Source organism: Simochromis diagramma, unplaced genomic scaffold, assembly GCF_900408965.1.
Source record: "Simochromis diagramma unplaced genomic scaffold, fSimDia1.1 OVJJ01000566.1, whole genome shotgun sequence".
NCBI classification, from domain to species: Eukaryota; Metazoa; Chordata; class Actinopteri; order Cichliformes; family Cichlidae; genus Simochromis; species Simochromis diagramma.
Window position 1 is genome coordinate 226,983 of NW_024387387.1, and position 288,358 is coordinate 515,340.

Genomic DNA, 288,358 nt, shown 5'->3' on the forward strand with positions numbered 1-288,358 from the left:
CAAGGTGTGCAATACTCAGAGACATGGCCAAGGTAAGAAAGGCTGAAAGACGACCACCACTGAACAAGACACACAAGCTGAAACGTCAAGACTGGGCCAAGAAATATCTCAAGACTGGTTTTTCTAAGGTTTTATGGACTGATGAAATGAGAGTGAGTCTTGATGGGCCAGATGGATGGGCCCGTGGCTGGATTGGTAAAGGGCAGAGAGCTCCAGTCCGACTCAGACGCCAGCAAGGTGGAGGTGGAGTACTGGTTTGGGCTGGTATCATCAAAGATGAGCTTGTGGGGCCTTTTCGGGTTGAGGATGGAGTCAAGCTCAACTCCCAGTCCTACTGCCAGTTTCTGGAAGACACCTTCTTCAAGCAGTGGTACAGGAAGAAGTCTGCATCCTTCAAGAAAAACATGATTTTCACGCAGGACAATGCTCCATCACACGCGTCCAAGTACTCCACAGCGTGGCTGGCAAGAAAGGGTATAAAAGAAGAAAAACTAATGACATGGCCATCCTTGTTCACCTGATCTGAACCCCATTGAGAACCTGTGGTCCATCATCAAATGTGAGATTTACAAGGAGGGAAAACAGTACACCTCTCTGAACAGTGTCTGGGAGGCTGTGGTTGCTGCTGCACGCAATGTTGATGGTGAACAGATCAAAACACTGACAGAATCCATGGATGGCAGGCTTTTGAGTGTCCTTGCAAAGAAAGGTGGCTATATTGGTCGCTGATTTGTTTTTGTTTTGTTTTTGAATGTCAGAAATGTATATTTGTGAATGTGGAGATGTTATATTGGTTTCACTGGTAAAAATAAATAATTGAAATGGGTATATATTTGTTTTTTGTTAAGTTGCCTAATAATTATGCACAGTAATAGTCACCTGCACACACAGATATCCCCCTAAAATAGCTAAAACTAAAAACAAACTACAAACTACTTCCAAAAACATTCAGCTTTGATATTAATGAGTTTTTTGGGTTCATTGAGAACATGGTTGTTGTTCAATAATAACATTATTCCTCAAAAATACAACTTCCCTAATAATTCTGCACTCCCTGTAGCAGTGTGTGTTACCCTGCTGGAAGCACTCATTAGAACAGAATGGGGGAACTCAGTGTCCTGCAGGTTTTAGATGTCTCCTTGAACCAAATGATTCAAAATTACCTCATCAACATGTCTTGAAGTTCTACAGAGGTAATGAACTAATCTTTTGGTTGGGATGTGTTGACCTAGAGTGATATCTAAAACTTGCAGGACGGGCCCTTGAGGGCTGGAGTTCCCCACCACCCTGCATTGTTCCCCCATCCCTCAACTCTTTTTCCTGTGAACACTTTCCTGACGAGCTACACACATCTAATGTGTTTTACCCATGTGAAAAATAAATAAATTTATTCATACACTGCATGAATATATGTTAAAATCTCAAGTGATACAAAAAGAATAATACACTACGTGAGGCTATCACATCACTATCACATTACCAATGCTGGCATCAGCTTTAACCTAGCCCTTGGCCTTTGGGGGGAGTTGTGCTTTCACTAAAATCTGTTTTAAACAATATGTGTTGGATATATTACTAAAACAAAAAAAATATGCCTCATTATTTCCTTTGATGGTTTCTATTGGTGATAATTTAATCGGACACATCACAGCAAAACACTTCTGACAGTTGTGCCAGCAAAGCCAGAGGGATCCTCACCCCTGACACCAACACTGAACCTGGGGGTGCCAGAGAGGGAGGAGTCAAGGGTCGTGGTGAAATACAAAAGAGGATTATATCTGAGTGTTCGTGCACAAAAATGTTCTAAATATAAATGTTTTTTATTGTTAATTGAACGTATTGTGTGGGCATTTCTGGGGCCTGCAAATGTAAATAAAAAAAGAGTGAAATTGAAAAAACAAAACTGTTTTCCTGTGAAAAACTAACAGTTTAATATCTTAAGGAAATACTTTTCGTCCTGTTTTGGCAGTTTCGATTTATGAAGTAGACTGATGAAAGACAGTATTATGGCCACAGGAATAAAGAGCTCAACCAGCCCCGACTCTCAGGTGATTGAGGTTGTAGATGGTTTACAATCTGAACATTTGGTGGGTTTTGTGGGTGTAGAAGAGAAAACTATGAGGAGAGCACTGGAAGAACCTGAGGGAAGAAAATAGCTGTTTGTTGGGGGGTGGGGAGGTTGAGGGGTTTATAAACATCATGGACACGAGTTCATCTCTACAGTAGAGATGAATCACACTCAAAGACTGTCCTGCCACTCTTCTCCGTGCTAACATCTGAATTTTACTTTTACTTTAGGTTTCTTTCATATATTCCCTCCTTACAGTCAAGGACAGACAGATGCCCGGCATAGAGGTAAGTATTCATTCTAGTGATTATTGTTATTATTGGATTTTTAATTGAATTATATCAAAGGATATCATGGGTGTATTACCGGCTCTTTGGTCCTTATTTGGGGACTCAAAACTGTTGTACGGTAAAGTCATTGTCATAAATAGTCATATTGATATCACATAAATACAAGGTAATTTCTACAAAACTTATTAATATAACTTCATTTTATTGTAAAGTAAAAAAAATATGTTTTTTATGTTTTGAATGGTAAATTTCATCATAGTCGTCTTTTAAAATTAAGATTTTCATCTACAAATGATAACAGTTTGGTAAATAAAGATATTCATGGCAACTCAATGACTTTTAGAGCAAATATAAATGTAACTAAAATAACAATAAAACAGTTTTAACAGACGAAAGTAAACAGAGTAAAAGTGTCAATCAAACGTAAGTGCTTATAAATCTTTGATTACCTTTTTGTGTTGACAGTTACATATTAATGATAGAGCAATAACCAGTAAATGATCATTTGTAATATATAGTGTAATGCATGCTAAGATGATAATGAAATGTACATTTATTCATTCTGACTGCCTGAGTCACTGTAAACTGTTTGGATTATTGATCTTATTTCAGGAGATGGGACTAAATCCAAACTCTGCAGGGCTGAGCTGTGGCGGTAAAAATCAATAAACATAGATAAAAGTAAGACCATCAAAAAATACATTTTCCGACAACATTTGAAAGTGATTTGTTTCCTTCTTCTGTCTCAGTTAAACTGCAGGCGTACGACTGGTGGCCAGCTGAGCAGCAGCAGTATCTCAATACGACCAGCAGGGGGCAAAATAACACGCCACAGACTCAAAGCACTGCTGCTGATACTGTGAGTGTTTTTATCCCCATCTGTTCACACTGTCAGGACGAGGCCTCGATTCACTTCTGATGAGATGGTTGTGTGTGTGTGTGTGTGTGTGTGTGTGTGTGTGTGTGTGTGTGTGTGTGTGTGTGAGAGTGTGTTGAAACCTTCCCTTAAAGCCAGTATGTTCCCTTTCTAACAGAATCAGTGTTAAATGCAGTCCAGGCTCGGGGTCCACTGTCCCCAGGCTGTTTTCATGTGCCTGATGTGTTGAACACAGTGTGTTCAACACATCAGGCACATGGGAAAAAGCTACAAGCTGCTGCTTTCTGTTTCTATTACAATCAAGACTGAGACACCAGGAAATTGCTGGGCAGAGATCAGCAGCCTCGAGGAAGCTGGGAGTGAAGCACCGATAATACACAAAAGGAAATAAATGTATTCATTATACTAGTGAACATCCTGTTACCTGCCATTTAAATTAAACCATCCATTTTCTCAACTATAAATAAATTAATAGTACAATAAATTATTTAAAATGAACTTTTTTGGATTTGTAATCGTTCAATTTCTTTTTTTTAAACTAAATGTTTGAGCCTCTCTCCTTGTCTCTCTGCAGTCCGTCCATCCTCTCGTTCCTCTCCTCCTCTACAGCGACAGACACTTCCCCTCTTCCTCTCTGTACAGCCAGCCAATCAGCACTGCTGCTGCTGCTGCCCAGCAGGTCTCCGCCCAGTCCGGGCAGCACACCTGTTACCACAGCAACAGTGCCTTCAGGTGAGTTTGTGGTGGGTTACTAAAGTTGAGCAGTGCTTCTGATGGAAACCAGTGGTGTGAATGAACACTCCGTGCGCTCGTGCCTCTCGCCCTCGGCAGCAGGCAGCCTGTGAAGAAGCCTCTGAACGCCTTCATGCTCTACATGAAGGAGATGAGACACAAAGTGCTGCAGGAAGGCCAGGAGAGAGAGAGCGCCGCCATCAACCGCATCCTGGGCCGCAGGGTGAGAAGCCTGATGATGTCAGAGTGACGCAGGAGTAGGGCAACACAAACACAGTTTCAAAGGGTTTCTTTGGTTGCTGGCTGATGTAGCCCTTTTCACCATTTTTAATGTTTGATGTTTGATTTATGCAACTCTGAGTTTGTTTAATAAGCACTTCCTGTCTCTGTTCCTCAGTGGCACGCTCTGTCCCACTCCGAGCAGTCCAAATATTACGACCTGGCGCAGAAAGAGAGACTCCTCCACATGCAGCTCTACCCTGGATGGTCTGCCCGGGACAATTATGTATGTTCATTTTATTTATCAGAAATTCTCCCTTTGCATGTCTGTGCCTGAAAGCTTCTGCTTCTTTTTTTAATCTTCAGGGTAAAAGGAAGAGGAAGCAGAGCCAGCAGATATCAGGAAGCACTTCCAGGTCGGGTTTTTTTTAATATCTGACAGTCCAGTCATATTCATAAATATAGGACATGATGATATTTGAAGGATTTTGGAATTAGTGTAAGTGAATATATGCCAAAAATTCAAATTAAATGTAATACACAAAAATATAAGAATAAAATAGAACAGTGTTTTATTTCCCTTTTAAATAATAAATGTATTTATTTTATCAGTGTGTGCTCAGATATGGAGTTTTATGGGAATATTTTAACTTGCCTACACTGAGACTTTTTTAATGTACAGATCCTGATTCTCCCAGTAAAACTTTCAGTTTTATATATTTAACAGTTTTTGAGACATTTGGGAAGTGAGCTGCAGTTATTTTTAAATAAATATATTTAATGGCCAAATAAACAAATAATATTTAAATAAGATTTTTATGACACTCTTATTAATTGCATACATCAGCTGGTTTTAAATAATTTTAATTTTACAATGGTTTTGTACTAATTACATTGCTTTTGTGTTATACTGAGTTTGCTTTCAGTCAGTGAGCACCTGCCTGTACATGGAAACGAATAATAAACACTGGCATTTACACACCAGGGGGCGCTGCAGAGAAGTGTTAATAATTAACCTAAAGTTTCTTTAAACTATAAAAGTGATACACTGGGGTTTAGTATGAAATAATTACTGTGAATAAACTCATAAAAGCTGAGATTTTAACCACGTGTGTAAAACTATTTTCTGTGAAATACATACAAATCTTTTCTGTTTGTTTATTGCAGCTGGACTCTGAATGCTGGATGAGAGCTCTGAAGAGGGGGGGGGATAATCAAACAATGACAAACAACTACAATGTAATAAAACGGCATGCGTGACTTTTCTGTCTGCGTGTTTGTTTCTTTGGCTGTGAACTCCTCCTACACGATGAGGAGTGGTGCACAGGTATATCTTAGGTTAATCATCATAGCACCTAACTAAATGTAGTTTATCAGTATGTCAACAGCACGAACAGACCAAACAACACCACTATGGGCATGTAGCAGTAACGTTATTGTGTATGCAGGCTTATTGGTGCTACCCAAAACTTTAAAATAGTCAAAATTAAAATAAATCCTCAATTTTTTTTTTTAAATTGAAACCCACTGAGAAAATGACTTGAATCCTTATGAAATGACTGCTCAACTTACCTACTTTTTTATCTCAGCTTAATTTGTCCCAAAAAGTGGACGTAGTGTTTTCAGTGAGAGAAACGCTTTGTCAGAAGGAATAAACTTTCTGAGGTTTCCTTACGTGGATGATGGTGAACATTCATCAATACACTTTCATTCGTATTTTCCAATCATAAATCTTAAGTTATGATCGTTACACGCTAAACAGTAATGTCACTAAACAAACAACCTCTGCAATCTTTTCCTGAAAGATTTATGACTTTACAGCTGATAACTGCCTAGTTCGCATATTATTAAGTTTTTATTTTAACTTAAAAGCCATGACGGTCAGAACAATTAACACTGATATCACAACACAACAACTCAGTTCTTCCTGATACTGCAATGCTGGTTTTGTGACTTACAGAGAATAAAAGCAAATAAATAAATATAACAAAACTTTTTAGAACAAGTCCTAAGCCAAATCTGGATGAAAACATGATAAAAATTGAAATGACAAGCATTCACATGGAATTTACTTTCACATTTTTGACACGTCTGAGGCTTCTTTTGTTCAGTTTTGCAGCATTTTCATGAGTAACCTACAGTTTATTTAAGGTGACAGAAGAAAAGAAAAAATACAGCTGACAAACAGTTAATGATTCTGAAAGTTGGCCAAAAGAAAGTGGACATTTAAGGATGTGGGTCTTAAAGAGAGAGGAGCTTTTTTTTCCTCCAGAGTAGATGTATATGTGAATTGTATGTAGTAGTTCATCTTTAAAACAGAAATATGTAACCATAGTAAACAGTTCTGTGCTCAAAACAAGTCTTTTATTATCAAAGCAAACATGTGATTGTGGCAGTGTGTTCAAGTCAACATTGACAAAATGTGAAGAAACATGTTTATAAAACTGTGGAGCTTTCTGGCACAACGACCTTCATTATTAATGCTAGGTACATTAGGTAGAATCAAAGTTTGCAGTAAGGTTTTCTTTCACTGATTGATGTGGCATTTAAAAGAAAAAAAAAACAAAAAAACATTAACTCAGTGCCTTAACACTTAACATTCAGACTTGAAAATATAACTTAAACAACAACAACAACAACAACAACAATCAAGAACATAAAGCTACAAAAACAAATTAATTGACACTGATGAGGACCCACCTGGAGCTAGCACTGAGAATTTGAACCACTTTAAACCACCACAGCCAGAAGGAACTGTAATACTTAAGGGTTTAGTTTACTTTGTGGGAGGTTGCACATCCAGAAACAACAACACGGCTAGTTTAGATTTAGTCTTTTTTTACCATTTGAATGTGCAGCTTCATTTTCCTTAAGTATATCCCAAAGATATAATTAGCACAGTTAGCAACAATCCAGACTGAAAAATACAACACAGCTTAGAAGTTTAGCTTTGGCACCACTCTCAGACTAGCTTACAAAAAAAAATAGTGTCTTTTCTTGTTGGCAGGTTTACGTCATGGATGCTGAAGACATTAAAAATGTTGTTTCTGATAAAGAGCTAGAGCTAATAATGTAAACGCACCGTCTCTTCCTCCTGAGAGTCCTCAGTACAAAAATGCTGATTCCAATAAATAACCTGAAGGTGAAGTCTCATGTCCACCTCTGTCCATCCGTCCTCTTCAGGAGTCAGGGAGGACAGATGCTGCTGTCATCAGGTGACTTATCTCCCCTCCTCTTTGTCCTCACTTAACTATCATACCTGTCCACTATACTGTATCTCCGTCTGCATGAGGTAGTAGGGATGGGCACCGGCCACCCAAACTCAACGGGAACAGTAGCCTTGACGTTCCCTTCCAGGAATTTGAAGATCCGGTTCCACCAGGTCCTAGTCAGGTACTTGTTGGGTTCCTGATTGTGTACCTGACAGAGCACCAGAAGTTAGAAAAGAAGAAACAGTTGTTATTTTCAGTCAATTTTGAGGTCACTCAGATTTGAACTTGTCCTAGATTTTTAGTAGATGCAGCTATGCTATGAGTTTAAAACTCTTTATGTATCTTTATCTTAATGTAATAATACCTGACACAGTGAAATAACAATAGGCCAAAACAAGATGGCCCAACACAAACACATTCCAAACAAAAAGTGTATACAAAAATGTATAACAAATTATATATACTATGTCCTATCGGCCTTCTCATTTAAATTGATTCCTCCATTTCAAATGCTTTCGTTATTCCTGCAAGTGTTTCGTGCTTCATGACTAACATTTTGTTGCCTGCCCATCATGCTGCTGCTGCTTCTCTATTTGTTATGGAGGTGTGTTGGTTTAAAAATGAGATTGTATGTTTTCATCTGGTCCTAATCTTGTCTGACTAATTGAAGCAGCTGAAAGAATCCTAAAACCCCAGAACACTGAATAAAGCCAGGAGATGGTGGTACGAGGCCATAACTCAGTGTGTGTCTACTCACATGTGATTCCAGCATGGCGTAGTACCACCGGAAGGTCCAGTTGACGACAAAGTATGCAACCACCACATCGATGCTGTAGTGTTCATGGCCGAGGAGGATGCAGAGGAGTCCAAATATGCTCAGGAAAAAGCAGAACCAACGATACCACCAGAACCTGGGCGGGCAGTCTGAACACAAACAGGGAATACTAATAAAGCAACATGCACAAATTAGTTTAATACTATGGCTAAGTAGTAAAATCAGGGTAATGTGAAGTTAAGAGTTTATTCGTGATAAGTTGCATATCAATGTGTGTGATCATGTAAAAATAAATAGGTGTGTGGTTACTCACACTCCTTGATGAAGAGGTAGGACAGCCTCAGCATGATGGTGTGACCGCTGTACAAATAGTCTCCACACAAGATGTGAGAGCCGGTCACATTCAAACCTGAAGACACAAAGAAATGCAGCGTTTTATGTTAAATAATTATCCATCCATCCATTCGCCTCCGCTTATCCTTTTCAGGGTCGCGGGGGGCGCTGGGGCCTATCCCAGCTGTCATAGGGCGAGAGGCAGGGTACACCCTGGACAGGTCGCCAGTCTGTCGCAGGGCCAACACACAGGGACAGACAACCATTCGCACTCACATTCACTCGCACATTCACACCTAGTGACAATTTGGATTATCCAATTAACCTATCCCCACAAGCTGCATGTCTTTGGACGGTGGGAGGAAGCCGGAGTACCCGGAGGGAACCCACGCAGACACGGGGAGAACATGCAAACTCCACACAGAAAGACCCCGGCCTGATGGTGGAATTGAACTCAGGACCTTCTTGCTGTGCGGCAACAGTGCTAACCACCGTGCCACCGTGCTGACCCGTTAAATAATTATATTATATTCATTCATTTCACATGATTAAGAACGATGCAGAACTTTTAAAGAAACTCTGCACATTAATGTTGAGTGGACTCGTTTTCTAATGTAACCTTAGCTGATGTTGATAATTGTTGGTGGTGGGAACGAGGCTCCCTGGTGTGAGTGAGCATAAATGTTACATCAGTACTCCTTCTGCATGAATAAAACCCACTGATGATCAATCTCAGATGCCCTAATCTCCGCTGTGTATGCCACAGTGCAATGCAGCAGTGGCCGGTGCTTGGATACACTAGTGTTTCCTGTGAGTCAGTGTTCAGCTACAAGCCAAATACTAAAAACTTACTGTACATATTTTATAAATCTAGTTTTACCTCCTCCTGAGACCATCCGGAGAATCCGCCACATTTTCTCTGTCACATTGTCGTAGAGCTGCATGGACAGGACAAACGATCTTTAACTGAAGAAGGGTGACTAGTGAACAGGTGAGTGTACTTAGGTGCACCTTTACATACCTTTGGAGCGCACTCTAAGTGTTTTCCAGGTACTGGCAGGGTGGTGATGTACATGGTGATGCAGCGATACAGGTAGAGCGTTGCAATCATGAAGAAACACCGCCGAGCCACGATCGCTCTGCAGACAATAACATAAAAGTGTTTTTTCAGTGAGATTCCAGTCCGTGTGCCAAAGGACAGTTTGGCAAGAAACTGAACCCCGTTCACAGCTGAATGAGACAAAGCACTAAGTAACCCCGGGGATAACTGGGGGAACACTGTATATAAGAACCAGTCCATTTATTAAGTACTGCAAAAATCTGAGGGAGAAATAAAATTGACTACAACAGAGAGTGGGGACCCAAGATGGAAAACTCCCAGCATTTTATGTGTTTCTAACACAACCACGAGGTAATTAAACATAATTCACTAGCATAACCAGAGATGCTGACAATAACAACAAGTTAGGAATTAGTGACGTGCCTTTGCCACAGATCAAAACACCTTTGCGATCAGGAGATGTGGGAAAACTTTCTCTGTCGGAAAATCCCTGTAGTGATTGTTAAATGCACTGGAGCATGCCTCACTAACGCTCCGTCAACTACAATTAAACGACGCAATGCATGACACTGAAACTCGTGCTCTGCAAGAATGTGAGTTTAAAAGATCACACTGACGTTTACTCCATAAAGGAGGGGAATTGGGCTTGGGTGCAGTACGAGTGTTAGTACACCTTCAATCCTTAGTATTACCTGTGTTTAAGTGCCAGCCACTGGACGAGCCACAATCCACAGAGAGTCAAGCCACAGGCCTCTGTTGCTTTGAAGGCCCAGGGCACTCTGTCAATGTAGTCGAAGAACTTGTCAGGAAGCGGCGGAATCACAGATTTGTCAGGCACCCGTTCATGGATGATAACGATTATGACAGCGTTGAAGACGAGGGCGAAGAAGGCGTAGATAAAGGACACGCCCGTTTTCCACCACTCTTTAGGGAGAGGGTCGTCTGACTCCTTGGTGATCTTGTCGTAGTCGCAGCGTTGCTGTATCTTGTTGCACAGCGAGTTTATCAGCTGGTTCTCTTTCAGCACTTCAGTGATTTTTCTGCGCCTGCCTTTGCCGTCACCATCGAGAACATCCTCAGAATGAGGTGCCCGGGAGATGTGGTGAGTATGGTTGGGCACCTTCGTAGACTGAGGAGGTGAAGGCGGATCTGTCGAAATCACCTCTATGCAGTTTTTATCATCTTCCTGGATCAGTTCTGATGCTGCCATTGAAGTCTTTGGCAAATAAGTTCTCTGATTTATGTGAAAAAGTTTAATGAGTTCTTTGATCACTCACAAGAGTGAGCTTCTGTGTCAATAATCAAGAAGTCTAACTGTCAGCAGCGATTGAGCTCCTTGGTCTGCAAACCATTTGGTATTAACGACAGAGCAGCGATCCTCAGTATTTGCAGTGACGTCACAGAGAAAGCAGGTGACCGGCATAAACCTGAAAAAAAGAAGACCATGAGTAAAAAAAAATAACTCCAACTACAACTCTGTTATGAGTTATCAGTAAGGATCTTATATAGACTCGCATTAGTACACCTACATAACCCAAACAGTTTCACTACGTCGTACATCTGCAGTGAAATAACGTACGTTACAAAAACAGAAACTAAGATAGACATTGCATGTTGAGCGTGTCAGAATCAGATTACATTAGAGTTTAGATAACAATAATCAGATGAACTTACAGCATCTGCCCTTCTCATCCATCAGATAAAGTTTTTGAGCTGAATCTTCAGGAACAACGATGATTTTCAAGAACTCTCCTTTCACTCACTGAGTATCACGCTACACCTGCAGTGTGGGTTTGTCTTATGTTAGCGGCATCACCATTAGCCCAGATCTTTACTGTGCAGTCTAGTGAGCAGCAATCGCAGCACTCATGTGTAGTCACAACCCTCGATCAACAAATCAAAGGAATTTTTAAAGAGTGTCTGAACCACGAGCTGCAACTGCCTCGAGAATGCTCTCATCTCTGCGGGTTCAGCGAGCTCAGCAAGTTGAGCGGGGTCACTAAACTGCATCTCTCTCTCTGACAAACACACACATACACACAAATCTTGCACCAGGTATTTGCTTTAAAGTGCAAATTGTACTTTTTCATTAGACCTACTCCATAACCTCAGCCCAGAAACCGGTCTTGTATTGACACTACAAATTTCTCTCTGCTTCTTTTTCTGCTGCCATTTCTCAAATCGACTGGAAGTGCACGGATCAACTTAAAAAGACGAACTCCGCTGCCAGTTCTTGCTTTGGTGGTGAAATTGAAATAGTCACACTGGCAACACCATCAGCTGCTTGTGTGGAGGCTCTACATGTGTTCAACACAGAAGTACAGATTAATCTTTAAATGCATTGTTGTACAACACAGGTACTCATTCTGGTCTCCCTTACAACTCAAGTCCCCAAAATACTGGTAATACCAGCTCGCACACTATCATGTAACTCTCTTAAAAGCAGACCTTTACCATCCATCCATCCAACCTTTTTCTGTTTATCCATTTCAGGGTCACAGCAAGTCATTCTGGTCACTCTTAGGACATTAAGTCCTCACAGAGTGACTGTACACAGACTTACGTCCCCACAATGTCAGTAATACTGGTATACACACACCTACACCCGGAAGCCCACATGACTCTAGAGAATTTGGCCTTTAGTAACCTGAGGACGACACTCCCTGCAAAGCCAACACGCCCACACAAACACAGTGTGTGAACCCACAGCTGCTGACACGTTCTGACAGCACGCCACCTGGGACAGACACCGCCATTTCAAGTCTTCACCTTCAGGATCAGTATCTGCTGATAATGTGCTGATAAACCTCCCACGCCCTTCCTCGTTCAAGAAGCAAGGCGTGGTTTGACAAATAACAAAATGATCATTAAACTTCAGTTTAAAAACATAAAAACTGGGCCAGCATTAGAAACGAACATGACTATTCAATGAATCCAAGTTCATAGTTTGATACTGACTTACATGTTATTTGAAATTATAAGGATTTATTCATCGACTTCTAAAATAAAATGTGCACTTATAAACCCACTGCTGATAAATTCCTCCTGAGTGTGTTGCCTTTCTACCAACACTTCACACAGGAGTGCATGTCTGACATCACCTGTGTGTGAGCATCGCCATGTGAATGTTTTCTAACCAGTCTCACCCGACAGAATTACTCAGGCAAGACGTTTTCATGAAAATAAACTGTTCACAGCTGCTAAATGATAACTAGTTAGTTTTAAGCTTCTTCTTCTTTTTTCCCCCTAATATACGCTGACAGAAAACCCCCCCACAAACAAACTATGTTTAGTTTTTTTGTTGTTGTATTTTAAATAAGCTCTTTAATTGTAGTTTTTTGTGTCTGAAACTGGTCTCTCCTGTCAATGAGACAGCCTCAATAGGTTTATCCTATAAATAAAGGTTAAATAAAAAAATTCTATTTCACAGTTTATTTTCACAAAAAACTATAGTTTTTAACAGAATCATGAAGATTTGTATTCACTGGTGCCAAATCGAACAAATCTTCAGAAATAAACATATTATTTCATATAAAAATCTCTAAAAATGGAACAAATATAAGTCTTCAGTTGGATTAAAATTAGGAATTCGATCAGAAGCCATTTGAAAAATAAAGGTTTATAAACATTAAACCTAAACCTTGGCTGTACAAACTTAAATTTAGGTCTATAACCTGAACTTACTTCTTAAGTCACTTATTACACAGAAAACTGTGTGAAAAATAAGATAAGACACTATATACTTTATTTAACCTTCCATGGATGTTCCTGTCTTACAGCAATATAAGAATACCTTAAATTACGTGGAATTGAAGTAATACAATACGGAGGAAAATAAAAACATCAGTAGCTCCAAAAGTAAAGATTTCTATGAAATTACCAGAAAAGTTGAACTTTTTTTAGAAAAAAAAAGTAGTAAAGTAGAAAAAGTTGAATATAATACAATAAAGTGATTCTATAAAGTGACTATAGCTGTCATTGTAGTTTCTAGGTCCCCAGCCCCAGTTAGCAGCTGGTGGCACTGTAACATATTTGAACTGATAACTGTGTTTATAGAATACATTTAACTGTGTAGCACTTCTGTCACCAACCAGCAAGATTTAAGCATCCAGTCGAACATCCCACACCCCTGATACTTTTAGGGAACCAATCATGTTGCGAAAAACAAAAACCCTAAAGAAAAAAAAAAAAAAAAAAAAAAAAAGAGTAACTGTGTCCGTACGAACAGCAAATACAGAAAAATCCAAATAACTACCTTTTCATACTTTGTCCCAAACACAACTCCTGCTGCCCACCATCAGCTGCTCTGCCCTGAATGAACCTTTATTTGCTTTTCTGCTCCCGTTTGGTTTCATTTTAGCATCATTGTGTCAAAAGCTCCACTTTCTGCCCTGAACTGGCAGAAAAGTGGCCTCTGCTCAGCTACCAAGCTACATCCTGTTTACAGAGCAACAGAAATGAAGTCTAATCGAGTTACAGGCATGAGAATTCAATTTCACCAAGTTAGAGCTGATTCATTAACCCAGGACACACGAGTTTTACACTGCTGCAAAGCGCCCAACTTACCTCACTGAGATAGTAAGATAAGGAATATTTTCATCTTTCACTCACCAGAGAATGTGTTTAGCCAAAAAAAAAAGCACAAAATTCAGTCACAAGGATTTAAAACAGAACCAATGGTCACACTGTGAGAAGAGCAGGCTTCATAACAGCCTATGTACTTACTGAAATGTCAAATGAGTAAACTTACCATCGTTTAAACAAATAAAAGTAACACAAAGACGTAATATTGTAATATAGTGTTATAGAAAACACATAAATAACCTCATTAAAGTGCTGGAACTGATAAATACAGTCACATTTCTATCAGACTTATTTGTCTGACCAGCTGATTAATGATTCACTTGTTTTTAGAGCAACATAATGTTTACAGTCACTGGCCACCTTTTTTTTTTTTTTTCTTTCTTTTTTTAGGTACACCTGATAAATTGCTCATGACTTTGAATGTGACATTGCTGTTTATGCAAGATGGGCTGATCTGCTGGGATTTTCACACATTTAGCATTTATGAATGCATGCAACATGTGGAAACTTGAAGAAGATAGGCTGCAGCAGCAGAAAACCACACAGGGCACCGCTCCTGTCAGCTAAGAACGGGAATCTGAGGCTACTTTTCGATGGTACGGTCAGAACATGGCGTGAACAACAGGAAAGCGTGGACCCATCCAGCCTTATATCAACAGTTTAGGCTCCTAATGGTGTGACTTGGTATGGGGCACAGCTTGCTTGGCACACTTTGGGCCCCTTATAATCCAATGAGCATCATGTAAACACTACAGCTTACCTGACCATGTCCATCCTTTTATGACGATGGCTGCTTCCAGCAGGATAACACACTGTGTTACAAAGCTTAAATCATCTCAAACTGCTTTCATTCAAACTCACTGTACTCAGATGGTCTGCACAATTACCAGATCTCCATCTAACAGAGCACCTTTGGGATGTGCAGCCAAATAAATCTGCACCAACTGTGTGAAGCTAAATGTCCTCCTTGAATCTGTGCCACAAGGAACTTATGGCAAAAAGGAGTCCAGCCTGGTATCTGTTAAAGTGGCTAGAGAGACAAGCTGGAAGTATTGTACTGATACCTGCCAATTAATCCTTTATACCAGCTGAATTAAACACAATGAAAACACATCTAATATGCAAGTGTTGAATTAAAGACTCAACAGAAAGGCAGGAATGACATGTTTAAAAATGTGCCACAAAACAGCCACGAACTTTGAGTTAACTTTCTGCTAATTAATGACTTATTAGCCAATCAACAACTGATCGATTAATTAGTCTGAAAATCCCATTAGCACATTAACAAAAGTAAGAAGGAAGTAATTTTAAGCTTTACTTTGATAAACAGAAGTTAAAATTAGTTCACGTTAAATAATTTCCAGCAACTAAAAACAAACGTTTCGTGACTCTTTGACGAGTCTGATATCGATTAACTGGCTTATCATTTAAAAGGTGTTTGAACCCCACTCTCTGATAGAACAAGTACAAATTCACACAAAATAAATGGTGTGAACATGTCAAAACCGTGAAAACCTACTCCGATTTAACGTTAAAAGTTACATTTCGTGTCCACGGCTTCGGTAAGCCAGTGTACGTCTCACATTTTAACTGGTGCAACGTAAACAGGAACTCAAACACACCTGTCGGAAGGTGCACGCGCGTTTCCCGTTCGTTTTAGGTATAAAACAGGTTAAAACAATTGTTAAAAAAGTTTTAACAAAAGAAAAACAAAACTTCAGTTTGTGCGCGCGAAGACGGACAAAAACAAGACTACCTTTTTGTCACCTTTCCCTCCACTTTTTCACCTCCTCCTGTTCCTCCTCTTCCGTCTCCTGGTTAAGTGACACCAAGGTTCATCTGCACGAGCCTCTCTGTGCTGGTGAGAAACTGCGCCCCGCCTCCACATGTCCCTCGTTTGACTCCAAATATGGTGATGCTGCTTCCGCCTGCATCGCGAAACCGTCCGCTGACTCAACTCGAAACGGACCGTGACTCACCTGAGATCGACTTCTCTCGCGGGACCTTCCGTCAAACGGAGAGACGGATGTACGGAAGCTCGTTTTTACCAGAAAAGTTATAAATAATAAAAATAAAAATAAACAGTTACAGCTTGACGGAATCAAAGTTGTGATGATGAGAAAAAGAATGAGGCTACCAATGAAACATTTTTCATTTCCTAATTAGGTAATGAATGAAGGCGATATTTGTCTAAGTGATGTCAGCTTTCCTAACACCTCAGGTATGCTGGTAAAGAAACAAAAGCCGGTCGTGGCAGAAAAACAAACATTTAATTCACTGAGTCACTTTTAATCTTGAAGTCAATGATTAAACAATGTAGGCAAAAAAAGGACTATTTATAGGTTTTATTTTTATAAGTATTAATCGTATATGAATAAATTGACATTGCTATTATTTTAATATAAATCTTTTACACTAATATGTTTTCTGCATGTATTTGGACCAAATTAATACCATAAATCAGAGATGTTAAGCAAATTTTACATCTCAGCCCACATACAGCTGGGGGAGGGCAGACACATTTAAATCTCTGTGATATCTTAATATAAAAACGTTAAAGAGATGCTCCTTTAGATAATGAAACAAAATCTCTCACTGTGACTTTTTTTTTAGCTTAAGTTTGTAAGAATTTGTAAATTACAGAAAAATTTCTGGTAGGTCACCAGACTTGTCTGGTAGGTCACAGACACTTTCTGTTAATAAACCTTTTTATGTGTACTCATTGCAAAACCAGTCAACTGTTAGAAACAGTTGCAGAGTGTGCTCTGCAGTTGTTTAGGAATGTGTACGAATAGCCACGGGGAGGTCTTTGAAAAGCTGTAAAATATGAAATCACAGTTAAAAGCCAAAAATGTGTCTTCCTTTACACTTTCAAAAGCTTCCGGTGGGCCTGAGTGGAGTGTGGTCGAGTCTGGCATCTGGGCTTTATGTTTGACACCCTGCCTTAAGTAAATCAGTTTTAAAATATGCATTCAAAAATGAACCATTTTAAAAGTTAGAGGCATATAAATGATAAATAAGTCAAAAACACATACATATAATAGGAAAAAAATGTGGATATGGACAATAAGCTAAACTTCGTAAAATTCACAAAAACAATTTGTGAACTGATTAAAGTATTTAGTCAACTCATTTTATTCAGCACATCTAAACAGCAAACACCAAAGTGATGTACAGCATGTAAATATATCAAAATCAATTCATAAAACGATAATCCACAAATTAAAGATGCAAAGATACAAATGAAGTGTTAAGTGCTATCTAATGACAAATAAAAATAAAACTAAAAAAATCAATAAAAAGACTCATTTGAAAAGAGCCATGTTTTAAACCTGCTCTTAAATACTGTTAGTGAGTGAGGTAAGTGACATATCTGAACAGCAAGACACTAAAAACTGAGAATGCTCAGTCAGTTGTATGTGTCAGTCGGGACTCTGCAATTAGTAACAACCTCACCGAGGGGTGTGAGACACTGTACTGTAAGAGATCTGATAAATATTCTGGAGCATACCCAAGCAAGCACTCACATGTGAGTAACCATGTTTTAAAATAGATCTCTTACGTCACAGGATGCAAGTGTAACAACATAAAAACAGGCCAATGAAATGATTGTTTTTGTTATTATTATAATTATCATTGTTAGTGATTTATTATTGAAATTGTCTCATTTCTCGTTGGGTTGTAATACCAGATGGTTCCACCAGAGCGAGCTCACTGTCGACTAAAACCAAACACACTGAACTGAATCAGATCCTCTCAGTATATATACACAGTGACCACTTAATGTGGTCCGGGGCCAGCTGTTAGAGTTAATATGTTTGTATCTGGAGGTTATTGTCATGGTCCTGAGTCTGAGGACTCAGTGTTTTGTGTTTCCTTATGCTTTTGTTCATTCCGAGTGTGTATTCTGTTGTGATTTTGCCATTTGTTAGGTTTCTGTTCTTTGCCTGCCTGCTCCCACTTCTCTGTGTTCCCTCTGTCTGTCCATGGTGTTATTGTGTCTGCTCATGAGTCTGCCTGTCAAGTTCAGTGTCCTGTCTGGTTCTCTGTGTCTGTTAGTTTCCTGTTTTATTCTGAAAGTTCATGTCTCATGTCAGTGTGTTCAGTTTTACCACTCCCCCGTCTCGTTAGCCTAATTGCTCCCAGCTGTGTCTCCCTCCTGTGGCCCATTCCCTGATTACTCCCCGTGTATTTAAGCCCTGTGTTTTCCTGTGCTCTCTGTCGTGCCGTCGGTTTAACTCCATGTCCGTTTGCCTAATTCTGTGTAACCCAGTGTTCAGTCTGCGTCTCTCCGCCAGCTTTCTTTGTGCATTTTGTTCCTCCTCCTGTGCGTGTTTGGTTTAAGTTGAGCTCTTTAGTTTTCCCCAGTTTAGGTTTGTTTTCTCCCCCCTCTGCTCCTCCTGTTTTTGTCACCTTATCACCTCTGTAAATAAACATTCACTCGCACCCCAGCCAGTGCCTGCATTTTGGATCCTTTTCTCAATTCACCACACAACTGCTGCGCAGCCATGACAGTACGACGCGACAGAGAGCACAGGAAAACACAGGGCTTAAATACACGGGGAGTAATCAGGGAATGGGCCACAGGAGGGAGACACAGCTGGGAGCAATTAGGCTAACGAGACGGGGGAGTGGTAAAACTGAACACACTGACATGAGACATGAACTTTCAGAATAAAACAGGAAACTAACAGACACAGAGAACCAGACAGGACACTGAACTTGACAGGCAGACTCATGAGCAGACACAATAACACCATGGACAGACAGAGGGAACACAGAGAAGTGGGAGAAGGCAGGCAAAGAACAGAAACCTAACAAATGGCAAAATCACAACAGAATACACACTCGGAATGAACAAAAGCATAAAGAAACACAAAACACTGAGTCCTCAGACTCAGGACCATGACAGTTATGTTTCAGCAAATGTGAGATCATTTGCAAAAAAAAGTCAAAATTATCCTATTAATACACATTATGGACATGAATTTTGAGGCTGGTGCTTATTTTAAAGTAAAATAAAATAAAGAATATGAAATAAACCCTGATATTGATGTTTTGTCTGCAATCCAAACACGCATTTCGACTGGAAGTCCTTTAAGTAGTTATTTTGTTTTTAACCCCATCTAGTGGAGAAAAGTGGAATTACAACACTGCAACTTCTAATATCGAAATATTTTTCTCCAGCATTGCTGTAAATAAAAGTGATGGTCATCGAAAGAAATATAAAAGCACCATCAGTATTTTTACATTATTGTAATGAATGGTTTATTGCTATTATTCAGTGTTTTAAGTTTACAGAAGTATGTATCTTCTAACCACACTGCTATTTCTGGAGAAATTGTAGTGGGATTGTTGCTAATGTCAGAGGAAAGGACATTGGCTGCCAAGATTCTGTGATGTCATCAATTAAAGGAATCTAAAGTCTAATAAGTCTAAGAAGATTATCGTTACTATGTATCTGTTGCTATGCATCTGTTACTAAGAGCAGTAGTCCCCAACCTTTTTTGTGCCACAGACTGGTTTATGTCTGACAATATTTTCACAGACTGGCCTATAAGGTGTCGCGGATAAATACAACAAAATAAAACCAGTACCAGTACCAAAAAAGAAGATCTGTGGCCCGGGGGTTGGGGACCGCTGACTAAGAGGAATTGGGGGGTGGGGTGCCTATGCCTCCACTCTGAACATTCCAGTCCTTGAACTGAACGACAGGTGTTTTTTCTGTTTTTCTGTTTCTTTTCTTCTTCTTCTGCTCCTCCTGCATTTGTCCTTTAGCTATTAGTTGGGTAAGGAAGATGTCCTCGAAACCAATACGCTGCTGTAGGTGCTGCTGGATTTTGGACCTCATTCATGATTTGCTTTCACTTCCTGTGATTGGGGGCTATGATGTGGGCTTCCTCGATGGAAGGTATTACTTTTTTTTAAAAGTCTTCCTTCATGTGGACTCTTCACGTTTTCTTTGGCGGAAAGCATTACACCTTCCACTGGGCTAGTCTTGATCCAATTTCCATAAATTTGTCATACGTTGCCAAACCATCAAAGTCATCGTCGCTGTGTTTGTTTTACAACTGGCGACTGGTCATTAGATCAGGGGCTACCTTCTCATTTCTTAGGTGGTCTAGAAAGGGACACCCTAAGAATATGCTTGAAGGGAACGCTTTCGGAACACCTCCAATTTGCTCATGTCGGTTTTGAGAAAGGTCCATGTCTCAGATTAATGCAGATGGATGGGCAGGATGAGGTGAATCTTGGGGGCCACACATTACTGTTCTTCTAAACATACAGATGCAAATTGACCCAGAAGGGTTCATACCTTTTTCACACATTCATACGTCGATGTATATTGTAATAACATTGTTATTGTGAATTTTTTTATTGTGAGCCACAACAACCTTGTGACAGCCATGCTTTATATTTAAATGTGTAGTTGAAATTGTGACAAAACGCACATTTTTACAATTCATAGTCTTCAAAGTCAGTGTGTCTGAGATCAACATCAGCCATGAAAACACCTGAAGTATTTCAAAACTGTACAGTACTTGAGTGTAAATGTAACCTCCAGTCATTTCTTCCTCTCGGGTCCTGTGGGATTTAAATAGGGAGGTGTCTGACCTTTCACCTCCAGCTGGAGATGGAAGCTGACAGCTGACACACAGCATATCAGAGGCGAACACACACTCTCGGTGAGCTTCTGTCTGTGAGCGGCTGGCTGACCAACAACATCCTGCAGCATGGACAACACCGACAACCTGTTTCACCCCAGGTACGAACACCTGAGTGACTTTTAATTCTCCGCAAATCCTCACTTTGCTCTGTAGGCAGTTGCAAACATGGATCTGTGAGTGGAAATGTAAAGGCTGAATCTGTGTAATCTATTTGTAAAGCTGCTGATGAACTGTCATATACTAAACATGAAACTGTTCTGTATATGGCATGTTTAACATTTTTCTTTGAACTGGGAGTATAAAAAGTTTGGGCTGTTAAGGTCTTTTTAAAACCTCATCATTGTCTTGCTGTTTAATATTTAAAATTCTTCCATGGTATTCAGCTCTTTTCCCTTTAAAAGATGCAGAAATTTGTTTTCCTTTCACGTCTTTCCTTCTCCATTATTTTGTTGGATTAAATAGGAGCGTTGTCATGTGTGAGTGTGTGGTGTGCCATTCGGTGATATTTTTAGCAGCAGGCCTCGCTGCAGCTGTTGTGTCTCTCTGCATGTCAGCTGTTCAGTAGCTGCAGTATGTGTTTGGTGGTCATGAAATTGAATCTGTCGAGTCTATTTGTGTTTATGGACATTAATTGTAGTTTTCCAGTTTCAAAAAGACACTCAACGTGGTGCAAGGTGCTGTTTTCAGAGGTCCTTTCACACGTCAGTTATTTTTACGCCTATGCTGATATTGGTTAGGCCCCCCTTTTCTCACCAAAACAGATCTGAGCCATCAGAGTGTGGACACAGGATCTCTGTGGGTGTTTTTGTGTAGGTGGATCCTTTAGTGCGGAGACTCCATAATGGAGTTTTCTTTGGTCCATTTATGAAATTATATTAATGTCAAAATGTCATATGACATTATGTCATAGCAAAAACATAATTCGAGGAAATAATTTCATTTCACGGGCGCAATTAAATTCCTCACAAGGTAGAACTCAGCAGCCATGTCAACAACGAAACCATCGCACATGTGAAAGTGTTTGCTTTGCACATGCTGCTACAGTTTTACGCTCTTGCAGGTATCTCTGCACTTGGAGAGAAATCCTGCAGAGCCCAAAGTAAAGTGATTTTTCATTTTGATGGACACTTCAGGTTACTGATTTAAACTGAGTTACACTATGACAGCGCTGTTTTAAACAGTTTGTTTAGAATTTGAAAACTAAAGTTTGCTGAATTAATCATTAAAGGTCATTGTCTGCTGAGCAGCAGTGGAAATACTGACAACTGTCACTGGATTATTTAACACTGAAGGAATATTTAAACCACAGGATTCTGAGGTGAGTTCTGAAGCCTCTGCAGTGCTGTCCCATTAATGTGTTTTACAGTATTACATAGCTCCTATTATTTAAAAAATGAAAAAACAAAACACAAAGAAAACTCATAACGAGGACCTGCAAAGGAAGTGTGCATCAGAATCTGGCAATCATATGTTTGACCAAAATACAAATATTTAAACCTGGCAACAAAAAGTTGCTCTGTCTGCAGCAAAAACATGTAACTGCACAAACATGACTGGAAGGGACTTGTTCAAAATGGGCCCTTGAATTCTACAGTTTTTAAGATGTTTCTCAGTGTTAAAATGAAGCTTGGTGATAAACCAGTACATCCACAGCTGCACAACAGAAATACAAACAGCTGTGGGTAAACTATCATACTGCACTTTCAAAATGTCAATAAATCCTCAAAACTGATGTGTAGCACATATTCCCTCTTTCATGTTGATTTTTTTTATTTATTCATAAAAAAAACAATTATATAAAATTCATTATGAAACCCAATCCTATGTAAAAGAATTAAATTAATATAAAATATAAACCAACTAGTCTTTTTATGGATCTGATATCCTAGTCTATTAGGATTTGTGAGTAAATAAATATAAAAACGTGTCAAACAGAAAATAAAAGTGGGTTGTTGAATATAATTGGTGAAATAAAATGATTTGCTCAGATTATGTTTTTGCTTGCGTATTTATTATGACATTAATATAATTCCATATTTTTGATATAACTAAGAAGTTAAATTCAGATAGGTATTAACCTAGTAACCTTTGTGATGGTGAGAGAAAATGGCAGCAAACTCTGTGTTTGTTTAAGAGGAACCAGACGACTCGAGGAGACAGGAACCTAATAACAAAAGGCAAGCCATTTATTAAGGCAAAAGACGAAGGTACATAATAAGAGAAACCAAAACAAATAGCTAATCTAAACTAGGAAAAACTAAACTAAGAGCAAAGAAAAGGGACAGTGGAAAAAAACTAGGGACCGGGGACACAGGGGTAGACAAACAGACAACCTGAAAATGAACAAAGGAAGACCAAGGACTTAAATGCACAGAAGGGCAAACACAGCTGATACAAATGAACATGACACCAAAGGGAAAGCAAAACAAAACACACTGAACATGGACAATGAGACATTTAAAAACTGCAGGGTTTGGCTTCGTTTTTCAAGTTGCAGCTTGGCTATAACTGTCACCAAATAAGCACAAAAGCAGAACTTCCCCTGATTTTAATGTAGACATTGTTACAGCACTCATTTCTTCCCTCTAGTCACAAGCACAAATGCCACCTCTCTTTCATCAGTTATCATATAATTAACCAGATTACCTCACTGGTTTACAAAGACTTTTGCTGCCGGCATGTTTCTTTTTACTTGCTTCTTTATCACTTACAATAACAGTAGCTGCTAAAGGGGATATTTGCTTTAATACTACAGAGATAAATGTGTCGGTGACATTGGAGTGTGTTTGTGTATGTAAATGCTGACCGCGCCACAGTGGAGAGCTCCGTCAGGCGTTTTTACATCTATCTTTATGCAAAAAGTCTGGCTTCTCTGAGCTATTTTTTTCTCCACAGATAATATCTGTGTAAACTTACCTGACAGCTTTTTCTGTGCTTTAATGTCTTAAATCAAAATCAAATCAGTTTATTTATATAGCACTTTTCACAGGATAAAAACCACAAAGGGCTTCACAGTAATATAAAAATGGAAATACATAAAATATATCAATAATCAAACATACAGCACAAATCTAATTAAAAGCCAATCTAAATAAATGAGTCTTAGGCTGCTTTTTAAAAGAATAAATACAATCAAGGCAACATAATGATGGAGTCAGGACCAAGATTTTAAAATGAATTAGTTAAGCTGCTGACACACTCACACTGACCTCTCGCCTGTCACTCAGACTCTTTGCACCTTTCTGGCCTTTTGCTTCAGCTGAAGCTCTTTTTTGTGATATGAGGTCCCCATAAATAACATTAATGATATAGATTCGTGAACAACATGAAAATGAGCTTGCAGATGTGTAGAAAATGCAGGAAGGCTTATTTTGAAATGTCTCTTGCTCTTCTCTTAACAATTGCCAGATTCCTTTTAACCTCTTTTGCCTTAAACTCTAAAAGCCAAAAAACATGTTTCAGATTTTCAGACCACTGCATGTGCAAACCCTTCAAAGTTATAAAATGAAAACTAAACATGCAAATTCAAAATTTTTTACAAATCAATGTTAGAGTGTACTTAAGCATCCTCTTGTGTGAGAAACCAACCCGCAGCTTCTCAAAATTGCCCAAATGTGCCAGAATATTAAAGTGCACAATGTCCCAGAGCAAGGACCAAGATATCTTTATCTTTATCTTTATCATTTAGACTTTTATGGCATTGAGTTGCCAAAGAAAGCAAATTAAGCATGAAATATTCAAATCATATGAGCCTTTTTAAATTCATAGAGGATGTTTAGGTCCCATATAAACACAATTCATTTACATTTGAAAGAACAGTAAAAATAAGTTTCTCCTGAGCTCAAATTACACAAACGAGCAAGATTTCTGGATATATTTGAATAAAACTATTCATAATGCAGAGGTGGGCAGTGAGTTTGATGTCTGGCATCAAACAGGAAGTGTTGTGTGGTGACTCATTTCAGTTTTGATCCAAAAAGCCCACAAAAAACAACCTGTCTTTGATTAACTCTGACATCTCACAATGTGTGTTTATGTGCTCCCCTTAGGCAAAGACAAACCCTTCACTTCCCCTCCTGTAAGATATCATCTATATAAACATTTCATCAGCACATTGGTGACATCATCTCCTGTTTGATTTGTATAATGTCAATCATTAAGTAGTTAAGCTACATGGAGGTTTACCACTCTATACTTTGGACCCTTTTGGGACTCTCTGCACCCCACAAGAGACACTGCAAGGACAGAATCTTTGGACTACCCTCCAGGAGCTTTTGTGACATCCCTAAATCTATGAATATACTGTAACAGCTTTGCTGCTATCCACTCTTCTGAGGATCTTTCCTGTTCATCTTTGTTGCATTAATGAAGGCCCACTTAAGAAAACCACATATTTTAAACGCTCGTATAATGTGTGTGTGTCCTTCTGTTTCAGAGGGAGCGTGCTCTGTCTGATAGTGTAAGTTCCCGATAACCCAACTTTTGTGTTGCAGTTGGTTGTGAGAATCAGTGGTCAGGTACTGGCCTCTGTGTGGATTTCACCGTTGAAGTTTCCATCCTCTGCGATGAGCCCAGGAATGGGAATCTGTTTTGCTTCAAAATGCTAGCATCTCATTTTTTTTTTTCAAACAACAGGAAGCACTATACTTAAATGTCCCATTGAAGACTGTGGGACATTTATGTACTGCCAACACTGACTTTCTTATAGAATTTTCTTTCCAGAGACATTTAGTAAACAGAATTTCAGTCAAATCTTGCAGTTGTTTAAACTGGTAATGAGTTTAATGCCAACTCCAAACGATTCCAGTAGGTAGACAGTATATACATACAAACACAGCAGATTGACAAGGTCCTTGAAGCATTTGATCTTGTTAGATACGAGGCATAAGGCATGAATGGGATTTGAACCCATGATCTTTGGTTTACGAGACCAACGCCTTACCACTTGGCCATCATGCCATGTGTTTCTTTGCAGTTCTTACCATTCATCTCCATTCCAGTCAGTTCCAAGATGAAAACAAATATTCACAACCTCTTGGACAGCTAACGTATTGAGATTTCTCTTTACTGGAACAAAGGAGTAAATGCCCCAAACACAACAACATGGCATTAGTGAAGTCACTACGAGGTGTGGCTCGGGATTTTTCTTCCCTGTAATGTTGCCTATAATGAGTTTATTATTGTCTGCTAATCTGGTCCTAAGTAGATATAGACTTGATTTAATCCTACAACCGGAAAATTTACTTGCTAGAGCAGCAGGAGATGAAGTAAATTAGAATATATATATATATATATATATATATATATATATATATATATATATATATATATATATATATATATATATATATATATATTTAAAAGAAAATACTAACAGGAAAACAGGAAAACATGCTGAAGGGCTGAAGGGCCAAAGTCAGCAGATGGAGCTGATTTTGGCCCTTCAGCATGAGTGTTGCGTTACCAGTCCTGTTTATCATTAAGGTGAAAACCTAGAAATTTGTATGTGTCAACCACCATGTCTTTCATCTTACTGGTGTTGATGTGCAGGTTGTTCACATCTGATGACCCATACACGTTAAATCATTTCCCTCAGACAGACATCCAATGATGGCTGTTTCATTAGAGAACTTCTGGAGGTGACAGTTAGTGGTTTGTGTCTCAAGTCCAGTGGAGAGACTGAGAGAGGACCATTCCCTGATGCGGCCCTGTGGTTCATAGCATCACCTCAGACACATAACTCATGTACTGCAATCTGTTGGTGTGGTAATCGATAGTCTATGTAGTCAGATGACGATGGACTCCAGCTTTCCAGCTTCTTACTCAGCGGTGCAGGTTGAATTGTATTGAAGGAACTCAAGAAATTGAAAAACATGACTCTCACAGTCCTTCCACTGCTTTCGAGTTAAAACCACAGGCCTGAAGTGGTTAGCCTCCCTGGGAGCCCAGTCTTTGGCACTGGAAACAACAACAATGGTAACTAAATAACAACTGGTGCATCTGGAATGTTTACAAGGACCATCAATTGATGTTCTGCAACATGGTTGCAGAAGAATCTATCCCAATTGCGCATGTCTCTTTTATATAACCTGCATGACATTTCATTGTACCTGAGAAAATGAAATCCGACTACTCCTCCAGATCAGCATCAGTAATTATTTTTGTGTGTCTGTTTTGTTTGTCAGTCTGGAGGCTGCTGTCATGAAGTTGGATCCAGAGGATGGGGAGCAGATCATAGACTACTTTAAAACCCACGCTCTGCTGACCAGAGAGAAAGCTCGTAAGACAGAAGAGCAGAGTTCGTTTATTATTCAGTTATCCATCAGCCAAATGATAGAGTTAATCACCAACTCTGAAGCCATTGTAATTTTGTAAATGAAGGACTAATAATCAATTGAAGGCTTAGGTATCAAGAGGTAATGAACCCACTGTGGGTGTGATAAAACCTTCTTATTCGTGTGTTTCAGTCCTGCAGGCATCTGTCAGAGAGCAAAAAAAGCTGCTGGTGGAAAATGCCAAACTCAAGAAGGACATTGAACAGCTGAAAACTCAGCTGCAGGATAAACAGAGGAGACGTGCCGGTACATACACTTTTCATACTGCCGTGCACCAAAATAAATTGACATTGAAATCGTGACAGATCAAAAATTGCAGTTTTGTCTGTGACATGTGGTGACTTTCACAGAAAAGCAAGGAAAGTGTCTCATTAAATCTACAATTAGTTAAAGTAAAATAGAGTTATTGTTTTCAAGTAGACATGTTATATCACTTGACATCAGCTGTAGCCAATGTCAAATCCAGAGCAAGCTCAACTATACAGTAAAGGCATCAATGGGGTTTGAAACCACAATCTTTGGTTTAAAAGACAAAAGATTTGTGGTCTTACTACTTGGCAGCCATGCTATGTTTACACTACTTCATTTTCATGGCCACCACTTTCTTTGGAAATGGAACCTTCCTTCCCACCTAAACTTTCCAGTTTAGGGCGGGCGTGTGTATACTATCCTAAATCCTTGGTGTGGGTTAAATAGGGCTAAGAAACAGATATCCCTCTTTGTAAGTCTAACTTAGTCGAATGTTTTTTGTATTACAAGTTTCATTGACTACTATATTTGGGTAAGAAACTGGGGTAGCGTATCATCACGGACACATCGGTCAGTAAACATTCAGTATTGTTATAAACTCTCACTAAAGGCATGAATGGGGATTGAACCCATGATCTTTGGTTTACGAGACCAACGCCTTACTACTTGGCCACCATGCCTGCTTTGGGCAAGAGCGGAAAATGCATCATCTATCCAGCCACTACCCCTTCTCGGGTGCCTTGTCAGTTAAGTTTAGTACAGTTGGATTTTAATGCTTAAACTCTGTCACTAGGAGCACATGCAGAGATTACGTGGATTAAGTCACTACCTGGACCAGTACTTGTCTTCGAGTATGGTTACATTACTTTCTGAGCCATGTTTTCTGTTATTAACTGTCAATAACACATTCATTGGTGCCTTTCCTTCCTCAAGAATTCTAACTATAAGATTACTTTCTGCAACACAGAGACAGTAGTCTCTGAACATCACCAAGTGACTTTAAACATTGATGATGCCTAACAGAGGTTTTCATTTGCAGCAAAGCTTAAAAACCATGAAACAATCAAGGACAGCAGCTTTGGTAACTTAAGTAATGCCTTGTGATGTGGCATATAGCATGCAACACCTCAAGGAAGCACTAAGGGTATGGATGGGGATTGAACCCATTCTACTTGGTATAAGACACCAATGCCTTACCACTTGGCTACCACACCTGGATGAAGCCCACTGTTGTTTACTCCAACTTTGACCCCATTACCTGGTTGCTGCAGCAGAAATTAATATACATTAGAACAGCAAACAAACATCGTGCCTTTGAAATCACTTTTCTATGTTTTTGGATATTCTACTATTTTGCCTGAGTGGTGGAACTTCAAGTTCTTCTCCTGCTTATTCCATCTGGTTGTAGCTTTACTGTGTTTTCCATTCAGAGACAATCTTCTGCACACCTTGGTTGCAATGATTTCGGAAATTCTGATGTCAAAGACAAAAACTGTTTACTTTGCCGATACCAGAATGCTCCATTCAAGAAGACTAGAAAGTCACATTAGGTTGTAGAGGACATCATAGGATATATCATTACTACCAGTGAAACTTCAGCATCCATGTGACATTAATAATACAAGACACTGAACATGGAAGACATCCTTTGTAGGAAGGCATGGATGGGGATTGAACCCATGATTTTTGGTTTACGAGACCAACGCCTTACCACTTGGCCACCATGCCACTATTGTTGCACTCTTTTGTCATACTTAAGGGTGTTGTCAGACATGGTCCATGTTTATTGTAGACAGTTGACAGGAATTTGTCTTAGTGTGGTCACATATACAACAGATCACATCCAAAAACATAGAATAAAGCACGTCATCATGCAGAATACAAGAATACAACTAACATATTAAGAAAATAGAAATACTGCAATATATCAGGGTACAGAATCTGTACCTGATTATTACCCAACTGAGCATTTCACTTGTTGAAGACTAAACTTTAGACAGAAAGGCCCTTAAACAAACAGCAACTGAAAGCTGCTGCAGTAAAGGTCTGGCAGAGCATTAAAAAGTTGAAAAAGCAACTTCTTGCAATGTCAATAATTTCAAGACTTGCCAGCAAAGGGTTTTCAAAGAATAATTAGAAATGAACATTGTATTTTCACTTATTTAATTTCTCCATTTACTTCTGAGCCCCTGAAATGAAGGGATTGTGTTGAAAATACTTTACTGCCTCATATTTTCATGCAATCCTTTCGTTCAACCCTTTGAATTCAAGGTGAAAGTCTCCACTTCAGCTGCATCTGAGTGGTTTCATTTAAAATTGAATGTAGTAATATATAGAACCAAAATTAGCAAAGAAAGTTGTCTTTGCATTTATTTGCTGATGAGGCACTGCCATGTCTTTCTTTCAGCTAAAAGTTTGCTCCCTACGGCTCCACAGACCCCTAACCTTACCTCTACTACAGCTGCCAATCAACCGTCTTCACCTGCTGGTGCAACAGGTGCTTTTCAGGTCAATCCTCTTCCTTCTTCCTCCTCCTCACATGAGCGGAGAGACAAACACAGCAGGAGGAGGAGAGGAGAGAGGAAAGGTGAGAGTAGAGTGAAAGACAAAGTCAAATAAAATGAGATAGCAAAAAATATAAATAAAATTACTGACTCTCTTTGTCTACTCAGCTCGTTCAACCTCGGACCTTCTTTCCCTGGGGATGGAGTCACAGGTTGACGTGTCACGACTTGACCTGAGGGTGGGACGAATCCTCAGCGCCCGCGTCCACCCGCTGGCCGAAGCCATGATTGTGCAGGAGGTGGACATGGGAGAGAACAGCTCCCGGACAGTGGTTAGTAAGGTGGGACAGGAAGCAAAACCTGAGGAGGTAATGTGACTTTATACTGAAAACTATCATCAACTTTGTTATTGCTTTAAATAGGCTATATACAGTATACTAAATGAAAATACAATATTAATAAAAAAATATTATTGTTATTATTTTACATTTACATTTTTTGTCAGAGTACTGAAATTTTTTTTCCAGTAAGTATATTGATGACATTTTAATTTTTTAAATTAATATTGTTTTTTTTTGTTTCTTTTTAAATATTATTACTTAATAAAAATTATAAATGTATAATTTGCCCTTAACATATACTGCTTAGCATTTCGAGTATTTTTTACTTTTCTACTAAATAACTTTTATTTAATGCTTACAAAACAAAATAGTTTCTTTCTCTCTGTAGCTTCAGGGCTCTTTAGCTGTGTTGCTATGCAACGTCAAGGCCTGTAAGCTGAAGGGCGTGGTCTCCCAGGCCCGCCTCCTCTGCTGCTGCATCTCGGATGACTGTGTTGAACTGTTAGTCCCGCCCACAGGCTCCACCCCAGGAGACAGGGTCACTTTTCTCAACTACCCTGGTAACAATGTAGCATTAAAATATATGAACACAGTGACTGAGTTAAGCAGAGTTTTAAAAGCAGTTTATAGAAGCGATTGTAACTCAGATTAAACAGACGCAGGGCGATCGTGGCTCAAGAGTTGGCAGTTCGTCTTGTAATCGGAAGGTTGCCGGTTCGAGCCCCAGCTTGGACAGTCTCGGTCGTTGTGTCCTTGGGCAAGACACTTCACCCACTGCCTACTGGTGACGCCCAGAGGGGCCGATGGCGTGATATGGCAGCTTCGCTTCTGTCAGTCTGCCCCAGGGCAGCTGTGGCTACAACTATAGCTTGCCTCCACCAGTGAGTGAATGAATAATGGAATTGTACAGTGCTTTGAGCTTCTCGAAAAGCACTATATAAATGCAATCCATTATTATTATTTATTTCTCTGCTGACAGTTTTAAAAGCTTAAACTGACTAAAGATTCTGATACCATATTCTCAAGCATGAGTATAAAGAAGAAAATGCTGCTGAAATTGATCAATTTGTTTTTAAATTAGACTTAGTTTTTTCCATAATGTCTTTTGCGGGTAAATCAGCAGGTAATTTCGGTAAATAGTGCAGGGGTCTCAAACTCCAATCCTCAAGGGCCATTGTCCTGCAACTTTTCCATGTGCCCCTGCTGCAACACACTTGCATGCTGAGGTGGCAGTTCAGCCATTTGATTCTAGTTACAGCAGCTCATGAGTGAATAAACATGGTGCAATAAAAGTACTTTTAGTAGTACATTTTTCCAAACACCAAATTTAATTGAGTAGGGTTAGGGGTTGCCACTTCAGCATGCAGTCAAGTTCTATACTCTTGCTAATGACCTATTCATTTTACTCAGGTATGTTGCAACAGGGACATATGGAAAAGTTGCAGGGCACCGGCCGTCGAGGACGAGTTGGAGACCCCAGATATACTGCTTTCTTACAACAAGCCTCATTTGCACATACATTCATGTAAATCAATTTTTTCTCCCTAACCCAACATTCAAACGCTGGTGGACATATGAGGGTTCAGTATAATGTTAAGAATACTTTGATATCTAGAACAGGAGCCAGGGATCTTACCACCAACCTTCTGATTAGCAAGTGACTTGCATCATATCATTTTAAAAAGTTATTGTCTAAAAATGTTAAAAATAAAGTAAACATCAATGTCCACAACTTTCTATACTTTTCTGACCCAAAGAAGCAAAGCAATGACAAGTATGACTGAAAAAATCACTGGAAGCTGCCACTCAGCAAAGAATTCAACCAATCATTCGAAAGTGGGCTTAAAGAGAAAGGAGTTAAAGTAGGTTGTGTCAGACAGAGGATCCATCCATCCATTCGCTTCCACTTATCCTTCTCAGGGTCGCGGGGAGCACTGGAGCCTATCCCAGCTGTCATAGGGTGAGAGGCGGGGTACACCCTGGATAGGTCGCCAGTCTGTCGCAGGGTTAACACACAGGGACAGACAACCATTCGCACTCACATTCACTCGCACATTCACACATTCAGAAAGAGGATGCATAACCATAATAGAGATTTATAGTAATGTATCTGGAGAGCTAGAAATAATTAGAATATCTATTCTTCCAAAATTGATTGACATGATCTTTTTTCACTTTATTCCTTATGTGAATTAAAAGAAATCAAATCATTTGACTCTTCGTGAATGACTGAAGACATAAAAGATGTACTTTAATTAATCTTGATGCAAATTTCTAAAATATGTTATAAACCAAAGAATATAGACGCAGATTAAATTTTTTGGGCTCTGGTGTAACAACGACACAGATTTGCATCTTACTACTAAACATTAACAAAGTAATGATCATTTTCAGGACGGGAAGAAATCCAATCATGTCGTTGTCAGTTAAAACCTTGATAGTTAGTTGCAAGAAGCCATAGTTTGTTGTGCCTGTGAATAAAATACATTTGTTAAATTAAAAAGTAGGAGATAAAGTCCTTGTTTTGTATCTGCACCACAAAAACATTTGGGTTTTTTCACTTTCCTTCACTGTCTTTCTCTTCCCGTGTTCAGGTGAGCCGGACAGGGAGCTGCAGTCCAAGGAGAAAGTTTGGGAGCTTCTCCAGCCGGACCTGCAGGTCGATGGCAGGGGCGTGGCCAATTACAAAGGATGTAGCTTTGAGGTGAAAGGCAAGGGGCTGTGCAGGGCCCCCTCCCTCACCAACTGCATCATCAGATAGAAGTTTGTGTAACTGTAAAAATCCTGTGCAGCACTGCGGTACATGCTTACTGTGACTAAGCACCTGTTTCTTCAGGTGTTTTGTAAATGAAGAGTTTAACAAACTTGTCACTGTGTGGTGTCAGTGGTCTCTGTTCAAACACAAAGCAGTTAAAGCAATACCGAACACTTTAAGTGAATAATAAAGCAGCCATCAGAAAGAAATACATAATCTCTTTCCACAAATAACTTTATGTGATAAGAAGCTGACTTCAGATTTAAAGATTAACCAAATAAAGGCCCCACATGGTGTCAGACAGAGGTCCTGATGGTCAGAGCCCTGTGATGGTTCTTGGCTGAGAGGCAAAGAATTTGGTCTCTGAGTGGTCGCCCTCTGACTGACGACCAATCACTGGTGTTATCTAGGAACCAGACCCCGCCCCTTATTTCCCCAGCCAGATTTCTGAGCCAGCCAGTAAAGGGCTGGGCAAGGTAGGCTGAAGGCTGAAGCCCCGTCTCTCTCAGGTGGTCAGAATGCGTGAGGATAAGTATGGAATGCTGATGCCATTCTGGACCAAGGAGCTTCTGAAGGCCAAAATACAAACACAGAAAACAAGCACAGTTAGCAGATGCAGACAATGCTGTTAAAAATAACACAAGATGACCATGAGCTCAGGGGCCTGATATCCGAGTCACAGAGCGCAGTACCTCTGCATGCTGCTGCAGGTGTTTGTCTTCGTGCGGCAGGTCGGCTCTCACAACGATGCCGAGCACATGCACGCCTTCAGGGCAGAGTTGGTGGATGCTCAGTGGGTCAGGCACTCCAGGAGGCGTGTCAACAATTCTCAGCATCATGTCAGTCTCCACCCCCTGTCTTCTGAAAAAGCGTGGAAAAGTGCGCCAGAGGAGGCGACACTCAGTGGTCACACCTGAGATGCTTCTTCCTGTTTGGAATTCGTCTCCACCTGTCAGATGCAAAAATCTGTAGTAATTTTTTTCATCCTTAGCAAATCACGTTTAGTGATTTTACATGATTAAGTTAATTTATCATTGTATATGTGCTATAAGGAGAAAGGTGATTCTAAATAGAGCTTGTCCATAATTTTACATTTCTTATGTTCATCATATTTCTTAAATGAACAAGAACCAACTTTCAGGGCTTAAAAAATTAAACCTGCAGTTTCTCTAATGTCCACTTGAGGCTGATTTCAAAAGAGTGTCAGTTTCCAAAGGCTCCCATGTTAAAATGTTAACTTTACAGCAGAAACAAATATGTTTACAGCCTGATACAAAAAACAATTTTGGTTTCTATTTTTCCTTTTTAAACTATGTTTCAAGTTAAAGGCACTGGCGCTAGGGACATGGCCTCTTTGCCTGCAAGGTTGACTCTGAAACAGGTGGCTAACTGAAGTGTCTGAACTTTGAAATACTGTAGCTTTCTTGTGTGGCAAAGCCCATTCAAGGAGTTTGTGCTTCAGTTCTGGTATACCAATCTGCACCAGCATTGCACCTGTACAGGACACTGGATCTAAACAAACAAGCATGGGTGTGGCCAAACTTCAAAATATGGAGTCCAGACTCAGTGGCAATTTGGGAAATGTTTCTATGGATACACCATCAAAAGAGACATAAAGCAAAATGTATTTAAAAGAAAGTTCTGTAGAAGGACTGACCAAGAAGAGCATTCCCCACAGAGCTCCTCCCACTCTGAGGGCCGCCTAGCAAAACCACGTTCAAGACCAGCACGTCCCTTTTGCCATCACCATGATGATTAACCCACCTGCTGAGGAAATCAAAGAGGCTGTTTCCAGGTTGACCATGTTCAGCTTTGAGAGCCATCTGAAAAAACAAAGTCTTCTGAATACACGTCTCACAGTGTTTAATATAAAAGTCACACACTGTTTAACACTGATTATTCTTTATTTCTAAAGATGTTTCTCATTCAATGTCATATTGTGAGATTTGATATAAATACTTTACAACCTCATACAAATATCAGGTATTAAATCAACAGATTTTAAGCTTTTTTGTTTAATTTCATAGTGTTAGATGCAACACACAAAGGTTAAAGGCAGGGCAAGAGCTTTGTTATACAACACGAACAAATAAAATACATTTCAAAAAGAGATTTTATGTAAAACTTTTATTCCTATTTAATCTCATTATAATAGGCTGGATGGTTTCTTGATAAAACAATAACAACACATACATTAAGTTTATAGGTACATAAATATTTCTGGCTTTCTTCGAGCTTTGCACCTGTCAGTACTAAGCTAAGGTCAGGACTGAGTAGTATCCCAGACCGATCCAGTTTGCATCCAACAGAAGTCGAAGGACAAACAGGTGGAGCTATAAAATTCATTAGTCAAAGTTTTATTGAGACATTATTTTATTCTAATTATTAAAAAAAAACCTCATTACACTAACTAACCTTTAAGAAACAGGTCTCATAGGGTCATGAACAGTAATATTTTCTTTAACTTAAAGGCTTTGAAACTGTAGTTAAACAAAAGTGAGTCTTACCTGCTTTACTTTACCAGGAGAGGCAAAAGGTTCAAGGACTGCATATGCTCGATATGGGAGGTTGAATGTGTATTTACGGGAGTGGTTACTGGTTAAACTATAACTTGCCGGTCCTATCTGTGCCTCGCTGCAGTTTTATTGGGTCATAAAAGCAACAAACATCCGTGCAATTCCTGACACTGATGTTCCCTGTGTTACCTGTTGTGATTAAATCTTCTGTCAGCTTGCATCAACTAAAACCAACAGGCAAACAGAATTCATGACTTGTAAATAATGAAGCAGGTTTTAAGGGAAAACTGTCCCACAGAGCAATCATCTACTCTCAGTTTTTCCTGAAAAAGTCAAATGAAAAGACATTTTATGACAGACTGCAGCTCATTGATAATACATCACTCATTCATCACTGATTTACAATTTGTTCACGGTAATTGAAATTACAGTGAACCTCCGTATAGTTACTGTAATGTAGATTTAAAGTATTTAACTATTTAACTTAGCTTACTATAACATTGTAAAATGGTACTTACACTGTAAACACTTGCAAATTACAGTATAATGCTGCAATTCGTTACATGTATTATTTTTATGTCTTTAGACTGAAAAGTACTCATGGTGTGTTGCCATCAGTGTTGGGTAAGTTACTTTAAATTAGTAACTTAGTTACATTACTAGTTACTTCTATCAAAAGTAACTCAGTTACTTCAAGTTACTCGTTACTTTCAGAGTAACTAGTTACTAGGGAAAGTAACTTTGGTTTTACTCAGAATTCTCTTGTTAATGTGTTGCTTCCATAACTTTGCCAGTCTTCTAGCTTGCTTACTTGCCACAAGTGCACTGTGCCACCTACCAATAGAAAGAAAAAAATAATGTGCACATTTCCATGAGAGAAATCCCACGCCTGATTCTATCCTAGCCTGCTTTTTACATCCAACACAAAAACTGCAGTCGTGGTGCTTTCGATTGTACTCAGAACTCAGAAATTCTGCCTTCTGAATAGGAAGATGTAGGTAACACCAGACTGCAGATGAGCTGCATGCAGGGCTGGACTGGGACAAAAAAATCGGCCCGGGCATTTTGACTAGAGACCGGCCCACCATTATAGGAAAAATCATAAAGCCTTTGAATGAAAATAAACACTGTTGTGACAGTGATGTACACTGTTCTGATGGTATATATGTATCAATCTATCAATTGTTTGTTGCAAGACTCAGATAATTATTTTTTTAAAAGCGAGACATTTGAAATGAGAATAAGAAAGTATTTCCTTCTGCCCCCCTTTCCCTTTTAAATCCCTATATGGACCCCTGGCAACACTTTGCTAGACCCGCCCCTGCACAGTTACCAGCTGTCAGCTACTTAGAAAAGGATCCTGCTGTTATTTGTCTCTCAGAAACAGTTCATAACTTCTCTTCAACACATTCATGTCACCTAAAAGGTAAACCTGTTTCTCCATCACAGCTCTGATGATTCAGTAAGGACATCGCCTGGTTTCATCTTCATGTTTCCCTCTCACCACATATCCAAACTGACATAATGACCAGCAGCTTTACAGCTGTGGCTCCAGCAAACATCAGCTGATACTAGAAATTAATATTAAATAAATTCTAACAACAGCTGATCAAGCTTAAACGTGCTGCTGTTGTTTACCGCGACATCCTGCTGGTTTCCTCTTTCTGGCGCAAAGTGGGCGATAAACAAACAAGAGAGAAAAGCCGATCAGCTGATCATTGATTAGTTTCATGATTGAAGTAGAAACAGGAGAGGGAGGGGGAGAGAATGAGAGAAGAAGAGGCAGGTGTGCAGCAAAGACACAGAATAACTCCAGCTTTGTGTCTTTTTCATTGTAGCTGAATTACGGGACAAACTGTTCCTTTTCACCTCAATAAGAAACCCGTAATATTTTATCTGAATACAAGACGATTCCGTTTTTTACGGGACGGTTGGCAACTCTAATAATTAACCTTATGAACAAAATAAAGTTCAACATCAGTAACATAGCACCACCCAGCTGTATAGAAACTCCGTCATGCTAGCTAGCACGCAGTACGAAAAAGTCAGCACAACGAAAATAAACTCCACCTAAACTTGGTTTATATCTGACCCAGAGAGACTGCAGGTCATAACTTCTTACCTGGAGTTCAGTTCACCTGACACTCTCGGACCAGCGGCCGCTTCGGGTCTCTCCTCTTGCCTCCCTTTTCCTTCATCCACCTGCTGGCCTCCACCACTTGCTAATGTTATTGAATCTGTGGAAGCTCCGCGATAGCCACCACACGAAGTAACGAGCCTATCTAAATCCCAGTAACGCGTTCCTGGTTTTGGCATGATAACTAGTTACCGTGCTCGTTACCACAATAATAATGTAGTTACTGTAACGCGTTACTTAATAACGCGTTAGTCCCAACACTGGTTGCCATAAAACCAAAACTAACACAAAATTAATTTTAAAAACTGACTCAAAACATTAAATTTATGGTGTTACTGCCATGTCAATTTAAACATATTGGAGAAAATACAGACATGTTTAACAGTGAGCCCTTACACCAGGGGTGTGAAACATTAGACTTGGGGGCCAGTAGTGGCCTGGCAAACACTCCAATCTAGCATGTTGGACGACTTTGGAAAATGTGAAGGAGGACATAAATTTTGAACTTTTAATTGTATTTTTTTTTCTTTTAACAGATTTACAACTTTTCTTACCAATAAAGACCTGCCCCATAGCCGCAGCCTCATATGACACCAAAATGATGGTTTTGTAATTGTAAACACTTTCACTTTCTTTCATTTACTACAGCTGCATTTCATTGTCATGTAGAAAAACCGAGACATATTGTTGCAATTACGCTTCTTTTTCTTACATTAAGTTAATTCGTTGATTAATTGTGTAGTTACATTTCAATACAGTAGAAGAAAGGGGATTTTTACCGGTTTGGTCCAAACATATACATATAGTAGACTACATGTTGTCTTATATCCTGCTTTCATTCACTGAGACCATGCGGATAATAATGCAAAGTTTAAACCTTAATACAATTTTAAAAAGTAAGTTATAATAACAAAGAAATCACCCGCTGGTAATGGTAGTATGAAGGGGCAGATTAGCTATCTAGGCCAAAACCATAAATGCTTAGTTTATTTTAACATGGATTCTTTGGGATGGACTCTCTGTTGGAGTCAGCCTCAAGTGGTGATTGGAGGAACTAAGCTAAGAGCTAAGAATCAGGTTATCATGAGAGCAACAAGGAAAACTTAGGAAGGAAACGAGGAACGTGACGCTCATGCAGATAAATCACCCACGCAGAATATATGTGAACAGGGAAGCTGGGAAACACAGCTGGAGGGGTATGGAAAACACTGTGTGTGTTTGTTATCTTTATGACAACCATACACAGAGCGAGAACAGCTATGCCCAGCAGCTACCAGCCACAATGAAACCAACACATGTTCTTTTCTGTTGTCCTGTCTAGACCTTCAAAAGATCACAATCAATTGGAAGGAAGGTTTTAGGAAACAAACAAACAAACAAACCCTTACATGGTCATACCCACATGCCATCAGATTGTAGTTTTATTCTTGTAGACCTTTAAAACGGTTTTTATCAGATCAGACCTCACTTAACCTCTTTCTTTACAAACCTTTGGAGATGATTCCTTTCCCACTTTAGCTTGTGTTATCAGTGCCCATCGGCTAAGTGGAAAAACATTAAATAAGAATGTGGTCTGAGCAGATGCAGGGCTCTCTGTAACAGATATTAAAGCATGAGAAGGATGTGATTTAACCACTAGTTTTATGTACTCAAGTTAAATCTTACTGCATTGTATTGTTCAAGTGACCAGAGAGCCTAGGGATCCTTCTTACTGGTCTCCTTTCTACTTAAAAACTATAATTTTTCTCAGTTCAGAACAGAACTCCTAATGATAGATTTTCTGTCTAAAGTATGCTAAACGCTACTTTTAACCAAAATTGCAGCATTAGCTCTATACAAAGCCACAACAGTTTAACACATCTTAGATTAACACACAAAACAAATATACTTAAGCCCATTTTGTTGTTTAGATACACAAAAAACAAATAAGAACAACAATCACAGTCACAACTTACATTTATTATGATGTTAGCTAACTAGGCTACCACTTGCTACAAGCTAACTGCTACTAAACAATAACAAATCCAATAGAAATGGGCATCTTACAAGTATCCCAACAATAATGAAACAGAAAAAATAACTGATTATGATTGGAAATGAAAGCTTAAATCTTGTGGGTTGTTATCAGACATTACACTTTCCAAACATGGCATACTTTCAGCCATATAGCTTAAAAGGTAAATATTAAGGAGTTCAACTATGTTCAACTTAGATTGACAAATAGTTTTATGTTACATTACAATTTCCTTTATAATTGCTGGTATAAAATCAGCAGAGTGCTACAACCAATTAAATCTGATACATATTTACACCAACATTAACTCAAAAATATACAGACACCACTTACAGGAAAGTAATTCCTCTCGACAGGCCTCAGACCTGAAACTTGAGGATGTTTTTAAATGTGTTTGTGTAAAAAACTGTTTGAATTATTTTATTGAATTATTTTGTCTTTTTTTTTTTTTTTTTGGAATTTTTGGTTCCTTATTTTATCATTACTATAAATTTTCCTAAAGAAAATATTAAATTTGGAGGTTCTTGGTATAATTTTGTGCTCCAGCATCAAGCACATTATTATTTTTTTAGATGCCTCTGATTTGACAAAAGAAGCGAAGGTTAACATATTTGAGGCACTGTTTTGGAACATTATTTTACTGTAACATTATATAACTACAAATGTATTTTTTCAGAAAATTTAGCGCTTGGGTCTCTGAAGTCCAATGGGTTAGAGTAATATTTGCACCTCTTGAGTGCTTCAGTTGAAAATCATCACCTAGTTTAACACCTGTAAAAGCTTATTTTCTTTTTTCTTTACAGGTTGAAATTGTGGAGAAGTGTTTGAAGATTGAGTTCAGAATTCCTTCTTAGTTTTAATTCAACGTTTTAGCTAATACAGGTTTGTTTGATAACTATTTTTCCTCTTTAGTAACGAAGTAATGATGTTATCTTTGTTTTGGGAATATGAAAACAAAACCTTTTCATTTCAGGTTTCTTCAAAATCTCAGCACATGAATACATGTGCTGGAGGCAGTTGCAGCAGATATGCATTAGGGATCAAACACCGGTTCTTTTCGTGGTGGTGCAAATGGGGTCAAACTGGATTTCAAAGTGGTTTCTGCTTGTCTAGACACAAATGAGGAAACAAGATCTGCACCACAAAGAGTTTCACTTCCTGCTGAGTTTGCCTGTCAGTGCAGCCTGGCAGGAAGCTAATTAGCATTAGCATGTAGGAACACTGTAAAAAGTAGTGGGGGAGGGGCCACGGGTGTTGTCATGCATGTAACAAGTTATGTTATTCACCCCTCCCTTCATTCCACAGGTCTTCATTTTCTGTCTCTGAGGTAAGTCATTGGCAAAAAGAGCAACTCACTAGTCCTTAGTCATTCTTTTGGTTTGTCCACTTCATTTAGATCGGTGACACACATGAAGCCTTGCCTTGGCTGGTGATGCAGAGCCTGAAGACAGTCCTGAGGAGTAGCGAGATGAGGTTGCCGAGAAGTTGAACCGTGACACTGCAGCTAGTTGGGTACCGGGTTCTCGCAGTGTCCGGCAGATGAGTCCGTCCCCACAGGGACAGCGCTGGAACAGCTCCAGACCGTGGTTCCCCTTGCGTCGGTGTCGCGTGCAAACCTGTCCTTCACGTAGCACGGGCTTGCAGATGCGAGTCCAAAAGTGACGGGCGCAGCACAGACCGTCCAAGCAGTCGGATGAGCGCAAGCAAGGATTCCCGACCTGACCTGAAACAAACACACAAACCCTTAGAGAAACATGAAGGAGGCAGGGGGAAACATACTGCGGGTTTATAACACTAATCTCACTTCTGCCAGGGGATCCTTTGGCTTCCTGCCTCCCGCCTTTCTTTTTGGTGAGTGGGCTTAGCGCTCCATCAGTGTTTGGAATCCTCTCAGACACAAAGCTGTCCACATCAGGAACACAAATATCTGCCGGAGGAAGAACATAGAGATAATACACTTGATAAAATTTTAATTATGAATAGTTTATTGTCATTAATGTTAAACTGAAGTTTTCTGTAGAGGAGCATCTAAACTGTTGCTGCAGCGGTTGGTGGGGCAACACATTGTGTCCCTGAGGCAGGGCCTCTTCCTTCTGCGGCAGGTCTTGCAGTGGGAGTGGGCAGGACGTCTTGAGGAGGTGTGACAGTAGTTCCCCTCTCTGCACTCCAGGTCACTCATGCACTGGTAGACCTGCAGACAGACACACAAACATTATTACAGAGTAACAAATGAACCTGGTTTTCGTTTTGTAATTTAAGGTGATCTTTTCGTACTGGTGAAAAAATAGCATGAAATAACAAACGGAGGGCTTAGACTACTCTGACTTGCAGTGACAGTTGCCCTGAGTCACTTTATGTGAGATTTATACTTCTGGACTAAATCTACGCCATAGGTAAGTCTTAACTGCAGACCTCTCTGAAAAAGTAACTGCATGTAACATAAACACAGTCTTCAAATATTGTGATTGGCCTGAAATCCGAATATGCATTTCTGGCTAGAAATGCATATTCTCTGATTGTCAATGGATCATAAATGTCATCGACTCATTATAGGCTTGCATAGGCGACATCATAGGCTCAACGCAGAATTATCAGCGTTTAATTTTGTAGCACTCTTCTAAAGTACACCTCAACATTACAACTTAAAACTGTACATTGGGGCAAAACAGTCCAGTTGATAAACCAAAGAAACCTTTTATTATCCTTCCCGATGATGTTGAAAGCCAAAGAAATTTTAAAACACCATCATAGTTTTTTTTTTTTTATCATGAAAGCTTACAGCATCATAACAGCTGAGAAATGCACCTGAAACAGTATCCTGCTGATAAAAAAGGCCAATGAACTTTTTGAAACAATGTGATGTTCTTGATGATAATGTTTAGAAACATGTAAATATTATAAGTGACTGGTAACCCAGATGGTACCTGTAATTTGAAAGTGAATACAGACTTGTAATATTCCCACCAATCAAACGTTTGAAACAACAAATAAAGACCAAAACTTCTGCCAAACTGAAGCAATGTAACCAATAATGTTCAGTCAACAAAGCTTTTGAAACATTGCAACAACACTGCAAATAAACATATCTCTCTCTCTCTCGCTCTCTCTCTCTGTATATATATGTGTGTGTGTGTGTGTGTGTGTGTGTGTGTTTTATTTAACAATGAAAAGGACCCGAGTCCAAAAGTGCTTTGTCAGCAGCACATGACTTTACAGGGAGTAGGAAAGAGTCAACTAAACTAACGTTTTCGATACAACTAAAGATTAAAGGCCAATAAAATTTTAATGAGCTTTGTAACACTGTAATAGTTTGGTCAATAAAATTTACAATACATCGTAACAAACAAAAATCCCCTGTCCATTTAGTTTAGAAACACTTTAGCTAAAATTTTAGCTAAAGTTGTTAGCTAACTTTAATTAGTAGTAAATTAGGTAAAAGTCATATTTATATATGTAAATATAATCTAGTGAGATCTGTGGACTCGGTTAAAAAGCAGCTAAAAACTCATCTTTTTAAATGTGCTTTTGTAACCAATGCTGTTTTGGCTTTTAAATTGATTAGCCCTTTGTTTTATCCAACTAGAAAGTTCCTATAAAAATAAATTTTTCACTCATTTCTTACTTGCCATTACATTTCCATGAAGTGGAACTTTAAATTGTGTGAGAGGCAAATGTTTGATTTGATTGACTTGAAAGCACAGACTTGTTGAGACTTCTGTGAACCCCCTCAGACTGAAACACGCATCGTGGTAACACACTCACCGTCAGGTCCACTCTCGGCTCCCACGCGCTCCTGTTTATCGGCAGCGCGTCACTGTCCCCGAGGATCTCCGTACTGACGGAATTCTGTCCGACGCGCGCCTGCCCGCAGCGAGAACACGCCAAAAGCGCGATCCCGAAACTGACCAGCAGCACCAACCAGCGGCTCATGACTGCAATCAAGATTTCATTAGACACTGTGATTAAAATCACTTCATGTACTGACATACCATTATCATCATCCTTTCTTAAACATACGGACTTTAATATCTCCACAAGAATAAACAAGAGACAGCAGCGGTCTAAATGTTTTCCATTTAAACCAGCAAATAAAATCACTCACTTTTCAGCTGTAGACTTTCTAATGGATGGAAGTAAATCGTCACAGTCCCGTGCAGTTTGCTGCTGCAGGTTTAAATTTCCCGTTGCTTCCTTTTTTTTTTTCTTTTTTAATTAAACCAACTCCCAGGAGCGCACGAAAATAAGAATAAGAAGACGAGCCTTCGCTTCAGTCCTGTCCTTCAGTGCAGGACAGGTGAGAGGAACCCGGACCCTGATCCACTTTATACAAATCCGATCCTCCCACACCCTTGGTCACGCGGAGCCCTAACCCGCCCCTGCAACGCTCACATCGATACCCCCACCCTGTCACCTGCAGCCGTGGATGCAGGTGACAGGGTGACAGCGGAGGCACTGTTTAGCTGTAAAGCTCCATATGGTGAGTTTGCTGTTTTTGCCATTCAAAAGTCCCATTGAAAAACAGAAGTTTTACTGGGAAACCTGAAACATGGGGTATAAAAAAGTGGAAAAGTACACACACACACACACACACACACACACACACACACACACACACACACACATACACACACATATACGAAATGAAATGAAATGCATATTGAAAACAACAAACTATACGTTCATATACAAGTACAAGTGAAGGTAAACCCAAATTAATTGTCGCAAATATATATATAATAAAAAATTAAAATAAATACAAAAAAATGCTGTCCTTCTAAAATGTGTTTTCAGCAGATGTTTTAATCAAACTACATATCCATTCAATATGATTGATGGGGCTATGGATTAGGCTATCCTTCTGACTCACTTGTATGTGAAATTCCTTGAAGTGGTAGTGGTGAGGATCTCAGTAATCTGAGCTCTCATTTTGATATATCACTGAAATGGCAGGAAAGACTGACCTGCTCGCACTCTTGTGTCTCCACATCAGTGATTCTTTTAATAAAAAGCCCATTAAACCTAAATCTGGTGATAAAGTGACCAAAGGGCTTATCTTCAGGAGTAATTAACAGTGTGTAGGAATAAAAATATTTCAGCCTGAAGTGGAATTGTGACAACAGCTTGTACATTGGGGCGATCGTGGCTCAAGAGTTGGCAGTTCATCTTGTAATTGAAAGGCTGCCGGTTCGAGCCCCGGCTCGGACAGTCTCAGTCGTTGTGTCCTTGGGCAAGACACTTCACCTACTGCCTACTGGTGTTGGCCAGAGGGGCCGATGGTGCGATATGGCAGCCTCGCTTCTGTCAGTCTGCCCCAGGGCAGCTGTGGCTACAACTATAGCCTCCACCAGTGTGTGAATGAATAGGGGATAGTATATAGTAAGTAAACTATATAAACGCAATCCATTATTATCTCCTACACACACAAACCTTTTACTTATCTCTCCATCTCCATGACCTTTCTCAGACACATTTAACCTTTCCACACCTACAAAAGGAACAACACATGAGTGCGTGCGTTTTTATTGTGTTGATAAGATTGGATGCTGTAATCGTCAGATTAACACACCTACAGGATCAGCATTACACTCACACATCCCCTTACTGAAATGTCAGTTAGTCTACAGTAAATTAACCGAACCACATTAATAAGATGCTGTTAGCACCATGCACTTACGTCTTAAAGTGAAGCTGTATGCGAGATATCACTAGTCTAACAGACCTCATGGGAAACATTAAAAAAACACATTATACATACGAAGGGACAGGGGAGCTGGAGGTTCACTAACAGCAGGAGGGTCAGGTCTTGCATTTCTTATATTGATAAGATGTATAGAAGTCTATGAAAAATTCAACACGTTCTCACTCCAAAAGCATAACATGCTACACTATGTGACAAATCGTCGGTATGTTACGCTTTCGGCCACCCAACACGTTCCTATGTTACACGTGCGGAAACAGGAATAAACATGAGAAGACTGAATCTACACGTGTACATTCATCTTACTTTCTCACCATGAATCGCTTTGGAAACACTTTCTAACATGATGTTGTGGTTAAGGTTAGGGATAAGGTTATCGTTAAGGCTAGGTTTGGGGCTGGAATACATGGCTGGAACATGTCTTAGCGTCGGGAGCGTCATACTATTGGATTTCATCCCCAATCTGGAACATATCATAGGGATGCAGAAGGTTACCTTTCGCGTTCCCATGGGCCGCCTCGGGACATGACAAATCGTCGGTATGTTATGCGTCAGGAATGAGAAAACACTTCAGGTTAGTCTAGCCCCTTTTCCCTTCATGGAACAAGGTCTATCTACACCTGCCCACCAGCTCGGTCTGTGTTTTATTTACTACCTGTCTTGATCCCACTTCTGTCACTTTGATGTCTGGAACAAGGTCTTGACTGGATGGAAAGTGTTTCATGGTTGTCCCTGCTTTCTCTTTCTTCATGGGTTCCCAGTGAGGGAGTCTCTAGTGTTTTTGGCTTTGTTAGGGAGTACCAAAGTCATCCCACCTTCATCTCAGACTATTTTCTTCCATTGTGCTACCTGCTGTGTTGCTGAGGTTTTGGGGTGGAAGGGTTTGGCTCAGGCACTGCCATGTTCAGTTTGTCCATGGCAGGTTTTGTAGGTCTCCATGTCAGAAGTGTTGATGCAGTTTGGTGTGTCGGCAGATGTTTTCCTCATCTGGGCCTGATAATCACATCTGTATCTGGTTAAATGTGCTTATTTATCACACTGCCAATGTACGTGAAGGACTCTGCTTGTTCTAGAGGTTCACCCTCCAGGTTCTTGGCCTGTTGATGTTAATTCCCTGGAATGTAAGATAATCAGCAAAGTCAAAGTCATCCAAAGTGTCCACTGGATCCCAGTCCTCTTTCTAGTGAAAGTCTTCATGATCCAGGCAATAACCGGCAGGAGTAAAACAGTGACCACCTTCCTGGTGAGTTTATGGTATCACTCACAAGTTTTCCTGAGTAAAACATGATGTTCATTCAGTCCCAGTAGAGCCAACATAACAGGTTAAACAGGAAATCCATATATCATAAATCCAATACAGTTATAGTTAAAAATACAGTTCAAAATCCACAATCTGTGCCCCCCTACACATTTCCAGTGGGCCACTTTAGAGTCTTGTTGATCGATCCTGGTCTCTGGGCCTTATGCTTGACTCCACTGCTTCAGAGGAGCAGCCAGATTTAGAAGCATGAGGAAGTGGCATTGGAGTGACAAACGGTTAAAGTCCAATTAATTGAGTTCTTAATAAAACAGTTTAGTTACTTTTTGGAGATAATAACTATACACTAAGCACTATTAGGCTACTTCAGCTCAGAAACCAAAAGTAGGTAAATGAATGAAAAAAGACTCAGAGGAGTCGATTGTTATAAAAAAGTAAAAGTTTCAGAGAAACAAAAGACATACTAGTTTTTCTTGTGAAGTTGTTGTAGGTGTAAGGTAGACCCCCATCAGCTATTGTAGGGTCTACCTTACAATATAAAGCGCCTTGAGGCGACTGTTGTTGTGATTTGGCGCTATATAAATAAAATTGAATTGAAGTCATCAAGTGAGCTTTCATGCAACATATACACAAACACAGAAGAGGAGGCAGGTTTAGCGTGATGAGGAAAAGAAAGAGTCAAACGTCTCTGTTTGTCTCTGAAAAAGTTAAACTGACCACACAGGAACAGTGAGAGGAGGACTCCTCGGTTTGATTCAAAGCTTTATTCAGGAATGAATTTTATGCTTTTACAAATGAGCTGTGGGTAGAAGGAGAATCAGGTCAGAATGTTTTCCACTCTTGTTCTCTCTCTGATGTAGCACACAGCAGGAAGTAGTAGCTTCAGACACGTTGTTACTACAGGAAATATTCTGTGTGGCTGAGGCGACGGAGCTGGACACTATGAAAGAGGGAGCTGGGAGGTTAAGCAGCAGCTCAATTGTGATGAGGTTGTGTTCTCACATGCAGCTCTGCCCTGTAAAGAAATGTCCAGAATGACACTTTTTTTCTGTACTGTGTACTTCTACCAGATGACTCTCAACAAGAAAACTGTGTTTTATTTGTTGCCTTTGTTAGGTCATAAAGACAAATCTCTTTACATATTTGTATGAAAAAATTTTTTTATCCCCAGTAATATGTTCTGTTGCATTGCTGCGCTGCTGCTGCTCACCGTTGCAAGTTAAAGCAACAGAACAATGACTCCACCCTTAGGATGACATCTGTAACTGCAACAAACAGACACGAGGGCCAAGATTAAACATGGTACTGGTTTTATTTACAGTGAGTGAATCATCATGTGTCTGTGATATCTGAGATCCTGCCTGGTTGAGCCCTGATGTTTTCTCTATATCTTTTGCTTTCACATAGACTTCTACACTTAACACTTACACACACTTAACAACAAAAACCAAACATTTCAACAAGAATCTGTAAGCATCTGGGAACTGAGGAGACCAGCTGCTGCAATAAATGTTATTAACCTTTGCCCAGTTAACCTAGTTATTTACAAAATGTTGCTTCAGGCGATTCTCCTTAGTAGTTTTTGAACATTTTGCTGCCTCTCTCCTGACTTTTTTGTGTTGCTGCCATCAAATTCAAAATTAGCTAATATTTTTCTTTTAAACCTCTAATATGTTTTTAATGTTCTTTTGTAAATGAAATATGAATTTAATAATCATATTATTTTATAACTCTATAGTATAAACTCCTATAGAGGTTTGATAATTTGTATGTTTTTAGTTGCATTGTACACAAAATTCCACCTGTTTTGGCACTGGGGTTGTATTGAAGTCCCATTTATCTATCAACATTACAATGCACTGTAGGTTAGATATATAAACAGAAAATATCAGAAAATTATGAAGGACAAAAGACAAACAACAGCCTCCCATCAGAGGACCAGTACCAGTACCAGCCCTGGCCCTTTCACCAGCGCTCTTAGAAATTTGAGCCCAGCATGTCTAATCTGTCCAAGATATCCTACAATAGTCACCTTGCAGGTGCCTGTGCTCGATGGCTGAGTAACTGCTCAGCCAGCAGCAACTTGTCTATATTCTGGTTTCCCATCAGGCTCATGTCAAAGACCAGAGGTTTATCCACATTTTGCAACTAACCATAAAGAGCTGCTGGCTTCTAAATTTTCTAAATCCATTGTTTTGACACAGAGACTTCAATTACATCAACATGCAGGACAGATTTCAAGCAGGGTTAAGCTTGCTTCCAGAGACAGTGGCCAGCTGCAATGCCAGTAATTTAAAATATGGTGTAAACACCTGATGAGAGAAGCTTTTGGGACAGAACCCTGTTTAAGTTGCAGGGAAAAAGCTTGCCTTACCTTTGGTTTTAATTTATCGCATTTTATCTTAAAAAATTGACATCATACTATTGTTTAGATGTTTGCCTAGCAAGTGAAATATTTACAGTCCAATTCTATGATGAGAAGACACAAATACTTTTGGAGTTGTAACAGCGCATCAAGCGTAAAACCTCTACCAAACCAAAAGTCGTGCTTCCCACTGTACAAACTGCTTGTGAATAAGGGAACAGTCAAAAAATCCTTTAATGGGCAAGCAGTGCTCGCCTTGCTGGCCCTGATAGAGTTGATTTGGGTCAATATATCACTTATATAAATAAACAGTGGATTTAGACCAACACTAGCCCTGGTATCTATCTCTTTTTGATACTCTTGAATATGAGTATGGTGAAAAATGTTTATAGAATGATTTAAATAAACATAATTTGTAACTCACCCATAACTGTTGTATTTTAATTAACTATTAATTTACCATCTATTAACATTGGTTATAATAATAATAATAATAATAATAATAATAATAATAATGTTTTAAGATAAGATAAGATGAGATAAGATAAGATAAGATAAGCTTTTATTTGTCCCACATGGGGGTAATTTGGAGTGTCACAGCAGAAAGTGGACAGTACAAAGTTTCAGCAGCAAAAATTAAGAAAAACAATGGAATAGAATAACACAAAAATAACATAATATATACAATAGAATAAAATACTATGTTGTCAGAAAAAAATACACTTGGTGGTATTGCACATGTGTGGATGTCTGTGTTTGGTCAGCTGTGAAGTCTTTGTTGTGGAGTCTGACAGCAGAGTCTCTCCGTCCCACATGGTGGGTGCTGCAGGCTGCCATTGAAGGAGCTGCTCAGTGCTGTCAGAGTTTCCTGCATGGGGTGGGGGATGTTTTCCAACAGAGATGAAAGCTTAGCCACCATTCTCCTCTGCACAGACATCTACCCAGACATAAAACATTACATTTTATTTTAAGCTCTTTGACAAGAGCAACAATTACAAGTCCACGGAACTCTTGCAGGTATTTGATGGTTCAGTTGCACACTATTTGTCCTTGTTTAACCAGTGATATAAAATGATAATTTACCAGGTTTATTACTATGGCTATTTCACAGTTTTTTGTACTTATTTTACTTCTTTATGTCTGTCTGCAGCCTTTGTGTTTTTTGTAGAAACTTTACTTCACTTTTTGGTTGTTATTGTGTTGGTTCTGTCATTTTTATGTCTCCCCAGTTGTTTTTGAATGTTTCTATTGTTCTGTGCCTTTTGTTCCTTCATTTTAAAGGCTTGTTGGTCTAGGGGGATCGGGTGTGAACACTCCCATAGGTGTAGTGAAATGTGTAAACAGGTCAGGTGAAACGTTAGAGGGTGGAAAGCTGCTGCCTGCTGAGTTAATCTGGAGAGCTCAGACTGACTTTATCCTCAGGCTGTTTATTAAGGAGTCGGTGGGTTTTTTCCATCATAAAACACTTGGAATAACTTTAAATGTACCTAAGTCTTGTTGAACTGAAACGTTTATGGATTAAATTGTTTTTTTGTTTTTTTGTAGGTTCATTAATGCTTTCCACAGATGCTCGGGGTGACTTTGAGTGTGTCTCCTTGGTGAGAAAACTGAAAGCGGTCTGCAGCCCCATATGTAGCGAGACAGAGTGAGGAGGAAGAGGAGGAAGATAAAGAACCGAGTCACTGTGGTTGTGAACAGGAAAGACGTAGCCGCATCTTGACTTGTAAGTACGAGTCATATTTCTGGAGTAGCAAGCCGACTATTTTCGGTGTTTCTGGGTAAATTTGTTGCCTCACAGCAGCCATTGTAGGCTCCGGGCTTTTTCAGTCGGACAACCTTTCACGAGTCTGAGTGATTCACTTCTACCCGCCGACTGGACCAGGTATGGGATTTTTTAACAGTCGTTTTATGTTTAATCCCTGTTTGTCTCGTAAACGTACAACTTTTTAAGGGGACTACATTCTGAATAAAGTCTCAGAAAACCTCTTAAAGACCAGGCACCCTCGTCGCTTTGACACATCTCTAGGACAAGTAAAAAACCCGTTTTATTATATGACTTTCAAATCACAGCGAGCCATACAACTGGAAACGTAACAGACCGGTAAAACAGGCGCAAGGTATGGAAGTCCAAACCTGCCAAAAGGGATGTCCCGTTCAATGCACTGAAAGGGGATGTATGCTGTTAATAATTTGCATAATGTAACATCTGTGGTGTAATGTGCTTGTCAATCTTTTATTAACCTTGTTTTTATTTATTTATTAGTTATCTCTTTATATTTTCTATTACTTAGTTCCCTAAACATATTTATTCTGTTTCTCATTTGTTTCTGTGCAGAATTTTAGCTAGATGGATTAGCTAAAAACCTAAGATTTCTAACAATCACATGAATGGAGGCAGTGCTTTCAGTTTTCCACTGGGCTGTCTTGATGCATGCTCAATCAACCAGATAAGTAAATCCAATAAGGTTGATTCTGTTCATCTGGACGTAGCGGTTGTTGATCAGTGGTCATGACAATTTGTATATTAATGATAAATGAACTGATGTCACAACCAGTTGTTCATTCAGTAGTGTTAGTTTCACCCATTATGCAAATGTACTGTTTATAAGATTGGGGAAACCTGCAGTCAGCTGAGACTGAAGAAGTCACTTGGATGTGTGATGAAATGTTTCTTCACTGAAAACATTACATCCAGATGAACAGAATCAACTTTTGGGGGGTTTTCGTTGTATTTGTTTTATTTTGAAATATATATGCAATACTGTGCAAAAGTCTTGAGGACAATGAGTATAGGTGCAGTAATCACTTGAAAGATGCGTAAACATTTTACATACAGAGTTTGTACAGAGTTTGATATGACCACCTTCATTCCTCAACACAGCTTGGACTCTTTTAGGTAAGCTTTCCTATAATTTCTTTAACCCTCTGGAGTCGACTGAGGTACTGGCGCAATAAAATCACATCACCAATTTAAGATGACATATCAGCAAGATGAATCATGCTTTAGTCTCTATGTTGAAAGTGTGGACTTTAAACTGTATAACAGTCTTTTAATTGTGTTGATAGACCAAGTAAAGACAGAGTTATGATAAATAATTTACACCATGTTTTTTCCTGAATATTCTCACCATGTGTAGTGCAGAAATAATTGGTAAAAATTTGAATTTTAAAGGACAAGTGAAAAAAAAACATACATGTTTCTCACCAGTGGGAAAGTGCACCAACCCACTGAAAAATTGTGTCATGCCTGTGATCTGCTCCTCCGTAGTGTTGTGGATGGGAAACAGGAACTGCACAAATAATTTTTGTGGCATTTTATTGTGACACCTGAATGTTTATGGCATTATTTTAGTGCCTCTATTCTGAGTGCACGTAAAAAAAAATTTGCAAGCACAAATGTTGCATGTTGAAAATTATTTTGAGCAAACAGAAGTTTAATTTGAGTGAACAAAATTCATTTCTGTGTGCAAGAAATGTATTTCAGTGTTTGCGATTATCCATATATGGTCTTTCGTTAAACATGATATATACCCTGACTTCTTTAGTAAAATATTCAATCTCGTCTCACAATACAATGACCATAATATCATTATCGGTGGTGATTTTAATTGTTAGTTCGATCCATTGTTGGATAGGTCCTCTGTGTCCCTGGCCCCAACTTTGAGAGCTGTTTCTGTACTCAATACTCTTACTAAATCTTTGGACTTGGTTGACATTTGGAGGCACCAGCATCCGTTACAAAAGCAATACTCTTTTTTTTCTCCCCTGTCCATGGCAGTTTCAGTAGAATTAACTGTTTCTTATTGATTCCAGGCTTATTTCGAAAGTGATTAGTTCCACTTATCACAGTTTTTTAGTTATGGGCGATCGTGGCTCAAGAGTTGGGAGTTCGCCTTGTAATCGAAAGGTTGCCGATTCGAGCCCCGGCTTGGACAGTCTCGGTCATTGTGTCCTTGGGCAAGACACTTCATTGGGGAGAAATTCAACCCCTCTTTATATCTAAATGACTCTTTTACGGATTACCTATCTACTAAAATTGCAGAATTTTTACAATTCAATGATAACGGTGCAGTTTCAGGCTCTGTTTTGTGGGAGTCCTTTAAAGTCGTCTAGTTTGCCCTTTAAGGTCTCCCAGGATTATTTTTCATACCTGGGTATTAACATCCCTAGGAACTCAAAACTCCTCTTCAGGCTTAATATTCGGTTCTAACTGATGAGCTCAAGTGTATGATAGATAAATGGAAACGTCTACCACTTTCAATGATTGGCCGTATCAATATAATCAAAATGGTTGTGCTCCCTAAATTCATGTACCTATTCCAGAACGTTTCTATTTTTCTCAGGTCTTCCTTTTTCAAAGCGTTGGATGCCATTATCATGCCTTTTGTTTGGGCCTACAAGCCCCCCCGCATCTCGAAGTCTCACTTGCAAAAGCCCACGGACGAGGGTGGTCTGGGCCTTCCAGTTTTCAAACATTATTACTGGGCCTGTAATGCCAGAGCCTGGGTCTTCTGGAATCTGCCTATAGTTGGTGATGCTGTGGAATGCGGGTCCAGCCCTAAATGGCTCGAAATGGAACTTAGCACTGCTATCGAGCGCACTGGAGCATCCTTGCCAACGATCTTATTTTCAAAACTGGTTATTAAAAGTACACCCTCATGTAATAACTTTATTCTTTGCAACTCTATAAAAATATTGAATCAAATCAAGAGAATCTTGAACCTCCCGGAAATGCCAACTTTTGCCCCGATCTGCCACAATCCTACCTTTAAGCCTAGTACAATGGATGCTGCTTTCAAACAATGGCCTGTTAAAAGGTTGACTGCTATAAAGGATCTTTATATTGACAATCATTTTGCTTCTTTTGCTCAACTTCAGACAAAGTACAACCTCCCTACAAGTCATTTTTTTTTGGTACTTACAAATTAGGAATTATGTCAAGCAAGCATTCTCAAATTTAGATACCATCCCCATACAGCATGTCTTTTACAATATAATGAACGAACCTCCCAACTCAAAACACTTAATCTCTCAGCTTGTTAATCTTTTTTCTTTGGCAGCCCCCTCTTGCCATATTAAAGAGGCTTGGTCAAGGGACACTGGTTTGGCTATCTCGGACGATTTATGGGCAGAAGTGTTAAGCCCGATAAAACTATGCTCTGTTAACGCCGGCTTCAGTTAATTCAATTTAAGGTAGTCCATAGACTGCACTATTCCAAAACCAAATTGAACAAGATTTTTCCTAACGTTTCCCCCAAATGTGATAAATGTAAACTTGTGGACGGATCTCTTGGCCATCTTTTTTGGTTCTGTTCTACGCTTACAGCCTCTTGGATTTTTTATATTTTTAGTTTCTATAGCATTGTTTACTATAGGCAACTGTATCCTGACTGTCTTATGGTGATCCTGGGCTGCTACAGCAACTCCTTGGCACTTCCCTTTGCTGTGCAACAGGCCCTCATGTTTGGTATGGTTATTGCCAAACGTCTGATTCTGGGGGAGTGGAAATCTGCCTCCCCTCCCTGCTTCAAGAGGTGGCTCGAGGAGATGGTCTCCTGTTTATACCTGGAAGAAATTCGGTTCTCTACGTCTGATTCCATGGAGAAGTTCAGGAAGATATGGGGTCCCTTTATAGACCACATTAACAAGGACAGTCCACACCCTGGGTCCTGACCACGTTGTCTTAACTGTTATCATTCTGAGCTGTTGCCCATAACTGTTATGAATCGGCTCCTCCTAGCGATCTCTGGATTCGATCTTCAATGTGGATTGGTGTTTGACATGTATACCATTTGCTTTTGTCTTCTCTGCTGTTCTCAATAAGTGCTGGCCGTGTACCCTGTTGTGGGGTCTGTTGCTCTGTTTGTTTGGTTTTTTGTTGCTGTTTTGTTGTTGTTTTGTTGTTGTTTTGTTTGTTTGTTTGTTTGTTTTTTCCTGCTTTTTGGTTTTGACTTTCTTTTTGTTGTCTTTATTGTCTGTGTTCCTCTGTCCCGCTGTTTGTGAATGTGTAAAAAAAAATTGAAACTTGCATAAATAAATAATTTAAAAACAAACAAACAAAAAAAACGAAAACAAAACATGATATATACATGATATATAAATCAATTAGGTACCTTTTAAATGTTCATGTTTGGTTTATTCCAGTGTTTGATTTGTTCCTGAGTAAATCGGTTTTGCTAAGATTAAAATTCAGCTTCATAACTGGACCGTTTACACAGCACCATTCTCGCCTTAAAAAATATCTTAAAAAATTTATTTTGTGATCCAGAAAGAGTAATATTTCAAACTCCGCCACTCTGCGTTCCTCCCTAACTGCCTCATTTGAGTTTTGGACAAAATGCATTCTGGGATATTTGCCTGGGTTTGGCTACAGTAGCTAGCGAGGTGATTGGAGAACAAAGCAGTCAATCAGAATTTTTTGCATCCAAGTCTGTGATTGTTTGGTTTTGTGGCACACTTACAACGGTGTACAGAGAGTTGAGCGCGCACTAAGCAGAGATGTTGTGAGCGAACGACACACTTAGAGCAGGTCCGCAGATGTCTGTGAGCGCACAAAGCAGATCTGAGGAAGAGCAAATGCCAACAACTGAGCGAGAGGAGCTGTTATTGTGTGTGTATATGGATAATCGCAAACACCGATTTTTGCACGCAGCAATGAATTTTGTTCGCTCAAAATAATTTTCTCCTCAACACGCAACATTTGTGCTTGCAAATTTTCTTTTAGGTGCGCTCAGAATAGAGGCACTAAAATAATGCCATAAATCTTCTGTAAGTAGTTTTAAATAATTGTACAAAAAACTGCATTGGAAAAAATGATACCACACAAGGCAAGCCAATTAAAAAATGGCCAATTATACCCCAGACTCCAGAAGGTTAAGTAGTCTTTAGGAATAGTTCCCTTTTGTTCTGTTCTCCGTCAAGAGGATTCCACACTGCTTCAGTAATGTTGAAGTCTCTGGGGGAGGCCAATCTATGATTGGTAGTGCTTCATTGTCAAGGATGGGTAGGGGAAAAGCGAAAAAAACAAAAAAACAAAACAGGAAAAAACAGTGAATTTATTTACAGTGAGTAAGTTGAAGGATATATACAGTTCATTAATTCTGTGGCTTCTCTGAGGCAGGTCCCGGAAATTTCTCTCGAGTTGCAAGTGTCTGTGTAGTGTAAAACAGTTCCAAACAATCCTGTGCTCGTGCTCCGACCTGTGGCTCCTCTCTTGTACTTCTCCCGCGGATCCACTCTTGTAAAAAGACACTCTCCGTTCCCAATTCCTGATGTAAAAACACACATGATGGCAGGCAATTCTAAACAATAAGCGAGGTTCAAACACAATTAATCACGGCCGTACTGACGAGGATTGACTCAATGATCCAGTGTCGACTGGAGCTTAGCCACACTGCTAAATAGGTCGCTCTTCTGATGGTAAGCCGCACAGCTAATGAAGGCTGATGAGTGGCAGGTGCTGTCACAGTCTGGCGGAGGCAGACTGTATGGCGCTACGAGGAGGACCCAAAAATGCAGACACAAGGAACGAAGAAGAAAACTTATAACCAAAGGCGAGCTGCTTAATTAGGCTGAAAAAAGGTACAAAAACAAAAAGCACAACACACCGGGGAGAAACTAAGTAGAACTGAACTGGGAAAAACTAAATGCTAAACACAAAAGACGAACAAAAACTTGAACATGGAAAACCCTTGAGATGTGTAAGTATGGAACCATGACGAGACCAACAGACAACCTGACACTGAAGAAAAGAGGACAGAGGACATAAGTACACAGAAGAATAATATGGGGATGGGGAACAGCTGGGACAAATCAAATCTAACAAGACAAGGGAGAGCAATTTGGGGTTAGTATCTTGCCCAAGGATGTTTGGTATACAGACTAGGGGAAGCCAGGAATCGAACCACCACCTTTCCAATCAGTAGATGACCTGCTCTACTGCCTGAGCTACAGCTACCTCAAGGTGCAGTTACCTCCAGCGCTAGACACTTACAGATTGAGCGGTCGCAACCTAAACTCTCTCTCCGGGAGCGAGAGATAAGCAAAAACACAGGGAGACAGAAAAAAAGAGGGAGACACTAACAGAAACAACAAACACAAGCATAGCGAGGAGGTCAGCCGCGGAGGACTGTCATACCGTGACAGTGGCTGTGTATTTTTCTACCTGGGTTTTGTTTACTGCACTGGAAGTGTGTTTGGCATCATTTTCATGCTGAAAAATAGAACTTTTTTAGTTGGCATTGCATGATGGATCAAAATCTGATGCTACTTTTCTGTGTTCATAATTCCATCAATTTTTATAAGATCTAAACACCACTGGTTGTAATGCAGCCCAAACCATGACAGTTCCTCAGACATTTTGTACACGTGGCTGCAGACATTCACTGTTGTAGCTCTCACTTGAACTTCTCCCTACCTTCTGAGAAAAACTTGAACACAAGGTTCAAGGTTTGGATTCATTACTCCATCAGAGCTGTTGCCACTGACTTTCAGTCCAGTTCTTGGGTAGTTTAGCACACCTCAGCTTTGTCTCCCCGTTTCCTCTTCCTTAAGAAGGACTTTCACTGACATTGTTTCTGAGTGAACAGTACTTGGATCAACTGAAGAGCCAGGTGCATCTCTCAGGTCCTGTGTCAGGTCTGTGTTGGATCTCTTTCCATTTTTTTGATGACATGACTTTCAGATAATCTTCCTGTATATAGTTAATCTTTTAGGCCTCAAAATTGTTTTGTCCTTCACTTGTCCAGTTTCTTGTAGATTTATTTGCCTTTTTTGGCATCTACTTGATAGAGAGAGTGTTTGTGTCACATTTTTAAAAAAAATCTAAGGCAACATTTATTGTGTGTGTCAGTGATACTTTTGATGTTTTACATTTGTAATAACAGCTTACTGAGATGCTAGATTTTACTGCAAAGAAAAAAGTCTTTTGGTACTGAGGTAATTCCATGCTGTCAAACAGGGAAGAAGAAGTGACTCACGACCTGCTAAGTTAACCGTTAACAACAGTGAGTCAGAGGGAGAGTCCCTAGTAAAACATGGTAGGGTGGTTCAATTGGGACTCAGAAACAAAGTTCACTGTCCTCACATTCTCAGATATTTTAGAGTCAGTGAGAAGCTGCTGTGCTGCAGAAGTTTCTCAAAACCAAAAGAGGTTTCAGTTTTAGTCAGGTGTCTCAAACAGGAAGCCCCAGCTGCATATAAATGTTGTGAGGTTAGTTTGTTCTTTACATATTGTTATTTTCTGTTTGCATGTTGCAGTTCCTCTCTGCTGCTCCATTGGTCATTCACAGACACAGACTGACACAGACTCATTCAAGGGTTTTCATAAATACTTTATAAATTGTGGAAGAAAATTCAAACAAGATAGCAAACATTTTTCAGAGACACTTGAGGCAAAGTCCTCCTTCTGTTATAACTAAGAAAAAGAGCTGATAGTGAAAATACCCCTCAGATGTGTTGCAGTTGTCGCAGGAAGAACTGATGACCAGAAAAAGGTCTCAACTGACAAACAAGGAAAATGGAAGGAAATGAAACCGTGATCTGTGCGATATGAAAAAATTATATTGGATGATGATATTAAACACAGACATCGATGCAGCAAAAGTCTTCTGCCACTAAGTAATATTTAAAGATTATGGAGAGAGTTTACAAATCAGAAGGAAAAAGGAGTCTCCTGTGCTAAAAATTAGCCTTTAGACTCAAACATAAGAACATAAGAACGGGCGCCATATAATAAAGTTCTACGATGATAATAGCTGACATTTTTTAATACATGGTTTCATGCATTGGTCAAAAAACTCAACTCCAGGTGCACAACGCCCAGTCGAAAGTACTTTACACAAGTTGAGTTGTCGTGTTTATATTACGAGTTTTGGGTCAAAATATTGAAGGAAATCATAGCATACTACACTGCATATGTGATCCCTGTGTGAGCCTGACAGTACACTGAATTAAAGACTGTGCAATCTGCAGTTGATGTCTGTAGACAGGCTAGTTTCCTGATGACCAAACAGGAGGAGCAATGATAGCTGTAGGCCTCAGGAAGCACTTCCATGACTGTCACTATGTGACTGCAGTAAAGCCAAATGTGGCATGGCAGCCAAGTGAAAAGGCGTGGGTCTAGGTCTTCAATCCTGATCCATACCTTTAGTATTCATGGGGCAAACTTACACATGCTACATGTGAAAGGATATTTTCTATGTGGCTGTTGTTGTACATGGTCTAGTAGTTGAAGGTAGTCTTTGGGTCCAGAAAATCAGGTCAGTACATTAATCCTTTGTACGTTTTTTCTAAACATAGCAGTGGGTGACTCATTTGGGTAGTCGTGTACACCAGGGCTGAACTGTGACAAAAAATCTTCCCGGGCATTTTGACTAGAGACCGGCCCACCAGGTATTATAGGAAAAACCATAAATCCTCTGAATGAAAACAAACGCCGTTGTCACAGTGATGTACACTGTCTTGTTGGTATATATGTATCAGTCTAATAAACTTAGACCTACACCATCCTCCCTATTCTGGTATTCTAAACAGTACCTGAAAGTAGACTGCTTGGTCGAGTTTACCTCCTGAACTATCTACAACACATGGTGAAAACCTGAAATTAAGACAGAGAAGACTAGAGGATCGACATGATCATTACTGATTACTGATGACAGATTTAGATATATTTTCATAAAGCATTCATTTACCACATCAATAAACAGCAGGGCAAAATATTTTTCTAACATGGCAACCTTTAAAAAGTGAAAGGAGACAGAAAGACAGATGAGAAAGAATAAAACTTAATTGACTTTTTGATGGCATTTTACACACAGTACTGGTGCAGTATCTAGAAAATGTGGGAAAATACTGGCATCATGTCCAGTACTTAGCTACTTCTGAAGAAATTATGTTGGGACCCTCAAAAACATTACTATGTACAATAATGGATTTCTATATTTTACATCAGATGAAAACGTTTGTTTTCAGATAATTATTTATTCAAAGTTTTTAAATGACATAACAAAGAAAAGTATTTCTTTGTGCCCCCTTTCCCTGTTAATGCCCTACCTGCCCCCCTGGCAAAACTTTGCTAGACCCGCCCCTGCACAGTTACCAGCTGTCAGCTACTTAGAAAAGGATCCTGGTGTTATTTGTCTGTCAGAAACAGTTCATAACTTCCCTTCAACTCATTCATGTCACCTAAAAGGTGAACCTGTTTCTCCATCACCTGTTCAGCTCTGATGATTCAGTAAGGACATCTCCTGGTTTCATCTGCATGTTTCCCTCTCACCACATATCCAAACCGACATCATGACCAGCAGCTTTACAGCTGTGGCTCCAGCAAACATCAGCTGATACTAGAAATTAATATTAAATAAATTCTAACAACAGCTGATCAAGCTTAAACGTGCTGCTGCTGTTTAGCACGACATCTGCTGGTTTCCTCTTTCTGGTGCAAAGTGGGAGATAAACAAACAAGAGAGAAAAGCCGATCAGCTGATCATTGATCAGTTTCATGATTGATGTAGAAACAGGAGAGAGAGGGGAGAGAATGAGAGAAGAAGAGGCAGCTGTGCAGCAAAGACACAGAATAACTCCAGCTTTGTGCCTTTTTCATTGTAGCTGAAGTCCGGGACAAAATGTTCCTTTTTACCTCAATACGAGACGATTCCATTTTTTACGGGACAGTTGGAAACTCTAATAACTAACCTTACAAATAAAATAAAATAAAACAAGTTCAACATCAGTAACATCATAGCACCCGCCCAGCAGTATATAAACTCTGTCATGCTAGCAAGTACACAGTACGAGTAAAAAGTCAGCACAACAAAGATAAACTCCACCTAAACTTGGTTTATATATGACCCAGATAGACTGCAGGTCATAACTTCTTACCTGAAGTTCAGTTCACCGCCTCGGGTCTCTGCTCCTTCTGCCTTTCTGTCATCAACCTGCCAGCGTGTTGCATCTGCTGGCCTCCACCACTTGCTAATGTTACTGAATCTGTGGAAGCTCCGCAATAGCCACCACCAAACAACTAAGTTATTTTTACACATCTCCCTTCATCTGGCCAATCCACCACCTTTCAGTGTTTATACCGTTACGGAAAAAAAACAAAAAAAAAACCCCATCGGCCCATAAAAACGGAAAACCGCCATCGGCCCACCGGGCCCGGTGGGCCGATGGCCAATCCAGCTATGGTGTACACTGAAAACGCTACGTCCAGATGAACAGAATCAACTTTTGGAGATTTACTGACCTGGATGATTTAGCATGCATTAAGACGTTAAACACCACTTCATAAATTTACAGTGGCATGTGGTAATTTCCATCCCTGGTCGCATGCATTGCTCAGGTTTGATTTTGGCCAATTTTTTAAGATCTGGTTCCTTGAGCCATTTTATGAGCTCAGGATTTTGTGTTCTCAGTTTCTTATATTTTAGTATCAATTGTTCCTTTAAAAATGATTTTATTAATTAGCAATAGCAATAGTATGCTTTGATGCACAAAATTGTTGCTGCTGAAAAGCAAGATGGTGTGCCTCAGGATTTTACTGTCCTATGTACATTTTTATTGACCTGCGAAAAAGAAACAAACATAAAAATCTTTATATTTTCAAATATTACTACAGTTTCAATAATATTTGTCTTGACTGACTGTGATGCTTAGCAAACATGAAAAATCAAAGTTGATGTTGTCACACAATGTTAGAAGACTCAAGGGAAGCAGTCTCTGTATGTATGCAAGTGTACATTAAGCAAGCTAATGTGAGGCGTGGTGGCCAAGTGGTAAGGCGTTGGTCTTGTAAACCAAAAATCGTGGGTTCAAATCCCATCCATACCTTTCCTGTGAGCTTGAATGGTACATATGTGCACACCAGGGACTAGAAATAGGTTTCACAAGGTCTCACATCAAAGTAGCTCTTATTGTCATGCCACATTACTGGTACAAGATGTGAATAAAAATTGGGTGTGCAAGCTTCACAAACAACACAGGTGGGCAAAATACAAGAAACAAGTATAGGAATAAATATATGTATGAACCTTAATGTATATATATATTAGGGGTGCAACAATACTCGTATCAATATTGAACCGTTCGATACAGTGCTTTTGGTTGGGTACGCATATGTATCGAACAATACAAAATGTTTAATGGTCTGCGGTGTGCTGATTTTCCCTCTAAAGTCTGTGATTGTGTTTAGTCCCTGCCACATTCTCAGAGGATTGTCAAATTGTTGTTCCACTCTGTCCATGTACTAACGTTTGGCTGCTTAAATTGTCTCCCGGAGTTGGTAATGTGCGTGTTTGTAGTCTGATGCTTTTGAGTAGTCAAAAGCAGTGTTCCATGCCACCATTGCTGTGCGAGCATCACTGTTAATCCATGGTTTTTGATTTGGGTATTCTTTGACTGTTCTGGATGGGACGACATCTTCCATGCATTTTCTGATAAATCCGCAGACAGAGTCTGTGTACTCATTGATGTCGTCAGCAGTCTGCGTGATCAAAACAGTCCCGCAAAGTGGACTCAGATTGGTCCGACTAATGGTGCACCGCCCTCAGGGTTGGAGCTTCTTGTTTCAGCTTCTGCCTGTAGGTGGGCAGGAGCAGGATGGAGCAATGATCTTATTGGCCCAATGGGACGCGGGGGAGGGCTTTGTATGCATCATGGAAGTAGGCGTAACAGTGGTCGCTGCTCTCCACAAGTGTTGAAATTAATGTGTTGGTTGAGTTTTGGTTAAACTTTCTTCAGGTTTCCTTTGTCCCCGTTTGTGATAAACGCCGCCTCTGGGTGCACGCTTTCCTGACTTTCCTGACTTTAGAGCGCATTGTGGTCTGCCTCCGGATTGGCTGTAGACCATTGTCAATAAATCTTGTGCCATGTCTCCTGTTCAGTACAGAGTGCGTTCAGCGTTACAAGAGTTTACATAACTCTTAGCTAGCAAAAGACAACAAACACAACAGTGGCGACGTCAAAGGCCCCTGCGGTAGCACCCAAAAGACATAGGAAGATGCTAAACTTCGCACAAAAAGTTGGACTTCTGGACATACTAAAGAAAGGTAGAAGTTACCGTATTTTTTGGACCAGAAGTCCAATTTACCATGTCTTGGACCTGAAAACATGTTTTGATCTTTGGTTTCATTCTAGAATACTGGACTTATTTTTCTACAAAGGTTTGAACTTTGAGAGTGTTTAAACAGAAGATAAATGTATGAAAATGTAGATGCCTGTCTGAGAAAAGTTTATAAAGTGTGTAGTGAGGGGTTTTACAGCCTTAAAACATCTGTAATAATTGTAAAAAGTAAAGCTGGCTACTTTCACCTATCGCGGGTTATTTTTAGAATGTAACTCCTGTGATAAACGAGGGAACACTTTATTTGTTTATTATTATAAATTATAAATTATTATTATATTGTGTTACGGCTGTCGGGGCTATGTTTCTGCATTAAGTACCTGTACTTAACTACATGATCCAGAATAAACTTTGCCATCACATTTTATATGGTACATACCAGAAATCACAATCCTGTATTGTTCATTAGGTTATATGTATGATGTTTTTATGTTAAAATGAGTTTCAGTTAGTTTTCAGGGAGGGTTTGCTCTTTTTTGAGATATTTTTCAAAAGATAGTTTTATTTTATTTTTGTTTGTCTGAGTCTGGGATATCAACAATCACATACCCCAGTTTTAAAAACTAATTTGAAGGCTTTCTGGCTGTTCAGCTGCTAGTCTGTTCTTTACATTGTTTCAATTTTCCTGCACTGTTAAACTCAATTCTGGCATAATTTCTTTTGTCCAATCATTTTCCTGCTTCTCTAAGTTAATCAGCATTCACTCTGCATGCTTTACATCTCATTGCTCTTCTGTCTTTCAGACAGTCATGTAACCCATGAAATAACAATGAAAGACAGTGTTTTGCACTAGGAAGCTTCTCTGTATAGAGTGTACACTTAAGAAGGGGCAAGATACAGACCTCTGAGGTATCCCTGATGTTTTCATCTGAGTGTGAATGTTAGATATAAAACACTTTAAACACACATGTAATGTATAAAGTGCTCTGAGTGCTGCAGTAGAGTACAAAGGATCTATATAAGGCATGACATAATTCTCTGGAAGACACAGGAAAAGATTATTCTTTAATTCCCAAACTGCAGGTTGTACTCTCCCTGCACCCCCTTCTTCTCTGAGGCAGCTCTGCTCCCTGTGTCTTTAATCCATAGGTGTCAAACTCTGGCCCGCGGGCCAAATTTGGCCCGCAGCCTAATTACATTTGGCCCGCGAAGCCATACCAAATTATTATTAGAGCTGGCCTACTGGTATTATACAGCTAATATATATATTGTTTAGTATTAAGCTTTGCTTGTTCCATATTCAGTTTTTCAGAAAAACTTGTTTGAGTCCATAAGAAAAGATTCATTCTTAAATCTGGAGGAAGATTTTTTTTTCAGTAAATATTAATGTTAGCCCGCGACCTTGTTCCAGTTTTGAATTTTGGCCCACTGTGTATTTGAGTTTGACACCCCTGCTTTAATCCATCAAGCTTCAATAGAAAGGATCAGAGCAGTCCCTGGGTATAAGATAGAAGGGAAAACAAACTTTAAGGGAACAGTCACGTCACCTCTAGTAGCTTGACTTAAAAAGAAGCACACTATACAAACTATACAGTACAGTATATATAGAGAGGAGACAACAAGGCTCTGGTTATATCTGTGCAAAAGTAAGTAAGTAAGTAAAAGTAAGCAAGTTTAGAAAGATGAGTTTTTAGTTTTTTTTTAAAAGCAACCACTGAGTCCAGTGTTGTTGTGTCTGTTGACCCAAGACGGCTAATATTTCCATGGCGACTTATAATTAACCCTTTAGAGCCGGTCGGAGCGGGCACGCTCTGTTTTGCGTAACTATTTTTAAATCCTGGTAGCTCTGCAACCACGTAAGCTAGCGCAATAATTTTTTTTGCATATGAAACCGGAGGAGTTGTACTTACATCTGATGCCATCAGCTTGTCCTAGGTCACAGTTTCCTTCCACATAAAGCTTTGCAAAAACTGCATAAAAAGCACTTGCAGCAACAAAAACATAATATTCCAGAAACACGCTTTGCCGATCCGATCAGCTGTTCATAACACTTCCTACGTTGGAATAGACGTCAGCGCGAACTTTTGCATGTCTGCCATGTCCTGCCCGAAACCGGAAGTGACGTCATTTTCGCGGAAATGTAGTCTTTTTTACGATCAGGGCCTCAGGGCCTATACTGGTGTTTTTAAAAGTTATCTTTGACTTTATGACTTTCTGTGTCCTTTCTGGGATGCTTAGGACTCATATTGCACTGCTGGAAATAGTTTATTTTGGTGCATATGCTGCTTTTTTGCAAATTTGCAGTATAATATTTATTTTCGTTTTTCCTGCAGTATATAAAAATTGGTGTATTTCAAAATAAACTATGAAGACACTCAAAATAAATTTCCCGTGGTGGGAAACTATTTTGTGCAACTTTTTTGTATTTACAGTTTTGAGGGATAAGCCTCTTAAATTTCTCTAACTACAAATATATGTTAAAAAAAGCAAAAACGATTTTCAAATTTTTTGTAGTTTATTGCACTTTTTTGCAATTTATGTAATTACTATGCACCTAATGAATACATATTATTAAAATCTGGGCTATAATTGTTGTATTGATGTATAGCAACTTGAAATGCTCCCAAAAATGGCTCCACAGCATGTAAAAATATAATATAAGCTCTGGTGGACTTGGTTCTATGGTAGGTCTTAAAGGGTTAATGGCTGCGATAAAGCCATTTAAACCAGCGGTCCCCAACCTTTTTTGCACTACAGACCGGTTTGTGCGCGACAATATTTTCACGGACCGGCCTTTAAGGTGTCGCGGATAAATACAACAAAATAAAACTAGTACCGGTACCCAAAAAAGGAAGATTTATTCATAACACACGTGAAAAGACCCGGGAAAACAGAGTTAACGAAAAAACAAACGATAACAAAATAACGCTAAAATCCGATAAAAACCCTGAAAACCATACATTTCACACCCGAGTCTCACTCTCGCGGCCCGGTAGCAAATGACTCACGGACCGGTACCGTTCCGTGGCCCGGGGGTTGAGGACCGCTGATTTAAACCATCGTACATAGAAAAAACTTGCAATACATCGAGTTTATTTGATATATCGCCCACCCCTAGTTCTTTGTTTGAGAAATTAAGTTAGGCATAAGTCGCATAATTACATATTTAAGAATTAGATGTGAAGATGCAATATGCTGAACCATGGTATTCACATTTGACACTAGAAAGTCTGAGAGTCAGCTGTAACTTGATAATTGATAGTTGAAAATACTTCAGGTCTTTTACTTGTAGTTTTGAATGTTATCTGTAATGTTTCCTGTAATGCTGCTAGAAAACACAATCCCACATTACAAAATTTGTTAAGGTGTTGAAGTCAAGTGTGAAACTGCTGTCTACTGAACTGGCATCGGCTTGTGTGGCTCAGGTGTCATTTTGGCCCATTCTTACACAAACAGTCTTCAGATCCTGAAAGTTCTGTGGGCCCCTGCTATGAACTCTATGTGCTATGAAGAGTTTATTCTAATTTAGTATCAATTATTCAGTCAAGTAATCAGATAAGAAATGCTTATTAATGATTAATAGTAAATATTCAAAAGAGGGAAAAAGCAAAGGTCTACCCAAACAAATTTGCTTATGTGCAAGATGCTGTGCCTCGGAGTGTTTTTTTCCCCATGGCATTTTTATTGGCCTGCAAAAAACCCCAAACTGTATAGTTATAATTTTAAACATTAATGTAGTTGTAATATTTATTTTGAGCGACTGCGATGTTTATCAAACATGAAAAAAGTTTATGTTGAGAAACAAAATGTTAGAAGACTCATATAGTCTGGGATTGGACTGTGAGTCCTGTGTTTGTGTTCTGTCTTCCTGGCTGTCTGCCTTCCCTGTCTTGTTCAGTTAATAAATTTGTAGTACTGTCCCTATAGCCATATATAGCCATATAGTCATTTCCCCTGTTGCCAGGTTTAAAAAAGGACGGTGTTAATTTTCATGAACGAGATGCTCTCATGACTTATCGAGTGATGCTGCTGGTAAGCCAATCGCTGGCATTCAGTCTATGACGTCACATTTTAGTACTTGCTCGGATCAGTTGGAACCCAAGGTGAGCAAGTATTAAAAAGTACTTGATATCAGGTACTATAACCTAATGGAAAACCCTGAAAAAAGTGGCAAACCATGCCGAGTCGATCTGAGTAGGTACAGTTGAGACCAAAATTATTATCCCCCCTCATGACATTAGACAACACTCTTGATTTCAATATGAAAATGTTAACAATGAGAGCGTTCTTATAGTGTATCTGTTTCCAAAATAACAATGTCCACTAAATTCAATCAGGATATTTTATTGATATGCCGAGTTGAAACAAGAAAGGGCAAAAATGAGACATCCAAAATTAGTAGCCACATGGCTATTAAGATACTGTACCCTTTCTGAGCCACAACTGACAACAATATCTTAGAGATTGGTTGGCACAGGTCTCCTGAGATATTTTGGCCCATTCCACCATTGCAAATTCTTCTAGCTGGTCCAGATTGCAAGGTTTCCGAGCACGGTCATTCACTTTGAGCACTCGCCACAGATTCTCAATAGGATTGAGGTCTGGGCTCTGTGTAGGCCACTCCAGGATCTTGGTTTTGGTATCCTTGAGGAACTGTTGGAATATTTTGGTGTATGCTTTGGGTTATTGTCTTGTTAGAAGACTCAGCGACAACCTAAGCCTAGACTTCTTCTGGACTGATGGTCCTGAAACCCACCACCATGAAGAGCCCTCACAACTGTGTTCCTTGAAACAACTCCAGAAGAGTCAGCAAGAGTCGGCCAGGTCAGCAACAATGGTCTTGGCAGATGTACAGGATTCCTTGTGTAACCGGTCTGCAAGTGTTACGCCTGTCAGTGCGTTGTGTTCTGGCGTGAAAGTAAGAGGCAGGAGACAGCACTGGGCCTTTGGCTCTTTACTGCACATCTGCAACACAGAAGTAAAGGTCTGAGCTGTTTGTGTCACGCGCCTGCCAGGACACCTCTCCCCGAACGAGTCTCTTAATAACAAAACGTGGCAGTTCGGCTATATTCACATTGCAGCTTGGGGTCTAAACAAACTTTAATTAGCTGAGAGCAACGTGGCAAGTGACTTACCTCCGGCCACGCTGAAAGGAGCTGTGACCGGGGCACACCTGCACGCGCCTACGTCACCACGCAGCACACAAAAACACGAACACACACAGACTCAGATAACATAGGTAGGAGATTGAGATGCGAAATGAAATATTTAATTTTAAAGAAAAGGTGTTTTGGGTCAAATTCACAAGTATTTAACGCATTTGTTACACTTGCTGACATGTCTGAATATTTTCCTCTCCAGAGTTCTTGAAATCTTGCACTTACAGCCACAGCCAGGTTTGTTTCTTACAGAATTTTTCTCCTTGTACTTGGCAATGATGCAACGTATAGCAGTTCTAGACACTGTGAATCAATTGGAAATGCCAGTGTAGCCTTCCCTTCTTTCTGAGCTCCAGACTTATTTCCTTTGTTTCTGGCACGGTGAATAACAGTAGTCCCTCTCATGTGTTAAAGTGTCCCGTTACTTTTTATGTTGACTGAATGTTGCAAGGAAGTCAATTGACTGCACAGGTGTGGTTTCTGTAGGTTACTGTAGGTGTGTTTTGAAAGAAAATATTCACATGGGGCTAATATTTTTGAACACTGCATTTCTTTTGCTATATTTGATGTCAAGCAAGCCTAAGAATACATTTTATATTACAAAATGTACCAAAAGCTATTAAATAGCACTGGTGAATGTTGCATTACATCAAGTTTCATTAATGTTGCAAACATTGGGAAGAGTTTTAGGAGTCCTGGGGGCTAATAATTTTTGCCTCAACTGTTCTAATGGAAAAGGGGCTTATGGTTTCTCCCTTCCTGTTTCCATGTTCATCTCTCTGTGTTTTGTCGTTTTGTCTCCCCAGTCTATCTTGTCCCCATGTTTATCCCCACACTCAGTGTCATGTTCACGTGTCACTGGCCTGCGATTTAATCTGAGATGCTAAAATTTCAAGGGAAGGAGTCTATATATGGGTGCAAGTGTATGTGAAGCAGAATGTGTAGTGAGGCATGGTGGCCAAGTGGTAAGGCACTGGTCTTCGGTAAATCGAAGCTCATGGGTTCAAACCCCATTCATACCTTTCCTGTAATCTTGAATGGGGCTCCATGCTAAGAATGGAAACAAACAAGGATTTTAGTCTACTATTGGAGTAGGACTATTATACTAGTGGACTGATGTCATATAATGAGGTACCTAATAACAGAGAAGAGATGCACAATATCTTTAAACACAAGAACTGGATAGACTTGTGAATTAATTTGACCTAATTTTAATGACTAGCAGTGGTCATTCATTTTTCTATGCATTTAATAGCCTGGCTTCGGTCAGTCTGCCCCAGGGCAGCTGTGGCTACAACAGTAGCTTGCCTCCACCAGTGTGTGAATGCGAGAGTGAATGAATAGTGGCATTGTAAAGCGCTTTGGGTGCCTAGAAAAGCGCTATATAAATCCAATCCATTATTATTAATTTGACTGACCAGTCTAAGCACTCACTGAGACTTGCATCAGTGTTAGGGTTGTAAACATCTGCACCTGGTTTGGGAACAGCACCAAGCAGGACAGACGAGATCTGCAAAGAGTGGTGCGCTCAGCCGAACGCATCGTTCAATCAGAGCTCCCTGACCTGCTGTCCATCTACACCAAGCGGTGCAAGTCCAAAGCTAGGAAGATTATGATGGACCTCTCCCATCCCAACAATGGACTCTTCTCACTGTTGAGGTCTGGGAAGCGCTTCCGCTCCCTTAAGGCCAAAACAGAGAGAATGAGGAGGAGCTTCTTCCCCCAGGCTATTCGGGCCCTGAACCAGGTGTAGGACTGGACTCTCCCACACACGTCACTATAAGACTGGACTCTCACACACGTCACCACACGCACCACCACACATTTCCTATAATCCTATAATTCCTATACTTTATAATCTTTATAATCTCTTCTTCTATTTACACATTCTTTACTGTAAATTCCTAAGTTAATTTGTAAATTTTGTAGTAACCTGTAAATTGTAAATATTATAAAACTTTTTTTCTGTCATTTAATGGTCGGGCATTGTACAGCTACAAGCATTTCACCCCCATGTCATACTGTGTATGGCTGTGTGTGTGTGACAGATAAAATTTGAATTTGTATTTGAATTTGTAAACTAAAGATCATGAGATCAGTTCCCACATCAGAATTTACCTGGATATGTTATGTGTGGCGAGTCCCTTTGAATGTGAACATTAATCATAGAGTGACACAGTCTTTGGCCCATTCATCCTTCCTTCAATTATATGAGCACCAACTTTCAACATGCTTTTTCTTTAACAATGGGGTCTTGCGTAGTGAGCGTCCATACAGACCATTGTGATTGAGTGCAATACTTGCATTGCTGTTTTATTTGAAACTGTTGTACCTGCTAGTTCCAGGTCTGATTCACTTCCAGATGATTGCCCCAGCAGTGCCTACTGGAACATTCAGTAGTTTAGAAATTCATCTGTAACCAATGCAATCCATATGTTTTGTATGTGACAGCTGGGAAATGAGACATCTTTTTAAAGGCCATCAGTTGGGACTAAACTAATAAGAACTTAGTATAGCCCATGATTCAGTAGTTTGGAGAACCACCTTTAACAGAAAGAGCTTTAACTAATTCTTTTTTTTATGACTTTCCCTATGTCTCTCTAAATTTTGGCCCAGTTTTCTTTGCTAATTTATGTTTGCAGACATTTGTATTGTATTAAGGTCCCACTGTAGCATTGTAATTAGGTTGAGGTCATCGTGGCCATTGTGTTGTAGATTTGCTGCTGTACTTGGGATTACTATCATCCAGTTTCAGCTAAGCTTTAGCTGTCAGAAAGAGGGCATCGCACTTGATTCCCAGAATACTTAAGAATACTACAGAGGAATTGATGGTTGCCTGCAATGTGCAAGGGTCCTGTGGGGGCAAAACAAGTTCAAACCATCATGTCTCCACTATTGTCTTGACAGTTAGTATGAAGTGTTTGTGCTGATATACTGTGTTTGGTTTTCTTCAAACATGGTGCTGTGTATTATAGGCAAATATCTCCACTTTGGTATTGCCTGTCTGGTGGTTGTTCCAAAGGTCTTGCGGTTTGTTAAGATACAATTTTGCAAACCTAAAGCTGCAGATTTTGAGTAGATGCTTAGACTCCTTTAAAAGTTTGATGGGTCACAACTTTTCCAATTAAATGAAGAAAAAAAAGGAAGTACTTGTTTGTGTCAGTGGCAGATTTATAAGCTCAAGATCATTTTGCAATGTGATGGACCGAGTTGAAAAACAGGAGGAGTCCCAGGAATTATTAGAAAAATATAGTTTCCATTTATTTAACCCCCAAAAATTATATTTACAAGACTAATAAATGTTGAGCTCTAGTGATGTGACATTCTGTACCGAGGCTTCGAAGCTTGTGTCGAGTAATTGAGGGGGCGTTTCCGCGAGGCTTGCTTCATTTATGGGAGGAGCTGAAAATGATGACGTCCGAAGCCTCGCTGCCCGGCTGTACCACGTGACTGGTTCATGAAGTGGTTCGAACTTTGCCGCGAGCTATGACAGCGATATAAACCCCTCAGACTTCATTCAAAATGTAGGTGTTTAATGGAGAGTTGTGGTCAGTGAGAGTTTGGAGACAGTTTGGAGGTTTATGAGAGTGAGGAGAGAAAGTCAGGAGAGAATGGAGCCAGCTAAGAAGAGGAGGATGTCCTCCCCTGTGTGGGAACATTTTGATCTTATTCCTCCCAACAAGGTATGTAAATTTCTACAGAAGATGTATTTTCATAATACTGATGGTGCAATACAATTTATGTTAAGCTGTCTGTACTTTTGTACAAGGTGAAGTGTTTGCTATGTGCCAGGGAGCTGGGATATAACAACAACACCTCATCCATGCTTAGGCACTACAGAGCTTTGCATGAGAATAAGGGGAACACCGATTGTGGAGCAAGACCAGGTGAGCCATCAAATGCAATGATAATATAGCATGCAGTAATGTTACTAAATGATATAACAATATTATACAACTGTTATAAGTTACGTGTGTGATATTTATATTTGTGCTTTGTCTTTATTGTCTTTCCTCAGCAGAACAATCTCAAATAGATGAAGACCTGGTTACCATGGTGATTGAGGACTCCCAGCCATTTAGCATTGTGGAGGACAAAGGATTCAAAAGATTTGTTAAATCATTAAATCCTAGCTATGTTCTCCCCACTAAAAAGGTCATAAAAGCAGTGAAAATTTAGTTTTTACAGAATAAAATGTGAACAGGCAGGACTGAGGCTCAAAGCCTCAGTGTGTAGCTGTCCATACCTCAACGTTACAGAAGCACAACCACTGTCCACACCCCAACCACACCTCACCTCACAGTAAATGATCATTTCCATTTTAAGCATTTCCAAATAATCATTTTGCATACTGCCAGTATAAATATACACAGTATACTGCCATCACTACAATATACATGTTTTACACACTCCTTTTGTTGTTGACATTTACAGGGTGTGTGCAAAAGGCCACACTCTTCAAATTCATGCCAACTAATATTTTTACGTCCAGTAGGTGTCCTACTAGAGCACATGAAGCCAAATGACTGCTCGCTCATACATAATTGACCTAAACATGAAATGACATACAAGGGTATATATAATGGCTGATCAGACCATCGTGACACATGAGGGGTAACAAACAAAACAAAATCATAAATCACAAACGATGCAGTACAATCTAGTTTGTTAATAAACTAAACACTAAAGGAGAAAATCAAAAACCCCATTAAACCCTAAACTCAAATATTTAATTAAATACAAATACTTTGTTTTTAAAGTAAAGAAAACACACATTCCCCCTTCAGCAGGAAGTGGTGGTGTGGTCCAATTATCTTCCTTTATATTTAATGGTTTCAAACCCTGGCTACCATCTTTTGTCCAGCAACTCCCAGGGATGATGGCAGGTAAGAAATAAAAAGACAAAGGTTAGTCAGAAAGCAAAGGAATGAAGTAGTATGAATACATAAGTAAACTAAATGTGCGCGCTTACAAATAGAACAAATGTCTCCAAACCAATCAATAAAGTTATTGGCAACTAATATGTATTACTATGTTCAAATGAAGAATGAAAATACAAAAGTTACTGACTTTAGAGTGTGGCCACGGGTTTGGCCATCACATGCAACGTTTGCTAAATCTGCTGTCACGAACTCTGGGGTAACTTTTCACTCATCGTGTTACCCCAGACTCAGGAACTCTCTCCCTTCTGAGCCTGAGATCTGTAGACTCAGTGGTCTCTTTTAAGAAGCAACTAAAAACTAATCTTTTCAGATTTGGTTGTAGTGAACTCTTTTTTTTTTTTTTTTCTTCTTAATGTTTTGTTGTTGTTGAGAATCACTTTGTGATCTTTGTCTTGATAGGTGATGTAGAATAACATTTTACTCATGTATATACTATGAAAACTTTCTTTTCCCCACGTATATAGCAGCTGAATTGGGGTAGATCAGCAGTTGTATTAGATACCATCATCAGTTTGATCATCATAACATTGTTAAAAAACGTTTTTTGGAGTAACCAGAATTATATTATAATGATCGAAAAAATGGTGAGGGGGAAGCATAGTCTTAAACAGAAGCCCCAGGCACACCACCAACCTGCTCATGTGTCTAACCATTTTTCCCCACTCAGCGACAAACCCGCTGGGGGTCAAACTCTGGTAATTGGCGATTCTGTTCTCAGACATGTGAAGCTAGAGACACCAGCAGGGGCCAGAGCAGGCGACACTGAGGGAAATGTAAAACTGCTGGTTAAGGGTAAACGTAAATTCAATAAAATTATAATTCACGTCTGCAGTAATGGCACCTGGTTACGTCAATCGGAGGTCACGAAAATCAATATTAAATCCAACTCCAACAGAGGTCGATTATCTTGTTAATAATTTCACCTCCTCACTACGTACGACTCTGGATACTGTAGGTCCTGTGAAAAATAAGGTCTCTAAATCAGAAGTACCTGACTCCGTGGTATAATTCTCAAACACGTACCCTAAAGCAGATGACTCGTAATCTGGAGAGGAAATGGCGAGTCACAAATCTAGAGGATCATCATTCAGCCTGGAGAAATAGTTTGCTGCTTTATAAGAAAGCCCTCCGCAAAGCCAGAACATCTTACTATTCATCACTGATTGAAGAAAAATAAGAACAACCCCAGGTTTCTCTTCAGCACTGTAGCCAGGCTGACAAAAAGTCAGAGCTCTTTTGAGCCAACCATCCCTTTAACGTTAACTAGTAATGACTCCATGAACTTCTTCCCCAATAAAATTTTTATCATTAGAGAAAAAATTACCAGTAATCATCCCACAGATGTAATATTATCTACAGCTACTCTTAGTACCAATTGATGTTAAGTTAGACTCTTTTTCTCTAATTGATCTTTCTGAGTTAACTTCAATAATTACTTCCTCCAAACCATCAACGTGTCTTTTAGACCCCATTCCTACAAAACTGCTCAAAGAAGTCCTGCCATTAATTAATTCTTCGATCTTAAATATGATCAACCTATCTCTAATGATCGGCTATGTAGCACAGGCCTTCAAGCTGGCTGTAGTTAAACCTTTACTCAAAAAGCATCTCTAGACCCAGCAGTCTTAGCTAATTATAGGCCAATCTCCAACCTTCCTTTCATATCAAACATCCTTGAAAGAGTAGTTGTCAAACAGCTAACAGATCATCTGCAGAGGAATGGCTTATTGGAAGAGTTTCAGTCAGGTTTCAGAGCTCAGCACAGCACAGAAACAGCTTTAGTGAAGGTTACAAATGATCTTCTTATGGCCTCTGACAGTGGACTCATCTCTGTGCTTGTCCTGCTAGACCTCAGTGCAGCGTTCTGCTGAAATTCAACTGTATGTTCTCACTGATCCCGAATAAACCCCCTACGGCTTGATATAAGTCAGTAAACTCAAGCATTTAAAAACATTTTATGTAAACACCCCCCCCCCCCCCATCATGAACGAGTTTTAACACTCTTCTTATAAAACAGATTACTGTGTTTCTGTGTTGTGTAAGCTTGTTAGACACCTCATGGTTGGACATAAAGCAAGCACTCAGTGAAAAAGCGATCTGCTTTATATTAGCTCCTGTATTAAGCATCACGCCTGCTTTAAACACCTTAGCAAAAGCAGCTCTTTGGCAGTTTGGTGGGAATTTAAAAAAATATCTTTTAAGTCTTCACTTATCACATGTAAAAACCCATTTGAAAAAATCCAGATATGCATCAGAGATAGAAAAAACTGAACTGCATTACAAAGGGATAAAAAGGAAATCTATATCATGTTATCCAGGGTTTGGTGATGCTTGGTGGTGCAAGGGCACACGGCTGGATGTTTTGGCATGTTTCCTGACGTGCTCCTTTGGGGGTTGTGGTCGAGGCTGGGGGTGTTCTACTAGGTGTTTTGCCAGGTGGGATTCTCAGGTACCTTGGGCCCTGTGCTTGCTCCATCTGTGGAGTCCCTGTCACTTCATGATAAATGCACAAACACATACAGCTAGATCACATATTTGTTTGTGTGTCTGTTTAGTTCTTCTCTGTCTGTGCAGTTGGCAGCCCCTTGTGTTTTATTTTTTTGCTCTATTCTCTTTTTTATCTTTCCACATTGTTTTCCCATTTAAGAACAAGATGCTATTAGAGCAATCAGACCTTCCAGAAACTTGAGTAAACCTCAGCAAGTGTGTGTTAAGGCTCAAATTTAGTTTAGAGATGTTTACAAGTAAAGATTAAGTCTCATTAGTATGTTTACAAGCAGATTTTATTGGTGTTTTACTGGATAGAACGTAGTATTTTAATACCAATACAAGCAGCAGGTCCAAGCAGTAACATCAAACAGTGAATGCGTCTTTTACCATCTTTCACTGAGCAGTTTTAACCAAAATAAAATGGCACACCTATATTGAAATGTGGCCACATGCTGTGGGTTTTCCATATTATGAGTTGAATTTGGTGACTGCAAACCAACCTATGTGAAGCCTAATCCACTCGAAGTAATGCGCGACCTGTCAGACAGAGACACACAATGTTACTGTTTCTAATAATCCTAAAATGTGAAATAAGTACTATACAAGTCATACAAAATATACCACAATACATAACAGTCACTAAATCAACAATAACTATACATGAAAAAATAAAATAAAACAAAAAAACATGATGAGAGGAAGGCCTATTGAAAACACACACCAGTTAGTTAAACTACAGAAATGTCTGAAAGACATAAAATTTGGAAAGACCTCTAATTTTATGCTTCTAAATTCAGATAAAAGAATTCACATACGGTAAATGTTTGGCCCCAGAACTTCCATTTTGGTTCGATATTCTGTATTATTTCATCTTCTGGGTATAGCATTTTATTTACTACGCTGTTAGTTCCCTGTTTACTTTTGTATTTCTATTCTGTCCTTCCTGTCTTGTCTCTGTTATTGTTGTTTTGTCTCTGAGTGAAGTTCTTATGTTTTAGTCCAGGTCTCAGTGTTAGTCATTTCCTGTCAAATTTCTCAAGTCCTGTGTGCCTTGTGTTCCTCTATCTGATTAGTCAGTTATTGATTTCAGCCTTGTCTCCACTTGTTGCCTGTTCCCTCATCATCCCGTGAATTTATATACTGTGTCAGTCTTTATTGTGTTCTGACTCAAGTCCAAATCCGGGTTGTCACACAGCTGATCCCTGACACTTGCAGCATATGTACACAGTATATACCCCTTTGTAATAAATGTCTCCTTTGTATAGTATAGTATTGTCTTTGTGTACTGTACCTGTGTATAAACTCCAGGGAATCCTGGCTGTCCACACCTCTCACCCCAGCTGACGATGCCCCACAGGTAGGAAACGCCTAACTCATCCACACAAACCAGAGGACCTCCACTGTCGCCCTGACAGGAGTCCACACTGCCCTCCACATCACCTACAAATAAACACATTTCCATCTGTACTATATCCAGGTTGCAGTAGTCCGGCTGTGCATAGATCACTCACCTGCACACATCATGCCTGGTTTGAAGCGGTTTCCATAGAATCTGCCGCAATTGTCGATCAGAGAGACGTTGGCCCAGAGCAACACTGAAGCTGACCTCCCCTCTGGACACAACGACAGGAATATTTAATCTTTGCTCATTAATCAAACCAGCTGATGGGAAAACATAACTTCACAAAGTACATACGAAGTAAATGTAAAAATTTTAATATACAAAGTAGATGGAGATATAGATCAATACTGTTGCATTCTTGTCTGATAAAAGTCTTCTTTGTCCTGTTTTTCACTTCATGATGTTCCAGATATATTCAGCTTGTGTAAGATCTGGACTGTCAGCAGGCCAATTTAGCACCTGCACTGTTTTACAATGAAGCCCAGCTGTTGTAATAGCTACAGGGTTCTGCTTAGCACTGTTTTGGTAAATTGTACATTTTTCCTGAAAAAGATGGAACCTGAATGAGAGAGCATGTTGCTCTAAAGCATATATATGCCGATATACCTTTCAGCATTAATGGTGTCTGTTTCTTCAAGGGATCGTTGGGCTAACCTGTGTCAGTGTAGCTCCGGCTTGCTTAGTGATTTCTTTGTATTTCCTACTGCTTCTATCTAACGTCTATCTCCTCTCCTTTTACAGGCTTCCCCGGACCCCTGCTTGTTATCCTGCTTTGTGGACCCTGAGTGGATGTGAACGAGTGAGCTTTTAATGGATTGGACTTGGAGTTGGATTTGGGGAAACCTGCAGTCAGCTGAGACTGAAGAAGTCACTTGGATGAGTGACGAAACGTTTCTCCCACAAAACGCTACGTCCAGATGAACAGAATCAACTTCCGGAGATTTACTTACCTGGATGATTGAGAATGCATCAAGAAGATGATCCCCTTTCATTTTTAACCTGGATTGAACAACATTACTGTTCTTCTTGCAACAGGAAAATATGATTTTTTATCCATACCTGCAGTTCGTCCCCACCCAGAGATACTGCAGGTGTGGTTGGGCTGGAAGAGGTGTGTGGACCAGGGAACACAGACTGCGCTTATTGCTGGATTGTCCACCAAACATTTCTCTGTGAATGGAAGCTTCTGGAGTTTTACCAGAGCGATGTCGTTTTCATATGTGTTGGCAACATAACTGTGAGACATTAAAAAAAATTGTTCTTATTTTATTACACATATTTGATTATAAAGTAACCATATTTAGCATTTTCTTATTTCTGTGATATATCTGCTGTTCCAGTGATGGATGTTCATATGTAAATACAAGTAATCTCAGCGAGTCATGAGCTCAGACTTCAGACTTCTCTCAACATTCAGTTTCACTCAGCTTTCTTCTGTCATTGGATCTTTATGATATCATTTACCCACAATGGGAACCCCAAATACGGTCATCTCAGGTGCAGAAGCCTACCTACCCACCGAATAAGGGGGAAGTTGCCTGACAGAGGATGAATTGAGTGTCCTAACTAAGACCCAGTATAAGAAAAATTGGTATTTCTAACTGTGGATCATTCAAAACTGCTTTATTAGAATGAAAAAAGAAAAAGATGTACCTGTAAATGAATGGAGTACATTTATGTATAGATAGTGTTGTTCATACTTTGGGTGGATAATGATGTCCTCAACAGGAACAATATCAGTTGTGTCTTGAGCTCGAGATTTTTTCCAGAGGGAAAACTTCACTCTGAAGGCACGGGGGTTGGGTCTGTAAACAGCAAGGGAGAAAAATCTGGTTATTGCTGACTTCCAAGGCACAGCATGACTTTTAACTGCACTGACCAGAGCATGGGCTTAATTTTTCTGGAAATTGTATCAAATTTACACTACTTTTGAAAGTGAAGGTACCAGGAGAGAAAAAACCTAATATGTGAGGACTTTCAAAGCAATGCCTAGTCTTAAAAAAGTGTTTTAAATCCTTCAATGTGTTGATGTTAGGAAGGAGGAGTGGTGTGAGAGATTTGTCCGACCTGACACAGTGAGCTGCAGTGATGACCCAGCAGCCTCCGATATAAGCTCCTCCACAGTCAATCCTCTTGTTTTCCTCCAGAGCAATCTGCCACTGGATTTGGGTCTACACACCAACAGGAAGATATGTGGCAGGTTATTCATGTGTTGCTTGTTACTTATGATGACAGTTAGCATTCAGTTGTGCCAAATGGGGTGTGGCATTTTCGTGCTGAAATAAGCAAGACCTATGAAAAGAGTATATCATGTTTTGATTTAAATTTGTATGTCTAAGCAAGGTAGGCATGCCATGACATAGCATTTTGGATTTAACCAACAGGGCTATCATACACTATCATACACTAGGCAAGAGGTCTAGGGCTTCAAACAGGTGGAGCATCTGAGGATCTGCAGGACCTTAAAAATCCCTTTGGGTATTTAGCATCAGAGGGAGATCATTATGCTACATTGTAAGAATGACAAAACAAAACAAAACCACATAGTAGCAGCAGGAACGGTAACTGTACTCAAAAAGTTATGTTGATTCCAGCTCACCGGCTTTGCTGGTACTCCCCCGACTACCCTCTTGACTCTTCCATGGGTACTCTTTCCTCGTTGCACCACTTCCTCATCATCCACTGTGGTAGCATTTGGAATGCCACAGAACAGATTGGCCTCCAGGGCTTTTCTGTTGGCCTTCGTTTCTGGACAAAGTTAACAACACACAAAGCTATATAACGCAGAGTTTTGTTGAAATTCATACCCTGGGGACTAGATATCCCTGTATATAAGGTGATCTTGTACCCTCAGGACTGATTTAAAGAACATGTGCAAATTGAAATGAGGGTTACTATAGGTCAGAGGTTCCTAAACTGTTTTTGCTAGGCCCCCGTTTGTTTTAAAAGAAAAATCTTCGTGACTATTTTTTCATACTGCGCCACCCTGCAATGGCTCTGCCCCCCCCCCCCCCCCAGGGGGCGGGCCCCACATTTTGGGAACCTCTGCAATAGGTAGACTTCCTACTGTTCTAATCATATAGTATGTGAGAGGGTTACACACTAATACTAGTGACTAATTCTTGCAGTTGGCTGTCCAGTGTATCCCAACTGGATTAGATGAAGCTTTGGAATCCATGTAAACTTCTGAGGTTCTCTTATACCAATGATTAAAGGTCTCCTAAACTGTAGCTAGAAGAAAACTGTTGTCAAAAATGTCATTGTCTACTATAGCATCAAGATTATCTAATCATTGTATATAAAATAAGATGTGCCACCACCTCTGATAAGTCACTTTTAATCTACATACCATTCATTGGAGAGATGTACTCTGAAATACAGGAAGAAAAAATAATTACTGTCATCATCACTAATTAAAACAGTGAAATATTCAAACAGCTGCTGTGAGGATTTCATTTACCTGAATTTTTGGGCAGACCTTTCAGTGAAAGTGATTCTACAGAAAACAGAAACATATTGCTATAAGGACTCGAGTGCATGGAAAAAAAACAACTGATGGTTGTGGACTTTCAGCTATGAAAGTCGTTCACCAGAAGTTAGCGTTTTTCTAACTGTGACAACTATTTGTATTGTAGTTATATGAAGCAAACCACATGACACTATCAGTGTGAACAGGTGTTAAATCTAATCTTTCTAATCTAATCTTTTACTTATAAGTAAAAGATTAGATGACACAGTTAAATTTAGTTTAACGTAATATAAATTTAGCAAAAATGTATATTACAGTAATCATAAGGAGCTTTCAGATTACAGGAGCATTTTCGCAACTTGTATTCCAGACTTACACTGTGTCACAACATAAACTTTTGAGTTACCTAAGTTAGATGAATACTGTTGACATATTCAAGAAAGGTCCATGTTAAACTTGGCTGTGTAAGTAGCAGTAAGTTATAGTTGGAATTTCTGCTGGTATACTGTTCTTGGACTAATTTTGCTCCAAGATGTAACTAGCCTTTATGTAATTGCCAAAGTTTGGGTACATCAGGAACCCAAGCAGGGGCGGAGCGTGGGGGTGGCTTACTGGGCTTAAGCCCGGGTTGTTTTGTCAGAAGCCCGGGGTATTTTGGAGTGTAATTTTTTCATAGTTAGATGCCTGGCTGACAACTGTATAAAACAAAAAGTACACACAATATTCGAAGCACATAGTGCACACTGTGGGAATTTACGACTGTGCGTGAATCCCCCCTGATATTGGTATGATCCGAGCTCAGGCACTAAGCGACTGAGTGAGGGGGCGGGGCAGCTGCTGCCCGTGAGTGCGCTGTTGGAGAGACGGAGCCAGCCATACTAAGGAGAGCTTAAGTTCGACCAGGTACCAAAGCAAACCATTCGTACCGTACAAATAATGTAAATATGACGGTGCATCACGAAAGATTGATATTAAACTGATCACTTGACCAATATTACGTTACTTGCTCTTCAAGTGAATCAACAAATGGCGAAATGAAAAGCCGAGCTATTTTTTTTTTTAGAGAGTCTTAGCTTACGTGTGTTTATTTCATATTTTCAGTTCTTACCCTCCCCGACTAAATCGGTTTCAGTTATGTACTGAAACATAAGAATGGACATTAGAGGGTTCTTTCAAAGAAAAAACTCAGGTAAATGTTATTTTATATATTATGCTTTGTATGTTGTTCAGTATATTTCTATGCAAAACAAGAGGAATTTCAATACACAGCAGGATATTCACATTTGTAACCAGATATTTACACTTTAGGGAGAAAACATAAAACATTTTTACTGTACAACATCAATTTAGAGTAAACTTTTGTTTTAGATAAATATTGAAATATCTTTTGAATTAGTTAAATGTCAGAATAAAGAGAGACAGAGCTTTCTGTTTTTTATCACTTTGATCAAATTTAGGAGTACATGTACACTAAGTTTATTGTTAATTAATAAGAAACTCCAGACGATTCCATTCTGAGCTGAAGAAGCTTCTGATAGGTTCGTAGAGTCCATGTGAGTAAATTGGTGGCACAGCTGTGGATGCATATAAGGCAAAACACAGAGCCTGTTTCTTTGACATGGGAAAATCAAGAGATGTCAACCAAAACACCAGGAAGACAACTGTGGAGCTCCATGAGTGTGGCTCAATTTTGAATACAATTTGGTGCCATTTACAATTAAGAAATACAGACAGTTTCTCTCTTTACTCTTAAAGTTAACAAATGTGTTTTTTATATTTATCAATCTAAAAAAAAATAAACATTTAGTCTGATTTGATGTTACAATTAAAAAAGTGTTTGTGTTTTTATCTGAAGAGTTTGTAAATATCTGTATATTTGATGATTGTCAGCACAAAGAGAGAGAGAGGAACAGAGGGGGAGAGAGAGGAACAGAGAGGGAGAGAGAGAGGAGAATGAGGACAGAACAGAGATGAACAAGAGCAGGTGAGACACACATGTTAGTCAAATGGTCGTTTGCCAAAAGTATCACCGTATCACAGGTACTCATGTATCTTGTACCTAGTGTTTCTTTTTAGGTTTGTTATTTTTCAAATTCTATATTTATTAAGTTATGCAGGCTTGTTTGCACAACAAGGCTAAATAATTATATAAACTTTTCTCAATCTAAATATTGTACTTTGGTAAAATTAAAAAATAAATGTAGTGCAAGTCTATGATGATTTTTAGTGCTACTATCATCTAGTTCTGATTCTGGTTCTGTCTTGGTTAAGTCCCAAGTAGTCCTGATTTTGAACTGTTGTAGTCCTGTTTTAATTCTGGATCAGTTCTGGGTCTGGTTGAATTGGGGTTTAGTCCTCGTGTCTTGATACAGCCCCGACTTTGTTCTGCCTTGCTGCTTAATTAAAAAACTAGTTTAAGGTGTCCTGCACATGTGATATATATTTTTCCCTATATGAAGTCATTCTCTTTTGAACAAAACTCAAAACAGAGCCTATTAATCTTTCAGTCATTTCTACCCCCAATCCCACATGCATACTACCCTTTTGGGCTAAGCCCCGGGTGTTTCAAATGTCTGGCTCCGCCTCTGAACCCAAGTGAAACCAGTTTTACAAGTGGAAGAAACTAAATTGCAAAAAAACAAAACAAAACAAAACAACTTTCTAAAAGCAAACATCTGTTTTTCTAAAACTGTGTGGAAGTAAAGATATGTTGTGCCTTACTTTGCTTTGACTTAAATTTGTTTGATTCATCCTCGCCATCCAGGCAGTCGATCTTGCCATCAATGAGTGCTTCTTTATGAATACACACTCCCGTTTTACAGTGGAAAGCATTTTTTCTGCACTCTGATAAAAACAATGATTCACATTGTAAAACTTGGGGCACAAAGCTAAGGTAAGATAATTTCTGATTGTGTGTGTGTAGTTTTACTTTTGCAGCACATCTCATCACTTTGGTCACCACAATCATCAATTCCGTTACACGTCTGGTATTGAGCCACACGCTTTCCATTCGCACAGGTGAAGGGATGGTCTAAAACAGATAGAAGAGACAAACTTCTTTTAGAGTGGAGGAGAAAATATTCGATTCTGTTGAAGAAAATTATTTATTAATGAAGACTGAGCATCACTGTCTCTAAATTTTCAAATTCAGGGAGTCATATGAGCCTGATGATGATAAAAATGTTCATGTTGGGTTTCAGAAGCTGAAAGATGGGTTGACAGTTTAGATTGTGAATACAGAAATGTTTATTTAGCAACTCAATTTTTTTGAGAAAGCTCAAATAAATGTCTAAGATCCAAATTTATACCCAACAAGAAGTCCCTGCTGAGTGCAGTTGCACTTGCAGAGGACTAACGATGTTTAAGGTGAATTTTTTTTAAAATTTCACTTAATTAGTTTATTCTAGAAGTTCCACTGAATTTTCCAACAATCCATTCATCGTCTGCTACTTGTCTAGGTCCAGGTTGCAAGGGCATAGTCTATACATAGACACCCAAACGTCCCTCTTCCCAGGCACCTTTTCGAGCTATTCTGGTGGGGGACGCTGAAAGGTTTCCAAGAGAGGTGTTATATCTGCAAAATGTGTTAGGGCAGCTCTGTGGTCTCCTTATATTTGAACCAGTCCGAAGCACCTAACACCGAAGGCAGGCAGAAGGCATAACGGTCTGATAAACTTTTACTTTTAGACATTAATTCATACACATTCTCTTAATAGTGTTGATTCGGAACAATTTTAAGTTATTTCTAAATGCATTTATGATAAGTACAAGTAGCTTAAGAGCACCCTGAAAACCTTCTTACAGTTTAAATTTACCAATTACAAATTTGTAGGAGTACATTGTTTTCTAACCACAGACAAGAATACAGTAGAATTACCACATACTGACCTGTTGGTGCTGTTGATTCCTGGTAACAGGTTGCAGTAGCAACTAACGATCCTTTTGTAACCTCCACTTTGTCGTAGATAACACACTCAGCTAAGGACGTTTCATAACCTTGGCAGTAGACACTAACACATCTGTGTGGAAGCTGTGTGGAAGCTGTCAAGGTGTTGTACTCCACTGCGTTTTTGGATGCTGCACCCCTGTACACACAATGTTAGAAGTGTCTGACTCTAATACTGTGGTTATTTGCTGAATTAAATTTTTATTGACTAGCAGATGATAAACATGTATATTTATCCTACATGTTCATGCTTTATTATTCTTAATTTGTGTAATTTCTCTCACAGTGGTTTCTTCTGTTCCTTGCAAGCCACATTAGCAGCAGCCATGTTCCACATCTTCTTACACACCAGTAATTCCTCCCCACCATTGCTGTCAGGAACAAACAACTTGACTAATCCGGTTTCCTCATCTATTGAAGTTCTGAACTTTGGACCATTTACTGTTGTGAGAAAAAGAGGTTAAAGTAACATAAACAATTTGTAGGAATCTCAGAAAGAATCACAAAGCTTTGAATGCATCAGAAAGAGCGAACCATCACAGTCATCCCCAAAGTGGGACATGTGGGATTTCCTGGTCCGGCATGAGAGCGCCATCACCTGGAAAAGAGATTAAATAGAAATTTAAAAATAGTGGCACCTAAATGTGCAATATAATCTAATGTTCTGTAAACTTGTAACATACAGAAGATCAACTGTGTCTTGGTTAGGTCAGGATTAATTTTGATTTTTAGCTAGGAAATCTTAAAAACAAAATGCATGTCTGTGAAGGTTCTCAGTCATCCAGGTCATTGTAGTCTAAAGAGCTTGGAAGGAAAAGTGTCTGGACTTCTTAGAGTTTCTTGAAGACGTTTCACTGCTCATACGAGAAGCTTCTTCAGTTTTAAGAGCAATTGGTGAAGAGCATAGCTGGACTGGCCATCGGGCAACCAGGCATTTGCCCGGTATGCCCGATGGTTTTTTTTCCGTTTTTTTTCCGTAACGGTATAAACACTGAAAGGTGGTGGATTGGCCAGATGAAGGGAGATGTGTAAAATAACTCAGTTGTTTGGTGGTGGCTATTGCGGAGCTTCCACAGATTCAGTAACATTAGCAAGTGGTGGAGGCCAGCAGATGCAACACGCTGGCAGGTGGATGACGGAAAGGCAGGAGGAGCAGAGACCCTGAGGAGGTGAACTGAACTTCAGGTAAGAAGTTATGACCTGCAGTCTATCTGGGTCAGATATAAACCAAGTTTAAGTGGAGTTTATTTTCGTTGTGCTGACTTTTTTACAGTCAGTTACAATAACTTGTACTGCGTGCTAGCTAGCATGACGGAGTTTATATACTGCTCAGCGGGTGCTATGATGTTAACTTGTTTTATCTTATTTTATTTGTAAGGTTAGTTATTAGAGTTTCCAACTGTCCCGTAAAAAACGGAGTCGTCTCGTATTGAGGTGAAAAGGAACATTTTGTCCTTTCTCCTTTCACTTTTTAAAGGTTGCCATGTTAGAAAAAATATTTTGCCCTGCTGTTTATTGATGTGGCAAATGAATGGTTTATGAAAATATATCTAAATCTGTCATCAGTAATCAGTAATGATCATGTCTCATCCTCTAGTCTTCTCTGTCTTAATTTCAGGTTTTCACCATGTGTTGTAGATAGTTCAGGAGGTTAACTCGACCAAGCAGTCTACTTTCAGGTACTGTTTAGAATACCAGAATAGGGAGGATGGTGTAGGTCTAAGTTTATTAGATTGATACATATATACCAACAAGACAGTGTACATCACTGTGACAACAGCGTTTGTTTTCATTCAAAGGCTTTATGGTTTTTCCTATAATACCTGGTGGGCCGGTCACCAGTCAAAATGTCTGGGCCGATTTTTTGTCCCAGTCCAGCCCTGGTGAAGAGCCACAGATTTTAAGCCCTATGGGTGTGTCCCCACGACGATCATGGATCCCTATTGATCGTCTGTCTAATCACATGAGCCAAGGTGTGAAAATGGGTGTGGGTCACAATCAGCCAGGGTTTCGGGTGAGCTCATTGTGAAACCTGGCCCCACCTTATCATGTGATTTCCTGAGGTCAGATGGCCCAGGATGTGAGTGGGCATTAAGGCGTCTGGGAAAGGATCTCAAAACTGGATTATAGATGGCAGAGTTGGTGTAAACCCCCGCCTCTGTTCAAAGATGGTCGCTCACAGTGGACATAGATGGCTTCTTTCACTCCTCTTTCAAACCATCTGTCCTCTCTGTCCAAAATGTGAACATTGGCATCCTCGAAAGAGTGACATTTATCCTTTATATGCAGATGGACTGCTGAGTCTTGTCCTGTGGAGGTGGCTCTTCTATGTTGTGCCATGTATTTAAGAAGTGGCTGTTTGGTCTCTCCGATGTAGAGGTCTGGGCATTCCTCGCTGTATGCCATACAGTACATTGTTAAGTTTGTGTTTAGGAGTTTTGTCTTTGGGATGAACCGGTTTTTGTCTCACTGCATGTACACTATATTGCCAAGTATCCACTCACCCATCCAAATCATGGAATTCAGGTGGCCACCAGTGTATAAAATTAAGCACCTAGGTATGCAGACTGCTTCTACAAAACATTTGTGAAAGATTGGTTACCTGATGATCCACAGTCACCTGTTAGTGGTATTATAACAAAGTGGAAGAGAGCAACTCAAAATGCTGGGTCCTGTAAAATCACAAAGCTGGGTCAGTGGATGCATAGTGTGCAAATTCTCTGCTGATTCATTAGCTACAGACCTCCAACCATCATTTGGCCTTCAGACCAGCTCAGGAACATGGAGAGCTTCATCAAATGGGTTTCCATTACCGGTATGGTTTACTGGTATGCACAGATTCCTGACCTCAACCTGATAGAAGACCTTAGGGATGATTTAGAGTGGGGACTAACAACTAGGCCTTCTTGTCTAATATCAGTGTCCGCTAGTTTAGTTCCTGACTGGTTCCTGACTGAAGATATAGCAGTCATACCTAGGACTATAATGAGTTACCTGGCAGTAGGATCGGTAGTTCCTGTTGTCATGGCCACAAACTGGGTTCACATTCTCAACGGGGCACAGATAAGGAGGTTTACATGTGCACTTTCCTTCAACGCAACGCTCCCATGGAAGGCAAAAAGCCACATCACATGATGCACGAGTCTTCCTAATAAATGTAGACCAACAGATCAGGCAGACTGCAAATCACACAATAATCATGCAAAAATGTGATTATTGTGTGATTTGCAATCACACAATAATCACATTTTGAATGGAATAACAGAATAACCTTTTGTGTTTCCTTCATGTCACTTTTATTTTGCTCATCTTTCTATTAAGAGCATTCAAACGTCACACACACGCACACACACACACACACACACACACACACACACACACACACACACACACACACACGCACACAATATCAGGAAGAAATAAATAATCTCACAATCTCCAGGGCTGAAAAATTAACATTAACATTTAAAATAAAAATGGCTTGTCCTAGGATAAGTAGCTACAGTAAAACCAAGTGCCCCATCTGCAATCACTGGAAAAATTTTAATTCCACTTTAACCTCCTAAGACCCGAACTCTTCCACAGCATTTTTAATTTCTCTTTGATATTTGGGCGGATTGGGGCCTGATGAATGTAAAAACAAAGAATTACCAGATTTTTTTTTTTACCTTATTTTTGTTTTTAAGAAAAATATGAGGATATTCGTTTAAAATTGTGATAGAACAGTAGCAGTATAATGTCCTCGTAAGTGGATATCAGGCCCTTGTAGAGCAAAATTGAGTATTTTAGTCTAAATAACCCAAAATGTGATGTCCACATATGTGGACGCAGGTCCTAGGAGGTTAATTCCACTTTAAGTCCACTTTAAGCTCCAAAAGGGAGTCAGCCCATGTTAAAATGTTCAACTTTTACAGGAGGAATAAATATGTTTTCAGCCTACAGAACAAATCTTCTACAGCACAGCTGTTTAAATTGGATTATTCCTTTGTCTTCATCTGTTTATGGTCACATTTGCCTTAAAAAAAATCAAGAGAGGAAAGCACTGCAGGTGAGCCGCAAAAGATAACTCCAACCAAGGTGAAATCAAATCACTTAAGCACACAAGTCCACATACCAACACTGAAATGATTCCAGATACTCATTGCTCTCAGGTGTCTCTGGGGCTTTGGTAGTAGCCAGTAGGGTGGGAAATGGGGTTGGTAAGTTTGGTATCTGGATTTTCTGATCCGTCTGCTCAGTCTGCTCGATCTGCTCAGTCACATGGGGCTGATCATCTACGTGTGCTCGGTCACCTTTGTCTGATGGTTTTACCTGGAAAAGCAAAAAACCCATAATATAGTTACACTGTGGTAGTATCTACCCAAAGCAACACTGGGTGATAAAAAACTTCAATTGTCACGGTTCTGGGTCGTTTCGACCCAGCTTTTTGAATTTCTTATGTTTTGGTTTATTTTTGCATTATGGATTATTTTCTTATTCTCTGGTGCTTTGATCATGATTATAAATATGTCATATTTTTGGTGAGGGATTAGTTTTTCGGTGGTGTCTCATGTTTAGTATAGTTTGAGTTCCATGTGTTATATTCTTTCGGTCTGCCTCTTAGTGTCAAGTCTGTGTCTTTGTGATTTGTTTCCTGTTTTATTTTGATAGTCCCAGTCTGTTGTCAGTGTGTTCAGTTTTACTTCTTCCCTGTAGACTTCGTGGCCCAACATATCCCAGAATGCATAGCGCGGTGATGGGTGTGGATAATTTTGCCGAAAAAAAATGGTGGACGAGGGTCGCCCGAAGAGTAAACTTTAAGTAAGTACTGAATATTATGTCACTTATTTATGTGCAAATGTTTAATAACAAAGAACATTAAACATTACTGTTGGCTACATGTCGGCAAAGTCATGTGACATTAGTGACGTTTGTACTAACTTGGTTTTAAAGCCTTTACTTTACAATATACGCCGTTCAATAGCTGAGCTTAATCTTACAGAGAATGATCAAAGCTCATGTAGAAACAAACAAACAAATGAACAAAAGATTTTCTCCTTCATTTCTGTCAAACAAAGCTGTATGACACGTTTCCAGCTGTTAGTATCATGGTTGCTAGGCAACCTGGGCAGCGCAATGGAAGCTAGACCGTCCCGTTTCACAAGCCTCGCACTTGCGGCCTTAGCGGTCTTTAAGTACGCGGCCCTTGAGGATCGTTGAGGCTGCGTACTTTAAGGCTGCAGACCCTGAATTGGGAGACAGCCATAGTCAGGTTGTCTGCTATGTTCACGTCATGTTTTTTTTTTCCATGTCTCCATGCCAGGTCCCATGTTCAAGGTTTTTTCATGCTTTAATCTTAGTTCACCCAGTTTAGGTTATTGTTTAGTTTCGCCTTTTCCTTTTGTTTTGTACTTCTTTGCCAGCCTTAATAAACAGCTCGTTTTTTGTTAATCCATGTCACATTTCACATTCTGTTTTGTTCTGCATTTCAGTCCCTTTTTAGAATCAGTCTGCCTCAGCCAGACTGTGACAACATGAAACTCACAAAACCTTTTCCAAAAGTACGTGTTTCAATGAGTGGTGAACGGCTGTGAAGTTAAAACTCTTTGGAATCAGGTGATTCTTTTTATAGACCCTGTATTTTACCTTTATGACCTTTATAATGCTCCAAATTTTCCAAGGTTGGAAATATCACTGAAAAGCTGGGTCTCCTCCCAGTCTAATCCAGTCAAACTACCCTACCCTCAAAAGTGTAGATACACTGGTGCCCCCCAACTGGTTTGCTGGTCTTAAACTTGTGATGGTTCTATTGGTATTTAATACTGGTTAGTCATCAACATTGTCCCTAAAGTTTTCTTGGCTACATCACTAAATAATGAAGAGTCAGTTTTTCAAAGATGGATTAAACTTTGTCTTTGGTCATAACCTTATTTCAGTGAGGGTCTTCATTTGTTGTTATTTGGGATGTAGCTGTAATGAATGTATGGAAAACCTACTACAAATCCATTAATTCATTTATTATATTCCACTTGTTGAAGTGAATCACACAGATTAACCATCTGATGAACACTTTGGAAGGCAGTTTGGGGGTTCAGTATCTTGCAAAAGGAGACTGGAGCAGGCAGGGATCGAACAACCAGCCTTGGTTAGTAGATGACCTGCTTTAACTCCAGAGAGACAGCCACCCAGTGAGGACTCACTCCAGTTTTGTGCACCTGGAAAAGCTGCCAAGGGAGGGAGGCATCCCGATCAGATGCCTGACCGTGTCAACGTCATGATGTAGAGATGCAGGTTGTACTCCTCATTCTCCTTGTTCAGGGTGGCTGTAGCTCAGGGAAAGAGCAGGTCATTCACTAATTGGAAGGTTAGTGGTTCCCTGACTGCTCCAGCCTCATGTCTGCATGTTTAAGTGGTTTTTTGTTTTTTTTTAAAATCCCACAGTGACACAAAATTTGTAGCTAGATAACCCTGTCCACAAGCATGCAACTGAAACCCTTCCCTGGGGCTCAGGCAGGACTGGGCAAAACCCCAAAAATAAAAATGGATCTCCAGAGGGGTTGGCAACTTGCAAAGATAGTCACTGGGGTTGAGTGACCTGTGGGGTGGGGCCAGCAGGTCTGTCCTGGAAAATAATTCTGGGGATAAGACTTTTTATGCTAATCTCAATGTTTTCTCCCGCACTACAACCCACAGTAACTAATCCATGCCCTTCTTTTGTGGACTATAACCCCCTTTATGTTGTTTTGTTATGCTGCTACTGGATGACTGCCAATAAAGGTTCATTTGGTTTGGCCCCTTAAACACACACAATTTTTCCAAACCTGAAGTCTTATCCATATTTCTGAGGTCGTTTCACTGATAACAGTCAGCTGTTACTAGACCTGAGAGTAGAAATCAGTAAAGATGGCAAACCTTTTGATTTCCTGTTAATCACCAGTAGCTCCCTATGGCCTATCTACCACTTAACCTTTTAATTTGATGAAAGCTTTGTCTCGACTTCACCAAGAACAGGATGGAAACTGGATCAATTTAACAGTATGCAAACAGATTTTTTTGCTTAATGCTTAGTCTGGAAATGGATTTTAGTCCAAATTCATAGAAAAATGGTTTATTCATTTTTTTTTTATTCTTTGTTATTTTATTTGTTTATTTTATTTTATTTTATGTTATTTACAGTTTTTAAAGCTAAAGTAGCCTACTTATAATAGGAATTTCATTAATCCCAGGTAAGACTCCATATGTTTAGAGCTGCTAGGTGTAAAGTTCATTAAACTGTCTGTTTGGTATTAATGAATATAAGTGCTAAATTAAAGAAGATATTCAATTTAGTTATGTAATTTTAGTCACATTTCACATTGAATCGCTTTATTTATTTACATCTATTGGAAATACTAGCCTGTGACCTCTGTTATAAGGCTTAAACATATGTTGCAGCTTTTTAAAGCAACACACGCAGCTGCATACTTCCATTGGTGGAAGTATGTTGCTTCAGGTGGGCAGAAGGTCAAAACAACAACTCGCTAACCAGGCTACCTGATCACTCCATGATTTTAACCAAATTTGAGCACTTTTTGGGTCTAGAACATCAGGATACTGTTGGTGATTAAGGTAAATAAATCATATATGGGCATATGATTAATAGTACTCGGGATGCTTGAGGTGCCTGTTTGATTCAGTCCAGGTTTATCAAACTCAGTCACATTGATTGATTACATTTGCCACAGTGAAGCCTCCAATTCCCCCAAAGCCCAACCTCAAATGTTATTTTTATAAATTTGCATTCAGATCTAAGTGATTTTACAAAACTGTTCAACTGTTTTTATAATAGCCCATTTAAAACAGAAGTAAAAGTATAGCAACTGTAAATTCTGTAAATTTGCTAAATCTCAGTTACAGTTATTAGACAACACAGTACTGAATACTGGCCTCATTAGCCATGCAGTGCAACTCTGATCAACAGATCAACAAAACTGATAAAAGAGAGGCTAACTCACCATTTCAAAGTTAATGAAGAGAAGAAGTAGCAAGGAAAGAGAAACTCTGGCAGATATCATCCTGGCAAATGTAATGATAACAATGAAACTGTAAAATTGCTCTCGTCTTTACAGTTTTGGTCCCTCAGAAATGTTTAAACAGGCAATTTGTAAGGCATAAATCTCTCGAAATAAGTTGCAGCTACAGAGAGTTATTCTCTCTGTTAGGGAGCAACGGGTCTCTTCTGCCCACTGATGTCGTCCCCAATCAATCATCAGCTTGTCTGTGTGGACACATAAGTACACAAAATGATTGATCCAGCTGATGATGAAGAGTAGGGGGGAGGGGTTGTTGAAGGGCATCTGGAGAGAACCCAGATTTTAGCAATCAAAACAAATATGTGTTTGGAGGGTGTTATAACTAAGTTACCAACTTACATGATGAGCCTAAAGTAAGAATTTCAGGAAGATGTTGCTTTTTTAATCTGGACAGATTAGGCTGTAACTTAACCTCGTGATGAACCAAACAACGATGTGCAGTAATGCCAATAAGGTTAAACAAGGACAAATTGAAATAATAGCAAAGATTTATTCAGAGATTTGTGGTGTGTGTTGCTTGGCAGACCGTTTACTGTCTTTTTACCATGACTGTGCCAAATTATTACAACAGTAGAATTAAACGCATGTTTTTCTTGGTTTACTGCGTCATAGTTTAAAATGGATTAACAACACTCTGAATTGGGGTTGCTGTGAGAGGAGCTGTTAATGAAGCTGGTTTTTAAAGGATGTGTAGCAGAAGTGTAATGAAGCAAAATGTTTAAATTTTGAGATTTTTAAAAAACCTGAAAAAAGTGTGCTTCTATATGTATGTGGATTTTATCATGCCCACGTTCTCTGTCCATGCATTTGAATGGCAGCTTTAAAAACAAGCACAGGAGGATTGCCTATGCAGTCCTGTAAGCAGCAAGATGTTCTAGGATCATTTAAATGAAGCAAAATTACATTCTAAAAGCTAATAATTGTTTTTATCTTTTGTGCTAAGTTTAGATATAATGAAATATGCCATGTAACTAGTGCACTCGTCCCACACATTTTCTTGTAGAAACACTGTTCAAATTTTGAAATGATTGGCTTGGCGGTGAGATACATGCTGCCATACACTTTGCATACATTTTAGTACTATTGAATGACTGATATCAACAAATAAATAAATACTTACATACATACATACATAAATACATGAATAAATATACGTTTTGATCTAAAGTGGAGAGCCTCACTTGTTGATCCACAACAACATTGTGGAGCAACTATTCCTCCACAGCTGGTGATCTGCCCACAGTTTTCATTCTATAGTCATCATTTAACCTTAACATTGCAGGAAATTTTTTTCTTTAAAGTCAACAGTTTTACACTTTTTGTGTCACGTGTCAGTTTTCTGCTTTACAAAGTCAAACTGTATTTGTTGAAAAGGTGAAAAAGGCTTGACCTGACGGGAAATCCTGCAGAAGAGGACGACAAACTAACAGATGAAAGTACAAACAAGTTAATATTCAATGATGAATCAATAAAAGAGCATTTCAGAAACACAGCGTGCTTTAACAGAAAGGCAGACTGAGGCATCAGCTTGGCTCCCACTGGCTACTTAACGGTAAACTCTGGATATGTTACTGGGGTTCAAAATCTATCTAAGTCACACATCCTCACTGACACTTGATAAAAACTCTGATGACCTGTTGTTTTCAAGTTGTCTCCAAGGCTGATGTAAATTTCTTCCACATCTGTTACAGTGTGTGGCTTAAACCATAATGTTGTGTTCATTTAATGTTACACAATTTTGTTTTCCCAGTCACAAACGGCAGTTACATGAACACTTATCATATAAAGTATAATAATAGATCTATTTTGTTGTTTTCTAACAAATTTCCTGTGTCAGAGTTTTGATCAACTTAAGTTCTTGTGAATATTACACGTTTTTAAAACCACTGTTTGTTAATTATGACCTTTATGCCTCATTACTCATTAATAACTCTAATAATACTCTAAAAAAGATCATTTCTGGATTATTTTGACTCTAAAAAATAATCAAATAAAAGGGTCAAATTTACCAAGAACAATTGTTTTGAAATCATTTATATTGTCTATACAGTCTTTCTGCAACACCGTCTGGAGGTTTCCCAGTATAAACCTGTTACAGGCATAACTGGCATCACATGTTGGCCATATCTTTATGCTATATTTAGATTACTTGCTTGGCATATATTGTTTGAAAGGGTAGTGTCCCTTAAAGCACACAGACATTTCTTCTTAATTTTTGTCACATAAATGCAGTCAAATTTTAAACATTTCAGTTTCTAAAATGGAAAGAAATAAGCAGTTTATTTTGAAATACCAGCTTTTTCTCTTATGGATATTTATTATTCCTCATCAATTAGACAAAGGCAGTGTCACGAACCAGGCCGTACGGTCATGACAAAAAACAAAACAAAACAAAAAAACCCCGAAAAAAACAGACATGGTTAGGAATGTATTCCAAGCTGCTTTATTCTTTTAAACAAATAAAACAGAAAAACGCCTACTGTCAAAAACAAACAGTGGTGTGTGAAGGAATGGATGAGTGAAGATGATGCATGTAATAGTGTCAAAAGCAAAAACAAAACCGAACGCAGCCAAAGTCCAACCTGGTGTCTCAGAGCCAACCAAAACTATGCCCTAAAGCAGGGGTGTCAAACTCAAATACACAGTGGGCCAAAATTCAAAACTGGAACAAAGTCGCGGGCTAACGTTAATATTTATTGAAATATATTTATTCCTCCAGATATAAGAATGAATCTTTTCTTATGGACTCAAACACGTTTTTCTGAAAAACTGAATATGGAACAAGCAAAACTTAATACTAAACAATATATATATTAGCTGTATAATACCAGTAGGCCAGCTCTAATAGTAATTTGGTATGGCTTCACGGGCCAAATGTAATTAGGCTGCGGGCCAAATTTGGCCCGCGGGCCAGAGTTTGACACCTATGCCCTAAAGGCTTTTTATATAGAGTCCTGGCACACTGGCACAGGTGTTGCCAGTGTCACTGATTGTAAACGGGAACTCCGCCTCTCCAATGCCTGCAAACAAGACACACATGAGCCAAGAGGAAGGCAGGGTGCAGTGGGTCCTCACAGGTAGATCTTATCCAATTAGCCAATAATATTATTACTACACACTAATGCTGTGTCCTTAGTGGTCTGTACTGCATGTTGAAACTGAGTGATTTCATGATACAGTCCTTGACATGGTAATTTCTTTAGTTTAAAGATGCTTATTGTCAGATAGTTTAAACTTTCTAAAAAAAAAATGTACAAGAACTTCAATATTAGATGTTTTTGTATGATTCCCAGAGATTAAAGCTGCTTCTCAATTCTCAAGTACCCGAGTCTGTACTCTTGTTCTCACTAGTCCAGACTTTGTAAGTTCACGGGCTGCATCTTTCGGAGGACCCAGCCTTCGCGGTTTGCGTGGGCCGGGTCCACTGACGACTGAGACGGTCGGAAGTGTGAGGCTTGTGAACTGGGCCAAAAGATTTGTGTCACCAGCTGTCTCGGTGTAGTTATAATAAACTCAGCCTTCTGCTCCTCGCTCGCTAATATATAACAGGACACTGGAGTAAAGTCTCGGTCATCTCACACTTCTGTTTAATCAGATTTCTGTTTGAAGTATTTTCAGCTGTGTGAAAACTATAACTTTAATCTCAGCCAAACCAATTTACTCAGGAGCAAATAAAACACTGAAAAAAGCCAAACAATAACCATTTTAAGTCATCTAAGTGACTTATATATCATGTTTAACCTGAGTAGTGAAAGACCGCACGGGGTCTGAAAACGATGTGCCGGGAGTCTGCTGTTCTCGCCGGCTCTACTGAGCCTTGATCTCCTGGTCAGCTATCGAGCTGCTGGGTAACAGACGTTTCTGAAAACTTTGGAGCACTTTTGCAAATATGTGATGTCTTGATAAATCAAGCAGATATTTGAAGTTCATACAGCTCCATTCCCGTTTTGTAAGTTTATTTTGTCCCTGAATTGGGACATAGAAAAGGTGTCAAACACTCCTCCTACTGACATGCTCTGACCACTTCCTACTCCTAAGCAGCCCTGGTCACCTATCGTGTTGGACTTCGTCACGGGCCTGCCGCCCTCTTCTGGTAACACCCACATCCTCACTTTAATTGACTGTTTCACTAAGGTGCAGTGTTGGTCAAGTTACTTGAAAAAAGTAATCAGTAACTAATTACTGATTACTTCCCCAAAAAAGTAATCCCGTTACTTTACTGATTACTTATTTTCAAAAGTAATTAATTACTTAATTACTTAGTTACTTAGTTACTTTTAAAAAACATAATTTACAACCTGAAGAGGTGATAAAGCGATAGATCTTTCAGCCCAATTCTACTTTTTCTGCATAATCCATCATACAAAATGTAATCAAATGGAAAAGTCTCTTTTTTTAACTTGTTTTATCAGTTTTAATCTTTTAACTTTATGCATCAAGCAGAACTTAAATTATATGCAACATTCTGACTTTAATAAATTAGTTTAACATTGAAACCTATTTTCTGTACATTCCAGCACATAAAATAAAATATTTTTTGTGTTTACACTCAGTCTTTCAAATAGATGCAAGTAAAACACAGCAGAAAATAAATAAAATCAAAGACTCAGCGGTCCTGTTGCTCTATTTTCACCTGTAAAGCAGGAGTGGGGTAGGCGGAGGTTTACCCTGGTGCAGGTGTGCCGCGGTCAGTTGAAGAATCCGCGAGTTTCTCTGTGAGTTTCCCATTATGTCGTTGCGCACTCGATGCTTGCTTGGAAGTTTAGGGGTTTTTTTCGCTGTAAAAAGAAGTTTTCTTCCCACGCACAACGGACGCTAATGTTTTTGTCACTTTTTATGGAATCAAACTCAAAGTAAGGTCAGTACTTCCACGCTTTAAACGCTGCACGCTCATACTCTCTCCCACAATCGATATATGATCCATTGTTGATCTGCACACAGCTGTTGTCACGAACATGGCACTTGCTTACGTCACTGTCATGAGACATTCTCGCAAAAAAATCACGGTTTTAGTAACGCAGTAACGCAGCGTTCCTACGGGAAAGTAACGGTAATCTAATTACCGTTTTTGCAATAGTAATCCCTTACTTTACTCATTACTTGAAAAAAGTAATCAGATTACAGTAGCGTTACTGCCCATCTCTGCTAAGGTGTTCCACTTTGTGGCTTCACCTAAGCTTCCTTCTGCACTAGAGACTGCCAAGTCACTTACTTCCTCTGGTTTTCACCCACAGACTAACGGCCTGGCAAAATGGGCCAATCAAGAGCTGGAAGCCGTTTTCCGCTATGTGTCATCCATATCAGACTACTCCATTACCTGGAGAAAATCAAAGATTCTGCCTCTGAACTATGAATTTCAGAGCATTTCCACCACTCAACTGCAGCTGGGTAACATTAGATGTTTAGTTATAGATGACAGTCTGTCGGCATCACATTTTAGGATGGCCTCAGCTTTCTTGGAACCCCAGCAGAGTAGGTACTGAAAAAGGATCTGATCTAATGGAAAAGCCTAAAAACTAAATTGAGTCGGTCACTACTTTTATAAATGAGGCTTTTAGAGAAGAAGGAGAATTTGGACCTGGAAACAGCTGATAGCAACAAACTTAGAATAAACAGTTTATGAGGGGAAGAGATGAAGCAAAAAAGCCAAAGACCAATTGTTTTATTAGTTTTTTAAACCCACATCCTTTATTTCTTTATTTATTTTAGTCTTTTGGAGCAAATAGGAAAACAATGAAGGAAACAGATCAGAGCGTCAAGTTTCAGTTACAGCTAAACTGTTATTTGCACTATTGCCTGTTTTCAGAGAGGAAGGCTGAAACATACGTGTGTTCTTTACTTCTTTGACAATGCAAAACTGCACTAAATATTTTGTCTATCAGCTCTGAGAGTAATTTCACGAGAGGACTAAGAGATCTGGTTAAAAATTTATGAGCAGTGGGATTTGTTCAGTCCTCCAATGGGAGCTAAGCTGTGGCACAGAGAGTTGGGATGCTGTCTTGGCATGGTCACATGGACTCCAGCAATTGGATGGCTTCATCTGCCTGAAAGTGGTCTTAACATTACTCACATGCACCAATGAATCCTGTCAGCCAAACAAGACTGTCCACCTTAAGAAGCTTTGATAACTGGACCTGACCATAGGTACACTCAGTTGTTGTCTTCTCTTGGATCTTTCTCCAATGACATTTAAGCTGTTGCTCTTACACGTGACATACCTCAAACTGAAGAAGTGCTTTTACATAATGAAACATGTCGCCATGAAGAGAAGTTTTGTCTTTATGTCATCTAAACAGGATTTGTAATGTGACTCCAGCTTCTGTTAGTAATGTTGTGTTACTGTTGAAATGTGAACTGTTTCTTTAAAGGGCCCATAGTCACAGCTGCCTCCACACCAACACAAGTTCAACATGAGTGAAACAGAAACTCTGACTCCGTGAAAGGTTCAACATCACATTAACCATTATGGAGTCTCTGATATAAAACCATGATATGATCCAAATGGAGGATCATGTTTATTATTATGGAGAAAACCACAGAGAGAGGCTCAAACTGTTTTTGTGTCACGCTAACTTCTGCTGTGAGTTTAATATTCACTCACTTTAATGTTCACCTTAGAATCCTTTTTGTCAGGTGGATGTTACATTCACCTGCTGTCTGTTGGTCTTTGGTTTTACTTTAATGTACAATGACTCTACATTTTGCAATCAAGTCAAACCGAGGACACTAAGGATCTCCAGAACCATTCATATTCATGAGAGAACTCAGAGAAGTTTTTCAGAAGATAGTTACCAAATTACGGTAGTAGAATAAAAATGTACAACTAAAAATACAAATTTATTACTGTTCCCAAAAAAGATGTAAATGTTTTGGTTGATGTGTATTTTCAGTCTTTACTGCATCATTGGCAATGACAGGAAGGAAGAAGCTTTTTATTTGTGAATTTAAGGCAACTAGCAAAAAAATTATGGCTTTTAAAATGTGTTGAACACATTTCCAACATAGTAACATCGACAGTATATTTACACTATAAACACATGCAATAAACATTTACTACACAGTACACATAACAGCAAACGTTTGTCTTCTAGCAAACCATCAGCACATTTTCAGTGAGACATTTCAAAAGCTGCTGAGTTAAACCGAACAATAAAAAGCACTAAATACAAATGTATTTCTATTCTTTTTTTAAAAGCCTCAATAATATTTGTCTTAATGAGGTTTCTGCTGTGATGTCACATGTGCACAGAGTTATCCACCATACTGAACGTGATCAGAACCACCTGAAGTGTGCATTCATGAAGAGGGAGTTACACCAAAAACCTCTCCTTGCTTTGACTGCTAGCAGATTGCCACAGTTGTCCATAGTTTGGATGGAAGAAGCTGACTTCTGCAGGAACGTGCCAGCTGACCACTGAGGAGTAGTAAAACTTTAAAAGTGCAACGCAAACCAGAAACGGAGAATATTAGCCTTCAAAATAAAAGAAACGCCTCAGTGCAGCAGCTGAGAACAAATTTGTTTGCAGACAAGTTGGTGTTTTCCATCAAACTGGAGTGACTGCAGCAATCCATTAACTAACCAAGGAATTGTAAGGCTTTAACCAACCAGTTGTATTTTTCCCTGGTGACAGGTGGTTACCAGAGCTCCAGTCCTGTGTGACTAAGGTCCTACTCACTTATCCCCACATGACCTGTTCAAAATAGCAAAATAATTGTCATGTGACTTCAAATCCTTAGTATTATCCAAATAAACCATTTCAAACACCATTTAATTAACATCTTAGTTATGAAGATAAAAAAGGTGGGTCTCTATGTTTTTTAATCAGGGTTTAATTTTTCTACCAAATTATGAAGCCAGAGATACAAAAACACTATATTCAGCTCATATTCATATTCAGTTACTTTTTTCCTCTTTAGTTCAGAGTAATTGTTTATGTGTCTGTTTGCTAGAAAGGACATGTTCTCTTCATAACACAAACATAAAACAGTGACTCACCTGCACACTCATCCACATACCAACATACATACTAGTAATAAATAAAAACACAATATAATTTAAAATGAGTAATATTCTTCTGTTTTCATTTTATTGTGCCACGTGTATCACCACATCTAATCAGAAAGCCTCTAATCTCTCCTCCAGCCATAAAACACATGAAGCAACACGTTGTATATGGGAAAAACAAAAAAGCAAAAGCAGTTTGAACTTATAAAGAACAGAAAAACACGTACAGATTAAACACAGAGGCACTGAATTAAGCTACTAAATGAAAATATGGCCCAAAGCCTTCTATGAAGAAAGGTTGTGGCAATAAAAGGTGAACATTTTATAAACACAAAGCAGTGATTTTGTTTTGGTGATTGATGTAAATCACCTTAGCTTCTAACTGGCTTAAAAATTGCCTCCACTGCCGTATGTTGTCTACCTATTATTCTATTATTATTTATCTTGTTGATCACTGATTTATGTGGACTTTCAGATACTACTGTAGTTGGTTTTTAGGCCTACCATTTCTTTTGTTGTTCATTTGTCCACATATTTTTTAAGGACCCAGTGCACACCATGGTAAGATACATTTTTGGCTCATAGCTCGTTGATACAAATTAACGGCGGTGAGACTGTCGTCTTTGGTATTTTTTGTTGTTGTTTTGAGATTCAAATTAAAACAATAGAAACCTGTGATTTGATTTTGGAACAGATTGGTAATAACAAAGTACCTAAAGATATAATTTTTAATTAAAATTAACCATCTGCTTGTTAGCAGGTTTTAAATCTCACATAAAAGAGAGGCCCTGCCATTGTGCATACATTTAATAACATTTTACCATTTTTTATGCAGAACAGGGAAACCTTGCTTAATAAATCTTAAATAAAGGAATAACACAACTTTGTAATTCTGCTTCCAGGATTATTTTATCACTATTATTAGTTGCATTATTTTACTTCCTTACTTCCTGTGCTGAGTCAGTTCTGCATGGCAGCTTTGGCTAACCAAGAAATGGAGCTGCAATTTTGGGAAAACTAGCAAGAAGGAACTACTGATGAGTGCATCTAGCATTGTTAAAGCAACATCTTATTGCACAAAGAGACACAGAATATCTTTTTAAAACTACCTGATCATTTTTAATAATCCTCACAGAGTCAGATTTGTTTGTCTTAAGTCTTTCTAGCTGAAATTTTAGGTAGGAATAACATTGCAGTATACTCACAGGACAAAACTGGGACTTTAGCATTTTCATTGCTACAACTTTTTTCGACAGATGACTGTGGTCTTTTACATAGGACTGTTATTAATAATAATATCAGTGAATGTTGGCAAATTATGTAGTTTGGAAGCAAAGTTTCAGATCACACAAAGACATGAAGAAAAATCACATCCAAAAACATACAGGCACAGAAAACACGTCAAATAAAATAAAATCAAAACACACATCCAGCAAGACACATGTGGAGAATTTGGTCTTTAGGTTGATACATTCATGAAATGGAGAAGGCTAATTGTCATTTATTCAAGTACAACTCAAGCGGGTCCATCACACTTATGTTTAAAATGGAAGCAAAGATGTGATTACTTTGACGAGCATTAGTGTACAGTTTTTCAGACATTTTAAGTTAAGCTTACAACATTTTAGGGATAAACTGACCTTTACTGTCCTCTGAGAACTGAGTAATTATCTGATGTGTTAACACACAGCACATAATAATAATAATAATAATAATAATAATAATAATAATAATAATAATAATAACAAAATCTTGTTTAGGTATAGATTGTGCTTATCCTGATTCATCTGTACATGATTAGACACTAAAGTTGCTCTTCATGTACACTGTAGATCTACATAATTTATGATATTTAACAGAAAGCAACACAACATAAACAAAGAAACAAACAGACATCTTCCAGAACATGTGTGATCATAACCAAAGCTGTAATCATCAAGAACGTCGACTAGAATTAACGTAAAGCCTTTAGTCTTGGTGTTTTCTCCCAACAGACCGTTGAGCAATCATGGAGTGAGGGACGGCTTAGTTATGCAAATATTTCCCAAAGGCAGAGCTGCTTCACTATGAAGAAATCATCTCTTTGAGCAGGTAAAGAACTACATTTCTTTAGCCGAGTAATCATTAACTCACACTTTATACCAAATCAGGTTGCCGCTTGTGCCAGGGCTAGCATGATTTTCAGGGCAACTTAATCTCAGTCTAAGGCAACGAGAATTATGGCTTTAAAAATGTATTGCACATATTTCAAACACAGTAATTTTGGACAATATTGCAATTGATGCTGAAATATTGCAGTTAGCCTTTGACCACCAGCACTGACTATCTCAATTTGAAGATCATCAAAGGTAAAACAATCACAAGTGACAATATATATTTCAAAGTAATCAGTTATATATTAACTTATTTATTCAAAATATTAGTTAATTTATTAGCTAGCTCACTTGGAATTAAAAAAAAATGTTAAGGTTCGTTAGTTTTTGTTTTATAAACTATTTATGCTTAACTTTGTTTGACCGGTTACGTTTTACTGCTTTACCATAAATAATGTATTTTCAATTCAGTGTTTACGAAAGACTGAGGTTCGAGTTTAGTGGCAAAAAAAAAAAGGTAAGTATAAATGCAGATTTCAAAGTAAGCAGTAATTCCACATTATATTCTATGTCCATTTAAATATTAGCTATACTAGTAAGATTGGGAGTTTTGTATCTGAGGTTGCTTAATGTTGCTCTCAAGAGAAATGTGGTTTTAGGATATGTATTAGTGGTACTGTGATTAATGTTTGTGGCCAAAACACTTAAAAGGGGTGTAGCAAGTAATCAGTCCATGGTTTGGTTCATACCTTGCTGTTTTCTTTAATTCAATTATTCGTAGGTATTTCCAGGGGACTGTCTTTGGATGATCTTTCAACACCAGACTAGCGTGCCTTAACTAGAAAGTAACAGTTCCACATGGCATCAGAAGATGGAGCTAAGTGGGAAGTGATTAATTTCTCTGAATTGATACACCTACACTGGTTAATTTGGTTTTTTGTTTGTAACGTCCAAAACGACTATTATGACAGGTAACTCCGATCCGAGAAGTCTAGAAGAAAAGACGTAAAAATCTAATATTACGTGTTTCAGATACAGGATGAACTGAAGAGCTGTATAAAAGGACCATTCAAGGATTTTTTTTAACTCAAGGAACGACAAAGAAGAAACTTAATGCATCTGTTATGTTGTAGATGTTTTTACCTGTTAGATTGTTTTGTTTTTGAGCTTTTTATTTCAGGCTTCTAAGAGACGATCAGCGCCACCAAAGCAGCCCTGCGTTTGAGACATAGAACGTGGACTCTGACGTACCGACAGAATAACTCAGAACTTACTAACAGCACAAATTTGTTTGTATTGCTGTTAAATGTGTGCGTTTACAGCCATTACTGCGTTGTTCTTTTAAATCTGCATATTGCCCAGTCTGTGCAAGCTTGGAAGGAGTGTACTACACCGTATTAGTGTTTTCTGTTTAAGCCACAGTCGGTGAGAAGGCTGTGATTGCTTATGCACGGACACACTTGTGCGTCGCGTGCATGTGTGGCATGTAGGAAAAGAAAAAGGCGAAGAACGTGCAAACTGCTAAAGATGAACAGTGTGTTCTAGTATTCATCTTTAGTGGTTTGCACATCACTTCCTGTTTATGATTCATAAACAAAAAAAAGAAAATCATGTCTTCCACGATAAATAACTGAAATCATAAACAACAGATTTATATTTTGGGCCCATTCAGACAGAGAAATGCAAGGAAGCTAACACAGAGCTGCAAAAGAGAACTTGGTGACTGGATTTCCAAGACGATTTGTCAGTGACTGGGTCTCTCCTGTGGGCTGACATATAATTGCTAGTTTTTTTATCTTGTGCTTTTACATGAAAAAGTGCAGCAGTCCAATCAGATATTAGCTATGAAAGACTTCATAGTTGTTCTCCTATGCAAAGTGTCTCTGAGTGAAAGAGCCGTATGGACTCAAAAAGAGCCTGTATCAGTTTTTAAGTTACAGATAAACCTGCACTGATTGAACCATTGCTCTACCAGTGAAGTCTCTATTTTAACTGGTAGAAGAAGTGCATGTGCAAGTAATTATAATCCAATCTTTCCAAACTGCAGAAAAATAAATAAAAAATGTAAAACATAATTCAGAGGAAAAAACTAATCCCGGGTGGAGGTGTCCTCTTAAAACCCAAACACACCTCCACTTCTTTCTTCACTCCAGCTAAACAAACAGCTGCAGTCTGACTCATGTTTTTGTGTATTATGGGGTGCCGGCAGGTGATCCTTTGAGGCTGTTAAGGGCTGCGTGGATCCTGAAGTGCAGTCTGGACTCCATGGAGTAGTCCTTGTAGTTCATCCTGATGATGACACACAATCAGAATCTCAAATAAACACGCGTTTCACAATCCTGCCTGCGCAGGAATGTTTTGTTTGGTTAGTATTTTTTTCTAAACCACTGTAAATACCTCACTCGTGCATTTAGTGCCACCTAAACAATGCTGTTTTTCCTGTCTGCGCAGCTCGAGTTATGGTTGCAAATTTCCACTGTAGCATCCTTTAATGTTTTCACAACAAGCACACTATGAAGTGTCTTGATGCATGCTCAATCATCCAGGTAAGTAAATCTCTAAAAGTTGATTCTGTTCATCTGGACGTAGCATTTTCTAGCATTTTCGTTTTCTCCGAATGAAAATGAATAGAATATAAGTGTGTGTGTGTGTGTGTGTGTGTGTTTATTTAAAGGTATCTAAAGAGCAGCGACTCCCAAACTGTACGCTGCAGCTCCCTGGTGGGGTATTAAGGTACTTCAGGTGAGACTTGGGAAGTCATTTAAAATAAAATAAAAAAGAATAAAAGAAGTGAAATAGTTATTTCTTGTAATTCATTTGTAATGCTATCTAAAATGTTAAGGACAATACAATATAATTATTTCATAATTCCATTTTTGATCTATTCCAACTTTTTTGAGATATTTTGACGCCTTCAAATTTATTTATTTTTCTCAGTTTACACATTTGATATGTTTTCTATATTCTATTGTGAATAAAACGTGTGTTTATAAGATTTCCAATGATTACATTTATTTTTCATGAAACTTTTTACCAGCATCCCAACACATGCTCTAATTGGGGTTATAGTAGAATTTCCATTAAATATGTACATTTTAGACAAAGCCAATTAATCCAATGGATTACAACTATATATAAATGGAGGCATGGCTGTCAGGTGGCAGAAGTAATGAAAATGAAACAATGAAAATAAACAGGAAATGCTTCATTTTCTGTTTGTGTGATCAGCACAGATAAGACTGAAAGTTTGGGGGCGCTGCAGATTTTCACATTACACCTTGAGTTAGAGCAGTCTGTTTAGGAATGGCTTATAAAGAGTGTTTAAGCAGAACTTACTTGGCGTTTTCGATGTATGTGGTGGCCTTGAGGAAGTCTCCCTGTTGTTTATACAGCAGACCCAACTCATAAAGGGTGAAAGGAATCAAGTAGTGATCATATCTGATCCGACCCTCACTGAAAGTAAAGCCCATTAAAGTATTATCTTTATTTTCAGAAGGTAAACCACAGCATTAAGTGCCTACACAAGGTCGTCGGCATGCTTTTGTGTTCTTATCTGTGCTTGTGTTACCTGGAGAGCACCTGTGTGAAGCACAGCTCAGCCTGCAGTAACCTGCCCAGGTGCTTCAGGCAGAGTCCCTTCAACATCTGGACCAGACAGCTGTCATCTGTGTGAAACTCTGACGGATCTGAATGAGAGATGGACTGTTAGACATAGATTTACATAAGCTCCTAACCTTTCATTAGCCATGCGCTAATATTCAGCAGTAATAACCTTACATGACAACCTAACGCCTTCTGAGATAAAAGGATTCAGAATGGAGACTTAAACATATTTAGCTCCTGGAATACACCAGCTGGTTTTTGGCTGTATGTTTTAGGTCATTGTCCATCTGCATTATGAAACGCCGCCCAATCAATGTGACTACATTTAGCTGAATTTGTGCAGACAGTATGTTTCTTAACATCTCATATTCCTTCAGCTGCTTCTGTCCTGTGTCACATCATCATTAAACACTGGTGTCCCAGTGCCACCTGTAGCCACGCACGCCCAAGACATCACACGGTGTCCGCCGTGTTCTACAGATGATGTGGCGTGCTTTGGATCATGACCTGTTCCACTCCTTCTCCGTAGTATTTTTCTCACCATCATTCTGGTAGAGGTTGGTTTTGGTTTCATCTGTCCAAAAAATGTTTTTCCAGAACTGTGCTGGGTTTTTTTTTTTAGAAATGTTTTAGCAAAATTCAATCTAGCCATTCTATTCTTGAGGCTTATAAGTGGCTTGAACCCTGCAGTGAACCCTCTGTATTTACTTTCACGCAGTCTTCTCTTCGTGGTAGATTTGGATATCAACTCCTGGAGAATGTTGACGTGTTTGGCTGTTGTGAAGGGGTTTCTCTTTAGCAAGGAAACGATTCTGTGATCATCCACCACTGTTGTCTTCCGTGGATGTCCAGGTCTTTTTGCATTGCTGAGTTCACCTTTCTTTCTCAGGATGTACCAGACTGTAGATTTTGCTACTCCTAATATTGTAAAAATTTCTCAGATGGGTTGTTTCTGTTTTTGCAGATTAAGGGCGGCTTGTTTCACCTACATGGAGGGCTCCTTTGACCAAATGCAAGCACCACACCTCAAATCAACTCCAGGCTTTTTATCTGCTCAATGGATAATGACATAGTGAAGGAACTGCCCACACCTCATAAACCCTTCATCCAATTTGAATGTGGACAGCAGGGTTTACACATTGTTTGTATATAAATGTATTTAGAATATGTTTCAGTAAACAGGTAAAAAAATCCAAGTATAAATGGCCTAACTGTAATAATGAGCTCACTGTATTCAAATGGCCTCCACAGTAAGCAGCTCTCTCACAGATCTCTTCAATAGAGCACCTTTGAGATGTAGTCGAACAGCAGTTTCAAATCATGGATGTGAAGCTAACAAATCTGTCAAACTGTGTGAAGCTATCATGTCAACATGGTCCGAATTTTCTGAAGACTCTTTCGAACCCCTTGTTCAATCATTAACACAAAGAATTAGGGAAGTTCTCAAAGCAAAAAAAGGCTCCAACAAAATGTGTCAAATGAGTGTAAAATACCCAAGCTTTATCGAAGACTTAAATGTAATTAGATTCTTAACAAAACAGCTGTGGTAACATCTTATAGCCGACTCCATGTGCACAGTTTTGTGATGTCTCAGGAGTTTTAATCAGTGTAGATGCATAAATATTAATATCAGCTGCTTACATGCAGACTTGAAATCACTAACATGAGCAAAATAGAAGCAGGCCCAGGACAGAACCCTGTGGAACGCCTGTTTTACTCTCATGAGATACTATTGGCAGCACACAGTGTTAGCAGTAGTGCTAATAGCAGAGGTGCAGTGTTGAGCTCACTGGGGTCATTGCGAAGCTGCTCCTCTGCCTTCTCTATGGTTACCAGCAGGGACTCGGTACAGTCGGCTCGCTTTCCGACGATGGTGAAACCATTCCACACGTACATCATCTCCTAAAAGAGACAACAATTGTGCGTTATACTTCACTACCAGCTCATTCAGAGTTCATCACACTCAACTAACCACTGTCAAAGTAGTGAGTTTATTATGTGAATGTGAATGTTTGTGTACCAGCAAAGGGATGACCAGGGGGATGGGGTTAGCAGCTTTGTAACGCCTGGACTTCCTCACTGCAAATTTCTCCGTTGGAATGGACTTCCCAGCCAGGCGCTGTTTCAGCCCCTCCACCTGCCTACACACACACACACACACACACACACACACACACACACACACACACACACACACACACACACTGTCTTACTGCTAATCCTGGCCTTAAACATAGCTCGGCTCTACCTACTTCACATAGGTCGATTCAGCTCAGGGTGTTTAAAAAATACATGTAAAAAACCGGCTGACCTGAAGAGCTCCACAACATTCTCCCCCGTCTTCTTCAGCTCCTCCTCTGACATCATGCTTAAAATGGCTGCCTTCTGGTAAACATAGATAGCCTGCAGAGAGTAGGTTTTATATTGAACTATCACGGACTTTTATGGTTCCATTTCTGTGCCTGATATATGAAACACATCTGTTTTTCTTCTAAGCTTACCTTGGACCAGCGACTCTCCTTGCACAGCAAGTCAGCATATTGGTACGCCTGTTCCCACTCCTGCTGGTACGAGTGAGTCCACATGAGCTCCCAGTAACACAAGTGGTGAATCTGCTTCCACTCCTGCTGGCTGCTCACACACTCCTCGTACTTGGCCCGAGCCTAAAAGAAACACAGAACACTTAGACTTGCTGTTCAGGTTTGTAAAGGAAGTGCAGAGGGATGGGAAAAACCAGTGAAAAGGGAAAGACTTCTGTTACTAAATTAAAATGATCATTTTAATTCCACATAAAGTAGAACAGAGAACAATTTTACTTCTTTGTTTAGCTGATAAATGTGCTGAAATCCTTGCGCTGAAACGTCTAGTTTTCATTTGGACTTTGGCACTGAGGGTCTGAAAATACAGGGACAAACCTTCTCAAAGTTTCCTCGCAGCGCGGCAATGCGAGCAGAGTAGAAGAGGATTATGGAGCCCTAAAAGAAAAAACAAACATGATGTTTATTTAGTTACGGCCGAGTTTACTTAGACGACTGTTTGCAGTTTACTTACTTTGGGGTATTTCTGTTGGTATGGCTCCAGCAGAGCTTCAGCTTCCACCAGGTTCCCCTCTGCAGTTCCTGATCAAAGAGAACACAACAACATTCACTGCCTAATCTGCTAAGCAGCAGAAGATGCTTCTGGCTTTATTTAGGCCTTTGTGGTCGGACATTTGAAGCCAGATTAAGATGGTGAAGCTGAGGTTTCTCTACCAAGACTGAACCCCCCCCCAAAAAAACATTAAAGTGTTTCCTACCCAGTATGAGTGAGACGTATGTGTGGTAGAAGAGCAGAGTCAGAACACAGAGGATTGACCGCAAACTGTGGCTGGAAGCTCCCTCTCTCAACTGGGACAAACCAAAGCCCTGCAGACAGATAGAGAAACAGTATGATTTTGTCTGTGTAGGCTATAGTGGGTTTTTAAAATGTTATTTTAAACAGAGCTTGTACTCACCCTGTTTCCTGAGAACCCGATAAACTCCAACAACCTCAAAATTCTCTGAGGGAGGAGAGACAACATCTGGAAGACAAAAAGATTTCCCTAAAATCAATCATTCAATAAAATCAACAAAAATGTGCTTTCAATGAACCATTATGTGCCAGATTCAATATAACCTGTGGATTGATGTAAAAAAAAAAAAAAGGATGTGGGGCCAGTGATGGTGCGTCCAACGACCAGTTCAGCTGTGAAACAAACTGGCTGAAATGGACTCTCGTTAATCTTAAGAGCTTAAAAGGAGGTGTTTAACTGAAAAGTGACAATTCTGACTCGATTAATGAAAAAATAAGTGTAAGGACACATGAAGTATATGAAGCCGTTCATAGGTTTATAGGACTCTCACTAATATTTTTCTTTTATCTGTACTTTCACATTAAAATGCCAACCAACGTGCTTCATCAGCTGCACTGTGTGGACGTTTTAGCTGCTTCCATCCAGCTAATAAAGAAAATTTGTAGATTTCTTGTAGATTATATTAAAGTAATAATATAGAAATATAAATATACAATACAGAAAGCATTTACATTGGCCTTTTTTTGGGTCCGTAAAAGTTTGACCCTCTGGCCTGATGATCCAGTGGAGAAAAAAAGATGGACACTGGATGTGCTTTATTCTGAGCGAGACGGCATAGTCCTAATTATGGCAGATTAAACAAGCATTAAACTTACCTACATTAACTGACTCCTGTGGATTAAAAAAACAACAACTCACCAGGTTGAAAGAGCCAATGCCCAGCTTGACTCCACCCTCGAACTGTCTAAATGAATCTGATTGGCCGGCCACGTCTTGAGTGGCATTGAGCACATTCTGACAGTCCCTATTGAATACATAACAATCATGTTAACAATGATATTTCTACTAAAATACATTTAAAATGTTTCATTTCCTCCATAAATCATTCACTCACTTGTAGATTTGGTAGCTGGTCCGAATCTTGATCCCTCCTTTGATAAAACTGATCATGTTCTCATCCTAGAAAAAGGAAATATAGATATAATATATAATTAAACAGCCTTATTATTAGTCTTACCAGAAGCTACTCATGAGTCATGATTCTGGCTCAAATCCTAAATGGCTTCTAACCACACACACACTATAAAAGATGCAGTTTCCGAGTGTGTAAAGTGAAGCCAGTGCTCACTGTCCATTACTTCTCATCATCACATCCATTTTCGATGGTGAAAACACTCAGCTCGAGGTTACAAAAGGCATCACAGTGGCAACATCTCAAACCAGAAGGTTTAACTGAACCCAACCTGAAAAACAGTGGACGACCCATCATGTGTCCTGAATCACCCTTCATTAATGCTCCATCTTATCATGCAGGTTGTGAAAGGCGTCAAGCTATGATTGATGAGGAAGCAATTTTTATTCTTTAATTTAACACTCAAAGCGTCTGTACTTCAGGTTCTCTGCCTTTTAATGTTGTTACACATTCACACGAGGAACATGTAGCAGCCACTGCGGGAACTGCAGTTTAAAGGGGCTTTCAACTAAGGTTACGTATGAAATATATATGAAACGAAAGCAAATACGTGAGCAGGCACACAGGTGAAGTTAAAGGCAGACAGCATTTCTGACCTGTACAAACGTCAGCGTTGCTTTCTGCAGCAGACATTCAGCGTAGCAAAGCTCTGCGTGCATCTCTCCTGCAAACACACCAATGCAGCACACTGACTTCCAGCTCTCTAAATTTTCTTCACTTTCTGTAGACGTCAGTGGAGTGATGTGTGGGCATGTGTTTACAAACCTTCCTGCAGGTTGGACTGCTTGCTGATCAGCCCGGACAGAGATCCGACCATCGAGTTCTTCTTCCTGAACCTAGAGAAACAACGAGGAGACGTTAAATCTCATATTTAACCAGTCTCTACTGTTGCAGTTTGAGATGACATTAAACGTTGCTGTGCATGGGGGCCTAATTGTTCTCATTTGAAAGAGACTTTGAGATGAAGAACTAAAAGTATATAAAGTATAAAATTGCAATAAAACAATTAGTAGAAAAACCTCCTGTGGGTATTCCCATTTACTGAACCTTTGTTGAGTGCTTTCTTGTAACACTATGAGGATCATTTTCCCTTTCCCCTACAGAGACAGGATTGCTTGATGTAGATTGTGATTGTGATATAGCTTTTTGAAATCATATTTTTTCTCCCTCATTTTTGGAACACAAAGCTGCGGTATATATAATGTTCTAGAATATCTAATATCAGCGGTCTCCAACCTTTTTCGCGCCACGGACCCATTTATGTCCGACAATATTTTCACGGACCGGCCTTTAAGGTGTTGCGGATAAATACAACAAAATAAAACCAGTACCGGTACAAAAAACGAAGATTTATTCATAACACACGTGAAAAGACTCAGGGAAACCGAGTTAACAATAATAACGCTAAAAAAACAACGAGAAAAACCAATAAAACCAATAAAAACCATAAATTTCACACTCGAGCCTCAACTCTCGCGGCCCAGTACCAGATGACTCACGGACCGGTACCGGTCTGTGGGCCGGGGGTTGGGGACCACTGTCTAATATCATAAATGGCTTAAAAGACGGAGATAGCCACTGTGGCGTCACCCATTAGTTTGTGAAGCCTGGAGATTAGATTAGCGTTTTCACCTTGAACTTCTTGGTGTTCGGGACTGGCTGCCTGACAATCTAGATAACAACTTGTCAAATCAACAGCCAGTGAGTAGATCTTCGATAATTCTCCTTCATGAAACTTAGAATGAACAAAAAATTACAAAATGGATACATTTGTTATTTAATATGACCTGAAACTAATAACTGAAGCCCATAAGTTCATTGGGAAAGTGTTTTCAGAAGCCACACAGCAAGCGTACTGCTCTGTCAGAGTTCTTTAAGCTGCATGTTATTCTGAAACCACAGCTATTGCTTCCTGCAGGCAGGAATGTGTATTTAAGGCACTTCAGCACTGGCTTCACTTTTCAGACTTGAACGTGCCCATTATGATGCAGCCACACAGCCCGGTCACCATTCATACAGTTACTCACTGCAGTGCCACTGCGCACACACAATCTCTGATTCAGCGCCAGAATTGGAGAAGAAAATGAAATTATCTGCTGCTGATTTTCTTTATTATTCTGGACAATTCAGGGCTTAAGGATGAGTCACTTTTTCCAGACTTTTCAGCCTCAGAAATCTTTTTGCAGCCACAGTGGTCGTACCCCAGTTTGTTTCATTACATTATTACATGTTGTGAATGGATTGAAAGGCTTCCTCGCCCAGAAACATTAAGGCTATAAACAGGAAGAAGACCATGTTTTCCTGCCTCTCACCTCTGACAGGTGTGCAACGCCTCCTTGATGGTTGCCATGGCAGTCTGGATGTCTCTGTGCTCAAAGGTCATGGTCGCCTGCATCACCAGGATGCTGCTGTATCCCAGAGCGTGGTACATGCTGTCCCTCCACCTGCGCACAGCAGCAGTCATTAATAACAGGGAGCTATGACTCCAGCAGACACTAGAGAAAGAGAGAGGTGTAACGAAGCAGCGCGAGGTAACGACTGCTGTGGTTACCATGGTTTGAGGAGATCCAGGGCTTGAGAAAACTTGTTGTTGAGGACCAGGTTGAGAGCACACTGAGTCTCCTGGATGGCAGTCTGCAGATCCATGCTACCCGTCCTACACAAAGGCAGAACCAGCAGTCAGCACAGAGCGTGACTAAAAGTGAAAGATACACAGGAAACGATCCTCACACACACTCAGTCTGTGCGCTGCAGGTGTGTGTGTGTGTGCATGTATGTGTGTACTCACGCAGGTATCCGATCAAAGGCATCTTCGAAGCAGTCCTGAAACACACAGAAACAGAGTTTAGTTCTCAGCATCCTCCTCCAGGTGACAGAAAGGCCTGTGAGACGTCTGATTGGACGCGATTCTAAAGCACCACGTTTCATTTGTACAATGTGTGTAATCAGCAACAAGTTTGCACTGCTCGGGAATTACTGGAAGGCTACATGACCCGAATCCTGAACCACGCCGCCATGACTCTGACCTACTCGAGGGCTCTGTGAAACCATCGGGGTCATTTCAGAACTGAACCACGAACTATTCATTCACCGCCACACACGCTGGGAACAAAAAGAAAACCATTTTTATCTCATTCTTCAAAGTGATGTAAAGAATCCATCAGGTTTCAGTCTGAATTATATCCTATAAAATAATACCAGAGTCTTTTGACTGTTAAGTAATTTTAGTTTGCGTTTAATCGAAGTGCTTTAAAATTTTAGTGTAGAATGAAGTTATTTCCGACTATCCAGGCAATGTTCTATTTAATTTTTATTTATTTATTTTTTGGGTCTTGTAAATTTATTCCAGTTTTTTTTATTTTTAACCTTTCGGACACTACTTTTTGAGAGTTATTCAAGAGTTTTCGAAGCTTATGGTGTCTGGATTTTCGAAATTGTTATCAGTGACTTCTCGAGTTGTCCCACATTTTCAGGGTTAATCCAATATTTGTATCAATTGTCCAGAAAATTCAGGGCTTCCTCTTAAAAAGCCTTTGAGATTTATTCCTGAGTAATCAAGGGAATACAGGACTTATGATAAATATTCTGACAATTGTAAGAGCTTTTCAAACTTTTTGCAATTTTTCTGCCTTTTCACAATTTTGCACAAATTTCAGAGTTATTCCAGTTTTGGGGGAATAGTGTGTCAGTTTTATGGACCTCCCAGGGCTATTCGAGAGTGCCTGGATTATTCCTAAATTTCAAGTTTTTCGTTTGTTTGTGTTACTGAGACTTTTCAGCGTTTGCAGGGCGTGTTCCAAGAATGCCCTATATTCCTATACTTTTCAGTTACTATGCTGTAAAGTGTTACAGCCCTGAGAAAGCAGCCATAGAAATTAAAATATGAATAGTTGACAGCGTTTCCATCATTCAGTGTAAGATCTGGAATTTGTGTTTTATATTTTAGTAAATACCCGCAGTGCTAATAAGGGTCACAAGGGTCATACATGGCTTAACATGAGTAATAACAATCATGCTGCAGAGCATTAATTCATTAGGCTAATTCAAGGTTTTCCATTCATTTCAATGCAGTCAGCGATTCAGGGAAGATTGCTGCCCATTGCTTAATGCTGTAACATGCTTTCAAAAGCTTCAAGTTTGTGTCATGCTGAGGATAAGGCATGTACACACACACACACACACACACAAAGATTTTCTATATTTTAAGGATCCTGAAATAATTCACTGTCAGCCTCCTAAGACCTGAACCCTAGAATTAGGTTTGAAACTCCAGATGTTTGAAAGACAATATTTCTAGCATAAATCCAAAAACACTTTTACACACATCTAATTGTGTAAGCACGACTGCAACACTTCAGAGGTCTCAACTATGAAATATAAGGATTCATATATGTGCGTAATGGTGTAAACAGATTTGTGTCCACACTACATAAGTAACATTTACACAGCATGTCAGCAGCAGGCTAATAATAGCTACACAGTGGCTCCTTACATAATAGGGTGCAGCTGCAGTCAGCGCTGTAAAGTAACTCTGCCTGCAGGCAGCAGCTTCTCACTGCTCCACATTGGAGCACTGTGACCCATCTAACCACAAAACATATATTAAAACCAAAAAGATATAAAAGAAAAGAACCAAAAAAGTGCAAAAGAAATCATTGTGAGTCAATAAGAACACAAAAATATCATAGAAATGGGGGGAAAAGCCTTGGAAAGAGAAAAGAACAAAAAGTGACAACATAAAGAAGTGAAAACAAATATAAAGAGACACAAAAACACCCCAAAAAGAAGCAAGACTAGTAAACAGACAAGGTATGTAAAAGAAAAAAGCATGAGTTCACAGGAAAAAAAGTCCTGAGAATTAAAAGAAAAAAAGCAGGAATTAGAGAAGCAAATACTTATAAATAAACAAATAAATAAAAGTGCTAAACTTCAATACCACCTTTATTTATAAAGCACTTTCACATAAAACCAGGGTTCACAAAGTGCCGTTCAAATAGCATGAGCAAAGTAAAAGTAAAATAAAAAAATAAGATAAAATATGTTAAAACAAATTGAGTTAACCTCTTAATGTGTTTTAAGGAGAGTTTTAAACTCAGAAAGAGAAGAGGCCTGCCTAACGTGCAAGTACTAAGAAAAGACACAAGAAGGTAAGCAACAAATGAGTATAAAGACACACTCACAGAAACAACCACAAAAAAGCAAAACAACTAGAAAGACTTAAAAGCAATATAAATACAAAGTATCAAAATAATCAAAAAGTACAAACAGTACAAAAAGACTTTAAAAGTGGATCTGTTCATTTTGCCAGTGTTTTACCTCATTTTGATTGTGGTTTTCCTCTTTTTGGGGGTTATTTTATGTTGTTTTGAGGGCATATTTACTGAGAGTTCAAATGGCTTCAAAGAAACAAATTGACAAGAAAGAAAAATAAATTTAAATAAATTCACAAGAACAAAAAATAAAACATCAACAAAGAGGCAGAAAAAGTTCTTATTGCAAGAAAACCGCAACAAAAAAAAGACAAATAAGCGATGTCCTAAAGAAAACCAACAACAAAAAAAAAACCAGCACAAAAACACATTACTGAAAATAATGAAGGCCTCAAAAAATATATAATCAGAACTGACAACCAGAAAAAACTAAAAATATAGAATAAAAGAAAAAAAACAAAATCAAAAAAAGAGAAAAAGTCAAAACCACGGACAAGCAAACATCGATAATAAAAGAAAAAGAAAGACTGGAATAAGTAAGACAGGATTAGCACAAAAAGTAAAAAAAAATTAAAATATATACACAAGTAAAAAGAAAATAACCATGAACCACCACATTTCACGCTTTGACTCATTTAAATTTAACGGTAGTATTTTTAGTGAAACAACAAAGTAATGCAAGTATATCAGACGTGTCAATCAGACATGTGCACAGGAGCAAATAAAGGACATTAACATGTGCTGCGTGTCAGCATCCCTGAAGGTTAAAAATGGGATCCAGATACAACCTGAAAGTAGGAAAACTTTCAGTTTTCTTTTTCAAATTTCTGTGCAGAATAAAGGCTGCACTAAATCTATGTTCTGAAAAATTAGCCCTGGTTTACGCGACGCTTTCACAGCAGGTTTTTACAAGAATTACAAACTCCACGGAGTGACTCTTCCTGCAGGCAACAGCTTCAAGTCTGATTTTTCTGACATGTTTACATAACTCACTACAGCCCTGTGTGTGTCTTTTACCCTGAGAGAGAGGCCTTTAAATGAAAACAGTGGAAAACGAGACACAGGACAGAACACAGAAGAATAATAGGAGGCAGAAAATTACTAAAATACGAGACATAATCCCTTCAGAAGTAACATTTGTAAAAAGTTTCTTTTTAAGTTAAAAACAAAACCCCACAAAGAGAAGCAAAATTACCTCCAATGCCCAAGAGACAAAATTAACCACACACAACAAATACAAACATGACAGAGGCCAAAAACCAACCAGAAAAAGAAATGAAATAATGGAGAAACTAAAAAGGATTAAAAGTACATTAAAAAAAAAGATCAAACACAATCAAAAAGACATAAAATGCCCACAAACAGGAAAAAGTGAAATAAAAAACATCCATAATGCCACAAAAGGAAGTAAAAGGCCCACAAAAAACAGAAACGATGCTATCAGAAAGAGCATAATTCCCACAAACATAGATGCAAAGAAAAATATCCAAAATACTAACAGAAACACGTAAAATGCCATCAAAAAGAAACAAAATTCCCACAAAAAGAATTAAAGCAAATGTAAGCAAGCAGCAAAGCAGCAAGAAGCAAAATGTCAGCAAACAATGTAAAATAACCCCCAAAAAGAGGAAAACCCCAATCAAAATAAGGTAAAAAAGTATGTATGTATGTATAATGTAGAAAGATGAAATCAAAATGAGGTAAAAAACTGACAAAATGATCAGAGTATGTAGAAAGTTTTTATTGGCTGAATTATGGACCGTGTGTTATTTTCTGTGCAAGTTTTTCTCTGTTTGAAAGTGAGGTGGAGAAAATGTAGCAGATGATGGAGGGGGAGGAGGCCGGCTGCAGTCAACAGAATATTTTCACAAAACTGGAAAAGTCCAAAAGTAAAAATGTGTGAATTCAAACAGACGTTGCTTCCTAACTCTTTTCATTCCAGCAGATGCTCCGTGTGGCATTCCCCTCTCGCTCTGTCAATGTTTTGGTCTGTTTGCGACATTCACGGCTAAGGAACAGCTAGCGATCACAGTGAATAAGACCTGGTTATGTTGTAACTCAGACCTTGCCAAAGTGTGTGTGTGTGTGGGGGGGGGGGGGGGATGAAATGGGGAAAAAAAAAGCAAAAATAAGAAACAACAACACTTGGACACTGCTAGCACGGGGCGCCCACAGAAACGCAAAGCAGGAGATGAAGCATTGCTGAATATGTTTCCAAACAAACTATCTTCCAAGCCAAAGACTAGAAAATCTGCTGAAGCATATCTTCTCTTTGGTTTCACCTGCACAAGTGCTGAGGTAGGTCTCCCCTGCAGGATTGGTTTCCCCTGCGTCGGGAGCACGGACTGGGCTGTCCAAATCACGGACAAACAGTATCCCAAATTCTTGATTTTTAGTTCACAAACACTTGTTGTAATGACTAACTACTCCTGACATTTTGGAGATGTTAGCTCTTTATACAGTAAAGTTACAGTGGGATACAAATAACATCCGGCTGATCCTGCCACGATTTGTTCCCCCGTTGAAATCACGGACAAACAGTATCCCACAGCTGCTTATGTTTTTAAACCCATTTTGCACAGAGAGGCATTTTTTGAAATATTTTTCTTGTAAAACAAAGGGGGGCCTAGCAAAAAAAGTTTGGGAACCACTGTTGTAACTACAGCTGATAAACACCCACCCACACCCAGTTTCACACCTTGGCTCAGGCGATTAGAGGATCATCAGGGGGTCTATTTGTCCCTCTGTGGGGGGATACTCCCACTAGGTTTAAATCTGGGACTCTCCACCATTTGACCTTAGAACTGAAGAAGCTTCTCGGATGAGAGGTGAAACGTCTTCAAGTAACTTAAAGAAGTCCAGACACTTTTCTTTGCAAGCTCCTTTGACTACGATGACCTGGATGACTGAGAACCTTCACAGACATACAGCTGATAAAGTTATTTAAAGCAGAAAGCTAAGTTACATTATCAGCCCCCAGCATTTGGATGAATCAGCTAATCTTACTCAAGATTTAGTTTTCTTGAAATACTTTCAGATTTGCTTGTGTTAACACCTTTGGGATGACTTATAGTGGAGACTGTGACTATGTGATTAGGTAGAGGATCATCAGGGGGTCCTTTGTCCCTCTTTGGGGGGAAACTCCCACTGGGTTTAAATCTGGGACTCTCCACCATTTGACCTTAGAACTGAAGAAGCTTCTCGGATGAGAGGTGAAACATCTTCAAGCAACTCAAAGAAGTCCAGACGCTTTTCTTTCCAAGCTCCTTAGACAGTCTGACCTCACAAATGTGCTTCTGGAAGAACGGTAAAAACACACTCCTGAGGCTTGTGGAAAGACTTCCTAGAAAAGTTGAAGCTGTTATAGCTGCAACTCTCTTGGGCCAGATAGCTTTGTAGAAAACAGAGACTACAGATGAGGAACATATAACCATTTAGTGTATTAAAGAGGTTTGAGTCATCGCCAGTTTTACAGCCTAATAATCGTGAAAGTCATTAAACCTAACCCACCATATCATACCTGAGAAAGGTGGCTACGCCCAGGCATCCAGACAGGCGGCAGTGGCTTTTTTAACAACTATATTTAGATTAACCATTAAATATTAATTTTTCGACCATAAAGAGAAAAAATATTGTTATTGTTATAGGCTGGGATCAATTTGGAAGAAATATGATCCAGTACATCTAAACAACCCATAAAAAACGGAGTTTAAAAGCTCATTTAGAAGTTGCATCATTTTATTTTATAGCTTTTTATTCCTGTTATACTTTGGTAGTTAAAGAAGTCAAACTAATACCAGCAGACCAGATACCAGCGTATTGCAAACACACAAAGCAAACACAAAGAGACAAAAAAAAAAAGACAGAAAGCCTTAAACACGGAAAATAACCACAACTAGACACTAAATGACTACACAAATAATTAAAACAAGTATCAAAAAGCACAAGGGATCACAGAAGAATGAAATGAACAAAGGAAGAAAACCAAAAAGATGGTAAAGAAATCTACAAAAATGGGCACAAAACGACTATAAAAGGTAAAAAAAACAAGAACAAAAACACAACCAAAACGTAACTACAAAGTAACACAACACTAACACAGAGAGACACAAACAGACTAAACTTCAACGACAGAACGACGCAGGATTTCTGAACACGTTTGAAACAATCGAGATATAAAAGTCATTTAGTATTTTTATCTTTCTATTCACTGTTTAACTTTATTAAGATGTAATGGTGACTTTAATCATGTTGGGATTTTCTGATATTTACAATCAAACAAAAACCAGATTTTTCGGAAAAATCTGCGTCACTTCTGTTTGATGTTACAGAGCAGGAGAGGTCAAAGTCAGAGACACGTCTCCTGTGACTGCAGCAGCTTCCTCATCAATTAGTCAAAGCCTGCAACTTGTGTCCGATTACCCAACGCACAAATAACCCAGCTGCACTCGAGGAGCGCCTATGGACCGTCCTCACAGCCCCATCGGAGCCTCGGACCTCCCTTACATCCTCCAGAACCAAATCTGTGACACCTGGCGTTAACAATGATCTTCCCTGACCTCTGACCTCACATGGGGAACAGAAAGCAGACAGAGAGTGGTCTCCTTGTGTTTTCTTAACCACATCCTGCAAACTGAACTGGTTGCAAACCACTACGGGATCTGAGGTGTACTTACGCTTACCAGATGCCATTAATAACAAATTAATACATTTCATATAAACTAGTGAATCTGAATTATATTTCTTAATTTTTTGGTATTTTGTAATTATTCTTTTTGAATTCTCCCACTTTTACTCCCATTTTTTTTTTGACCCATGTTTGAACCCTCCCTTTTTCTCATAGTACCACCAGAGGAAAAGCTCTGACACAACTCCAAAGGGATTTGTGTTTCCTCCTGGTCCTGCATTATTGCCAAACTCACCTCTGGAATTCCTAAAATCTGCTCTCTGAACAACTTACTGCTTCAATTAAATAAGCATAAATTAAATTATCCACTTTGCGAGTATCTGTAAAAAAAAAAAAAGCCTCTGTGTTGTCTGAGGAGGGCTTCAGCAGTCAAGCTTCCTAACTGGCTGTGAGAAAGGTGTGCATTATATTCTATAAGACTGAGCTGATCTGTGTTTTCTCGGCGTTACTCACATTCCTGTCGCGCCTTTGGGTGTGTGCACTGCATGGTAGGATGAACTTAAGATCCTGGATTCACAGACAGTCAAATGTCACAGCAAACATGCCAGAACTGACATGATTAGTAGTTTCAGTCTGAGCAGAGGCAATACCCTTGCACTGAGTGTTTTTTAAATAAAAACAGCTCGCCTCACATTATTTAGAGCTGAGCAAAAGTCAGCTGAATTCCTCTGTATTAGGATGAGTCAAGGCTGAAGGAGTCGAACACAGGAGCATTTGTCAGCTGAAATGAGGAAATGACTGGCTGAGGTGTGACGCAAGAGGGCCTTAACAGAAAAAACCAACCCATGTCATCAACCTTAATGTCTGCAGCGGGTCTATCAGGGAAAATGGTCATTTCCATGTGAATCCTTGACACATCTTCAGAGACAAACAGGTAAAAAGGCTTTATGGAGGCTAATTGGGTGTCCTGCTTGCTAAGTTCATCTGGTAGCAAAACAAGTAGTTTTAAGGGAGCTTAGGAGCCATGGACCTATAAATATCCTACTAAAATCCCCCTGGATTTTTAGTTTTGCTGAAGTCCTTGCAGATACCCAAACTTGCAAATAAGTGAAAGTCCTCATAAAAATCTTTCTTTAGTGTGTGCGCTGAACTGAACTCCTAGACGTCTCCAATTCTCTTCACATAGCAACTTGACGAAACCCTGAAACATCTCTAAATAGAAGTTAGTACAGAGTTTCAAAAAATATCCCGATGGCCCTTTAGCCCCCTTGGCATGCTTTAGCTCTTGTCACTACCCGATCTGTACCGGAAACCCGATGTGTACCATGATGCGTGAATCTTACGTCACTTCCTCTCTTTGCCAACATTGCGACGGTTAATGTATTTGAATGGCACGGTTAGCGCCCAGTTAGCTCCTACCATTTTTCAACAGCTCTGCCTCCTTTTCGACTGCCCGGGACATTTAAACAATGGATAATCCGTATACAAACAAAGTCGTGCTTTTCTACTCAACAGAGAGCGTCCCCCGATTGAACAACAGCGACGTAAAATAAGAGGAATGGCGCCTAATTACAGACTTAACAATACTGACTTAGCAATGTGTCACGTGAAGATTCATCAGCCAGATTAAGTGTTTACTGACAATTGACAGTGATAGCGAACATCATCATCACTATTCCAACAATCCTCTCCTCACAGACAAGCATGAACACACTCTATCACTAAATCAAGTTTAACACACGTTTATAATGACTAGGGATGGGTATCGAAAACCGGTTCTTGTTGAGAACCGGTTCCCACTGTTTCAATTCCATGGAATTGTTTGCCATTTTAACAAATGATTCCCTTATCAATTCCAGCCGCCCCGAATGACGTCACCACGTTGCGGAGCGTCATTTACCCGGCAGGAAACACGGCGCCTAAGCGGCTCAAACGCTCAAAAGTTTGGTTATACTTTACGAGAACGGATGACAACAGGGCAACTTGCAATACTTGCAAAGTAGATATTTCATTTAACGGAGGAAACACTACGAATATGCAAAAGCATTTGCTCACAAAACACGTGATAACCTTAAATGAATGTCGTGTTTTTAATTCTGCTCCGGACTCGTGAATCTCAACCCAGCAGCAGCGGTAACGTTTGCACGTCCTCTCCCGTTAATGCGGCAGGTAAATAATCAACTAACAGTGCATATTATGTTAGCGCGATCTGCCTTATTACAAAACCTGCCATTACTGTGCATTTAGGTGACCATGATGAGAGAGACAGACAGAGTCTGGCTTAGATGCTGGCAGTTCTCACTGCAGTCTACCGGTAGCGTCTCCTTTCAGGCCAGGATAGACGAATGTCACCGAGCAGTGACTAAGTTTGTGGTCAAAGGCTTGCACCCGTTTGCCTCAGCAGATGTTCCCGATTTTCGGTAAATGAATGTGTTTAATTGTAGGCAGGGACATTACTGGATATTCTTGTGTAATTGCCACAGAACAATTTATGTTATACTTTGTTATTGCTACAGACGAATATTTATTTTATTATTTTACATTTACAATTTTTTTTCCTGGGGACCCAGTGACACCCCATTGAAGAGCCGTAGGCTGGATCTTTTAAGATCTCTCTGTTTGGTTTGTAAGGCCATGTTACTCCTAGATTTCTACCTTGTTTAAAGAGAAGATATAAAACAAAGTTCTAAGCTAATCGACCTTAGTGTTCTCCTTTTTAAAAAAAAAAAAGAATCGATGAAGAATCGAATCGTTAAACAGAATCGAAAATGGAATCGGAATCGTGAAAATCTTATCAATACCCATCCCTAATAATGACGCTACTTCGGTTTACAATAGGGTTCATTCGCTCGGTCAGCAAGTGGTGGTATCCTTGTACAAACTGCCACTAAATGAAACAGAAGAATAAGAAAACATCTGCACATGCGTGGTACGGATCCTGTAGACCCGATTTATAACTATCTTTGTTTTTGTCTACATTATATAGAAAGGTTTCATTATTGCACACATTTTAAGAGATACCTATTATTGTTAACACCTTAATACAGGGGTAGGGGACGTTAGTCCTTAAGAGCCGGTGTCCTGCAGGTTTTAGATCTCACCCTGGGTCACTACACCTGAATCAAATGATTAGTCCATTACCAGGCCTCTGGAGAACTTCAAGACATGTTGAGGAGGTAATTTAGCCATTTAAATCAGCTGTGTTGGATCAAGGACACATCTAAAACCTGCAGGACACCGGCTCTCGAGGCCTGGAGTTCCCTACCCCTGCCTTAACAGATACTCTGACCCGTAACTATCGTAAAATGCTTTGAGCGGAAGTACACGCCTTTCGAAAATGCATGGTACGGATTGGGTTTCCGGTACAGATCGAGTAGTGACAGCTCTCTTGGTGGTCCACTTTCTCAGGATATTTTAAGAGTTTATGGAGACTTCTTTTGGTTCTGTTTCTGTTTTGGGGGGTCTTTTGTGCCTATTGCTGGGTTTTGTGTCTAGTGTCTTGTGGAGATGATTTTGAATGGCTGCTTCCAAAGAACACCTGATGGTCTCTACAGCCCAGCCATATATCCAGTATACAGACCTGCTGAACCCTGTTAAGAGGCTCATCTAAACTAGAAAACCTCAAAATATCCTCTAACATCATGACAAACCAGTTGATGAACTCTCTTCTACATTACAGCTGTACTGCGACACTCCCCATTTGAACAGTGTGAACCAGGGAGGGTCAGGGTGGAGGACTGGCTTTAGTGAAAACAAAGGTTAAAAATTAAACCTGGGAACTCTGTTCCCATCATGTTACCACTGACAAAGTTAGCATACTGTGAACATTTTGACTTCCTCAGCTCACTGATGTTATCTTTTCACTAGTTTGAATGTGAATGTGAATTTGAATGAATGTGGTGGTGTGAAAGTGCAGAAAAAACCCCCCTCATATTTCCTGTGTTTACAGTGCAGGAGGCAGCCTGTGGCTGAAATCAGAGCTGTCATTTACATGAAGCTGTGCACACATGAAGACACGTGAACCAATACTATCAGCTCACTTAGCGCTGAGACATAAATCCAATAATGAGCAGGCTGCCTCCACAGCTCTACACATAAATGAGGAAATACATCCAGAGCTCAGTGAGCGAGGCGCTCACTGAGCTCTGGATGTATAAACAGAGAGAAATAACTCAACACCTGTGATTCGGATTTCAATGTGAATAAAAGCTCCGAAAATCCCATATTATGACAGATCTATGGTCCCATAGATTGTTCAAGGATGGCGATCAAGATAAAATGAAAAGTTACTGTGCTGCATTGTATATTTATTAATGAATTGCCCTTTGGTGCACACCCCTGTCCTCTACTTTTACCACTTAATCAAAGTCCAAATTCACTCCCCACAGCCTGTGGCACATTTAGTTCAGTTCAAAGTAAACTGTTTTTTCCCCTGTGAGTAATCATTGTAAATAAAACGGATCTGGAATAGGTGTGATGATGGGTTTTGCTGTAACTCAGCTGCCCTACATGCGTGCAGCACTGTATGTTTGGAGAATTGTATAGATTAGGATCTATTTACGGTCAGTTGGGAGTTCATTTTGCATCCATGGATACAGTCTGTTGTGACTATAGAAGCACAAACATAGGAAAAAATGAAAGTCTCACTGAAATACTACAGGAGGCTTTGTAAGGTCGATTTCAACAGAAATATAGACAGGCGTGGTGAAAAGATGAGAAAACCTGACAGAAACCGATAAGGACTACGAGTTTATGTTGCATTATTTAGAAATGGTACCACTATACAGTGATAAAAACACACTATATGTACACATATCTAGCTACCAACACATATACCACATAAGGCTTTCTCCTCTAGCAGCACAGTAGCAGTAGGTTATTTTTTTGTGTTTTAACGCACATCAACATTCAGAGCTAAAGAAAGGTAGTGCTAAAAACTGACTCTAATGTTAAAACATACAGTGGAAATTGAAAGAAAAAGCTGTGCAGCTAAATTTGACCTTTATAACAACTGTAAAGGGTTATAAATGTTCATATAACTCACCTATTGAAACTATATTAAGCGTCCACGCTAGGGGGCGTGGACGCTGTTTTTAATGACGGCTGCTTGCTAGCTTTCACTCGAGCTAATTGGAGATGCTGAACCTTGTGCTGCTTGTGCCTTTCAAAGCATTTTTATTACCAACGCGTCCCTTTTAGGTCCCCGCAAAAATCCAGCATGGTCGTGGCCAAAACACCAATTTTGAAGCCAAAGCCATAGCTGTGGCCATCTTTTAATACAGTCTATGCTTTCCAGCCAAACAAAGGTGTGTGTTTTTAACGCCTAACCAGTTTCTGATATCATATTCACAGTTTAGGTATAAAATCTGTCCTTTCCAGAACTCTGATGTGACAGAGAGACTAAAACACCCTCAACAGCCTGGTGGATGTAGCCCACGTGATGTAGGTATATGAGATCAAAGTGGGAACATCATCACAAATAACTGGTTACATCACGCACTGTGGACATGTCAGTGGAAATGCGTGCGTTAAATGCGATCTCCGGCTCCCACCTCCTCCTCTGCGGCCGCTCCGTTGCCTACGTGGGCCATGTCCGCTCCCGGTGCCTGTTCTCCCTCTGGTCCGCGGGTCGCCTGGTTCCGCTACGAGGACGGGCAGAGTCCCATGACAGCTGCAGCCGAACCTCCGCTCCTCTGCGGCTGCGCACGGATCTCCTTCTGCTCCTCTGTGCTCCGTTTATTTTGATTCTTATCGCCGTAGGTCCGCTTCGTCCTTGAGTCAGGCGCGCTTCTTTGCCTCTGCTCTCTTCCGTGAAAGAAACACGGAGAGAAAACACACCTCCCACATTTCCGTTTCTCCGCCCATAGAAAATAGAAGAGAGGGAGGAAATGAAGGAGGAGAGGAGAGAGGGAGGAAACGGAGGAGGCCAGTGTTTGTGTAAGCAGATCAGGCAGAGGCGCAGATTACATGTGAGCACGGGGCGGGGGCACATTAAGTGTGTATGGGGGGGCTCGTGTTTATTAATGGGACAAAAAAACACTAAAACCAGACAGCAGGCAGAAGTTCAACCTACTGTTTTGATTCAAAGCAAATCCCTTTTCTTCTATGTGTCATATATAAATTATATTTTAACTATAAATTTAAAATGGCTATTTTATTAGGCACAGGCTCCTCTGCATGTTAATGCAAGTATCTAATCAGCCAATTGTATTGTAGCATCGACATGCTCTACATGGTTAAGTTCAGACTGGGGTTCAAGCTGTGGCTGGTGTGAGAGTGCCAACTGAGCCTTGTTTAAACAACCTGCCCAATTATTGTCCAGGCCTTTATGATGGCAACATGACACACTGCCTACATGACGATGAGTTCACTGTCCTCAAATGGCCTCCACAATCACCAGATCTCACTGCAGCAGAGCAGCTTAGGGATGTGGAGGAACAGGAGATTCACACCATGGATACGCAGCCTGTCACTACCAAAGTGTACCTAATAAAGTGGTCGCTGAGTGTATGTGGGTAAAATAATAATAATCAGACTTGAGACTCTTTGTTAAGTTTGTAAAATTCTTATTTGTGAAATAAAAAAATACATATTTACATGAAGACCAAGATAACAGGAATAAAACTGCTAAAAGGAATAAAAACACATCATTGAATCACAAAAAAAACAAAAATTAAAACGGCCAGAACCGTCTGTAGGCCTCGTGCATCTCAAGGTTTAATGCTTCCGTTTAAAAAAAGAAAGAAAAAAAAAATCAGCCCCAGTGACGGCGATGACAAAAAACTTCATAAGAGATGACAGAGTCAGAACTGTGTCAGGTGCAGGAAAATCTCGCCTCTAAATGTCACAGCAACAGGACGTCAGCTTAAACAGCAGGTACACATTAATGCTTAGGTGTGTAATGCTCTCGCCGTCAGTTTAACGCTCATTACATTAAAGTGGAAAAAAGATAAACATCCATTTAAAATAAAATCAGCTGCTCCAAAGCGCTTAATAACTTAATAAGGTGGCCTTAGCACAACAAGCTGTGGGGTAAGAACAGCACACCTGCTAAGGTGTGACAGTCCACACTGCGAGAAGTTAAACAGGTAAGCACGCTACTGCCAAATGAGGTAAGTGGTTTTGGAAAATCCTATTGTGTGTCTGTGTTGTTCCCCCCAGTAGCAGTTGGTCCGGTCCAGGCTGCTTCCAGTGATGATGAGCCGTCAGGAGGAGTCCACTGGAGCTTTTGGAGAGGGGGGCAAAATTATTACATAAATCCAAAAAAAAATAAATAAGTGTGTGTGTGTGTGTGTGTGTGTGTGTGTGTGTGTGTGTGTGTGTGTGTATATATATATATATATATATATATATATATATATATATATATATATATATATATATATATATATATATATATATATAAAAATTATGAACTGAAACCAAACAAACAGCAAAAAACCAAAATGTACAACAGCATTTTTGCATTTAAATAAACGCCCCTCACAAAATGTCAGTATTAATGCTTTAATAAAATAAATAAAAGTTACAAAAATAAAAAGTAAGCAATTCTTTTCTGTATATAATTTTAATTATTGAATGATACAAAAACAAAAGATGCGGTGTAAACATTTCATAGTTATTTATGAAATTATGTTTTCTCAATTTTACTTTTAAAATATTTTCTAATATAAGATATAAACTCTTGTCTTTAATATTTTTACTTCTTGTAAGTTTGTGTAATTTCTTGTCACAAATCAGTTGATTTAGTTTTTATTTATTTTTACCTTCAGCTTTCTCCTCTCCATCTTCTCCTCCGTTATTCCTCTTCTTGTTCACCTGCCCCATACTTCTCTTCGCCTCATGCAGCAGCCCCTCCTTCCTCACCTTCTCCATACAGCGCTCCACCCTCTGCGCCTCCTCCTCCTCCTTCTCCTCCAGCAGCGAGCGCAGAAAGGCGGCGCTCACCACCTCCTCACCCTCCCCCACCAGGAAGGCGTTCTTGAAGCGGTTATAGAGCATCGACGCCTTGTCCATGATGTCCTGGTTTGCCCGGTAGTAACGCATCTGCTCACGAGGAAAACAAATACATAATAACAACTGACACGATTTGTATAGTTATTATTTGTTTATTCATTTGATTTATTTTGAATTCAGTCCAGGTTTAAGGTTGCAAGTGACCAATCACCTTGGAGTGATGTCATAGTTTTGCTACGTGGAAACACCATCACAACTAATCCTAAACGTAATCACAGTGACACCCTAACCCCCAACCCCCACCCCATTTTTGTGCTTTCTTGTCCTGAGTGGACACAAAGCGATGACATCATAGTAGTGTGACAGGTCAGATGCATTGCTTATCCAAGAACCACCACGAGGATATCAGACACACCGTATGTGCGTTTACCTTCCTGAGCGTGGCGACGAGCTCGCTGTGCCTCTGGACGTGTTGAGACGTCACATAAACCATACTGAGCTGATTCAGCGCCGCCAGACACTTGCTGATGTCCTGAGGATGAAGCACATTAGTCGCGTCGTTCAGTTTCAGTAAGCATGCAGCGTTTTTTGAAATATTAAAGCTGCATTTAGATTTTCTGGCCACAAGGGGGCAATGTAGCTCCTGATAGCTAAAGCAGTGAGAATCATAAAAATGATCTAATGTCGGCTCACTTTTTATAAAATCACTGTGAACGGTTTTACATTTTGTGCCGTCGTTAATCTGCAGCCAGTTTAAGTTTCGGCTCTTACGGGATTGTCGTTCTTCAGAGAGATCCGGATGTCTCCGTGGATCCGGTGCAGCGTTGAGTCCGTCAGCGTCACCGTCGAGCGCTTCTTCTGCTGCTCCTTTACCGGGTTACCTTCTCCTCCAGCGCTCTTCTCCACTGCTGCTGACGTCTCGGGTCGGCTCGCTCCGTCACTTTCCTTCTCCTCGCCGGTCTTCCTCTGCCCGCCCGGCTCCGCGCCTTCACATTTCTTCTCGTCCGTTGTTTTTTGCGTTTCGTGTTTTTCTGCATTTTCCGCCTTTTTTGGTTTCTCCGCCTCGTCCTTCTTCTTTTCTTCACCCTCCTGTTCTTTTCTTCTTGCTGCTGCTTCCCCCTCCTCCTTGCGCTCCTCGTTTTTCTTCGCAGCCTCCGTCACGCTCTTGGCTTTTTTCTCCTCCGTTGCCGCTTGAGTTCTTTCAGATTTCATCTGGACCTCGATGCTTTTCTTCGAGCTCCCATCATCCGACTTCTCTTTTTCTTCAGCGCCCTTCTTCTTCTCTTTCTCCAAACTTCTTTTCTTTTCCACCTTCTCCTCTTTCTTCTTCTCCCCCTCCTTTGCAGATGTTCCTCCCACCTTCTCCTCTTCCCTCACGGTCATTCCTCCCATCATCGTCTTCACCTGGACCTTCGGACCCTGCCCGGCTGTTGCCTTGACGATCTTTCCAATTATTTTTCTCTCCTCCTTCTTTTCTTCATCAGTCTTCTTCTCCTCCTCCTTTTCCTTTGTCTTCAGCTCCACATCTCGACTTTTCTCCAACTTTTCTTCTACCTGCATCTTCTGCGATGTCCTGCCGTTCCCCTTCTTGGCTCCTTCCTTCTTCTTCTCTGATGTTTTCTTGGCTGCGGGCTGACTCCTTCGCACTCCTCCACTCTGACCTTGTCGGGCTTCCTGTCCTCCTCCTCTTCGCTCCGTCGCCGCCTCTCCTGATGAGAAAACAGACAGAGGTTTAAACTCCTGACTGATTTTACCGTATCATTTTTTTCCCTTCCTCTTACAGAGCGCTCCTCGTTGCCTCCCTCCTCCTCCCTCCTCTCCCGGCCTTCAGCAGACCCCTCAGAGACTTTAACACGCTCTCCCTCTTGGCGGCCAGGTGGCGCTGTCGCTGCAGGAGAAATGTTGAGACGTTTTCATCCTTCTCTTCAATTTAAAACATTTCTTTAATGAAGACAGACTCTACCTCATCGTCTGGAGCAGCACCTCCTCTTTTCTCCCTCTCAGTTTTCTCCTTCTGCTTCTCTCCCTCAGATCTCCTCTCCCTCTTCTCCTCTTCCACCTTTTTCTTCTGCTCCTCTTCTTCTCTTCTTAAATCTTTCTTTTCTTCTATAACATCCTTCCTCGCCTTCTGCTTCACCTTCTTCACCTCCTTCTCTCTTCTTGACTGTTTCCTTTCATCTGAATCATCCTTCCTCATCTTCTGAAGTGCCTCCTTTTCTCTCGTCCTCCTCCTTTCTTTGGGCTTCGGGCTGGTGTCTTTCCTTGTCGTCTCCTCTTCCACCTTCTGCTCCTCCTTCTCTCTTCCTAAATCTTTATCTTCTGAATGATCGTTTCTCGTTTTCTGCTGCACCTCCTTTTCTCTTGTTTTCCTCGTTTCTCGGGCCTCTGTGCTCCTTTCTCTCCTTGTCTTCTCCTCTTCCAACTTCTTCGCCGCCTTTTCTCTTCCTAAATCTTTCCTTTTCTGTGAAGCATCCGTCCTCATCTTCCGAAGCGCCTCCTTTTCTCTTGTCCTCCTCGTTTCTCGGGCCTCACTGGTGTCCCTACTTATTTTCTCCTTTTCAACCACCTTCTCCTCCTCCTCTGTTCTTAAATTTTTTTCTTCTGATGTATCATTTCTCGTTTTCTGCTGCTCCTCCTTTTCTTTCGTCCTTCTCATTTCTCTGGCCTCCGGCCTCCTGTCTCTCCTCTTCTCCTCCTCTTCCTCCACCTCCTTACTCTTCACATCTTTCTTTTCTTCTGAAATATCCTTCCTCGCTTTCTTCTCTGCTTCTTTTTCTTTCATCCTCCTTGTTTCTTTGCCCTCTGTGCTCCTGTCTCTCTTCTGCTTCTCCTCTTTCTTACTCTCCTCCTCCTTCTCAGCTGGACTCGTTTTTACTCCTTCCTCCTCTGTTCCCTTTTCCTGTTCCTTGTGTCTTTTTGATGATCGTCTCTCCATCGTTGCCTTTTCCTCGCTGCTGTCCTGACTTTTCTTCTGCACCTCCCCTTCGCTCCTCCTCTTGACTCCTCGGACCTCTTCTTTTTCTCCTTCCTCTTTCTCATTTGTTTTCCTCTGGACCACCTCCTCATCGTTTTTCTTCTCTCTTCTCTTCTTGACTCCTTTGTCATCTTCCTTCTCCTTCCCCTCATCCACCTTCTTCTGGTCCTCCTCCTCCTTCCTCCTCTTCACTCCTCGGCCCTCTTTCTTCTGCTCCTCCCTCTCATCTCTCCTTGTCCTTACTCTTCTGCTGTCTTCCTTTTCCTCCTCCTTCTTCTCCACCTTCTCTTCATTTCGGCGCTTGAAGTCTCTGCTCTCTTTCTTTTCCTCCTCCTCCTCCTCCTCCTCCATCCTTCCACCGGTCGTCATCAGAGCAGGTTCCATCTTCTGCAGCTTCACATTGATCTGACGGAGACGAGGAAAACATGAAACTTTATTCAAAAGCTGAAAAGACAAAATGAGAAAAAGAAGTTTAACATGTGTCTCTGTTGCTTAGCAACGCATTAGATTAGCAGAGGGTCTGAATTGAGCTTTTAGATTAAATCTTACATTTTAATCAAAGAAGGAACTGAAGGCTTTTCTTTGAACAGTGTTGAGCTGCTGAATAACACAAGTTATTAATGACATTTAAACTTACAATGGGCAGCATCACTCGATGTGTGTTCAGCTTCGGCTCTTCTGCTCGGCTCCTGGTCGTCACTTCACTTGCAGCTTCTTTGGAGGCTTCAGCCTGTCTGGGTTCTGCTTCAGTTGTGCTTTTAGCCTTTTCTTTACTCGCTGTGGTTTCACCCACTGAAGCTTTGACCGCTCCTGTCTGAGAAAAAGAAGAAAAAGAAGAAACAAAAGTTTATTTGTAGGCACTTAATGTCAACAGTTCACCATGCTCTTCCCCACTGAGCTCTAATAAAAGAAGAAGCTCCAGTTTCTTCCATAAACTAGAGGATGAGGCGAGCCATGGATTGCTGGTGTTCTCATGAAGGTGTGTTAGAGCAGAATGAACCTGACACTTTTTTCCTGTTGCAGGAAAAACTGGAAAAAGCCTTCAAAGGCGGTGACGTGAGCCCGAGACCGTCGTCCACACAGATTTGTTGGTGCTTTGGAAGCTTCTGCACGGGAGCTTCAAGCTTCAATTCAATCCTCCAATTTCGAGCACACAGAGACGGATCTCCGCCGCCCTGCTTTACTAATCTATATATCCAGAAAACAGGAAAATATCCACAGAAATATCCGCAGGTGCAAAGCCAAAAAAACAATATCAAGCAAAACCTTTATTCTTTCTCCACTGTAGGTCCACGTCATTATCTGTGATCTACAGATGCAGAAATGTGCTCAAATCTCCATGAAAATGTTTAATCTGTGACATCCAATTACTCCACAGCACCACCCGTTGAGACAGACACTGATGGACACATGGATGGGATAAACATTAAAAAGATGAAACTATTCTACTTGTGTTTATGTCTCAAGTTTCCCACATCCCCCTCCTCTGCAGACAACTCCTCCGTGCTTCTGAATTACCCCCCCCCACCCAAAAAAAAAGAAAGAAAAAAAAATATATATTTTTTTTAAAATATAAAAGAATAATATATATATATATATATATATATATTTTTTTTTTTTTTTTTTTTTTTTTCCCCTCACTTTGCACCTTTCAAGTTCAATCTCACAACAGACAGTGAAACACCAGCACACAACAAGGATCTTAATCCTTCTAAATCCCTCCCTGCAGCACACTCTGAGGATGTGATTTTTCCAAGTTCACAGAGCACATACAGAGTGGGTCCAGTGCTCCACAACCAGGATGGTAACCCTCACTGTCCGACTGACAGGCGCCATCTCCAGCCCCCTGGTATAGTTGTTGCAGGGAGGCTGAGAGACCCCAGAACCACTGCTGAACCACTGCCAGTCCAGAGGCCCTCTCCCCAAATGGAACAGCCCCACAGCTTTAAAACATTTAACCTCTCACCTCTTTGTCTGTCTTGGCCAAGGCGGTGCGTTCACCTGCACTCCCTCCTGCAGACGGACCGCCGCTTGCCGACCTTCTGGTTCGAGCAGTCGCAACGGTCTCTGCAGTGTCTGCAGCAGGGGTGGAAGCCTGTTTGGACTCCTCACTTTGCTCTGCAGCCAATCTTGATGAAACTCGTGTGGGAGTTTTAACAGCAGCTTCCTTTTCGCCTCCTGTGCGCCGCCTGTCGGCGGCCGCTTTACTGGCCGACTCGGATCTGCTGGGGGAAGATTCAGTGACAGCGCTTGGAGTTGGACTTTTAGCAGCAGACATCGGTTTAGAGGGTGTAGATTTGGTCGCTGGTGCGGACTTGGCAGGTGTAGCCTTGGGTGATTTGGCAGGTGTAGTTTTAGGTGCTGGGGTTGGTTTAGCTGGAGTAGCTTTGGTTGCAGAAGCTGGTTTTGCTGGTGTACTTTCTGTGTTTGTCTTCCCCGGTACCTGAACAGAAGATAGAACGAAGAACCTTTATTAGAACCGAAACATGCCTCACTCATGGGCTATAAACATTTACGAAGCAGAGGTGCCAGCAGTGTGAGAAATATGTTGGAAATAGCCTTTAAAGCCCCCTATCCATGCCTTTGACCCTAGTCTGTTCTGATTGGTCAGCTTCCAAAACAAATGTAACTAGTTGAGACGATGCTGCACGTGAAACATTTACTCTTTCATGTCTGTCACATGAGGTCATCCTGAACCTGCTCACATCTGTGAAGAGAACCTGCCCTCACTGTTGGACCTGTCACTTCAGGTGATGATCTGACCCAACTGGACAGACTGATACTACTGAAGTAAAGCTGTGCCACATCAAATCACCCAATATAATTGTTTAGGTGATGTAAGAGTGTCTGATCAATCACAGCAGCTAACTGGAGAAGGTGGAAAATGCCCTGAATTCACTGACATTAATAAAAGCTGCAGCATCAATGAAAGCATCAATAAAACACTGTTCAGTATTTTTATATACCAGATACATCATCACAAATATAATTTTAAAGCTATATAAGCTTTTTTTAAGCAGTGCGTCAGAAATATTACAAACACATCATTAGAAAATGCTTTTAGCAGTTCATTCATAACCATTCAATTACATAAAAATGAACTGAAGCGATTACGTAGCATTTTCATTGCAACTGATGAGTGATCTTTAAAGAGAGACTGACTTTGAGTTTACTCCCGACTCCAGGCGTGTTCTGGATCTCCCACATGCCCTCGGTGAAGCCTTTGATGCGAACGCCGCTGCCATACTTCATCTTGTTTCCCACATAAGGGACGATGTTCTCCGGCGGCAGGAAGCCTCTGGGGAGGGGAGATTAATCACAGTTCGATCAATGCTGCTCAGAAAATGATACGATCGATCTGCAGCTGCACGTACGTACATCTGATGGGTGCCGAAAAAGAAGACGGGGACTCGCTTCTTGTACCCCTCGTCCGACTTACAGATCTGTAAAACACAGAAGAAGAGTTAAAGCGCGTACACACAAACAGCTGCATGCAGGTATTTACAGCTGAGGTGTGAGCGCACCCTCGCCGGCCAGTGAGGGAAGCCCTTCATCTTGGCGAACACCAGGTCTCCGGGTTTGAACTGGTCGCCGTTTTTTCCCTGGCATCCTGTTGCTTCAGAGCTCGGTCGCACAGCAGGAATCAAACACTGAAAGACAAGCAGACCATTTAGACCACAGCAGCTGCTTCACACACTTTACCGTGTTTCATTTAAGGAGGTAAATGTGGGTAAGAGTGCGAGTAAATGAACAGACGTGGATTCGAGCTGTTCTTCAGCCTGTAGTAACCCCACACAGCTGTGACATACGTTGTAGTCAGAGGATTACAAACACTCATTAGCATGAATGTGATGGTCGTTTGGGGTTTTTAATGACTTATTGAATCCACTCTTTCTCCAGGGTGAAATGACCGTACATCCATCTTTAATAACTTAAATAAAACAAGAACTGGATGCACACGTTTGAATTCATTTTGGACTCTCTCCACACAGGGTCAAACATACACACACTCACTTAATCTTTTATTGATTGATTGATTGATAATACTTTATTCATCCTGAGGGAAAGGGTGGAAAGATCTCATTTCTAAACAAATGCAGATTCAAAGATCATCAGTTCAAACAACTGTATTCAAGTACAAGTTATTCAGATCTGTCACCACTTTTGGTCTAGAAGCCCCATGATGTGACCCTCAGATGATGTTCTCAGTTAGGATGTTTGGGAACCACCAAGAGCTGGAAACAACACCAGTGAAACCAGTTTTATATCACCAGGGTGAGAAAGAAGAAATAAGCCTCCAAATCAAACTCCTTCAAGCTGATCTGAAATCTACAGATGTCCACATGGACAAGCCAAATACCTTCTGGAGAATTTTATATTCAGACAACACAAAATGTTTTGGCCTCAATGAGAGGAGGCTTTTTTTTTTGATAAAGTTTATTTTTAACATTAATTGCAATGTATGCTCATAATAGAGTTGATACACTTCTCATTAAAAAGATACAAGCACTAACCCCACGTTGTGAAGGGTTAGATAGAGTTGGGTGTTGAAGGTAAACTGCTACAGAACACGGTTTCAGACGAGACGGCTGCTTGGCCTTGTGTGTCACCAAGAAATAAAGACTTCATTGTGTCAGTTAAAGCTGACGTCAGCATGAAGATAAAACATCTCTGGTAACATTTATAAGGTGGGGATGGGTTTTCTTATACAGGACAAGATCCCTGACTTGAGGTTAATTCCGCTGTGGCCAAGTGGATGGACGACGAGGAGAACAAATCAGCAAGCACTAAGTCTAAACCACAGCATCTCCCCATCAATAACCAACCACAAATATGTTCTGTTTGCATGTGTCTAATAAATTCTTCTCTGTAAGCAGACTGAGACGTCCACAGCTGTGCAACCCAAACCTTTAACTGCCTGATAATAAAATAGTGTGAACTCCTGAACTTCTCTCAGCAAAAAAGAAAACCACTCAAACCTGAGAACACAGTAGAAACTGTACAGCACGGTGGTAGCATCACACCCTGGGGCTGTTTAGCTGTGAGTGGTACTAGTAACATTACACATTGAGGAATAAAGAAGAAGAGAACTACCTCAAAAATCTTCACCTTAAATAAACATCTAGGTGGTTGAAACATAGACAGTCAGGTGTTCCAGCAGGACAAGAGCTGCTTTTTATGAGATAAAGCAGGCGAACACTGAGCTTCTGGTCTTCTTAAAGCCTTTCTCGAGTTTAAAGATGTAAGCTGTGCAAAGATTCCACAGTTCAAAGAAATCATCAAACGCCTAAAATTATCATGACATTCATGGGTGGGTGTGAACTTCTGACCACAGAATATATGGACTGTGACATTTTTTTTAAGTATTACTTTGCTCCGTGTTTTGTTCACTGTGCGTGTCCAGCCCTGATCTTACCAAGTGCATAAAATCGTCTGTAGGAAACAATTAAAGCAGAAACCCCAACTGTTTCCTTTCTCTTCTTTTTAAATATGAATTTCAGGCCTGAGTTAGACGGCTTTTCCACTAGTTGGGGATTTGAATATTTCCTCAACTCAATTTCAAACTCAAACACACCACCACACAAAGAATTAATACATTTAACGTAAACCTGGAGATTAACGATAACGTGGCAGCAATACTTCAATCAATACACCCAACATGTGCTAAACCTGAGAGGATGCATAAGCAGGGCCAGACTTGAAGTCTGTAAGTAAAACATTTCACTTCCTGGACCTGAATCGTCCCACCAGCTGACCTTTGCGTGTGCAAAGTATAATCTTTCACACTAGCTCATCAGTTTCGCTCTCGTCTGCGTGTTTACGCTTTGTTTACAAATACAGGCTAACCACTGAAAGCTCGCGCTAACGTGCCGACTCGCGCACCCTTACTCCGTGTTCGTGGCATGCACCGTGGATATGAGGTGGACTCACCTGCACACAGAACGACTGCCGCCTGGCACCGCGGACAAAAACCACGAAACAACAAGGCTTCTTGTTACTAAGCTATCCTCTAATGCACGTCGCCATATTGACCTCTGTGTTCGTGTCACGTGATCCACAATGGTTTTTCCCGCCGCTAGAGGACCGTTCCAACCACACAGGAGCTTTTGGACCGTACCACCTTAGGGTACAAAGGTTTTGTTTGTTTGTTTGTTTGTTTTTTTAAATCTGAATTTAGATTCCTTTCTTTATAATCACCATAATGATGTCATCAATGCACACCTTAAGAAATAAAGCACTACTTTGAACCAATAATTCTGTCGTCATTTCCGACTTTCGGCATTGAGCGTCTGCCCGTTGCTACGATACCTCAGCGCGTGGATTGGTCTGCCCTCAATATAAAGTACTGAACTTCGTAATAAGTTCATAACTTCATTCACATATTCACGCGTGCACTAATGTGTTTTTGGGGAAAAATAAATGTAACGAACGTAAAGTTCACTGATAATTATAAATGAGAACTACTCGGTGTATGTTTAGAGTGCAGACAGGTACCACACCAAGGTGCATTTTTCTAATGATTTTTTACGTCTTGCATTGTTAGTAACATAGTAACATTGTCAGTATCTTTGTTGGGGTCACTGTTAGTAACAGTAACTCCAACAACTTTTAAAAGTCAAAATAAGACACTGTAATTGGCAGTGATCTACTCCATCTTCTCATAGCAGTGACACTATATGAAAAAAAGATGTAGATCCTCGTTTTTCTGTATAAATTAAAATTTCATGGTTAAAGTAATAATAAAAAAGAGAACTAGTTTCAACAGTTGTTTTGCAAATGCAAAGTGTGCCAGAAATTAAATGCACTACTATATCGTTCTAAACCTTGTGGAAGGCTTTCCACAAGTGAACAGCAGATTAAAAGCCCTGCTGCTGATCTTCAGTCACCTTAGCGTTGAGGATAACAGAAGACATCCAACCTGCAGGATCATCAGTCAGGTTCTGACCATCTCAAGTTCTGGCAAACTTTTTAATAATTTTCATTATACTGGAGAACGACTGTCAAATTACAGTGTTCACTCTAATATTAGGTTTTACCTAAAGTTTTACATCCATTCACAACTATGAACAATTAGGAATCACTAATTAATTGAACACACTAAGTGCATGCGTTTGGACTTTCGAAGTTGGAGCACACCACATCCACAGATGGTGGTGTCAAACCCAGGAGCTTCTTCTTGTGAGGCAACAGTGCTTAACTGTTTTTTTAAGTTATTTTTTATTTATTTTATATTTAAAATGTGTTAAATAATAATAACAATAATAATAATAAAAAAATTATAAATCACTAATCATAACAAATCTAATAAATACAATAAAATCCCTCTTTAATCAGCTTTTGATGTCCATGTTTTAGAATGGTTCGTATATAACAGAAACCATCTAGAATTGTATATTTTTAAAATAAGAACCTCTTTACCATCAAACATTCTGTGAAACAAAAAGCATAAACAATTGTGTGTCTGAACTACCACTAACTGTTATAGAAATATGAAATAAATTGAATCACACAAGAACAGGTCGTCTTTGTGAGGTTTAATCTGTTTTGCAAAGAGACAAACGACAGTACAGAGTACTGCAGTCTGCATCACATCTGACCAACAAGAACAACAAGCACCAAATCATTTATAGACACAAGTTATGTATCATGGTGAGAAAAGCAGAGCAGTACATGTGGGAATATTTAGTACTGAAAGATTATATGGAGGCAGAGCGTGACACTGTGGAGCCTTTCATTCAGCCAGGTTAGCCTGACACAGAGAAGAGCAGAAACTTTCCATCACACAACTGGCTACAGAGCTTTGTACACAAATATAGTTATATTAAAAAAATAAATTAAATATAATTTAGAATTCAAACAGTTGTTGTTTTGAGCCACCAGATGTCAGTAAAGAGCTTCTATGCATCCTGCAGGTTCTTTCTATAAAGTGCAGGCAGGCAAACCTGCTGCTACTAACTGTTAGAAACATTTAACAACAGACAGAATTTAACAAAGATTTTTTGTTTGTATTCTTAAACAAAAGGCGTTTAATGTGAAAGGATCGAGAAAGTGTTGAGAGTGCAAACGACCAGAGAGTACTGTAATATTGTAATAATTATTATTTTTTCATTTCTTGTGTTTTTAATCTATTTTCATCCATGATTTCATTTTTAATTAATATTGTTATTGATCTTTGATCGTTGGATCTAAAGAAACTCTCGTCTCTTTGATGGTGTAACGTGTAGTAACTCAGCCTGGGCTCTGTCTGAGTTTCTCCTGTGGATGTCAAATACTCCAGGATATTATGACACAGTGAGAGTGCATAGCTGGTCATGCACATCACATATGTTGCTGCTTTGTTTGAGGCATTATTACAAGGGTTAGTTTGTTTCCAGTGTGGAAATTTACAGGAACAGCAACAGGACCTGAATGCAATATGAGACTGCAGGTCTCTGCTTAATTTCAGGTCAGAAGTGATGCTCTGTAGTGACATCATCATAGTGGGCATCTAATCCCTGCTCAGCCTGACTGGGTTGCATCTTTTCCACTGATGCATGAGGTTCATTTCCTGAAAGATAAGTTTTAAAATGTATCTGCTGTTAACTTATGAGGAGTTCAGACAGAGAGATGAGTTAATCATCACCATATTGATTGTTCAGTGAGTGATTCAGAGTGTTACCTTTGGCTCTGAGTTGATATAAAGATATCATGAGAAGAGTGGACATGAAATATGGAAAGAACACCACCAGGTGGAGGAGCACTCTGAACGCAAGCTGGAGGGAGCTGTAGTCAGGGAGTGGAGCTGTCAAAGGCGGCACAGCTGTGGATCTCACTGTAGATGTGAGTGGAGGTCTGGTTGTAGGTTTACCTGCAGAGAGAATCCCACCTGGTGAATATACCTCAGGTGAATATGTGGATGAAATAAGAGGTGAAATCAGAGTGAAGCTCCTCACCTGTGACAGTGATCCAGCTGGATGGAGACTCTCCATGACCGCTGATGTTACACTTGTAGAGGCCTTCATCAGACCTGGAAACATGCTGGATGGTCATGTGACCTGTAGAGTCTTTCCCAGTGAAGACGCCATCTTTGAAGAAAATGGCTGGGAGGTTGGAGGGAGTGGTCTTTGTTTTACAGAGCAGAGTGACGTCATCTCCCTCCATCACAGGGAGGACAGGACTCTGCAGGATCACTGATCCACCTCAACACAGAGACAAACTACAGCATTTCATCCATTTACACACAGCTTCATCAACACTAACTCCACACACTCAGCTTACCAGTGACTGTCAGGTTAACCATGTTACTGATGGGACCCTCTCTGGACTCACACCAGTAAACTCCACTGTCCCACATGAAGATATAGGTGATGTTACAGGATGAACCAGCTGGTTTTTCCCACCCATCTCTACACTGAGTCCTCTGTTGTGTGCTTGTGTTTCTCCTCAGAGTCCATCCAGCAGAGCTGTCGTCCTCCTCACAGCTCAGAGTCACAAAGTCTCCTCTAAAGAACTGAGAGCTGCTGGGACTCACAGTCAGACGAGCTGTGATAGAGAGAGCAGGATATTTATTGCCTATGTTTTTTGATCATGAGACAGTTGCCAGTTGTCTCCTCTGCTGTGACATATGGTCCTGAAAGTAATTGGTTGTCTGCATTCACAGCTTTAAGAATCTCCCCAAGTGTTTCAAATTTGCCCATTTTGAAACAGTGAAAGATGAAACTCTGTTCAGTTTAGAAAAGATAGTTGGGTTTTAAATGTTTCTACTTTTCAGAGCTTTGTTTTCTTTGATTCAAGGGTGGGGTATCTAAACAACATATGTGCTACACATGAAACATTCTTCCTAAAGAAAGAAAGAAAGAAAGAAAGAAAGACGGGCGTAGGTTTAGCTCAGTTGGATGAGCATGTAGTCATATATCGAATCGCTGAGAGCGGCCGGCCCATGTTCTAGTACGACCGTTCTTTAAAAAGAAAGAAAGAAAGAAAAGCTTGATGTTGCTGTCATTTAGGTTAGGTTTTTTTAAACATATAAATTCCCCTCTCGCCCCTGCGGGGGATCTACCCTTCAAGCTCAGGCGAATGAGGCGTTGACAGATAGTTTTTTTCTTTCTATCAATTTTGTTTTTCTTTACTCAAAGAGATCAAATTATTGGTGGGGACAATTCAATAATCGCTGGATATTGGTGGGGACATGTCCCTTCCATCCTTGCCAAATCACTCTTGCATTTTTTATTGTAACAACCAATGATTTATACAGGAAAATAATGACTATTAGCAAGGTTGCCCAAACTTTTGCATCCCATTGTAATTGCCTGTGTATGGTGACAACTTTAATAATCTCTTCAAGTGAGTCAAAAAATACTTTCATCTTTAAACAGCCAAAATTTTTATGCAGACTTGCTAATGAAAAGAAAATGGAGAATTCATATCCATGAAAACAGACAAAAAGGTTATTTTTTTAAAACTATTTCACATTTTGCTAAGTCTGCCAGATTTACAGAGTGACAGAAGAAGGTTACTGACCTTGGTTTGTGGTGCAGCTCAGCAGTGAGATCAGAACTAAAGAGAAATTAAACTCAGGTTAGTTCAGAGTTTCACATTCAACAAGACAGCAGAGGCATGAAAAACACAGAGTGAACTTACAGAGCAGACACAGCAGAGACGTTTCCTCCATCCTGCTGCTCAGTGACATCAGACCAACACTGATATCAGCTCACAGTCATATAAAGTAAAACCCGCCTCCCTCTCCTCCTCTTCCTCTTCCTCTTCCTCTTTGATAGGATGTCAGTATTGTGGTCTCCTTTGTAGTGAACATCATGAAAAGGTTTCTTTGTTTGTTTGCAGAAAAAGAGTTTTAAAGTATTAAAAAAAAGTCGTAGGTAGGTGAGAAAACTGAACCAGAAAATAAGGCACAATGGATAATAAATTACAGCTGACCCAGCATCTGTAGCTGTGGGATGCTTTCACTGACAATCACTAAGGTAGTGGTTCTGAACGTGCTTTCGTTTCCTTAGACTCCTATATTAAAATCCTATTCCTAATCCTAAAATTTCCATCAAGACTAATAAACCTCACTGACAGACCCTTCTGTAAAGGATGTTAGCGGTAGCTTTTGTTCACCTGTACAGGTAAATATTCTCTAGCCACCAGGTTTCTGGGGTCGATGAGATTCACCTGTATATCTCATCTTTCGGGTTGGTCACTGGACTGGCACCTTTCAAACACTTTTCATGTCAAATTGCGCTCTCCAAACATTCACCAATCACACACACACTGTACTTTATTCTCTACCTAAGCGCTTTGTCTAGCATTCACACACACTCACTCTCAAGGTTCAGCCACCTTCCCCATGGATACTCCAACATGCAGACTCAAGTAATCGGGAATCAAACTGCAGACATTCTGATTAGTATTCAATTGAATTGAATTCACTTTTATTTATACAGCGCCAAATCACAACGACAGTCGCCTTAAGGCGCTTTGTAAGGTAGACCGTACAATAACACATACAGAGAAAAACCCACCAATCATATGATCCCCTATGAACCAGCACTTTGGCAACAGTAGGAAGAAAAAACGCATTAGGAAGAAACCTCCGGCAGAACCAGGCTCAGGGAGGGGCGACCTCTGCTGTGACCGGCTGGGGTGAGAGAAGAGAGACAGGATAAAGACATGCTGTGGAAGAGATTAATAACAAGTATCACTCAATGCAGAGAGGTCTGTTAATACATAGTGAGTGGTGACTGGAAAGGAAATACTCAATGCATCATGGGAATCCCCCGGCAGCCTACGTCTATTGCAGCAGAACTAAGGGAGGATTCAGGGTCACCTGGTCCAGCCCTAACTATATGCTTTAGCAAAAAGGAAAGTTTTAAGCCTAATCTTAAAAGTAGAGATAGTGTCTGTCTCCCGAATCCAAACTGGAAGCTGGTTCCACAGAAGAGGGGCCTGAAAACTGAAGGCTCTCCCTCCCATTCTACTTTTAAATACTCTAGGAACAACAAGTAGGCCTGCAGAGCGAGAGCGAAGCGCTCTAATAGGGTGATATGGTACTACAAGGTCATTAAGATAAGATGGGGCCTGATTATTTAAGACCTTGTATGTGAGGAGCAGGATTTTGAATTCAATTCTGGATTTAACAGGAAGCCAATGAAGGGAAGCCAAAACAGGAGAAATATGCTCTCTCTTTCTAGTCCCTGTCAGGACTCTTGCTGCAGCATTTTGGATTAGCTGAAGGCTTTTCAGTGAGTTTTTTGGACATCCTGATAATAATGAATTGCAGTAGTCCAGCCTGGAAGTAATAATGAAAATCAGAATACTTTATTGATCTCTACACAGCAAAATCTCCAGTGTTAAATTAACACTGGAGATTTTGCTGTGTAGGGGAAATTCTTTTTCGTTACAGTGCTCCATTATAAAAAAAAAACATTAACAAAGACAGACAATACACTAACTAAGAATAGCACACTATATACAGGCATATATATACACGTAAAGGTCACTTATTAATAAATAGCTGAAAGAGGAAGAACATGTGCAAAAAGGGTGTAGCTGTTGCAGTAAACAGTGTGTTAGATGGAGGAGTTGTACAGGGAGATGGCCACAGGCAGGAAAGATTTCCTGTGTCGTTCAGTGGTGCTTTTCGGTACTCTCAGTCTTTCACTGAACAAGCTCCTGTGACTGACCAGCATGTCATGGAGTGGGTGGGAGGTGTTATCCAACATTGTCTTTATCTTGGACAACATAATAAATGCATGAACTAGTTTTTCTGCATCACTCTGGGACAGGATATTTCTAATTTTAGAGATGTTGCGCAAATGGAAGAAAGAACTCCTACGTATTAGTTTAAAATGTGCATTGAAGGACATATCCTGGTCATATTTCTAAGATTTTCAGGGCCGAGTACAATAACCTCAGTTTTATCTGAATTAAGGAGCAGAAAGTTAGCGGCCATCCAGGTCTTTGTGTCTTTAAGAAATTCCTGCAGCTTAACTAATTGGTGTGTGAATAGGGAAGCATGTATAATGTAAACAGAACTGGTCCTGGCACTGAACCCTGTGGAACTATGAGTGGAACTAATTAACTTTAGTATGTGAAGAGGACTCTCCATTTACATGAACAAATCAGAGTCTGTTAGATCAGTGATTCTCCAACTGTGGTACACGTACTACTAGTGGTACTTGGGCTCTCTCTGGTGGTACGCAGTTAATCTCCAATTTCTTTAAGATTAAACAATATACTATTGTGGAATTATGCAAAGACGAGTTCCCGAGGCTCTTCTGGGAGCCGGAATCAACCAGAAAACATCTCCCCGAGCGTGAGTCCTCTATGAAGAGCAGCCTTTCCTAGTACAGAGCAGTACTATCACCCAGGTCCGAGAGAGAGACGAGTTTCTCGGCTGCTCTGCGTCGGAGAGGGAGTAGCCCCACACCAGCAGCGCCTTCAGAGCAGTATATTTCCCTTGGATGGGGGGATCACAGCGGAGGGTCATCACACGGCGGGTGGACAGCGGATCCAGCGAGGCCACCACATGATGGTATTTTGTGTCATTGGCTGAAATGCAACGAAGACCAAACTGAGCTTCGACGTGCACGAACCACGAAGGAGGGCCGTGAAGCCAAAACTCTGGCAGCTTAACCGCCACAGTAAAAATTAAAACGTACAACTCTGCTATCACTTTCAACATAAATGAAGACAGTAAACTAAACAGCAGTGACCTTTGTAGGGCTACTGAAGTTGGGCTGGCTGGTATATTTAATGATGTGCTGCATGGTGGCTCGCTACACAGCTATGGTTAGCATAAACACAGTGAAGTTGGAGGATGGACGCTAACCTTTTTCCACTGATAAAAGCTAACGTGAGGGTTCCCGATGGTTAGAGAGAAATGTAATTGCATGGCAGGATGCTGTAAACGGACCAAACGTCAGTCAGTAGTAAAACTGCAATATGAGGTTAGTCATTAATATGCTGCTTCATGGGCTGGGCTGTAGTAAGGTTTTAGATAGATATTATACAAAACACTGCAGCGCAGTACCTGTAATAACTACAGCATGGTCTAATCACTCTCATGGGTGGTTGACAGTATCGAACGCTGAGGTCTATCAGGACAAGCACAGAGATAAGTCCACTGTCAGAGGTCATAAGAAGCAGCTGTAGGCGACCTGCTGTATGTCCTGAGCTGAAGCTGCTCCACCACATCTTCTTGGTGCCCACCTTAATGATCATCAGAAGTCCAGAAAGATAATGAGTGGTGGGTCAATTTATTTTATTTTATTTAATTAACGAAAGCTGACTCAACACTTTGATTCAGCAAAGACAAAAGTCACTACGTCTGATTACCTTCCTCTTTCTTTTGTGAAGGATTTCACTGGCAGGGTAGGTTCAGCTTGCCATGTGAAAGAGGTGGCGTTCCTTGAGGGTTACACAGGAAACCTCTGACATATGCCTTTTTTTTGTTGAAGATAGCTCCCATCAACACTCTGTCATGGTTTTGGCATGGGTAACACCAAGATGGAGGTTGCTTCCAGTAGCGGCAGGTATCGACCACCCTGTTATTTCTCCAGAAAGTTCTCACAGACCCACAGAAACTACAGCACTATTGTTGTTGATGCTCTGTCTGACATTTATGAGTGCCATCACCTTCATGACGATGAGTGTTACATCCTGTTTTATTTTAGAGTTTCCTGTTTCCCTCGCCTTCTTGATGAGATGATTGGCTACAGAATGTTCTGGCTCATGGGCTGTTCTGATATCAGTTTATCTTTTGTTTGCAGCTCTCCATCCTGCTGCAGCAGAGGGTTTGAAGTGCATTGCATATCATTTTCAGTTATTGGCTCATTTACGGTAAAATTAATCTTGGTGCATTAAACTTTCAGTCTGGTGTTGTGTCCAGTTGTTTGCTAACCTACAAAAAACTCAGAAAGAACCAAACTCACAGCTGTGTTGTTAATGATTTAGGTACAGTGAAGCCATCACATCATCTCAGTGGGTGTAGTTTGATGTCGTTTAGCCACAAAGTTTATTTCTAACAACATGTTAGAAATAAACTTTGTGGCTAAATGACATCATTTAGCCACATCATGTAACAGAAGCTCAGACACCCCAGCACCTCCAGCACCTCCACCACCTCCAGCTCTCTTCCTCTCAGCTGACCTGCTGTCAGTAACAGTAACAGTCTTTATATTTAAGATCATCCTCTGACACCTTCAAAGAAACGCCTCCATCTTTCTGATGAAGCATCAACTTTACGTTCACATGGAGGAAACATCTCTGCTTTTGCTGCTCTGTAAGTTCAGTCTGTGTGAAGATTCAGCTGAGGAAATCTAACAAAAAAACCTCAAAAAAACAGTCTGTAGTTTGTTTTTAGTGATTTTTGTCTGTAAGATGAATCTTCTGTACATGTTTCAGCTGAACAATCTTCCTCCTTTCTGCTCCGATTCTTAGCAAACAGAGATGTTGCGTCTGCTCTGCTCTCTGATCACTTCATCAAACACCACAAACCCTAAACGAGTCTTGTTTCTCTTTAATTCTGATCTCACTGCTGAGCTGCAACAAAAACTAAGGTCAGTAACCTCCTTTACTCAGTCTGAAACTCCCTGATTGTGTCTGCTAAACTCAGGCTACATCCACATGTATAGAGGTATTTTTGAAAAAAAAAAATCCCATACACATGTGCAAAGATGTCTCTGTCCACATGTAAACACTAAAAACCCAGTCAAATGCTGTCATTTAACCGTGTAGAAATGTTGGCCAATTAGAAGTCTAGAAGCATGGGAGGTAAAGAGTAAACATGGTTCTTAAGTACTCCGGAAAAGTTTTTGTATTTTTCTGGAAAGGCAGCTAATTTTGTGTTACTTTTGAAGTGCCTTTGTAGAAATTCATCTCATGCAAACAATGACGTGGCTTAGACTGGGATAGTAAAAAAAGGCGCATACCTTCGATGTTGCATGACTAAATCCCCATTTTCCTTGTCCACACGTAAACGCAAAAACTGAGTTTTTAAAAAGCAGTTTTTAGTGATCAAAAACGCTGTTTAAGTGTGGATGAAAGGTAGGAAAAACTGCGCTTTCAAAAATACCCATGTATGTTTGGACGTAGCCTCAGTCTTGGTTTGATTTTGTGTTTGCAGGTCTCCTCCCTGTTATACTCTGGTGGCTTTTAATGTGGGCACAAATATAAAAGATCACCGTTGTATCATTTTAACCCTCACAGCTCGTCTGACTGTGAGTCCCAGCAGCTCTCAGTTCTTTGAAGGAGACTTTGTGTCTCTGAGCTGTGTGGAGGACGACAGCTCTGCTGGATGGACTCTGAGGAGAAACACAAGCAAACAACAGAGGACTCAGTGTGGAGATGGGTGGGGATAACCAGCTGGTTCTTCCTGTAACATCAGCTACATTGACACAATGGACAGTGGAGTTTACTGGTGTGAGTCCAGAGAGGGTCCCATCAGTAACATGGTTAACCTGACAGTCACTGGTAAGCTGAGTGTGTGGAGTTAGTGTTGATGAAGCTGTGTGTAAATGGATGAAATGCTGTAGTTTGTCTCTGTGTTGAGGTGGATCAGTGATCCTGCAGAGTCCTGTCCTCCCTGTGATGGAGGGAGATGACGTCACTCTGCTCTGTAAAACAAAGACCACTCCCTCCAACCTCCCAGCTGCTTTCTATAAAGATGGCTCCCTCATCAGGAAGCAGCCTACAGGTCACATGACCATCCAGCATGTTTCCGGGTCTGATGAAGGCCTCTACAAGTGTGACATCAGCAGTCATGGAGAGTCTCCATCCAGCTGGATCACTGTCACAGGTGAGGAGCTTCACTCTGATTTCACCTCTTATTTCATCCACATATTCACCTGAACAGGTGGGATTCTCTCTGCAGGTAAACCAACAACTACAGCTTCATCTTTCATTTCTTCTCCCTTCAGCCTTGTGTTCAGAGTGGTCTTCTACCTGGTGGTGCTCTGTCCATACTTAATCTTCGCTGTCCTCACAGTGTCTTTATAATGACACATACCCACAGGTGACCCACAGACACCACATGTTCATCAGGTTTCACTCACCACAGAGCATCACTTCTGAAGCAGACCTCATGTTCTGTCAGATTTCATATTTCTTATTAATGATTCTATTGTGTCTCTGTGGTTCTCACTTGCCTTCATCTGTCATCTTTATTCTGGAGATGATTCGGATAAATGGACTCTAAAGTACTCTAAATGTACTTATGTGGTCAATTGAACTATATTGGTATTTACTCTGTACTACACTATACTGAAATCACATATTGGGTTAAATTGAGATATATACCATAAAATTATATTGAAACACGAGCATTCTGTTTTCAATATTTTTAATCATGTTAAAAAATTATTAAAATCTTTATTCATAATACTGAGAAATTATTCTTTATTAGCCTCTCTGATTCTTCTTCATACTTGTTCAAACTCTGCAGAAGAATCTATTCTGTAAGTCTCTCTGAGGCCTGTACAATATCTCAGAGATAAGAAATTACCATTGTTATCACGCTGCAATTGTTTTTTCTGTATTTGTTCTTTTACAAAAAGTTTACTTCTGAATATAAACTTTGAACAGCAACTCTGTGGCTCTTCAGTACTCCTCTTCATTCTCGTGTCTCCTCCGCTCCACCATCTCTCTTTCTATTTTCACTGGCATGCTTGACTTCCTGGGCTTCTTCTTTGGCACGGGGTCAATTGACTCCGGCTGCCACCGATTTCCTTCGCAGTAATGGGATGCTCTCTGAGTGTCACAACTTTCTTGGGAAATTGGGGTGGTGCTGGAAGAATGGTTAGTCAGAAGGGGGTGTTTGATTTTGTCTGTTGCAGAACTGACTACAGGGATCAGAGAGGGAGGGGAACCTAGAGAAGAAGCAGTATGAACTGAATGGAGGTGGGGTGGAAGCGGAGGCAAGACCTGGGGGTTATTTAAGGCAAAGGTGGGATTGGTGTGTTGGTTCTGGTGTTGAAGAGGGGAAGAAACAGGAGTTGAGTCAGCGTGATGTGGCATGCTCTGGAGAAAGCAATGTTGGAGGTTTTTGTGACCATTTAAGCCACTCCCCACAGTGTGCACATGTGCCTGTGAATCCTTAGTATGTTTCCAAAATGTGTTGGCATTTTCCTTTTTCCTATACACATACATGTGACTGTCTTGTGTGTTTTTGCGAGCCTGTTTAGAGCCATGTATCTGTGTATCAGTGTGAACGCTTGTGTGGTCAGAGTGTAAGCTTCTGTAGGTGTCTCTGCTGCTGCTCGTGTGAAGTCTTGGGTTTGGGTTGGCGCTGTGTCGGTTTCGACTACGCAGCGAGCTGAAGACCATGGTGCAGCCTGCCACTGTACAGCGATGTTTGATCTTCAGATGGACAGCGTTGTAGTGGATCTTCAGTGTTCCTGCACAAATTAAAATGGGATTTTTATTAGGTTACTACCGAGCTACAAATAAAAACTTTTCAGGGCTGAAAATTAAATGGTATTAAATTAAATTCAAAGTTTCTTTTCATTAATGCTGGTGTATGATTCAAAAATGAGATCATTAATAGACAAGAGTAGTAGACCTTGAATTAAATCTTCTGGAATTAAATCGGACAGACACAGGCCATTTTTATAGGCTGCTTTACTGGCAGAAAAAAGACTCTCTAAGTATACCATGAAGTAAGGGATAGAGTCTAAAGATAGAGTAAGGAAATAGAGAATATTCAATTGGAGTAAGGGGAACCCCAAGAAAACAAGATAAACTATATAGGACCCAAAACAGAACCCTGTGGTACTCCAAAAAATACTTTGTTATTCAAATTTATAACTAACTGCATGTCTGTAGCAGTACTTGTACATAACCCTCACAGACATGAGTAGAACATGCAAACTTTACAAAATGAGGCCCCAACCAGATGGTGGATTCAAACCAAGGACCTTCTTGCTTGGAGATAACAGTGCCAACCACCACACCACCATGCTGCAGTTAGCGGGGTTAGGTTAATTAGCGATTCTGAATTGTCCAAAGAGGGTTAGGGTTAGGGGAATGGTTGCCTGTCTCTCTGGGTTTGTCCTGTGACAGACTGGTGACCTGCCAAGGGTGTACCCTGCCTCTCGCCCTAAGAGAGCTGGGATAGGCTCCAGCCCAACCCGCGACTCTGAATTGGATAAGTGGAAGAAAATGGCGGCATGGATGTTGTACATAATACTAGCATGTTTAATGTTAGTCTTGTTTAAGCTGTCAGTAAACCATTTAAGGATGCGTAACTAACATTTACTTTCTATAGTAACAGCATAGATTACGCGGTTAGCCAGCTAGCTGTAACTTAGTTACACAATATCCATCTGATGTTTTTAACTTTGTCCAAGTAAATTTTGTTATCATATCACCAGTATAGTGATACTGAGGTATACATTACACATTCTGGTCTCTCATTTTTGCACAAGACACTTGATATACAGCACATATAAAAGTGCAACACAAAAATTAAGTCCTATATTTATACTAAAGGATAATTTATAGTATATATATATATACATATATATATATATATTTTTTTTCTTTTTCTTTCAGACTCTATTATTGCACACACACACTCACAAAGGCCTGAGGATCCATACCTTTGTCATAGAAGCTTTTCCCGCAAACGCCACAGCAGACCCTCCCTTTCCGACCTCCTGCAGCAGATGAAGGGACAGAGCAGAGGGTGGAGGGGAGTGGATGGAGGGTGGTAGATGAGGAGGGGGGAGGATGCAGGGAGGAAGAAAGTGAGGCAGTGGGAAGAGGACAAAGGAAAGATGAGGAGAAGGAAGGGAGAGGATGTAGAGAAGAAGAATGGGAGCCTGGCACTTTTTGGGAAATCTTCAAAGGTGAGGACGGAGAGGGGGAGATGGGTGAAAAGACTGAAGAGGAAGAAATGATTGTCGATGGGTTTAAGGTAGGAGAAAGGGAAAAGTCACTCTCGTGTTTGGCTGTTCCCCTCTGAAGGTCATAGTCCTGCTCACTGTGGAAGGAGGGATACCACAGCGAGCGAGGCGGGCTTGGCTTATCGGGGTCTGCTTTGACTTTTACGGCCAGTTCTCCTATACACTGAGGTAAGATTGGATCATTCTCTTGGTCTGTTCTTCCTCCTTCTGGCTTGTGCTTCTCAACCAATTTGCTGCAATGGGACTTTCGTAGAAACTGTGTCAGCTTACTGGGAGGAATAAGCTCCTGATAGAAAAAAAGATGGTAATTGTAAATGTAAGAAGCCTAAATCTGGAGGAAATTTAATGTAAGAGGTTTCGAGTATTTAAAAAACTTAATATCATTTGATTACCTTAGTGGGAGAAACCAAACAGTGGAAGGCCGAGCTTGGAAAATGGAATGGCAGCAGAAAAGAAAGTCCACCAGCAAACTTTTCAAAATGGCGGACATTATTGTTGTGGTCAGCAGGACTGCTTTTTTCTAAATGACAGACACTGGTCACCAGTCGTGAATCTCCTCTTGAACTCCTTAACATCGTCATCGTTCCTTCTTTCGTGCTTGACTGGCAGCTGCTGTGTGTGGGTTTCAGCTCAGGATCAGAGAGGATTTCAGCACCGTCTGCAGTCTGAAGCATCAACTCGACTATGGGTCGCGTCTCTCCAAAGCGAAGGAACTGTTTGAAGATGAGCACTTCTTCTTCTGGAGTCACCATAAACCAGCGGTCCAAAACTTTTCCACTGGGAAACTGCAGAGAACGAAAGCTCTTTTAAGTTTGGTTGTTGGAAAACGTCCATCATGCGCTGCTTTTAATCAGTTAATTACTGTAAATCTAAAGTGATGCTTTGAGAGCACGTGAGGAGAGGTTCCTACTGGCACGAAAAGTCAAAAAGCTTGCTTAGCTGGATGGACTTATTTTTAAACAGTTGTTTTCTAGTCTTACTAACTACTCAAAGTATTTTAGGCTCAAGTCATATTTACACTGACATTCATACTTTTTACACTTTTCAGCACTTCTTCATCTGAGGACAATTTAAAATCGACATGCAACAGTTGTTTTATAACTTCAGCAGAATGAGTGTACATTACGTGTGAATAGTGAAGAACTAGTCCAAATCTGCTAAAACAGAAGCAGGAGCAGTTTTAAAAACAGAAATTCAAGTTTTAGTTTTCTCATTAGTTTCTAAATATCATCCACCTTTTAATCCGAGCCACAGTTATAAAAGCAATTCTTGTTTTTTTCCTCTGGGATCTGGTGAAAGGTCTGTACTTCTTCTTACCTGGGTTTAGTAAAGGCTTACATCTAATTGGTGCCTTTTGAATGCCCCCAAACTACAAACTCAATTTTGAGAATCCTTAACTTAAAAACCAAAAGGTAAAGAATATACTCATGCTTGCTGGTTTACAATTAATTTGTAATTATTTAATGTTAATCATATATTCGTTTTAGCTGTTACTTCTTCATATGGTATCACAAAGTACAGGTTATTTTAATGTCAGACATTAGATGTTCATATTCACTCAGTCACTACTGTGAGTAGTTTACCTGCAGCATGTAGCCTCTAACATAATCCCCCAAATTCCAGCCCAAAGTGTGAAGTATGTGTCCGACCTGGAAAAGAGAAAAAGTAAATTCAAACGGCTTCTCTGCATTACTACCAATCACAGAGGTGCACTTGTTTACCTGCTCTGGGGTCAGGATGCTGTAGAGGCGGTCCAGCAATATCTTGAGACGAACAGGAATGGCCTGAGCTCCGTACAAGACCAGGGAGCTCAGGTCGAACACCACCCCAGGACCAGCCACCTCCACTGGACCACAGCTGGAGGGAGGCTGGGCCTGGAGCTTCTCCAGTGCTGAAGGGGCAAATACAGTTTCCAAGTTTTGTATTTATAAAAATGAAAAATGAGTTACATCAGTGATAATCTGGTGATTAAAAAATATACAAAAAGGTCAACAGTGATAAGATGCCTCTGAAGGCCAGCCACAGGTACGACTCACCTGTTTGTCAAAGCAACAGATGTGTGTTTACCATCTACACACTGCAACATTTGTGTGTGCGAGTGTACAGATGCTTACTCCAGATGCTCACGCTGATGTGATGACAGCGACACCTGACTCCATGTCACCATAGTGACAGCACACATCTGCACTCTGAGGGCTAACATGACTACTGACATTTTGTCAAGAAGTTTGTTTTCCACGACTTCACGTTACAAAAAGAAGCCGACTCTGACTCAATACTTAGCTTCGTCAGACACATGACCTCTGTTTTACATATCAAAAAGCACAGTTTTATTTATTGAAATTTATTTAACACAGTTTAATTAAATATTGCCATTTGGGGACTCAAATTTTATTAAACCTATATAAACATTTTTTTTTCAGTCTCCAGGACTTTGCAATACACACATCTGTTCGAATACCTGCATCACGGGGACATTAACCTGTCACCTATATTATGGAGACAGTTTTTTATTATCAATAATCATTAAGGCTAATGTACCTGTCCTCTCAAATACAAACAGTGTATGTAACAGTGTAATATAAAATGTGTATCCATGGTATTACCATGTGCCACCCAGCCATGTCCACAGCAATCACATGACCTGAGCTGTACACTTCCTGGTCTGAAACACACGCAGCTGCAGCAGGATAAAGTGCACCTGATGGACTGCCGAAGCACGACACATTTGAGACTTAAACATTTGCATTTTCCACTTTGACATATTTGTAATAAAACACAAACGTGTTTGCCTCATTAACAGAGTCGGTACCTCCTCTGGGTCTGGAGTCATCCTCACGTCTCGGTCCTGCAGTCAGAACAGAAACATCAGCTCAGGCCTCTGATTGGTCAAATACAACGTAACCTCTATCTGACTGGTCACTGTGATTATTTAAAACTTTATGAATATTTATCATAAATGTGCTGATGACTTCTTTTTTGCAGACATGATTCACCACTGTTTTAAGTACCAATGCAATTGGGTGGAATTGTGAGTGTGATTAATGATAATCAGTTAGTGAAATTCCTTTTTGATAACTGGGTTTTGATCACAACTTATTAAGATTCATATGAAGTACTGTTTTAACATAATATATAATATTATATAGCATTATATATTAATATCTTTATTATTATTATATTCTTATTAATCATTAATGTACAATTTCTTTTCCTTCTTTCTCAGAAATGGTCAGACTTATTATATATTTTATTTTGTTATATAGTTAATATAATTTTAAATGATGTTAAACAATCTGTTTTAAAAAATATTTCTATTTTATGCTCATTTAAATTCATTTAATTTAGTGTGTTTCCAACTTTCTTGTTTAACAAATCAGATTTTTTTTATTGTTGAGTGAAATCGTTTTTATATATTTGAGATATAATTTTTTCCCTGATATAGACACTGTATATTTTGTTGAAAATGTAGTGAAATTAATATTTAGATGTTCTTTCTTCATGATTTAAAGTTATTAGAATGTTTATATTATATATAAAAAAAAGACATACTGACCTTTCTTGCCGATGTTAAATTCTCCACTGATGAACAAAAACAGCTCTTCTTTCTATTTTGAACCTTTTCCTTTTTTATTAGGATTCTTGGTTTTTATTTTCCTTTCCTTGTGGTTCTTCTTGTCTTTTTATTTCTTCATTTCTTTTTTCCGTCTTTCCCTCCTCCTCCTGCTCACTCTGTCTTCTCATTTCTTTCTATCTCTCCAGTACAAAACTCCACTTTTCTCTCTCCCTCATGTATTTATTTTCCTTTTTAGGGCGCTCCATCCTTTGACTCCACCCTCTAGCTGCACTCACTGGATGTGATTGAGCCCTTTTGTTCTTTGTCTCCCACCCTGACAGAATATCATGATTATGATAATGGCAATGATGCTGATGGTAGTTTCATGTTTCTGATGCTTTTCAAAACAGAAGTTGGAAAACTATCTGAAATAAGCAAATAATAATAACAATCATGTGTTGTTGTTTTTTTTGTTGAAAACCTTTAAGCCACACACCCAGCATCCCCACCACAAAAACGGAGGTCAGAAGTTTCAAATATAAAAATTAAACAAATTTGGTATGGATAATCAGAATCATAAGAATTAATTAATCCAAGGAGAAATTGTATTATTACAGACACTCAGCCCTTTAAAGCCCAAATCATGATATAGTTGCCAAATTTATTGAAATTATTGTGTTTATTGAATCATCTGACATTTTTGTAAAATAATGTAAGTCATATATAAAAAAATAGGGCCAAACGGAAATGAAATATTTCAAAGTTAAAAACCCCCAACAGTATATACAAAATGTTACAAGTGAAAACAATCCAGATGTCACAAGGAGGAGATAAACTTTGATACTCACAGGTGGGAATAATTTCCTGTGATATTTTGTGATGCATCACATGATGTTGATTGAGTCTTTTACTGAATGCGCTTCTGTGGCTGTCCAGCATGATTTTAAGAGAATATGAAACAGTATCTACTGACTGACGCTTGGACAGCTTCCTCCTTTCTGAAACCTGGTGCATTACTGGCATTGGGGATCAGTTTAATTAGTCTGTTGTTATCTGCTGCACCACCACACCACAGCCTCATCAAACATCCTGAGCATCATCTAGCACATGTTAAAATACCTCGGTCACATCAGAAAATGATTTTTGCAGGTGTTTTCTTTTTGCAGCATTTTTATTTTTTGCAAGTGTTTTCTGAAGTTGCAGTCCGTTTGGCTTCTCAGGGCCACCGTAGAAGAGGGCCATGTGACACATCAAACTTATTGGTAATGTCACAAGAAAAACAATGGTGTGCTTGGTTTCAACGTAACTTTATTCTTTCATGAGTTATTTACAAGTTTCTGACCACTTATAAAACGTGTTCAATGTGCTGCCCACTGTGTTGGATTGTCAATGCAACCCTCTTCTCCCCCTCTTCACACACTGATAGCAACACCACAGGAGAATTGCCAGCACAGGCATCCAGTATCCGTAGTTTCAGGTGCTGCACATCTTGTATCTTCACACCATAGACAATTGCCTTCAGATGACCGCAAAGATAAAAGTCTAAGGGGGTCAGATCGGGAGACCTTGGGGGCCATTCAACTGGCCCACGATGACCAATCCACTTTCCAGGAAACTGTTCATCTAGGAATCCTCGGACCCGGCACCCATAATGTAGTGGTGCACCATCTTGCTGGAAAAACTAAGGGAACGTGCCAGCTTCAGTGCATAAAGAGGGAAACACATCATCATGTAGCAATTTCAAATATCCAGTGGCCTTGAGGTTACCATTGATGAAGAATGGACCCACTATCGTTGTACCCCATATACCACACCAAACCATCACTTTTGTTGTTCCAACAGTCTTGGAGGGATCCATCCAATGTGGGTTAGTGTCAGACCAATAGCGTTGGTTTTGTTTGTTAACTTCACCATTCACATAAAAGTTTGCCTCATCACTGAACAAAATCTTCTGCGTGAACTGAGGGTCCTGTTCCAATTTTTGTTTTGCCCATTCTGCAGATTCTGTGCCGATCTGGGTCATCCTCGTTGAGATGCTGCAGTAGCTGGAGTTTGTAAGGCTGCCATTTGTGAGTAGCTAATATCTGCTGAAGGGATGTTCGGCTAATGCCACTTTCCAGTGACATGCGGCGAGTGCTACGCTGTGGGCTCTTGCTGAATGAAGCTAGGACAGCCACTGATGTTTCTTCATTAGTCACAGTTTTCTTGCATCCACATTTTGGCAAATCCAACACTGAACCAGTTTCACGAAACTTAGCGAGCAGTTTGCTGACTGTAGCATGGGAGATGGGTGGTTTCGTAGGGTGTCTTGCATTGAAATCTGCTGCAATGACCCGGTTACTGCGTTCACCAGATATCAACACAATTTCGATCCGCTCCTCACGTGTTAACCTCTTCGACATGTCAATGGCTGTGAACAAAGAGAAACTTGTAAATAACTCATGAAAGAATAAAGTTACGTTGAAACAAAGCACACCATTGTTTTTCTTGCGACATTACCAATAAGTTGATGTGTCACATGGCCCTCTTCCTATTGAAAAAACAAAAGTTGTATCCAAGATGGCCGACTTCTAAATGGCCACCATGATCACCACCCATCTTGAGGAGTTTGCCCCCTCACATATACTAATGTGCCACAAACAGGACTTTAATATCACCAACCATTCCCATGTTATTACGGTGTATCTATATAAATGGCCCACCCTGTAGATTTCTGCATGTGCAAAACAAACAAAAAAAATTAATTGCAAAGAAACTCAGAAGCTAGTCAAAAAGAGAATAAAGTACACAACAGTATGTGCATTTAGAAAGGATAAGCAAGCCATGCAGTGCTTGCCCAGAAATCTAAAAATCAATTAAAATGTTTTATCCGTTGAAACGAAAATTGTTTCCACCTTCTTTTAGCCATAGTCCTGGTTGCAGATTTAAAAACTGACATCATATTACTTTGTTTCTTTCACAGGTCATCTAATGTGAGAGACACCGCTCTAAGACTACTAAATAAATAAGGCTGCCCTTGGTGTGTCCATCAGCATCTGTGTCCCCTGAGAAACAGCTTCCCCCAGGGAGGAAGGTTCCCCACCCGAGGGTCAGATTGAATCAGGGTGACAGTGGGACTTCTGCCCTGCAGTTAGAAACAGCAACAAGGTTAAATTGATTATATCGTCCTGAGAGTTTTGTTCTCTCAGAGCTTTAATGAAGCAGTCAAGTTCTGTTGTGAATAAAAAGAAAGAAACGTCACACTGTTCCAACTAAAGGAAGTTAAAGTGTTTTTTTTTTAAAGAATCTGATCTGATCGTCGGCTAAATCTGAGGCATTGGGAGATAATAATAAATGTTTCTGCTGCACAAATATGTAATTTTCTCTTGTTAAGGACTAAGTTTAGTTATTACCTTTCTCTGTGCGTTTCTCAATAATCTTATCTCTGTATAGATCTTTAAAATAACTAAAATTTTAAAATAATTTCCTCCGTTGAGCGCTGTAACTTTCCATATCTAAATACTTTGGGTTACATCCAGAAGTTGAATAATCTGAGACTTGTTTTGGATAGTTACTGCTCAAGATTTTATTTTATTTTTTTTAAAGTGATCGGCATATATTTTTGTTCACGTTTGTTCACTACACATTTAATTCTTTCTTGGAGCCTTTTTTAAATTAATCTTAAGACCAAAGAGAGATGGAATTAACTATTTCATAAGACATAAAATAAGATGACTGATGAAATATGTCAATGTATTTATTGGTGTTAGAATAAAACTAGTGTAATTGATGTTACCACCCAAATCCTAAACAAAGTACTTTTAATGTTTTTAAAAACCTTTAATTAGAACATTTATTTAGGCTTGATTAAGAGCCCATTATGCAGATTTAGGACAAAAAGAACATTTTAAATTAAGCTGTGAATTAAAATAATCCAGTAGACCAGAGTTCAGTTCAGTCCTTCACACAGAGATCAGCAGAAGAAAAAAACAGTCATACCAGAAGCAGAGAGACTTCACAGTTGTTCCTCATGGGAACTGAAACGACCTGAAAAGTTTCTTGTATTGTTGCTGTGAGGTGGAGGCACTCGCATACAGTGAAGGTAGGGCTGTTGGACAGGCTGTCTGTCTGCTGGGATCCAATGGACCTCTTTCCCGTTTTGATGTCGTACTAATTAAAATATCAGACGATAACACCCCGTTAGCGCGTGATCATCGCCGCTCCCTGACATACTTCCTGAGCAGAACCTCTCTGAGGGGTGGTGTTTGAAACACAGCAGCGGACCACCCCCTCTTTCTCCTCGTCCTGATGTGTGTTTGTAAGTCCTGGTCCTGTACTCTTGGCTCAGTCTACAGGAAACTCAGTGAACCAGGTTACACTGGCTCTCCAACACTTTAACATTAAAGTATGTTTGAAACAACACTTTAACTCAAGGTGTTTAAAAATACTTTAGGTGCTTTTGTGAATGAACTTTTTGGTAGTTGCAAATGTTGCTTTTACAGCTTTTTGTTGCCATGTCCTCCTAACTTGTTTGAGATGTGTTGCTGCCATCAAAGTCAAAATGAACTAATATTTTTCTTTAAAAGGCTCATTTTCTTAGTTTAAACATTTAAAATGTTTCATGGATTCTATTGTGAATAAAATGTGGGTTTATGAGATTATTGGAAATTGGCCGGCATTTGTATACGCTGCACTAAGATGGCCTGTATTTGTATAGCGCTTTACTCACTCCCTAAGGACCCCAAAGCGCTTTACGCTACATTCAGTCATTCACCCATTCACACACTGGCAATGGCAAGCGACGTTGTAGCCACAGCCACCCTGGGGCACACTGACAGAGGCGAGGCTGCCGGACACTGGCGCCACCGGGCCCTCTGACCACCACCAGTAGGCAAACATGGGGTTAGTATCTTGCCCAAGGATATTCGGCATGCAGCCAGGAGGCAGCCTGGGATCGAACCACCGACCTTCTGATTTGTGGCTGACCTGCTCTGCCACCTGAGCTACAGCCACAAATTGGTTTTGGTTTTTTAAATTCACATTTTACACAGTGTCCCAACTTTATTGATTACTTTAGATCAATTCATCTCTAAACATGTGATTCTGAGACGATGCAAATGCATGACGAAGTTGACATTCTGCTTCAAACTCAATTCAAATGATCTAAACAGGAATGAAGAATGTGTGGCCCCTTGGTGTGATCCAACCTGACTTTCAGCTGTTCTAAAGAGTTTATTCAAACTAGCTCTTTCCTCAGGCCCCCTGCACATGTTTGGGTTTAGTATTCCTGATCTCCATTTAAACAGCTAATACATTAAAAATTTGCTCTGCTTCCAGCATGGCTTTTCCCCGTCTGTCACTTTTCTGCCATTTGTCACCTCAAACGTTGAGTTCAGCGGGCTCCAGAGGTGAATTTTACATGACACTAAAGACTCTGTGTGTGTTTTGTGGTAAACATATATTTAACAGGACATGTTGAGTGCCTGAGTGTGTCCTCTCTTTCCATCTTCGTTCCTCCCCCACTCTTTGCAGTCCCTTATCCCACCCCCTTTGTATCTGTGTCATTGCTCTGGAGAGTGAGAGGGTTTCTCTTTGTAGCGAGTCCAACTTGGCAGCAATGCAGTCACTGCTGGGAAAGTGTGTGTTTAAGTGTGGGCTTAAATGAAATGTGTGCGCTGTCACAGGTGGAACTAGGACAGCATGCTGGGAGGACTCGGAGATGGAGAAGAAAAGTTTGTGGAGTATTCATATGGGAGATCGAGAACAGAAACAGGACGCTGACACCTTTTAATTCATTCTTTTTGTACTGATGTTTTGTTTTCTTTCGGTGTTCCAGCCTTTAGTCGTATTATTATTTAATGAACAGGAGGCTCAAACTTGGAAGAAAGTTCCTATGATGTTGATAGAAAAACAAACCCATGAAAAGGCGGCTCTTTCAGGTCTTTAATCCTGTTACAGTTTGAGGATCGCGCTGTGGATTAACGTCTGTCATGTGTGTGAAAGGATAACATGGGATTAAGTTGCTGTTTGACATTTCGCGGTGTCACATCAGACATCAGACTTCAGAGCAGAGGCCGATTCATCACATGAAACAAGTCAGGGCTTATTATCAATACTTTAATGTGGCTGCCGATGGGTAACGATACTCCACCCATCTGCAAACGGCAGGTTTGCAATCCTAAAGTCATCCTGCAAATGAAGTAGCTGTATTTACTGATCTTTAACAAGTTTCAGAGGAACGACTATGGTTAAGAAGAAAAACTGGACAATTTCACAGATGATTTAAACCATTTGAGAAGGTAATTACCACACAGTTCTAGTGTTCTCTTGAATACTAAGGGCTTCGATTTTGGCACTCTCTAAAGAGAGAAATGGTTTAACCTTCCATAACCAAATTTCCACGACCAAAGAACAAACAGAATCAGAACGAACTTGTAATATTTGAACCTCAAAACTGAAAACCAATTACTTACTCAACAAATATCCAGATCACCATGAACAATATACCCAAGCACTTGGACTCATAGTCCATCAAACACCATTGAAACACTACTAACCATTATAGGCCTGGGGTTCTCAGATAATTCTTTAATATACCATCAAGGTGCACCTTTTGATTTGCCTTTGACTCTCTGGACTACCATTGAGCCAAAACAATTTTCCCCTTTCAGATCTTCACACCTGCAAATGTCTCAAACTGACTGTAAAGATAAAGTTTGTCAGTTTGTTTAGTTTTTGAAGTTCCTGATCTCATACACAGTAAATTCTGCTATATTTCATGCATTTAAACATGAAAGTAGTCCTTAACAAATTTGCCTGAACTCTGTAGAGGTTTAAGAATTACAAATAAAAAGCGCAGAAACATTTTGCTTCATTGAAAACCTCCTGGATATTATTCCATGGAGGTTAGCATTCTGTTATTGACATATGGCCACTCCGTCACATCTACGAGAAGAGCCAATATTGTGGATGGATACTATCAGGTTTTCGTCCCCAGTGTAAATATTTTTACTTCACAGATTCTAACAGTCACAGGAGACATTGTATTTGTATGTAATTTTCTGGGAAACGCTGAGATAAGCAGCCTCGAGTGCAGCTGCTGGTCACTGTGGCACGAGTCGAAGCGGTTAAAGCCGGCGATCCTGTTGTGTCGCTGCATGCCGGAGCTTATCTTTGTTTCTGGATTACATTTTTTATCCTCTGAGGGAATTCACAGCTCCTCAGCTGGCCTCAGATTTGTCATTTGAATCTGGTTTTCTATGAGAGAAGCTGCTGCTTCATCAGGAATTAAACTTAATCTGTCGTTTGAGAGCGGGACAAACTCTGACCGCTGCCTCCTGTTCAATGAACCTGTCACTTTTCTATTGGTGGAAAACACTAACCCAGCTGTCCTCTCTGTGATGCTAAGCTAAGCTACCCACTCCTTTCAAAGCAAATGACAGAGGAGTCAACAGCTGAAGGAGGGAGACAGCTTTTACCCGATTCCAGTGACTGTCAAGGAAAAAGCTTTCTGTGCACACCAGCAGTTTCTTTGATAGAGACTTTAAAGCTTGCATGCTAAATAAAACTAAAACTGTGTAATCTGTGACAAATAAATACTCTAAAAAAAGTAAGCTGGGAAGGACTGGCCACCAGGACTCATAACTGAAAAGGTGAGAGCAGGTCAGCAGGTCATGTTACGCCCACTGAAAACGGTCTTTGTATTGATAAGAGCTGAAGTTTAATTAGGACTGAGTGGCACTTATGTGTATTTTTTCTTTTCTCTTTGAGTTAATTTTGTTTCTCTTTGAGTGCAAAGAAGAACTCAAGACAACAGTAAAAAGCAGAGAATATAAGTTGGATATAAGTATGAAAGGAAGAGTGTAAGACAGGAGGGGGAGCTCAAAGGGACTCCTCAGAGACAGAGAAAAAAAAAACGACGAACCCCTCCAGAGGAAAGAGGAGAGTCGCGTTCAGCTGAATCAGCGCGGCTCTCTGTGTGTCAGCAGCTTAAGTCACTTTGTAAAGACGTCACACACTCAGAGCCCGAGGACATTTCTTTGGCCGTCTCATGGTAATGCCAAATAAAAAAAAAGAAGCACACACAGCCTGAGGCTTCACACACACACCGAGTTATTGTGCTGATGCAGTAGTTATGAAATGTTTGTCTTGATTGCTTTTCCTGCTGGAAAACTTTTGTTTTCACAACTTCAGTTTTGATCTTTAATGTTTTTTATTTTTGCAATATTTTGTTTGGAGGAATTTGTTTCTCTCTGAGGTCATGTATGTTTAAACTTAGTGGTCATTCAGTGTTCCTGAGATTATTATTTTTTGCTTAGTTTATTTATTTAATTGGATAATTGTAATTTTCCTTTAAGTCATTTGTTTTCTACTTTTTCCTCTTAAGGACTCATTTTGTGTCTGTGATGATGTCCTGTGTCCTTATAGATTATTTGGGGTTATTTTTTTGTTTGTGATCATTTTGCTCTTTTAAAAATTATTTGTTGTGTTCAGTTACTTACAGATTAGCAAAATGAAAATGCTGCCGTCACTCCTTAGTGTTTTTTTTTAATTTTTAATTCCGAACAATGAAAATCTGACAATAAATAAGTAAAAACAAATACAATAAACAAAAAACATACATTTATATTTCTTTAGCTGTTCTGCTTTAGCTGGACATGTATCTGCTCGTGAGTTCTGTGTGCAAACAAACAAAATTTCAGCTCACACGAGAGCGAAAAAGTAACACGAACAGATAATCTGCAGTGAGGTAACTGAGTAAAACCGACTGAACACACTAAAGAAGAATTTTCACGCTTTCTCTGTGATGTTTTCTTTCACATGAATCGTTTGAGAACGCACTCGGCCACAGCACACGAGCAGTAGCGTCTGAGTGACAGCAGCTCTGGTGGCAGCGGCAGCTGCTGATCCGTCACCGAGTCGCCGTCGTAACGCTCGACCATCTGGCCTTCACGCGTCTGTCACCAGACAGCTGTGGAGAGAGCATGTTTGCCCGCTACTGCAGATGAATAAAGTTTTGGTTATTTGAAGGAGAAGTTTCTAAAATCAGAATGCCTCCACAACTTCAAAAAAGTGTTTCTTCTTCTGTGGTTTGTATCATTACAGAAATATGTGATCATTTCCGCCCTCCGCTCTTCACGTGGCCTCTGGTTTTTTTTGTGGCTTTCTTCAACTTCGTTTGACCCACGGTGACTTTGCAAGAAGCCGATGTAGGGGAGGAACTTGCTTTTGATGGAGGGGTGGGGTTTACCTTAGAGGGGGAGTGGTTTACAGTGATCATCGGGTTCTTTGACAAATCACAGAGGGGAACAGCTTGAGGTATTTCCAAGTCAGCGACAGGAAAGGTTTCTGTGAAATCAGACACCTGAAGAGAAACAAAGGTAATATTTATTGTAAACAGGAATTGTTGCATGCATAAAAATAATTCATTACACTAAAGATAGAGGCTTATAGAGACCAGTATTTAAAGGAGAGGGAGTCTTACAGGAACAAAGGCCAAGTTGTCACGGAGACAGGCATCCTGCAGCTCGCTACGCAGTGCTGTCACATGACTGCGGTGGGCAGAGACTTCCTGCTCAAGCCAATCAATCCTGGAGCTGCAGGTGTGGCAGAGCTGAGAGACGGCGGAGAGAAAACTCTGCACAGGAAGAGAAACATGAAGGGATGAACTGAGAGCGGCGAGGGGTGGAGGCTAAAGAGGAGAGAAAGGTGTAGAAGGAAGGAAGGAAAGAAGGAAGGAAGAAGAAAGGAGGGAAAACATAAGAAAAGAAAGACACTTCCTTCCTCGCTCTGCTACCTGGCACGCTGTCGCCTCAGGAGCTCCCATGATGCTCTCTGCTCCACTCAACTCTAGGTTCTCGTGAGGTAACAGCAAGGGGCGGGGCTTGGCCTTCAGAGAGTGTTGTGATTGGACGAGACTGTCCCTGAACTGAAGAGCACACTGCATTGTTTCAACAACTGTGAGGCCCAGAGTGAGTTTTCAGCAGTCAAAGTGAGGTCACCTCACTGTGTGTGTGTGTGTTTGTGCACATGTGTTCACCTGCTTGCAACTCGCCTCTGCAGCCTTCATGCAGCTGACCACACGGTCCCGACGTCTGAGAAACAACAACGTCAACAACCAACAATCTCACAGTAAACAAACTTCTGGGCGGAGGGAAAGAAGGCCCGCTACCTGCTGGCATCGCTCAGCTCTTCCTCAGCTCGCTGCAGCCTCTCCTCCACCCGCTTCTTCCCCTTCTGAATCCCTGATAGGTGCTTACCCAGAATCCTCAGTGAGCGCTCTTTCCGATTCACCTCCTGCCGAGCCTCTGACAGCACCTGGTGAGAGAGAGAGAGAGACCTAGAGTTACCTGAAAGTAACCATCACTGCACCAGGGCTAAGGTGTCCACCGTGCAGGCTTGCAGGCATCTTTTCCACATTAACTGTGAAGGTAAATTATTGACAACATCACCATTAAACAGCTCACAGTAAACAACTCTAGGTTCTCGTAAGGTAACAGCAAGGAGCGGGGCTTGCACCTCCTGTTGGATATTAATGTAGAATATTAATGCTAGATATTTGATTTGTACCTTTATGTATATTTAAAATCCATGCAGTTTGACATTAAACATGATAGCATCAGAGAGAGCGTCTCATTTTCTAAGTTCCAGTTCACCCAGTTCTTACATTGGTTTTGAAATGTGTTTAAAGCTTTATCTACCCACCTATTTGTGGAAACAGATGATAAATTGTTTTCCACCAAACTCCACTAACTAAACTTTAACTTTTCTCTGACAGGATGACGGGGCTGCGGTCAGACTTTTCTAGTTTGTGTCTGAACCAAAGGATCAAAACACCAAAGTCACGTAACAGGGCAAACTTGCCTGATCAATCGAGGCAGCAGGAGGCAGTTCTGTGTTCTGTGAGGTAAAATTACTGTTTTTATGAATGGAGTCTGGTGGACAGCAATTTGGGTGACTTCCTGCTTACTGTAGAAAGGGCTGTTTGACAGAAGGCAAAGTGGTGAACATGTTCTCAATAGAGCGTCCATCAAACCCAGGTCGAGTCAGATTCTGTGTGGGCGTGGCCTAATCCCACCTGCTGCAGGTAACACACTTGTTGATGTTCAAAAAGAGCAGAGTGAATATTTGTGTGTGGCGTACCTGTGTGGTCTGTCTCAGTGTGCGCTGTGTTTCAGCTTGCTCGGCAGCATTTTCGTCGACTCGCCGCTGCAGCGTGTGCAGCTGGTTGGACTGTTCCTGGATCAGCATCTGAGCCTCCTGCTCTCTGCTCAGAGCCTGACGGAGCTCCACGCACACACTCTGGAAACGCTCGTCTGGCACCTGAACACACACACACGTACGTCATGAAGGTGTTTAGCATGCAGGTGTGTGTGTGCGTGTTTTGCCTCACCATTCTGCTCGTCTCCTTCCGGAGTCCTTTCCTCAGATTGGCCACCTCCAGCCGCAGGCTCCGCCTCTCCACCTCTGCCGAATGCAGCCGCTGGCTGAAGACCAGGAAATGCTGCTGGAGGACCGACACCAAACTCTGCTGGCGCACAGAGGTCAAAGGTCAGCAGAGGGAGACAGTTTCTCAGATAAAATTGAGTTTCTTTTGTGTTTAGCGACCTTTGTGTCAGACTGCAAAGACGTCAGGCTACTCAGACCGAGCCTCATTCGGCTGCTCAGTGTCTCCTCCTTCACGCCACAGGATGATAGGCTGGACTCTGATTGGTCGAGGAGGAGATCAAGGAGGCGGGACAAGCCTGCGCAAGCCACTGAGAGCAAGAGTGGAGGGGACGAATCTCGAGAAACAAAAGAAACAAGATGTTTTTGAGGAGGTCTGTGTGTGTGTGTTTGTGTGTGTGTGTGTGTGTGTTTGTTTGTTTGTGTGTGTGCATGCATGTGTGTTTGTGGTTACCAGAGTCTCCCAGAGCCTCCTGCAGGTCAGACATGGAGGTCAGGATGGTGGATGAGAGACGTTTAGATCCAAACAAACGAGCACAAAGACCTTCACGACCGTCAGTCAGCTTTTTGTCTAAATAAAAAAAAAAGAAAAGTTTCTCAGTTTCCTTTTGTTTTTTTAAACACACTCCACCAAACATTTATCATGAATGAAACACTTATTAATGTCTGCCAATGAACTAACTGTGCCAAAACTCTAAGGTTTTATAAATCAGGACATGAAAATCCTTCAATCTTAAAATTTGGGAAATCCCAAACCAACTACAAAACACAACATATCACACTGTGTCATTATTTACTTTTTAAAAATGGCGTCTAAATCCAGGAGTGACGCGTGAAAAACTAAGTCCACCCTTACTGCTCCCACAGGAATTCAGAGGCTAAGCAGCAGCTACGTGCTGATAATCAAAAGCACTCAATTGAACTCACGATCATGTGTGAGCGCCTCTATGACAGCAGGAGAAAGCCATTGTTAAACAATCTGAACTCCACCTCTACAGTCAGAACAGATTAATCCCACATGGAAAACATTGGAGGCTGCTGCCAAACTTCCTGCTGCTGCTGCAGTGGACCTCCCCGCAAATTCACTAGAAGGTCGGAGTGTAATTTGAGGCTCTACGGTCCTCAGTTAGCACGCTAAATGCTCGAGTTCTCGACAGTACAATTAGAAAACAACAGAACAAGTGTGGCTTGTTGGGTATTTCAAGACCCTGCCTCTTCTCTCTTAAAAAAGGTAGCATGGTTTAATTGCATCTGAAGAAACCGTAAGACTTCTGGAACGATGTGACCGATGGGCACATGAGAGCAAAGCAGAGATGTTTGTCCATAATGCACAACACCATGTTTGGAGAAAACTAAACACCTCATACCAACTGTCTGTTTGTTATTTAAGATTCAAATGTGAGGAGATGCATCCGACAGCTAAAGCTTGGCTGAAACCAGGTCATACGACAGGACAACAATCCCACCAAATTAACCAAATCCAGACTTCAACTTGATTGAAATGCTGTGGAAGGACTTTAAGAGATCTGTGCACAAACCTCAATCATCTGAAGCAATGCTGTGAAGCAGAGTGGAACAAATTTCCTCCACAGAGATGTGAGAGATCGACAGTCATACAGGAAGTGATGACTTCAACTTCTTGCTGCTAAAGATCGTTCCACAAGCGACTGAATCGTGGGCTGAACTGTTTTTCACAGGACCGCAGCTCCACAGCATGTATGTGAGTCTGGTAGCTTGTCATTACACTGACACTCAGATACACAGTATTTACGCTGCTCTCTCAGCTGCTGTACAACATCAGTGACACACAGCAGTGCAGCACAGTCTGTGTGTGCCTCAGCACCATCTCTAACATCAGTGTGTTACCTTCTGAAGACGGTGTTTCCTTGAGCTGCTACAAACACACTGAAAGTGTTTCCTTTCTTGTTTGTGGAGGTGTGTGTACCTGGTGTGTCTCGAGCCTTCTGTGTCGCCGTATCCGCCCCTCCACAGACGCAGACAGCTGGAGCTCCGCCTCCTCTCTCCAGACGAAGCAACACTGTCGTGTTCCTGGCCAGCGAACACCACCTCCTCACTGCCAGCACAGCGCACACAGTCCTCCTCCACCTCTTCGTTGCCCTCCTCGTCCTCTCTCTCTTCTTCTCTTCCTCCTTCTCTTGGTCTTTCTCTCCTTCCAGAGCATCAACCAGCCTCCTCACCTCCTCCTCCAGCTGCTCCCGCTCTGCCAGCTGCCGGCACAGGAATTTCTTCTGCTCAGAAAGCCCACACAGTCGGTGGTGAGCGTGCCTCAGCGCTCCACCCAGCAGGGCGCAGGCTAAGAAGAAGGACGAGGACTCCTTGCGGCTTCGAGAGAGGAGGCCTCTGAGCTGGGAGAGGTCAGAAGTCAGCGAGGAACAGCGTTGCTCCAGAGAGGAGGTGCGATCACGGAGAGAGTCGCACTGAGAGCGGCAGAGCTGGAACAAAACGTGGAGGGGTTAGCATCCAAAATCAGAAACACGCTGGTTCAACAAAGAGATGGAAGTGGGCGGAGCTGATGTGTATGCCGCCTCCAACGTAAAAACACACAAACAAACAAAATCTGCCATTTTCAGATCTTAGGTAACTGTGCACGTCTGGTATTAACACGGAGTGTGAGTATTTATTACACGGCGTGCTGCGGGGAAAAGCCTGTTTGAGTCTAAGGTTTATTTTTTAGCACCTGGCGGCTCTTTTTTGCTTCTCATCCGTAAACTCTCTGCATTCTCTTTTACGTGATTCGGTTTATTTTGAAGCAGACGACGGAGCCACACAATGGTTTTACCGTCGTTGTTGCTAACGACAACGCATAAAAACAGGCGCTTGTCCGTCTGTAGTGTGGTTATATTACATATAAGAGAAAGAGAGAACTTTAAGAAAGTAATATAGCCGCTACAGTGACCATCAAAACGATGAAAAAATATTGCCGTAAATAGTTTATTTTGCGACACCACGAAACAAACGATAGCGTAAAATGAAACGATAGACGTTTTTATATCATCATCCGATATATATCGTTATATCGAACAGCCCTAATGCTGGGTGTCACGGTATTTTTAATGGTGACAGTTGTTTACACGGTTAAACAAAGCTATTTATTTTCTTTTACATTAAACATGAAATGTGTCAACATGTCTTTTCTTCTCTGCTTTCGCATTTACTGCGTTTTCATGAGAAAAAACGTGTAAAGTGTGACGCTGCTCAGTGACACAAAGGTTGTAATAACTTCGTAACAAATCCCTATTAAGCTTTGCCTTTTTCTGCTCTTCACTCTTCGGTGAACTTTTTCTGTTGTTGTAAATGTTGCTGCAGAGAATTTTATGCTTTCGGAGACAACAAAGTTGGAAGTGAACAGATGATTTTTGTATCTGTCGTCTCGTCTCTTCGGAGAATCTGACCAAAGGGACTGATAACTGAAATCTTTCTGCTTCCAGCCTGCTGATTCAGCTCACAGTGCCTCTGTCGCTGCAGGGCGACGTGACTGACGTACACGAGGCGCTGAAACACCCCAGGGATGAGTGTGTGTGTGTGTGAGTGTTACCTGCAGCTCGCTCTGCAGCCCCCTCACAGTGTGCGTGTGCTGTCTGCTCCACTCCTCCTCCCTCCTCCTCACGCTCTCCTCCAGACGGGACAACACACACTCCTGATTCCGCTGCAGCTCGCGCACACACACACTCTTCTTGTCGCACACGCTCTGCAGGTGGGCGATCTGCAGCGAGAGAGCAAAGAAAAACAGGGTGGGGGAGGGGCAGAAGAGCACTTCAACATTTTAGCCACATGGGAAATATAATGTTCACAGTCTGTCAGCAAACTGTTGCAGATGTGTCACAGCTGGCAGGTACAGGAAGTGAAACCTTGTAGCTCAGTGTCACCTCACCGGTTTGTGAAAATACTCTGAGGGTCTCAGGCCTCTGAATGACGCCACAGTCCTGGACAAGACCCCAATTTATTCATATAGTCAGGAAGCTAATGTTAGCCGGCTCGCTCCTATATTGCTTATCAACATGTTTGCTAGCATTAAACAAGACAAAGCCACTTTTATCAGATGAAGCCCATTTAAACAAACAGAAATTTGACTGGCATTCGAGTAAAGTTCTTTCACCATCAAAATATCAATTGATTCAAATTCAACACTCAGACTGTCTATATTTTGACTAACATGTTATGAAGTAGGCAAACACATCTAAATGCAAGTTATCTACAGCTGTGACCACACAGGAACTGATTCCCTTTGACATGATAGCCAGAAACCATATACACTACGTCACTACTGGGCAGACCCTGGTCTATTACTAGATTTTAGATTTATTAACCTGGCGCAACTTCTCTTGTATTTACAGCACAGTAATTTTAATCTGTAAATCTGTAAAATGTAAATAAGGACAAAGAAAAAGGACGAACCTTAAACTACATCTTTGTGAAAAATAATTAAAACGTAATAATAAATAATTAAACATCGTTGAAATGTTGTAGAATTGTACTTTCTTTGTTTCATTTGACAGCCAGTTGCTGATTGTATACAGTAACTGATGCAACTGTTAGGCTACTTCAAATTATAACTTGTATTCCTGCCATAGAAGGACAATGACATTCAGCATCTACAGGTGACTCTTGGTGACACAAAGTGGCCCTGAGATGTATTTTCTCAACATCAAGGCAAACCAGTGAAGCAATGGGATTGACAGATACTGGTGAGTAACTCATGAAAGCAGAGTGAACACGTTTAAGGGCAACTAGAGTTTAAATAACCCTGTGGTGACCAGGTTTGGCACTTGCACCTAAACAATTTACCATTTTTCTTAAGATCTGGCTGTGAAAGAAGTTAGTCAAGGCAAACAAAGTTCTCACTAACAACAAATGTACCAAAGGAACAATCATCAGATCTGCAGTGATTAGTCAATCATACTTTTATTCTTGGGGTCTGAAGAGTAGAGCTGAACAGAAAACAACGGAAACGAAACCTGGATTGTTTCTAATGACAAGCAGGGGGCGACTCATCTGGACTTCACTTAATCCTGGTTTCAGATTCTAGTTTCAAGTCTTATTAAATAAAACACATTTATTTTATAAATTGTGTTCATATGAAAGTAAAAAATGTTTTTGAGGTGAAGACAGGATGGGTATCAGTGGGTGAATTCAGCTTGGTTTACCTTGTTGTTGGCTTTCTTGAGGTCAGAGGTCAGCTGGTCCACCTGCTCGCTGATGACATCACACAGCTCCTTCCAGGTGAAGTTACCCAGAATGCTCTGGGATTGATCGAGGAGGACGCAGCCAGCCAGCAGGCGCTGGTAGAGGCAGTAGAGGAAGGACAGATGGGCCTGACACACAGACAGAGGCTCAGTATGAGGAGGCTGTAATGCATTTAAGCCTCAGCTGTAATGATATAATGACATCATGCTGCTGAGAGAGCGGGCTCAAACTGTGACTCTGCTGCCACACAACACACACAACACAAGTGTTTAACTGACAACGTTTCACTTTTTTCATTTAAATTGAGTCAACAGAAGATAAAAATAGTTTGAAAGTAACGGACAGATTAATGCAGCACCAGAATCATAAAGTGAAGAGGAAACTGAACATGGAAGAAGAGAAATGAGAAAAAAAAGAGAGACAAATGTTAAAAATCTCGATTCAGCACCGTCGACTCTTTCTTGTAGTGTTCAGTTATCTCCTGGACGTCTGCTGTCCTCTCCTCCCTCTCCTTCTCTAGTTCCCTCTTCCTCTCCTCCCTCTCTCTCTGCAGCTCGGCCTCCTGGCTTTGACTCTGTGTCGACCAATCAGAGCTCTCCTGGCGTAAGCGAGACACCTCCTCCTTCAGTTTCAGCGTCTCCTGCTGAGACTCCTGGAGAAGAAAAGAGAGAGAAAAACAGGTTGAGACATAAAAATGTCCTCACCTTCCAACAAACCAGAAAATGTCTTTGCAGATTACACAGAGATCCTGACCTTCCACCAACGTACTGAAGATCTTTAAAAAAAGGTCCTTTGAAAGTAACAGTCCCTGCTTCACAGAGACACACTTGTGTTAGTCCCATCTGTCCAAAAAAAGGAAACTTGGTGTTTCCACTCTTATGTCTGCTTACATCACGTCATGTGATTTATATACATGCTGGATTCTGTCTATCAAGGAGCACTTTTATTTATTTTTACCGTTATTTATTATGTAAAAAAGAAAACTCATCCAGTGCTCCTGACTTTTCCAGCACTGGCAGTCCACATTAGTCCTATCGTTGTCTGGGATTCCATTTAGGATAAAGACCTGTACTTACATCAATCTGACTCCTCTGATCTGAGGTCAGCTGCTGAAGAGTCTGGTTCTCCTCCTGCAGCTTCTCCGACACCAGCAGCAGATCCTGGAGCTGCCACAGAAGAAGAGCAGAGGAATAAAATCACAATTCACCAGAAGAAACGCAGAAATAAACGAGAGGAATCTGTACCTGTCTGTCAGCGTCTAACAGCCTCTGCTGGTATGAGCTGAGCGTGGTCCTCAGCAGCTGCAGGACTTCAGCAGGAAGACTCTGTTTCCCATCATCCTCTGCAGGTTGCGCTGATGGTTCGCTGGTGTGCTGTTGCAGAGCGTCTCTGATCTGTTTCACACAGGTCACAAACGCCTCCTCTGTGTCGCACTGCCTCTGAACGGCCTAAACACAGTTCACAGAAATGAGCAAGAAGAATTCAGATATGATCGTAGCGCGACATGCACACGACACACAAACATGAACGCACCAAGTTAAAGCGTGTGTGTGTGTGTACGTTTTACCTGCTCCAGCAGTGAGTGTGTGTTTGCATGCTGTCGTTCCTCCTCCTCAAGTTTTTCTGAGAGGTCGGAGGTCGTCTTCCTCTCCGTTTCCAAAGCAGCGCTCATGACAGACTTGCACTGCTCGTACTCTAACTGCAACCTGTGCACATGTTAGAAATCCCAATTACAGACAACTAAAGAAAATACATCCAGCCTTTAGTGATGTGACTGGTTGATTAGATCAGATGACAGTTTATATATATTTTTTTTAGCCGCATTTTCTGCAGTGACCTCACCGCTCCAGAGCGCGCTCAGTGCTGCTGCTCCTCTCTCTCTCCCGGCTGTAAGCGTTCTCCACCTCTCTGAACTGAGCTCTCAGCAGCTCCAGGCTGCTCTGTGCCTCCTGCTGGCCGGACCGCTCCACCGCCACCGCCGCCTCCAGGTCCCGCACACGCAGCTGGTGGTTACATGAACAGGGAGAGATATTGATAAGACTTCATTGATACTTCAGTGATTCTTTATGAGTTCCTTTAGTGAATCGTTTTTATTTTAAAAAACTATTGATGTGCTTTCTCTGTTAGTGAAAAGCTCTCTGCACTTTAATTGAATATGTTAAAGCTCCGACTCTGCGCGTTTGTTACCTGGACGATCTCAGAGTTGAACTTTGTCTCCAGGTGAGCACCTCGCTCTGCCTCGATGTTCGACTGAAGAGACTTCACCCTCTGCTCCAGCAGCTGGAGAGAGAAGACACACATCTGTTCTTTCTCCCGTTTCCCACCCAATGTTAAAAACAGGAACAGGGTCTGGCCTCACCTCCTTCTCCCTGCGGCTCCTCTCCTCTCTCTCCATCAGCTGCTTTAGCTCGTCGGCACGTCGTCTTTTCACCTCGGCCTCCTTCTCTCGCTCCGTCTGCACCTTGGCCAGCCTCGTCTCTGACTCCTCCAGAGCAACCTCCTGATCCTTGCAGACCAGAAGACACAAACCAAACCCCAAGAAACTTGTTTGAGGGTGAAGAAATACTGGATTCAATCTGTTTTTCAGCCTATTATTAGGCTGGTAAATGACATAATGTTTTAATCATGTTTAAGTTACATTTTTGAGTTTTTCTTTGTCACATGAAGACTAAAAACAGAGCTCTTTTCTGTTGTGACTCTAACCTTCAGCAGTTGGTGCAGTCTCTGGTTTTCAGAGCTGAAACTCTGAATCAGTCGATCTCGCTCCTCCACCTCACGCTGCGAAGCGTGCCGGTCTCCCTCGCTGGCCTGCCGCGTGATGTCCAGAGCTTTCTGCAGCTCCTCAACCGCCTGCTGGAGCTGCGCCGCTCGCTCTAACACACAAACACAAACATTGTCAGAGCTGTCGGTGCTCTAAGCCACGACGTTTATAGATCAAGGGATTGATGCGGTCCTGCTGAGGGTTTCCTGAGTACAGATGAAGAGTTCTTATATTTCTTTGACTTGTCGACATGAAAAACTCTACAAGGACAGAACTTTGTAGCACTTCATTTCACAGATCACTCTACAATCAAAAAGGAAGGACTATTAAAAGTCTGCTCTGTTAAAGTGACATCATGTGTTGCACTAAACTACACTGCCAGCTTTATTCTAACTGGCCGATTTCGGGAAGCCTGCTCCTGCGGGGGATCGCAGCATGAAGCAGAAAGGTGTGTTGGATTCGTGTACCTGTGAGCGCCTGTTTGTCTCTGCTGAGCTCGGTGATTCGCTCGGCATCTCTGCGGCTCAGAGTCAGTTGGTACTGAAGCTCCACCCTCTGAGCCTCGCCGCGCTCCACCGAACACCGGAGCCGGGTCAGCTCTGCCTGCAGCCGACACACCTTAAACACCACAGTAACCACACACAAACACACACACACTTACATTATTATTTTTTTTTTTTGTAGCTGATTATTTATCATTTGCTAATTTTTAATTTCTGTCCAAAGTTTTGTCTTTCTATCTTGAACATTTTGGATTTTCGATGCATTATTTGCACTTTTTTGCCAAAACTCTGAACCTTCTTTCTCACTCCTTCATATCTTTTAATCATAATTATGATTTTCATCTTTGGTCACAATTTCAGGTGACTTTATTAAACGATTCACCTCTGTTTAGACTGTTTAGATTACATGAAGGGGGTAATTAGCTCTTGAGAGCCAAACCGTTTTTGTAGCAGGCTGTAAACATGTTTAAAGTTGGACATTTTGCTGCTGGAGCCTCAAGTGGACATTAGAGGAACTGCAGGTTATGATTGGCTGTAGCTCACCTCCTGGTTGTGGCTCGCCTTCAGCTGCAGTTTCTCTTTCTCCAAATCGTTGACTCTCCACCTGAGCCTCCTGCAGTCCTCGCCCCCATCGTGCCCTTCTGACGCCACCCTCCTCCCTCCCCTCCCCCCATTTCCTCCGCTTCTGTCTTTCCCTCTTCCTCTCTCTTCCCACTCCTCTTCCTCCTCTCCTTTCCTCTCAGCCCTCCTTCTTCGCCGGTCTCCTGCTGCCTGCTTCTGTTTCTGCTGCGGAGCGTCAAAGCTCAAATTTGACCTGAAGAAAGCAAGAAACTATTTTTTAATTCTTTTATTAAATACCCACATAACAGCTTAACTTAATCTCAGAAATGTGATTAAACAGTCATTTAATTCTTCAATCATCCAAAGTTTACATTTTTAAGGCCAACTAGGTCTTAAAATTTGCCTGCACCCACCTTGCCTTGTCCTCCCCGGAGCTCCGGGCTCTGCTGCCCGCGGGTCTCTCTTCGATATCCCGCGGCTCTGCTCTCCTCTCCCCGCTCTCGCTTCGGTCAGGTTGTCTCCTCCTCTTTGCTGTTTCCGTCTGCATATCTGAGTTCAGTGAACCTGGAATTGCATTTAAATGTCTGTTACTGTCACGCCTGAAGCTGTCCGATTTCTTCTTTGTGACCCCGGAGACTCTTTTGGTTGCTTAGACGCTGCTGTTGCCCTGCCAGCAGACGCACACGAAATTACAGCGAGCTCTGTTTACAAATCGTCTAAGTTAATTATTGCCTACATATAATAATGCTTATACAAGTTCTACAAAAACAGTTACGACTAGTGATGAATAAACGGACCAGGTGATCAATTCGGCATCAGTAACAGAGCCCTCCAAAAACGTATTTCAGCAAGATTTCTACTTTATAACTTAAATCTCTACGTATATCCTCAAGCACTATAAATACTTGTCAGGTGTTTCCTGTTCGGATTTTTGTCATTTTACATAAGTCTTTGTTGGCTTAAATGTGTACCGAATTATTTAAAATACTGTCTTCAACCTAACCAAATTGTTGAGTTTTCACTTACCTCTCTGACACTTGCTATCTATCGAATCAGCGACGAACTCCATTATTTTGTGAATGAAGCTTTGTTCTCGTACGATAAACAGTCCCGAAAAATACTCTTACTTAATAAATAACCAACATTGGAGGGTTTTTTAGCTTCAAACCCGTGTTTAATCATTATGCGACGCTCAGTGTCATCTTATCTAAGCACACATTTAGAAAGAAAACGTTTAAAACACTGTTATTAACACTTACTGTCGCACTAAAACCCAAGCCGTTTGAATCTGACGCCATCTTTAGCGTCAGTACGTCGCTTCCGGATCAGCGCTGGATTGGCTGGTTAAAGTTTTTTATTTACGTATTTATTTTTATTTGTTTTGAATGCATTTTATTTATCTTATACTCAATTTTAGAGCAGTTTATCAGATTAAATTATATTTCATTAAATTTAGTATTTTTGGTATAATTTAGTTATTTTTAGATGAACATCAAAGAGTACTCACAGGATTATATATATTAAAGAGTTACTTCATTATATTAAAGAGTTACAAATATTTCCATCAGAACACACAATATAAGCGAGTAAGCTTTAGCATATTTATTTTTAACTCTTGACCTTTAAATATATTAATTTGCTGAGTGTTCTTCTGCGTATGTGTGGTTTATTTAACTACAGCTTGGGGGCGGTATGAGGCTGGTTTTCACCTGCATCGCTTCTTTAATTCAACGTAAAAGAAGAAGAAAGGCAAAACAACATGGCAGCTACCACGGAACACGTTGAAGTAGCGTCAGAAAGTTCGGAAACTGAGCAAAAAGAAGCTCCGGAAACCACCCAAGACCCCGAAACGTCTGATTCTGAGCCGGCCGGCTCCGAGCCAGATCCGGACCCTGATGAGGACGAAGACGAGGATGCGGGCGAGCCGCAAGGACCGAGAATCCGAGATACCCCCATGGACCTCCAGCTGGAAGCGATTGCCAACACGGTTGCTCTGCACCCGACCAGGGACGTTTTGGCCTGCGGGGACGTGGACGGGGACGTGTACGCTTTCTCGTACTCGTGCACAGAGGGCGAGAACCGGGAGCTGTGGTCCTCGGGGCACCACCTGAAGTCCTGCCGCCAGCTTCGCTTCACGGCGGACGGAGAGAAGCTGTACAGCGTGTCCCGAGACAAGGCCGTGCACCAACTGGACGTGGAGCGGGGGCAGCTGGTCACACGGATCCGAGGGGCCCACGGGGCGCCAATCAACAGTTTGCTCCTTGTAGACGAGAACATCGTGGCGACCGGAGACGATGGAGGCACCTTAAAGGTCTGAACAGGGTCTCGCTCCGTCTTTACCCCGAATTTGAATCTGTGTTTTTAGAACACACCCAGTTACCAGAAAGAGATTTAAGAGATCTTTTTGTGCCAGATTCAGTCATTAATACACAACAATTCAAAATTTAAACACTGAGGATATTGAGTGTTGGAGGGGTCATAATTTGAAGAGGTGCACTTGTTCTGATGTTTAGAAGCAACTAAAGCAAAGCCTCTGTCTCCTCTGTTCTTGAGTCTGCTTCTTGGAACAACCAGAAGCATCAGGTCAGCTGCCCTTAAAGATCTGTTTGCATCGTGCTTAGTTAAAAGTTGACAAAGTTAAGAGGGTGAGACTGCAATTGGTGACTTAAAACAGACATTTTCAAATTAAATCTAAAACGTACTGGAAGCCAAAACAGGTCAAATATGGCCTCGTTTAGCTGTGCCTGTCAGGAGTCAAGTTGCTGCATCCTGAGCGAGGTTTAGATGAGAAAGCAGAGCCTGGAAGGTTCCCTGAACCAGACCTCTTGAAGTAGAGCAGATTGCACCTCTGCACTCCCGTCAGACTTCACCATTCTCCACTCCTTCAGTTTGCGGCCGCAGTCATCGCGCTGCTCGCCGTAACATGCCGTGAACCTGTTCTTCACCTTCTGTCGGTTCTGATTGTAGTGACCCATGAGCTCACAGAGGACCTCTGGAGTAGAAAAGAACGACTACAATTGTAAGCTGCAGTCCAACCATGCTGGACGATTGGACTCCGTGATCCTTTGACTTAGACGTGCAGTCTATGGAGCAAGTTGTGTAAAGCACATTCAGAGTTCAGAGTGAAAAACCGTGCATAACAACTAGTCCATTCATTATTTACATCCTGTAAGCAAGTGGCAGCCGTTGTTGCCATTTATGCTTATACTGGTGCATCATGTGCTAATTACCATGTAGTGCTGTCCGGATGTTTCATATGCAGTGCCAGCCATGATGGAAACAAAGTGTTGTAATGTTTGTTCCCTCCAGGGTTCTCACTCTCTGTTGTAAAAAGTATTCATTCACTCATCCAAAACATTACATTCAGGTGTTTGATTCACTTCCACTGCCACGCTGAGGCATGCAGACTGCTTCCACAAACATTTGTGAAAGAATGGGTCGCTCTCAGGAGCTCAGTGAAATCCAGTGTGGTACAGTCATAAGATGCTACTTGTTCAACAGGTCCGGTCATAAAATTTCCTCAGCACGAAATATTCCACAGTCAGCTGTTCGTGGTATTATAACAAACTGGAAGTGATTGGGAATGACAGCAACTCAGCCATGAAGTGGTAGGTCAGAGTGGGGTCAGCGGATGTTGAGGCACATAGTGTGCAGAGGTCGCTGACTTTGTGCAGAGTCAGTTACAGCAGACCTCCAAGCCTCATGTGACCTTCATATCAGCTCAACAACAGTGCGTAGAGAGCTCCATGGAATGGGTTCAAATCAGCTGCGTCTAAGCCTTACATTAACCAGCTCAATACAAAGCATTGCAGTGATGTTAAGCACACCGCCACTGGACTCTAGAGCACTGGAGATGCGTTCTGCTGTATTGATTGATGCTGTCGCCCTGTTTCTTCTGGTCTTTGGTGGCCACAATGTCCCCTTTCAGTGAGTTCAGTTTTTTAATTCAGGCTTACCTCCCTGTCGTTTGTTTCCTCTCCGAAGGTGTGGGATATGAGGAAGGGGACTGCCATCATGGACCTGAAACACCACGAGGATTACATCAGTGACATCACTGTGGACCAAGCCAAGAGGATCCTGCTCACAGCCAGGTAACAACAACTACTGATCAACTATAGACAAAATCTACTGAATAATTCAAAAATCTCTCTGGATCACTTGGATCTTTTCACATCCAACAACCATGCAAACTTTACATTCATTTAATACTTTATTTTCTGAGAGTCTCTTTTCTGAAGAGCATAGGCTCTGAAAACTTGATAAATACTGGAAATATTTCCAAACAAATCATATTTACACAGCCTCCAAGTGTCACAGTGGTGTAGGTGTAGCTCCGGAGGGAGAAGGTTGGTGGTTCGATTCCTTGATGCTCCAGTCTGCATGCAAAATTAACCTTGGGAAATATACTAAACCCCAAGTTGCTTTGCTAACTTTTTGTCTCTATCCAGCTTTGACAATAAGGTAAGTTTAACAACGTGCATAACTGAATGTAGAAAATAAGAAAACTGCTCCATAGTTTGCTGCTCTAGAAGTTATACCACCATGGCAGGTCTCGTCTTTACCTCTCAGCTGTGATAGGCTGACGGCGTGAACACCAAAATATGTGAATATGATAACATGGCCTCAAAAGGTCATGGTCAGAGGTCAAGTTTTTCTAAACATCACCTGTCCAATTTAATAACACAGGTGTGCCTGCTACGAGGCTGAGTAGTAGCACTGGTAGCTGTCAGCACTTTGTTTTGAACGTACATTTGACTGAAGGCTCAAGTCTAACTTGGCTCTTCTTCTGATGTTTTGATAATCACAGTGTCATTGATGTCGAGTTTTCCCAACTTGGCATCAAGCGCGTGTGCTGCTCAGCTGCTACTATAAAGTGAATCAAGATACAGTTCTGTGCAAAGTGCTGAGCCAGCCCTCATTTCTTTATATTTGCCAGAAAAATGGCAAATGTGCAGGCATTTATGAAAATATAGTATAGAAGAGCAAAAGAGTTTGTCTGGTTCTAACAAGCTTGCAAGTCAATAGTTGCTATGACCACCTTCTAGATATGTTGTGCTTAAGATCATTATAATGCTGTAAAATAAAGCTCTTTCCCAAATGTGAAGCATCTGATTGCTCCAAACTGCTTTCAAAATGACAAGAAAGCCTGACTCATTGGAAGGAAAATATGAAGACGTGACGGGTGACTCAAGACTTCTGTACAGAGCTATAGCAATAAAATGAAGAGTTGACATCCAACTGAAAACAACATTAATTTAGATCCTGGTACAGTTTTCACGAGAAATAAGTTCCACAAGAGAACTTCCTGCAGAAGTCAGTCATGACAGCAGCTCACCTGATGGAATTGGACGACTCATTTAAAATTCAAAAGGCTTGAAGCCTGAGCCAGTTTGCAACCCACCATCAGCGATCAAACCCTGACCCTGCAGCAACTCTTTGACTCATCTTAACTTAAGCTTCTTTTTTTTTTTTTTTTTGTTTTTACATCAGTAAGACACTCAAGATACTCCAAGGAAACCCAGAACCATTACAGACTGTGACGCTTGGGGTGGGCGTTTGGTTGCAGTTTTTTGCAGAGCTTCGATATGTTTTTAGCCTTGGAGTTTTCACCTGGACGTCACGTGCAGCTATAAGGCCTCAAAAATACTGTGGAAAAAAAAATCACATGAATTTTAAAGTTTCCCAAATTTCAACCTGAACTTTATGCACTTAGGTGTTCGTAGTGAAAACATAAAGTTTCAGGGTTTTATTAGATATGATGGAGTTAAGGTACAGAAAAAAGCCAGAAATGGTGATCCTGAGCTCACCATCTGAGCTCCAATCTGATTTGCTGTGATTTGTCACAGTGGCGATGGCACCATGGGCGTCTTCAACATCAAAAGGCGGCGGTTTGAGCTGCTGTCAGAGTACCAGAGTGGTGATCTGACCTCAGTGGCGCTGATGAAACGGGGCAAGAAGGTGGTTTGCGGCTCCAGCGAGGGGACCATCTACATCTTCAACTGGAACGGCTTTGGAGCCACCAGTGACCGCTTCGCTCTCAAGGCTGAGTCCATAGACCAAATCCTCCCAATCACTGACAGCATCATGTGCACCGCCTCCACAGACGGGTACATCAGGTGAGTTGTGTTAACATTGAAGGTTTAATACAAAATACAGTGTCATATACAGCTGGAAATATCTGCCATTCTGAGCAGATTATTAAAGTTCTTCTTGCTTTTGACATTACTATCGATTAAAAGCCCTGTTAGCCGTCTGTTAGCCTTTACTGCAGAATCACTAAAACACAGAGCGTTACTCAGGTAATTTAGCATCTGTGCAACATGTTGGTGACAAGAAAAAATCATCTACCAGCAGGCTCTAGACTAACTTTATGCCACGGTTGCACTGGGTGCGCCTAGCACAAAAGTTAGGCGCACCCAAATTTTTCAACCACATCGCTTAACACCGAAGTTTTACATGTGCACTTTTTTGGGGGGGAAATTGATGTCAATACAGACAATATTGATTTGTAAATGATTAACTAACAATCATGTGCTTGTGCTTAAAGTGCTTTGGTACTCTTTGGCAATATTGTAGACAATCTTAAACTTAATCATCACATCGGCCTCCTCTGTTTGCTGCTGCCTGTTGCTGAAAGGCATTGGGGAGAGGGGACACTTGGGCAGTGCATTTACCACAACATATAGTGTTTTCTGGATACACTCTCTGTGTCAGAGCAGTGGCTGTGAATTTCAGACTGATCAGGCCTTAACTTAACAAAAAAGTTATCAATAGTTCTTTTCATCTTTTCGTATTACCCACAGCTACATCCACTTCTCTCAGGCCTAGGCTGCTCACTAGGGCTGGGTATCATCACTGATTTCTATAATCCATTCAATTCCAATTCGATTCAATTTAGCCTCAGACAGTCAGAAATATTATAATTCTGATCATTTATCAGTACTGACACATGTGAGACTTCATCAGAGGTGTGAACATCACAGCAGAGGCCTTTGTGTGAAAGTAACTGAGAATAAAACACAGAAAAACATGAAGGAGATTTTCCTGGTCTGGCTTTTTATAGCAGATAACCTTAAAAATATTCTGCAATATTCTGCAATTTTGCATAATTTTAAAAAGTTTAAATGTCTTCAGTATTGAACTGCAGAAATTAGGCTTTCTTGTCCGAGGTCATTTAAGTTAAAAAAACAAAAAGAAAAAGACAGTGGCCGACAGCGCTGTAAACAACGGTAGACTGGTGGGTAATAAGCGAATGAATAATGCAGAAAACAGATTTGAGATGGGAAACTGTTCTTGAAGTACACAGAGAGAGAGCTGTGCATGAAGTGCAATTTTTATCGTGGTGGAAACAAAACAGCAAAAGTCAGAGGGAATTCATGACGATGTTTATCAAATGTGAAGCGTAGTTTGCTGCTTCTTTTGCTGCTGGTTCAGTGAATTTTAGTTTAAGAGAGACAAAACCTGCAGCTCAGAATCTAGTGCAAAAAGACGTAAACACATCGCGGACTGGACGCATCAGAATCGGTGAGCTGTCGGCTTTCAGCCCCGACGGCGTGTCGGTGTGCGGGCCGTCGGGTGAGAAAGCCGAGAAAGAGAAAGCTGATTTCGATGCGTCGGGTCCGCTCTGTGTTTACGTCTTTGTGTTTACTGCTCTCTCATTTACTGTTTGGTGTTTGTTGAAATATTTTTGTGAGCTTTAACCTGAGATTCTGGCGTTTCTGGCAAAATACATTTATATTTAAAAGTTGATTCAGGATTTAATGAATCGATATCACTTTATTCAACCTGCTCACCTCTCTCTCTCTCTCCGCCCACCCTGCACTTTCAAACGTACACACCAACTACATGAATATCTGGACCACGACCAATCAGAGAGGTCCCTCCCCTGACTATCTCTGATTGGTTTAGACCACGATAGGGGCACAATGTGTGTCTGCTGTTGACCACACGAAGACTTTCAGAGTTGCAAAGACCTTTTTTTTTGTTACTCGAACGGTTGGGCGCACCGGTGTGACCTAAAAAAATTTTTAGTTGCGCCATTGCAAAAATTGGTCGCATTTGTGACCAAATTGGTGGCACTCTAGAGCCCTGACCAATGATTCCTCTGATCTTGGTTTTGGACTTCAGGCCATTTTCAAAAATTATCATCATCCTAAGTGGAAATATTAGCATTTTAAACCAGCTTACTTTCAGTAATCTCGAAGACCTTAACCATCAGTTCCTGGGCTGCTGTGATTGGTCAGCACACCATCTGTAAAGTTGTCAGTACACGTTTGTCTGATCATCTGTGAAACTGCATTGAGTCAGAGTTGTTTTATGCTGAAGCTGATAAACAAATGGTACTCGTTAAGACTCATCAGACATCAGATTGTCAATATAACTTACTAACACACTCTGTCTCTCCACCATCAGAGCCGTCAACCTCCTTCCCAACCGAGTCATCGGCTGCATCGGGCAGCATGTTGGTGAACCCATTGAAGAGCTCGCTAAGTCTTGGGACTCACGTTTCCTGGTCAGCTGCGCCCAAGACCAGCTCATAAAGTTCTGGGATATTTCCAGTTTACCCAACACGACTGTCGATGAGTACCGCAAGAGAAAGAAGAAAAACGGTCGGATGAAGTCTCTCACCAAGAAGGCCCATGGTGACAATGACTTCTTCTCAGGACTTGTAGAGGAAACTGAGAAGAAGCAGGAAGAGGAACAGGAGGAAGAGGAGGATGACAGTGACAGTGATTGAAAATGGTAGTCATTAAGCCTTCAGACACATTACTCCTAGAGAATGGGTGTGTCTGCTGTTTGAGTCGGGCCTTTGCCTTTGGTGGATTCCAGTATTGTTAGAAACAAACAACCACTGAGGACTAAACAGGGGTTTATTTTCTCTTGAAATGTGCCGGGATTAAATGTGAACGTCTCAGAGGAGAAAATGCTCTTCAATATTAATACTGTACATCAGTACTGGCTCTTTAGTGGTTGGTTGTGCATGTGCTCAGTGCTTCCATGAAACAGTTTGTTAAATGTTTATATACTTTGTGTGAAAATTTGAGGAGGTCTGTTGTCAATCATATTAAAATAATTTATAAGAACTTTAATATTAGATGTTGTGGTATCAGTACCAGAAGTTGGGTGATGGGGCGATGAACCTGATCCAGAGTAACGCTAAGATCCAAAAACAGACTTTGCTGTTACATTTATACGCCTGCAGGATATCCTGTAAATCTGCTGAAAGTTGTGTTGTATCAAACTCATTTCTCTCAATAAGTGTTGTTTATATTTAACGAATTACTCATTTGAACTCTTAAAATTTAAAAAGGAAGTATTCATTTTGCATTGACGGATCTCAGCCATCCGACTGATGGTAGTCTAAGGAGCTTGGAAAGAAAAGTTACTGGACTTGTTTAAGCTACTTGAAGACGTTTCATTTCTCATCCAACAAGCTTCTTCAGTTCCGAAACAAAATGGTGGAGAGTCCCAGGAATGTAAAGGCCAGTGGGGGTCGTGCCTTAAGAGGGTCATTGACTTATGATCAATAACAACCCCTGTTTCTTTGTAACATTGCTGTGACAGGGTTGTGTTTGTGTTGTGTATAATTTGACACATTAAACACTTAAAACTACAATAACTGATTGTGATTCTGCTGAAAACAAGAACACAACAAACAGCACAGGCTGGTTTCCCACAGAAACACAGCTCATGTTTATGCTCGAGGCAAACACTGAACTGTATATGTCAAAAGGAAATAATGTTTGGTATTTATGCCTCCATGAATGAAGTGAACTTACGACAAACAGGTTTACAACACATGAGCACGTTTTATTCTCTGGATGGTGAAGGCTTCAAACTTTGCATTTGTGAGGTTGAACTTTTATAAAATTGTGTTTTGTTGCTGTTTAGAGAGCAAATCTGTCAAATGTCAGTGTGATGATTCCAATTTCACAGATGGATGAGGAAGCATGAAGACATTTGTTTTCTCTTTGTTTGTTTGACAATGTACAAATTTCACATAGCACGCAGTTTTTTGTCCAATCAGAGGTGTTGAAATGTCAGCTGACTGACTCTCCAACATGCTCCGCCCTCTGCTCTGCCTGTCTGTAAAACAATGATTTGAACATATCTCATCAGTCTTGCACAAAATATAAAAATCTATTCATTTGATCAGAGCATTGATCCATGTTTGTGCAGTGTTTTGTTTTTGCAATAACCCCAAATATTTCCCTACAAAATAAGTGACAAAATGAAACATCACATCAACCATTATGGAGTCGCCCCTGATATAAAACCATGATGTGATCCAAACTGAGGATTATGCTTATTATGAAGGAGAAAACCACAGAGAGATGCTCAAACTGTTTTTATGTCAGGCTGTAAAACATGTTAACTTCTGCTATGAGTTTAATATTTAACATTAAATGCTGGGACACTTTTACCTGAATAACCAGTGACTTCTGAGTGAGATCAGAACACAGCCTCATAAAGGGGAGCTGTACAAGTTCTTGACGCACCACATGTAGCAGACCTAGTTCCAGGAACCAACGCGGCACAATGGCGTGTCTAGAAAAGTTTTGTTGGGGGGGCCAGGTAGGGGCACAGATTTGGAGAAGGGTGGCAGATGTAATTGGCAGATAACGTTTTAAAAAAAATTCTACCAACTGTTAACCATAATTCAATAACCCTATAAAACTAATAACCGAATGCGCTTTTAACTCTTATTAGAATGAGATTTTAACCACTACGGTGCAAAGTTTTTAGATACTGCGTTGATAAAGTACAAGAGATACAATCAGTCAGTGTTTACTCAGCATTCAAGGACAGCAATATTTGCATAGTATTTTTACTGACATATAGTGCACATATGTTTTGGGCAAAAACATTTTTTAATATTAAAATACGAACATTTGTAACAAACAATTGACAAATTAGCCAGTTCCAATGTAAAATTTTATCTGCCTGTTAAAAAAAGAAGATAATCTTCTCACAAAATGGTGTTTGATTTTGAAACAGGAAAAAAGTGGAAAAACAACTGAAAAGACTAACATTTGAATAAAACCTGAAAGCAAGTAAATACTTTCTATGCTGCCTTATGGTAAACTTTGGTAATATTGATCAAGAACAACACTGGCTGATGATGAAATACAGTCAGCTGGCATGGTGACACTGCCAGTATTAACCTGCAGGGCTGGACTGGGACAGAAAATCTGGCATTTTCACTACAGACCGGCCCACCAGGTATTAAAGCCATAAAGCCTTTGAATGAAAACAAATGCTGTTGTGACAGTGATGTACACTGTCTTGTTGGTATGTGTATGATTTCTATACATTTTACGTCAGATAAAAACTTTGGTTGTAAGATTTAGATAATTATTTAATAAAAGCGAGATATTTTAAATGAGAATAAGAAAAGTATTTCTTTGTGCCCCCCTCTCCCTGTTAATGCCCTACCTGCCCCCCTGGCAAAACTTTGCTAGACCCGCCCCTGCACAGTTACCAGCTGTCAGCTACATAAAAAAGGATCCTGGTGTTATTTGTCTCTCAGAAACAGTTCATAACTTCCCTTCAACTCATTCATGTCACCTAAAAGGTAAACCTGTTTCTCCATCACCTGTTCAGCTCTGATGATTCAGTAAGGACATCTCCTGGTTTCATCTTCATGTTTCCCTCTCACCACATATCCAAACCGACATCATGACCAGCAGCTTTACAGCTGTGGCTCCAGCAAACATCAGCTGATACTAGAAATTAATATTAAATAAATTCTAACAACAGCTGATCAAGCTTAAACGTGCTGCTGTTGTTAGCGACATTCGCTGGTTTCCTGTTTCTGGCGCAAAGTGGGCGATAAATAAACAAGAGAGACAAGTCAATCAGCTGATCATTGATCAGTTTAATGATTGAAGTAGCAACAGGAGAGGGAGGGGGAGAGAATGAGAGAAGAGGCAGCTGTGCAGCGTAACGACAGAATAAATCCAGCTTTGTGTCTTTTTTTCATTATAGCAAAAGACCAGGACAAACTGCATCTCTTCTCAGCTCAATACGAAACGTGTAATATTTTCTCTGAATGAGGGACCATTCCATTTTTTAAGGAGCCGTTGGCAACTCTACTAACTAACCTTATGAATAAAATAAAGTTCACTATCAGTAACATCATAGCACCCACCCAGCTGTATAGAAACTCCGTCAAGCTGGCTAGAACGCAGTACGAGTTATTGCAACTGACGGTAAAAAGTCAGCACAACGAAAATAAACTACACCTAAACTTGGTTTATATCTGACCCAGATAGACTGCAGGTCATAACTTCTTACCTGAAGTTCAGTTCACCTGACACTCGGACTGGCGGCTGCCTCGGGGCTCTCCTCCTGCCTCCCCTTCCCTCATCCACCTGCTGGCCTCTGTGGAAGCTCCACCATAGTCACCACCAAACAACTGAGTTATTTTTACACATCGACCTGCATCTGGCCAATCCACCACCTCTCATTGTTCATGCCGTTACAAAAAAAATAAAAAATAAGTCACCGGGCATATGCCCGGTATGCCCGATGGCCAGTCCAGCTATGTTAACCTGCAACCAAATCTGCAGCTCCATACAGCAATGTTACGACTTAGATTATATCTTATAACTCATAACTCTTATGTTAGCTCCCCTCAGTAGCCTACTGTCTGAAATATTCGACGGCTGCAATAATTCTTTAAGTGTTATTTTTTCCTTGGTATTCTAATTTCACCGAAGTTTACTAAACTCAACAAACTTAATATTACTTACCGGGACATTTATTCTGTCCTCATTTTCTTTCACCGAAAAATTGTTTCCTGCAGTGCCGTCTTTCGTGCTTGGCTCTCCTACCTTTGCTAACGTGATGCAAAGCTCAGAAGCCGATGTTGCATTCACTTACACTCGGATATCTGAGCTTCACCGTGAAAACATAATCGGACATTTGATATTTGATTGAATTTTATTGTTTTGCCTTTGGGGTGGACAGTCTGGTTGGGGGGGTTGCCTGTGCGCCCCCAGGCCACCACGCTGGACACGCCACTGACGCTGCATCATGTGACTTCCTCTTCAGCACTAAAGAATGCTGCTGAAAGTGGGATATAATGGGTTAAATACATAAGTGGGTAGTGCCTATGATGCCACTTTATGGGCGACCGTGGCTAAGGGGGTTGGGAAGCGTATCTGTAACCGGAAGGTCACTGGTTCGATCCCCGGGCTCTCTGTCCTGGTCATTGTGTCCTTGGGCAAGACACTTTACCCTACCGCCTACTGGTGTTGGCCAGAGGGGCCGATTGCGCGATATGGCAGCCTCGCTTCTGTCAGTCTGCCCCAGGGCAGCTGTGGCTACAACCGTAGCTTGCCTCCACCAGTGTGTGAATGCGAGAGTGAATGAATAGTGAAATTGTAAAGCGCTTTGGGTGCCTTGAAAAGCGCTATATAAATCCAATCCATTATTATTATTACTAGCAATGTTGTAAACTGCATTGTTTGACAGAAATGAAGGCAAACATTCTCATGTGTGTGTGTGTGTTTGTTTTTTTACTTTTTACTTTACTTTTTACTAAAAATATTGGTATGTGATTGGCATCACACACCAATATTTTCATTGGTATGTGATGTATATCTGAGTCTGAGAAATCATGGGGCTGTAAAAACAAGGTTGTAAGTCTACATCAGCTTACCCAGCAGGAATTTTAAGATTAGCTAGCAAACAAGTTAGCTAATGTACTTCATTATACTAGTCTCTATCACACTTTGGCAGAGGTGGGACCAAGTCATTGTTTTGCAAGTCTCAAGTAAGTCTCAAGTCTTTATCCTCAAGTCTCAAGTCAAGTCTCAAGTAATGTCAGGCAAGTCAGAGTCGAGTCTCAAGTCACTGGTGTAAAAGTCAGAGTAAAGTCACAAGTCTGAAATTTTGAATTTCAAGTCCTTTCGAGTCTTTAAAAAAAAACAACGAAAAAAAGCATGTTGCAGTTATATGCTAAATGTAAATATTAGACCATGTAATTTTTAAATCTGTGTTTTTCTCAACACATGACAAAATAGTGAACTTAGAAAATATACACAAATTGTGAAATTGCACCTCTTTAAAATGCAGCTCAATTAAACCTAGCTCCAAGAATAATTTTCACCGACAGTTCTGAGATAAGCTGCATGTTATTCTTGGATGCGCTTGTAGGACTGGCTTTAAAATCGCATGACAAAAATATCATACACATTAAAAAAAACTGCATCACCAACGTAGCCTGGAAAACATTTGCTAGTTAGATGAAGTCAGCTATCTCATCGTAGCATATTTATATGCATATTTATAATTATACGCTTCTTGGAGTGAGTGCACACACTCGTGAAGTTTAGTAACTTCCGGTCACTGCAACAAGCCCAGGTACAGTTTACCGACGGATGGGTGCAGGACCTTGAAATGCACCGTGTAGAAAGTAAAGACCATCGTACGTATCATAAGTTTACCAGTCTCACAAATCGTCGTCATAAATACACATTCGTTAACCGTTTATTAATAGGACCTTTGAGCTCAATGGTAATTAATTAGCAGTGGAAATAATTTCTGGTAGCATCACAGAAATGTAGCAGTGACAATAATACTGTATGCTGTAATCGTACTGGACAATTAGTGATACAAAACAACTGTTTTATCCTGTGAATAAAAGTATATGTTTTTGTCAATGTACCATAATAACAGAAGCGAAACGCAATATTGTGTCAGGACAATTCACTATTTATGCACAATAAACACAATAAATAAAGGAGCATAGCGCGACAATTTCTGTTCAGCGCCAGACTTGCTTGTAACCTATATCACCAATTATGTTAAGAAAAATGACGCATTAACTACAACAGCAGACTGACCTTTGTGGGAATGCTTGGAGCAGACTAACCTGTGAGCTGGAGTGTTCTGGGACGTTATATTTGGTCTTTGAATGGCTGCAATCCAGTCGCCTTTGTTACTTCGGAAACATGGCTCGAACAATTTCTCTTCAACGACGTAATCCGATAACAACCGATCTCTTTACCCGTCGGCTTCCCGTGGCTGTCATGCGACTGGCTATTGCAGTTAATAATACAACAGCTTCTTGACATTTTTGTGTTTCATTTTATCGCTGTATAACTGATTTTAATTGAAAGCCTGCGTGCGCTAGTACCGCTTGCCACGAGTTCCCAGAATCCTTTGCGGTTCTACCCGTGAATGACGTCACATTTTCAATCTCTGTATCATATGCATGTTACATTTTATATTTGGGGTAAAATATCAAGTCTTTTCAAGTAAACCGGTTCAAGTCCAATTCAAGTCCCAAGTCATTGGTGTAAAAGTCCAAGTCAAGTCACAAGTCTTAGAACATTTTTTCAAGTCAAGTCTAAAGTCATAAAATTAATGACTCGAGTCTGACTCGAGTCCAAGTCATGTGACTCGAGTCCACACCTCTGCACTTTGGTAATATAATATAAATATAATATGTCCAACATAAAATTTATTGTATTAATAAAAGATATAAATTATGTATTTAACCCATTATATCCCACTTTGAGGCAGCTGTCACATTTAAACACTGAAGAACGTTCCTGTTAGAGTTTCAACATTGACTTTTAACCCATGAAGTTCCCAAGTGCCATCTACTGAACAGCCTGATGCAGTCATGTGACAAGTGAATGGCTCTAGGTACCTGTGACATAATTTCCAAAATGGCAGCGACTAAACTAATTTTAGAAACCTAGATTTTTCTTACTAAAGGTAATTATTGACCCATTAAATAACTCTAACCCTTAAATAATATATCTTATCCCCTATATAATCTAGTCTGGCAACATTTCAAACAAAATGTGATGTAGAAGAAGTTTGTCAAATGTTGCTGTGAAATGCATTTCTTAACAAAAAATGCTGTATGACATTTTTGTCACAGTGAGACCAATACTAATAATTTGTTGGTCTTAGTCATGTTTAGTTAATTTAACTTATTCAATTATTTTAAAACAATAAATTTTCTGTTGTTTCACTAGCGGGGACCACATCCTCTAAACGATGAGCGGAGAGATGAGGGAGCCTCTGCGTGAGGGAGTATGAACTGGTGCTGCGGTTTGGGGAAGGCCTCTAAGGGGACTGGTGATGGCTCCCGGCTGGGTAGAACCCCCAAAGAAGGCATCCCCTGCTGGAGTGGAGACTGGGCGTTTTTGAAGGTCTTTAGAGATTGTTACAAATGTATAACGGTAGGCTTGTGATGACCAACGGCTGAGGAGCTGGTTATGTGGTCGAGGATTCCTAGCGAAAGGCAGGAGTCGCGGCGCCGAAATGGAGTGAATGGCTAAAGAAGAGATTGGGAGGGATTCCGGATGATGAGAGCACTTGATGAATGCGTGAAAGAAACCATGGTCTAGTTACAGGGTGGCCGAATTTGGAGAGCAGTTTGGCGGAGAAGTTGATGCTGCTGAGATATGTCTTTATCGTGGGAATTTTGATTCACAGAATCCGGAAGGCGTAGATATTAAGCTGGAATGGTTATGGTGTCGAATAATGGGAAGGGAAGATTGAAGTTACTGTGGAACAAACGGGCGCGTTACGAGCAGTCCCGTAGGTGGAAGATGCACTGGCAGCGAGACTATTTAATATTGCTACTCAGAGACGCTGCTGGGTTCCATGATGCTAGGGTTTAGATTTTGAATGGCTAAAAAAGGAGGAACTGGAGTAGAAGCAGCCTCTGCGTGGGGCCGAGAATTTGGATGTGTGGGCAGCCGCATGGAGGCATGATGGAAGAAGAGTTGCTATGGTCTTGTTGGTTGTGTTGCTGCTGGGAGATTGTCAGAGTGATACAGAACAGATCTTCTTGACCATTCGAGCCCCCACGGAAGGCCACGATAATGGCCGGATGGTTTTGGAAACAGCTGAAGAAGGCAGGAACCGCTCGTGGATGTAATAGAACCGCCTTCCGTCATAATAACCCCCAAAGCCGGCAGAAGGGGCAGCGCTTGTGTAGGGCTGAATGTCATTGGGCTGCGACGGCTGATTGTCATAGGGGAAGAGATGCTGTTCTAGTTAGCGAGCAGGGGACACGGATTGGCTCCGGAGCGCTATCGAGCGTGAAAGGGTCGAGGAGTGACGGTGGAGACGCTGCGAGCGAAGTGGGTGGGAGATATGCGCGGCCTTGCAGGATTATGTGAAGTGCACGGTACGAACGATCCAAAGGGGAGAGCAGCTGACGTTTGGAGCACGTGGGGCGAGGAGAAGTTCAGGGGAGGAGAGTGATGCGATAGAGCTATTTGATTGGAAGGGAGGCCTGGAAACAATCCGTGCCTAGGGTTGTGCCGAGGACTTTTTTATATTTTTTTTATTATGGTTCGGTGGGCTTGTGGGGGCATATGGGTTGGGAATGGCTGCCGCCGCAAAAGGAGCAAGCGTGGAGATAGCGGCACTGAGACATGGAACAGCTGAAGTCGTTAAAGTTATTGCGGATGGAGCGGCCTCGCAGGTGCATGACGGGCTTGCCCCACTTGTCTGAACCTTGTAGCAAGGGCATGGAGGGAGTCGAAGTCGGGGGTTCAGGGATTCCTGGTACTGGAGCCGGGGTCAAACGGGTAAGAATGGAAGAACGGCATGAGTGCTGACAGCCTTTTTGGGCTGGGATGATGCAGGCGGAAGCAGGGTGCGACGGGGCACTGCACGACTCGCAGGAGAGAGAAGAACGAGCAGCAAAGACGCGACAGTAGAATTCCTGATTGAGACTGCCCCAGAAAGTGTCTTGGTTAAGCTGCCGGAGGCGAGCAGTTGCCTGAGAAGCGAACTGGACGTGGTACTGATAGAAGCCGGTGCTGCCGAATCTTAGTGAGAGATCGAGTACGATGGAGAGGTAGGAGTCGAACTCTTGTCTTCAGGAGGGAAAAGCAGTGCAGAGAACATCTGTGTATAACGAGAAAACAAACGCAAACTCGAGTGGAGTGAGCTCGAGAAGGGGCCGTGCCGAGAATGACGATGGAGCCATCTTGGCTATCGACCACCCTGGGGAGAGCAGGCTGCGTGAAAGGAGGAAGAATGAGGTTAGCGGACACAGGAGAAGGATTTGGGGCCGGTGATTTTGGAGGGGGGGGGGGGGGTAGCCGAGGCCAGCGAAAAACCGGGCGGTGTTAGGAGTGACTGAAAACCTGTCAACCCAGTGCTGAGGTTGGCTGCGGAGTTTAGCTGAGGGTTTGCTGAGGCGAGTTGCGAAGGAGGGAATGGAGAGCGCAGAACTGGAAACCCTCGTCGAGTGACGCGCCTAGTGGGAGGAGCCGCTGAGTAAGGAGCATGCGGAGCGATGTGGAGGTGTGGTTGACGCTGACTGGGTGAGGCTGTGAGGAGCGAGGAGGCTGCATTAATGGAGGCATTTATTCCCGGAGGAGAATTAACGCTGTTCAGTGAATGAGGGTGGTGGCTCTGGAACGTTAAGAAGTATTGGAATAATGTAGCCTTATTGTCGGACCGGCGAAAGCGAATGCCTCTCTCTTTCAAAACTCGTTGAAGACAGGCGACAGTCCAGTCCGAGACCTTCGACAGTAAAGAATCTTCGGGAGACCTCACCTGGGCGTGGGGACAGCGGCGTTTCCTCGGAGTTGGACACTGAGATGGTTTTGATTTCCGGGGTTCTCCGCGGAGCTGGAGACGTGTCTCAGAGTGATCCGGCGTGGAGCTCCGCCTTGAACTTTTGCTGGAGGTGGGTCGACCTCTAATAGTGGTTCGGAGGTCGTAGTTTCGCTGGGATGAAGAGCGACCAGAGCCGTTGTATTGCTGAAGCGAGTGGAGAGAGGAGTTCAGAGGAATGGATACAGCCGAGCAGCGAGAACGGCCGCTGGAGCGCTCCCCGGACGGGCCGGTGGTAATCGGGCTTTCCACGGCTGACCCGCTTGGAAATACAGGCTGCGGATCCAGGACTGCCAGGGGAAATTCAGGTGGAGAAAAAATGAGGTCTTCGTTCAATGGGCTGAGCGACAGGGAATCCATGGTAATGAGCCGAAAGGGTGAGTAGGATTTTAAGCTCTTAGAAAGTTCGCCAAAGAACAGCGGGTATTGGAGAAGGGGGCATTTATAGTCTGAGGTCCGAAGGGGCGTGAAGGAGTGTTCTCGCTCCTGAATTTCAGATGATATCTCCACTTAATTCAAGGCATAATTAAAGAAACATAGGCATGAAAAGCTTATGAAACTATTAAAAGGTGTGACACACGTGGCTGTTTCAAGAGTTTGGCCTAAGACAAATGGTGACATTGAAAGACATTCCTTTCCTGTGTGAAGCGCATCACATTTCTCACAGTTGCTGGTGTTTGGATTGACTTTGCAATATTTGCAATGACCCTTTTGTCACACTTCCTGATCTCATCCTCCTGAGCAGCTGAACCTCAAGACAAAGTTTGATGATGGAGCAAATCAGACAACGTATTTGTGGAGGTCCATAGGCCACACATTGTGAAACAGTACGACACATATATGCATCAAGGACGGACTGACATGAAAGAAATGTGCTTTTGATCTTATAATCTTAGAACTGAAAGAGAAATGGACCTGGAAACAGCTGATGGCAACAAACAGTTTCTGAGTGGAAGTGACAAAGAAGAGAAAAAACAAACTCTGGTTATTTTATTACCCATGTCCTTTATTTATTTTTTTTGGTCTTTTGGAACAAACAGTAAAGCGTGAAGGCGACAAAGCAGAGCATCAAGTCTCAGTTTCATGTGCTGTTATCAACACTGCTGCCTCCAAAAACAACACAGAAAGGAAAAAGTCACCATGAAATCATGCTCACTTTGTACTGTGTGTTTTCTAAAAGGAAAGATGTAACTTCCATATGTTCTTGAGCTTATCAGAGCACTAAAGATCACAGTAAAGGTGATGCTGTCCTGCAACTTTAAGTGCCAATCAGCAGCTCAAATGGGAAACACATAAACCAGCTGTTTCGTTTTACTGTCACACAGTTGTTTAAAGATACGACCACAGATCAGCTGACTGCAGCTTTGGTTACAGCTGGTCAGTTTTCTGTCACATGGACTCCAGCACTGGTTTGTTTCACCTGCCTTAAAGAGACCAAATTACAACTTTGATAACTCAGCTGTGGTCCTCTCTTGGTTCTTTCGCTAATAACAGTTCAGCAGCTGTGTCCACTTTGAGCTGCATCCGGCTTGTTTTATAAGACAATCGGAGTTAAAGAGACTCTGCTTGCATACTTCACATGATTGTAATGGTCTGATAACAGGTGAAAAAGAAATCCACACACCTTCACCTTTACAACATTCAGCTACAAAAAAAAGAGTAAGAAACCAGATGATCCCCTTTAAATATTTTACCCTGATTACCACCTTCTTAAAGACATGATTTTCATATTTACTTTTAAATCACTTCATGTTCACAGAATAAACCATTTTTTACTCGATTCACTGGAAATTTTCATCACTTTGTACCTCAATCATTTTAAAATACAACAACCTGAGAAAGAAAAATTACGCTTTGGTTAAAAGCCTCACTGTTCATGGATGCTTTGGACCTGTATTCATATATTTCTTTCTATGAATATAGCCAAGAAATAAATATGTCCAGTATCCTTAACTCAAGTAAAATATCTGACAGTGTTAGTGAGATCTGATTCTGTTAAGTTTCAGGAGTGTAGATTTACCCGAGATTTATTTATATGGTTAGGCTGGAAATCACATGCAGCTCACACTCTTCCCTTTCACCAAGTTACTAATGAAACTGAAAAAAAAAACATCATCTGAACTTTATCATGTGTCAAAGACGACAGTTTGGTCCTGCTCTAAAAAAACATCTGCTTATTCCAGCTGTGGGAGTTTGCCGCAGAACTGAGCTCAGTCTTCCCAACATCCAAAATCTGGCTTAGGACCAATCAGAAGTCAAGGATCATCGTGGAGGTCAGTAACTTGTAAGTCAGTCCGAGTCACCATGGAAACCACCTGAGAAGATAAACCAGACCCCACTGTGACTGCTGAACAACCCTCAGTCCTCTCTGTCATGTCACTTCTTCCTCTCATCTGCTCATCATCGGAGCTGAGATTGGCCTTGTATTGTCCTAAAGCATTTTTCTGAATAAATAAGTTCATACGTTTAAAATAAATAATTCTAAAAATGTTTGTCATAAAAAAAATAAATACATGTTGTTAAAATGTGTAATTCATGCTTAGGAAGAAATCACTTGATGAAAGGAAGGCCTTCCTTAAAGAGAAAAGAAATATGCTTCAGATGCTGTTCTTCAGACACTCATATTGTGAAGGACTGCAAATCTTCAGTAAAGTGTTCTGAATGTGAAAGCACAGGTCACGACACAGTCCTCCACCACAGACCAACAAGGCTCCACTTCCAGCACAAGATAATGGCGGGGAGAGAGCAAGCAGTCATGACCAATGTTCCCTCTAAGCTGCGCGTGTTCGCAATTGTGCACTGCTGGCACGGTCTCTGCGCACCAAAAATCTGTATTGCGCACAAAAAAAAAATCTAACCTGAATTGAAATTAAAGTAAATACGTTAACAATTCTGTTTTGCAGTGTTAGTCAGCAAGTGACTGGCTGCTCCAGTATGTGATAAGAATGATGCCACCTTATCCCATAGTCCAGCCAATGATGCTATTCACATTCGTATACACGCAGCTAATCAACGTCGTTGACAGGCTGTGACAGCGTCCTTATGTGCTGACACCGGTGTTTTAGCTAGCAAAGCAGCGTGGCTGATGTGGAGGGAAGCCACGTTAATGACAACGTGTTATGATAAAAATATATGCAATGCTTGGTTTTCTTCCTGAATACTATTGTTGTTTATATTTACTGCGGGTAGAAACGGTAAAAACAGCATTTTAAAAGGAAAACGCTCGAAAGCACTCTCCGCCTGTGAGCAAAAACAAAATAAAAAAAACCCCCACCCTTTCCTATTGTTCGAAAAATGTACCATGTCGACCAATCAAAAAATGATATGGCAACATGGCTTTTAGTTGTTTAGGAAAGGGGGGAAGTTTTAAGAGTGACTACGGTGTTTTACGTTTAGCGCAAATCTTGTATGGTTAGTGTGTAGTGTAGTCAATAGTTGTGTTGTGTGTGAGAACAATGAGGTGAGTGTTACGGGTGTTACAGGAGTGATACATCTCCTGTTGTCAGGCCTGCAGGTATCAGGCTTTTGATGTTCTCCTTTATCTCATAGTGGACACAAATTATTTTTTGGAGTGGCACAAATAATTTGTGTGGCATCAGATTTGATGCAGAACACCTGATTGTTCTGTAAATAAATACATATTTTGAAATGTTTGTTTAAAAAAACGACTTGGCAGCATTTTAAGTAAACAGCTGCAAAAAACTTTGTTGTTTTCAAAACTCAGTAAGTTTTTTTGAAGAAGTAACTATATAATTAATTGCCCAACATTGGTCATTATATACTGTATTTTGCAGACAGAGTTACAGGACTCTCTCCCAGACCACAGACTCAGACTCATAATACAAGTCAGAGCTCTATTAAAAAAAATAATAACTGTGTTTTCAAAATTAGAGTTGAAGTTATTTTTTTACTTCCAATGGTGTTAACATACTACACAGGTCATGAAGAAGATGTATTTTAATTTTCTTTCTTTTTTTTAAATTTTCATTTTCATTGTAAGTGGGCTAAAGCAGTTAATTAAAAGTAGTCTAACAGAAATGTAAATGCTGTAATTTGATTATTTTAATAAACCATGTAACTTGGATGGATTTGATGCTGGCATGACCACAGTGCACACGTCTGCTGTTGCTCACAGTGGTCCAAGGGATCGCTCGGGGAGTTTGTGTGTTCGCTCAGACACATGAAAAATTAGAGGGAACATTGGTCACGACACAGTTGATGTCACAACAAGCTGCACAGATGTGTGCGGTCCAGGTCAGTGGGGACGTTCATGTTCCATGTCTTGTATTGGTGTACCCTAAAGGTTACAAAGACAGAGCTGTTAAGGCATATGTAATACTAGACGATCAGAGCAATTGTTCTTTAGCCAAGCCTGAGTTCTTCGAACTTTTTGACATTAAAAGTGAACCTTTCTCCTGCAATCGTAGAACATGCTCTGGTGTTGTAGAAACATGGGGTAAAATAGCTGAAGGCTTCCATATCGAGTCACTGGATAGGTCAGTAATTATCCCTCTACCATCGCTCATAGAGTGTCAGGACATTCCTAACAATAGGAATGAAATCCCAATTCCCAGCGCAGTGCTACACCAGCCGCACCTCCGTACCATAGCAAAGTACATCCCAGAGCTAGACTCTAAAGCCGAAATACTCCTGCTACTAGGGATGTGTTTTACATGGCAGATGTTTTACAGGCACAGAAGGTCAGGCAGAGAATTAATGGCCCCCATAATGCCCCCTTTGCCCAGTGCCTAGACCTAGGGTGGGTTGTAGTTGTCTGGGTCTGTCTGGGTAATGTTCATAGGTTCATGATTCAGCCGAATCATGACACTCTGTCAATAGCGTCTTCGATCCTGTGGGCCTATTGGCACCTGTTACAATCCAAGGAAGGGCTCTACTCAGAGAGCTTACTTCAGAATGTTCAGATTGGGACGTACCCCTTCCAGAGGATAAACAAAGCAGATGGGAAATGTGGAGAAATTCCCTTCAGAACCTAAAAGAACTACATGTTCCCAGAACCTACACATCCACCTCACTAAGTTGAGCAAAGCGCAAGGAACTGTGTTTTTTCTCAGATGCCTCTACTAAGGCCATAGGAGCCATAGCCTTCTTAAAGGCAAATCAAACAGATGGGAACGTCGAGGTAGGCTTCGTAATGGGCAAAGCAAAACTAGCCCCCCTGTCAGAACCTACAATACCAAGGCTTGAACTATGTGCAGCCGTCTTGTCAGCAGAAATGGCCGACCTCATTCAAAATGAGTTGGACTTAAACTTTGATGCAGTGCACTTCTATACAGACAGTAAGGTAGTGCTTGGCTACATCTGTAGTCAAAAAGGTTTTACGCATATGTTCACAACAGAGTACAGCGCATTCGCCAGTCATCAAGCCAGAATAGTGGCATTATGTGCACACAGAGGAAAATCCACCAGACCATGCATCTAGGTCATTGTCAGCATTCCAACTAAAAAAAGTCCACCTGGTTCACCGGACCACCCTTCATCCACCATCCTGCCGCAGATACAACAAAAGTGAGTGGAATGTTTGACCTGATTGAACCAGATAAGGACTCAGAAATTAGACCACAAGTAAAAACTTGAGTCACTCACCTCCAAGTACTCATCTGGACACTCATGGCTGAAGTTACAGCCATAATAAATGTAAGGTCGCTCATCCCAGTGTCCACTGATACAGAGAAACCTTTCGTCCTATCCCCTATCCACGCTGGAGGTGAGAGTATCTACCCACATTGCAGCTAAGGCAGAAATGGACTGGGTCACGCAGAAACCTCCAAGTTGGTGACCTGTTTCTGCTCAAGGACAAGCAGGTTGCATGAAACAGCTGGCCCATGGCCAGGATCACTGCCAAATTCCCAAGCAATGACAATCGAGTAAGGAAGATTGAGGTAAAGACATGCGATCAAGGATATGTAAAGACATTTATGAGACCGGTTACAGAATTTATCCTCCTCCTGCCAAAGGACTGATTGCATAATGTTTGTTTAACATAGTGGCCTCCTGAGGCCAGGCATGGAGTATGTTGCCCTAAGGCATTTTTCTGAATAAATAAGTTAATACGTTTAAAATAAATAATTCTAAACATATTTGTCATTAAAAAAATTAATACATGTTAAAATGTATAATTCATGCTTTAGATACGTTTTTGTTAAAAGGAAAAGAGCTAAAATGTATTTCCGGTTCTGGTGGCGCACTTCCGGTTCTGGTCAGGCACTTCCGGTTCAGGACAAGTACTTCCGGCAACTCGTTTTTTTGCTGGGTAACTAGCTCCACATGCTAAAGGCAGTGTAGAAATGTAATCAGATGCCATCTACTCTGAATTATTCAGGCTGGAAGTTTCTTTATACGATAGTTTACACAGATAGGTTTGGATATTGATGTATAGTTTGCTGAAATGAATGTTTTAGTGAGCGTTATGCACTTTATTGATGTAAACATGCTTCTACCTGTTGAGATGGAGTTTATTATCTGTCATTTCAGTTTTCCCCACATGTTTATGGAGACAATTAAACAAGCTGCAACTAATCTCCAGGGTCTTGATTTGTGGTTTAACTCAGTGTCACCAACATCCTTGTTGAAAACACTACAGGCCTTCACCCTGATCCTGGACTGTCAGGCTACAGATGACACACCAAGAGTTTTCACTCACTCAGCAGTTCATTTAGTTTATCACATGAGGACAGTTGGAAACACAAACTCATTGGTGAGGAACTTAGTAAATATCTTTCTGTTGAATTAAATAAACCATTTTTCTATGGGAAACATATTTGCTACAGCACTAACAATCAGCACTTTGTCTACAAACACTTCTCAGCACTAGCAGACTGTGTCTCACCTAATGAGTCCAGGTCATGCTGATGAAGGCTTCACCTTCATATTTGGACCTGGCAGATCTGCGTCTGCGAGCAGCTCCAGGACAAGTCTAAAGACAAAGAGAGACAAAGTCCAGACTTTAGAAGATCAACACTGATCCTTTCATTCAGGACTGAATCTGCTGAGAACATTTGAGCTTTTGTGTCAGAATAGAAACAAGAATAAGTGAAAACAACCTGTTTAATGATCGTAACAGAAGAGAGATATATTTGATTGTGTGTGATGTAATGGTAACAAAGCTGTACCGGGACACAGTTGTTCTGTTTGGGACACACGTGGAGTTTGCAGTGCAGGAAGACTTCACCAGAGCCTCCAGTGAACTCGAACATGTTGAAGGAGAAGTAGTTGGAGGTTCCCAGTCCATTTTCCTCCACCTGCACAGTCTGGTCAGCAGGGTTGGCACAGCTGCTCACAGACAGGAAAACACACTTTGTTCAGGAGTCCATGAGAGAGATCAAAATCACATGACTCTCTGAGTCTGTCTCACCCGTTTATGATCAGGTCGTATCTCGGACTGCTGTCGGGTGATGGCTGGTCAGTGGCCCAGCAGGAGTCGGTTACCACTGGCGACCATGTCTCCATCCAGCCCATCAGTCTTGAGCTCCACCCAGATCTTCTGGTTCAGCTGCACCTCAGTGCTGGACTCCACAGCTTGTGTGCGGCCGGCGTCAGTGAAAGCCTTCATGGTCAGAGTGTAATCCCAAACTCCAGATGTGATGTGCTGGATCACAGAGCTGCAGAACACAAACACACTTCAGCTTTCTCTGACTCACAAACCTCATGAGAAGCTTCACATCTTAAAGTAATTCAACCACACACCTGTCTCTGATCCTGAAGGTAGCAGTCTTGATGTCTGGCTGAGTTTGGACACAGGAGAAGTCGATGTAGACTTGGTCGTGACGAGTGATGATGTCAGAGGAGCTGTTCTGGGTCATGATGGTGTTTTTGTAGATGAGTTCACTGTTGTTGGTCTGTGGAGCCACACAGTCAGATGTCGTTACTGACTTTTAACATCTGACAATTCACTTTATTAATCGCAAAGTGCACTGAATCAGTTTTATTCAATTAGAAAAAGTGAATGTAAATCATGCTCTGTTTGCTTTATTTGCACAGACACATGAAGCCACGTTAACTTTATTTTCAGTCTCTTTACAATGATTTTAATCTGAGAACATCAACACTTTGAAGATGATGGACCTCTATCTCAGACGTATGAAGTTAAGTAAGTGAAGTTAAGAAAGTGTCCTTGTTTCTTCAGTCCAATGTTTATGACATCTTGTCATTGATTATAATCACAGATTTCATCACAAACAATCTGCTGAATAAACACGTCAAAAACATCAAACTCATTCACTTTGTTCTTAAAAGCAACAACAACAGCTTTACTCTCCTTTCTGTCTCTGCCTTTGACTGCTTGTGTCACGCAGACGAGTCGAGCACATTGAATGAAGTCACATTATTTTAACACAGCATAAACATTATAGAGTTTCTCCTTGTACTGAATCAAACTCCGACTTGGATGTTTCTGTTCACAGATCATCAACATGATGAGAAGCCACAGAGCTCAGAGGTGAAGCTGATCTCACAGAAAGATCCCAAACTGCAGCAGAGCAGGAGAAGCTCAGCAGATGCTGGAAGATGTTTGGCTGCTTGTAGAAGGTAAAGAGGAGGAGATGAAACCCACCGTGACCACCGTCCCACAGCTGTTGCTGCTGTTGAAGCTGAAGGTCACCATGTGGGTGAGCTCGTCCACCTGACCCCTGCAGGTCGGGTCGTTGAGGTGTAAGGCAGAGTAGTCGATGCCTTTGTCCTCCAGGAGACAACCGACCAGAGTGACTGAAGCAGAGTCCTGCATGCAGACTGTTGGATCACCTGAACGTCACAATATCAGTCAGAAAAATCACAGTTAGAAGTTTTCCTCCATTATTCAGCCCTGTTTTCATGATGATGTCACAGCTGTCGTACCAAAAGAGTTGTTTGCTTGGTACTTGGAGGCAAAAATGTCCCGACAGAAGCAGCGAGTGTCACCACCGACCGTCTTCTCACCACAGAACTCGTGGTCGCTGCAGGTCCTGTCCTGACAGAAGGCCTCAGAGGCTACAGAGGAACACACTGATCTATTATCCTGAAAACATGGGAGTGCTAAAAATCCACAGTTCAGGTCTTTAACAAAGGAGAGCTTATTAAGGTCTTATTAAGGTCTTACAGCAGCCGGTCTTTGATGTCCAGCCATCCAGAGCGTGGTTGTGTAGAGTGCAGGCTCTGGCATAGGCCTTCAGGAACTGACAGTTGAGTCCGTCCACTGCAGGATATTTACACAAAGTGTCGGTGCAGGCGGTTATGTAGGGCTCTGGGTCAATGTCACTGTTACAGGAGGAGAAGGGCGCCTCCTTCAGGAGATTACAGCTGTACCACAGATAAAAAAAAAAAAAAAAAACATTAATGAGAATAAAATAAGCATCTGTGATCAGGTGTTTTTATCTTCCATCTGTGCTGAAGTCACATTGTTAGGTTAATTTTGATAATAGTTGTCATTGTTGTACTTAAATTTGTAAGCCTTGTTTCAAACTGTATGATCAACAACATTCTTCTGTTTCCATCCTCCTCCCGGCCTACATCTAGGTGGGGGAGGTAATTGGTTATAGTGTTTAACTGCAGAAACCCTATGTGAAGGTTCTCTGTCCTTATTTAGGGAGGATGTTTATTTCTTGCCATTTATGACCTCACCTGTGCTTGTGTACCATTAGAGGGGTTAAGCCATACACAGGGTGAGGGGAGATGATCATTTGTGATCAGGAAGTTACTCACACATGCTCAGTGCCTTAGTTTAATGACATTTTATGGCGCACCACAGGGGGGGTTTAACAGTGGCTGTTTGGGAAACTGTGTGTGAGAGAATAAAAGGCTGCAGGGGAGGCTGGTTCTTTTGGAGTCGTCTGAGGTCGAGGGCAAAAGTGCTGCTCTGAGGATCCGACCAGACTCCCCTTACTAGCAAGTAAAAAACGGTTAAGCTGTTTGTCTTGCTTTGTTAACGGGTGATAAGTCTTTGAACCAGCGGGGTCTGCGAGGTGCAGACACAACACACATAATTTAAGTATAATACAGAAAGATGGTGGATGGCACTCAACCTTTTTAATTTTAATGAAAAAAGAAGAAAGACAGAGGTCATGATTTTAGATCTTTCCTCTTTGGTCCTGCATAAAAAGTCCAGCATCACCAATTTAGTTGTGAAAATAGACCCCAGCCTTAAACATGACTCATATGTCAACCCTGTGGTTAAGTCCCCCTCCTAGAAACCACCTAGACACTTTGATCCATGTGTTCGTGACCTGTCGTCTGGATTATTGTAATTCTCTTTTGACTGGAATTAGCCAGGCCTCCCTCTCATTCTACAATTGTTACAAAATAGCGCTGCATGATTTTTAACTGGTACAAATGAAACAAGGGCACAGAAAGAAAAAGAGTCTGGACTTTTTTAAGTTGCTTGAGGACGTTTGACCTCACATTCAAGAAGGTTCTTCAGTTCTAGGGTCAAGCGGTGGAGAGTCCCAGATTTAAGACCTGTGGGAGTATCCCCCAAGAGGGACAATTGACCCCCTAATGATCCTCTACCTAATCACATGAGCCAAGGTGTGAAAACGGGTGTGGGTCACAATCAGCCAGGGTTTTGGGTGAGCTCATTGTCCCCACGCCAAGGTGTGAAGACCAGTGTTCGGCAAGTTACTTTGAAAAAGTAATTAATTATAGCCAGTGTTGGTCAAGTTACTTGAAAAAATTAATCAGTAACTAATTACTGATTACTTCCCCCCAAAAGTAATCCTGTTACTTTACTGATTACTTATTTTCAAAAGTAATTAATTACTTAGTTACTTGGTTATTTTTTTAAAAACACGATTTACAACCTGAATAGGTGATAAAACGATAGATCTTTCAGCCCAATTCTACTTTTTCTGCATAATCCATCATACAAAATGTAATCAAATGGAAAGTTCTCTTTTTAAAACTTGTTTTATTAGTTTTAATCTTTTAACTTTATGTATCAAGCAAAAATTTAATTATATGCAACATTCTTTGACTGGAAGAAATTAGTTTAACATTTAAACCTATTTTCTGCACATTCCAGCACATAAAATGAAATATTTTTTGTGTGTTTACACTCACTCTTTCAAATAGATGCAAGTAAAACACAGCAGAAAATAAATAAAATCAAAGACTCAGCGGTCCTGTTGCTCTATTTTCACCTGTAAAGCAGGAGTGGGGTAGGCGGATTTTACCCTGGTGCAGGTGTGTCGCATCAGTCAGTGGAAGAATCCGCGAGTTTGAATCCGTGAATTTCCCATTACGTGGTAGCGCACTTGGTGCTTGCTTGGAAGTTTGGGGATTTTGTTTTCGCTGTAAAAAGAAGTTTTCTTCCCACGCACAACGGACACTAATGTTTTTGTCACTTTTTATGGAATCAAACTCAAAGTAAGGTCAGTACTTCCACGCTTTAAACGCTGCACGCTCATACTCTCTCCCACACTCGATATATGATCCATTGTTGATCTGCACACAGCTGTTGTCGCACTCGTTTACGTCACTGTCATGAGACATTCTCGCAAAAAAATCACGGTTTTAGTAACGCAGCGTTCCTACGGGAAAGTAACGGTAATCTAATTACCGTTTTTGCATTACCGTTACAAGTAACGCGGTACTGCCCATCTCTGATTATAGTTACTAGTTACATCTTCAAAAAAGTAACAGAGTTAGTAACTGAGTTACAAGATTCTAAAAGTAATGAATTACTTGAAAAGCAACTATTGCGTTACTTTAAAAAGGTTATAACTGGACATTTTAACTACTTTTGATTTTACTTCTACATTTCACCTTTAAAAACTATTTACTTTGTCGTGTTTAGTATCATCCTTTTCAGCACAACCTCAAGTGTCTGAATTTACAGTTGTTTTCATTTTGACATACTGTATTAACACAATTGATCTAAAATCATACAAAAATCATAAAATCTGAGTAGAAAAATCTATATTATTTACTGTAACAACCGCAAACAAGTCTGTTGAATCATATTTCATAACTTTAAATGCAAATATAAATTGGCAATTTTAAAATCATATGCACAGTTACTTGCAGCCATTTACCCAGATTAATTATGTAGACCTCTACTTCCGTGCAGCTGATAGAAGGTGTGGTAAGATGAACACAGCTTCAACCGATGTTTGTTGAAAAATAGTAACATGACCGCACTGCATTTTCTTGTTAGTAACAGTAACGGCGTTGTAACAATAGAAATAGTAATTAGTTAGATTACTCGTTACTGAAAAAAGTAACACCGTTAGTAATGCCGTCATTTCCATCACTGGTGAAGACGAGTGTAGGAAAAAAAAAAAAGCCAAGGTTTCGGGTGAGTTCGCTGTGAAACCTGGCCCCACCCTATCATGTAATTTCTTAGGGTCAAAAGGCCCAGGATGTGAGTGGGCGTTAAGGCGTCTGGGAAGGGATGTCAGAACTGGATTATAGATGGCAGAGAGTTGGTGTCGTAAACCACCGCCTCTGTTCAAAGATGGTCGCTCACAGTGGACCTAAATGGCTTCTTTCACTCCTCTTTCAAACCATCTGTCCTCTCTGTCCAAAATGTTAACATGTTCAGATCTGAGCATTCCTCATTGCACTGTACAGCACACACTACATTATTAAGTTTGTGTTTAGGAGTTCTTGCATTTGGGAAGAACCAGTTTTTGTCTGAGTGTGTTGCTGGGCCTGAAGTACATTGAAGTACATCTCTCTCCTTTCACTCTCTACACGCTGCCTGGGCGCAGCTCATTGTGGACTCCCGCCCCTGGCCTTCACCACCTGCAGCAATCACCTGTGGCTCCTCACCTCGTTTGCTCTCACTACTTAAGGCAGTGATTGAGAGCACCTCGTCTGGACTATTGGGTAACGCTCGTCAGTGCTACTTTAGCCTAAGCCAATTTTGAGTACTCTTCTCATTGTTAATTCCTCATCTCTGTGTGCAGATCCTTCGTGCCCTGTTTGGAAGTTTGGACACCGAAGCCTATTTGTGAGTGCGGCAGTGAGAGTGGCGGGTGTGAGAAAAGGACCATTCCAAGAGAATTGTGCTGTTCGTGTGGAGCTGTGCGAGAGAGGACGTTTCCTGATTCTTCCCTGTACCCCTGGGAACCTTGGACCCTTTCCCCTCACCTGTATATAGTGCACCGGGAGTGTGTAAATAAAATTTAAGTTTTCTGTAATTTTTCAGTCTGCGCCTGAGTCCTCCCTGTTCCATCGTGACAAAGTTCAAGTAATGTATTCTTATTTCTTAATTTAAAATAACGCAAAATCAGACTTTAGTTTGCAGTACCGTATTTTTCGGACCACAAGGCGCACCGGATTGTAAGGCGCATTAAGTGAAACAAAGCAGTCAGATAAGTCAAACTTTACTCAACTCATTCTTCTTGCTTCCTCCACTTCCGTACCATTCATTCATTAATATTGAAGTCTCTCGCAGCTGCTCTATTCCCATTTTGTTGAAGTATATTATTTTCACAGCACGTAGATTGTCTCTGGACATTTTCTTTCGTCTTGCAAGAGTTTGCTGCAGCGTGGGTTGTGTTGGTTTAGAAGTGTGGGTAAACTCCTTGTACTCATTGTCATGTTGGGATTTTAGGTGCTTGATTAAATTGCTTGTGTTAAATGCGCTACCTTTTGAGCCTCCTCTGGACAATTTCGCTGAGCACAATTTGCAGTCCGCCTTTATTTTGTCGTCTTCATTCACTTTGAAATAGTTCCACACGGCTGACATGTCTCGCCTCCCCTTCTCCCCCGCTCTGAGCTGCAGCCGGGGCCTGGGGGCGGGCACTCGGTGCCTGTGATTAACCCCTTACACGCCGCTCAAACAGACTTTTCTCAGACCGTGGTATCGGTCCCCGGTATCGGGGGACTTTTAACGAGTTATATAGAGATAGATATAGATATATAGATAGATATATCCCTGTGTGTCATTTCCTCTTTAGGTCAGTTACGATTGTTTGGGCAGTTGTTTGGTTTGTTAAGATTGCAGTTCTCTGCCTGAGTTCAGTTTTGTTTCTTTGACCTCTTTTATGAGTTCAACATTTATTACTTTTGTAAATAAAATTGTGGGGGTTAAATAAATGAAAACCCTATCTTTCTAATAAACCTTTGACTCCTGCTTTTTTAACTCGGTCCATCACAATGTTATTTTATTTTTTATAGTATGTAATTATGTTTCATCTTATCCGATTGTGTTTTTCTTAATTTTTACTGCTCTTAACTTGTGCTCTCTGCCGTGACCAAAAATATTTCCCACGTGTGGGACTAAACGTTTATTTTATCTTAACTTACAGCTGATTTGATGTTTTGTTCTGGTTCTCTTATGTTTTTGTACATCAATTTGTTCAGCTGTTATGTTGTTTTAAAGTGAATTAGAAATAAAGTGGTAAGATGTTTCAAGCAGTCTGCTCACCGTTCAGTCACACTGTTGCAGTCGATCGTGCTGTCAGCAGTCTCACTGTACTGCATCTCACAGCTAGGGGGCGACAAACAACAAAGTTCAGGCTCATTCATACAAACAGAATATCTGCAACATCAGCAGCAGCAGCAGTCAGAGGGACTCTGAGCTTGTGATGAGGTCTTACCTGGTGGAGCTGTACTCAGAGATCCTCAGGTCACTCAGAGAGCTGCGTGAGTTTCCACACAGACCCTCCACAGATGAACCAGCAGGTCCTGCACAGGATCAGGACAGAATGAGTCAGATCAGCATCAATATTCAAAATGGACAAACACAACAGCACAATAAATAACAGCACAGTTTATGTTACATGAATTAAACTTTATCATCTGTACCTTCTAAGAGGATCTGTGCGGTGTCGCCGTCAAAGAAGACAGAGATGATGAGGTTGGAGAGCGACAGCTTGGCAGTGACTCCAGTTTGGTCCTTAGAGAGCTGCACACCATGAACCAGCTGAGATGAGCTGTCGAGGGTCAGTGTGGAGTCGTCCAGCTGCATCACAGCAGAGACAAAGTGGTGGAAACACTGAGTGAAACATGTCAAACACACAAACAGGCTGATTTCACAGCAACAACCACTGAGTCCAGCAGCTCTGAAAGAACTGCTTCTAACAGCCCTGAGAAGAAAGATGAGAGGAGACACAGCAGAGGATGAGGGAGGACTTTGGATCAGACTCCACTCTGACACATGAACTGTGGCTGTAGGTCGCTTACCTGAACTCTCCCACCTTGTTCCAGGTGAATGTAATGCCCGTCCACACGCAGCGTCACACTGTCCAAAAAGCTCACATCTTTACGACGTCTGTCCCTGAAGTTCCCCAGAACAAGGAAATCTGGGAGTGACGGAGTCGAGAACAGAGAGTACGCACAGCGATCCTGGATGGAGTTAATCTGACCATGGACGTCAATGATAGTGGGGCCGGTCGCAGTGCAGATGGAGTCTACCACACTGGGCACCACAGGTGTATAATTTTCTTAAAAATAAAGATAACAGGAATGAACAGCTCAGTATCAGCTCTAAAAGGCTTCTTGATAATGAAAGTAGATTATTTGGAACTTTCTGGACAGTCTGGAAAGACAGTAAGTTATGTTCAAAAGATGAATATATGAACATTTAAGTATGGTCAAACTTTTAAATTGGGAATTGGTCCCTTGGATTTTATGTTTTTTTGTTTTTTTTAAAGTTTTCTTTAGTTCCACCAGGTGGTGCACTAACTATTAATGAATATGTAGATGGGTTCAGATTTGGGACTCAGATTGTGTATTGTGTTACGGCAATGTTGTTTTTATGATGACACATTAAAATTTGCCAGGTTACCACTGTTTGTTGAAAACTCACAGTTTATGTAATGTAACAAACTTCATAAGGCTTTCCAGGCCAAATTTTAGGTAGCTCTAGTTCACGAGCTTGGAGTGAGTCATCAAAGTATAAAACATTTGGCATTTCCTATAGTTACAAGGTGGCACCATGACTGTTACTTAATTTGGCCATACCGCTTTGTTTAGGGGCAGACCCTAATTAAAGCAGTATATAGTTTTGCAAGTTTTGGAGTTAAAGGACTCAAATTCTGATAGTCCATGTTTCAGTCCACCTTCTGAATAAGATTTGGTTGAAGAAGTTAATGAGTTTGGTGGGTCAAATCAGGAAAATCATAATAATGAAGAACAAACAGATGAAGTTGACACTGAAACTTTTAATCTGAACTGCTAATGCCAAACAGATGCTGGGGCAAAGAAGATGTGCAGAGAGGAGGGGCACCCGGTCAGCATCCAGTGGACAGCAATGGTTCAACTTGACCAAAATGCAAGTTTTTGTCCAAAATGTTCTTATTTTTCAACAACAATTACCAATATTGAAGTGCTGATATAAAATTAAATTCTGAAGGTAGCAGAATTTTGTTTGGGTTCTCTCCTCTTTCTTTTGATCTATTCACTGTTTTCATATTTGTAACGCAACATATTTTAGGAGATTAATGGATATCATCAAAAATTCTGGCAGTGGCTGGTAACTTTAAAATATTTCTCTTTGGGGAAGCTTGAAACAAACAAATAACAATAACACTGCTCTGGTGCTGAAACCATTTTTCTTATGAACTGTTTAATTTAACAAAAAGATTAAAGAGCTGAATTTGTTACACTGTAATCATTATCAAATGGTAACAATACCTGCACAGTACGCAAGGTGGCACGTAGATGGCCTCTCAAGTTTGTAGACGTAGTAGTTTCCATGGCAGAGTTTGACTTGGATGGTGTGTGAGCTAAAATAGCAGCAGCTGCCAGACCAGTTGTTGCACACAGTGCGAGTTACAGTTTCACCTGGCTGTGTGGGATGAGGTTGTGTTATCCACAGAGGAGCATGGGTTCCACACCTGTTTGTGTCTATACAGCTCTCAGGAATACGAGCATTGGAGCTCCCCAGAAACAGGCGGTACCAGCCTTGCCAGTTAATATATTGATCACAGTGTAGGACTGGATTATTTATGTTATTCGTTGAACGCCACTCATCATTCAGTACAGTGTAGCTGTTACAGGGGTCAACATTTTGGGAATCACCTGAAATAAAAAAAAAAAAAAGCAAAAAACTTTCACCGCAAGCAAGAGACAGTCACATTCATACAGGAAAATGTTGACTGGAAAAGCCAGGGATGGAATATGAGGTTTTAAGGTCCTTGAAATATTATGTCTGTCTAATGTTCAGTCCCACAGAGCTTTAATTAAAATGTGTGTCTAGTTTCCTAATTGATATCACAATTACAATTAAAATGAAATGTCTGCAACAATGACAGGACCCTGACTCCTTGGTGCACATCAACTTGAGCTGCAGTCGGGGCTTTTAATGCAGCCATGTGACTGTTTTAAGCCTGGATTATATTCGGCTGCTGCACACTTCCTGTGCACACTAAGTGGTGTTAGAGAACAGCCACTGATTAGGACACTGAGAGAAAATATTGGGATGTAAATATGTCCAGATTCAGACTCTTATATAAACTGAAGTTTGTTATAACTCCAGTCTGTACCAATTTTAGTAATTTACATAGATCTAAACTTGATCAGTTGTTGAAATTTTCAGGTTGGGACTCTTATCAAAGGTGTCAAGTTTGGGGAGTATTAGACATGGAATAAATTGTGACATGGTGGCCCTTCAGTATAAATTAAATTAAATTAAATTAAATTAAATTAAATTAAATTAAATAATAAATTAGCTTTTTAATGTCATCTCCAGGGTGCATAGTTTAGACTGACCAAATAGGCAGCAAGAAGCTAAATTTCATGAGCTACTGCTTTCACATTGTTGATGCTCATGCTTTCATCAACCTGTTTTATCAAAAAGATATCAGCACTTTTCATGGGGGAATAGACCTCACACACTAAAAGTTACACACAAATAGCCTTTAAGTTTTGTTTTTATTATTTTTTTTCTCAGAAATGAATGAAAATGTGCTAATTTTTACTTTTTTACTTTTTTACTTTTACTTTTTTAAATTTTAAATTTTTAAATTTTTAAATTTTTTCATCATTCCTCATCTGTAGCCTCTTTGACCACATTCAACATGGCTCCAAACGCTTACCTTCTGTCAGCAAGCTGAGAATAGCAAGGATGAGGAGGGGGTGGAGCATCAAACCAATCATTATTTCCTTTTGACTTGTAGAGTTTGGTATTTGCCTCGAGCATAAACATAAACATGGGCTGTGTTTCTGTGGAAAACCAACCTGTGTTGTGTTTTTGATTCTGCTGAAAACAAGAAGACAAAAATCAGTTATTGTAGTTTGAAGTGTTTAATATGTCAAATCAGTAGCACTGCATTCCTCTGACAGCACCTGTAAGCTGCCAGTGTTGATTGGTTGATTTTAAAAAGAAAAGTGAGGCAGGGGCAGGAGGGTGAGTCACCAGCTTGTTGGAAATTCACCAAATTATGCCAACAATGCAATGCTGGCCTTACTTTATGTGTCAGTCAAGTCAAAGTTTATTTATACAGAACTTTTTAAAACAACCTCTGTTGACCAAAGTGCTGTATAAGTTATACAAAATATACACTGTATAAAAACAGTCACTAAATCAGCAATAAATTATAAATCAGGCAAAACTGTCACAGGCTGGGTCTCTGACCCAGCGTTCTGAGTGTATTTTGTATTTGTCTTATGTTAGATTTGTGATTATACTTCGTGTATTATTCCTATTAAACTTTTAGTTGAGGTTAATGCCAGCCATTATTTATCATTGTCTCCTTGGTTCTCTGTGTTTGAGTTCTTGTCTAGTCTGTCATGTGTTTTAGGTCTGTTAACCTTGTGTTTCCTTGTCTAGTCACTATGTTTCCTGTTTTATTTTTAAAGAGTCTTGTGTTCCTTGTTCATTGTATTTAGTTTCACTTCCCTTGTCCCGCCATTATGTTCATGTTAGTCATCTGTTTCCCCATGTCTTCCCACTTCCCCTGATCACCTCCTGTGTGTATTTAAGTCCTCTGTTTTCTGAATGCCATTGTCAGGTCGTCTGTTATCCCCATTTGAACTGCAGGTCCTTGAAGGGTAATACAATTTGAAGCTGGAGGATCTCTATACAGTATAAATATCCGATAGAAGCTAGGTCCCCTAACTTTCAGTAGCTGTTGAAAGGATAAAGTTGTGTTATATCAGTGGTTGGAAATACTATTATTACTTTAGGATTTGTTTAACAAAATGTCAGGGCTGACCCATGTAAACCTGTGATACAAAGATCACAGACTGTTTTCCTTTGTGGTGATGAAGGAAAACCTGGGCTGGCATGTAAAAGGGTATTTATTCCCTTCAAGGACCTGAAGCTCCATAAAGCATACCTCCAATAGCCAAACCCATCTGTTCTCTGATTGGATAGTTAAATTTGTGATTGATGACATTGGCCAATCAGATGAAAGGAAGAAAAATAGGGTCAAAATTCGTACTTGTAACTTGAGTGCAGAGTTTCACATGTATTTTTTGGCTAAGTCCACACACAAATCTTTTTTACGCACACACAAATTCTTTTTACACATACAAATCCTGATTTACAAGTACAACATATTTATGACCACAATTTGAGCCCATACAGTTAAAGAAAACATGGACCATGTCGAAGACACTGTAAAATTTAATTCTATTTCAAGTATATGTTTGTATGAATCAGTTCAGCCAGAAACAGTCATAACTCATCGCTCGGATGGTGTCTCAGATTCTGAAAACTTTAAACAAACTATGTTGACTGATCTGACTTCCCCCAAAGATGTAACCCAGGCAAAGTCATAACATGCGTCAGGGAAAACTGTGTTTTGCTCCCTTGAGAAAACAGTCAAGGACTACAAAAACCATGTCAATGATCTAGTAAAACCAAGTATTATTTCAGGTGTTGCTCCTTTAGCCACGTACCTGAAGCCAATGTTCCTGAGGTAGAAACTCATGTTCTGTGTACTGTAGGTTCCTGTGACATGAAGGTTAAAAGTAACATTGTGTGTGATTCAGCCCTGGAAACCAATAATGAACTGCTAAGTGACGTTTCCACGGGCAGCACCATGAATGTCATTCAGGTGGCCAGCTTGACTCTCAATCAGTCTGAGACGGACTCGGGGTTGGAGAATTCTAACACTAAGAACTCTATGACTGTTGGCTCAAGGTCTGTGAACATTAACACCATTCACTTCATGGACACTTGTGGTAAAGCGGTGGGCACAGAGGACTGTCTTCCACCTGGACTCAAAGAGTGTGAAATTATGCCTTAGACTGTTTTTCCTCAGCTTTCAGCTCATTGTTCTGCTCAGTCTCCTGCTCAGCTACCTGTTCAGTCAAGGGTCTCCACACCTTCTGGCTCTGCTTCTGTTCCCACTAGAGGGTTCGAGGATCCTGGTCAGCCTTCATCTGTTTCCCCTGGAGGGTCCGAGGGAACCATCCAGCCTGCAGTGTCACCAGCTGTGGCTTCCACGCTGTCGCCTGCAGCTCCTGCTTCATCTGGTCCTGCATCGTCTGGTCCTGCAGCTGCCGCACCACCGTCCAGCCCACGTCCTGCTTGGCTGGCATGTCCAATCACGGCATAGCCTGCATCGACAACGTCCAGTTTGACCCTAGTGTCCATGTTCAGTCACAGTCAGCAGCCACTTTCTAGGCAATCGACTGACATCATTGGTGTCCTGGACAGCCTCCTGAACTCTCACTGCCGCTTCCCATGCGGCCAACATCTGGACCTGCATCGTTACAATTGCTGCTGCCATCTGCACCGCCGGCCTCCGGAACTGTTTTGACTTGGACTCTGGTGTTGTTGCCCTTGAATGGGGGGCTTCATGGACCTTTATGCCACCGACCCCCAGGCCGGCTTCCTGATTTAAGACATAATGGACTGTAGTGTTGTCAGCCGCCGGGTCATACCCCCGAACTTTTGCCTCATGGACTGTTGAGCCATCTACCCCCGGGTTGACCGCCAGAGTTATGTAATAGTAAATTTCTGTGCCGTTGACCTCCTGAAGTTTTGGTTTGGACTTTGTGCGTTGTTTTCTGGGGCCATGTTTTTGTGGTTCATGTTCTTCTGGTGGGTTGTTTTTGTTTCGTTAAACGACTCAGCTCCATCTCCTCCAGTATCTGCATTTGGGTCCTGTACACTAACATACCAGCGCACCCCGCCGTGACAGAAACAAGTAAATAGAAGTATGACTGCATAAAAAGCTAGGATATTGAGCTCTTAAGTTTGTCTCCAACAATGATAACATTAAAATATATTCTCTGTGGAGCTTGTACTCCAAGCACATCAGGAAAGGATCTCCTGATGTCCAGTAAGAACAGGAGGAATGATGACCACGAGCCCCAAAACTCTGAACTCAACTTTTAACATCTGGATAAAACACTAAAAGTCAGCTTTCACACCTTCATCTGTCTGTGATGTGTTTGTTGTGCAGTCTGTTAACAGTCCTAACACTGATGTGTTGTTCAGCTCTGAAATGTGTCCACTGAGCCGTCCTGATGTGTGTTACAAGCAGTGTTGGGACCAGTGTTGGTCAAGTTACTTGAAAAAAGTAATCAGTAACTAATTACCGATTACTTCCCAAAAAAGTAATCCCGTTACTTTACTGATTACTTATTTTCAAAAGTAATTAATTACTTAGTTACTTAGTTACTTAGTTACTTTTTAAAAACACGATTTACAACCTGAATAGGTGATAAAGCGATAGATCTTTCAGCCCAATTCTACTTTTTCTGCATAATCCATCATACAAAATGTAATCAAATGGAAAAGTCTCTTTTTAAAACTTGTTTTATTAGTTTTAACCTTTTAACTTTATGCATCGAGCAAAAATTTAATTATATGCAACATTCTCTAACTGGAAGAAATTTGTTTAACATTTAAACATATTTTCTGCACATTCCAGCACATAAAATATTTTTTTTGTGTGTGTTTAAACTCACCCTTTCAAATAGATGCAAGTAAAACACAGCAGAAAATAAATAAAGTCAAAGACTTAGCGGTCCTGTTGCTCTATTTTCACCTGTAAAGCAGGAGTGGCGTAGGTGGAGGTTTACCCTGGTGCAGGTGTGCTGCAGTGGTCAGTTGAAGAATCCGCGAGTTTCTCTGTGAGTTTCCCATTACGTGGTAGCGCACTCGGTGCTTGCTTGGAATTTTAGGGTTTTTTTTTTCGCTGTAAAAATAAGTTTTCTTCCCACGCACAATGGACACTAATGTTTTTGTCACTTTTTATGGAATCAAACTCAAAATAAGGTCAGTACTTCCACGCTTTAAACACTGTTGATCTGCACACAGCTGTTGTCATGAACGTTGCACTCGCTTACGTCACTGTCATGAGACATTCTCGCAAAAAAATCACGGTTTTAGTAACGCAGTAATGCAGCGTTCCTACGGGAAAGTAACGGTAATCTAATTACCGGTTTTGCAATAGTAATCCCTTACTTTACTCGTTACCTGAAAAAAGTAATCAGATTACAATAACGCATTACAAGTAACGCGTTACTGCCCATCTCTGGTTGGGACTAACACGTTATTAAGTAACGCGTTACAGTAACTATGTTATTATTGTGGCAACGAGCACGGTAACTAGTTATTATGACAAAATCAGGAACGCGTTAGTCGTTACTGGGATTTAGATAGGGTCATTACTCGTTACTTCGTGTGGTGGCTATCGCGGAGCTTCCACAGATTCAGTAACATTAGCAAGTGGTGGAGGCCAGCAGGTGGATGAAGGAAAGGGGACGCAGAAGGAAGAGAGACCCGAGGCGGCCGCTGGTCCAAGTGTGAACTGAACTTCAGGTAAGAAGTTATGACCTGCAGTCTCTCTGGGTCAGATATGAACCAAGTTTAGGTGGAGTTTATTTTCGTTATGCTGACTTTTTCCGTACTGCGTGCTAGCTAGCATGATGGGGTTTCTATACAGCTGGGTGGGTGCTATGAAGTTAATGATGTTGAACTTTATTTTGTTCATAAGTTATTAGAGTTGCCAACCGTCCCGCCTGGTATTCAGAGAAAATGTTACGCGTTTCGTATTGAGGTGAAAAGGAACAGTTTGTCCCGTAATTCAGCTACAATGAAAAAGGCACAAAGCTGGAGTTATTCTGTGTCTTTGCTGCACAGCTGCCTCTTCTCTCATTCTTCCCCCTCCCTCTCCTGTTTCTACTTCAATCATCTTGTTTATTTATCGCCCACTTTGCGCCAGAAAGAGGAAACCAGCCGATTTCGCGCTAAACAACAGCAGCACGTTTAAGCTTGATCAGCTGTTGTTAGAATTTATTTAATATTAATTTCTACTATCAGCTGATGTTTGCTGGAGCCACAGCTGTAAAGCTGCTGGTCATGATATGTGTTTGGATATGTGGTGAGAGGGAAACATGAAGATGAAACCAGGAGATGTCCTTACTGAATCATCAGAGCTGAACAGGTGATGGAGAAACAGGTTTACCTTTTAGGTGACATGAATGAGTTGAAGGGAAGTTATGAACTGTTTCTGAGAGACAAATAACACCAGGATCCTTTTCTATGTAGCTGACAGCTGGTAACTGTGCAGGGGCGGGTCTAGCAAAGTTTTGGCAGGGGGCCAGGTAGGGCATTAACAGGGAAAGGGGGGCACAAGGAAATACTTTTCTTTCTTATTCTCATTTAAAATGCCTCGCTTTTAAAAAATAATTATCTGAATCTTACAACAAACGATTGATAGATTGATACATATATACCATCAAAACAGTGTACATCACTGTCACAACAGCGTTTGTCTTCATTCAAAGGCTTTACGATTTTTCCTATAATGGTGGGCCGGTCTCTAGTCAAAATGCCCGGGACGATTTATTTGTCCCAGTCCAGCCATGTATGCAGCTCATCTGCAGTCTGGTGTTACCTACATCTTCCCATTCAGAAGGCAGAATTTCCGAGTTCTGAGTACAATCGAAAGCACCACGACTGCAGTTTTTGTGTTGGATGTAAAAGGCGCACATGACACTGTGACGTAAGCTAGAATCATGGCAGCAGTCAGTGACGGTCCAGGCGTGAGATTTCTCTCGTGGAAATATGCACATTATCTTTTCCTTTCTATTGGTAGGTGGCACAGTGCACTTGTGGCAAGTAAGCAAGCTAGGAGACTGGCAAAGTTATGGAAGCAACACATTAACAAGAGAATTCTGAGTAAAACCAAAGTTACTTTTCCTAGTAACTAGTTACTTTGAAAGTAACGAGTAACTTGAAGTAACTGAGTTACTTTTGATAGAAGTAACTAGTAATGTAACCAAGTTACTCATTTAAAGTAACTTACCCAACACTGGTTACAAGAGGCAGAGCAAGAGTCCAGGTGTGCAGCTCGTCTTACCTGCAGCTCTGATGGAGGATGAAGGCTGCTGCTCAGGAGGCTCTCTGGTGATTCTTCTGTTGGTGTCTCTGTGAAAAAGACGCTGCTCTCTCCGTCCGTCTCTCTTTATGTGAAAAAAGAGAGACGAACGTGGACTCCACCTCCAACCCCAAGAGCGGAGGTGGAGTCCATGGTGGAAACACCTGATGGGAACCTCCCACTGAGGTTATTCAGCCTCTTCTTACACAAACAGGACAACAGCAACAGGAAACACTGTTTGTCACTGCAATATTAAAAGATATTCAACAATAATGCTTTTTATGTCTTCTTAAAGCTCTTCGTCCTGCTAACAATTGTGACACAACTGTATCTACATTTTGTCTCACACTCTTCATGACTGTGGCATTATGCAAAAAGATATTTAGCCTCACCCAGTGATGCACTTAATGCAAAAACATCCCCATTTTTATTTTTTTTTCTGAGCAGCAGCATTCTTTAGTGCTGAAGTGGAAGTCACATGATGCAGTGTTGGTTCCTGGAACTAGGTCTGCTACATGTGGTCCATCAAGAACTTGTACAGCTCCCCTTTATGAGGCTGTGTTCTGATCTCACTCAGAAGTCACTGGTTATTCAGGTAAAAGTGTCCCAGCATTTAATGTTCAATATTAAACTCATAGCAGAAGTTAACATGTTTTACAGCCTGACATAAAAACTCATTCAGCCTCTACTTACACAAACAGGACAACAGCAACAGGAAACACTGAAATAAGTTTGTCACTGGATAAATCAAAGACATTCAACAATAATGCTTTTTATGTCTTCTTAAAGCTCTTTGTCCTGCTAACAGCTGTGATACAACTGCATCTACATTTTGTCTCACACTCTTCATGACTGTGGTGTAATGTAAAAAGACATTTGACCTCACCTATGGGCTCAAAATGTGGTCATAAATATTTTGTACTTGTAAATCAGTTTTGTATGTGTAAAAAAGATTTGGATCATATCATCGTTTTATATCAGAGACTCCATAATGGTTAATGTGATGTTGAACCTTTCACATAGACGGAGTCAGAGTTTCTGTTTCACTCATGTTGAACTTGTGTTGGTGTGAAGGCAGCTGTGACTATGGGCTCTTTAAAGAAACAGTTCACATTTCAACAGTAACACATCATTACTAACAGAAGCTGGAGTCACATTAGAAATCTTTTTGAGAAGACATAAAAACAATGCGTCTTCTTCACGGTGCCATGTTCCATTATGTAAAGGCACTTTTTCAGTTTGACGTATGTCAGATGTAAGAGCTTTACTGAACTCGTGAAGCTTTCAAAGGATCAGAGTTATGAAATGTGCTGTTTTCATAATACAGAAAAAAGAAGTGTCAAATGTAACAGAGCAGGAAGATCTGTGCTTTTCTCTGAGCTGATGAGGAACAGCAGGTTGGTAAATGTGTAAATACCTCTTTAGTTCCAGGTAGAAAGTCACTGAGACCTGCAGCAACCGAGAACCAGAAGTTTCTTTCCTCAGTGCACTATTACTTCTGTATTGTACTCCAGACACAATTATTGATAAAGCTAAAATCAATAAAAATAAATGAAAATGAAAAATGAAAACACTGCATGATAATTGATCAATACTCTGTCCAGATAAATAGATTTTTATATGGATAATGGTGAAGGGACTGGTTCCTATATAGCACTTTTCTAATGTATCTGAGCACTCAAAGCACTTTACACAACTTTCTTTCTATGCTTGTTCTCAGTGCTACCTATCTAACACTGACACACATTCATATGTGAGTAACATGAAATTATTATCTTGACCAAGGTCACTTGGCATGAAGACCTGAGCAGACTAGGATCGACCAGCCCACCTTCCGGTTAGTAAGTGACCTGCACAACCTCCTGAGGTACAGCCTATATAGTGTGCAAGATTGATGAGATATGTGTAAGCATGTTGGACAGGGTCAGTCAGCTGACATTTCAATGCCTCTGACTGGACAGAAAGCTGCATGATATGTTAAAGTTGTAAAACATATACAGTGTTGTACATTGTTATACAATATAAAACAAATGTCGTCATGCTTCTTCATTCATCCGTGAAAATGGAGTCATCACACTGACATTTGAAAGATTTGCTCTCCAAACTGCAACAAAGCACAATTTTCTATAAATATAGCTTGAAGCCTTGAAGCCATGTGTTGTAACCGTGTTTGTAACAAGTTCACTTAATTTATAGTGTATGGAATCATAAATACCAAACACTATTTCCTTTTGACGTAACTGTGAGCAGTTGTGCCCTACATTAATGGCACTGTGATTATCAAAACATCAAGTTAGACCTGAGTGTTCAGTCAAATGTATGTAGCCTATCACAGCATATGTAAAGAGGAGACCTTACATGTTGCACAATTTGTTTAGAGGAGCCAACTATCCCAGATCTGACTCTTTAAAGCTTGCCTAAAGTGCAGTTTGATAAAATTTCACAGATAACGCCCACATGAGCTGTGTGACTGTTCACCACTACACTGAAATAAGTAGGCTATTACTGAAATACACGTGCTATATCATAAACTATGATATAAATGTGGAGGTGCTAATAACATCTTTAGTTGTAAAGAACACCGTTCTACCTTTAGTCTCATTCATGAGCAGTATTAGTTTCCTTAGTTTCTAACAAGCCTTTGACCGTTAAACATAACATGACTGAAACACCAACATTAAAAAAAACCCACCACACACAAATCAGATGTTACTGTGCTTTTATTTTTTATCTTAGTAAACTTTCTCTTTCCTCCTTTTATAAAAATGATTTTTAATGTTAGTTTTATCTCAAAACACATATGAACACCAGGTAATAGAGAAAAGCGAATGGCTCAGTCTAACATGTGCTCTAGAGAGACATTAAACTTCACTAAAACAATGCAGTTATGAAACGTAACTTTAATCTGAGCCAAACCGATTTGCTCAGTTGTAAATAAAACAGTGAAGTTAACGTGACCCGACAGACAGAACCTGAGTGAATTAAGTCCAGTAATAGTGTTCAGGCTGTATGGGAGAGTAAAGGTAATCGTGCATATTTTTCACTTTCAAGCTCATTGTACAAACTGTTTTACCCTGTATACTGTATTTCCATATATGTTTGCACATTTCAATAAATCACTGCACATATTTCCTATTCTCATAGCAACATGTAAAGAAATAAGCCATGGCTCAAAGGTAAACATACAAACAGAAACTTCAGTGATGTTAAAAATGTTGTTATTATTCTTGACTCAGCTACATGCCTCTTCTTCAGTGTTGTGTTTGTTTTACTAGTAACAATAACAAAACCTTTATGTTCAAGACACTTTATAATACCATGCTGTTAAAACCCATCATCTATTCTTTGACCATAACAGAGGATTACTGTATCAATTTTAATGTTAACAGCGTTAGCATCATTGCTAATTAAAGCTATTCTCACAGATGAGCTACTATACATGCTGCTATTTATATTTGTCTTTACAATCTTGCTGTTTGTCTGTATCATGATTGTTAATAGCTGTTCTTTATCTTCTTGTTTTTCATGTTTTGTTTTGTTTTTTGCTCTTTTAGCTGTCAGTGACTCTGCATCCACAGTTTCAGTTTCTGCTCCTGTTTGATTTTTTAGTTCTTTGTACTGTGAGGGTTTAAGTATGAACAGTATGTGATGTTTGAAGTACTTTGCATTGTTGTTCTGCTAACAGGTGCAGTGCAAATGACTCAACATCATCTTGTCTTAGACTCTTCATGACTCTTCGTGACTTCTAAACGAAACAAAGTTGTTTTGTGCCAGATCAGATTTCATGCTAATGACTCACACATGCTCTAAATTCTGTTCTCACACATTGAGAGTTTCGATGTGTTTACAAATGTGTGTTCTCATCGATACTTGAGCAGCAGCTTTCTGTAGCCTTGAAGATGACTTACAGACAGGTCATAGAGTGCAGTGCTGATTACCAGGACTGTGTGCTACGTGTCTCTCATAGAGCACTCATACTCATCCCCATTATAAGTCTGTGCCCACTGCACATACCCAGATTTCAATCATTAATCAAGTTATATGATCCCAGGAAAGACTGTAAAATGTCCTAGTTATTTACAGCAAAATATAAATCTTTTACAGTCTGCAACAAAGCAGTTTTTGCCTTTATGGGTAGTTTTCCTCCTCATTATCAATTGTGTGGTGAGTTGATGAGCAATAACAACGAGTACTAATCAGTAAAGGTGTCTTTGCAACATACTTACAACTAGCAGCGTTAGAATCAAAACGTGAACTTTCCTTCAAAATTTTACTATTACTGCCATCATAAAGCAAACTGCAACTTACTGAAACATTTAGTGGTAAAAATAACCATTAATTAAAAGCTTCTTGGAGTGATGAATAAACATTTGACATTTTCAGTTTAAATTTTCAGGATTTGGGGCTTCATTTCAGCCAGTGCTGTTGAGAATCCTGTCAAAATTGATACAATTGGAAATACAGAAAAATACTGTCAGGTTTTGATGCACCAAAGTGTTTGATTGGCAATTGTTTGATTTTTCAGCATAAAAATGAAGTAGAGCTCTAAATGTCCTACAGGAAAATATTTCTGAAAAGGAAATTACAGAAATACAGTTCAGGCTGTGTATGAACTTTGTTTTTCCATATACTGTACTTCCATATATGTTTCAATAAATCACTGCAGCTATTTCCTTTTCTCAGGTCAACATGTAAAGAAATGAACGGTTGCTCAAGACCTTTGCACATTACTGTACATCATGGTAAACTTGCAAACAGAAACTGCAGTGATGTTAAAATGTTGTTATGATTCTTGACATTGTAGACTCAGCTACACGCCTCTTCTTCAGTGTGCCATGTTTTAGTTTGTATTGGAAACTTTTATGTTCAAGGCGTGTTACGTCAGGGGTTTCCAGAACAAATGAGAAAAAAAAATTAAATAAAAGGTGTCAAATGTACCAGAGCATGAAATTCCACTTCAAATCTTTCACTGAGCTGATGCAGGTTGGTAAAGGCGTCTTTGCAACCTACTTGCAACCAGCAGCATTAGTGAATGAAAAAAAAGTAAATGTTCCTTTCTAAGTAACTATTATTATTAATATTCCCATCATAATGCTACTGCAACAGTAACAAATACTGAAAACGTTTAATCATAAAGATAAAAATGAAAAGATTTAAAACTTGTCTTAAACTATTTATTTCAACAGACATTTTGAACATTGTCAACAAGTTTGAAGGATTTAAAGAAAGAAAGAAAAGAAAGAAAAAAACTGTAGCAGTAATGTCCTGATGCTCAGCTGTGTGACGTCAGTGTTTTATTTACAGTTTGTTTGTTTTTTTCCCCAATGCAGTGTGGGCAGCTTTTCAGCTCCTTGTCCCAGTTCTGCACTCCTCTCCTGCACCTGCTCCTGCTCCTCTCTTCCCTCTCCAGGCTTCACATAGAAATTTGAGGCTGTGATTAGTGATGACTGCCAGCCTTACCTGATGCAGTCCTCTGAACATGTCCCTCCACCCCTCTCCTTAACACCCCTCACGCCTCTTTGCCTTCAGATGTTAATAGTAAGAAAACAAGTACTAAAAACAAACATATAAAGTATTCATTTAAACTGGAGGTCAGAGAAATAAACATCAACAACCAGGAAGCAGCTTCACCTCTGATCACACATCATTGAACTTTTACAGCCCTGTGTCCCTAGTAGGTCCCTGAGGTCTTGTGATCAGGGCCTACTTGATATTCAGCATACAAGGCTGAAAACCAAGGGAGATAGAGCTTTTGCCACTGTGGCTGCCAAACTGTGGAACTCTCTTCCTCACAACTTAAGATCTGCGGACTCAGTGATCACTTTTAAAAAACAACTAAAAACACATCTGTGAGGAGAAAACTCTTAGGAGGCAAGAAACACAGACTCAAAGATATTGCATGTACATGGGCGATGCCCCGTCACGGTCCCATCTGTCCTGCACAAACGTGTGCACTCGATGTGGCACAGAGAGAATCGCGCGGGGTGTCCGTACCTCCTTTATTTTATATTCAAAACAGCTTTCACAGCAATAGGTGTGGCATGTACAGAACTCAATAACAACTCCTAAAAGAGAGAGAGAGACCGTTTGGCTTATCTGTTGAAACAGGAGCTTATCTGTTGAAACAGTAAAAAGGCGTTTAACGGTCATAGCACCTATTCTCTGCACACAATGTCTCATTTTCCTATTCTGCTGTTGTACAACTCATAAGCTCTTCTTCCTTTAAATGAAGCTACAAAATAAACATAACACAAAACTCAAAATCTCCCAACATTCCCTCCTGTTGTAGCTGAATTAACAATATACAGCAGATACATCAATGTGTTTCAGACACAGACCCTACATTGTGAGTGCTTTCGTTTAACCTTCAAGTTAACCCAAAACAATTGGTCACAGGTGCCATTCCAAAGTTCAATAGTCAGGGGGTCGCTGTGGTTTAGGACAATTCCTGAATATTGATAACCTAGACTGGCAAAACTTGCTGCGCATTTCACTTGGGTCATGTTCATAGGTCTGCCATATAATGTAGCATGCTGTGTTGTAGCAGGCATGTGTGAGCATATATAACAATCTTTGCCTTCTGTGCGATTATATATGTATCTATACCAGGCGTTGTTCATCCAGGGATGGACGTGGTCCTGTGTCACTTCAGCCAGGTGTGAGTTGTCATGTGTCCATGCTTTTTTATGCAGGTTGATTTCTTGATCCATTAAGTGCATCAAGGTCCATGCTGTGAGCAGCAGGGCCAAGGTGGTAAGCAGAATAATCTTCATGATGACCAGACACACCGATTTGCTCTGGTGAGTAGGCTACAGGCGAGAAGTAGCAGGCGGGATATACCCAATCAGCCCTCCCTTCACCTTATAGATCACCAAAGAGTCGGGGTGGTGGTGTCTTTAGGTTGTGCTGTCACTCACTTCCACTTTTTTGCAATGGCTCTGGTGGATCTAAGAGGGCCTCTCAGCGATTTTGCAAGCTGTTGGTGTCGTTAGGAGTACTTGGTATGGACCTTCCCACCGGGGTGAGTTCCAATTCTTTCTCTGGAGTACTCGTATAAGGACCCAATCGCCTGGCTTTAATCTGCAAGAGACTGGAGAGGAATCGCACGGCAGTTTATTGTTCAACACAATGTCCTTGTTTTCTAGTAGCTTTGCCATCCATTCTGCTAAAGTTGTCTCTCTAACAGATTTATCTATTGGTTCGCTTGTTATTGGTAGTGGAAAAGGTCTCCCATGAATTATTTCAAATGGTGTCAGTTTTTGGGAGCCCTGGGTTAGTCTCATCCACATTTTTACTAGACCTATGCACTCTGGCCATGGTCTTTTTGTTTCTTCCATGCACTTCCTCGGTCTTTGTTTTATAGTGCCGTTAGTTCTTTCTACTAATCCTGCGCTTTGTGGGTGATATGCACAGTGATTTTTAATGTTAAAATCTAATACTTCTGAAACTTTTCTGATGACTTCGTTGACAAAGTGTGTGCCATTGTCAGATCTGATCAATGAAGGAATGCCATAAGTGGGAATGAAATGATTACATAAACATTTTGCAACGGAAATTGCATCATTCCTTTTTACTGGATATATCTCTGGCCAGTTTGAAAACACATCTATGATCACTAAGGCATATTTTGATCCTTGACATTCATTCAATTCAATAAAATCCATGTGGATGGTGTGGAATGAATGAGGTGGTGTGGGGAACTGGCCTCTCTTAGGTCTCAAGTTTCCTTGTGAGTTGTGTTTCTGACAGAATAGGCATGTTCTTACAAATTCTTTTGCTGAAGTTTCAAAATTTATAGTGTAGAAATGTGTATAGATTATCTGAACCATCGCTCCTGTTGACACATGTGTTACTCCATGTGCCACTAAGGCTGCTGTTTTGTGTAGAGACTCTGGTAATATTGGTTTTCCATCACAGACCATTAAGTCATCTTTCAGTTCTGCTCCACATTTCAGCCACTTGTTCTGTTCAGTGGTTGTTGCAGCTTTTTGTTCGGTTTTTAGTACATCAAGTGGTATTTGTGCACAGTGTTCGGATATTAGAAGCGTTGTTGTTTGTTGTGCAGCCTGCTTTGCTGTTTGGTCTGCAAAGTTATTTCCTTTTGTGACAATAGAGTTGTCTTTTTGATGTGCTGAACATTTGCAAAGTGCCAATTGTTTTGGCAAGGTGATTACTTCCAGTAGAGTCTTTAGTAGGTCACCATGTTGTACTGGGTTACCCGTAGAAGTGACCATACCTCTATTTTGCCAAATTCTCGCAAAATGGTGTACTGCTGAAAAAACATACTGGCTGTCAGTGTATATATTTATATTTTGGCCTGCGTGCAATTCACATGCACGTATGACTGCATACGTGCAGCTGACTCTTTTACTGCCTCTGCTGCGGCTGCACAGGCTTGCACATGCAGGCAGGCCTGACGCAACAGAGTCTAATTTGCACGAGTTTAAGTTTCACCAGGGATGCTAACGGGCGTTGTTTTTCTCCAAATGCCTGTGTTAACACTGCTTTCATATAACCTGCTCCTCCATCTACATGTAAGTAGAAAGGCTTATCATAGTCATGCAATGCTAAAACTGTATTTGTCTGTAATGCCTATTTTTAAATAACCAAATGCTTCTTCTTTTTTTTTCTTCTCTATAGATGCAACACTACATTTTCACTTAAGGCATTTTTAGATAATTTCTATTTTTTCAAAGAATTCACACATCTCACACATCCTATATATTTCAAACTTTTAAGTTAGGGTTTATATATATATATATATATATATATATATATATATATATATATATATATATATTAAACTTTGCATTACTCACAGCTCATAGCTCACAGCTCTAAAACTAGGCATTTGTAAATCATATGCCTAAGCACTATGTGTCACTGTGATCCACAAGTATGGTCACAAATTCATTTCCAAACCAACAAAATAAAATAATCAAACAAAAACAAAAAACATACATGAGTCAGGACACAAAAAGAAAAAGAAAAAATGCTGCCACTGAAACAAAACAGAAGTGTGAGGAAAAAAACTGAGCTCACAGACAGCTGCATGTGTTGGCTTTTAATAGCATGCAGCTTCTGCTCTAAAAAAACAAATAAATAAAAAATAAAAAATGTGTAACTTGCTCATTAGCTTAGTAGTGTCCACATATTTAATTCAGCTTCTCAATCCTGTAGCTTTAGCTGTTATCTACAGGGTTTGACTTATTAGTTGTTATTATTAATGTTATCATCTTTTCTTTCTATATAACAGCAATAGTATATTACAATATTTTATTACTGAGCCAATTTAATAGTTAGGATCATCTTACTCAGCAAACAGATAATTTAGAATTCATCCAATCGGCACAGATTTGCTTTTTCTCTGAACAGGTTTGTGCCTACCTTTTTAAACTGGTCTTCTGTTTGCCTCATCTCAGATCCAACCTTCGGTCACATTCGTTCTCTCTGTTGCATGGCGAACCAAGCAGTTTATTATAATATTTTATTTATATTTTATTTTGTGTCCATCAAGGGCTTCGGGTGATCTGCAGCTTCACCCTTTCCCAAGCTGGAGACATTTACCTTTTCACACACTTTCCTTGGCTGAACAATGACACAGCCTTAATGTACCTTATGCATCTCTCTATTTTATTTAAAAGGTTTTCGTGTGAATTATTTGCTTTTATTTATTTTATACATTCTGTACATGGTCGTCATGCCAACTATGTTTCATTGTTAATACCAGTATACAGATTGTTATCCTTGCTTTTATTAGTTTCAATACGTTAAAGATAAGTTCTAATATACTTTTGCCTTTGTTTATTTTATTTTTGTACTTCTTATATTTATATCTATTCGGTGGGGTCTGTTTCCAACCTTTTTAAACTACTTTAAACTACTTTGATCTCTAGTTTTCACTTAATAAGGGTTTTGTCAGTCGCTGCACTGTAGTGTGACCTGATGCTGATTTTACTATTAAAGTATCTTCCGAGAATTGTTCTTCCTGTGGTTTTCTGTTCAAAACGGTTTTACAAACTCCTGTGTCACATAACATCTGCACTGGTTGGCCATTAACATACACTGTCAGTGTAGGTTTGCCTTCTACTTCAGAAACTAATTGATGGACATTAAATACTTCTGCGTGACTTTTGTCATTTTCATTTGGCTTTTTCTCATTTAGTCATTCATTTGAATATTGTCGTTTGTCCGTTTTATGTCTGCAATCTCTGGTGAAATGCCCTTCCTTGCCACAGTTCCAGCACGTATTATCTCTTTCTTCACTTCTTTCGCGTAAGTCTGTCTGTCCTACGTATCTCTGGCCCTTTCCTCTAAATCCTCCTCTGTCCCTGTCTGTTACCTCTGCCTCTTTATTTTTCTTTTCTTGTTTCTTTTGTTTATTCTCACATCGTCTATCTGCCTCTCGCTTCCATACTTGGAAGTATTCTAATTCTTGCGTGTGTTTTCCTTTTTTCTTTAAATCTTTTGCTTCTCCTACTTCTGTTAGTAGGGCTTCTTTAAGTTGTAATAGTGCAGATGGGCTACATTTTCCTTCCCAGGTGGGACATTTTGTTCTCTTAGAATTTCTCCATCTTTGCACACTAATTTGTCCGGCGCCTGGACATTTTTTTTCTAACCACTGCTCGTCAACAGTAAACTTGGTGGGCTGATTACCCATTATGACAGAAACTGCAGAGCCTTCTCTGGTATGAGACTAATAGGAGTGGTTACTGACACGCCCTTCTACTCCATGCTATTCGTGGAGCGGTGTCAATTTTATGAGACGGAACCCAACCGTTCTCCTTTGTCACCAGTACTTTGGCTACTGACAGGAAATAAAATTACAATAACAGTGAGAGTGATTCAGCAGCATACTGTGCTGTTTAAATCAATTCACTCTCAACACACAGAAAACACAAACATTTACAACAGTCGCGCAGATCCTTTCGGCGGATCAGTCCTAAAGACCCGTGTGGTGGGGGAGCCCTAATTTGAAATCCTTTCGGCGGATTACTCCTATTTTACAGATCCGTGCAGTGGATCAGACTAATTAAACTCTTTCGGCGGGTGAGACCTAAGTTCGTTTTACGCGAGTATAAGTGAGTGGTTTCTTTACCTCCCCAAGATTCTCTGGCTATGTTGGAGGTCAGCCACTGGATCCCAGCGTCGTGGACCACTTGATAAGAACATTTTAATGTCCCTGGACTTTCACTCCTTCCTAGAGGAGGCTGTCGACAGACTTCAGTGCGGGCTCTCCACGACGGCAGGATACAGTAGCTGATGCTTCCTCTCCGGCTCGAAGGACCAAGAAAATGTGAGGAGAAAACTCTTAGGAGGCAAGAAACACAGACTCAAAGATATTGCATGTACATGGGCGATGCCCCGTCACGGTCCCATCTGTCCTGCACAAACGTGTGCACTCGATGTGGCACAGAGAGAATCGCGCGGGGCGTCCGTACCTCCTTTATTTTATATTCAAAACAGCTTTCACAGCAATAGGTGTGGCATGTACAGAACTCAATAACAACTCCTAAAAGAGAGAGAGAGAGACCGTTTGGCTTATCTGTTGAAACAGGAGCTTATCTGTTGAAACAGTAAAAAGGCGTTTAACGGTCATAGCACCTATTCTCTGCACACAATGTCTCATTTTACTATTCTGCAGTTGTACAACTCATAAGCTCTTCTTCCTTTAAATGAAGCTACAAAATAAACAACACAAAACTCAAAATGTCCCAACAACATCTTTTTAGAATTGCATTTTGTTAACTTTTGTCTGCTTTTGTTTTATACCTTGTGAAGCACTTTGTGATCTTTTATCTAGAAATGTGCTATATAAATAAAATTTTACTTACTTATACACTCAACTCTACTCACTCACCTGGAGGATCAACTCTCAGGTAGATGATGCTGATGGGGGAGTCTTCAGATGAGCTCTCCTCCTGCGGCTTGTTAGTCTGTTGACACGACACTCGTATGTTCCAGTGTCATTAATGGTCACATTGCTCAGAATCAAAGACACGTCTCCATCCTTCATCTGTCTGTCCTGCAGATCCACCCAGTTCTCAAAAGATGGATGTTGTTTAGCTAGATCAGGATGATCATCCAAGTGAAAAAACACATATTGTTCTTCTATTTCAGCCCTGCTCCACTCTACAGCTGTGTGCTGGGTTGTTTGGAGCTCGACATGGTAGAGTGACATTCTGTCCAATGGTGGCTGTGAGGTTCACGTGGACTGAAGGAGAGAGAAAACAACACAGAGCAGAGAGGACGGATTCACAGCTTCAGCGATATCAAAGACATCAGAATCAGGTGTTTTCTGAATGAAACAAACAAACTAAAAACACATGAAGGGAGAGATGAGCAAGCATTTTCTTTTCAGCAAGTGGATGAGTAACATTGCTGCCTTATTCAGACATAGATCTCTTATAGGTTAATCACATATTAGGCTAATGTTCCTCTCAGCTTCATTCAAACATTTCAACAGATAGTCTTTTAAACACCCTGAGCAAACTGTTACTGTACGTTTGTGTTCTGATGTGAAAACTCTAGAAATATGTCCACTCTTCAAACAAAGCCTTAAAAAGAGGTATGACACCATATATGTATATATATATATATATATATATATATATATATATATATATATATATATATGTGTGTGTGTGTGTGTGTGTGTGTGTGTGTGTGTGTGTGTGTACTGGATTTTTGCATCTCCTGCACTCTCATGTACAAGCAGTTGTAGTTCTCCAGTCAACAGTTACAAAGAAAAGATGCAGATAATTCTTTCCAGATCCTTTAGTGAGGAAACTGGTTTTAATTTAAGGATCACTTTCAGTTTGTTCAACCTTCCCTTCACAATATTCTTAATCTAATACAAGGAAAAACTGGCAGTTGTAATATTGACAGTGAATATTTCCAAAAGATGGAGCTAAAGGGCGACCTGTCCAGGGTGTACTGCGCCTCTCGTCCTATGGCAACTGGGATAGGCTCCAGCACCCCGGCGACCCTGAAAAGGATAAGCGGGAGCGAATGGATTGATGGAGCTAAAGGGCAGCATATACAATGAAAATAAAAAGATGACCTAAAATGTGTCCTTGATTAATGACACAGCTGAGTGAGCTGATAATAAATTGCAGTTTCCTGTTGGGACAAAAATCCCAGTGTTGCACTTGAACACTCAGGCCAACCTCAAGCTCTCAACATTTTAAAAGGATCTCATTGTCAATGTTGTTGAATCCTGCTCCAGCAACACTAAATACCCAGAAGCAAAGATAAAAGATTTCAATATACAGCTTCAACAGGTCTCATTCTCACTATGCAGTGGCCTTATGCTGACTGGCTGTAACAGGCTGTATAACTCTGCCATGTTCTGACATTTGAATCTTTTCAAAAATGAATTTATGCACATCAACACTTTATAATACCATGCTGTTAAAACCCATCATCTATTCTTTGACCATAACAGAGGATTACTGTATCAATTTTAATGTTAACAGCGTTAGCATCATTGCTAATTAAAGCTATTCTCACAGATGAGCTACTATACATGCTGATATTTATATTTGTCTTTACATTCTTGCTGTTTGTCTGTATCATGATTGTTAATAGCTGTTCTTTATCTTCTTGTTTTTCATGTTTTGTTTTGTTTTTTGCTCTTTTAGCTGTCAGTGACTCTGCATCCACAGTTTCAGTTTCTGCTCTTGTTTGATTTTTTAGTTTTTTGTACTGTGAGGGTTTAAGTATGAACAGTATGTGATGTTTGAAGTACTTTGCATTGTTGTTCTGCTAACAGGTGCAGTGCAAATGACTCAACATCATCTTGTCTTAGACTCTTCATGACTCTTCGTGACTTCTAAACGAAACAAAGTTGTTTTGTGCCAGATCAGATTTCATGCTAATGACTCACACATGCTCTAAATTCTGTTCTCACACATTGAGAGTTTCGATGTGTTTACAAATGTGTGTTCTCATCGATACTTGAGCAGCAGCTTTCTGTAGCCTTGAAGATGACTTACAGACAGGTCATAGAGTGCAGTGCTGATTACCAGGACTGTGTGGTACGTGTCTCTCATAGAGCACTCATACTCATACCCATTATAAGTCTGTGCCCACTGCACATACCCAGATTTCAATCATTAATCAAGTTATATGATCCCAGGAAAGATTGTAAAATGTCCTAATTATTTACAGCAAAATATAAATCTTTTACAGTCTGCAACAAAGCAGTTTTTGCCTTTATGGGTAGTTTTCCTCCTCATTATCAATTGTGTGGTGAGTTGATGAGCAATAACAACGAGTACTAATCAGTAAAGGTGTCTTTGCAACATACTTACAACTAGCAGCGTTAGAATCAAAACGTGAACTTTCCTTCAAAATTTTACTATTACTGCCATCATAAAGCAAACTGCAACTTACTGAAACATTTAGTGGTAAAAATAACCATTAATTAAAAGCTTCTCGGAGTGATGAATAAACATTTGACATTTTCAGTTTAAATTTTCGGGATTTGGGGCTTCATTTCAGCCAGTGCTGTTGAGAATCCTGTCAAAATTGATACAATTGGAAATACAGAAAAATACTGTCAGGTTCTGATGCACCAAAGTGTTTGATTGGCAATTGTTTGATTTTTCAGCATAAAAATGAAGTAGAGCTCTAAATGTCCTACAGGAAAATATTTCTGAAAAGGAAATTACAGAAATACAGTTCAGGCTGTGTATGAACTTTGTTTTTCCATATACTGTACTTCCATATATGTTTCAATAAATCACTGCAGCTATTTCCTTTTCTCAGGTCAACATGTAAAGAAATGAACAGTTGCTCAAGACTTTTGCACATTACTGTACATCATGGTAAACTTGCAAACAGAAACTGCAGTGATGTTAAAATGTTGTTATGATTCTTGACATTGTAGACTCAGCTACATGCCTCTTCTTCAGCGTGCCATGTTTTAGTTTGTATTGGAAACTTTTATGTTCAAGGCATCTCACCTCAGAGAACAGAACAAATGAAAAAATATGTCAAATGTAACAGAGCATGAAATTCCACTTCAAATGCTTCACTGAGCTGATGCAGGTTGGTAAAGGCGTCTTTGCAACCTACTTGCAACCAGCAGCATTAGTGAATGAAAAAAAAGTAAATGTTCCTTTCTAAGTAACTATTATTATTAATATTCCCATCATAATGCTACTGCAACAGTAACAAATACTGAAAACGTTTAATCATAAAGATAAAAATGAAAAGATTTAAAACTTGTCTTAAACTATTTATTTCAACAGACATTTTGAACATTGTCAACAAGTTTGAAGGATTTAAAGAAAGAAAGAAAAGAAAGAAAAAAACTGTAGCAGTAATGTCCTGCTGCTCAGCTGTGTGATGTCAGTGTTTTATTTACAGTTTGTTTGTTTTTTTCCCCAATGCAGTGTGGGCAGCTTTTCAGCTCCTTGTCCCAGTTCTGCACTCCTCTCCTGCACCTGCTCCTGCTCCTCTCTTCCCTCTCCAGGCTTCACATAGAAATTTGAGGCTGTGATTAGTGATGACTGCCACCCTTACCTGATGCAGTCCTCTGAACATGTCCCTCCACCCCTCTCCTTAACACCCCTCACGCCTCTTTGCCTTCAGATGTTAATAGTAAGAAAACAAATACTAAAAACAAACATATAAAGTATACATTTAAACTGGAGGTCAGAGAAACAAACATCAACAACCAGGAAGCAGCTTCACCTCTGATCACACATCATTGAACTTTTACAGCCCTGTGTCCCTAGTAGGTCCCTTAGGTCATGTGATCAGGGCCTACTTGATATTCAGCATACAAGGCTGAAAACCAAGGGAGCTAGAGCTTTTGCCACTGTGGCTGCCAGACTGTGGAACTCTCTTCCTCACAACTTAAGATCTGCGGACTCAGTGATCACTTTTAAAAAACAACTAAAAACACATCTTTTTAGAATTGCATTTTGTTAACTTTTGTCTGCTTTTGTTTTATACCTTGTGAAGCACTTTGTGATCTTTTATCTAGAAATGTGCTATATAAATAAAATTTTACTTACTTATACACTCAACTCTACTCACTCACCTGGAGGATCAACTCTCAGGTAGATGATGCTGATGGGGGAGTCTTCGGATGAGCTCTCCTGCGGCTTGTTAGTCTGTTGACACGACACTCGTATGTTCCAGTGTCATTAATGGTCACATTGCTCAGAATCAAAGACACGTCTCCATCCTTCATCTGTCTGTCCTGCAGATCCACCCAGTTCTCAAAAGATGGATGTTGTTTAGCTAGATCAGGATGATCATCCAAGTGAAAAAACACATATTGTTCTTCTATTTCAGCCCTGCTCCACTCTACAGCTGTGTGCTGGGTTGTTTGGAGCTCGACATGGTAGAGTGACATTCTGTCCAATGGTGGCTGTGAGGTTCACGTGGACTGAAGGAGAGAGAAAACAACACAGAGCAGAGAGGACGGATTCACAGCTTCAACAATATTAAAGACATCAGAATCAGGTGTTTTCTGAATGAAACAAACAAACTAAAAACACATGAAGGGAGAGATGAGCAAGCATTTTCTTTTCAGCAAGTGGATGAGTAACATTGCTGCCTTATTCAGACATAGATCTCTTATAGGTTAATCACATATTAGGCTAATGTTCCTCTCAGCTTCATTCAAACATTTCAGCAGATAGTCTTTAAAACACCCTGAGCAAACTGTTACTGTACGTTTGTGTTCTGATGTGAAAACTCTAGAAATATGTCCACTCTTCAAACAAAGCCTTAAAAAGAAGTATGACTCCATATATATATATATATATATATATTAGGGGTGCAACGATACACAAAATTCACGGTTCGGTTCGGTTCGATACTTTGGTGTCACAGTTCAATATTTTTTTGATACAAACAAATGTTCATGCCTTTTTAATTTGTCATTTATTAAAATTATAAATATATATTTTAACTCAAAAGTACAGTTTTTAAATTTAACCCTAACCCTTGTGCGTGTTTTTTATTTTGACAGCGAATGCGCACCTGCGGACCACTTATGTGCAGCCCTGGTTATTTTGCTCGTCATATTGCAGCCACAGAAATTATTTTGTCCATGAAACCATAAAGCTGCACTTTCTTTTTGCCTTATAGTCTGATTTGTCATAACTTCTCCGTTTTGTGGTAAGCTTTTCTTTGGCTGTCACTTCTTCACCCTGACCTGTCTTATTTGGCTCAGCAGAACTGAAATATATATGCTGCTGCTTTTACACACACACTCACATAAGCTCAGCGATTCTCTGTGCGATCAACCTCTCACATGTTTAAGCTTGCTGCGGGAGATTTCACTTGTCATGTTTGCATAGTAAGCTAACGATTGATAAGACGATGTCAGAGGAATTGGTGCGCAAATGATCGTCACTCACCAATCAGTGCTGTCGCTCTCTATACACAGTTTGCACGATTGCAAAGTGAAAGCAAAAAAACAAGCGCAAATTCAAACGTGATTTCAATATGTCACATATTGACAGTGGCTCACCGATGCCAATGACATAATTACCCAGCTACATTTCCGAAAGAATGCAAAAGCATTGACATATATTTTTCCTTCGTATGATAGGCCGACGGGCAGGGCAGAGATAGATTTTGGTAGCCCGACTGGAAAAATCGCTAGCCCCTGGACGTCGGGCTAGCGATTTTGCGAGCCCTGTATCTGATTGAGGAATCACTCATCTTTGGAAAAGAGAGTTTATTACAGAGAAATGGCTCTTTCCAAAATAAAAGCTATACTATCCGCTTCTTCTGGGCTATATTCTCAGCAGCATATTAAACATATCAGGTCCCCATAAGGACAATCCTGTGCTAACGGCTGTCTAAATGACTCGGGCAAAGTTTGTAGCATGCCTGCTTGTTGTTTTTGTCTGCTTCCACTTGTCTTTGCACTAGGATGATGTCGGCGTAAATGTGCAGTCATATTCGTTGTGTTCCCACTAGTGCTTTCAGGTTAATCTCGTTGAAATGACCTTAACGCCACAACACGGCAAATCTCCGTTAACGAGTTACCCCTGATCGCCCCGTGCGTGGGGCTGGACGGCCAACACATTAACTAGCAATCTGCACTAACACACTAGTTCCCACTAGTAATTGAGCATTGCGTGGCACATCCAACATACTGTTTTACTTTAGTCCATGACACGCTTACCTTCAGGGTCATACGTCACATGAAAACCAAAATAATTCCAAACGCCAGATCTGAATGAGGGTGGGGGAGGTTCAATTTGCCATGTTGCAAGGAGAACTTCTGTCTCGCTAGCTTGCCCTGCGCTCCTCCTTCTGACGATGCTGTCTGTGTTGCGCACTCAGTGGATCTGCGCTCAACAGTGCAGCCTAGGCGGAGTAGTCGAACACAGATCCACTGAGCGCTCAACACAGACAGCATCGTCAGAAGGAAAGTTGATAAAATAAATTACAAATTTTGTATTGTTCGATACATATGCATATCGAACCGAAAGCACTGTATCGAACGCTTCAATATCGATACGAATATCGTTGCACCCCTAATATATATATATATATATATGTATATATATATATATATAAATGTGTGTACTGGATTTTTGCATCTCCTGCACTCTCATGTACAAGCAGTTGTAGTTCTCCAGTCAACAGTTACAAAGAAAAGATGCAAATAATTCTTTCCAGATCCTTTAGTGAGGAAACTGGTTTTAATTTAAGGATCACTTTCAGTTTGTTCAACCTTCCCTTCACAATATTCTTAATCTAATACAAGGAAAAACTGGCAGTTGTAATATTGACAGTGAATATTTCCAAAAGACGGCGCTAAAGGGCGACCTGTCCAGGGTGTACCCCGCCTCTCGCCCTATGACAACTGGGATAGGCTCCAGCACCCCCGCGACCCTGAAAAGGATAAGCGGGAGCGAATGGATTGATGGAGCTAAAGGGCAGCATATATAGTGAAAATTAAAAGATGACCTAAAATGTGTCCTTGATTAATGACACAGCTGAGTGAGCTGATAATAAATAGCAGTTTCCTGTTGGGACAAAAATCCCAGTGTTGCACTTGAACACTCAGGCCAACCTCAAGCTCTCAACATTTTAAAAGGATCTCATTGTCAATGTTGTTGAATCCTGCTCCAGCAACACTAAATAACCAGAAGCAAAGATAAAAGATTTCAATATACAGCTTCAACAGGTCTCATTCTCACTATGCAGTGGCCTTATGCTGACTGGCTGTAACAGGCTGTATAACTCTGCCATGTTCTGACATTTGAATGTTTTCAAAAATGAATTTATGCACATCAACACTTTATAATAGCATGCTGTTAAAACCCATCATCTATTCTTTGACCATAACAGAGGATTACTGTATCAATTTTAATGTTAACAGCGTTAGCATCATTGCTAATTAAAGCTATTCTCACAGATGAGCTACTATACATGCTGATATTTATATATGTCTTTACAATCTTGCTGTTTGTCTGTATCATGATTGTTAATAGCTGTTCTTTATCTTCTTGTTTTTCATGTTTTGTTTTGTTTTTTGCTCTTTTAGCTGTCAGTGACTCTGCATCCACAGTTTCAGTTCTTTGTACTGTGAGGGTTTAAGTATGAACAGTATGTGATGTTTGAAGTACTTTGCATTGTTGTTCTGCTAACAGGTGCAGTGCAAATGACTCAACATCATCTTGTCTTAGACTCTTCATGACTCTTCGTGACTTCTAAACGAAACAAAGTTGTTTTGTGCCAGATCAGATTTCATGCTAATGACTCACACATGCTCTAAATTCTGTTCTCACACATTGAGAGTTTCGATGTGTTTACAAATGTGTGTTCTCATCGATACTTGAGCAGCAGCTTTCTGTAGCCTTGAAGATGACTTACAGACAGGTCATAGAGTGCAGTGCTGATTACCAGGACTGTGTGGTACGTGTCTCTCATAGAGCACTCATACTCATACCCATTATAAGTCTGTGCCCACTGCACATACCCAGATTTCAATCATTAATCAAGTTATATGATCCCAGGAAAGATTGTAAAATGTCCTAGTTATTTACAGCAAAATATAAATCTTTTACAGTCTGCAACAAAGCAGTTTTTGCCTTTATGGGTAGTTTTCCTCCTCATTATCAATTGTGTGGTGAGTTAATGAGCAATAACAACGAGTACTAATCAGTAAAGGTGTCTTTGCAACATACTTACAACTAGCAGCGTTAGAATCAAAACGTGAACTTTCCTTCAAAATTTTACTATTACTGCCATCATAAAGCAAACTGCAACTTACTGAAACATATAGTGGTAAAAATAACCATTAATTAAAAGCTTCTCGGAGTGATGAATAAACATTTGACATTTTCAGTTTAAATTTTCGGGATTTGGGGCTTCATTTCAGCCAGTGCTGTTGAGAATCCTGTCAAAATTGATACAATTGGAAATACAGAAAAATACTGTCAGGTTCTGATGCACCAAAGTGTTTGATTGGCAATTGTTTGATTTTTCAGCATAAAAATGAAGTAGAGCTCTAAATGTCCTACAGGAAAATATTTCTGAAAAGGAAATTACAGAAATACAGTTCAGGCTGTGTATGAACTTTGTTTTTCCATATACTGTACTTCCATATATGTTTCAATAAATCACTGCAGCTATTTCCTTTTCTCAGGGCAACATGTAAAGAAATGAACGGTTGCTCAAGACTTTTGCACATTACTGTACATCATGGTAAACTTGCAAACAGAAACTGCAGTGATGTTAAAATGTTGTTATGATTCTTGACATTGTAGACTCAGCTACACGCCTCTTCTTCAGTGTGCCATGTTTTAGTTTGTATTGGAAACTTTTATGTTCAAGGCGTGTTACGTCAGAGGTTCCCAGAACAAATGAGAAAAAAAATTAAAATAAAAGGTGTCAAATGTACCAGAGCATGAAATTCCACTTCAAATACTTCACTGAGCTGATGCGGGTTGGTAAAGGTGTCTTTGCAACCTACTTGCAACCAGCAGCATTAGTGAATGAAAAAAAAGTAAATGTTCCTTTCTAAGTAACTATTATTATTAATATTCCCATCATAATGCTACTGCAACAGTAACAAATACTGAAAACGTTTAATCATAAAGATAAAAATGAAAAGATTTAAAACTTGTCTTAAACTATTTATTTCAACAGACATTTTGAACTGTTACAGTGTTTGTGTTCTGATGTGGAAACTTTAGAAACATGTCCACTCTTAGTGGACATACTTAGAGTTAGTGTTGATGAAGCTGTGTGTAAATGGATGAAATGCTGTAGTTTGTCTCTGTGTTGAGGTGGATCAGTGATTCTGCAGAGTCCTGTCCTCCCTGTGATGGAGGGAGATGACGTCACTCTGCTCTGTAAAACAGAGACCACTCCCTCCAACCTCCCAGCTGCTTTCTATAAAGATGGCTCCCTCATCAGGAAGCAGCCTACAGGTCACATGACCATCCAGCATGTTTCCAGGTCTGATGAAGGCCTCTACAAGTGTGACATCAGCGGTCATGGAGAGTCTCCATCCAGCTGGATCACTGTCACAGGTGAGGAGCTTCACTCTGATTTCTCCTTCATCTACACATGTACATAAACAGGTGGGATTCTCTCTCCAGGTAAACTTTAATCCACAACCCCACTCTCTTCCTCAGCCACATCCCTTGAATCCTTCTCCCTCCACCTTGTGTTCAAAGTGGTCCTCCACCTGGCAGTGTCCTGCATGTACTCTCCATCCTCCTTATGCTGTCTTTATATTGACACAGAACAACAGGTAACACTCTGTATTATTCACTGATCAGTCAATATGCTGATGATTAACTCCTCTCCATGTCTGAACTCTTCATAATTAACTAAAATATTTTATGTTTTTTTCATTTTAACTGTTTTAACTGAAGCAAATGAACCAGTTGTCTCCAAAGTGATAAAGCCATCTACTCAGTCTGAGCAGGTACAAAGTCAGGCTCATGATGACGTCATTACCGCTGTCACCACAGAGCACTGCTTCTAAGATGAACTGAATTGGTCTATGATTTGATTCTTTAACTCTGTATTTTTTCTGTTTATTGTCTTTTTGATCTTTCAGGCTTACATGATAATCATCTAGTTTCTTTTTCCATCTACTTTCTCGTATTTGCTTCTGGTTTTACATTTCTGTATTTAAATATGCTCTCCAATTTGGTTGTTCTTTTTTAGATACCTTGTTATTACTGTAACATGACATGAAAATGAGCCATTCCTTGATTTGGAGCCCATGAACAGATATGTATGTTAGGAAGAGGGGACACATTTTCAGCAAAAATACAAAATATGTGATAATTATTTTCTGCTTTAATGTGTCCAGTTGATGGTATCTCACATGATATGGAGATGTGGAATCCACTATTCATAATATGCTGCACTAATAGCACAACATAGACACCACATACACAACACAACCTCACTAAGGACAAGAAGGTTGATGGTTCAATAAGAATCAAGGTTGTGGCTTTAAATACTATTTTTGCAAGTGACAAAATTAGTAAGAAAGCAACATTTTCTATCTAGCTGCTACATTTGGAACATAAAAAAATATCCATGCTTGATGGTAAGTTAATGCTAACTACTATTAGCTAAAACAATACATTTTTATATGAAGCCTGAGTCACATGAGACTGTAAACAGGACAATGGGACAATCTTTTTCGGACAGGGAAAAACTGACTGCAAATTATCACACTCATGGTCCCCTGTCTTTAAAGTGACCATTGCATGGGGGCCCAGCCCTGGCGCAGGGTGCCGCCAGTGCATCGAGCCACCTGGGGGGGCTCTTCGACTGGTGGGGGAGGTTGTTACATCTTGCAGGAGCTCTCCTCTCTTCAGGAACTCACTCTGCAGGAGGGGGAGATACAGGAGAGGTGGAGGAAGATCTCAGCCTGGGCGTCTATTGTCTTGTGTAGTCTGGAAGATGAGTGGATGATGGGGTGGGTGCAGTTTTCTCTGTGGTGGGGTTGGGTGGACTGTCCCGGGCTCTGTGGGGCCGGGCGGCGCTGCGGTCACTTGCCCCTCCCTTCCTTCCCTCCCCATCTCCAGCTGCCTCCCTCTTCCCGCTCCACCACAATCACCCACACATGCAGGGCCTTGGGGTAAAGGTGTGTCACCAGGGTGCTGGCGAAGCATCCCCCCCTCTGTCCCCTTCTGGCTGCCTGTGCCTCAATTTTATCTCATGACTTAGACATTGACATTACTCACACTCTCATTACACATACATATAGGATCTTGGGGGTGGGCACGATACACGGACTCCAAATTACCATCAGGGTGTACACCTCACCCCTGGCGTCGTTGCCCACCTCTCAATTTTAAATACACGTAGACATTGAGGGTTATCAGGAGGGGCTATGCGCTTACCTGCTGCTCTCTGGCAGGTAGCTCCATGTCCTCCTGGGTTTTAAACGCACCTTAGAACACACATGCATCAACACTACATATGAGCGGGCGGAGGGAGGTTTGGAGCCTTCACACACCCCCAAAAAAAATTCTACCAACCATTAACCATAATTCAATAATCCTATAAACCTAATAACCGAATGCGCTTTTAACTCTTATTAGAATGAGATTTTAACCACTACGGTGCAAAGTTTTTAGATACTGCGTTGATAAAGTACAAGAGATACAATCAGTGCTTTGTCAGTGTTTACTCAGCAGTCAAGGACAGCAATATTTGCATAGTATTTTTACTGACATATAGTGCACATATGTTTTGGGCAAAAACATTTTTGAATATTAAAATACGAACATTTGTAACAAACATTTGACAAATTAGCCAATGCCAATGTAAAAATTTATCTGCCTGTTAAAAAAAGAAGATAATCTTCTCACAAACTGGTGTTTGATTTTGAAACAGGAAAAAAGTGGGGAAACAACTGAAAAGACTAACATTTGAATAAAACCTGAAAGCAAGTAAATACTTTCTATGCTGCCTTATGGTAAACTTTGGTAATATTGAGAACAACACTGGCTGATGATGAAATACAGTCAGCTGGCATGGTGACACTGCCAGTATTAACCTGCAGGGCTGGACTGGGACAAAAAATTGGGCATTTTCACTACAGACCGACCCACCAGGTATTAAAGCCATAAAGACTTTGAATGAAAACAAATGCTGTTGTGACAGTGATGTACACTGTCTTGTTGGTATATGTATGATTTCTATACATTTTACGTCAGATAAAAACTTTGGTTGTAAGATTTAGATAATTATTTAATAAAAGCTAGACATTTTAAATGAGAATAAGAAAGAAAAGTATTTCTTTGTGCCTTTCCCTGTTAATGCCCTACCTGCCCCCCTGGCAAAACTTTCCTAGATCCACCCCTGCACAGTTACCAGCTGTCAGCTACTTAGAAAAGTGTGTCTTTTTTTCGTGAAACGTGTAATATTTTCTCTGAATGAGGGACCATTCCATTTTTTAAGGAGCCGTTGGCAACTCTACTAACTAACCTTATGAATAAAATAAAGTTCATTATCAGTAACATCATAGCACCCACCCAGCTGTATAAAAACTCTGTCATGCTAGCTAGTAGCAGTACGAGTTATTGCAACTGACGGTAAAAAGTCAGCACAACGAAAGTAAACTCCACCTAAACTTGGTTTATATCTGACCCAGATAGACTGCAGGTCATAACTTCTTACCTGAAGTTCAGTTCACCTGACACTCGGACTGGTGGCCGCCTCGGGGCTCTCCTCCTGCCTCCCCTTCCCTCATCCACCTGCTGGCCTCTGTGGAAGCCCCGCCATAGACACCACCAAAGAGTTATTTTTACACATCGACCTGCATCTGGCCAATCCACCACCTCTCATTGTTCATGCCGTTACAAAAAAAATAAAAAATAAGTCACCAGGCATATGCCCGGTATGCCCAATGGCCAGTCCAGCTATGTTAACCTGCAACCAAATCTGCAGCTCCATACAGCAATGTTACGACTTAGATTACATCTTATAACTCATAACTCTTATGTTAGCTGCCCTCAGTAGTCTACTGTCTGAAATATTCGACGGCTGCAATAATTCTTTAAGTGTTATTTTTTCCTTGGTATTCTAATTTCACTGAAGTTTACTAAACTCAACAAACTTAATATTACTTACCGGGACATTTATTCTGTCCTCATTTTCTTCCACCGAAAAATTGTTTCCTGCAGTGCCGTCTTTCGTGCTTGGCTCTCCTACCTTTGCTAACGTGATGCACATAGCGCAGAAGCCGATGCTGCATTCACTTACACTCGGATATCTGAGCTTCACCGTGAAAACATAATCGTACATTTGATATTTGATTGAATTTTATTGTTTTGCCTTTGGGGTGGCCAGTCTGGTTGGGGGGGTGGCCTGTGCCCCCCCAGGCCAGCCCGCTGGACACGCCACTGACGCTGCATCATGTGACTTCCTCTTCAGCACTAAAGAATGCTGCTGAAAGTGGGATATAATGGGTTAAATACATAAGTTGGTAGAGCCTATGATGCCACTTTACGGGCGACCGTGGCTCAGGGGGTTGGGAAGCGTATCTGTAACCGGAAGGTCACTGGTTCGATCCCCGGGCTCTCTGTCCTGGTCGTTGTGTCCTTGGGCAAGACACTTTACCCTACCGCCTACTGGTGTTGGCCAGAGGGGCCGATTGCGCGATATGGCAGCCTCGCTTCTGTCAGTCTACCCCAGGGCAGCTGTGGCTACAACTGTAGCTTGCCTCCACCAGTGTGTGAATGAATAGTGAAATTGTAAAGCACTTTGGGTGCCTTGAAAAGCGCTATGTAAATCCAATCCATTATTATTATTACTAGCAATGTTGTAAACTGCATTGTTTGACAGAAATGAAGGCAAACATTCTCGTGTGTGTGTGTTTGTTTTTTTACTTTTTACTTTACTTTTTACTAAAATATTGGTATGTGATTGGCATCACATACCAATATTTTCATTGGTATGTGATGTATATCTGAGTCTGAGAAATCATGGGGCTGTAAAAGAAGGTTCTAAGTCTACATCAGCTTACCCAGCAGGAATTTTAAGATTAGCTAGCAAACAAGTTAGCTAATATACTTCATTATACTAGTCTCTATCACACTTTGGCAGTGTTGGGAAGGTTACTTTTAAAATGTATTCCATTACAGAATACAGATTACATGCTCCAAAATGTATTCTGTAACGTATTCCGTTACGTTACTCAATGACAGTAACGTATTCTGAATACTTTGGATTACTTAATATATTATCATGCTTTTTACAACTACGTGAATGTACTATTGCTGTGTGATTTATTACTGTTACTGAAGGTCCACGACTCCGAACTGTAGTAAAGGGACCTCTGACTAATACGGCGGGGTCCCTAGCTTTACTTTGTTGTGTGGGTCAACTTGTTGAAAGGCTGCTCCAACGGAACTTATTGTTTTCGGAGGAAAACACGAACACGGTGTACAGTCGAGTCTTAATAGCTTACTTACAACTGGGCTCGTCAGGCACTCTTCTTGGCTGAAGTGGTTATTATTATATTTACATGCTTCCAGCTCCCGTTTTTCCTCGATGACAACTCGTACCTTTCCACTCTCCTTTTTCTCCCTCCTCGTGCTCACAGACACATAACGTGTATGGCAGTCCATTCTCCCTGCAACACGGACTACACTGCCCATGATGCTACATTCTTTAGAGCTATGCTTGTAGCATTCTGCCTGTTAGCTTAGCACAACAACAACAACAACAACGAAAAGGCGCTCTCTCACCCAGGAAACACACAGTCGCAGAGAGAGAGAGAGAGAGAGCGTCGCCCTGTAACCATGGCAACTGTAACGCTGCCGCCTGGAACAACAGAACGTAGCTGTCAAACAAAACCCAAACAGTCCTAACCCGCGACAAAATGAAACAGGAAAGTACCGCAGTGTAATCCATTGAATACCACCTTTTTAAACGGTAACTGTAACGGAATACAGTTACTCATATTTTGTATTTTAAATACATAACGGCGGTACATGTATTCCGTTACTCCCCAACACTGCACTTTGGTAATATAATATAAATATAATATGTCCAACATAAAATTTATTGTATTAATAAAAGATATAAATTATGTATTTAACCCATTATATCCCACTTTGAGGCAGCTGTCACATTTAAACACTGAAGAAAGTTCCTGTTAAAGTTTCAACATTGACTTTTAACCCATGAAGTTCCCAAGTGCCATCTACTGAACAGCCTGATGCAGTCATGTGACAAGTGAATGGCTCTAGGTACCTGTGACATAATTTCCAAAATGGCAGTGACTAAACAAATTTTAGAAACCTAGATTTTTCTTACTAAAGGTAATTATTGACCCATTAAATAACTCTAATCCTTAAATAATATATCTTATCCCCTATATAATCTAGTCTGGCAACATTTCAAACAAAATGTGATGTAGAAGAAGTTTGTCAAATGTTGCTGTGAAATGCATTTCTTAACAAAAAATGCTGTATGACCTTTTTGTCACAGTGAGACCAATACTAATAATTTGTTGGTCTTAGTCATGTTTAGTTAATTTAACTTATTCAATTATTTTAAAACAATAAATTTTTTGTTGTTTCACTAGCGGGAACCACATCCTCTAAACGATGAGCGGAGAGATGAGGGAGCCTCTGCGTGAGGGAGTATGAACTGGTGCTGCGGTTTGGGGAAGGCCTCTAAGGGGACTGGTGATGGCTCCCGGCTGGGTAGAACCCCCAAAGAAGGCATCCCCTGCTGGAGTGGAGACTGGGCGTTTTTGAAGGTCTTTAGAGATTGTTACAAATGTATAACGGTAGGCTTGTGATGACCAACGGCTGAGGAGCTGGTTATGTGGTCGAGGATTCCTAGCGAAAGGCAGGAGTCGCGGCGCCGAAACGGAGTGAATGGCTAAAGAAGAGATTGGGAGGGATCCCGGATGATGAGAGCACTTGATGAATGCGTGAAAGAAACCATGGTCTAGTTACAGGGTGGCCGAATTTGGAGAGCAGTTTGGCGGAGAAGTTGATGCTGCTGAGATATGTCTTTATGGTGGGAATTTTGATTCACAGAATTCGGAAGGCGTAGATATTAAGCTGGAATGGTTATGGTGTCGAATGATGGGAAGGGAAGATTGAAGTTACTGTGGAACAAACGAGCACGTTACGAGCAGTCCCGTAGGTGGAAGATGCACTGGCAGCGAGACTATTTAATATTGCTACTCAGAGATGCTGCTGGGTTCCACGATGCTAGGGTTTAGATTTTGAATGGCTAAAAAAGGAGGAACTGGAGTAGAAGCAGCCTCTGCGTGGGGCCGAGAATTTGGATGTGTGGGCAGCCGCATGGAGGCATGATGGAAGAAGAGTTGCTATGGTCTTGTTGGTTGTGTTGCTGCTGGGAGATTGCCGGAGTGATACAGAACAGATCTTCTTGACCATTCGAGCCCCCACGGAAGGCCACGATAATGGCCGGATGGTTTTGGAAACAGCTGAAGAAGGCAGGAACCGCTCGTGGATGTAATGGAACCTCCTTCCGTCATAATAACCCCCAAAGCCGGCAGAAGGGGCAGCGCTTGTGTAGGGCTGAATGTCATTGGGCTGCGACGGCTGATTGTCATAGGGGAAGAGATGCTGTTCTAGTTAGCGAGCAGGGGACACGGATTGGCTCCGGAGCGCTATCGAGCGTGAAAGGGTCGAGGAGTGACGGTGGAGACGCTGCGAGCGAAGTGGGTGGGAGATATGCGCGGCCTTGCAGGATTATGTGAAGTGCACGGTACGAACGATCCAAAGGGGAGAGCAGCTGACGTTTGGAGCACGCGGGGCGAGGAGAAGTTCAGGGGAGGAGAGTGATGCGATAGAGCTATTTGATAGGAAGGGAGGCCTGGAAACAATCGGTGCTGAGGGTTGTGCCGAGGACTTTTTTATATTTTTTTTATTATGGTTCGGTGGGCTTGTGGGGGCATATGGGTTGGGAACGGCTGCCGCCACAAAAGGAGCAAGAGTGGAGATAGCGGCACTGAGACATGGAACAGCTGAAGTCGTTAAAGTTATTGCGGATGGAGCGGCAGGTGCATGACGGGCTTGCCCCACTTGTCTGAACCTTGTAGCAAGGGCATGGAGGGAGTCGAAGTCGAGGGTTCAGGGATTCCTGGTACTGGAGCCGGGGTCAAACGGGTAAGAATGGAAGAACGGCATGAGTGCTGACAGCCTTTTTGGGCTGGGATGATGCAGGCGGAGCAGGGTGCGACGGGGCACCGCACGACTCGCAGGAGAGAGAAGAACGAGCAGCAAAGATGCGACAGTAGAATTCCTGATCAAGACTGCCCCAGAAAGTGTCTTGGTTAAGCTGCCGGAGGCGAGCAGCTGCCTGAGAAGCGAACTGGACGTGGTACTGATAGAAGCCGGTGCTGCCGAATCTTAGTGAGAGATCGAGTACGATGGAGAGGTAGGAGTCGAACTCTTGTCTTCAGGAGGGAAAAGCAGTGCAGAGAACATCTGTGTATAACGAGAAAACAAACGCAAACTCGAGTGGAGTGAGCTTGAGAAGGGGCCTTGCCGAGAATGATGATGGAGCCCTCTTGGCTATCGACCACCCTGGGGAGAGCAGGCTGCGTGAAAGGAGGAAGAATGAGGTTAGCGGACACAGGAGAAGGATTTGGGGCCGGTGATTTTGGAGGGGGGTGGGGGAGATAGCCGAGGCCAGCGAAAAACCGGGCGGTGTTAGGAGTGACTGAAAACCTGTCAACCCAGTGCTGAGGTTGGCTGCGGAGTTTAGCTGAGGGTTTGCTGAGGCGAGTTGCGAAGGAGGGAATGGAGAGCGCAGAACTGGAAACCCTCGTCGAGTGACGCGCCTAGTGGGAGGAGCCGCTGAGTAAGGAGCATGCGGAGCGATGTGGAGGTGTGGTTGACGCTGACTGGGTGAGGCTGTGAGGAGCGAGGAGGCTGCATTAATGGAGGCATTTATTCCCGGAGGAGAATTAACGCTGTTCAGTGAATGAGGGTGGTGGCTCTGGAACGTTAAGAAGTATATATATATATGGAATAATGTAGCTTTATTGTTGGACTGGCGAAAGCGAATGCCTCTCTCTTTCAAAACTCGTTGAAGACAGGCAACGGTCCAGTCCGAGACCTTCGACAGTAAAGAATCTTCGGGAGACCTCACCTGGGCGTGGGAACAGCGGCGTTTCCTCGGAGTTGGACACTGAGATGGTTTTGATTTCCGAGGTGCTCCGCGGAGCTGGAGACGTGTCTCAGAGTGATCCGGCGTGGAGCTCCGCCTTGAACTTTTGCTGGAGGTGGGTCGACCTCTAATAGCGGTTCGGAGGTCGTAGTTTCGCTGGGATGAAGAGCGACCAGAGCCGTTGTATTGCTGAAGCGAGTGGAGAGAGGAGTTCGGAGGAATGGATACAGCCGAGCAGCGAGAACGGCCGCTGGAGCGCTCCCCGGACGGGCCGGTGGTAATCGGGTTTTCCACGGCTGCCCCGCTTGGAAATACAGGCTGCGGATCCAGGACTGCCAGGGGAAATTCAGGCGGAGAAAGAATGAGGTCTTCGTTCAATGGGCTGAGCGACAGGGAATCCATGGTAATGAGCCGAAAGGGTGAGTAGGATTTTAAGCTCTTAGAAAGTTCGCCAGAGAACAGCGGGTATTGGAGAAGGGGGCATTTATAGTCTGAGGTCCGAAGGGGCGTGAAGGAGGAGTGTTCTCGCTCCTGAATTTCAGATGATATCTCCACTTAATTCAAGGCATAATTAAAGAAACATAGGCATGAAAAGCTTATGAAACTATTAAAAGGTGTGACACACGTGGCTGTTTCATGAGTTTAGCCTAAGACAAACGGTGACATTGAAAGACATTCCTTTCCTGTGTGAAGCGCATCACATTTCTCACAGTTGCTGGTGTTTGGATTGACTTTGCAATATTTGCAATGACCCTTTTGTCACACTTCCTGATCTCATCCTCCTGAGCAGCTGAACCTCAAGACAAAGTTTGATGATGGAGCAAATCAGACAACGTATTTGTGGAGGTCCATAGGCCACACATTGTGAAACAGTACGACACATATATGCATCAAGGACGGACTGACATGAAAGAAATGTGCTTTTGATCTTATAATCTTAGAACTGAAAGAGAAATGGACCTGGAAACAGCTGATGGCAACAAACAGTTTCTGAGTGGAAGTGACAAAGAAGAGAAAACCCAAACTCTGGTTATTTTATTACCCATGTCCTTTATTGATTTTTTTGGTCTTTTGGAACAAACAGTAAAGCGTGAAGGCGACAAAGCAGAGCATCAAGTCTCAGTTTCATGTGCTGTTATCAACACTGCTGCCTCCAAAAAGAACACAGAAAGGAAAAAGTCACCATGAAATCATGCTCACTTTGTACTGTGTGTTTTCTAAAAGGAAAGATGTAACTTCCATATGTTCTTGAGCTTATCAGAGCACTAAAGATCACAGTAAAGGTGATGCTGTCCTGCAACTTTAAGTGCCAATCAGCAGCTCAAATGGGAAACACATAAACCAGCTGTTTCGTTTTACTGTCACACAGTTGTTTAAAGTTAGGGCCACAGATCAGCTGACTGCAGCTTTGGTTACAGCTGGTCAGTTTTCTGTCACATGGACTCCAGCACTGGTTTGTTTCACCTGCCTTAAAGAGACCAAATTATAACTTTGATAACTCAGCTGTGGTCCTCTCTTGGTTCTTTCGCTAATAACAGTTCAGCAGCTGTGTCCACTTTGAGATGCATCCGGCTTGTTTCTGAGTTAAAGAGACCTCACATGATTGTAATGATCTGCTAACAGGTAAAAAGAAATCCTCACACATTCACCTTTACAACATTCAGCTACAAAACAAATAGTAAGAAACCAGATGATCCCCTTTAAATATTTTACCCTGATTACCACCTTCTTAAAGAGATGATTTTCATATTTACTTTTAAATCACTTCATGTTCACAGAATAAGTCATATTTTACTTGATTCACTGGAAATTTTCATCACTTTGTACGTAAATCATTTTAAATTACAACAACCTGAAAAATAAAAATTCAACTTTGGTTAAAAGCCTCATTGTTAATGTATGTGTGGGACCTGTGATCATATATTTCTTTCTATGAAGAAAGCCAAGAAATAAATATGTCGGTATCCTCAACTCAAGTAAAATATCTGACAGTGTTAGTGAGATCTGATTCTGTTAAGTTTCAGGAGTGTAGATTTACCCCAGATTTATTTATATGGTTAGGCTGAAAATCACATGTAGCTCACACTCTTCCCTTTCACCAAGTTACTAATGAAACTGAAAAAAAAAACATCATCTGAACTTTATCATGTGTCAAAGACGACAGTTTGGTCCTGCCCTAAAAAAAACATCTGCTTATTCCAGCTGTGGGAGTTCACAGCAGAACTGAGCTCAGTCTTCCCAACCTCCAGGATCTGGATCAGGACCAATCAGAAGTCAAGGATCATCGTGGAGGTCAGTAACCTGTCAGTCAGTCTGAGTCACCATGGAAACCACCTGAGAAGATAAACCAGACCCCACTGTGACCACTGAACAACCCTCAGTCCTCTCTGTCATGTCACTTCTTCCTCTTATCTGCTTATCGTCAGTGCTGAGATGGGCTTTCACCCTGATCCTGGACTGTCAGGATACAGCAGAGGTGGGAAGTAACAAAGCAAAAATACTTCTTTATATCACGAAGTACAAATATTTAGATCCTGGACTGTCAGGCTACAGAAGACCAACCAGGACTTTTCACTCACTCAGCAGTTAATTAAATTTATCACATGAGGACAGTTGGAAACACAAACTCATTGGCAGGAACTTATTAAATATCTTTCTGTTGAATTAAATGAAATATTTCTCTGTGGGAAACATATTTGCTACAGCACTAACAATCAGCAATTTGTGTACAAACACTTTTCAGAAAAATTAAAACAAACTCTCTCACCTAATGAGTCCAGGCCATGCTGATGAAGGCTTCACCTTCATATTTGGACCTGGCAGATCTGCGTCTGCGAGCAGCTCCAGGACAAGTCTAAAGACAAAGAGAGACAAAGTCCAGACTTTAGAAGATCAACACTGATCCTTTCATTCAGGACTGAATCTGCTGAGAACATTTGAGCTTTTGTGTCAGAATAGAAACAAGAATAATTGAAAATAACCTGTTTAATGATCGTAACAGAAGAGAGATACATTTGATTGTGTGTGATGTGTTTGATAACAAAGCTGTACCGGGACACAGTTGTTCTGTTTGGGGCACACGTGGAGTTTGCAGTGCAGGAAGACTTCACCAGAGCCTCCAGTGAACTCGAACATGTTGAAGGAGAAGTAGTTGGAGGTTCCCAGTCCGTTGTCCTTCACCTGCACAGTCTGGTCAGCAGGGTTGGCACAGCTGCTCACAGACAGGAAAACACACTTTGTTCAGGAGTCCATGAGAGAGATCAAAATCACATGACTCTCTGAGTCTGTCTCACCCGTTTATGATCAGGTCGTATCTCGGACTGCTGTCGGGTGATGGCTGGTCAGTGGCCCAGCAGGAGTCGGTCACCACGGCGACCATGTCTCCATCCAGCCCATCAGTCTTCAACTCCACCCAGATCTTCTGGTTCAGCTGCACTTCAGTGCTGGACTCCACAGCTTGTGTGCGGCCGGCATCAGTGAAAGCCTTCATGATCAGAGTGTAATCCCAAACTCCAGATGTGATGTGCTGGATCACAGAGCTGCAGGACACAAACACACTTCAGCTTTCTCTGACTCACAAACCTCATGAGAAGCTTCACATCTTAAAGTAATTCAACCACACACCTGTCTCTGATCCTGAAGGTGGCAGTCTTGATGTCTGGCTGAGTTTGGACGCAGGAGAAGTCGATGTAGACTTGGTCGTGACGAGTGATGATGTCAGAGGAGCTGTTCTGGGTCATGATGGTGTTTTTGTAGATGAGTTCACTGTTGTTGGTCTGCAGAGTCACACAATCAGATGTTGCTACTGAATATTTTTGTTCATTAATCCCAAAGTGCACTGAATCAGTTTTTTTCAATTAGAAAAAGTGAATGTAAATCATGCTCTGTTTGCTTTATTTGCACAGACACATGCAGCCACGTTAGCTTTATTTTCAGTCTCTTTACAGTGATTTTAATCTGAGAACATCAACACTTTGAAGATGATGGACCTCTAACTCAGACGTATGAAGGTAAGAAAGTGTCCAGTGTTTATGACATCTTATCAGTGATTATAATCACAGAGTCATCACAAACAATCTGCTGATTAGACACTAGGGCTGGGACAAAATGTCGACACGTAAAATGCGTCGACGTAAAAAAATGTGCGTCGATGCGTTGTCACTTTCAAAACAGACATGGCGGCAGCGAGTAGCGGCAACATGAGTGAGGCAGCCGCAGTAGACTTAAATCACTCCACCCGAACACGCAGTTCTACAGTATGGGGACATTTTAACAGAAAAGGAAGTGATTCAGTCGTTTGCCGGCTTTGTAAGGTGGAAATGGCCTATCATAAAAGCACAACGGCTATGCAGCAGCACCTCAAACGACAGCGTCCAGGAGCAGCTTCTGCTCCTCATTGCAGTGGGGGGGATCATTGCAAATCTTGCAAATTTTCCCGTCCTGGGGTTAATAAAGTGAAATAATGGGGAAATAATTGAGGATCAAATCAAATCAAAATAGAATCTGATTGAAAAATTAATCGTTAGATTCATCGATTAGGAAAATAATCGTTTTGCCCAGCCCTATTAGACACGTCAAAAACATCAAACTCATTCACTTTGTTCTTAAAAGCAACAACAACAGCTTTAGTCTCCTTTCTGTCTCTGCCTTTGACTGCTCGTGTCACGCAGACGAGTCGAGCACATCAAATGAAGTCACTTTATTTTGACACAGCACAAACATTAGAGAGTTTCTCCTTGTACTGAATCAAACTCCTACTCTGATGTTTCTGTGTATGAACTTCACAGATCATCAACGTGATGAGAAGCCACAGAGCTCAGAGGTGAAGCTGAACCCACAGAAAGATCCCAAACTGCAGCAGAGCAGGAGAAGCTCAGCAGATGCTGGAAGATGTTTGGCTGCTTGTAGAAGGTAAAGAGGAGGAGATGAAACCCACCGTGACCACCGTCCCACAGCTGTTGCTGCTGTTGAAGCCGAAGGTCACCATGTGGGTGAGCTCGTCCACCTGACCCCTGCACGTCGGGTCGTTGAGGTGTAAGGCAGAGTAGTCGAGGCCTTTGTCCTCCAGGAGACAACCGACCAGAGTGACTGAAGCAGAGTCCTGCATGCAGACCGTTGGATCACCTGAACGTCACAATATCAGTCAGAAAAATCACAGTTAGAAGTTTTCCTCCATTATTCAGCCCTGTTGTCATGATGACGTCACAGCTGTCGTACCAAAAGAGTTGTTTTCTTGGTACTTGGAGGCAAAAATGGCCCGACAGAAGCAGCGAGTGTCACCACCGACCGTCTTCTCACCACAGAACTCGTGATCGCTGCAGGTCCTGTCCTGACAGAAGGCCTCAGAGGCTACAGAGGAACACACTGATCTATTATCCTGAAAACATGGGAGCTCTAAAAATCCCCAGTTCAGGTCTTTAACAAAGGAGAGCTTATTAAGGTCTTATTAAGGTCTTACAGCAGCCGGTCTTTGATGTCCAGCCATCCAGAGCGTGGTTGTGTAGACTGCAGGCTCTGGCGTAGGCCTTCAGGAACTGACAGTTGAGTCCATCCACTGCAGGATATTTACACAAAGTGTTGGTGCAGGCGGTTATGTAGGGCTCTGGGTCAATGTCACTGTTACAGGAGGAGAAGGGCGCCTCCTTCAGGAGATTACAGCTGTACCACAGATAGAAGAAGAAGTTGAAGATAATAAAATGATAATCTGTAATCAGATGTGTTTATCTTCTGTCTGTGCTGCAGTTACATGTGATGTACCACAGAGATCAAGGTACAACACAGATGTTTCCTGCTGTGTGGATCAGTCTGCTCACCGTTCAGTCACACTGTTGCAGTCGATCGTGGTGTCAGCAGTCTCACTGTACTGCATCTCACAGCTAGGGGGCGACAAACAACAAAGTTCAGGCTCCTTTATACAAACAGAATATCTGCAACATCAGCAGCAGCAGTCAGAGGGACTGTGAGCTTGTGATGAGGTCTTACCTGGTGGAGCTGTACTCAGAGAGCCTCAGGTCACTCAGAGACCTGCTGGAGTTTCCACACAGACCCTCCACAGATGAACCAGCAGGTCCTGCAGAGGATCAGGACAGAATGAGTCAGATCAGCATCAATATTCAAACTGGATGAACACAGCAGCTCAATAAATAACAGCACAGTTTACAGTTTATGTTACAAGAATTAAACTTTATTTTCTGTACCTTCTAAGACGATCTGTGCGGTGTCGCCATCAAAGAAGACAGAGATGTTGAGGTTGGTGAGTTCGGCGGTGACTCCAGTTTGGTCCTTAGAGAGCTGCACACCATGAACCAGCTGAGATGAGCTGCTGAGGGTCAGCGTGGAGTCGTCCAGCTGCATCACAGCAGAGACAAAGTGGAGGAAACACTGAGTGAAACATGTCAAACACACAAACAGGCTGATTTCACAGCAACAACCACTGAGTCCAGCAGCTCTGAAAGAACTGCTTCTAACAGCCCTGAGAAGAAAGATGAGAGGAGACACAGCAGAGGATGAGGGAGGACTTTGGATCAGACTCCACTCTGACACATGAACTGTGGCTGTAGGTCGCTTACCTGAACTCTCCCACCTTGTTCCAGGTGAATGTCATGCCCGTCCACACGCAGCGTCACACTGTCCAAAAAGCTCACATCTTTACGACGTCTGTCCCTGAAGTTCCCCAGAACAAGGAAATCTGGGAGTGACGGAGTCGAGAACAGAGAGTACGCACAGCGATCCTGGATGGAGTTAATCTGGCCGTGGACGTTGATGACAGTGGGGCCGGTCACAGTGCAGGTGGAGGCCAACATGGTGTCCAATGTGCAGCTGACAAATGCAGAAAATTCCGCTTCATTCAACTTTATGTTCACCAAATCACAACAGCAGTCACCTCAACGTAAATATTAGAGAGAAAATGCAACAATCATATGACCCCCTGTGTGCAACCACTTTGGCAACAGTGGGAATGAAAAATGGTCAGGAAGAAACTCTTGTGGATTTTTTGGGATGACACGTATACCTATATACACGATATATCGATCTGCACTGAGTAAATATCCTATAAGACTCTTAAGCAAAAGATGTTTTGCTCTCTCCCCAGATTATTGAGCCGGTACAGTAACAGGGCAGTTAATGCCAGGTAGAGACGAACAACTCCATTTCCAGGTCCGATAACTAACTCCCCCCACACAGCACACACTCTACATTTGTTATGCAGCATATCCAAAGTATGTCTTTTAAAGAAACAAATAGTGAACACATCACAATAACATCAACTTAAGGATCATTACAATACTATATAATCATACACACACACATACACTATATACTTAGACTGGAGTGTTTATGTAGAAAAGTCAGTGTTTGCATGGACTACATTACCAAGCAGCCTTTGTGCAGTTGTGGGATTCGCTCCTGAGCTGAAGAGCCTGACTTAGTTACTGGGCTGATGATGCTGGAGAGAGCTGCTGGGAACCAAAGCGAATAATCCATCCTGTTTATTATGAATGGTGTGCGTCACATAAACATGAGTTCATGTTCCATGTTTAAGATGCTGCACCCTACTACTTTTGTGCATATTGGTTCTAGCTCGTTGTATATAGTGTATTATCTTTTTTATTTTGTATTTCTTTACTAAATATTCTTGGTATACTTGGGCTGGTTTCAGTCTTTATGCAAATGTACTGTTTATAAGATTGGAGATACCTGCAGTCAGCTGAGACTGAAGAAGTCACTTGGAGGAGTGATGAAACGTTTCTGCCACTGAAAATGCTATGTCCAGATGAACAGAATTAGCATTTGGAGATTCTTGGTATACTGTTTGTGTTTATCTATCTATACCTACCTGTCTACCCTACCCTACCCTACCTTTGGAATATGTGCTAATTAGTGATAGCTTCAGGCATTGTTCCTTTAGTGTTCCTGGTCAATTGACCGGTCTGTTTTAACAGCTCTTAAATTAGCATATCAAACATTTTTCACCGTGACATTCAGTTCAGTGGGTTTTTCAGTGGTCGTTTAGTCAACTGGGTGGGGAAATGAATGGATTCCCATTCATTTCCTATGGCGGTCACTTTTGATTGGGAACACCACAGATGTAACAAGATTGATTAAAACACTCAAAATTCAATGAACGAGGTAATCATCACTTTTATATGTTAAAGTTCATAGTGTGGAAGAAATTATATGGCTACAGATGTAAAACACAATATTTATGAGTGTTTAAAGTTGTAAATCGGTCAGATTTGACCAAAACGCAACAGCAAGGCTAGAGGGCTAACTACTGACCAACTGCCTCAATATAAATATGTCATCCCTTGTGTTGGAGTGCCATCTTGTGGCCCATTTGGATAGTGCTTTACTAAATGTGAACGTTCTTAAGGAGCGACATCGGATAGATGCACTTAGCAGGTTTGTTGTGGAGGAATTGGTGGCCAGCTATACTATCCTTTAATCTTTGTTCATGGTCTAATGTATTTCCTGTTCTTGATTGTAGAAACCACAACCATATCACCCTGCCACATCCTCCTACCTAAACGCTACACCCAGATGAACAGAATCAACTTTTGGGGATTTACTTACCTGGATGATTGAGACCATATCCCCCTACACTATGTCATACCTCCTTGTACCATCCATGTGAATGTAAATAAACTTCATCTCTTACAACCTACTCCCTGGATGTCGGTCTTTCCTTCTGACCGAGGATAACTATTGTAGTACAACTCAGCATTGAACTGACATCCACCATTCTGTGCAGTTTATTTATACTGGAATCACCATGTTAAGCATTTAACCTATATAGTTAAATTGTATATGACCCATATATTTAGGTAAAGTATTATCCACAGTTATATCATAAGGCAACCCCCTCCCCCGACACAAGCACATCCTCCAACCACACACACCCATATTTTGTTTTCAAACTCAATTGCAGTTTATTTCACACCTCAAATCTTTTGTAAACAATTAAATAAATAAAAGTAACTGCAATAAATTACAGGTTGCAATAAAATAAACCACTAAACAAACCATCTTTATGGTGTGAATATTTTACGTATAGTTGTTTTGTTGTTGCTGGGCTTTTTTTGTTTTTTTTACTGTGTAAGAATATTCAACATTGCTATCAATACATTTTTCAAAAAATGTCCCTCTGTGCAAAATGGGTTTAAAAACATAAATAAGTGTGGGATACTGTTTGACTGTAATTTGGACAGGGGGAACAAATTGTGGCAGTATCAGCCTAATATTATTTGTATCCCACTGTAACTTTACTGCATGAAGAGCTTAAATCGCCAAAATGTCATTATAAGAAGTGTTTGTGAACTAAAAGTCAAGAATGTGAGATACTGTTTGTCCGTGATTTGGAGAGCCCAGCACGTGCAGGGAAAACAAATTCGGGGAGACCTACCTTGGCACTGCCATTGTCCAGGTGAAACCAAAGGCAAGATATGTTTCATCATATGTTCTAGTCTTTGGCTTGGAAGGAAGTTGGTTTGGAAGCATATTAGGCGATGTTTCATCTTCTGCTTTACTTTTGTGTGGGAGCCACATCAAAAACATGTTCCAGTCTGGTTTTAAATCTCGTCACAGTACTGAGACTCTGCTTTTACGAGTTTTTAATGATCTTCTTTTAACTGTCGACTCAGGTTACTCAGTTGTTTTAGTCCTTTTAGATTTGACCGCCGCTTTTGACACAGTTGTTCTTTTATCGAGACTTGAACACGTTGTTGGTCTAAAAGGCACGGTTTTATCATGGTTTAAATCTTACATATCAGAGAGGCCTTTTTCTGTTAAAATTGGGCAATACTCCTCTTCCTCTGCCCCTATGTGTTGTAGTGTGCCACAGGGGTCTGTTTTGGGTCCGACTCTGTTCTCCTTGTTCATGCTGCCTTTGGGATCTATTTTTTAGGAAATACAACATTCCCTTTCCTTTGTTATGCTGATGACATCCAAATTTACTTCCCCTTGAACCTGGATGTCTCTGTCCCACTGCAGCCTTTGTTTAACTGTTCACATGATGTTAAAGACTGGTCAACACAGAATTTCTTACACTAAATGAAAATAAGACTGACGTTATGGTTTTTGGAACTCATGCCCCTTTGAACAAGTTAACTGATACCCTCGGTCCTCTTGCTTCTCATCTTTCTCACGCTGTAAGGAATCTCAGAGTGTTTTTAGATAGCTCCTTTAAATTAGAGAAGCAAGTGTCCACAGTTGTGAAAACAAGTTTTTATCAGTTACATGAAATTGCCAAAGCTAAACCCCATCTTCCTCCAAGAGACCAGAAACACTTATTCATGCCTTCATCACCTCTATTTGGGTCTTCAACACTCATCTCTTCATCGCTTGCAGTTCGTCCAAAATGCCGCTGCACATCTTTTAACAGGTGTTAGAATGTATGAACACATCACTCCAGTTTTAGCAAATTTACACTGGCTCCCTGTAAAATATCACGTTGATTTTAAGATTCTTTAACTTACTTTTAAAGTTTTAAATAATATGGTGCCCAGTTATTTAAACGAACTCCTCAACATGTGTGACCTCAAAAGAGTCCTGAGATCTTCTAGCCAGATGTTCTTAGCACAACCAAGGTCTCGATTGAAGCATAGAGGAGATCGGGCCTTCACAGCAGCAGCACCCAGACTGGAATAATCTGCCAGAGGAGATTCCTACTTCAGAGTCTATTCAGTCTTTTAAATCGCATCTTAAAACTTACTAGTTAGTTCAGTATGAGTACCATCAGGCCTGTTTTATGTTTTTAATGTTAATTCACTTTCTTCTGATTTACCTGCATTTGTTTCTAATTTTTCTCTATTTGTTTCTCTTGTTTTTAACTGATTGTGAAGCACTTTGGTCAACTCTGTTGTTTTTAAATGTGCTATACAAATACATTTTGAATTGAATTGAATTATGTTATGAGTGTCCAAGCACTTTTTTTGTTTGTTGTTTTTATTCATACTGCGCCCCCACTGCAATGGCTCTGTGTTGTCTTGCTGTTCATATGATTCTGTTTATTAAACTCTGTCATCACAGCGTTTTTTTGAAATACAAAGAGGATATATTTACATGCCGTTGCCTTGACAGCGCTCCAGCGCACCACAGCTGGAGGTGTTGAGGACTGCGGTCTCATTACAGGTGAGGCTGAAACAGGTTTGTGGATCAGAGCTGATCACTGTACCAGGTCGATACATCTGACCTGAGGATTGAAGGAGAGTTTATTTTAGTTTAAACACTAACAGATCACCTTTCCGTCGTGTTTTCTTAAAAAACTCATAAATATTGTGTTTTACATCTGATTGCTCCAATGGCTTTATGACATCCTCCACACTATGCTGACCCCCTGAATGGCTCACTGAATGAGCAAATGAAAGATCCAATTTTAAGACCTACTGAACAACCCACTAAATGACCACTGAACGACCGACTGAGCTGAATTTGGTTGTGAAAAAATGTTTCTTATGTTAATTTAAGAGCTGTTAAAGCCGAATGGTCACTTGTGACCGGTAACACTACAGTAAGGGGTGCACACAACAGAGGGTTATTAACAACTGTGAGCACAAACATCTCTGTAACATTTATATAGTTCAATTTTACAGAATCCCAAAGTCAAGTTTGGAGCTTTAGATTCACTTACCTGAGTGTCTGCATCCACTGATGTCTAAGAAACCTCGAGATGAGGAAGTAAGATTCACTGTATCAACTGTGGTTCAACCAACCTGAAGCTCAAACACCTTGACAGAAACAAACACAATAAATGTTATGACAACAAAGCAGACAGGTCAAGATGAAAACGAGAATTTTTGCCAATTTCATGTAGTATTTAAACATTAACAGATGTGGATAGTTGTTTACAAACACTCAGAGACTCACCACTGGATCAGAGGTGTATCTGTCCAACACCAGAGCTGCTTGTGAGCTGCTCCCAAAGTTTAAAGGAAAGAAACCAAACTGTAACGAGCAAACAGAAAAGTTTCAGACACTGTCGGGGACGTTTCCTTTAAAGGCTTTTACAAAAGTGTTTAATGTGATAAAACCTTAAATTTTATTTTTGGTTTTCAGTGTTCATACAATTAATTTGAGGTAAAACATTAAAAAGTGACACCAGTCAGATTTAACAATGTGATAAAGAAAAACACTCACATGAGGAAATTGTATCAAAAAATAGCGTTCCAAACTGTTCTGAATGGTTGGAAAATTTTGACGAACATAATCCACATCAGCAGTGGAAGGTTGTAGATTTATAAAAAATCCAAATTGGTGTGCGCCCCGTGAACGCTCCACAATACAGTCGCCTCCAGTTTCAGGATTGAAAAAGCCGTTGAAACAGACGGTAACATTTCCAGATGTTATGTTCACCTGTGGAAAAATCAGAGACACAACGTGTCAAACATCAACATCTTTTGTGCTTTGAGTCATTTACAGCTGAACTGTTGGTGTCACAGCTGCTCAGTAGTGGTGGGCAGGTCGATCTACATATTGATTATATCGATACCAAGTTGGCATCGGTATCGGAGCGATACTAGCCTGGTGAGATTGATTCTTTACTTTAAGTTCCGCTTTTGGCAAAGACGAAATAGCCAGGTCGCCGGACTCTCCGCTCCTAGTGTCAGCTGAGAGCAGGCACACTTTGCTCCCCCTCCCACCTCTTGTGTTTAGATGGTGCGCTGTCGCGTGAGGTGACTTATGCTGGGCAGACACTGTGCGATTTTTTCAGTCGCGCGATTCAGCTCCTGCTCAAACTGTACGGTTGACTCGCAGGGGTTAGAAGTTCGTAGGTCACGATGCAGGGTCTCACATTATATGACCCGATGCTCTGATGCGACCTGAGTGCTCACACTGTGCGTCCATAAAAATGAAGGTTATAACAGAAATTCTGTCGGTCGCTCTCTCTCTGTCTTTCACTCACACAGACACACCACCACCATCAACTTTGCTAAATTGCTAATGAAAAACATTGATCAGGCAGCTGTGATTGAGCAGCAGTGTAGATCCAACTATTTTCACGGTTGTTGTGGTCGTGATAATTTTGTGAGGCCACATCAAAAAGGCTCGGATGAGCTTTCCAAAGTTCTACAAGTTGTGCCTCCATCGCTTGTGTGTCCAGATCACACGCTGCACTGCCGTGCTGCGCCGTCTTTTTTGCTGACATTTGTGTTTGCGCGTGCGCAGTGTGACAAACTGCGGTGACACCCTCACGACGGTCGCGAGGATTTCAAACAGGTTTGAAATCCTCACGACCAAGCGATTGATGATCGGGAGCTGGTCGTGAGGTGTTAATCGCTTCTCGTTACCCCACGTATACTACACGATGCACGACGCACGATGAAGGCCAAAATTGGGCCGATCGCCAAAACGGTCGCACGACTCAAAAATCGGCTCAAAATGGGCCAAAAATCGCACAGTGTAAGCCCAGCATTAGACACTTTGGGGGTTGTTAAGTTGTTTACATATTAATTATATTTTTACCAGCTGTTTTTATTATTGAGAATTTTAATTGTAAATTTTGTGTCACAGTTTCTCAACAGTACCTGTTTTACCCCTTTAAGACCTACCATAGAACCAAGTCCGCCAGAGCTTATATTATATTTTTACATGCTGTGGAGCCATTTTTGGGAGCATTTCAAGTTGCTATACATCAATACAACCATTATAGCCCAACTTTTAATAATATGTCTGCATTAAGTGCATGGTAATTACATAAATTGCAAAAAAGTGCAATAAACTACAAAAAAATTGAAAATCGTTTTTGCTTTTTTAACATATATTTCTAGTTAGAGAAATTTAAGAGGCTTATCCCTCAAAACTGTAAATACAACAAAGTTGCACAAAATAGTTTCCTACCACAGGAAATTTATTTTAAGTGTCTTCATAGTTTTATTTTTGAAATACACCAATTGTTATATACTGCAGGAAAAACTAAAATAAATATTATAGTGCAAATTTGCAAAAAAGCAGCATATGCATCAAAATAAACTATTTCCAGCAGTGCAATATGAGTCCCAAGCATCCCAGAAACGACACAGAAAGTCATAAAGTCAAAGATAACTTTTAAAAACACCAGTATAAGCTCATGAGGCCCTGATGGTAAAAAACTACATTTCCGCGAAAATGACGTCACTTCCGGTTTCGGGCAGGTCATGGCGGACATGCGATAGTTCGCGCTGACGTTTATTTCAACATAGGAAGTGTTATGAACAGCTGATCAGATCGGCAAAGCGTGTTTCTGGAATATTATGTTTTTGTTCCTGCAAGTTCTTTTTATGCAGTTTTTGAAAAGCTATATGTGGAAGTAAACCGTGACCTAGGACAAGCTGATGGCATAAGATGTAAGTACAACTCCTCCGGTTTCATATGCAAAAAAAACTTATTGCGCTAGCTTACGTGGTTGCAGTGCTACCGGGATTTAAAAATAGTTAGGCAACGCAGAGCGTGCCCGCTCCAATCGGTTTTAAAGGGTTAATTTGTTTACTGGTTTGCTCACTTTATTGTATGTTTTTTTTTTACTTTTTTTAATAGATAACTAAACCGCCAGGGCAGACCCGATGGCATTTTCATGCTTTGCAGCGTCATTTATTCTTACAATGATCACACGGTTGCTGTACCAGTACATTCAACGTCTGCAGCTTTCCCGCTGCCAGCCACATAACAACCAACAACCACACAGAACAGAGCACAGGTTTTAAGCTGGCGAGGCGTGATTGTAGATCCCGTGGCAGTAAGTCCATCTCACCTGCAGCGGCATCGCAAAACACATCCCGCCACGTACCCCTTCACCCTGAGGTCGGGGCGCAGCCTGTGAGGCGTAGCTACAACTATTCAATTCAATTCAATTCAATTTTATTTATATAGCGCCAAATCACAACAAAATTCTCCTCAAGGCGCTTCATAGGTACAGAGAAAAACCCAACAATCATATGACCCCCTATGAGCAAGCACTTTGGCGACAGTGGGAAGGAAAAACTCCCTTTTAACAGGAAGAAACCTCCGGCAGAACCAGGCTCAGGGAGGGGCGGCCATCTGCTGCGACCGGTTGGGGTGAGAGAAGGAAGACAGGATAAAAGACATGCTGTGGAAGAGAGACAGAGGTTAATAACAGATATGATTCAATGCAGAGAGGTCTATTAATACATAGTGAGTGAGAAAGGTGACTGGAAAGGAAAAACTCAATGCATCGTGGGAATCCCCCGGGGGCCTATGTCTATTGCAGCATAACTAAGAGAGGATTCAGGGTCACCTGGTCCAGCCCTAACTATATGCTTTAGCAAAAAGGAAAGTTTTAAGCCTAATCTTAAAAGTAGAGATAGTGTCTGTCTCCCGAATCCAAACTGGAAGCTGGTTCCACAGAAGAGGGGCCTGAAAACTAAAGGCTCTGCCTCCCATTCTACTTTTAAATACTCTAGGAACAACAAGTAGTTCTGCAGAGCGAGAGCGAAGTGCTCTAATAGGGTGATATGGTACTACAAGGTCATTAAGATAAGATGGGGCCTGATTATTTAAGACCTTGTATGTGAGGAGCAGGATTTTGAATTCAATTCTGGATTTAACACGAAGCCAATGAAGGGAAGCCAAAACAGGAGAAATATGCTCTCTCTTTCTAGTCCCTGTCAGGACTCTTGCTGCAGCATTTTGGATTAGCTGAAGGCTTTTCAGTGAGTTTTTAGGACATCCTGATAATAATGAATTACAGTAGTCCAGCCTGGAAGTAATAAATGCATGAACTAGTTTTTCAGCGTCACTCTGAGACAGGATATTTCTAATTTTAGAGATGTTGCGCAAATGGAAGAACACAGTCTTGCATATTTGTTTAATATGTGCATTGAAGGACATGTCCTGGTCAAAAATGACTCCAAGGTTCCTCACAGCATTACTGGAGGCCAAGGTAATGCCATCCAGAGTAAGAATCTGGTTAGATACCATATTTCTAGGCTTTTCAGGGCCGAGTACAATAACCTCAGTTTTATCTAAATTAAGAAGCAGAAAGTTAGCGGCCATCCAGGTCTTTATGTCTTTAAGACATTCCTGCAGTTTAACTAATTGGTGTGTGTTATTTGGCTTCATGGACAGATAGAGGTGGGTGTCATCTGCATAGCAGTGAAAATGTATGCTATGTCTTCTAATGATGCTGCCTAAGGGAAGCATGTATAATGTAAACAGAATTGGTCCTAGCACTGAACCCTGTGGAACTCCATAATTAACCTCAGTGTGTGAAGAGGACTCTCCATTTACATGTACAAATTGGAGTCTATTAGATAGATATGATACAAACCACTGCAGTGCAGTACCCGTAATACCTACAGCATGTTCTAATCGCTCTAATAGGATATTATGGTCGACAGTATTGAATGCTGCACTAAGGTCTAGCAGGACAAGCACAGAGATGAGTCCACTGTCAGAGGCCATAAGAAGATCATTTGTAACCTTCACTAAAGCTGTTTCTGTGCTGTGATGAGCTCTGAAACCTGACTGAAACTCTTCAAATAAACCATTCCTCTGCAGATGATCTGTTAGCTGTTTGACAACTACTCTTTCAAGGATGTTTGATATGAAAGGAAGGTTGGAGATTGGCCTATAATTAGCTAAGACTGCTGGGTCTAGAGATGGCTTTTTGAGTAAAGGTTTAACTACAGCCAGCTTGAAGGCCTGTGGTACATAGCCGATTATTAGAGATAGGTTGATCATATTTAAGATCGAAGAATTAATTAATGGCAGGACTTCTTTGAGCAGTTTTGTAGGGATGGGGTCTAAAAGACACTGATGGTTTGGAGGAAGTAATTATTGAAGTTAACTCAGAAAGATCAATTGGAGAAAAAGAGTCTAACTTAACATCAATGGTACTAAGAGTAGCTGTAGATAATATTACATCTGTGGGATGATTACTGGTAATTTTTTCTCTAATGATAAAAATTTTATTTGTGAAGAAGTTCATGAAGTCATTACTAGTTAAGGTTAAAGGGATGGTTGGCTCAAAAGAGCTCTAACTTTTTGTCAGCCTGGCTACAGTGCTGAAGAGAAACCTGGGGTTGTTCTTATTTTCTTCAATCAGTGATGAATAGTAAGATGTTCTGGCTTTGCGGAGGGCTTTCTTATAAAGCAGCAAACTATTTCTCCAGGCTAAATGATGATCCTCTAGATTTGTGACACGCCATTTCCTCTCCAGATTACGAGTCTTCTGCTTTAGGGTACGTGTTTGAGAATTATACCACGGAGTCAGGTACTTCTGATTAGAGACCTTAGTTTTCACAGGAGCTACAGTATCCAGAGTCGTACGTAGTGAGGAGGTGAAATTATTAACAAGATAATCGACCTCTGTTGGGGTAGCGTTCAGATAGCTGCTCTGCTCTGTGTTGGTACAGGGCATTGAAGATGATAACAGTGGGTGGATTATATTCTTAAACTTAGTTACAGCGCTTTCAGAAAGACATCTACTTTGATAAAGTCTACTTTCCACTGCTGTGTAATCAATTATTGTAAATGTAAATGTTATCAGGAAATGATCAGACAGGAGAGGGTTTTCAGGAAACACTGTTAAATGTTCAGTTTCTATGCCATATGTTAAAACAAGATCTAGAGTGTGATTAAAGTGGTGGGTGGGTTCTTTTACATTTTGAGAGAAGCCAATTGAGTCTAATAACAGATTAAATGCCATGTTGAGGCTGTCATTTTTAGCATCTACATGGATGTTAAAATCACCCACAATAATTATTTTATCTGAGCTCAGAACTAAATTAGATATAAAGTCTGAGAAATCAGACAGAAACTCTGTGTAAGGCCCAGGTGGACGATAGATGATAACAAGTAAGACTGGTTTCTGAGTTTCACAGCTGGGGTGGACAATGTTAAGCATCAGGCTTTCAAATGAATTAAAAGTCTGTCTTGGTCTTTCATTAATTAATAGGCTGGTGTGAAAAATTGCTGCCACACCGCCCCCTCGGCCTGTGCTTCGAGGTTTCTGGTAGTTAGAATGACTCGGGGGTGTTGATTCATTTAAACTAACATAATCATCCTGCTGCAACCAGGTTTCTGTAAGGCAGAGTAAATCGATTTGTTGATCAATTATTAAGTCATGTACTAACAGAGACTTGGAGGAGAGAGACCTAATATTTAATAATCCACATTTCACTGTTTTACTCTTTGGTTCAGATGTGGATACTGTATTGTTCTTTCTTTGTGATTGTTTATGTTTAAGTTGTTTGTTGCTGGTTTTTAGTTTGTTTTTTGTCTGTTTGGGAGCTGACACAGTCTCTATGGAGATGGGTTTTTGGGGGGGTAGCAGGAGGAGAGAAGCTGCAGAGAGGCGTGTAAGACTGCAACTCTGCTTCCTGGTCCCAACTCTGGATAGTCATATTTTGGGGGGTTTAATAAATTTGTTCATATTTCTAGAAATGAGAGCTGCTCCATCCAAAGTGGGATGGATGCCGTCTCTCCTAACAAGACCAGGTTTCCTCCAGAAGGTTTGCCAATTATCTATGAAGCCCACATCGTTTCTGGGACACCACTCAGACAGCCAGCAATTTAAGGAGAACATGCGGCTAAACATGTCACTCCTGGTCTGATTGGGGAGGGGACCAGAGAAAACTACAGAGTCCGACATTGTACAACAACTAAACACACCACCTGAAGCATTCAGCATGTAGTGAGCTCCAATGTACGATTCTGATTGCACCGACTCATCCCCGCACTCCTTTTCTTTGCCCTGCTCACACTAACACGCTGCTTTGTCTGCAAGACTGAGTCGCATCATAGAGCAGCTGCACACATACGTCTGCTTGTCACACATACGTCTCCACACTCACTGAACCATGCCACGCAGGAGGACTCTGGTAGAGGATGTAATATGATAGACAACATGAGAGCGTGCTGGCCTCTGGAAGTAGTGATCTGTCAGTCGCAAACAAAACGGCTCTTAGACCCGACTCTTTGACGTGAATGACGCGAGCCGGCTCCTTATTGGGAGCCGTGGGTTTTTTTTTTTTTTTCTTTCTCTCACCCTCTCTCGCACTTTTTTTCCGCTTCACTCAGCATGCGAGCCTTGTGCTTTACGCTGGGAAGAGGGGGTAGGGGCGGTAGTTACACTCTCAGTAGCACAGGAACAGAGCAGGAGGGAGAGAGAGAGAGAAAGAGAGCCAGGGACAACAACATCACATTAGAAAGGTATAGTAATCATCCACAACTATTTTCAGTTGCAGATGATAAAGGATTCAGAAAGTTTATTCATGCAGGTCCATATGACAGAGAATATGCATGTTCTTTTTGTTTTCATATTTTAATTTATATTTAATTGTGTTGTGGTTTGCAGTGTTTTGTGTTGTTTTACTTTAAATTTGTAAAAGGAAAAACTGAAAAATTAAATAGTTAAAAGTTGAAATGTGAATAGTTGATTTTTGTATTATATGATTTATTTATTACATTTTATGTGGAGTGAATAAATAAAAGTATATTTACAGTGGCCCCTAAAGACAAAACACATAAAAACTCCAAAACGTACAAAAGACAACAGAAGTGCTCCAGGATGCTGGGCACAGTGGTGAGCTTTTGTTATCTTGTGGCTACACAAGCCAGCAAGTACCAACGACCGGATTTGGTGTGTGGTAGTAACAGGTAAATGAACATTTTTTTAAGATTATTTGAATATATATGAGTGCTTGTGTATTAATACACAAACAATACACATATGCTTTCAATTGTGTAATTTAAGTGATCTAGTAGCTCTGCTTTGGAAGTTCAGTTCATGCTAGAAATGTGTTTTGGATTTGGAAGGGCTTTTTGGAGTTTGTACGTGCTTTGTCTCTAGGGGCCACCGTATATATTTATATATAAACATATGTAAATAAAACCTTTTTTTTTTACAGTAGTAATTCCTTTTGTACATAATTTTATATTATTGTTAATAATAAATAAATTAAAGCAACAAAACAACCTGAAGAGCCGGTTCGGAGCCGAAAGAGCCGGTTCTCTAAAAAGAGCCGGAAATCCCATCACTAGTTGGAAGAGAGGCTGGACCAGACAGCACGCAGCCCTTGGGTGTGGCAGGGCCCCCGCACACCTCCGTCTCCAGCTTGGCAGGTCCCGCTGGTACGCCAGCCTCGGGATCACCCCGAACCAGTCCTTCCTGTGCGCTGTCCACCCTTACAATAATCACACAATTTCTCTAACAGTACATTCAACGGCTGCAGCTCGCCCGCTGACAGCCATACACATCACCACCACCAACAACGACACAAGCAGAGCACAGGTTTTAAGCCAGCGAGGCGTGACTGTAGACGTGGTACAGGTGAGTCCATCTCACCTATAGTGGCATCGCAGACCAGCCCCAATAATAAAGCATTTTCTATTTAATTATAAACGTTGTCGTAATTATGTCCTGGGTTTTAACTAGGAAAAACACTTAAGGTCGTAAAAAGTAATTGCGATTTAGCAATTCAATGACGTATCCACCTTATTTATTGGAAAGTATCGGTATTGATATCGACGATACTGGCCCGTATTTACTTGGTATCTGATCAATACCAAAATATGCAGTATCACACAGCACTACTGCTCAGGTTTCAGTCAGAGCTCTCGCTCTGCTTCAGGAAGCTGCATCAGGTGATGTCCACATACTCAGCATCACTGCAGAGGACATTAATGAGACTCTGAGCTTAAAGCCAGCTGCCCTCCGAGGGCCTGAATCCGTGAACAGAGAGTGTGTGACCTTCATTCACTGCTGATGTTCACTCAGTCTGCAAACATGATCTCTGCCACAGGTGGAGACTAAACAGCCACAGTGATGGAAACACAAAGATCTGCTAAAACATCAGGCTTCATCCTACTCACATAGAGCTGCTCGTACTGCTGTCCATAATACGTGATGGGACATGAGCTGATGTCCAACACTGAAGACTGATAGGACCACTGAGCACCTGAAGACACAAAGACACATGAGAGCTGTGAGCTACAGTCTGTTAGCTGGTCGGACAAACAGGAAAAGCTGAAGGCTGAAAAACTGACTTCATGAATGGATTAAACAGCGTTTGTTCACCAATCAGTGTAAAGCTTTACTATGACATCATCAGTTAGCTGTCCTTGGAAACAAACATAACAGGAAACGACAGCTTGATAGACTTCTGGATACTGAAGATAATAAAACTGCAAAGATGAGAAGTTCAATTGAAAAGGGCTTTTTGTTTTGCTTTATTGTTAAAGAATAATAATAAAAAAAAAGATAAAACTTTGCTGACGATGTCAGATTATTTGTACTTAAAGCTTTCTTCATCGTCACTCTCATGTTTTTGTACTCGAGTATTTTGAGGACACTTGCAAAATGGCTGCCAGGTGTGTGCGTTTACCTGTCAGTGCAATGAGAGCACACAGGCAGAGCAGAGGGCGGAGCATGTTGGAGAGGGCCAATCAGCTGACAGAAACCTGAAACACAAACACATTTTGAGAAAACTGCATGAAATTCTAACATTTATAGTCAGTTTATTTATACTTTAAGCTTTTCTGTAAAGTTTAACTTCACAAACATAAAGTTTGAAGCCTTCACCATCCAGAGAATAAAATGTGATCATGTGTTGTAAACCGGTTTGTATTAAGTTCACTTCATATGTGTTGTATGGATTCATCAAACCAAACATTATTTCTGTTTTGACTTACAGAGTTCAGTATTTGCCTCGAGCATAAACATGAACATGAGCTTTGTTTCTGTGGAAAACCAACCTGTGCTGTTTGTGATTCTGCTGAAAACAAGAACACAACAATCAGTTATTGTAGTTTGAAGTGTTTAATGTGTCAAATTATACACAAACACAAACTCTGTCACAGCAGTGATACAAAGACAAACTTATAGATGGCATAAAACATTATCAGCTCTATATAACATCACACATTAACAAAATACAAAACACTTTATTCAGTAAAAACACAAAAACCCTGTCATGTGACGCTGTGTTCGGACTCTTTGTCAGCTTTGACGTGTTCACAGGTTTCTGTCATCGGGACCTGAGCAGCAGCTTCCTTTAGATAAGGTTAAATAAAAGTGGGCGTGTCTTCAGCCTGAGGCGTTCGGGGCTCCAGAGTAAAAATAAATGTTTATTAAAGTAAAGATGTGTTCAGGCATCACAGTTTATCTGGGCAGAAGTCACACTCACGTCTCTGACCAGACTACCCAAGCATCACCAACCAATCACAGCACTGCATTCCTCCGACAGCACCTGTAAGCTGACAGTGTTGATTGGTCCAGGTCTGACAAACTGGTGTTCGCTAACCAGCTGAAGCTCATCAACGATGGACATGAGAAGCTTTATTAGAAAGAAAAGTGAGGGAGGGGCAGGAGGGCGAGTCACCAGCTTGTTGGAAATTCACCAAATTATTCCAACAATGCAAAGCTGGCTTTACTTTATGTGTCAGTCAAAGTTTATTTATACAGCACGTTTAAAACAACCTGTTGACCAAAGTGCTGTAGAAGTTATACAAATATACACTGCATACAAACAGTCAGTAAATAAACAATAAATAATAAATCAGATAAAACAAGTAAATAAAAGTGTGAGTGCATAAAAAGCCAGGATATTGAGCTCAGCTCGAGCTGAAAGTAAGCGAGGTTCCTGACAGGAAACACTAACAGACCGACGGCACTGTCGTATCCATGCAACAGGTTGGGATGTTCAAATAAAATGTTTCTGTTTCACTTTAGTTCAGTTTGAGGAAGTTTGTCTCCAACAATGATAAATTAGACAAACATTCAAATCTATTCTCTGTGGAGCTTTGTGCTCCAAGCACATCAGGAAAGGATCTCCTGACGTCCAGTAAGAACAGGAGGAATGATGACCACCAGCCCCAAAACACTGAACTCAGCTTTTAACATCTGGATAAAACACTAAAAGTCGGCTTTCACACCTTCATCTGTCTGTGATATGTTTGTTGTGCAGTCTGTTAACAGTCCTAACACTGATGTGTTGTTCAGCTCTGAAATGTGTCCACTGAGCCGTCCTGATGTGTGTTACAAGAGGCAGAGCAAGAGTCCAGGTGTGCAGCTCGTCTTACCTGCAGCTCTGATGGAGGATGAGGAGGATGAAGGCTGCTGCTCAGGAGGCTCTCTGGTGATTGTGCAGGTGGTGTCTCTGTGAAGAAGACGCTGCTCTCTCCGTCCGTCTCTCTTTATGTGGATCCTGGAGAGCGGGGATGGAGGTGGAGTCCATGGTGGAGCCACCTGATGGGAACCTCCCACTGATGGATGCTTATTCAGCCTCTTCTTACACAAACAGGACAACAGCAACAGGAAACACTAAAATAAGTTTGTCACTGCAGGATTAAAGACATTCAACAATAATGCTCTTCATGTCTTCTTAAAGCTCTTTGTCCTGCTAACAGCTGTGATGCAACTGCGTCTACATTTTGTTCACACTCTTCATGACTGTGGTGTAATGTAAAAAGACATTTGACCTCACCTATGGGCTCAAAATGTGGTCATAAATATTTTGTACTTTTTGTAAATCAGTTTTGTATGTGTAAAAAAGATTTGGATCATATCATAGTTTTATATCAGAGACTCCATAATGGTTAATGGGATGTTGAACCTTTCACATAGACGGAGTCAGAGTTTCTGTTTCACTCATGTTGAACTTGTGTTGGTGTGGAGGCAGCTGTGACTATGGGCTCTTTAAAGAAACAGTTCACATTTCAACAGTAACACAACATTACTAACAGAAGCTGGAGTCACATTAGAAATCTTTTTGAGAAGACACAAAAACAATGCGTCTTCTTCACGGTGCCATGTTCCATTATGTAAAGGCTCTTTGTCAGTTTGACGTATGTCAGATGTAAGAGCTTTACTGAACTCGTGAAGCTTTCAAAGGATCAGAGTTATGAAATGTGTGTTTTCATAATACAGGAAAAAGAAGTGTCAAATGTAACAGAGCAGGAAGATCTGTGCTTTTCTCTGAGCTGATGAGGAACAGCAGGTTAATTAAAGTGTAAATACCTCTTTAGTTCCAGGTAGAAAGTCACTGAGACCTGCAGCAACCGAGAACCAGAACTTTCTTTCCTCAGTGCACTATTACTTCTGTATTGTACTCCAGACACATTTATTGATAAAGCTAAAATCAATAAAAATAAATGAAAATGAAAAATGAAAACACTGCATGATAATTGATCAATACTCTGTCCAGATAAATAGATTTTTATATGGATAATGGTGAAGGGACTGGTTCCTATATAGCACTTTTCTAATGTATCTGAGCACTCAAAGCACGTTACACAACTTTCTTTCTATGCTTGTTCTCAGTGCTACCTATCTAACACTGACACACATTCATATGTGAGCACCATGAAATTATTATCTTGACCAAGGTCACTTGGCATGAAGACCTGAGCAGACTAGGATCGACCAGCCCACCTTCTGGTTAGTAAGTGACCTGCACAACCTCCTGAGGTACAGCCTATATAGTGTGCAAGATTGATGAGATATGTGTAAGCATGTTGGACAGGGTCAGTCAGCTGACATTTCAATGCCTCTGACTGGACAGAAAGCTGCATGATATGTTAAAGTTGTAAAACATATACAGTGTTGTACATTGTTATACAATATAAAACAAATGTCGTCATGCTTCTTCATTCATCCGTGAAAATGGAGTCATCACACTGACATTTGACAGATTTGCTCTCCAAACTGCAACAAAGCACAATTTTCTATAAATATAGCTTGAAGCCTTGAAGCCATGTGTTGTAACCGTGTTTGTAACAAGTTCACTTAATTTATAGTGTATGGAATCATAAATACCAAACACTATTTCCTTTTGACGTAACTGTGAGCAGTTGTGCCCTACATTAATGGCACTGTGATTATCAAAACATCAAGTTAGACCTGAGTGTTCAGTCAAATGTATGTAGCCTATCACAGCATATGTAAAGAGGAGACCTTACATGTTGCACAATTTGTTTAGAGGAGCCAACTATCCCAGATCTGACTCTTTAAAGCTTACCTAAAGTGCAGTTTGATAAAATTTCACAGATAACACCCACGTGAGCTGTGTGACTGTTCACCACTACACTGAAATAAGTAGGCTATTACTGAAATACACGTGCTATATCATAAACTATGATATAAATGTGGAGGTGCTAATAACATCTTTAGTTGTAAAGGACACCGTTCTACCTTTAGTCTCATTCATGAGCAGTGTTAGTTTCCTTAGTTTCTAACAAGCCTTTGACAGTTAAGCATAACATGACTGAAACACCAACATTAAAAAAAACACCACACACAAATCAGATGTTACTGTGCTTGTTCTGTCCTCACTAAGTGTTGTCATCGTGGACGTAGACTCAGCTATACAGACAGCTAAACACTCTCCTAATCAAAATCCAGGGAACAGGCCAATGTGTTGAGTTGGATGATTTAATAAGGAAAAAGTGTGAAACTGTTGACAAAACCAGAAATAAACCAATAAAAATGTTGCCTCAATATACAGTATAACAAACACATATTCAAAAATATGAGCACAATATTTATCTGCTTAGTGAGTGCCCAAATAAAATATCAAATGAAATCACACTCATGATCAAAACGTTAAAGAAACCACATGACATATGAGCTAGCTTAACCTCACTAGCTTAGGTTATACATGCATTCAAATTAAATTCTAACTACAAACTATATCACGCCTTCACAACAAATAATAATGCACACAAGTTGTCTCAGTGATAACAAACAATATTACTCACAGATGATGCCGTTTATCAGCTTGTGAAGGCATGGATGGCAACAGATTAACGGAGGTGAAACTGCCTCTGGCTAGGGCTAGATCTTACAGAGTAAAAAAAATACACAAAAACAACCACTAGAGGGCAAACTGCTGCAGAACAGAAAATACCTAATGCCAGCATACTCCCCACCTGACATCCCTAGGATGTCAAACTGCACATCACTTGACAGAGTTTCTCTGCAACAGGAGTATAACTTCAGACACTGGCCTTAAGTAAAGTTTTGGAACACTGTCTCTGAAAACTTTCACCTCGATCTTCCTGACCTTCCCATCATCACTTGGAAAAGTCCTTGTGATCAGTCCTGTGGGCCAGTCATGTCTCTTCAGTGAATTGTCTTTCATTAGAACAACGTCTCCGTCCATGAGATTAGGTCTCTCCGTTCTCCATTTCTTTCGACCTTGTAGACTACTGAGGTACTCCCTTTTCCACCTCTCCCAGAATGTGTTGGCCAAGCTTTGAACCTGATGCCACTGACGTCTGAAGATATTACTATCATCAAAGTTACCAGGAGGAATAGGGAGTACAGCAATCTTCTGAGTTAGCAGCATAGCAGGAGTGAGGATGAGAGGTTCGTCTGGATCTGTGGACACTGAAGTAAGTGGTCTGGAATTGACAATTGCAGTTACCTCTGCCATAAATGTTGTCAGGACCTCATGTGTGAGCTGAAAAGACCCAAGCTTGAGGAACATTGCATCAAGGATCCGACGTGTGACACCGATCATCCTCTCCCAGCTTCCCCCCATGTGTGAAGAGTGGGGAGGGTTAAACAGCCATACACAGCCCTGATCAGACAGGTAGTTGGACACTTCCTTGTTGTTGCAGCCTTTGGAACTGATCCCAAGCTCTCGACAGGCTCCAACAAAATTAGTACCACAGTCTGACCTTAGCTGTTTGACAGGCCCTCTAACTGCAAAGAAGCGTCTTAGAGCGTTAATGAAACTGGATGAATCCATTGATTCGATGACCTCGATGTGTATGGCACGCACGCTCATACATGTGAAGATGATTGCCCAACGCTTACTGTTGGCTAGCCCTCCACGTGTCCTCCTTGAGGTGACACACCATGGTCCGAACACATCCAATCCAACAAAGGTGAACGGAGGATCTGTACTCAAGCGATCAGCAGGCAGGTCTGCCATTATCTGCTCCTCCTCTCTCCCACGCAATCTTCGACATGTCACACAGTTGTAGACCAAACTGCTGACAGACCGTCTTCCTCCAACAATCCAGAAACCAGCACTCCTCAAAGCGCCTTCCGTCAAGTGTCGTCCTTGATGGCAGACTTGCTCATGGCAGTGTCTGATAAGCAAGGAGGTAACATGATGTTTACCAGGCATGATAACTGGCTGACCCTCTTCTGCTGTGAGCTGTGACTTTTTCAGTCGTCCTCCGACGCGGAGAAGACCTTCAGAATCAATGAAAGGACAAAGCTTGCTGAGAGAGCACTGTTTAGGGACCTGACCTCCCTTTTGTAAGCAGTGTATTTCTTCTGAATAGACCTGCCTTTGGACAGCAAGCAAAATTCTGATCCTTGCATGATGCAGCTGGTCTGGACTGAAAAGCAGCTTGCAGTTGTGCCAACCATGGCAAGGACCTTCTTTTGCTGCCCTTGTAAAGGAGTAAGCAATGTGGCAGAGCCTGGCAATAGCTCTGGTGAGTGACCTCCAACTTGAAAATCGCTCAAAGCGTTTACTGCCCAGCTGAAATGACAAATTTGTGGCACAAGTCACTACTTCTGGACGTAGTTCCACATCTGTTGCGGGTTCAACTAGGCTGAAAGCTTCCTGTTTTAAGTGACAATGTTGCTTGTCTACAAGAAAGGCTGGTCCAGACAACCAGGAGGAAGCTGCAAGCTGGTTAGCTGGAATCGCTCTAGTTGCATGGTCAGCTGGGTTGACATCAGAAGGAACATAGTTCCATTGGCTTTTGTTGGTTGAACGTCTGATCCTTTGTACCCTGTTATGAACATAGACGTAGAACCGTCTAGAGTCATTAAATATATACCCAAGTACTACTTTACTGTCTGAGAAAAGCTTGATGTCGTTTACCTGAATGTCCAACTCTGCAGACATAACCTCTGCCAGTTCCACTGCAAGAACGGCTGCACAGAGCTCAAGCCTTGGGATGGTGATGTCAGGCTTAGGTGCCAACTTTGTTTTCCCAAACAGGAATCCAACTTCGCTATGTCCTGCAGCATCTGTGACTCTCAGATAAGCAACAGCAGCAATAGCTTTGGTAGATGCATCACAAAAGATACAGATCTCCTTGCTCTGAGCTGTGGAGAGTGGGACCATTGTGTAGGCCCTTGGGATCTTCAACTCTCTTAGGTCTTGAAGAGATGTGCACCACCTCTGCCACTGTTCAAGCTTTTCTCGGGGCAGTGGTGCATCCCAGTCACAAGTCTCAGTGGTGAGTTCTCTCAAAATGAGGCGGCCCTGAACACTGAAGGGAGCAGCGAACCCCAACGGGTCAAATAAGCTGTTGATAGTAGACAACACACCCCGACGTGTAAAGGGTTTTTCTGCGCAGTCCACACGGAAAGTTAGAGTATCTGTAGCAAGATCCCAACCAAGACCCAGGCTGCGCTGCATGGGAGGGGAGTCCTGACCCACATCCAGGTCTTGCAGGTTGCTAGCTAGATCTTCAGCTGGAAATGCCCTCATGACCTCAACACTGTTAGACACAATCTTGTGTAGTCTGAGGTTGGATTGCGCTAGCATGTCTTGTGCACCTTTCAGCACTTTGATGGCATCTTCTGCACTGAGGAAAGATTTCAGGCCATCATCAACATAGAAATGTCTGTGCACAAAGCTCCACACTTCGGGTCCATAGTCCTCTTCACCCTCCATAGCCGTCCTCTTCAGGCCATAAATGGCCACAGCTGGCGAGGGACAGTTACCAAACACATGAACCCTCATGCGGTACTCCAGCACTTTGTCATCAAGTTGGTGGTTACGAAACCACAAGAATCGGAGGTGGTCCCGATGATCCTCCCTCACTAGGAAACTGTGGAACATCTGTTGAATGTCTGTCATCACAGCAACTGGGTCCATTCTGAAACGCATGAGAACCCCAATTAGGGTGTTGTTGAGGTCCGGGCCTTGTAAGAGCACATCATTCAATGAGATGCCTTTGAACTGTGCGCTTGAATCAAAGACGATCCTTATTTTTCCCGGTTTCTGGGGGTGATAGACACCAAAGGAAGGTAAATACCAATACTCTTTGTCAGGCTCTGGTGGAGGAGCTGGCTCAGCGTGTCCATTTTTGAAAATATCCTCCATGAAATCTATGAAATGATGTTTCATCTCCGGTTTCCTATTCAAGGTACGGCGAAGTGACATCAGTCGGCTGAGGGCTTGCTCTCGATTATTTGGTAAACGTGGTCTTGGACTACGAAATGGCAGGGGAGCCACCCAGCTGTTGGAATCATCTTTCTTGAACTCCTTGTTCATGATCTGGAGGAAGATTTCATCTTCGATGGAGGGTGCCAGCTTATCATCCTCTTTTGAATGGCTGAAGACCAGCTCACCTAAGCTTGGCTGACTGGAAGTCAGTGTGTCAGGGGATATTAGCTGTTCCTCTATGGACTTTTCTTTGCAGATGATCCTGTTCTCACAAGGCTTGAAGTAGCTTGGTCGTCCATTTTCAAGGACATTGGTCTTGAATGTGTTGACAGTCGGCCGGTGAGCCCCACCGAGACAGACGTCACCGACTATTACCCAACCCAGGTCCACTTGTTGGGCATAAGGTTCGTTGTGACGGCCGTTACGCTGACTGCGCACTTTGTGAACTCGGATGATGTCCCTCCCAAGTAACAAAAGTATCTCAGCTGACGCATCAAGAGGAGGGATCCTGTCAGCAATACACTTGAGATGCTTGTGGCTTTTGGCAGCTTCTGGAGTAGGGATTTCGTCCCTATTATTGGGAATCAGGTTGCACTCAATAAGAGTCGGCAATGATAAGTGCAACTGTCCATCAGCTGACTCTACCATAAATCCAGAGGCCCTTCTTCCAGCAGTCTCGGTGATTCCTGAGCATGTTTTGAGGGTATAGGGGGAAGCCTCACCCTGGATGTCAAACATGTCAAAGAATGCTGATCTGGCTAGCGACACATTGCTTTGGTCATCCAGCATCACGTATGTCCTCACCTTTTGGTCTGGGCGACCCTTGGGATACACACTGACCAGACAGATTTTGGAACATGATTTACCTTTAAGACCCTCACCACACACGGCTGTGCATGAAGAGGCTGCTATGTCAGTGACACACTCGGTAGGCTCCCCACCATGCTCTGCAGAAGGTGGTCTGGAACTTGGAGCCCAAGGTGCCGGTCCAGGATGGAGTGCTGCGATGCGCCGGTCGCTGTCACACTCAGAGCAGTGGGTGTCAGCTTTACACTCTTTAGCTTGGTGAGTTGCTGAAGCACAACATTTAAAACATATGGAGTGCTCCACCAGGAAGCGTCTTCGCTCTGCAAGTGATCTTTCTCGAAAGCCTCGGCATTTCCTGAGGGAGTGAGGTTTCTTGTGGAGAGGACACTCTCTGTCCAGATCAATGGTGAGTCCTTTGGAGGACTGAGAGGTGGGGGGGTTTCCTACCTCAGTTTTACTTACAGATAAAGGAGGTTTGGATTTCCATTGTTTGGAGAAGGATCCGTCACCTTTGAATGCAGCTGAACTGAAGTTAGCAAAAGCAAAGCTAGGATCATTTCTCATCTCTGCATGGTTATACACGAAGTCCACAAAAAATGAGAAAGGGGGATATGGAACTTGGTGCTCCCTCTTATAGCGAGACCCCTGAGTTATCCACTGTTCTTGGACGTTGTGGGGCAGTTTCTCTGCTATAGGGTTTATTCCCCTTGCAGTGTCTAGGAAGTTGAGCCCTGGCAAATATCCCTCTTGCTTAGCAGCTTCGATCTCTAGGAGCAGGTCTCCGAGTTCTTGAAGCTTCTGGTGATCTCTATTTGAAAGCTTTGGGAAGTGGTTCAATCTATCGAAGAGAGAAGCTTCAATGGCCTCTGGAGAGCCATAACACTTGTCCAGCCTTCGCCAAAGCATGTTCAAACCCATGAATGGATTGTTGACATAAACTGCCCTTATCCTCTTGGCGTGGTGTAGCGACTCCCCACCAAGCCACTTAATGAGCAGGTCCAGTTCTTCACTAGGTTTGAGGCTAAGTCCCTCCACAGCGTTAACAAAGCTAGATTTCCATGACAGATAACTAGCAGGCTGGTTATCAAACACTTTTAGTCCAGCTGTGACAAGGTCTCGACGCGCCAGATATACAGCTAACTCAGATACACCTTGAGCCTCCAGTGGTGAGCGGGGTGGAAGTTGGTTTGTTGAGTCTGTGCAGCGATGTGTGTGCATGGAGGGGACATCTCTATCTGTGTTAAAAGACAGAGGGTCAGGGCGATTCTTTCTCTGGTTGCCTGGGTGCAGGCCTTCAGCTGAGCAAGCAGAAGGATACGGCTGTTGTGTGTCACGACTGACGCGATGAACTTCGGTATCTGGGAGGTGTCTGTGTTGTGGTACAGAAGCAGCAGCCTCTGTTTCTTTCTCATTTTGAGCTAAAGCATAACTCTGCCCTGAAGAGAAATGTGCTTGGATGAACTCACCAGTTCGCTGTAATGACTGCTTCGTTGCTTGAGCATGACTGGCTTTACTCCCAAGGTCACAGTTGTCTAAATCCGCAGCAGCCTCAAACACTTGAGCCTCTGCTGAGGCAGCCTCAGCTTCACACTCTTCTTTTAGTGCATTCAATGTAGCCTCTATGCGTGCTTTCTCCACTTGCATGTCTATTTGACGTTTTGCATAGGCTGCTCGTGTGCGTGCAGCTTCCGCCTTTGCACGAGCTTTAGCAGCAGCGGCACTAGCTGAAGATTTATTTGAACTTTGCTTGGAAAATGCAGCTGAGGCAGCACACTCTGACCTAACCTCCAGGCTCTGAATATCGGCGTCAATAGGGTTTGAGCTGGACATCGTTTAATACAGGCAGGTGAATGGGTCTTCAAATCCCGTAAAAAGATACAGAAGAAGCGAACGTAGCCTCTTTGATGTTTTTCTTCTACTTAGTGGTTACTGGTGGCGAAGAAATAGGCTGCCGAGATTCCTTCAAAGCTTGATGTGATGATTCATCTTTTCACTGTTCTGTCCTCACTAAGTGTTGTCATCGTGGACGTAGACTCAGCTATACAGACAGCTAAACACTCTCCTAATCAAAATCCAGGGAACAGGCCAATGTGTTGAGTTGGATGATTTAATAAGGAAAAAGTGTGAAACTGTTGACAAAACCAGAAATAAACCAATAAAAATGTTGCCTCAATATACAGTATAACAAACACATATTCAAAAATATGAGCACAATATTTATCTGCTTAGTGAGTGCCCAAATAAAATATCAAATGAAATCACACTCATGATCAAAACGTTAAAGAAACCACATGACATATGAGCTAGCTTAACCTCACTAGCTTAGGTTATACATGCATTCAAATTAAATTCTAACTACAAACTATATCACGCCTTCACAACAAATAATAATGCACACAAGTTGTCTCAGTGATAACAAACAATATTACTCACAGATGATGCCGTTTATCAGCTTGTGAAGGCATGGATGGCAACAGATTAACGGAGGTGAAACTGCCTCTGGCTAGATCTTACAGAGTAAAAAAAATACACAAAAACAACCACTAGAGGGCAAACTGCTGCAGAACAGAAAATACCTAATGCCAGCATAGTGCTTTTATTTTTATCTTAGTAAACTTTCTCTTTCCTCCTTTTATAAAAATGATTTTTAATGTTAGTTTTATCTCAAAATTCATGGTTAAGAAAAAAATCCAACACATATGAACACCAGGTAATAAAGAAAAGAGGATGGCTCAGTCTAACATGTGCTCTAGTGAGACATTAAACTTCACTAAAACAATGCAGTTATGAAACTTAACTTTAATCTGAGCCAAACCGATTTGCTCAGTTGTAAATAAAACAGTGAAGTTAACGTGACCCGACAGACAGAACCTGAGTGAATTAAGTCCAGTAATAGTGTTCAGGCTGTATGGGAGAGTAAAGGTGATCATGCATATTTTTCACTTTCAAGCTCATTGTACAAACTGTTTTACCCTGTATACTGTATTTCCATATATGTTTGCACATTTTAATAAATCACTGCACATATTCCCTATCGTCATAGCAACATGTAAAGAAATAAGCCATGGCTCAAAGGTAAACATACAAACAGAACTTCAGTGATGTTAAAAGTGTTGTTATTATTCTTGACTCAGCTACATGCCTCTTCTTCAGTGTCGTGTTGGTTTTACTAGCAACAATAACAAAACCTTTATGTTCAAGACACTTTATAATACCATGCTGTTAAAACCCATCATCTATTCTTTGACCATAACAGAGGATTACTGTATCAATTTTAATGTTAACAGCGTTAGCATCATTGCTAATTAAAGCTATTCTCACAGGTGAGCTACTATACATGCTGATATTTATATATGTCTTTACATTCTTGCTGTTTGTCTGTATCATGATTGTTAATAGCTGTTCTTTATCTTCTTGTTTTTCATGTTTTGTTTGTTTTTTGCTCTTTTAGCTGTCAGTGACTCTGCATCCACAGTTTCAGTTTCTGCTCCTGTTTGTTTTTTTGGTTTTTTGTACTGTGAGGGTTTAAGTATGAACAGTATGTGATGGTTGAACAGTGTTGGGAAGGTTACTTTTAAAATGTATTCCATTACAGAATACAGAATACATGCCCCAAAATGTATTCTGTAACGTATTCCGTTACGTTACTCAATGACAGTAACGTATTCTGAATACTTTGGATTACTTAATATATTATCATGCTTTTACAACAACGTGAATGTACTATTGCTGTGTGATTTATTACTATTACTGAAGGTCCGCGACTCCGAACTGTAGGTAAAGGGACCTCTGACTAATACGGCGGGGTCCCTGTCGGCTCGTAGCCGAAAAATAGCTTTACTTTGTTGTGTGGGTCAACTTTTCTTGCAAGAGACAGAGAGAGGCGTTGAAAGGCTGCTCCAACGGAACTTATTGTTTTCGGAGGAAAACACGAACACGGTGTACAGTCGAGTCTTAATAGCTTACTTACAACTGGGCTCGTCAGGCACTCTTCTTGGCTGAAGTGGTTATTATTATATTTACATGCTTCCAGCTCCCGTTTTTCCTCGATGACAACTCGTACCTTTCCACTCGCCTTTTCTCCCTCCTCGCGCTCACAGACCCATAACGTGTATGGCAGTCCATTCTCCCTGCAACACGGACTACACTGCCCATGATGCTACATTCTTTAGAGCTATGCTTGTAGCATTCTGCCTGTTAGCTTAGCACAACAACAACAACAACGAAAAGGCGCTCTCTCACCCAGGAAACACACAGTCGCAGAGAGAGAGAGAGAGCGTCGCCCTGTAACCATGGCAACCGTAACGCTGCCGCCTGGAACAACAGAACGTAGCTGTCAAACAAAACCCAAACAGTCCTGACCCGCGACAAAATGAAACAGGAAAGTACCGCAGTGTAATCCATTTATTTCAACAAAGTAACTGTATTCTGAATACCACCTTTTTAAACGGTAACTGTAACGGAATACAGTTACTCATATTTTGTATTTTAAATACGTAACGGCGGTACATGTATTCCGTTACTCCCCAACACTGTGTTTGAAGTACTTTGCATTGTTGTTCTGCTAACAGGTGCAGTGCAAATGACTCAACATCATCTTGTCTTAGACTCTTCATGACTCTTCGTGACTTCTAAACGAAACAAAGTTGTTTTTTGCCAGATCAGATTTCATGCTAATGACTCACACATGCTCTAAATTCTGTTCTCACACATTGAGAGTTTCGATGTGTTTACAAATGTGTGTTCTCATCGATACTTGAGCAGCAGCTTTCTGTAGCCTTGAAGATGACTTACAGACAGGTCATAGAGTGCAGTGCTGATTACCAGGACTGTGTGCTACGTGTCTCTCATACAGCTCCCATTATAAGTCTGTGCCCACTGCACATACCCAGATTTCAATCATTAATCAAGTTATATGATCCCAGGAAAGACTGTAAAATGTCCTAGTTATTTACAGCAAAATAGAAATCTTTTACAGTCTGCAACAAAGCAGTTTTTGCCTTTATGGGTAGTTTTCCTCCTCATTATCAATTGTGTGGTGAGTTGATGAGCAATAACAACGAGTACTAATCAGTAAAGGTGTCTTTGCAACATACTTACAACTAGCAGCGTTAGAATCAAAACGTGAACTTTCCTTCAAAATTTTACTATTACTGCCATCATAAAGCAAACTGCAACTGCACCAAAGTGTTTGATTGGCAATTGTTTGATTTTTCAGCATAAAAATGAAGTAGAGCTCTAAATGTCCTACAGGAAAATATTTCTGATGCTACCTAAAAGAAATTACAGAAATACAGTTCAGGCTGTGTATGAACTTTGTTTTTCCATATACTGTACTTTCCATATATGTTTCAACAAATCACTGCACCTATTTCCTTTTCTCAGGGCAACATGTAAAGAAATGAACGGTTGCTCAAGACTACTGCACATTACTGTACATCATGGTAAACTTACAAACAGAAACTGCAGTGATGTTAAAATGTTGTTATGATTCTTGACATTGTAGACTCAGCTACACGCCTCTTCTTCAGCGTGCCATGTTTTAGTTTGTATTGGAAACTTTTATGTTCAAGGCATCTCACCTCAGAGAACAGAACAAATGAAAAAATATGTCAAATGTACCAGAGCATGAAATTCCACTTCAAATGCTTCACTGAGCTGATGCAGGTTGGTAAAGGCGTCTTTGCAACCTACTTGCAACCAGCAGCATTAGTGAATGAAAAAAAAAGTAAATGTTCCTTCTAAGTAACTATTATTATTAATATTCCCATCATAATGCTACTGCAACAGTAACAAATACTGAAAACGTTTAATCATAAAGATAAAAATGAAAAGATTTAAAACTTGCCTTAAACTATTTATTTCAACAGACATTTTGAACATTGTCAACAAGTTTGAAGGATTTACAGAAAGAAAGAAAAGAAAGAAAAAAACTGTAGCAGTAATGTCCTGCTGCTCAGCTGTGTGATGTCAGTGTTTTATTTATAGTTTGTTTGTTTTTTTCCCCAATGCAGTGTGGGCAGCTTTTCAGCTCCTTGTCCCAGTTCTGCACTCCTCTCCTGCACCTGCTCCTGCTCCTCTCTTCCCTCTCCAGGCTTCACATAGAAATTTGAGGCTGTGATTAGTGATGACTGCCAGCCTTACCTGATGCAGTCCTCTGAACATGTCCCTCCACCCCTCTCCTTAACACCCCTCACGCCTCTTTGCCTTCAGATGTTAATAGTAAGAAAACAAGTACTAAAAACAAACATATAAAGTATACATTTAAACTGGAGGTCAGAGAAACAAACATCAACAAGCAGCTTCACCTCTGATCACACATCATTGAACTTTTACAGCCCTGTGTCCCTAGTAGGTCCCTTAGGTCATGTGATCAGGGCCTACTTGATATTCAGCATACAAGGCTGAAAACCAAGGGAGCTAGAGCTTTTGCCACTGTGGCTGCCAGACTGTGGAACTCTCTTCCTCACAACTTAAGATCTGCGGACTCAGTGATCACTTTTAAAAAACAACTAAAAACACATCTTTTAGAATTGCATTTTGTTAACTTTTGTCTGCTTTTGTTTTATACCTTGTGAAGCACTTTGTGATCTTTTATCTAGAAATGTGCTATATAAATAAAATTTTGCTACTTACTTACTTATACACTCAACTACTCACTCACCTGGAGGATCAACTCTCAGGTAGATGATGCTGATGGGGGAGTCTTCAGATGAGCTCTCCTCCTGCGGCTTGTTAGTCTGTTGACACGACACTCGTATGTTCCAGTGTCATTAATGGTCACATTGCTCAGAATCAAAGACACGTCTCCATCCTTCATCTGTCTGTCCTGCAGATCCACCCAGTTCTCAAAAGATGGATGTTGTTTAGCTAGATCAGGATGATCATCCAAGTAAAAAAACACATATTGTTCTTCTATTTCAGCCCTGCTCCACTCTACAGCTGTGTGCTGGGTTGTTTGGAGCTCGACATGGTAGAGTGACATTCTGTCCAATGGTGGCTGTGAGGTTCACGTGGACTGAAGGAGAGAGAAAACAACACAGAGCAGAGAGGACGGATTCACAGCTTCAACAATATTAAAGACATCAGAATCACGTGTTTTCTGAATGAAACAAACAAACTAAAAACACATGAAGGGAGAGATGAGCAAGCATTTTCTTTTCAGCAAGTGGATGAGTAACATTGCTGCCTCATTCAGACATAGATCTCTTATAGGTTAATCACATATTAGGCTAATGTTCCTCTCAGCTTCATTCAAACATTTCAGCAGATAGTCTTTAAAACACCCTGAGCAAACTGTTACTGTACGTTTGTGTTCTGATGTGGAAACTCTAGAAATATGTCCACTCTTCAAACAAAGCCTTAAAAAGAAGTATGACTCCATATATATAATATATTATATATATATATATAGTAGGGGTGCAACGATACACAAAATTCACGGTTCGGTTCGATACTTTGGTGTCACAGTTCAATATTTTTTCGATACAAAAAAATGTTCATGCCTTTTTAATTTGTCATTTATTAAAATTATAAATATATATTTTAACTCAAAAGTACAGTTTTTAAATTTAACCCTAACCCTTGTGCGTGTTTTTTATTTTGATAGCGAATGCGCACCTGCGGACCACTTATGTGCAGCCCTGGTTTTTAGCTCGTCATATTGCAGCCACAGAAATTCTTTTGTCCATGAAACCATAAAGCTGCACTTTCTTTTTGCCTTATAGTCTGATTTGTCATAACTTCTCCGTTTTGTGGTAAGCTTTTCTTTGGCTGTCACTTCTTCACCCTGACCTGTCTTATTTGGCTCAGCAGACTAAAATATATTGTGCTGCTTTTACACACGCACTCACATAAGCTCAGCGATTCTCTGCACGATCAACCTCTCACATGTTTAAGCTGCGGGAGATTTCACTTGTCATGTTTGCATAGTCTAACGATTGATAAGACGATGTCAGAGGAATTGGTGCACAAATTATCATCACTCACAGATCAGTGCTGTCGCTCTCTATACACAGTTCGCACGATTGCAAAGTGAAAGCAAAAAAACAAGCGCAAATTCAAACGCGATTTCTATGTCACATATTGACAGTGGCTCACCGATGCCAATGACATAATTACCCAGCTACATTTCCGAAAGAATGCAAAAGCATTGACATATATTTTCCTTCTATGATAGGCCGACAGGCAGGGCAGAGATAGATTTTGGTAGCCCGACTGGAAAAATCACTAGCCCCAGGACGTCGGGCTAGCGATTTTGCGAGCCCTGTATCTGATTGAGGAATCACTCATCTTTGGAAAAGAGAGTTTATTACAGAGAAATGGCTCTTTCCAAAAAAAGCAATACTATCCGCTTCTTCTGGGCTATATTCTCAGCAGCATAAGGAGAATCTGTGCTAACAGCTGTCTAAATGACTCGGCTAAAGTTAGTAGCTGCTTGTTGTTTTTGTCTTTGCACTAGGATGATGTCGGCGTAAATGTGCAGTCATATTCGTTGTGTTCCCACTAGTGCTTTCAGGTTAATCTCGTTGAAATGACCTTAACGCCACAACACGGCAAATCTCCGTTAACGAGCTACCGCCGATCGCCCCGTGCGTGGGGCTGGACGGCCAACACATAACTAGCAATCTGCGCTAACACACTAGTTCCCACCCATGTAATTGAGCATTGCGTGGCACATCCAACATACTGTTTTACTTTAGTCCATGACTCGCTTACCTTCAGGGTCATACGTCACATGAAAACCAAAATAATTCCAAACGCCAGATCTGAATGAGGGTGGGGGAGGTTCAATTTGCCATTTGCAAGGAGAACTTCTGTCTCGCTAGCTTGCCCTGCGCTCCTCCTTCTGACGATGCTGTCTGTGTTGCGCGCTCAGTGGATCTGCGCTCGACAGTGCAGCCTAGGCGGAGTAGTCGAACGCAGATCCACTGAGCGCTCAACACAGACAGCATCGTCAGAAGGAAAGTTGATAAAATAAATTACAAATTTTGTATTGTTCGATACATATGCATATCGAACCGAAAGCACTGTATCGAACGCTTCAATATCGATACGAATATCGTTGCACCCCTAATATATATATATATATATATATTATAATGTGTGTACTGGATTTTTGCATCTCCTGCACTCTCATGTACAAGCAGTTGTAGTTCTCCAGTCAACAGTTACAAAGAAAAGATGCAAATAATTCTTTCCAGATCCTTTAGTGAGGAAACTGGTTTTAATTTAAGGATCACTTTCAGTTTGTTCAACCTTCCCTTCACAATATTCTTAATCTAATACAAGGAAAAACTGGCAGTTGTAATATTGACAGTGAATATTTCCAAAAGACGGCGCTAAAGGGCGACCTGTCCAGGGTGTACCCCGCCTCTCGCCCTATGACAACTGGGATAGGCTCCAGCACCCCCGGCGACCCTGAAAAGGATAAGCGGGAGCGAATGGATTGATGGAGCTAAAGGGCAGCATACAAGTGAAAATTAAAAGATGACCTAAAATGTGTCCTTGATTAATGACACAGCTGAGTGAGCTGATAATAAATAGCAGTTTCCTGTTGGGACAAAAATCCCAGTGTTGCACTTGAACACTCAGGCCAACCTCAAGCTCTCAACATTTTAAAAGGATCTCATTGTCAATGTTGTTGAATCCTGCTCCAGCAACACTAAATACCAGAAGCAAAGATAAAAGATTTCAATATACAGCTTCAACAGGTCTCATTCTCACTATGCAGTGGCCTTATGCTGACTGGCTGTAACAGGCTGTATAACTCTGCCATTCTGACATTTGAATTTTCAAAAATGAATTTATGCACATCAACACTTTATAATACCATGCTGTTAAAACCCATCATCTATTCTTTGACCATAACAGAGGATTACTGTATCAATTTTAATGTTAACAGCGTTAGCATCATTGCTAATTAAAGCTATTCTCACAGATGAGCTACTATACATGCTGCTATTTTATATGTCTTTACAATCTTGCTGTTTGTCTGTATCATGATTGTTAATAGCTGTTCTTTATCTTCTTGTTTTTCATGTTTTGTTTTGTTTTTGCTCTTTTAGCTGTCAGTGACTCTGCATCCACAGTTTCAGTTTCTGCTCTTTCTTTGTACTGTGAGG

At 40.8% G+C, this 288,358-nt stretch overlaps 12 protein-coding genes, 4 long non-coding RNA genes and 4 other non-coding genes across 33 annotated transcripts in view; 5 read left to right on the forward strand and 15 right to left on the reverse strand.

Moving 5' to 3' along the window:
- Window positions 1-959: 959 nt before the first annotated feature.
- LOC120720245 (transcription factor 7-like 2) lies at window positions 960-6,738 on the forward strand. 3 transcript variants are annotated; one of them, XM_040009893.1, is made up of 8 exons: window positions 960-2,355; window positions 2,971-3,013; window positions 3,108-3,217; window positions 3,810-3,967; window positions 4,067-4,190; window positions 4,365-4,472; window positions 4,553-4,602; window positions 5,354-6,738. In XM_040009893.1, the coding sequence occupies exons 1-8, from the start codon at window positions 2,341-2,343 to the stop codon at window positions 5,373-5,375; spliced, it is 630 nt and encodes a 209-aa protein (XP_039865827.1). In that variant the 5' UTR covers window positions 960-2,340; the 3' UTR covers window positions 5,376-6,738. The 3 variants fall into 3 exon arrangements, with proteins under 3 accessions (XP_039865827.1, XP_039865825.1, XP_039865826.1); XM_040009891.1 differs by having other exon boundaries at window positions 960-3,013; XM_040009892.1 differs by having other exon boundaries at window positions 960-3,013; window positions 4,070-4,190.
- LOC120720240 (phosphatidylcholine:ceramide cholinephosphotransferase 2-like) lies at window positions 6,529-16,023 on the reverse strand. 3 transcript variants are annotated; one of them, XM_040009884.1, is made up of 7 exons: window positions 15,907-16,023; window positions 10,259-10,993; window positions 9,528-9,645; window positions 9,387-9,444; window positions 8,487-8,582; window positions 8,156-8,322; window positions 6,529-7,606 (listed from the first exon to the last, which is right to left on the reverse strand). In XM_040009884.1, the coding sequence occupies exons 2-7, from the start codon at window positions 10,774-10,776 to the stop codon at window positions 7,433-7,435; spliced, it is 1,131 nt and encodes a 376-aa protein (XP_039865818.1). In that variant the 5' UTR covers window positions 10,777-10,993; window positions 15,907-16,023; the 3' UTR covers window positions 6,529-7,432. The 3 variants fall into 3 exon arrangements, with proteins under 3 accessions (XP_039865818.1, XP_039865820.1, XP_039865819.1); XM_040009886.1 differs by lacking the exon at window positions 15,907-16,023 and adding an exon at window positions 15,773-15,892; XM_040009885.1 differs by lacking the exon at window positions 15,907-16,023 and adding an exon at window positions 11,241-13,016.
- A 4,763-nt stretch (window positions 16,024-20,786) lies between these two features.
- On the forward strand, window positions 20,787-33,118 carry aimp1b (aminoacyl tRNA synthetase complex interacting multifunctional protein 1b). Of its 2 annotated transcripts, XM_040009888.1 has the most exons (8): window positions 20,787-20,916; window positions 27,004-27,098; window positions 27,286-27,399; window positions 29,810-29,989; window positions 30,075-30,274; window positions 30,636-30,807; window positions 31,658-31,772; window positions 32,842-32,951. In XM_040009888.1, exons 1-8 carry the CDS (start codon window positions 20,885-20,887, stop codon window positions 32,843-32,845), a joined length of 912 nt encoding a protein of 303 aa, XP_039865822.1. In that variant the 5' UTR covers window positions 20,787-20,884; the 3' UTR covers window positions 32,846-32,951. The 2 variants fall into 2 exon arrangements, with proteins under 2 accessions (XP_039865822.1, XP_039865821.1); XM_040009887.1 differs by lacking the exon at window positions 31,658-31,772 and having other exon boundaries at window positions 32,842-33,118.
- trnat-cgu lies at window positions 25,706-25,777 on the reverse strand. The gene has a single exon. It is a non-coding gene; the product is annotated as a tRNA-Thr (tRNA).
- trnat-cgu lies at window positions 28,011-28,082 on the reverse strand. The gene has a single exon. It is a non-coding gene; the product is annotated as a tRNA-Thr (tRNA).
- Window positions 29,059-29,130, reverse strand: trnat-cgu. The gene has a single exon. It is a non-coding gene; the product is annotated as a tRNA-Thr (tRNA).
- A 5,950-nt stretch (window positions 33,119-39,068) lies between the features above and the next one.
- On the reverse strand, window positions 39,069-44,235 carry LOC120720243 (dickkopf-related protein 2-like). Its single transcript, XM_040009890.1, has 5 exons — window positions 43,772-44,235; window positions 43,432-43,601; window positions 41,704-41,860; window positions 41,474-41,596; window positions 39,069-41,392 (listed from the first exon to the last, which is right to left on the reverse strand). The coding sequence occupies exons 2-5, from the start codon at window positions 43,597-43,599 to the stop codon at window positions 41,058-41,060; spliced, it is 783 nt and encodes a 260-aa protein (XP_039865824.1). The 5' UTR covers window positions 43,600-43,601; window positions 43,772-44,235; the 3' UTR covers window positions 39,069-41,057.
- Window positions 44,236-61,746: 17,511 nt separating this feature from the next.
- trnat-ugu lies at window positions 61,747-61,818 on the forward strand. The gene has a single exon. It is a non-coding gene; the product is annotated as a tRNA-Thr (tRNA).
- A 14,098-nt stretch (window positions 61,819-75,916) lies between these two features.
- Window positions 75,917-92,693, reverse strand: cfi (complement factor I). Its single transcript, XM_040009878.1, has 17 exons — window positions 92,432-92,693; window positions 88,573-88,769; window positions 87,453-87,606; window positions 84,993-85,056; window positions 84,743-84,899; window positions 84,401-84,597; window positions 83,442-83,543; window positions 83,234-83,356; window positions 80,504-80,539; window positions 80,393-80,413; window positions 79,643-79,791; window positions 79,111-79,214; window positions 78,744-78,848; window positions 78,103-78,278; window positions 77,153-77,254; window positions 76,933-77,081; window positions 75,917-76,178 (listed from the first exon to the last, which is right to left on the reverse strand). The coding sequence occupies exons 1-17, from the start codon at window positions 92,489-92,491 to the stop codon at window positions 76,110-76,112; spliced, it is 1,965 nt and encodes a 654-aa protein (XP_039865812.1). The 5' UTR covers window positions 92,492-92,693; the 3' UTR covers window positions 75,917-76,109.
- Window positions 92,694-100,574: 7,881 nt separating this feature from the next.
- Window positions 100,575-126,517, reverse strand: LOC120720235 (tetratricopeptide repeat protein 39B). The gene is made up of 19 exons (XM_040009879.1): window positions 126,123-126,517; window positions 113,522-113,556; window positions 113,285-113,389; window positions 113,046-113,177; window positions 111,499-111,569; window positions 111,330-111,397; window positions 110,656-110,720; window positions 110,460-110,565; window positions 109,704-109,769; window positions 109,506-109,614; window positions 109,262-109,329; window positions 109,126-109,185; window positions 108,712-108,873; window positions 108,522-108,613; window positions 108,231-108,351; window positions 108,001-108,112; window positions 106,176-106,293; window positions 105,944-106,060; window positions 100,575-104,896 (listed from the first exon to the last, which is right to left on the reverse strand). Exons 1-19 carry the CDS (start codon window positions 126,159-126,161, stop codon window positions 104,800-104,802), a joined length of 1,743 nt encoding a protein of 580 aa, XP_039865813.1. The 5' UTR covers window positions 126,162-126,517; the 3' UTR covers window positions 100,575-104,799.
- A 606-nt stretch (window positions 126,518-127,123) lies between these two features.
- LOC120720220 (hepatoma-derived growth factor-related protein 2-like) lies at window positions 127,124-137,622 on the reverse strand. Its single transcript, XM_040009852.1, is given in 13 exon segments — window positions 127,124-127,795; window positions 128,337-128,616; window positions 128,957-129,058; window positions 129,298-130,062; window positions 130,064-130,235; window positions 130,308-130,414; window positions 130,490-131,944; window positions 132,138-132,314; window positions 133,467-133,943; window positions 134,663-134,798; window positions 134,879-134,943; window positions 135,025-135,150; window positions 137,432-137,622. Coding segments are annotated over 12 exon segments (3,786 nt in total). The 5' UTR covers window positions 135,055-135,150; window positions 137,432-137,622; the 3' UTR covers window positions 127,124-127,775.
- Window positions 137,623-139,030: 1,408 nt separating this feature from the next.
- LOC120720251 lies at window positions 139,031-142,153 on the reverse strand. The gene is made up of 4 exons (XR_005692843.1): window positions 142,001-142,153; window positions 140,759-141,022; window positions 140,160-140,679; window positions 139,031-140,048 (listed from the first exon to the last, which is right to left on the reverse strand). It is a non-coding gene; the product is annotated as an uncharacterized LOC120720251 (long non-coding RNA).
- Window positions 142,154-148,898: 6,745 nt separating this feature from the next.
- On the reverse strand, window positions 148,899-163,860 carry LOC120720221 (zinc finger protein basonuclin-2-like). The gene is made up of 7 exons (XM_040009853.1): window positions 163,773-163,860; window positions 153,990-154,175; window positions 153,105-153,274; window positions 152,967-153,032; window positions 151,776-152,168; window positions 151,078-151,708; window positions 148,899-149,874 (listed from the first exon to the last, which is right to left on the reverse strand). Exons 1-7 carry the CDS (start codon window positions 163,858-163,860, stop codon window positions 149,078-149,080), a joined length of 2,331 nt encoding a protein of 776 aa, XP_039865787.1. The 3' UTR covers window positions 148,899-149,077.
- Window positions 163,861-164,007: 147 nt separating this feature from the next.
- LOC120720223 (coiled-coil domain-containing protein 171) lies at window positions 164,008-198,121 on the reverse strand. Of its 3 annotated transcripts, XM_040009856.1 has the most exons (26): window positions 198,108-198,121; window positions 187,707-187,718; window positions 176,653-176,681; window positions 175,807-175,957; window positions 175,376-175,646; window positions 174,797-174,947; window positions 174,272-174,441; window positions 173,928-174,074; window positions 173,756-173,848; window positions 173,411-173,571; window positions 173,136-173,274; window positions 172,813-173,016; window positions 172,645-172,734; window positions 172,017-172,220; window positions 171,529-171,696; window positions 169,920-170,087; window positions 168,309-168,816; window positions 166,818-166,934; window positions 166,526-166,701; window positions 166,311-166,445; window positions 166,061-166,240; window positions 165,090-165,235; window positions 164,958-165,012; window positions 164,715-164,846; window positions 164,403-164,555; window positions 164,008-164,282 (listed from the first exon to the last, which is right to left on the reverse strand). In XM_040009856.1, exons 4-26 carry the CDS (start codon window positions 175,938-175,940, stop codon window positions 164,034-164,036), a joined length of 3,951 nt encoding a protein of 1,316 aa, XP_039865790.1. In that variant the 5' UTR covers window positions 175,941-175,957; window positions 176,653-176,681; window positions 187,707-187,718; window positions 198,108-198,121; the 3' UTR covers window positions 164,008-164,033. The 3 variants fall into 3 exon arrangements, with proteins under 3 accessions (XP_039865790.1, XP_039865791.1, XP_039865789.1); XM_040009857.1 differs by lacking the exons at window positions 176,653-176,681; window positions 187,707-187,718; window positions 198,108-198,121 and adding an exon at window positions 179,350-179,447; XM_040009855.1 differs by lacking the exons at window positions 187,707-187,718; window positions 198,108-198,121 and having other exon boundaries at window positions 176,420-176,738.
- wdr55 (WD repeat domain 55) lies at window positions 177,100-185,009 on the forward strand. Its single transcript, XM_040009883.1, has 4 exons — window positions 177,100-177,704; window positions 179,378-179,484; window positions 181,240-181,509; window positions 183,806-185,009. Exons 1-4 carry the CDS (start codon window positions 177,153-177,155, stop codon window positions 184,128-184,130), a joined length of 1,254 nt encoding a protein of 417 aa, XP_039865817.1. The 5' UTR covers window positions 177,100-177,152; the 3' UTR covers window positions 184,131-185,009.
- Window positions 194,985-212,138, reverse strand: LOC120720232 (pancreatic secretory granule membrane major glycoprotein GP2-like). Its single transcript, XM_040009876.1, is given in 15 exon segments — window positions 194,985-196,314; window positions 200,847-200,933; window positions 201,130-201,289; window positions 201,372-201,448; window positions 201,450-201,618; window positions 201,704-201,855; window positions 202,569-202,756; window positions 202,850-202,981; window positions 203,091-203,290; window positions 208,362-208,424; window positions 208,534-208,621; window positions 208,742-208,898; window positions 209,120-209,379; window positions 210,572-210,958; window positions 211,975-212,138. Coding segments are annotated over 14 exon segments (2,181 nt in total). The 5' UTR covers window positions 212,036-212,138; the 3' UTR covers window positions 194,985-196,314.
- Window positions 202,047-202,757, forward strand: LOC120720255. Its single transcript, XR_005692847.1, has 2 exons — window positions 202,047-202,106; window positions 202,420-202,757. It is a non-coding gene; the product is annotated as an uncharacterized LOC120720255 (long non-coding RNA).
- Window positions 212,139-228,589: 16,451 nt separating the features above from the next.
- Window positions 228,590-234,992, reverse strand: LOC120720253. Its single transcript, XR_005692845.1, has 2 exons — window positions 234,275-234,992; window positions 228,590-230,434 (listed from the first exon to the last, which is right to left on the reverse strand). It is a non-coding gene; the product is annotated as an uncharacterized LOC120720253 (long non-coding RNA).
- Window positions 234,993-249,379: 14,387 nt separating this feature from the next.
- The window catches only part of LOC120720229 (alpha-tectorin-like), a 57,057-nt gene continuing 18,078 nt past the window's right edge, over window positions 249,380-288,358 (reverse strand). For 2 of the 7 annotated variants that reach the window (XM_040009867.1, XM_040009866.1), the window contains exons 8-20: window positions 259,411-259,540; window positions 254,919-255,168; window positions 254,547-254,697; window positions 254,332-254,419; window positions 254,163-254,225; window positions 253,808-254,007; window positions 253,567-253,698; window positions 253,286-253,473; window positions 251,974-252,125; window positions 251,643-251,888; window positions 251,401-251,560; window positions 251,117-251,203; window positions 250,373-250,683 (exon numbers count right to left, since the gene is read on the reverse strand). In XM_040009867.1, the coding sequence (XP_039865801.1) occupies window positions 251,117-251,203; window positions 251,401-251,560; window positions 251,643-251,888; window positions 251,974-252,125; window positions 253,286-253,473; window positions 253,567-253,698; window positions 253,808-254,007; window positions 254,163-254,225; window positions 254,332-254,419; window positions 254,547-254,697; window positions 254,919-255,168; window positions 259,411-259,540 (1,847 nt within the window). In that variant the 3' untranslated portion in view covers window positions 250,373-250,683. Of the gene's footprint in view, window positions 250,684-251,116; window positions 251,204-251,400; window positions 251,561-251,642; window positions 251,889-251,973; window positions 252,126-253,285; window positions 253,474-253,566; window positions 253,699-253,807; window positions 254,008-254,162; window positions 254,226-254,331; window positions 254,420-254,546; window positions 254,698-254,918; window positions 255,169-259,410; window positions 259,541-288,358 lie in introns of all 7 variants that reach the window. The other 5 variants (XM_040009871.1, XM_040009869.1, XM_040009868.1 and 2 more) reach the window with 4 other exon arrangements.
- LOC120720254 lies at window positions 273,274-280,026 on the reverse strand. Its single transcript, XR_005692846.1, has 3 exons — window positions 280,015-280,026; window positions 276,064-276,066; window positions 273,274-273,507 (listed from the first exon to the last, which is right to left on the reverse strand). It is a non-coding gene; the product is annotated as an uncharacterized LOC120720254 (long non-coding RNA).

Coding starts and splice junctions, on each gene's coding strand:
- LOC120720223 (XM_040009855.1), bottom strand. CDS start 176,462: ATGGAGTTCGTCGCTGATTCGATAGATAGCAAGTGTCAGAGAG. Junction 172,221..172,644: donor ATCAGAGGAGTCAGATTGAT/GTAAGTACAGGT, acceptor TTTCTTCTCCAG/GAGTCTCAGCAGGAGACGCT. Junction 164,556..164,714: donor CTGAGGCGACAGCGTGCCAG/GTAGCAGAGCGA, acceptor CTTCCTGTGCAG/AGTTTTCTCTCCGCCGTCTC.
- LOC120720221 (XM_040009853.1), bottom strand. CDS start 163,860: ATGGTCGAGCGTTACGACGGCGACTCGGTGACGGATCAGCAGCTGCCG. Junction 154,176..163,772: donor ACTCAGACGCTACTGCTCGT/GTGCTGTGGCCG, acceptor TCTGTTAATGAG/GCAAACACGTTTGTGTTTTA. Junction 151,709..151,775: donor GTTTGGTTTCTCCCACTAAG/GTAATCAAATGA, acceptor CTCCAGATTTAG/GCTTCTTACATTTACAATTA.
- LOC120720245 (XM_040009891.1), top strand. CDS start 2,881: ATGCATGCTAAGATGATAATGAAATGTACATTTATTCATTCTGACTGC. Junction 4,191..4,364: donor ACCGCATCCTGGGCCGCAGG/GTGAGAAGCCTG, acceptor TCTGTTCCTCAG/TGGCACGCTCTGTCCCACTC. Junction 4,473..4,552: donor GGTCTGCCCGGGACAATTAT/GTATGTTCATTT, acceptor TTTAATCTTCAG/GGTAAAAGGAAGAGGAAGCA.
- LOC120720243 (XM_040009890.1), bottom strand. CDS start 43,599: ATGAGCCGCTGGTTGGTGCTGCTGGTCAGTTTCGGGATCGCGCTTTTG. Junction 41,597..41,703: donor CACCAACCGCTGCAGCAACA/GTTTAGATGCTC, acceptor TTCCTCCGGCAG/ATATTTGTGTTCCTGATGTG. Junction 41,393..41,473: donor CAAAGGATCCCCTGGCAGAA/GTGAGATTAGTG, acceptor TGTTTGTTTCAG/GTCAGGTCGGGAATCCTTGC.
- aimp1b (XM_040009887.1), top strand. CDS start 20,885: ATGGACAACACCGACAACCTGTTTCACCCCAG. Junction 27,400..29,809: donor TAAACAGAGGAGACGTGCCG/GTACATACACTT, acceptor TCTTTCTTTCAG/CTAAAAGTTTGCTCCCTACG. Junction 30,808..32,841: donor CACTTTTCTCAACTACCCTG/GTAACAATGTAG, acceptor TCCCGTGTTCAG/GTGAGCCGGACAGGGAGCTG.
- LOC120720235 (XM_040009879.1), bottom strand. CDS start 126,161: ATGGCCCACGTAGGCAACGGAGCGGCCGCAGAGGAGGAG. Junction 113,178..113,284: donor CTGGATCTCCTCAAACCATG/GTAACCACAGCA, acceptor TGCTGTGCGCAG/GTGGAGGGACAGCATGTACC. Junction 110,566..110,655: donor ACCAGCTACCAAATCTACAA/GTGAGTGAATGA, acceptor TGTATTCAATAG/GGACTGTCAGAATGTGCTCA.
- LOC120720240 (XM_040009884.1), bottom strand. CDS start 10,776: ATGGCAGCATCAGAACTGATCCAGGAAGATGATAAAAACTGCATAGAG. Junction 9,646..10,258: donor TGGCTGGCACTTAAACACAG/GTAATACTAAGG, acceptor TATTGTCTGCAG/AGCGATCGTGGCTCGGCGGT. Junction 9,445..9,527: donor ACTTAGAGTGCGCTCCAAAG/GTATGTAAAGGT, acceptor CTGTCCATGCAG/CTCTACGACAATGTGACAGA.
- wdr55 (XM_040009883.1), top strand. CDS start 177,153: ATGGCAGCTACCACGGAACACGTTGAAGTAGCGTCAGAAAGTTCGGAA. Junction 177,705..179,377: donor ACGATGGAGGCACCTTAAAG/GTCTGAACAGGG, acceptor TCCTCTCCGAAG/GTGTGGGATATGAGGAAGGG. Junction 181,510..183,805: donor TCCACAGACGGGTACATCAG/GTGAGTTGTGTT, acceptor CTCCACCATCAG/AGCCGTCAACCTCCTTCCCA.
- cfi (XM_040009878.1), bottom strand. CDS start 92,491: ATGATATCTGCCAGAGTTTCTCTTTCCTTGCTACTTCTTCTCTTCATT. Junction 84,598..84,742: donor AAGGAACAGAAGAAACCACT/GTGAGAGAAATT, acceptor TTGTGTGTACAG/GGGTGCAGCATCCAAAAACG. Junction 76,179..76,932: donor TCCCTGGAGTTTATACACAG/GTACAGTACACA, acceptor TCTGTCTGACAG/GTCGCGCATTACTTCGAGTG.